Genomic DNA, 288,358 nt, shown 5'->3' on the forward strand with positions numbered 1-288,358 from the left:
ATTATTCAACCCCCTGAGTCAATAAAATTTACATTTTGTTGCATTTTCCTTTCGATTCTTTCATGTGAAAAATGTACGATAAAAGTAAGGGAAGAAATTGAAAGATACAGGTTTGACTCCTTGTAGTGAATTCTGTTACTATGGTTAGCAACATCATTTTCTGTAACTTGGCGAGATGAATTATTTTGGAGTGGTAGAGAAAAGAACAGTCAAATGACTTAGGTCAGTCTCAGTGTAGCATCTCCGTTCGTGTGTTGTCGTTCTGTTTAGTGTATAACAATGTCTGAAACTTTACTGCAAAACTGAAGAAGATAGAGAAAATGAAAAACCAGACAGAAAGAAACTGAAAGTGGTGAGCAGAAAATCAGTGACACTATAATTTCTTCCAACCGATATTCATCAAGTACCAATATAAAATTTACTGGCCGAGTATTCGATATAAAATGGCAAGGATTTCATGAAGAACCTAAGTGATTCATTCACGTCTATAGTTGATGACCATTTTTGTGGTTCCAAGAGTTCTTACCTTCGTAAAATAAATTACTATATACTACTATTAGAAAGAGAGTTGTAAAACAGGGAGGGTCCACCTGGGGTGCTTGCCTGGGCGCCAAGTACAAATGGGGTGCCGAACAAGTAAAACAGATAAAAATAGAAAAGTGATAATGTCGTGGTGCCCTGTGAAATTACTGGCACCATATTAAGTTAAAGTTATTGTCAGTTTGCAAAGATATAGCTTTAGTAAAATTTGTCTTTCTCTTTGTATCTAGTCGGTTCCCTGACATAATTACATGTTTAATTTTATTCAACGTTTCAGAGGAAGCAAAGAAAGTGTAAGCAGGCCCGTAGCTAGAGGGGGGCAGGGGGCAACTGCGCCCCTGAGAGCCTGCTTTGCCCCCCTGTGAAAAATACAGAACACCTGGAATTCTCACTAATCTTTACAATTACTCTAGCAACATAACAAAGACACTTATTGATTTTATGATTTATGAAGGTGTGTGGGATTCAGTATAATGTATCAGGATTTGGGGGGGAAAATTCCCATTTTGGTAATAGTGATTCATGTGGTAGAGAGAGGGAGTGGATATTTGATTTTTGTTACTTAGCGTTGCTTTTCTGCCACTTATAGCTAATCGCAACAATGAATGATGACGTGAAATTGATGAAGAGACACTCATAATCAGTGCCGCAACAACAGGGCGGCAGGGGACATTGTCCCCCCCACCCTCCCAACCTTGGACGGAAATACATTCTAGGGGAAGCAAACATTGAAGTAAGAAAAAAAAACTAGGAGAATCTTAGAATAGCAGGACAATTGGATACTCATGATGGAATTAGATTTTACGAGTTCCTTGCATTTTTCTTCGAGACGGCCAAAGGCAATTGCCCCCTCTCGATTTCTAATTTTATACAAATAAAAATACATTTCGTAAAATTTTCTTGGTCGCTTCGCTCGCAATTTCTTCTATTCTTATAGTCCAAGTTCAGAGCCATAGTTATGGGGCGGTGGGAGTCTGCTTTAGGAACCAAACGATCTATATAGATGAAAAAAAAAAAATGTTAAAGAAAATGCCATGGCTCCCCCCAAAATTATTTGCGCCCTATTAAAAAATTTCTTTCTATGAATCTTAATATGAAATATTAATGATGACAATGTAATCCAAGAAGTCATTGATCAATCAATTTCAACTATAATATAACACAATATTTTGCAAAATGGTTAACGTAACCAGTAGGCAAACATTGTCTGTAGTGATGCAAGAGTCTCCTCTTCGAAGGAAATAGAGTTTGTGGTGGACTAAGGGACCCATGTTTTAGCAAGTACAAAAAAATGTATTACAAATTTTTACACAATTCATCAAAGTGTAGATAATATGTAACCAGTATTATTTAATTAATTCGATTTTTCTTGCAAAACACAACACAATGGTGTTGTTGGATTCTCGTTAGATTCCTTTGTGCGGAAAAATCTTGCATACTGGAAACTAGAGGAAATCATTATGAATCATGATTTATAAAGGGCTCCCTTAATCAGTTCTGCAGAGAGGCCCATTAATTGTCTATTAACATTACCAACCTGTAAATATCAAGTAGATACAGTCCCTATTAGCCTATTTATGTTAAACTTTATATTCTTTGGCAATATGGAAAGGTCATTATCGAAAAAATGCCATTTGATGTTGCTCGAAGTTCTTTTTTGTCCATTTGCAGTTTCAAGATATCATCCCTTTTCTGTTACTTATCTCTTTTGGGGAGGTGTCAAGTGCCTCTGTATACCCTGCTATATCTGCCAATGCGACACAATATATTAAAAATTTCCCCCCTCTAGGATTGATTTTCCCCCCCTACAAAGACTTCCTAACTGCGGGCCTGAGTGTAAGGAATTAAACATAAAAGGAATTTAATTTACATTAAGTCCCAAATTTATTTCTGGCCATAGGTGCACCAGTGAGGGCACGACGGCACTTGCCACTGGCTGCTGGAAAACGTGGAGAGAGAAAATTTGTTTGGTTCATTGTGCTCTTTGTGTTGGATAGTGAAATAAATGCTATTCAATTTTTAAATAATTGAAAATAAAGCATTGCCTCAATTTAGAAGTGAAAATTCCTTGCCTTCCTTTTGCAGTGAACATGCCATGCGTTTATTTGCACATGTTATTTCATTTTCTTTTAAGGCAAAGAGGCACGTGACTCCTAATTCCCTAGAGTCTCTCATTTAGTATTTGAAAGATAAACTCTCAAAAGCGCCAAGAGTATTTTCCAAAGTTTTGTAAGGGTATAATGCATATGCATATTATTAATTAAACATAGCGACAGTACCCCATGATGTTTACTCTTTACAATCTCGCTTTGCTAGTTCGGCGTCCTTTTTACCTCACCACATGCCCCCTGCCCCCTGCCCCCTCCTGTTCTAACAGTTAGAAAATATGCATGTATAATTTTAATGGTTCTATGTAGCGAGTGAGTTCCAAATTCTGCTGGTGTTTTCAAATCTCTGTTTAAACGATGATTCACAAACTGAAATAAAGTAATGAAACTCGATATATTTAAAGCATGGCCATGTAGACGTTAAAATATAGTGGGAAGTTGGGATGCACGTTTGATAGATACCTGATATTGCTTTTGAATTAAATCGGTCAAGGAATTTCATATTGAAGTCTTCAACAAACGAGCAAAGCAAGATTGTAAAGAGTAAACATCATAGGATATTGTCGCTATGTTTAACTAATAATATGCATAATCAGTTTGCAAAGAAATAGTTCTAAAAATTTTCTTTCTCGCTTTGCTGGCAGTGTCATAATTTATTTAAGTCATATTATATCTGTATTTATTACTACTACTTCAGACAGGCAAGTGCGCGCACACCCATGCAATGCATTCTAACTGATATTTCAATTGGGCACCCCCAAGTTGAACTCCGAGTTACACCTACGGCAAGAACGATACAAATACAGTTAAAATATTGCGAAAGTGTTCCTGATTTCTTTATAACTAGCTTAAGAATTGCATGAAATGATTCCTGGTAATATGATGTTAAAATTTTGTGTTTTTTTTTAATGTCATCCCTTGTGTTTTGTCTAACGATTGATTAAATCAAGTACTGAACATTATCGGAAGGAAAGCAATACTCGAAACGTTAAACTGAAATGTTAACATTAATCTATTTTCCATCTTTTCCTGTATTTGACATCTTTTTTTCTTCTGAAATGTTATGTGAAGGGAAGGGGGGGGGGGGTTAATCTCTAGAAACATCCATGAACAAATTGAATTAGAGCGAACATTTTTAAAACGGTCCAAATATATGCACTTAACTTCCCCAAACTTACACCCCCCAAAATTTTTTAACACCCCCCCAAGGGAAAAATCCTGGATAAACCCCTGGTTTTCACAAATATCTGCATTATATGTATATTTATAATGGCTGCTTCTCTATCAGAGCTATGCTGTGATGCTATTATTATGTACGGGCTTCAGAAAATTATACCCAAGAAGATTTCAAACAAATATCTTGCCTCTTCCTGCACACAGACCCGAGCCTGGCTGATATTTCTACAGCACTGATGGGCAGGGATTTGGAAATGTGAAACAAGACAGTAAATTTGTTACACTGATGAGTTAGAATTAATTACTGACAAGATTATTATTGATTACAGATATGTTTTCAGGTTTATTTTTTTGCATCGATTATGAAGTTGTTAGATAGAACATGTGGCAGATATTATTATAGTGATGGCAATGTTGCAGAGAGAAACAAGATTGTAACAAGAGAGCCTGAAAAATACAGAAACAAAACATCTCATACATCCAGATTGTTGCAGGTTTTCATATCTTATAGAGGTTTGTTCTGAATATAATTAAATTTATACTCAATGTCCCTATCTCTGACAGAGCTGTGCTGTGATGAGGTACAGGCTTCAGAGCAGATTTCAAACAAATATCTTGCCTCTTCCTGCATACAGACCCGAGCCTGGCTGAGCACTGATGTGAAGGGATTTGGAACTGCATGTAAAACAAGAAGGGAATTTGTTACACTGATGAGAAGAAAATTAAACTTGTTAGAATTGATTATTGAGAATTATTGATTATAGATATATGTCCCTATCTCTGACAGAGCTGTGCTGTGATGAGGTAGAGGCTTCAGAGCAGATTTCAAACAAATATCTTGCCTCTTCCTGCATACAGACCCGAGCCTGGCTGAGCACTGATGTGAAGGGATTTGGAAATGTGAAACAAGACAGGAAATTTGTTACACTGATAAGAAGAAAATTAAACTTGTTAGAATTGATTACTGACTTAATGATTACAGATATGTTTTCAATTAAATTTATACTCAATGTCCCTATCTCTGACAGAGTTATGCTGTGATGCTGTTATTAGGTACAGGCTTCAGAGCAGATTTCAAACAAATATCTTGCCTCTTCCTACATACAGACCCGAGCCTGGCTGAGCACTGATGGGTAGGGATTTGGAACTGCATGCAAAACAAGACAGGAAATTTGTTACACTGATGAGAGGAGCTACTGACAAGAAAAATTATTATTGATTACAGATAAGTTGTTAGAGCATATAACCATAGAACATGTGGCAGGGCAATGAGATTGTAACAAGAGAGAACCTGAAAAATACAGAAACATAAAAACAATAAAACATCTCATACATCCAGATTGTTGCAGGTTGTCATATCTTATAGAGGTTTATACTCAATGTCCCTGTCTCTGACAGAGCTGTGCTGTGATGTTATTATTAGGTACAGGCTTCAGAAAATTATACCCAAGCAGATTTCAACTATGCCTGTTCCTGCATACAGACCCCCCGAGCCTGGCTGATATTTCTACAGCACTGATGGGCAGGGATGGAACTGCATGTGAAACAAGACAGGAAATTTGTTACACTGATGAGAAGGAATTGATTACTGACAAGAATAATGATTATTGATTACAGATATGTTTTCACAATAAAGTTTATACTCAATGTCCCTGTTTCTGACAGAGCTGTGCTGTGATGTTATTATTAGGTACAGGCTTCAGAAAATTATACCCAAGCAGATTTCAACTATGCCTGTTCCTGCATACAGACCCCCCGAGCCTGGCTGATATTTCTACAGCACTGATGGGCAGGGATGGAACTGCATGTGAAACAACACAGAGAAGAGCCTATTAAGAATTAAACTTGTTAGTGACTTATTGATTACAGATATGTTTTCAATTAAGTTTATACTCAATGTCCCTATCTCTGACAGAGCTGTGCTGTGATGAGGTACAGGCTTCAGAAAATTATACCCAAGCAGATTTCAAAATTGTATGTACCACTGCAGGTATCATGCCTCTTCCTGCACACAGACCCGAGCCTGGCTGATATTTCTACAGCACTGATGGGCAGGGATGGAACTGCATGTGAAACAAGACAGGTAGAGCCTATTAAAAATTAAACTTGTTAGAATTGATTACTGACAAGAATAATTATTAATTGTTGATTACAGATATTACTCAATGTTCTTATCTCTGACAGAGCTATGCTGTGATTCTGTTATTAGGTACAGGCTTCAGAAAATTATACCCAAGCAGATTTCAAACAAATATCTTGCCTGTTCTTACACACAGACCCCCGAGCCTGGCTGATATTTCTACAGCACTGATGAGCAGGGATGGAACTGTATGTAAAACAAGACAGGAGAAGAGCCTATTGAAAATTAAATGTTAGAATTGATTAGATTACAGATATGTTTTCAGGTTTATTTTTTTGCATCGATTATGAAGTTGTTAACATAGAACATGTGGCAGATATTATTATAGTGATGGCAATGTTGAAGAGAGAAACAAGATTGTAACAAGAGAGCCTGAAAAATACAGAAACTAAAACATCTCATACATCCAGATTGTTGCAGGTTGTCATATCTTATAGAGGTTTGTTCTGAATATTTTATTGATTATGAAGAAACACAGCAATGTTAGATGGGGCAGGTTTTAAAATATAGTGCAGTAATAATTTTATACTCAATGTCCCTATCTCTGACAGGGCTATGCTGTGATGAGGTACAAGCTTCAAAAAATTATACCCAAGCAGATTTCAACTACAAACTTCCTGCACACAGACCCAGAGCCTGGCTGCAGCACTGATGGGCAGGGATTTGGAACTGCATGTGAAACAAGACAGGACACTGATGAGAAGAACCTATTAAAAATTAAATATTAGAATTGATTACTGACAAGAATAATTATTAATTATTGATTACAGATATGTTTTCAGGTTTGAAGTTGTTAGCATAGAACATGTGGAATTATAGTGATGGCAATGTTGGAGAGAGAAACAAGATTGTAACATGAGAGCCTGAAAAATACAGAAAATAAAAGATCTCATACATCCAGATTGTTGCAGGTTGTCATATCTTATAGAGGTTTGTTCTGAATATTTTATTGATTATGACTAATATATTGAAGAAACACAGCAACATGTTAGATGGGGCAGATGCAGTAATAATACATACTCAATATCCCTATCGCTGACAGAGCTATGCTGTGATGGGTACAGGCTTAAAAAAATTATGCCCAAGCAGATATCTTGCCTGTTCTTACACACAGACCCGAGCCTGGAAGATATTTGTACAGCACTGATGGGCAGGGATTTGGAACTGCATGTGAAACAAAACAGGAGAAGAGCCTATTAAAAATTAAACTTGTTAGAATTGATTACTGACAAGAATAATTATTAATTATTGATTACAGATATTACTCAATGTCCCTATCTCTGACAGAGCTGTGCTGTGATGGGTACAGGCTTCAGAAAATTATACCCAAGCAGATTTCACAAATATCATGCCTGTTCCTGCATACAGACCCGAGCCTGGCTGCAGCACTGCTGGGCAGGGATTTGGAACTGCATGTGAAACAAGACATGAAATTTGTTACACTCTGACAGAGATGTGCTGTGATTAGGTACAGGCTTCAGAAAATTATACCCAAGCAGATTTCAAACAAATATCTTGCCTCTTCCTACATACAGACCCGAGCCTGGCTGATATTTCTAAAGCACTGATGATGGGTAGGGATTTGGAACTGCATGAGACAGGAAATTTGTTACACTGATGAGAAGAACCTATTAAAAATTAAACTTGTTAGAATTGATTACTGACAAGAATAATTATTAATTGTTACTCAATGTCCCTATATCTGACAGAGCTATGCTGTGATGGGTACAGGCTTCAGAAAATTATACCCAAGCAGATTTCACACAGACCCAAGCCTGGCTGCAGCACTGATGAGCAGGGATTTGCATGTGAAACAAGACAGGAAATTTGTTACACTGATGAGAAGAGAATTAAACTTGTTAGAATTGATTACTGACAATATTGATTACAGATTTTATACTCAATGTCCCTATCTCTGACAGAGCTGTGCTGTGATTAGGTACAGGCTTCAGAAAATTATACCCAAGCAGATTTCAAACAAATGTCTTGCCTCTTCCTACATACAGACCCGAGCCTGGCTCATATTTCTACAGCACTGATGGGGCAGGAATTTGGAACTGCATGTGAAACAAGACAGGAAATTTGTTACACTGATGAGAAGATCCTATTAAAAATTAAACTTGTTAGAATTGATTACTGACTTATTGATTACAGATTTTATACTCAATGTCCCTATCCTCTGACAGAGCTATGCTGTGATGAGGTACAGGCTTCAAAAAATTATACCCAAGCAGATTTCAACTATGCCTCTTCCTACATACAGACCCGAGCCTGGCTACAGCACTGCTATGCAGGGATTTGGAACTGCATAAGACAGGAAATTTGTTACACTGATGAGAAGAGCCTATTGAAAATTAAACTTGTTAGAAATGATTACTGAATTATTAATTACAGATATTACTCATTGTCCCTATCTCTGACAGAGCTGTGCTGTGATTAGGTACAAGGCTTCAAAACAGATTTCAAACAAATGTCTTGCTTCTTCCTGCATACAGACCCGAGCCTGGCTGCAGCACTGATGGGGCAGGGATTTGGAACTGCATAAGACAGGAAATGTGTTACACTGATGAGAAGAGAATTAAATTACACTTGCAGCAAATATTTATTTACCTTGATTGCTGTCTCTGCTGAAATAATCAGGGCTGCCTGCTGCGGATTGATTCCCAACTGCCAGATTCCTGTGCCTGAAATCACACTGAGAGGCTGGACAAAACTCTCCCACAGTTGCATATGTCATGCAAATTATTCTGCCCCAGTGCCTCAACAATACAATCATAAGTGCAATCTCTAAATTTTTGCCTTATAAAATACATGACAAGCTCATTCAAATATATATAGTCGGAATAAGATACAAACTCTGGATTGAAATCTTCACCACTGTACAAATTCCCATTATCAGTTGTAACAAATTCAATCTTCTTATCTTTAGATATCCTGTTAATAATTTTATTTGAATATTTATAATGTCTCCAATTTAAACTCTGAGATGCAATCATGGGCATCCTATACTCAAAACAATGCTCATAGCAAATTGTTGAACCAATAATTGTCAAACAATTTCAACCTTAAATAAAAATGGCACCTGTTTGTATAAAAATTAACAAACAATCCAACAATTCTCTTGTACTTGTTGTATACAAGCCTTTCAAACTTGGTGATAAAATTGAGAAATAGGCCACAAGTGGACCGGAAGTAGGCAAACCGGAAGTGGACCGGAAGTGAACCGGAAGTGGACCGGAAGTAAATATGTGTGTGTGTGTGTGTGTGTGTGAGGGGTGTGTGTGGGTGGGTGGGTGTGGGTGTGGGTGTGTATGTGGGTGGGTGTGGGTGAGGGGGGCTTAGTTTTAGGTGTGGGCAAAAAAATATCAAGAGGGGCATATTTTTGACAGGATTATGGACAACAATCTGACAGAAGTGCCTTTTGTAAGTGTGGACAAATCAATCTGAGGGGGCTCATCATTTCTCAGGAACTTCCCGAGGGCATTTTAACAAAAATCTTGGATTAGAGGGAGTACCACACTTGAGCAAAAAGCTCATATAGGCATGTTGAGCTAGTTTTAAGTGTAGGCAAATCTGCCTGAGGGGGGTTCATCATTTCTCGTCCTGGTTGTACCACAAATCACACTACTCAACTTCGATTTTGTGTCTATTACAGTTCCCACGAACTGAGAGTTTCGTGCGGCTTTTGGGTTGTTTTCCCCAGGTGGAGCGCCATTTCTCGGCAGCACCCAAGCACATTTGGAGGCGCATACATTGTAGCTCCAAGTTAAGGTTAGCGCCGGCCAGGCGGCGATCTTTAACTAACCCCTTTCTCTTTGTTTATTTGGGAGATCGGTTTTATTAATATTTCCATCAATTTGAAAAGATCGATAAAAGAAAAGAAAGAAGAAAAAGTACACAATATGTATTAATTACAAGAAGAAACAGCCGTAGCAATTATAAGATGAGGAATCATTATTAATTATAAGAAGAAGCCTTAGTAATTGCAAGAAGAAGAAGCCTTAGCAATTATAAGAAGAAGAAGCCTTAGTAGAAGAAGATGCCTTATTAATTGCAAGAAGAAGCAGCCATAGTAATTATAAGAAGAATAAGCATTACTAATTATAAGAAGAAGAAACCTTATTAATTGCAAAAAGAAGTTTAGCAACAATAAGAAGAAGACGCCATATTGATTATAAGAAGAAGATGCCATACTGATTATAAGAAGAAGAGGTCATAAGAAGAAGATGCCATATTGATTATAAGAAGAAGAAGCCCGAAGAAGATTGGTTAGAATTAATAAAAAATAAAAAATAGAAGAAAATTACTGTATGAAAAGACTTCAAAAGTTATTTAATATTTGTACATAATTAATCAAGAATAAAGTACGAATTGTACCCTCAGTAGTGGGTTAAATCTGTTGTTTCTTTCCATATATTTGTAGCGTTAGTAACCCTGATCTGTGCCCAGAGGTATCTCATTGTCTCTCCCCTGTGCTAAGCTGGCAGATGCTCACGTGAGAGGGACGTGGCATCGAGTATACATAATTTTCATGAGTAAAATATACAAGTAATGAATACGAGAATATACTTATTTATTGAAACATTCACATATCCCCAAGTGTATGTACTTAGTGAATTTGATTGGGTGGGCAATCGGGTGGGCACAGGATCTTTTGGGTGGGCGCTTGCCCACCCGTGCCCACCCCTGTCGCCGTCCCTGCTAGGAGAATCTAAGGATAGCAGGACAAATGGATACTCATGATGGAATTAGTATTTACGTGTTCCTTGCATTTTTCTTCCAGACGGCCAAGGGCACTTGCAAGGGGCACAGAGGGGACAATTGCCTCCCCCTCGATTTCAAATTTTATACAAGTAAAAATACATTTCGTAAAATTTTCTTGCTCGCTTCGCTCGCAATAATTGATATAGCATATGGCTAGAGCCATAGCTATGGGGTAGCGGGAGTCGGCCCTGGGAGCCAGGCGATCTACATGAAAATAAAATGTTAAAGAGAATGCCATGGCGCCCCGTAAAATTGCGTCCTATTAAAACAATTTCATTCTATGAAACTTAATATAAAATATTAATGATGACACTAATCAAAGAAGTCATTGATCAATCAAGGGATTCCTATTTGTTTTGTCAGGTGTCAAAACATGTATTTCAACTATAATATAATACAATTCACACAATATTTTGCAAAATGTTTAACAAAACCAGTAGGCAACACATTGTCTGTATTGATGCAAGAGTCTCCCCTTTGAAGGAAATAGAGTCCGTGGTGGACTAAGGGACCCATGTTAAATGTTTTAGCAAGTACAAAAAAAATGTATTACGAATTTTTACACAATTCATCAAAGTGTAGATAATATGTAACCATTATTATTTAATTAATTCGATTTTTCTTGCATAACACAACACAATGGTGTTGTTGGATTCTCGTTCGATTCATTTGTGCGTAAAAATCTTGAATACAGGAAACTAGAGGGAATCATTATGAAGCATGATTTATAAAGGGCTCCCTTAATCAGTTCTGCAGAGAGGCTCAAAGCTGTTGGTACATGTTAATCGTCTATTAACATTATCGACCTGTAAATATCAAGTAGATACAGTCCCCTATTAGCCGATTTATGTTAAACTTTATATTCTTTGGCAATCTGGAAAGGTCATTATCGAAATATTGCTATTTGATGTTGCTCCAAGTTTTTTCTTGTTCGTTGCAGTTTCAAGATATCATCCCTTTTCTGTTACTTATCTCTTTTGCGGGAGGGAAGTGCCTCTGTGTACCCTGCTATATCTGCCAATGATACACAATAGCCTATATTAAAAATTTGCCCCCTCTAGGATTGACTTCGCCCCCCTACCAAGAATTCCTGGCTACTGGCCTGCATCTGGTCCACCGTCTTCTTTTCATCTTTTCTTTATCTTTCCTTACTTAGCTCACGAGGAATATTTTATTGAAGGGAATTGCTAGAAAGTTGGGGTCACAGATAAAACAAGCCGCCGCCTTTTGTAGTCGTCGAATTTTCTCAAACTTTTTCAAGCGATTGAACCAATTATATTGGTTAAACCATTGTAATTAATTTAAATTAATTAATATTGTTATATTTTATCTTTTCGTTCATTTATTTTTTATTGTTCTTTGATTTAATTTATTTTACTTCGCTTTTTGTGCCACTTTTGGCTAATTTGCGAAGATGGGGAAGAGTGTTGATATGATGAAATTGACGAATGGACACTCAGAAACATCCATGCACAGGCCGAGATTCGAACCCAAGACCCTTGGCATCTTAGCGCGATGTGCTAACCACTCCGCTACAGGGGTCGGGTTTCATTGTTGTGAGCAAGGGGAATAATGACTTGTATTACTCTGGAATGCTACAAAAACAAGCATAAAAGCCTTTTACAGGGCATCGGAACATTGAGGACTGTCACTGGAATGACATCTAAAGCATCAATTTACAATAAAATCAAGAAATACGATTTACCAGTTGGCACACATCAAGAGTTATACCCTAAGTCTTCAAAGCATCACCAGTTCGGTATCTTTGACACAACCACAGAGGAAGCCGATCGGACATGTATCTGGTTTCGAGCCACTACTTGTTTTTCGACAAAGCGCTGTTGTCGCTTTTGCCTGCATTGTTCAGACATCCATTCATTCACTGCAACGTTTCACTCCCATGGTCTTTATATCGTATAAAAAAATAGCACAACACAATAACACAACTTAGCAAAGATAAAGAACCGCAACCTCGTGTTCAGTAATCTCTAAAGAAACCGAATTAGCAACATCTCATTTACTCCACGTGGAGTGAAAGTCAGTTCTTGAACGGACACTATTGGTGGGAAAGGTTTCAGGGAAAGATTTACTGGACTCCATGTGGACCTGATATATGATTGTGAGGGGAAAACTGATCTTTCGGAACTTTCTTTGAAGTAAAGTGAGGTTACAATCAGAACGACAACTTACTATTCAGGTACGTCGATAGATGCAAGAATATGTTGTTACATTTTCAAAAATTACTTTAAAGGTTATATCTTTTATATTTAAAAAAAAGTCGCACTCATAACAACACGAACTCACACGCTTGTACCTACTCTTCCAGTGACACCACGCTTCGCCACTGGGCGTAACTATGTATTTCAAGGGGGAGGGCTGGCAAAATTTATTTTAGTTCATTTAATTACTGATATATTAAAATAGAACAAAGATTAAGTTATTGCAAGAATTTATTTTTAGCGTTTTCATTCATATTTTCACTAATAAATATTATTTTAACTGCTTTTATTGTAATGAAATCAATAAACTTTGCAATTTACCTACTCGAAGCTAATATCAATAAATTTTATAGATTTTATAATATAAAAGTAAACGTAAATCTTTCCTGAGAAGTGAGGGTGTTGCGAAGGAAAACGGAGAAGTTCGTATTTAGGAAAAGATAGGTACAGTGGCGTAGCCGCAACCTTCGCAATATGGGGAGGGGGGGCGAGGTATAGGGTCCCTCAATTTTCTCTCTCTGTGCTCCTGAAATTTTATATAATCACAGAAATTCAACACATAATGTTGGTTACTTAAAATGGATTTACGAAACAGAAATCTGATTCCCAGTAACATATCATATGACGACATCTGCGATAAGAAGCAGTGACGCATTGTCTCAGCCAGAGGGGGCCGGGTAACTTGACATATGGGCAGGGACGGCGCGACGGGTGGGCAGGGCGCAGGGGCTAGCTCCCACCCAAACATTCCTCTGCCCACCCGAACAAATTCAAGAAGTATTAATAAGTATTTAGACAAATACGAATGCTTCAATAAAAATATATTATTGTCTTGACTCGTGCATATTTTTCTTACGAATATTGTTGATACGAGAAAGGCTCATAAATTATCATCCAGTTTCGCTGCCTTTGGATTTACATTAGTTTACCGAATAAGCTAAATCTTAGTAAAATATAGTAAGGGATAATACCTATTATTTATAATTAATTATATTCCATATTTAAAACTTTAAGCGTAAGACTTGTGATCGAGTAAACACTTCTGTGACTACAAGTATGTATTGCAATATCTATCTACAGCCAGAGAGCACTTTCCCGAAGTGGGAGTACAAAATTACACAGGAAGAATATCTAGAAAGACCAAACAAATAAATAAAAACATCTTCGCATTACTTCCATAAGTATGCAAAATAACTTCGAGTCAAGACTAAGCTTCTGTCGTCTAGCATTTTGGGTAATGGGTGACTTCTTTTGCTCTTGTAGCAATTGTCAGTAACTGAAACTGTTTCCAAGAGTGTGAACAGGAAAGGAATTGCCACATAGAAACAATTATCATTTTCTTTTTGCCTAACTTACTTAAACGTGTTTGTTTTCTCAATGTCTAGGCATATTTCTATTGAACCACATCAAGCATTTATTTTTCCTGCATTAGTCAGGTCAAGATTTACTTCAGCAAGTGATGACATAGATTTTTCGATGCTCATTTTGCACATATTCCTTTATATATTTTTTTTACTTTGTGTGAAAATTCACAATGCAGAATGAAGAAAAGTACTTTAAAACTTTTCCAACAGGCATTAATTAAATTCAAAGATTCATAAAGGCGGTTACACGTATAAATTTGGAACACCTCTATATGAGTCAAGTAAAAGTATCATTCATTAAGCCTCAACGAAGAAGTAGTGCTAATTTCAGTTAAAAACCCATAATATTATTAAAATGTTATACTCAAAATCATTCATTTGAATTATGTGCAAAAAGCAAAAAGTATTCCTTAGCTATTGTCGGGGTTTATCATACTTTCTGTCATTATCCTTGAAGCTTGAATGTTTAATGTATATATGGCATACAACATTGTATCGCAAGAAAAAACAAGTTATTTCGTTTTGGAAAGTACGTCAGTAGTAGCAAATAAAGACGGACAGTCAGTTGAAACTTGCCAACTGTAAATGTCGAATTTTGGTATAATCCGAATCTAAAACGCTAAAATTATATTTCAAATAGTTTTGCTGCTAGGTTGCTTCACTCCGTGAAACATTAGGCCTTGTCCCTCCAAGGGACAGCGCTAGACTCACACATACAAATACTTCTTGTAGCCTTTCGTGCTTCTTGCATTTTTAAAGAATTTGTTTCATATTTTTCATAATTGTCGCATGAATTAAGCAATATACTCTGATCTGCCACCTAAATGTCAACATTTATTCCATGTTACACTCTGGACTGTACGTATTTTGCAGACTAACGAGACTCTGGCGTCTGTACTCACACCAGTATAATCCTCTGTGGACCTTGTTTCGTGATCTGCCCACGTGTGTTTGTGACTGTTCTTTCACCTATACCCTGTCCCAGGTATCTCTGGAGCAAGGTCGCGCATAGCGTCAGAGAAGTGGGCAGAGCAAAGCAGTACACGCTGCTGGGAAGGCTGGTAACTGTAGTCGCTTTTCCTCCCTTCACGCAATACCGTTCCTCTCACGTGTTCATTGGTGGAGCCGTCTCGCGTCACTACTTGCGCAGGGACTTGTTTTCGTTCGCTTGCTCCAGAGATATATGAGGCAGAGTATATTTCATCTTATGCCAATTCATCCTCATCTTCGCGAAGAAGTGGAAGAAAATCGAAGTCAAATAAAACAAATCAAACCAATTGCAGAATTTGCTGGCGTATAGGACGCACCGGTGTATGAGACACACCCCTACTTTGTACACATATTTTAGAAAAAAGCTTTATCACTGAATTTATAATTAATTTACGGTATTTCAAATATGAAGTAATATGTACGTGTACTTTCAACAAATAACTTACCTAATCTAACTAGGAAAGAATACATTTTAATCTTCTTTGCCACACACCGCAAGGAAGCAAGAAAGAAATCGTCTAAATCAGTACAGAGAAAATCAGAAATGAAAGTAATCAAAAACTGAGTATTGGCGTATAAGACGCACCCTGTATTTCAGACTTGTTTTTAAAGGAGAAAAGTGGGTCTTATAAGCCGACAAATACGGTAATATAATCTGCTTCGTTCAGCTAATTGAGTATAGTCTATATTAAATTTCTTACAAAGCAAAGTACACAATGAGCAGTTGAAAGGCAAGTGCAGAGAGACACAATAAAGGGAAGGAACACTTAAATGAGAAAAGTAAGAAAGGTTATTTGAAGATTGACACAGGGAAGATGGGAATGATAGCCAAGCGGCTTTACAACAGTTGACGACATAGAGTCACTACCTACTGTATCGTAGATTCGAGTGGATAGAGGGAAATTTAATTAGATTTGGCGAACGGATTACCCATGCGCGTGCATGTAGTGTGCGAAACCAAGAAGGGGAGAAGATAATACAAGCAGAGGTAAATGGTGGAAAAGATAAATAAGACATATAACAGCAAAGAGAAAAGGCGAGAGAAATATGTGTACGAAGGAAAGAGCGAGAGAATACGTGTTTCTGAAAATCATAAATTTTATATCTGCCCACCCTAATTTTTCAATATTTGGTTCTTGCCCACCCGGTGAAAATTTTCTGGCGCCGCCCCTGCATATGGGTCTCCTCCGAAATGCAGAATTAAGTTACTTGCTCACAAATTATAATCGATAGGAAAATTCTCTCCTCTCATGCCTTTGTAGCTACGCAGTTTGTCGTAAGTGTAGTGTAGTACACGTACAATTACGAATCCAGTAGAAAGATTCAGTTGCTCAACCAGTCGATACCTTACTGCTACACCTAAACAAACAAACTTGATAATTCTTGACCTTTTTTTTACCAGTAAGTAATATTAGTTTTACACATGATATATAAAATACAAATAAAAATTAAATAAGATCTGAGAAAAATTTCTCATATTGTCCACAACTTTTACGTTTTACTTGAAAGGGGCCCAAAAACTCAGGAGGTGGAGCCCAGGTGCAATTATCCCTTTGCCCTTAGGTCCATTAGCCCCTATTCCGCCACGCAGCGTATACAGTGCTCGAAGTAAAAATTCCTAGCTGGGAGCTGCGAATTTGCTTGTTCGAGTTAGGAGGTAGAAGGAAGGATCCTTATATGGATCAACGTGAAGACAATGCAGTAGATGGAGGAGGATGCTTATGCAATTATTAAACTAGCTGGGGGGATGCTACATCAATTTTTTCTTAGCTGGGGGATATTATTCCCCTGCGTCCCTTACACCCCCTCCCTCCGTCACACACATTCTTCGAGCACAGATGACCTATTGAAAGTATTTTAGAAATATCAGTGGTGCATCAAAAAGGAAAGGCATCGTTAGAATTATGAATAATAATATTAAGGTCCACTAACACCAAAATTAAATTGCCCGTGCGGCAACAACGTTCTTTTTTTGAGGCGGGGGTCCAGTCCTTTTGATCGGCATGTCATTGAGTGACAACTTTTCAGTGAATAGAGTCCCATCGCCGCTTTATTATATATCTCTCAAGACTGGAGCCCGCTGCTATTTCTTCGAAGCAGATTGCAATTGACCTTAAGATGTTAGGTCATCATCGGCAATCTAGAAGTCCGGTTTAACCCGCATAACTGAAATGATAAGTTTGCTTATTAGTATTCGAAGCGTAATGTGAGCGGCTCTTCCTTTGAATCGTGTCCTGGCACAGCCAGGGGATGGCTTTTGGGGCTGGAGGTGCATCCACCTCAAAGTCCAAGAGAGGAGTGCTTACTATCCTTTAATCGATTTCCCCAAACAGTTATTTTATAAATATGTGTGTATTATATATAACCTAATTTTTTTAAAAAAAAATGTTTCGAACAAAAAATACACAGGACCAGGAACAAAATATTTGGCAGTGTGAAGCCTCCCCCCCCTTCCTCCACCAAACAAGAATCCTGGCTGTGACACTGCGTTGAAGTAAGAGAAAATATTTCTAATTTCTCTTCTTCCAGTTATTTATCAGAGATTCAGACCATCCTGATTTAGTTTCGAGAAATCACTACACTGATTTAGTTTCGAGAAACTACTACACTCTTGGGGGGGGGATAGCTAACTATTGTGCGTCCGGCCCACTCTGGCATCATCTCTATATTTTTTTTTCTCACTAGTTTTACGCATCGATCTCGAGATGTGGAACACGAATGTACGAATGTATATGCCGTTCAAAATATTCTTCTCGTCTTTTGCCCATGTTTGCTGTGCTGTAGTCCCAAAATGTTCAGAGGAGATACGCTAAGTCTCGTGAAACGTTTAACCCGCAATCGCTTGAGTCACGCCGTCATTATTAGCGGCGCTCACCCTTGCTTTTCAGGTATATTTCACCCCATTTTAATATTTTAAAATTTATTTTTTGTACTTCAAATTATTTGTTCTTCTTTATTACATTTTTGTTTCAAAATGTTTATTTGTTTTCAAACAGCACAATTCATCGTCGGAGCGAAGACTCTCAGCGCTAACAAAAAGCGCATGTTTCTTAAAGCTGCCCTGAAGAGATCTGGGGCAGATTCATCCGACATCCGTGCTGCATAAATCTGATACAGTGCGTTCGAAAAGTCCCTGCACTCATACATTTTTTTTAAAAAAAGCTACCAAGGCATTCATCTGGATGAGTTGGCAAGCCTGCCGGTAGGGATTGGTATGACCTTGAAGAACGAGTTAATGTTATATTTGCCTTTTAAGCACATCGCCCAATAGAACGAGGGGAAACGTGGAGAAATGCGGCCACAGAACTTCTGTTGTCTGCTTCTATTGAAATCAAATGGTGTAACACCCACTTCAGGTAAACGCGTGGAACCGAAGCGCGGAATTTCCATGCCAGAAGTCTGCAGGTTATCTCAAAGGTTATCGCTCATTCAGACGCCGGAAACGCGTCAGTTGCGTTTTGTTGCCACGTTGCTCCGCGTCTCGTGGGTGTTAATCTTTACGTGCGCACAGCGAATCACTATGTTGGAAGCATATTTTGAGTATGTCATATGAAAGACGTGAGGATAAATGGAGAAGTCTATTTCCCGATGATTCGGCACCAGCTAAAATATCAATCGATGATTGTTTCAAATTTAATTTCAATATTCTTTTTGTATATTTCAATGCGCGGGAAATGGTTTGTCATCTTGTCAGTGTGTTACCGACCTCAGAGATTGCAATATTACTCACATTTAGTATACATTTTTTGTGTGTATTTCATGATATAGTTAACAAATGCATGTATTCATTACGTTGACAAGTTCAAGAAATTATAAACATAAAATTCTCAAACTTTGAGTGCGGGGACTTTTCGAACGCTATTGACTAAATAATGTACAAATCAATTTTTTTTAAAAAAAAATAACGTGATTGGTCGCGGGTGAGGTCTGCGCTCACCCTGACAACACTCCTTCCACAACTATGGTCTCTCTCAATCTGCCGTTTACGTCACCTCATTAGAATGTGATCAGGTCATCTAAGAGCCAGCTAGAAATCCCCACAGGCCAATATTTTAAATAGTGTTAAAATGGCACTTCCTTAAAATTGAAAGTGAGCGCGGCACTCACCCGCAACCGATCGTGGGATAAGTAGAGATCATGTTTCCTTTAACCTTGGATTCTATTTACAATAAAATGGATGAAATCAGTTAAGTTTACAAAACAATTTTTATTCATGTTAAAATACTAATGAAAATTAATACAAAATTGACATAAAAAGGCATGTTAGAAAGAAGGTGTTTTAAAACAAAAAATAAATTGCTTATTTTAGTGATTGCATTTAAACATAAACGCTACATTACAACAGTTTGTATACGGTTAATAACTTTAATAAAACTGGTAATAACACTAAACACGAGAAACTTGAAAAAAAAACACTTACATAAAAAAGTGAAAAATCAGCAGAAAAGCAACAATTCTCAGTAGCGTATTCTGGATGTTGCTGCGTTTACCCCCGGCAAACCAACATTTTTCATGTATTTTTTATACATTTAGCTATTAAAGCTACCGGCCCCCGTGGCGGAGTGACTAGCACATCGCGCTACAACGCCAGGGGTCCCGGGTTCGAAACCCTCTTGGCCATGGATGTTTGTGAGTGTCCATTCATCAGTTTCATCACATCATCACTCATCCCCATCTTCGCAAATTAGCCAAAAGTGAAACAAAAGCGAAGTAAAATAAAGCAAATTTAGCTTTAATATATGGATTGATTTGGTTAAAACTCACTCACAAAGTTTTAATATATGTGTAATTGCTCATGATTATTGTGCAAACTATAGAAAAATACCCCTAAACCAGAATTTAAGTAAATCATTTAAAGAACTGGTTTGTGTACACCACTGAATAGCACTTTTCTGACTACCGCACTGATTGTACAGTCAACAGCAATGATAATAGTAAGCAAATTGTTTATCTCTACATATTTTTTATTCTATATCCTGTGTTGTTTTAAGGGATGGAATTCTGTTGATTCAATCATGTATTTTCTTCCCTTATTGACGTTTTTATTTCAATTCATCATTATCACATTGTGGTGACCCTGTGGCCGAGTGGTTAGCACATCGCGCTGCGACGCCAAGGGTCCCGGGTTCGCTCGGTCTTGGTTGTTTGTGAATGTCCATTCATCAATTTCATAATTTCATCACTCATCCTCATCTTCGCAAATTAGCCAAGAGGCACAAAACGCGAAGTAAAATAAAGTAAATCAATCAATCAATCACATTGTGGTGAACACACCGAATGAAAATTGTGACGGATAATTCGTCTACTTTTTCTTTTGCCGTTGTACGCGGAGAGGGCAAGGGAGCAGAAGCGAGTGGTTATTTACTAACACTCGCCCCACTGTGTCAGTTCCACCGCTATAAACGTTTGCAGGAGAAAACTGCTTGTTCCTTCCTGCTGTTGTTCTTGCAGTGTTGCTGCATGAAGGGAAATTTCCCTTGGTGCAGGAAAATCTACGCCCAATTTTAGGTAAAAATGGAGATTTTATGAAAAATATATAAATTGACGGAAAATTTGAAGTTGTCGGACTTCTGTTTTTGTTTTACTTGTGTTTTATTTCTATTACATCCAATTAATCTAGATGGGGCGTATAATAAATATATACAATAAATAAGAATTGTTGCAGTAATCCAGGTCTAATTTTCATAATACGCAACTGGTAAAATTACCTAATTCAATCAATCAATGAAACCATCGGGGGAGGGGGGGATGAGTTTGTATTTAGGCGGTGTAAGCGTAAGTCGATGGCCAAAACGACCATAAATTGGTCCTTTTTTAAAAATGTAGGGGAATGTTGGGGAAAATTGGGAGGGTGTTAGGTTTTTTTGGATAAACTACTGATGAACATTAACAGCGTCGAAGGGAGCTACAGGGAAGTCGGAACAGGGGCGGGCAGGGGGCAAGTTATCCTTACCTCACTTTCTGTCGAGGTTGGGGTCTGGGCCTCTTGTCTTGAGAAATCGAGAATAAATTTTTTCAACCTATTTGGTTACAAAGAAGACTATTCTTGGACATAATGTTCCAAGTAGCAGCAAAAAGTCAAATTTATCAATATCCCGGTAGAGGCACATAGTGGTTGGTAGGTTAAACTGCAGGTCCAGTCCCGATTAACCTTACTGCGCAAAACACCAAATCAATCAATGACTTATCAATATCCAAAAGCAGAGGTGAGTATTTGTCATGGGTAGATCGGAGTGGAAGAGCAGAGGAGACAGTGCACTTCATACATCTGAAAGTACAATTAAATAGTCAATTAACATTAAACAGAAAGTTGTTATATCGCCTAATACCCTAGACGTCGTCTAAAGTTGAGGATCACTCATCCTGGGATCGAAGCGACACGCGCAAGTCAACAAGGGGCAAGCGACACGTGTCTCTTGGAAACCAACATTAAGAAATAAATGCAACTTTTCGAACCGAAGTGTTGCTTGTCGCTTGGACTGAGCCGTTTTCTCAATACTGTGTATCCTGCCACCTCAGTTATGTTGTTCGCGTATGCGCGGTGATTACTTTGCTACAGGGAGATTTGAGGTCGAAGCGACAAGCGACACATTCCGTTTTGGAACGAGCCAATCAGGAGTAACGTTTTGCAATGTAGCGGCATGACATGCCGCCAGTGGCGGCGATTGGTTTCCAAAACTGGGAAGGGGGGGGGGGGGCAAAGACAGTTTAATTTCGCTTGGTAGATAAGGTTTATAGTGCAGAAGCAAAAGTTGCAAAAAAGTGTGTGTGTGGGGGGGGGGGGGAATTGCCCTCCTAAACGCCGCCACTGCATGCCGCGTAAAAATATTCTACAATAAACTGCCTCATAACATAAAAATGCTAAGTCCTCAAAACATATACAAATAAATCAATAAAAAACTACTTGAAAAGAGAAAACTCTCTACAGTCTCACGGAGTTGGTGGAAAATAACAGCAAAACTTAGAAGCATGCACAGTCAATAGTACTCAATTTGTATACAGTTCACATGCAACTCTCATGAAAAGGCTCAAAACAGTCTCCCAACTCAGTTCTCATCTGTATTTGGACAACAACAACCTGCAACAAATTCTCAGAAATCCCACCATTCCTACCCTTGCTTGAATAGCAAAAAGTGCAATCTTCATACTAAAATATTAAAAAAGACATATCTATGTACGTAAAAGTGTATATATATATAAGAGAGAATATGAGTTTTTTTTAAAAAAAAGTACTGTTTTTACCTAACTTTGTGAATTACATACTAGTACATTTTTTTCAAATTATACTATACAGTAGTATGAAAATAGCGGAGCTGACTCGCCCGGGCGACTCGTAGCCTTTTACGCTGTATATTTTAAGGTACCTTCACGAGAAATCACCTATAGGGTAGTACCTTCACGGTTAACCCCCGAAAACATCTATAGGGTAGTACCTTCACGGTTAACCCAGTACCTTCACGGGAAAACACCTATAGAGCACTACCTTCACGGTAATTTTGGGCGAACCGTAGCCTTTTACGCTGTATATTTTAAGGTACCTTCACGGGAATGCACCTATAGAGCAGTACCTTCACGGTTAACCCAGTACCTTCACGGGAAAGCACCTATAGAGCAGTACCTTCACGGTTAACCCAGTACCTTCACGGGAAAGCACCTATATGGCAGTACCTTCACGGTTAATACCTTCACGGTGAAAGCGCCTATAGGGTAGTAGCGAACCGTAGCCTTTTACGCTGTATATTTTAAGCTTCACGGGAAAGCACCTATAGGGTAGTAGCGAATCGTAGCCTTTTACGCTGTACATTTTAAAGTACCTTCACGGCAAAGCACCTATAGAGCAGTACCTTCACGGTTAACACAGTACCTTCACGGGAAAGCGCCTATAGGGTAGTAGTGAACCGTAGCCTTTTACGCTGTATATTTTAAGGTACCTTCGCGGGAAAGCACCTATATGGCAGTACCTTCACGGTTAACCCAGTACCTTCGCGGGAAAGCACCTATATGGCAGTACCTTCACGGTTAACCCAGTACCTTCGCGGGAAATCACCTATATGGCAGTACCTTCACGGTTAACCCAGTACCTTCGCGGGAAATCACCTATATGGCAGTACCTTCACGGTTAACCCAGTACCTTCGCGGGAAATCACCTATATGGCAGTACCTTCACGGTTAACCCAGTACCTTCACGGGAAATCACCTATATGACAGTACCTTCACGGTTAACCCAGTATCTTCACGGGAAAGCACCTATAGGGTAGTAGCGAACCGTAGCCTTTTACGCTGTATATTACAAGAGTTCACGGTGTATGTTAACTTCACTGTCAGCGTTGGCAGCTCTGCGTAGCCGTTTATTACAAGAGTTCACGGTGTATGTTAACCTCACTGTCAGCGTTGCCAACTCTGCCATCAACATTTCACCACAATATTTTACGAGTTAAACTAACCTAGTGAGTTGGCAACATTTATTCTATCATGCATTGTTTGAGCCGCAAGCTAAACTTAGCTAACAAATCAAAACGAGTGCTCTTCAGGGGATGAAGTATGCTTTCGAAAACAAAGAAACAATACAAATTCCAGCATTTCCTCTACCGATGAGCCTCTTTTCGCCGTTCGGGCGGCTCTGTTCTTGGTTAATTACTCAAGGGAAAAAAGGGCGTTGGCTTCGAAAGAAAATCTTTACCAGTAAAAATATCTGTATAGGAGTCGTCGCTAATGCTACTTACGCGATTCTTTTCCTCTAATTGTGTGAGCAAGACGGAACGATGTATGTAGGTCAACTCCTAGACGGATCGATATCGTTTCCTACCATGCCATACATCGCCTCGACTTTTCGCAGTGCTTAGCGAGAAGGTGACTGAGTGACTATATATTAACAGCATTCCTGCCGTGAATTGTTAGTGACATTTTTGCTGTATTAACTCTAGTGACTGAGATCTATATGTGCTTGTGGTGCACGTTGTGTTCAATTTCATGAAAAGTTTCGCAAGAAGGAGAAAGAACAGCTTTACTTCAACAGAGGTAAGTACAGCAATTATGTTTTTATAGTGGAACCACAAGGAAAGAAACCTGCACAGAGCCCATCGCGCTGGCGGGTGGGGGAAAAAGACAGGAGGAAGGAGCCTTCAGAGCGGCCAACGTCAGTGTTGCCAGACCTATTGATTTCTCGGTAGGATTCCACAATAAACTATTGCTATGGTACCTCCGACAGCCTGCTCAAAAACAAGTTTCCTGGTCACCTTACTTGAACATGGAGGGGAGAGTGGAACTCCACTCAGCCATGAAAAGTGCTGTTTGAACTGTGAAATTATGCCAAACGATGTGCTAGGACATTATTATTATTTTATTACTATTACTACATTACCATGGGCATTCACATATACTTTCAATTCAGCTGCAATAATGTGTGTTAATTATTGCATGAATATGATACATTGAAATTTAAGCAATGTTTTTTGAGGGAACAACACTATTATTGGAGAAAATGTGCCTTCTTTTGGCCCCCCCTGGAAAAAAATACCTTCCTTGCCCCCTGCCTGGAAAAAATCCCGCGGACATCCATGTACATTACTATTTTTAGATGGTTGTATTTTATCCCACCCGAAAATTGAGTTGATTTCAGTTACAGTAATTTACATCCATTATTATAATAGGGATGTGGAAACGTGATAATTTCAAACTCAAGTGGTGTTTTCTGAGAGGGCAACATTATACGGGGTAATATGCCTCGTTTACTCGCCTGATAAAAATACATTGTTTCCCCCTCTCTGGAAAAAATCTGCAGACATCCTCTTGCCCCCCAGTGCACACGCCTATGTCGCCCCCCGAGAAGGTCGTTCATCCGCTACTATTAGATCATCGGATTTTGTAGCAGATCTTCTGGTTTCCCAAGAAACAATCTCCCGATTTTTTTTCAAGTCTAACCTGGCAATACTGCCCCGAGCACCGATAACGGCAGGGAAGATGTGCGAACGCTTTTGAGGGAAGGTTTTTTCCTTGTGGTCGAGCTATACTTGCTTTATTAACCCGAGTTAACTTGGAATTTACTTTTACATTGCATATTATTAACTCGAATTATCTCGTGATCACACAATATCAGTGTATTTTTGTGCTAATCAGGAAAGTCTCGTTTGAGCTTTAATAAGTTTACATAACAAAATTTTACTTGCTTCTACTGAACGTCGTGTGAGAAAAGGAACACGATGATGATGGGATTTTGTGCTGGAGAGAGCGTGGGGTTCTCTACATACAGTTTATCGCCGACTTGAATGTCTATGATTTGCGAAGCATCCTCTGCATATGCAGTCTCTCCACTTTCGGGATGTGTGAAATCAACCAGCTCTACATTACGGACTTTAGGTTCGTCCCCTATATTCGTCACAGTCATAGTCGGATAGTGAAGGGCTTGCAGTAGCGACCAGTAAGTTACCTTGACAAACTGAAGTTTTCCCCTGAGGTAAAATTGATGGTATGCTTTGACAGGAGTGAGCATGTAGAGTTTGCTTCGTGGATTGAAAGGGGACGGAAATTCTCGATTTGGGATGCTGAATATCTCTAGGACGACCGTCGATTTTAAGTTGTCGAGGCTAACGTTCAAGCTGCCGACGTTGGCTCGCAGTTCCTCCTGCACGTCGTCCAGTTTGTTCTGTACGGGCTCCAGGTGTTCGCTGAAGAGGTTGACGATGCTGTCGTAAGAAGGTTTGATCTTCATTTTCACGCGAAGTTGCTTGAAGTGTTCGTTCAGTTCGCGAAGCTTGTCGGAAAAATCAGCCAAAGCAGACTCTTGACCGGTCTCCACGTCGTCCATTCGAAGTTTCACGTTTGCGATGATCTGCTGCAAGCTTTCGACGAGCCTCAGTTTGGAGTTTTGTGTCGCGAGGTCGTGAACCTGATTTCTGATTTCTGCGAACAGAGTGTGCAGCTCGTTGACGTTCTGGTTGGTGGGCATCGTGGCGATGGTGTCTCGAATTTGCACGATTTCAATCTGAATGTTCTTCACGTCCTCGGATTTGAGCAAACGATTCACTGTCCTCTTCACGGCTTTCAGTTCCTGTGATGTTGGTAAGTTGACGACTGTATTCTGCAGCGCGGTCAAAGCTTTTCTCACGGCGTCCAGCTCACTGGCGTCGGCTACCGTACCCAGCGCATCCCGGAGTCGCGTCATGTCGTCCTGTGTAGGGGTTGATTGCTGCAGTGTTTCCAACTTGCTCTGTATGTCGTCAATCAGGTGATGGAAGTGTGAAAGTTCGGTTTCGGTGTTAAGGCTTTCCAGCTTGGCAATTTGCTGTTGAACGGTGGTCAGGGTTTCCGTTATGCCTGGCAATTTCGATTCCAAAGCTTCCTGCACGGTCGATAGATCAGTTCTCATGGTCGACAAAGTGTCCTCGATGTGGCTTACGGTGCCTTGGATTTTACCGAAATCCTCGTACGTCTCGAGTTGCAGTTTCATGTTGGCCACAGACTTTCCTATAATTTTCAGTTCCTCGGACGAAGGAAAGTTGGCAATGGCTTCTTCGACGGTTTGAAGTTTCTCCCTGATGTTTTTCACCGAGTTTTCAAGTTCTGCGAAGGATATCAGAGACGGGATCTCATCCCGAAAACTACCGAGTTCGTTTCGTAGATCGGCCACTGCTCGATTGATCAGAAGTATGTCTTCGGGTGCAGGGTTGGTTTCAAGTTGGATCTTAATGTTAGAAATAACATTTTGAAGTTCGTTCAAGTTAGCTTGGATGTTTGTTTCCTGTTCCTCAAACTTAGTTTTTAGTTGAATAATGTCTCTGGATTTTTGTAGGTTAGATAATTCCTCTCGCAGGTTGTTCACTGTTTCCTGAATGCCGCTCAAATTTTCCAAAGATGCTAAATCAGCATACTTGGCGAACAGTGATTTGAATTCCGCTTCGATCTTCAGGATCGGATCCACTAATGTTTTCTGCAGACTTGTGATCTCATCTTGTAGGCTCGAGGACAGAGTGTTCTGGAGATTCAGCAGGTCGCTGCGAAGTTTCTTCACTCGTTGGTCGAGTTTCAGAATTTCAGTGTTGTCGGGTGGCTCGGTATCCGTGTCGCCTCTGGAGTGACCGAAGATATTGTTCGGCATCTTGATTCGTCTTACTGTTTACTTACAGATTTGAATCAAATCAATGGCCCCAATGTGTATATAATAGCCTATTGCATATCCCTGAAAGTTGGCTTTCTCTGTTGCAGAAAAATGTCGCAGCCACAAGACACATCCACTGCAGTTCCGAAGACGAAAGAACCTCAAGTTTCCTGCCCCTTCTGTAATGTCCCGCAAACCAAGTCCCATCTAAGTCGGCATAAACAAAGATGTATTCAACGGCCTGGTTCGTCGAAAGAACCCACCAGCATCACCAAACCTTCCCCAACATCCTGGAAAGTGATAACAACAGAAAATTTGATCGTCAATCAGAAGAGTGGGGTAAAGCGAAAGCAGTCTTCAAACCAGTTGAGCCATGGAAAGAGAACGAAGATCATAGAATCGGCTGAAGCACGCGACCCAGAATGCATTAAGCCGAAGAGAACGGCCTTCAGGAATATGTTGGCAAATTACAGCCTCAGCAGCGAGAATAGGGGTTTGCCCTGCAGTGCCGAAATTTTCCTGGAGGAGAAGAAAGCAGAAGTGGTTAAGATTTTGGTTTCCACTCTCGACAAGGGCCCCTTCAAATTCAACATGGTTTTGGATTCGATGTTCCAGAAGCATTCGTCGGAACAAACTCACGTGTTCTCCAGTAGAACAAAGCAACAACTTCTGCTGGAAAGTGAGAGGGAGGTGATAAGCGAACTTTACGACAAGTTAATGAATGAGATCGTCCGGAAGCAGGAAGAGTTTCAAGGTAAAGGATCGGGTTGGCGTGTTTGCAACACTACACACATCATCAACATCAACATAAGCAAATACAAGCCTCTTTCGGGATCGACTTACGTGAAGCTCCCGCAGGTGATCGAAAACAAGAAAGCCGTTCTTAACATTGAAAACAACGACAACCAGTGTTTCAAATGGTGCCTCCTGGCCCATTTGCATCATAAAACAAAAAACTCTGCACGCGTTGGAAGTTACAGCCAGTACGAGAATGAATTGGATGAATATTTCGAAGACGTTCCATTTCCTGTGCAGCTGACAAAAATCGAAAAATTCGAAAAAGCATATCAACAAAAGAACAAGATTCCAATCGGTGTAAATGTGTATGGATATACAATCAGCAACAAAAAAGTAAATATTTTTCCGCTTCGGATCAGCAAAATTGTAGGTGATGAGGTGAATGTAGTGCACATGCTGTTGATAAAAAATGTGAAACAGCACCATTATTGCCTCATCCGTGATCTTTCGAAGCTGGTCAGAAGCGAGATAACAAAATATGAACATAAAATCGAAATCTGTTATCGATGTATGTCATTTTTCAACAACCTAGGTTCAAGAACCGCCAAGGAGAGGCTGCAGGAACACCTCAGAGAATGCCTGCAGCATCAACCATCCAGGTGTGTGTTCCCTGGTGGTTCTCATTTCTTCAGAAAGTACAAGTCACAGCTGGAGGTCCCCGTTGTCATCGTTGCGGACTTCGAGGCATTCTTGAAGCCCATGGCGATCTGCGACCCCGATCCTGCAAAATCATCAACAACTGCCTACCACGAGCACATACCTTGCAGTTTCGCATACTACGTGCACTGGATGGCAGGAGCGGACGAAGATAGCAAGGAACCGATTCTTTACCGAGGACCCGAGGCTGGAAAACGCTTCCTGGAATTCCTAGTCAAGGAAGTGGAGGAATGGGGTGATGTTTTGTTCAGGACTAAACCCATGAATGATCTTACCGAAGACGAAGAATTGAGGTTTGTTTGTGCAACACATTGTCCAAATTGCGAGTCCAAATTTGATGATTGTGTGATAAAAGTGGCACACCACAATCACGTAACGGGTCAGTACATCCGTCCGTTATGCCATAGATGCAATTTGAAGCTTCAAACTGCCAAGTTTGTGCCGGTATTTTTCCACGGGCTCAGCAATTATGATCTTCACCATTTCATCAAAGAGCTGGGCTATGACAAAAAATCCATCCGTGTGATTGCCGAGACCGATGAGAAATACATTACTATCAGCAAGTGGGTGAATATTCCACCGGGATATCATGGTAAGATGAGCAAAATGATCCCCTCCGACGATGAGTGCACGTTGTGCGCTGCTGGCAAGAAGCCAAAATACAGAAGAATTGAACTTAGATTCATCGATTCTTACCGCTTTCTCCAGGCTAGCCTCAAAAAATGCGTCGCCATGATGGACGTGCCGGAAGTTACCAGAGATCATTTCCCAGATGTGTCCTTGGACGCTATTCGAAGGAAAGGAGTGTACCCATATGAATACGTCGACGGGCCCGAAAAGTTCGACGAGACGGATCTTCCGTCGAAAGACGCTTTCAATTCAACCTTGAAGGACTCCGTGTGTTCCGACGAAGACTACGCACACGCCAAACGTATGTGGAACGAGTTTCGATGCTGCTCGCTGGGTGATTTCCACGATCAATACTTGAAGCTGGACGTGCTTCTCCTATTCGACGTGCTCCAAGCGTTTCGTCAAACCGCTATTCGTGATTACAAAGTCGACCCTGCGCACTTCGTGAGTCTTCCGGGATTCACCTGGAATGCCATGTTGTATTCCAGTAGCATCCGATTGCAACTTTTCGCGGAAGATCAATGCGACATGCAGCTTTTCATTGAGAAATGTATCAGGGGCGGCATCGTGCAATGTTGTTTAAGACATGCGAAAGCAAACAACAAGTACATGGGAGACGAGTACGATCCCAATCAGGAGTCCAGCTACATAATATACTTGGACGCCAACAACCTGTATGGTTATGCGATGACGCAGAAGCTGCCACAGTCTAATTTCGAGTGGTCGGACATCACCGAAGAAGGACTGAAACATCTGCTTCAAGAGGATAATTTTGAAGGATCGACAGGATACTTCGCGGAGGTAGACTTGGAGTATCCTTCAGAATTGCACCAGCTCCATTCGGATTTTCCTCTGGCGCCTGAGCTAAAATGTCCTCCTCGCTCCAATCAACCAAAACTGCTTCTGACGTTGGAGAGGAAGGATCATTACGTAGTGCACTGCAAACTGCTGAAATTCTATCTCCAGCAGGGTCTTGTTTTAACTAAAGTGCACAGAGTTTTGAAATTCACGCAGGGCAAATGGCTGGAACCCTACATAAACATGAACACCCAGAAGCGGCAGGTGGCGACATCTGACCTGGATAAGGATATGTATAAACTGATGAACAACGCCATCTACGGAAAAACAATGGAGAATGTAAGGAAATACAAAGACGTTAAGATAGTTTCGGACGAAAAAAAATGCAGGAAGTGGGTTGCCAACCCACGCTTCAAGAGCAGGAAAATTTTCACCGAAAACCTGACGCTGCTTCATCTTGACAAATCCTGCATTACGTTCAACAAACCGACGTACGTGGGGGCTGCAATTCTCGAACTGTCGAAACTGCAAATGTACGAGTTCCACTACAACATCATGAAGCCACGATACAAAAATCAAATCCAGATCGCTTACATGGATACTGACAGTTTCGTTTATGTGATGAAGGAAGATCCGTACAGGAGCATGGTTACCGAATTGAAGGAACATTTCGACACTTCGGACTATCCACAACCGAACCCCTACAACATTTTGCCAAGAAACAAGAAAGTTCCCGGATTGATGAAGGACGAAATGAACGGTGAGATCATCAGAGAGTTCGTGGGACTCAAGGCTAAATCGTATTGTATCAGAACGACCGTCGCAACCATCAAGAAGTCCAAGGGAGTTGGGAAAATCACTGTTCAGGGGAAGTTAAACGTCGAGGATTACATCGAATGCCTGAAGAAGAAACTCCCCATCCTGCGGGAAGAGAGGAGGTTCCAGAGCATAGACCATGATGTGAAGACCGTGAAACTGAACAAAGTGGCGTTGGATGCAGAGGACGACAAGAGAAAAGTTTTGAACTGCGGCATTCACACCGTTCCATGGGGCTATTCACGAATCGGAGAGAAGTGCAAATCATGCAATAACTGTAATTAGACTAATTCTAATCCTCTAACAAATCTACTTCACACGCTTCTGTAAATACTTTTTTCATTCACTTCATTTCCAACATCCAACTATTTTTTTTTTTTTCTGAAATAAACGGCATATCACCAAAACCTTTTCTTTCCATTTATTGTTCTATCCCAATGTTGGTGGCACAGAGAGAAAAGAGGGCAGCAGCTGAAGCAGAATGCAGTTCACGGATAGCAGTAAGTAAATAAATAGACATAATAAAATAGGAGTTCTTCACAATGCGTCCGAAAGGAGTGGCTTATCAAATCCCTTACTCGGAACTCAAAAAGGTTTCGGGCATCGATTATATACTCACGAAGAAGCAACGCGAGAAGAAAAACAAATGTTTAAAGAAGGGACACGGGATGAAGCTCCTTCTCAGCAGGCCACAACTAAGCAAGTTGCAAAAATCTAGGTCAAGAAAGCAGGGAGGTTTCATTTTCAGCATTCCCGCGATCCTCGCTGCTCTCGGAGCAGTGGGAAGTCTCGCAGGTGGTAGTGCCGCGATCGCGAAAACCGTGATCGATGCCAAGAAGAATACAAAAGAGCTCGAAGAGCAAAAAAGACACAACCTCGCCGTGGAAAGCAAAATGAACGCTACTGGTTCCGGATTGAAGAGAAGAAGAACGAAGAAGCAAACCACCGCAGCAGCGTTGAAGAAATTCAACCTTAAAAAAAAGTGCCCCTTTCAAACGAAGATATTGAGTCTCTAGCCGAATTGTTCAACGTTATAAACTTCAGAGGTGTGTTCATGTCCGATACATTGCCTGCTAACGGACCCCGAAGTGGCGGCGAAAGCGGAGTGGTCAACTTGGATAATTCTCTCAACCCGGGAACCCACTGGGTATGTTATTGGATTGCCGAGGACGGAAGCGCTTTCGTTTTTGATTCTTTCGGTGGCGTTCCGCTACTCGCGCTTGCGAACTACCTGAAATCGACGTCCGAAATATTTTGCAACGACGAAAGGATGCAGGGCTTCGACGAAGTGGTCTGCGGTCATCTCTGCGTCGTAATGCTGGTCATTCTTTCGCAACTAACCGGCAGCGGCGACTCGACATCGTTGGAAATGTTTCAGAGAGCAACGGATTTGATAAAAACAATAGCGATAAAAGAAAAATGCTAGTCCTGCATTTGTCCAGCGAGACTTCAATCCTCAAACTGAAACTGCATTACGATGTAATCAGTCTGCAACAAGAGTCGTTGGGGCTCGTGGCTTTCTACAGCATGTACTTGATTCGCAACGTCACCGAATACAACAACACCCTCCACGTGGGAAGCAAGAAGATCACCGTTTCGCCTGGACAATATAACCTGACTACGCTGCAAGCCCAATTGCCTTCGAACGTCATCCTGTCCGAGAGTTCGGTCACTCATCGCGTGGAGATCACGTCCGCCACAGAAGAAATAAACCTCGGATCCATCGGGGAGCTCTTGGGTTTTCCTAACGACAGCAGGTTGGCGCCGGGAATCAAGCACGTCGGGTCCTCTATTCCTAAATTCCTGTCCATAGAAACTTTGAACGTACATTGCAACCTGGCTCAGGGTATGGTTGTATCGACGGACGCAAATCGGGACCAAACACACAAGGAAACCGGTATAATTGCGACGTTCAAGCCCAATTCAGAATTCCTGGAGCCGATTCTTTACGAACCAGTCAAACCGATCTTTTTTCCCATCCAGCACGACAAGTTCAGTGAAGTAGAACTGACTATAACGAACGAGAAAGGCGAATTGGTGGATTTTGCCGGAGCCACGAGCACGGCCGTACTGGCTATCTTGTAATAAAATAGACGGTTAATCGAAAGCACACGATGGATCACGTAGAAAGTTATGAACTGCAGTCCTTCCCTCCCAATAGAAGGACGTTTGGCAACCTCAACGAACCGAACAAGGACATCGAATTTGAAGTGGATGTTGGTGACTGGTTTGTGCATCCTCATCGCGCTGACCTCTACATCAGACTCGAAATTGTCACCAGGGACGAAAATGTAGCTTACCCCGCAGGAGCCAACATCAGACTGATAGACAATTTCGTCCCTCACCTCTTCTCCCAGGTGGAAGTGAGAAAGCATGGCACAGTCATCGACAGGATGGATAACCCCGGACTAACTTCGACCATCGTGGCGACCATGACGCTCTCAAAGCCAGAGAGTTCGTACTACAAAGCGGCGGGTTTCGAAACCGACAACAAATTACCCGGGAAACTCAGCACCGTGCTATTCCCTCTGCGACTCCTCTATGGATTCTTCTCCGACTACAAGGAAATCATGTGGAAGGGCGGTCTGAGGGTCACTTTCAAGAGAGCGTCCAACGACAACAACTTGTTTCTGCGATGGAAATCCGCGACGGCTGGGGGCACCGTGGACGATGCGAGCCTCCCGTCCGAGGGTAAGTGCGTGATAAAATCCATGGAACTTCGCATGCCGATCATCGAATACGAAGCTAACCACACCACGAAGATCAAAGCAGAAATCCTGAAGAACCCGAACATCCCGCTCGAGTTTCAGATGTACCAATTCTTGCAGAGGACAGTGTCCGGGCCAGAGGCCAGCATAGTCTGCCTTTTACCTACCCGTTGCCCGCTTGCACGCGAGGACAGGTATACCTGCTCGCCTGCTCACGGCAACGAGTCGACTTGCGTCTTTACCCGGGTTCTTGCTCTTCAAGGCGCTCTGCGCTTACAAGGTACCTGGGCATTCAACAAGACCCGGGCGCCTGCAAAACCTGCTGGAAGGAAACAGCCCTCCGGCAGCGTGTCGCTCCAGGTGTTTCATCACCACGTGGACAGCTTCAGCCAGTGTTGCCTACTTACGTAGCTTGTAAATCCTACGAAGTCCTAGGAGGAGCTCTCTCCTCCAAGGAGAATTTATATACTTAGCGATTTCAGTTCAGCGTAAGCAGTTTTTATCTTATTGCTAGGAAATGCACGCAATATTACAGCTTCATTTATCTAAATGAATGATCGAGCAAACAAGAATCTCCTCACTGAAAACTAATTGTTTTTCATTGCATGGTGCCTTAACCAGGCACGCAGTGGCGCAACCAGAGGAGGGCAGGGGGCATTGCTCACAACCTTAGACGGAAATTTAGTCTAGCCGAGGGGCCAGGGTGTGGGTCAAACAAGAAAGTACAAGAAAAAACAGGCTAGCAGAATTTAAGAATAGCAGGGCTAAAGGGTACGCAAGATGGAATTAATTTTCATATTTTTCTTGCATTTTCCTTCCAGACGGCCAAGCGCACCTGCAGAGGGGGAATGGAGGGGTAATTGCAACCCCCTGATTTCAAATTTTATGAAAGTAGAAATATATTATAAAATATTATACAGTCTCATCAAGTTCAATGCCGTAGCAAAGGGGTAGCGGGAGACGGTCCTGAGCGCCGAACGATCTAAGTGAGAAAAGTTTTAAAACAGAGAATGCCATGGCGGCCCGTGATATTATTTGCTATTAATGTTGGTTTGTTACGAGTTGGATGAATTGATTATGTAATGTATTTATATAATATATATGCTTTAATGAAATGTTGAATATGTACACAATTTAGTGTTAGCATATGTATTTCTTATTTTACGTCGCTCCATGTGAAAAGAACATATTGTAGATGGAAATTTTACATGCTATATGTATGTACATTTGGAATGCATTTATCATGCACTTTCTTTCTTTCAAAAACAGTTTGTGTGCTTGTTTTCCATTATTAGCTAATGTGAAATTGACGTGCTGAAAAAAATATTTCTAATCCCCTGTTTCAACACAAATGCGTGAGAACCGACTTCCACCCCCTTTTTGCATGATTTATGAGGATAATAATGCCTTTCAAGCTACTTTTATTACTATTATTGTGATTGTTGTTGTTGGCACGTTTATCCAAGTACTTGCCCCCCCCCAAACGAGGGTAACGGTAATGCTCCTGGCCCCTGGCTGGCTACGGCCCTGGTGTTCGCAGTAGAACAGTGTATTGTTCGACTCGCGACCTCAGCGTCGAACGTGACATGTTTCAGTCCTGCCCTATATCACTATATATCTATACGTATATTGATTGTTTACGACATGTACTTATGGATCCTGTGCCACGGAAAACCTATTTCAATCTGTGTGTAGTAGGGGTTGGGGGGAGTAGCAACATTCGTAAATCTCATTTCATTGGCGATGTGGCTTACGAAGCTTTGAGTTCCCTTTTGTAAGTAGTGAAAATATATTGCAGTTGGCAACACTGCAGACAGGTGTGCGCCCGGTGCAGTTTCTAGTCGAAGCAACTACGTCATGCAGAGGGAGGAGCGTGCAGTTGATTGAATGAACGCACTGAGACCTACTAGGTATCTTACGACTGCGGGTACCCGGCGGGTTTTCGATACCTGCCAAGAACGATCTGGGCAGATGGTCAGTCAAGGTGCTCAAGCGAGGGTGTCGCGCAGGTTGCATGGCATTTCAGGAGCGATGTCTCGCGAACGGGTCTGCTCCAGGTCTTGTGCAGGCCTCTAGTCCGGGCGATACTTCGAGTTCGACGTGACGACACAGTTCAACAGCATCCAGTATGACATGCCCGACTTCGTGGTGGTTGTGTTTCAAACCGGTCGCGACGGCAGTCAGAATGCGGATTCGAGTATGTTCGACTACTGCAAAGTTAGAAACATTTACCTTAAGAACGGGCGTAACGAGATTTTCCCCAGAGAGAACTACAACCTTGCGGAAGATGATTACCTGAAGCTGTACGAAGCTTACACAGCGTACAAGAGGGTCACCATGGAAGGATCTACCGACATGTACTACACGCCAGCGGAGTTTATCCAGAAACGTCCGATGTACGTGATCAACACATCGAAACGCAAGCAGGTGGTGATCAGCGACCGCACGAGCATCAAGGTTGTCGTGGATTTCCAAGAGGCGATCCCAGACAATACAGTATGCAGCGTGGTCCTGATTGCAGGGAAAAAGTTTGTTTACGATGTAAAGAACGAGAGAATCATTGAACAGTTTTGATATTTTTTATTGAAATGAAATAAATACAAATTTGTTACAAACCCCAACCGAGTTTTCTTTTCGTGTGCATTGCCATTGTCGTTCCCAGAGCGACCAGTCTTTCACCCATGCCGGCGTCTCTGCTGACCACCCTCCAGAAAGCCCGGTGTTCCAACTGCATGTCGGCATCGTGCCTTGCTGCGAGATCCCTGTTGTCCCGGTACGCAATATCATGGTCTTTGCAGGCAGCGTCCAAGGGATTAACCCCCGGATCACCGCGATCCAATCGCGCGTCCAATTTAGTACCGGACCGCAGTATTGGTAGCCGGGAATATGCATCTCGAAAGGCAATTTGTTGATGATGTCGTTGATGAGCCCCTTCCCTTCCGCAAGCTTCCAGAATCGCGGGGGCAAGATGTTGATGATGTTGATCAGATACCCGATGCCTTTCGGTTCGTTGACGATGAAGCGGCTTAGTTTGGAAACGATCATGTCCACGATGCCAACCTTTTCGTTGTGAAAGTTTCGGTTTCCGGTCCTTTCTTCTCCGGCGATGACCAGCAGCCGGTCCACGAGTTTACGAACGTCGTCCAGCCACACGAATTCCACGGGCAAATTGGAGTAGCGCTTGATACCGCTGCCGGTAGGCAGGCGAGTGGTGCCAGGTTGCTGCTTGATTTCGTTCCAAAACGGTTTGATGATGTTCCTGTACTTCTCGCTGCTACTCGACTTGACCCTGTTCTGTGATGGGTCGTTGTTCTGATACAAAGCATCGGTCATCTTGAGAATTTCCTTGTAATTGTCGTAATCCTCTTCGGAATACACGTTGGCATCGGGGGGCTTTCTAGTGATCAGTTCCCATAGCCCCGGCGTGCCTGCGTACTTCTTGAAGAAACTTCTGCGTCCCGCTCGGCTCTCGTTGTAGATGATGATATCGTCCTTGTCGAACGTGACGTGCCAACTGCCTATCTTCCACACGACGCTCCCGGAAGGGTCGGGTGATGGATACAAACCGAAAACTTCGTCTCTGTCATCGCCTTTGGTGCTCAGATATTTAGCTGCGGTCGGTTCTAATCGTATTCCCTCGACGGAAGACGAACTGCTGCTGCTGCTGGGCGACGAAAACCTAGTTGGAAGCGATGGCAGTTGGAAGTGTTGGAGAGTTGTGGCGGGTGAAGGAGGAGTGGGAGGATAGTCCGTAATGTTGCGAACTGCCACTGGCACCAACTCTGTGATCAAGTCCTTGTTATGTTCGGCAACATCTTTGATTTCTTTGCCCAAGACACCGATCGCATCGATGAGCGGTTGCTCCTGTCGCTTCTTCTGCTCATAATATCCACGATTCTCTTCCTTCCACCCTTTGAATCGTTTAGCAAGGTACTCGGTCAACTTGATGTTTTCTTCGGCTTTCCTTTTAGACATTGCAAAATGAAGTTTTGGACCTATCTGTTTTCTTACAATTTTGTTATTTTATTTCGACGGAAGAAACAAGACAGAGCTGTCAATGAAATGATATTGTTGATAATCTTATCTTTTTTGTTGTTCATCTCGTACCATTCATCTGAAAATTTTCTAACACTCTGCTTATGATATCCATCAAGCATGTCTTCCATTTCGTCTGTTATTGCGTGAAGATCTTCCGTATTCACGATCTTTTTCCCCGTGATTTTAAATATGTAGTCCTTCATGATCATCTGACACGGCACGGCGAACGCTGGCGAACTATCGGCGATATCAATTATTCTGTGGATGTTATCTTCTTCTTTACCCGACACAATGTTGAAGATCTGATAGAGCAGCTCCACAGGAAGGTTAGCAGATCGTGATGTATTCATTTTTTCTTTTTGTTCGCATCGTACTATTATATTACATTTTCCATCACGATAAACTCGTTGATCTTGTTACGATACTTCCCCTGGTTCGGTTTGCGAGTCATGTCTATCGTGGCGAAGCCGTAGTCGTCAGCATTCCAGCAATGCGTGCAGAGGTTGCGAAACGACTCGTACGTCATATCCCCTCCGACGAACTCGTCGTACACGTGCTTGAGGTTGGTGGCATCCTGCCGAAACAAGCAAATGAAGTTGGCGTTGTCCCTGATCAGCTGCTTGGGGATCTTCGAGAAGGTCTGAGCCAAGTAAAAGCAGTCCATGCCCTTGTGGCGACCTCGAGTGAAGTAGTTGCGAACCTCTTCCTGATTCTCGAGGATGACGTCGTCGAAGACAACAACCGAATTCTTACGACTCTCGTCCAAAGGTACCATCTGCGAGGCAAAGCTGGCTATTTCAAGATCATCGTAGATTGCAATCAGCTGTCGGTATTTCGATTGCTCGAGACTCTTGGAAAAGACGTACAGGTGTCTGTTCTCCCAATCGAGCCAGTGGGGAGCCAGGATGAAATTGTCTACCATCAATGTGGTTTTGCCACAACCCGAGGGCCCCACGATGAGGCATCTGATACTTTCGGGAAGCAATTCGCCATTTTTCTTTCTTCCTTTACCTTCGCCAATGTCCGGGAGCCTCTTGGTCACCTCCCAGCTCATATGATATCGACAGCATCAACCCAAGAATTCTGCGAAGAGGGAAGGCCGAGCCACTTGACGTAAAGTTTGCCCTTGCTGCGTCGGAGCACTTTCTCCACAAGGTAAGTGTCCGGGAACCTAGTGGCGGACAGTTCCTGCTCGTAGAATCGACCCTCGATGTCCTCACCGTCCGCGGTGCTCTTCAGCTTGTAGGTGGGGATGTAGGGAGGTGATGAAGGCAGGAGAACATCGGTCACAGTGAAAATTTCTGTAGACCAGTTTCGAGTGAAACCTTTGTCGAACACTCCGGGGCGTTTGAACTTGCTCACTCTCACCTTGTCTCCTATTTTATACTTTGGTTTCTTGATTTTTTCGCCAGTGTTTCGTTTGCAGTACACTTCGGAGAGCAGCCACCTTTCGTTTCGCTTGGTCACTTCCAAGGGTTTCATCCCGATCGTCCTGTGAATTCGGTTGTTGTATTCCTCCACCAGTTCGGGCACCAGATCCACCCACTTGTAGTTCCCGCGGAGGGTGAACTGTTTCCACATGAGCCCCTTTAGGGTCCTGTTGAATCGCTCCACGATGCTTGCTTTCAGCTCGCTGTAGGTTGAATAGTGAAGAATACCGTTCTCCTTGAGCATCCTCCCGAAGGCAGAGTTGTAGAATTCCCTGCCTCGATCGGTCTGCAGGAAACAAGGGGATCTCTGTTTGAGAACAGAAGCGAAAGCTTTTCTGACCTCGGCCCCGGTCTTGTTTTTAACGGGTATCGCCCAAGCATACTTGCTGAAAGTGTCGATCACGGTGAGGAGGTATCTGAACCCCTTGTTGATCTTGTGAAGCCCCTTGAGATTCCCCGTGCTCATCTCCACGAGGTCTGCCTGCCAGAGATCGTCTATCCCTTTGGTGACCACGGGTAGTCGAGGATAATTCCTGCGGGCAGGTTTGTGCAGTTCGTTCACGATAGCTGCTCTCATGAGGCTTATAGACAACAAAGGCTCCGATGCAAAAATATGGATCTATTATCTTCTTTGCTTACTTGCTTGCTTACGATAGACGACTGACACTGGCGACGGGATAGGAGAGCACCATCTCCAAAAAAAGCGGTATCGGATGCTCCATATTCGTCTCGATAGATTCAGCGTACAGACGATCTCCGACGGAAACGTTGTCGTACGAGACTCCGACTTTCATGTTGTCGTGCTTGATCCTGAACAAACTCTCCCCGTGATGTAGACTTATCGCGACACCGCTCGGGGGATGCAAGTTCACAATCCGGAGACTTCCGCCACCTAGCGAGAGTTCGTAGAAGATGCTATTGTTGTTGAAGATGAAGAAGATCTTGCCAGTGTTCTCTTCGAACTGCTTCACAATACCGTTCAAGTGGACGACTGTAGCTGCCAACAGGTCGGTTCGGAAAGCAAGCAAGGCATCGTCAAGCATGTCTCGAGCTTTGACGACCTCTTCGCTGGATATCTTGACGTACTTGGGAAGCGTGCCGCCAGGTTTCCTCCTGTTGTAGCCGAACACGTTGGTTGGCATGTTATAGCGCATTTCTTTCTTTCCCACTGCTCAGACTATTTTATTAATTTTTCCTCTTCTTGCTTCGAGAAAAGGTCTCGCAGATATTTTTACTGGTAAAGATTTTCTTTCGAAGCCAGCGCCCTTTTTTTTCCCTTGCGTAATTAACCAGAACAGAAAAGATGCTCATCGGTAGAGGAAATGCTGGAATTTATATTGTTTCTTTGTTTTCGAAAGCATACTCCCCCCTGAAGAGCGCTCGTCTTGATTTGTTAGTTAAATTTAGCTTGCGGCTCAAACAACAGTAACACCAAGCAAAAAAGCGTTTTTTTTCCTCGGTTAAAGAGCCAAAAGTGCCACTTATCATCGCTAGAAACAAATATTGAAATTTTATTTTCACTTTTGTGTTGTACAGCATAAAAATATGAAATGCACAAAAGACTTCGAGGCTCACGCGCACAAAATTGATCGGCCATGAAATGTTCGGGAGGGGCTGTCTGACCAATCAGAGCCATTCACCATTGGAAGAGGTTAGGTTAGTTCGTGCATGATAGAATAAATGTTGTCAACTCACTAGGTTAGTTTAACTCGTAAAATATTGTGGTGAAATATTTATGGCAGAGTTGGCAACGTTGACAGTGAGGCACCGTGAACGACCTTAAAATATACAGCGTAAACAACATGTTGTCAACTCACTAGGTTAGTTTAACTCGTAAAATATTGTGGTGAAATTTTTATGGCAGACAGTAAGGCACCGTGAATATACAGCGTAAACGGCTACGCAGAGTTGGAAACGCTGACAGTTACCTGCGTTAGGTTTGGAAAAAAACGTGAAAGGGGGTTATTATATTGAGCTGTTTGGAAATTAACCGTGAAGGTACTGCTCTATAGGTGCTTTCCCGTGAAGGTACTGCTCTATAGGTGCTTTCCCGTGAAGGTACTGGGTTAACCGTGAAGCTACTGCCCTATAGGTGCTTTCCCGTGAAGGTACTGGGTTAACCGTGAAGCTACTACCCTATAGGTGCTTTCCCGTGAAGGTACTGTTTTAACCGTGAAGGTACTGCTCTATAGGTGCTTTGCCGTGAAGGTACTGCTCTATAGGGGCTTTGCCGTGAAGGTACTGCTCTATAGGCGCTTTGCCGTGAAGGTACTGTGTTAACCGTGAAGGTATTGCTCTATAGGTGCATTCCCGTGAAGGTACCTTAAAATATACAGCGTAAAAGGCTACGGTTCGCCCAAAATTACCGTGAAGGTAGTGCTCTATAGGTGTTTTCCCGTGAAGGTACTGGGTTAACCGTGAAGGTACTACCCTATAGATGTTTTCGGGGGTTAACCGTGAAGGTACTACCCTATAGGTGATTTCCCGTGAAGGTACCTTAAAATATACAGCGTAAAAGGCTACGAGTCGCCCGGGCGAGTCAGCTCCGCTATTTTCATACTACTCTATACATTTGTACTATAGCCAAGAAAAATGATACTAAAACTTGGCTAGTAGTTGGTGAGTTCACAGTATATCTGAGAGCTTTAGCATTATTTGTCCGTAACTAGATATAGTGTAACTTGTCAAGCTCGTCAATCACAAAATCTTCAACATATTGTACTACTATGTAACCTCAATTTTGAAAGCTAACTGAACTCTAGCGTTTCGAATTACATATAGTATAGGCCTCTATAGTGGTTAAATACATACATTTTACTCCACGTAAGCAAATGTCTACAAAACATTAATCTCGATGTGATAGATGCTGTTAGATTTCTTGCAAATATACGACGTATCAGTGCACTTTGAAATAAGAAGGTGTGATAAAAGTTTATTTGTTTTTGTTTGATTTGCTTTATTTTACTTCGCTTTTTGTGCCACTTTTGGCTAATTTGCCAAGATGGGGATGAGTGATGATATGATGAAATTGATGAATGGACACTCACAAACATCCATGCCCAGGCCAGAATTAGAACCCGGGACCCCTGGCGTCGTAGCGCGATGGGCTAACCACTCCGCCACGGGTCCGGCTGATGAAAAGTTTCAAAGTTACTTAGCTGATGCGAAAGAATGGCATCATATTTAGATGTAGATGATCCAAAGATAGATACAGGTCCGAAATCGAAAGAAGAAGAAACAGTTTCAATGTGAAGCAGAGGACGAAACTGTTGAAGATCCACCAGCACGTACAAAGTTGATTTTTATTACCATGTCCTAGACGTGATTTTTTTTAGCTCTAAGAGATTTGAGCAGCTTGAACATCGTAGTGAATTTTTCGATTTCTTGTCTGATATTAGTAAGTTTAAGAAATGCCATCTGAACATGGGCGTCGGGAGGGGGTTCGAACCGGCCCGTCGATCATCCCTAGAAATTGGCATATTATATTTCAAGTTGTAAAAAAAAAAAATTGTCAGATCTGTAGCTCGTTATTTTTAATGTTAATTAAAGAAACAACAACCAGTTAATATTCGAACAGAATAACCAAAATTGAAACTGCGTAAGATCGAAAACAATTAGTGTAAAATACAGTAACCAGGTTATGTTTTCATACTTTACCATTTAAACCAAAATAATAAATGGTTCTGCAGTTTTCAAAATTCCAAAAAATGACTTCTATGGGTCTGAGGCCAAACAACAAAAATGTTTACTAAAATTTTCCCAAATTTTATTTTTTCTTGGACGAGGTATGCAAATGTTAACAACAAAATAAAATAGCTATGCATTTCAGTACACTTACTGTATGAAGTGTTAAAATATATTGAAAAGAGTTATGCTGGATATTCACTAATTCGGTGGATCGATTAGAAGTCTCTCCCCGTCCCCAAGGCTATAATCAGAAACGTAGCCAAGGAGAGGGCTAAGGGGGCTGAAGCCCCCCCAAATCCTACAAATATCTAATTTAAATGTTATTTATATTGTTAATAAGTAACTGAAATAAAGTTATAACCACAATAGAAACTGTATCACATATTAAAAGGTTTAGTGGAAAATGGAGGAACCAGGTTATATTCTACCATTTAATCCAAAGAATAAATGGATCCACAGCTTCCAAAATTTATAATTTTCTTTGTGAGAGGTCACAGAATATAAAGTTTATGAGTAAAATTTACCACTAACTGTTAAAGCTTTTTTTAACGATTGTGTAAATGTTAATAACAAAATACAGTAACTATGATTTTCAGTACACCAACTGCACACACTATAAGAAAAATAATGGAGAACAATTGTGTTAGTATTCACTGATATGGTGAATCCGGTAGCAAAGTCTCTCCATTATTATGTAATAATTACAATAATTTTGGATTGAAATTGGTACATTTTTAATAACTTATAATAGTTATTATTATAAAATAACAATAATTATTATTGTCATTATTATTTGTACTAATCAAGTTTTATCACTGGCCTGACCCTCTCTACAAATATTTCTGGCGACGTCTGTGCTGATAAGGGATGAGCCCCCTCCGAAATAAAATTCTGGCTACGGGCCTGGATATAATAATAATAAATTTGGAATAAAGTGGATTTATTTTCATTGGTTTATAATAGTCATTATATCATTTGAGTTGGTGTTTTAAGTCCACTTTATGCACAGTAAGGCTAATCGGGACTGGACCTACAGTTTAAAGTGGAATCCGAACCACTTGTGCCTCCACCGGGTATCGAACCCGGGACCACTTGATTACAAGGCGACGACGCTACCACTGCGCCATCGGGGAGGCGAATAGTCATTATATCATAATAATCAATCAAATAATAATTATTGTTCTTATTTCTACTATTAAAGTATTATCAATGACCTTACCGCCCCTATAAAAATTTCTGGCGACACTCGTGCATCTGATCTTTTGTCTGAAAAGTCTACAAAACTTTCCTGTATATATTAACACATGAAGGCTCTAAATATACAGGGTGTCCGCCTTAGACCTTTAACATTACAAAACAGTATAACTTTAGTTACATTCAACTTCAAATAAAACATATTGTTTGTATGGGACGGGCAACTGTGGCCATTTGCGAGAATCACCAGTACTTCGAGTTGACATGACGCGCATGCGCGTGTAACGCATAAATTCCAAGATGGCGGAGTGGACGGTTCAGCAGAAAGTGTTCTGCGTTCTTTCACTGGCAGCAAACAAATCTGTGAAGCTTGTTCAACGTGCTTTTCGGCGTGAATTCAATCTTCAACGTCACGACAATATTCCTTCCTATTGGAGTATTGCTAAGTGGGATAAACAACTAAGAGAAACTGGAAGTGTTGTGTCGGTGCGCGGGAAGTACGCGAAGCGGAAGGTATCAGAGGAAAACATTGAAGTGATTTGCACTGCATTCACAAGAAGTCCAAGAAAATCAATAAGACGTGCAAGTTTAGAGCTCAACATTCCTCGATCTACTATCCATGACGTTGTGCACAAAAGGTTACGTCTACGGGCGTACAAGATCCAGTTACATCAACGAAATTATCCTGATGATACACCTAAAAGACAGACGTCTTCGGGCAAAATGTTAACCGAAATTGACAACAACAATGCTTTTCTGGACAAGGTGTGCTTTTCTGATGAAGCTGCATTTCACACGTGTGGCAAAGTGAACAAGCAAAATTGCCGTATTTGGAGAAGTGACAATCCTCATGAGTTTCGTGAAATTATGAGAGACTCTCCAAAAGTTAATGTGTGGCGTGGGTTAATGAAAGAGAAGATAATAGGGCCGTTCTTCTTTGCTGAAGAAACAGTGAGAGGAACGAATTATTAAACATGCTTCAGCATTACGCTGTGCCTCAAATGCCTCCAGAAACCATTGCTATCATTGTACGAGAATTTCTCGAGGAGCATTTTCCCAGAAGATGCATAGGAAGAGAATCTAAACCACTTGCTTGGCCTCCGCGCTCGCCGGATCTTTCCCCCCAATTTTTTTTCTTTTGGGGGTTCATCAAGGACCAAGTCTACAGTATGCCCGTCGAGAACTTGGAAGATCTGAGTAACAGAATTCATCAGGCGATTAACAATGTGACCCCTCAAATGCTAGTGAATACCTTGACAGAATTGGAATATCGGTTCGACATCTGCCGTGCCACAGGGGGCGGGGGGCTCATATCGAGGTTGTGTAAAGATCTGGTGATGGGACAAAAAATGCATGAGCTTTTCTACCAAAATGTAAATTTTGGTAATAAAATTGGGTTTCTCTGCAAAATTATGCTCTTTTGTAATGTTAAAGGTCTAAGCCGGACACCCTGTATTTTAGAGATGAACTGAAAGGACTTTAGTCTATAATAAAACACAACAGTGCACCAAAGGAGACCTTGGGACTGATACAGGGTCATGATTTCCCACCTAATGTGAGTGTCACACTTCGAATTTTGTTAATTTTGCCTGTAACCGTGACAAGTGGCGAAGAAAGTTTTTCGAAACTGAACCTAATAAAAAACTATATTCGGTCAACCATGTCTGAAACACGATTGAATTGTCTAGCGATGATATCCATAGATATCCAGTTGGCTGAAACGTTAGTTTCCTTAAATTAATTAAGGTATATTTAACAACTATAGTTATTCATCCCTATATTTTAGTGTAGGGTTCTAAGTACACATTAGAAGAGGATATTTTGTTACACTTTGATTACACTTAAAACCTGCGTTGTTATAGTTTTATTATTTTAAGGACTGTATTAACAATCAAAATTGTTTCCATTTTATGCAAGATAGAATTATACGAAAAATAACATTACATGTATTTTTTAAAAAAATCCAAAAATATCATAGGCCTTCAACAGTAAAAATATAAGGTCAGGTCTTCAAAGCATTTCTATCCTAATACTTGTTACATTTAAGATAGGTTCAATGATATAAAATGTAATTTAATGTCCCATTTTTTAAAGTTTTGTTGTGGTCGAGACATTCGTTTGTTCAATAGTGTAACATTATTTATTTTATTTATTATTTTATAGTTTGACGTTTTACTTAGGAATATATTGTTCAATTTTCCGTTGCTGCGTAATGACGGGTGGGGGGGTCGAAAAGGAGCGGCATCTGCCGCGGTCGCCCAGGGCAGCTAAATTCGGAATCTGTACGTCAAGACCTTTCACTCTAGCTCAATTAGGGGCAGAGCGTCCCTTTAAAAATTTTATGGGTTTTATGAAATTTTCGTTTTTTTTTTTTTTTTAATCGTCATATCTCCGTTCCTAATTGAGCTAGGGGATGGTTGATAGCTCGTTGGACTCGGAAAGAAGTCTTCTTTCCGATTCTACAATACAAAATGGGAGTTTCCATTTAAAATTTCTCAGTTGCCCGCCGGCCCACCCCCAGGGAGCGGGGATGGGGAATCAAGTGTGATATCATTGAATAGCTTTCTTTCACTTATTAAACACGAATTTTTTCGTTTTCCGATTCGATGTGTATTTCTCACGATATGTGACCGTTCCGGGACTTTTGGACCACCTGGTATGTTGTACATGAAACTTATACATGCCATATATACAAAAAGAATTACATTCTCATGCATTATCTGTCTTTCAAAAATACAGTTTCTGTGCTTGTTTTCCATTATTAGATAATATGAAATTGAACGTGTTAAAAAAATATTTCAAATTGTTTGTTCCGACAAAAATGCTTTAGCACCGATTTACGAGGATAATAACGTCTTTGATACTACTACTACTATTATATTCTACTACTACTATTGCTACTACCACTACTACTACTACTACTACTAATTATTATTATTATTTGCACCTTTATCCTGGTACTTGCCCCCCAGACAAAAATTCGTGGTTGCGCCTCTGATTTCTGTAAGGGTGGGGGAGGTTGGAACATCATATTTTGGGAACGATATTTAGCGATATGGTATGCACATGTATTCAGCGCCGAACGTGCGAAAGAGAAGCTGGAAAAGAGTAAATATCGCGGAGTCCTATGAAAGTATTAACACCCACTTAAATTAATATTCTTGCAAGCCTGCAAAGAAATGTATGTAAACATTTTCATACTCGCTTCACTCGCAATGATGCGTTACATAAATTCATTTTGATTAGGTGAAAAATTATACTATATCTGCAATATATAGAAGACATAAGACATAAACAACATTCTTGGGATGTTGAGTAATAATATCATTCTTAAAATATAATGCTTAGTGTTGGTGTACTGCTTAATTTAAAACAAGTGCATCATTTTGATGATGAGGTTCTACGTATTAGCTGATTCCTTGCATGCTGTAACAGTTGTACTAAGTGTACTTCACAGTAACACCTTGCAGGTTACTCGATAAAACAGAAAAATAAATAATATCAAATTTGTATTTCCAACTATTTAACCAGTCCCGTAGCTAGATATTTTGACGCCCTAGCCAGGATTCTGGTTTGGTACCCCCTCTTCCCCCGTGCACTACCAAGAACCGACATTGTATGTGCACCTTTCGATATTTTCTTCTCATGCTATGGTTAGTGATATTTACATCCTACAAATTTGGAAATGAGGAAACACATTAAAGATAAAGATTTGCACTTTTGATTTTAAAATAAGTTTAGCATATTTAAGAATATTTCAATTATATCTCAGAATCTGAAGAACATCTTTAAAAACGTACTATTACTACTACTTTGGGAAACAAAATAATTCCAGGAGTATGCATGGGCGTCCGGAAGGGGGGGCAAGGGGGCCGTGCCCCCCATGCAAGATGAAAGTCAACCAAAAATTATATATTTCACATATATAATTTCATTTCAGCCACAATAATATGTGTTAATTATTGCATAAATATGATAAATTCAAATTTAAGCAATGTTTTTTTGAGGGAACAACACTATTATTGGGGAAAATGTGCCTTGTTTGACCCCCCTGGAAAAACAATACCTTCCTTGCCTCTCCCTGGAAAATATCCTGCGGACGTCCATGGCAGTAGGCGTATAGCCTACAGGTAAAATAAGAAAAAAATCGTTTAAGAATAAAAATTTAAATAAAGTAAAAATATTTAAAAAGGTTTAACTGGCGCCCTATACTTCATCCCCTCCCACTCGCTACGGGCCTCCATTTAACCAATCAATGTGCTAGCTTTCCGTTATTTCGAAAATTTGAACAATTGAAAAAAATATGTGGACACTTTAACAGGCTATTGTATTAAAATAAAAATCATCCAAACTATTTTGGGGGGTTTATGACGAACGATTTTGGCGGTGGGGGTAATGCGTTCACCGTCTTGTGGGTGGGGAGATGGGCAGATCCGGTATAGTATTAAGCTGAAAAAAAAAGCTACTTTCAGCGGACACGATGTCTAAATTAAATACTTAATGGGGATTGTGAAATTTTTATTGGGGGGACGCATGAGATGATTTTGGGGGGGGGGGTTGCGCCATTAACCTTGGGAGGGATCCCTGTTACCTATCACCCATGCCCTCAAATCTGTTTTTAAGTTGAGTAATAACTATTTCCAAACAAGCATTAAATACTGCGGTTCTAAAATAAGTTTCGGGATTTACTAATCTTTCATCCAGACGTAGTTCATCGAAATGACATTTTAGGTGTCGAACTCTTTTATTTTCAATTGTTGGTCCAACTCCTCATGGTGTAGCTAGCGATTTAGTCGACAGCAACGCTTTCTGAAAATTCTGGCTGTATTAGGAACAGATTAGCGGAGGTACGAGGTAATGAGAACGACAAAAGAAAAGTGCATTTTACTCACGACAAGATAAAATGGTTTAAAATGTCTAAGCAAGTTATCATGAAAATTTGCGTAACTATTCTACATGAGAAATATGAGAATAATTTGTACACTTTTTCGGCCCCCTTTAGGCTTCGGGCCCGGCCTCATTGCGAACACTGCTGGCCTGTATGTTACGTCCTTGCAGTGCACTCAATAAGAACTGATTTGAAGTAATAATGATTACAGATTTGACGCGATTCTTAAATAAACGGTTGCACAGCGAGCGGAGCGAGATAGAAAATGTTTAGTACTGTCTCTTGCAAAACTGATAATACAGTGTGTTTTAAAAGTTCTGCAGGATTCGAAATATAACTTTTAAATCAATATGTTTATTACAACTAAATATTGTTTGTTACACAGAGGAAACTTTAAAATTAATGTTTGATGTGGTTTGTTGGGTTCATCGCCAGATCTCCAGCTGGGCACCATTCACTTCCAAACACTTTGCAATCTTCGATGGAATCGGAAAATTGCGTTCTGACGGTGCTCGTCCAGAATGTTGTGAATCACATCAATCACGTATCTTTAGGGTGACCATACGTCCCGTTTCGGAGGCGAGTCCCAGCAGTCCCGTCGATATTACAAAAAGCACACAATTCGTCCCGTTTTGTATAAGTCTTGAACTTAGCTTGATAACCAAGTCTAAAGCTGAGAGACATTTCGTGTTAGGCACTGTTGATACCTTTTACAGTATACCTGCTTCGAATACCTTGATAAATGAGAAACTAGCTATAGTAGAGCAGAGAAATTTCAATGGGTCCTGCTGCAGAGTAGTCATTCTGATAACTAGGGTGCGGATTTATAGGCACTAAAAACCTCTCAAATAGGCAGGCAAAAAGGCACCAAAAATAATGAAAGTTATGATAGGCACTTAAAAAGGTGCTATAAAATAAGAATAGGCGCTTAAAAGTCAACCCAAAATAACAAAAAGAAATATATGCATTGAATATGAACTTATTTCAATTCTGTTCTTCCACACATAGTTATACTCAGCAGGGCGTGCCCAAGGGGGAGGGTTGGTGGGTGTCATGAAAGGCAAGAAAAGACGGTAAAATGAGGGCTGACTACTGAACAAGTAGGGAAGAGTGGGGCAAGCGAGACCCCTAAGAAAAGAAAGGTCTTTGTAGTGTAAACATTATTTATTTGAGAAGAAACAAACTTTTACCAGGCTACACGTAGAACAGTTATGAACATTTCCAACTAGTTCAAATACAAAAAAAATAATTAACTCCTCTGTTAAAAATTGAAATAAATCAAGTCTGCATGTGGATGCACTTGCCCCACTGGGTGGGACAAATGAGACCAGCCAGATACAGAAATTGAACACCGAAACTTGGCAAATAAATTTCACCAGACAAACGTTCTAAATCACTTAAATCATGTGTCCAGATTATTGGAATGCGCTGGGGAGTCCTTCCGACAACACAATTAACTGGCAAAAGAAATGAGTGGGCATTCTCCGGAACAAAAAAATTAGCACGCAAACTGCTCAATACACATGGGGGCATTGTCGTTAAAATTAAAGTAACGGTAGTAAAGCAACGAAAAATAACCTACCGGTGAATCAATCAACCTCGGGACAAGTGCGACAATCTAATATTCTAGGTGGACGCTCTTACCCGACCCCACGTTTTATTTACTCGACCCCCTGTATGCGAGTCTAATAATGCTACATTCACAATATGTCAGTATGAGGTTCGTAAAGAGATATATTATGCAATAAATATATTACAAGTGTTAAAATGTTTAACGATATGTAATGCAGGCTTCTGTATACACCATAATCCTTACAAAGATAACACCAAAAATAAATATACCTATAAAATCGTCAATTTTCAAGGGAGGGTAGAACTGCTTCACACACAGCCTCTCCAGCTTCTGACACCAACTAGCTTCTCGAAGGTCATTTCCTGTCGTAGTCTACAATTCAGCTAGAGTGAACACACTTGCTCAACCTCTCACTTGCACTACCCTATCTAAAATCCTGTGCATGCCAGTGGTTATACTGTATTAGCATTACAGTTTCTACATAAAAGTGCGTTAAATTTGAACAAATGCTTCAGTTTCATGCCCAATTGTTCACAAGTGATGAAAAACAATTTGCACCCTTTTAACAAAATAATAATAATAAAGGAGGTTCCAATTAAAATTTCTCTGAAGAAATGAACTTGTTACTCATTGTTTCCCAAACTATTGACATTAGTTTGAATCAAATTCTCATTTGCAGAAAGGCTAGGATAACACACAACCTGGTTAATTTAAAGCTCATGCATTTTTTCTTGCTCGAGTAGGTATGTGAGCTGTGAATCTGTGTATGGCATTAAATTTGAGAATAAATAGCATCGTTTGACTTACGTTAGTGTATTTCTCTGTATCAAACACAAGGCCACTACACTAAGTTTTCACATAACGTAGGATTGTTACGTTCAGAACTGAGTTTAGAATTTATTCCTTTAATTCGAGCCTGTAAACCTGTATATGGCCCCGACATATTGCTGGCATTGCCGTACGACTGACCTCTGCAATTAGTAAGGTCAATAGAATGTCTGGTCAAAATATCTATTACAGCTTCGGGTAGATTTTCAGACTTGCGACCTGGATTTGACAGAAACGAAAGAAACCTTTCAACAGGTTTACCATCTTCATTCACATATCTTAACACAAAAGCTAACTGATCAGTATGCGAAATATCTGGAGTTGAATCAACAATTATGGAGAAATATTTGCTTTGTTTTATTTCATTAATAATTTCTTTTCTCACTCTATCAGAAAGCAGTTCAATAACTTCATCACAAATTGTAGAAGACAAGTAGCTTGCTTGTATGACCTTTCCCCGGATTTCCATACCGTTCAATGTGTTCTGCAAGAAATGGATCAAACTCGGCAATAAGCTCTAGAGACATCATGTATTGCCCGTTGTGCAGAGAATGGAATTTTTCTTCGTGTGCACGTAAGGGAAGCCCGCGACTTGTCAACTTCACTGACCCAGTACGTAAGTTCCGTCTGAATATGTGATTGAAAATGATTCTCCAAGGTCCCAACAGATTTCTGCCTTGTTAAGAGTGCCAACTCGCAGTTTTTGTGTTCTTCAGAATTTTCGTGTGATGCTAGAATATTTGAAATGTTTTTCCAGTCTGAAATGCCGTGAGTTGCGATGTTTGTCTTGCCCTTGAACAACTTGCATGATGCACAATAAACGGCACCAGTGCTGCACGAATATACCAAATAATTCCGCAAAATTGGTTCGCCATTTACAAGTTTACGAAAAAAAACACTATTATTTTAAAATCTTGTCTTACCTGCTATGAGTCTGCGATTTAGAAAAATCGTTTTCAGCATTCTGATTAATTCCACGTCTTAGAAGAATGTCAATTGTAGACTCATTCAGATACCACTCGGCAGGATCGTCACTAACGAAATGTGTACTCTCACTGTCACAATCAAGAACTCCTACGAACTGAGGGGACACTACCTCAGGTGCACTTTCTTCCTCCACTAAACCCACAATATTTTCGACATTTTGCGTTTCACCGAGTTCACGCGATGTAGTCGCTTCCACTTCAATTTTTGAACTGCTTTCGGAAATCACTTGTTCCTTTAGGCTAAAAAAACGTGTCCACTGTACCAAGCTTTTTCTGTAAGGTTGCTTCTCTTTCACGCTTTTCTTTTGCAAGTTTACAATAAGCCGCCCCACTTAACTTTGTTCGCTTCATGCTGCCTGCTGCATAAAAAAAAAAAAAACACCAAATCGCAAACGCACTAGCAACAAACTGAATGCACCAACCAGAGAATACAGTAAGACAAAAACTAGTTGCGGTCCACACGAAAGCTGCACTCACTCACTCACTTATCAGCAGTGCTTATTTTTTTTAAGACTGGCATTGTTACAGATGCGAGTTTCAAACAATCAGTCTTCTTTCCTGCCTGGCCATTAACAAATGCTTAGTGGAAGATCGAGGGGTATGTATTTACAAAAACAAACCAACAAAGGCTGGGCGGCTTGCATTGTCATTGTAAGCGATAAAAGCTACAGCAAGGGTTAAAAACAAATTGATTGGCGCCTGAAGGAGGCAGAGCAGACGAAACATTTCTTGATAACACATAAATCCGATACATCAAGGTTTCTTTCATATGAAGCGAAAGTGTTGCAAACCGTTGATTTGAAACATTGGTTTCATAGGTCTAAATTGTCACTGTGTACGTAAGACACTTTTTATTATTCTTGATATTCTGGAAAAAATGATTTGCCGCCCCTAGGCTCGTGCCTAGTGGGCCTATTTGGTAATCCGCCACTGGCCATCCATGATTTAAACGTCTTCTTACCTGATTCTGAGCAGCTCCCAGTGGAGGTCGAAGTTGACGGCGCGGGAACAGGCGGGAACAGGCGGGGAGACTTCTGGCTTCTTATCCTCAAGTAATACCAAGCATGGCTTTTTCACAATATATTTATCCATCACGAAAGTTTTCTGTTAACACACGAGCACGAAACACGTCAGATGACCAATGCACCAAAATGCACTGTACGTTCTAAACTAAAGAACGATCAGTCAGTAGTGTCTGTACGTTTTCGTAGATATCATGCAATGCACAAAAGTCGGTCCTCGGACGGCATGGGATGAATGGTGGAAGCAATTTTATTATTGATACACTAGCTTTGCAACCGGCGGCATATTTTTTAGATTGAAACTATGAACCTCACCCCACCTACTAGTGTTGCTGTTCTCCGATAAGCACAACAAATAGCGGCAAATTGCCTTTCATTCAAATGTGTCGGCCGTGCTTTAGCAATAATGCCTTTGATCATAGCCATTCCCGCTTTCGCAATACAGACTTTTCAAAAGCTTTCCTTGCGTACTTTACTGCAAGTCAGTGTTAAATAAACTCAAAGACTTCAGAATTATTTTCCCCTTATTCTTTGGACTAGAGGAAGAAATTTCGAGGATAACTAAATATCGTACATATCAACATTGCCTGGAAGTCGTGCTTACGACCTCAAATTTTTCAGAATTCACTAAACAACATACTGGTATAATTGTCATATCACCTCGTTATTTTGAAACTCTTTTTAGTAAAAATGTTAACAATACTCACAATTATATACTTAGAAGGGAGGTTATCTAAGTGTCCCCCTCCGATTTCCATGAAACATGGCAGGTGTATAGAGGGGCCCAAAGGAAGAAATATGTGTTTTTTGTTTTTGCTAAAAAACTGTTTTAGGGGGCAAAACCTCTCCTCTAATGTCAAGATGAGAACAAATTGAAGTGGGGATCTGACCCCTGTGTCCCCTTCCGATTTACATGAAACTTGGCAGGTGTATAAAGGGGCCCAAAGGAAGAAATACGTGTTTCTTTGTTTCAGATAAAAACCGCTTTTAGGGGGCAAAACCTCCCCTCTAATGTCAAGATGAGGACAAATTGAAGTGGGGAACCGACCCCTGTGTCCAACTCCTATTTTCATGAAACTTGGAAGGTGTATAGAGGGGCCCAAAGGAAGAAATAAGTGTTTCTTGTTTCGGCTAAAAAGCTGTTTTAGGGGGCAAAACCCTCCCTCAAATGTCAAAATGAAGTGGGGATCTGACCCCTGTGTCCCCCTCCGATTTCCATGAAACTTGGAAGGTGTATAAAGGGGCCCAAAGGAAGAAATACGTGTTTCTTTGCTTCGGATAAAAACCGCTTTTAGGGGGCAAAACCTCCCCTCTAATGTCAAGATGAGGACAAATTGAAGTGGGAATCTGACCCCTGTGTCCCCCTCCGATTTCCATGAAACTTGAAAGGTGTATAGAAGGGCCCAAAGGAAGAAATACGTGTTTTTTTTCGGCTAAAAACAGTTTTAGGTGGCAAAACCCTCCTCAAATGTCAAGATGAGGACAAATTTAAGTAGGGAACCGACCCCTGTGTCCCCCTCCGATTTCAATGAAACTTGGCAGGTGTATAGAGGGGCCCAAAGGAAGAAATGCGTGTTTTTTTGTTTTGGCTAAAAAAAAACTGTTTTAGGGGCAAAACCTCCCTCAAATGTCAAGATGAGGATAGATTTAAGTGGGGATCTGACCCCTCTGTCCCCCTCAGGTTTCCTTGAAACGTGGCAGGTGTGTAGACGGCCAAAAGGAAGAAATACGTGTTTTTTCTTGCGGCTAAAAAAAACTGGCAGATATACAAGTGGTGCATTTGAGATATGGAGTGCATATCACTGGCAAACACAGCTATCACCGATGAGACGAAGAAAGGAATATATGCCACGCGAGAGCATGCAATGTGACAAAATGCGTTACATAACACACGATACATGCTTGACACAAATCATGTGCAACGCACCTACCACGACGTATCACCTATGGAGATTCCTCACAAGCAGAGGAGAGAGTAAGGAAACGTGAAATGGTGCCAGGAGGTCAGTTAAACACAATTATCAGGTGTGCTGTAGTGGGATGGTATGTACGATAAGACATCATGAATCCAAATTCCGTATGTGTGACCCCGTATATAAAGGCTCACAGAAGAACAGAAGAAAATAAGGACAACCGTTCTGTATGGAGGTACCATGTTGAATGTAGTGAATGTGGTCACACTTTTAATACAGGCATTTAATGCCAGTAGCCCATCTCCTTTAACAGCAGAGGAGGCATATGTCGCAGACATTGTGAAGGACGTCATTGAAAGATGTACCGAAGATCCTGCGTACATCGTTGAATTTGCTACTTCCTTGGACTTTGACCAGCAAGATGATACGTATGCACACGCTTTGGAAGATACAAATGATGACACGGAAGAAGACTATACCAACCATTGTTCCCAACATATTGTATCCATTGGATATAAACGAATAGCAGTCGACTTTTGGAGGAGTGGACAGAAGCGACGTTTGTCTCTGACCACCGTGCAAAATCAGTATAAGAATGTTACCTCAACACGGCAACTACAAAGATGGGAAGAGCAGGTACATGCAGGAGGAACATGGAAAGAAAAGCTGTGTCAGGTTTCCAAATACGTTTTAGAAAACTTTAGTGATGCCGTGCAAGCACAGGTTGCAATTCATGATATTGATATTCGGAGATGGGCTCTGCAAGCTAAAGCTGAATTGGACGTTCCTCTGTTTACAGCGTCACGGTTTTGGCTTTGGAAATTCAAGAAAACACATCACATCGTGTCCCGGAAGGTCACCAAATTCGTTACACGCACATCTGCTGGCAAGAGGGAACATGTTCAGAACGAACGTGACGGCTTTGTGGATACTGTTAAATCATGTATTGCACAGTACTCTGTCGGAAATGTGTTTAACTCTGATCAAAGTGGTTTTAATTTAGAAATACACAGTGGTCGCACCCTAGCTATTAAGGGAACGAAGAAAGTGGAAACTATCGTGCAATCTGTTGCATCCACAACACACAGCTACACCATTCAACCAATTATTTCGGCCGCGGGAGAGGTGTTGTCTCCTCTCTTTCTTGTTCTGAAGGAAAATGGAGGTACCATTGCACCCTATGTCAACCGAACACTGTTCCGTCCAGCAAATGTGTTCATTGCAGCCTCTACATCGGGGAAACTGACAACAAATCACTTTAAGACCTGGCTCAAGGAGGTGTACTTCCCAAACACAGATGATTTCGGTGCCCTGCTATTGGATTCGTGGAGTGGACATAGTGATATTGTTATGCGAGAGGTGACACCACGGGACAAAAACATTACTCTGTTGACAATACCTAAAGGATTGACTGGCACTCTCCAACCATTAGATGTGTATGGATTGAGGATTTGGACAAATTTCGTGCGACTGTTTTCCGATCTTGTCCTGTTACTACACAGTGACATTAATCTCCACCTACGCAATAACATTATCAAACTACAATCACTCACACATAACCAGTTGTCCTCACCCAGGTTTCGACACGTCTTCCAATACGAATGGTATAAGAGTTGGTATCTTCCCGAAAGGCCACCTCCATTCGAGAATCTGGTGGCATTCTGTTTTGGTGGTGACAGTAATCGGATATGTGATGTTTGTGGTGCAGTGGCAGTAATCAGATGTGCATGGCGTAACCGATTTTTTTGAGGAGTACCATTACTGTGACGAGTATGTACATTGACACCGTGGAAGCAACAATAGGGGCGGTTTTCAATGTGATGCATGGGTGCTTGTCTTTACTTTGTGTTGGCAGATCGGTTACCATAACGTTGTTTCGTGTTACTTTCTGGTGGTAATAAATGTTTTATACATGCTGTGTATTCATCTATGGAACTATCCTCTTGTGTCCTTGGCTATGGATATCACCTATATGATATCTAGGTCATGCTTGATAGGGTTATGGTTCCCGTGTGCGACTATTTTGATGCTCCGTCACCATGCTTTAATCCGTCTATTGTTATGCCCATGCCTATCCGGGAACAACGGTGTCTATGAATTCGGCATCTCTCTACAATTGCACTGCGTTTGGTACCGACAATCCTACAGTTCTGTGCTGTGTGTGTTCCAATTATAATCATATGAGCGTGTTCTTCCTATGCCAGATTTATGTGGTTTCGGAGTCAGATCCCCACTTCAATCAGTCCTCGTATTGACATTTCAGGGCGGTTTTTAACCTCTAAAACAATTTTTTAGCCGAAACAAAAAAAAAAAAGGTATTTCTTCAGCCCCCTCTATACACCTGCCACGTTTCATTGAAATCGGAGGGGGACACAGGGGTCAGATCCCCATTGCAATTTGTCATCATCTTGACATTTGAGGGGGGGGGGGTTGCCCCTAAAACAGTTTTTTTAGCCGAAACAAAAAAAACATGTATTTCTTCCTTTTGGCCCCTCTATACACCTGCCAAGTTTCATTGAAATCGGAGTGGGACACTAGGGTTCAGATCCCCACTTCAATTTGTCCTCATCTTGACATTTGAGGACGGTTTTGCCCCCTAAAACATTTTTTTAGGCGAAACAAAAAAAACACGTATTTCTTCCTTTGGGCCCCTCTATACACCTTCCAAGTTTCATGGAAATCGGAGGGGGACACAGGGGTCAGATCCCCACTTCACTTTGTCCTCCTCTTGACATTTGAGTGAGGGTTTTGCCCCCTAAAACAGTTTCTTAGCCGAAACAAAAAAAGAACATATTTCTTCCTTTGAGCCCCTCTATACACCTTCCAAGTTTCATGGAAATCGGAGGGGGACACAGGGGTCAGATCCCAACTTCCATTTGTCGTCATCTTGACATTAGAGGGGAGGTTTTTGCCCCCTAAACAGTTTTTTAGCCGAAACAAAGGAACACGCATTTCTTCCTTTGGGCCCCTCTATACACCTGCCAAGTTTCATGGAAATCAGAGGGTGACACTTAAGATAACATCCCTTGTTAGTATATAGTAATGTCATGTGTTTTGCTGTCTCCGGTCATAGCCTCATCCCAAGTTGATGGTCAAGAACGTTTCAAATGAGTATTTAAAGTTAAGTTCATGTGGCACAATTCATTGATTGATTGATTGAATTGGTGTTTAAGTCCACTTGATGCACAGTAATGCTAATTGGGACTGGACCTACAGTTTAAAGTGAGATCCGAACCACCATGTGCCTCCACCGGGTATCGAACCACCCAGATAGCACAGACAGCTTGCTGCAAGCATGAAGCAAGCTTACCATAGCAAGCTAAGTAGCTAGCAGCAAGTTTGCCATGGCAAGCTATTAGCTGGATGCAAGTTTGCATTAAGCAATCTAGTTACCAGAAGTGGAAGTTGCAGCAAGCTTGCCTAGATATGCTTGCATCAAGCTTTTCATAACTATAGCCTGACAAGTTAAGTCCCGATGCGGAGCACTTCCTATTATGTCATCCTCCCCACCACTCTTCTACTCACTGGCCTGTCGTTGACAGCACCAGTGGTGCCAACTCAGCAAAATTAAGCTAAAACAAATATGACAAACAATTTTCACTGTTTAGTGTGACGGTGCATGCAGGCTCCTATTATATCAGTGGTTCATTTAATTTAATCCGGCCTTTGAAATGTGTGCAGTGCGCCGATCGTAAACTGTAGTATTATGCACGTGCGTTAAGGTTTATAATGAAGAGAAACTACAGGGCGAATGACTTCATTTTCTGAATGCGACATCGAGCAGTGGCCAGTTTTTTTTTCTTTTTAACTAGTGGGGTGGTGGTTCGTTTGTTTATCCTACAACAATCACTACAAGAACACAATCTGATAACACGCTTGCCTGTGTTCTTTTCTAAAGCATTGAAATGTTCATGCTCTTTACTCTTGGCTGCAAGATTCTTACTTTGAAAGAGATGGACTGATGGACGAGCATGTAGATGAACTGAATTAGACTTGGTGAAGCCGATTCAGACACGGACACAGATTCATCATTAGACACAGACTCGGATGAGTGGGAGAGTGAAACTGAAGAAGGAGAACTGGAAAACATTTAGAAGGTGAGCTCAGTTCAATCGTTTATATATTTTTCATTTTTCTATCGTTTTATTTCATACATTTCTTATGCTGGTAAGAAATATCCCTAATATAACTTAATTCATTGAAGGTTTAAAGGGAAAATATCAAAATGTATTTAGAATTTAGCGTAATCAATAGGTAGCGTAGGTGACGTGATACTACAAAAAAATAGTAACATTCATGCCTTTAACATTCAAATTTCGTTGAAAATTCTAGGATAAAATATTTATCATGGGAGTTTCACTTCTATTCACCACATTTTATTTTCTGATCTTCGTTGCAACTTCAATATTCACACATCTTTCAAAGGATAATAAAACACATTTTTTCACTAATTACAATCAAAGTTATCCTTATTTATGTTACTAAAACTTGTTTATTTTACATTTGAGTTACACTGCCATCTAGTGTACGCCGCATGAAACAAAAGCTTTGGTGCTTTATTCACACTGGAATTCATTCCACTGTATTTCAGTTTTATTTAATTTTGTCACTACTGTTTATGTTTAATAAGTATCTCTATTGTTATATTAAATGGGTGTGTCTATTGTTTTATTTTTTAAAAAATGCATCCTTATCACATGCATCAGGCTTACGTCTAGCTTGCCATGTCAAGCTTGCTTTGACAAGCTAAAAGGAAGCTATCGCAAGCTTGCCCCAAGCTTATGTGCTATCTGGGTGGGACCCCTTGATTACAAGGTGGTGGCACAATTCAGAGTAAACTTTACAAGAGAAGCAAAATAATACCTTAGATCCTCTTAAGCAAAATTATTTGGGGGGCTCTGCCCCCACATCATTAACATTGGGGGGAGGGGTGGCTTCAACCCCCAAGCCCCATGGAGTCGGCGCCTATGGTTGGGGTGGGGTGTGGGGATGTTTGCTGGAACCTTGGGGATAGCTGGGGGATGCTTCTATGGTATAAATGAGAAACAGGCGGAGCAATGATTTACATAGTAAGATCCTGTTGGGAATGCTTCCGTGCAGACACATTGGAAATTTTGTCACCTTGTAATCCAAGGCCCCAGGTTCGATACTCGGTGGAGGCACATAGTGCTTCGGATCTAGTCTCGATTAGTTTATCTGTGTGTAAAGTGGACTCGAATCAAAAAGTAGGAAAGGTGCCTAGTTGGGAGGATGGGATCCTCCTGCTCCTCCATTCCCCCACACTGCTCATCAACATTATCATTCTTCCTCTTTCTCACAATTTGCCAAAAGTGACAGAAAGCTACTCTAGATAAGAGAATACTTAATAAACTATTCATCATCTTGTTATGATTAATGAAAGTTACAGAAAAGCGACGTAAAAGTAGGAAAAATACAATTTGGAAATTGTATATTAATTAAAGAAAATTGTAGTTTCTGCAGGACAGTCAATAACTCGTACTTTTTACAATATCATAAAATATATTGTGGAATCTGATGTGTAAACCCGAGTGTTCTAAATGTATTCTAATTTTAAAATTAGTGAACAAATATTATGACGAAAATAATTGCAACTCTAGAAAGTGTATTCTATTGTTCTTGTAACAATAATTTCTGGCGAGAGTCTATTTACTGACAAATGATCAATGCTGTTAATGTACTGAGCAATTGATTGCTGGCACTATTGCTTTGTCATTGTAGAGGAGAATGGATCGCTCGTTCAATTGACGATATTTTGCTCTCTCTTACGCCATGGATATCCAAAGGATTTGTTCCTGGGTGGCGCAAATGAGGCATTTTTTACCAGGGGTGACGCAAACGAGGCATGTTTCTCCCCAAATTAGCGATGCAGCTAAAAAAAAAACGTAACTGTTAGCCGTAATATATTCAAATATGTCAGTTAATTATCTGGATATTAGAATTATTCAGATTCTAATAAGTTACACGGATATTTATAATGTGAGATATCGAGATATTTATAATCTAGATTATCCGTATTTCCACATAGTAGACTATCTTTTTGAACCTGCAAAAGTAAGCATTATTGTAGAACTTTTTTGACGCTTTTGCTACATTCAAAATTTACCTCAAAATGCTGAGAAGAAATGTAGCTTCGCTACAGCTATAGTAGCAATGCTACTTCCGACCACTGCAGTTAGTGCACTGAAATTCATAGTTATTGTATTTTGTTAATAACTTTTATAAATTTCATTAAAAAAAGTTTATATTCTGTGACCTCTCACAAAGAAAACTAAGGTATGTGAGCCAAAGTGGCCATAGTCAAGCTTCTAGGGGAATTTACAAATCTCCAATGATAGGTAAATTAGTGAAATTTTTAAGAAATAAGACAACTAATTAAGAACATGTTCCATACAAATATTTTGTAAAATTGCTTGCAACTTTAAAAAAAAGAATTACAAAACCGTTACATCTGTTCCCAAGGTGGACCACTGCTTATAGTTTCATAGAAAATGTTGCTTGTGCTCAAAACAACATATTTTATTCATTTTTTAAATAATTTATTAGAGAAATTGTTAGTCTCAAACTTTTGATTGGTGGCATGCATTATGTACAGTTCCGACCTCTGTTGCAGAGTGGTTACTTATTGACTGACCCTCGTATGTAGAATGATTTCCCCAAGCTTCAATCTCTTGGGATTTTGGATTTGAGTTGTCCTAACATTGGGGAACATTCCTGAAAAAAATATTTTCTGTAGTATTTAATTCCGGGTTGGAGCAAAATTTTAGCTAATTCCACCCTACTAATTGTCTTTGGAATAAATAAAAGAAACACTTCCGCAAAACTTTTACCACTGAAGGATTTAACATATAAACCCAACATATTAATAACATTTAGTGATTCATGAAAGTCTGTGCAAATTTAACTTCATTAGGTAATCTTTAAAATAAAGCATGTTTTAATGTGAAAAAAGTGTAAATTCCAGAGGCGAGTGCAACCTGTTCCCAAGATGGCCCGCCATGGGTCACCATAGGAACTCACCTCTGGACTACAGTTTTCAACAAAAATAGGTATCATTCCTTTGACACAAAAAACGTTTTTACAACGTAACTATGTGATCAAAAAGATAATTAAAAGAGCTTTCAAAATATGTATAAAATATTAACATTAATTAATTTCAAGGACGTACACACACTTTTTTTACTAACTTAAAATAATAACTAATCTGCCTGATTCCTGACACAATAACTTACACAAAATGGCTGCTGGCAGCCAGACAGTTCATTTTCTGCATAGTGCATCAGAGGGGGACTGGGTATATTGATGTAGTGTTATTTGTTAACTTTGTTAAATACTAATATGATTTTCGTGAAGTGGGCCACCTTGGGAACTATGGCCATCTTTGGCTCACCCTCCTTATGCATTTTGAGAGCTGTGGATCCATTTATTCTTTGGATTAAGTAGTAGAATATAAAAATATGACCTGGTTCCTCTATTATATACTAAACTTTTCTCCCTCTAATGTTTAATCCTCCTAAGGAAGTAAAATTAATTACCACTATACACCATTTAAACTAGATATTTGTAGGATTTGTGACCAACACATAATAAGCATGCCAGAAATGTTAGTGTTAAGTGTCATAGTTTTAAAAATTAAAATAAAACCAGAAAATCTATGTTAAAGAGTTTAATTCAGGAAAAATGACACTGTAATTACATCACGAAACATTTAGCCTAGAGAAGGTAAATGAAATGTTTCGTTCACCCACATGTAACAGTTTATACAGAACTAAGCAGTACTTCTATTTATTTATTACATACTGTTGATTTAAACACTTGCAGTTTTCAACGATCAAAATTGCAATGAAAATTATACGTATCATGTACTAGATGTAATTGTAACAGTACACAATTTTTGCATTATTTATAACTAGTACAAAAAATTCTCCTTTTTGTCAACTTTAACAAAATTATTTCTTAATTCAGACACTTGAGCACATAATGTTTCTTGCATATACACACAATATTCGTATCTAGAGCTCATTAAACACCACAAGTTAGAACAAGTTTTACAAAGCTCAGCTCTTCTTTAAACAGGAAAAGCAATTCTCATCAATTCATTCTCATACATATATAAACAGAACATATTTAACATACTTACATATTTCTCTCTATTTCACACAAGATAGACATACTCTCACACATTCACACAACATATTTACATTATGCCCACATTTACTCAGCTAGAAAGGAAAGATTTTTCTTTTTAAATAACACCATACGTTTATATTTGTTGCTACAATATTCACTAATATATCAGTCAATAAAAATGGCACTTGAACAGAAATGACTTGCTCCTCATGTAAATTCTCATTGTAGATGAATTTATATGCTGCTATGGCACTTACTTAAAATGGCGAGTTTCAAGCAGTACAATGTTGTGTATTAGCCATACATTTTAACAGGACTATTAATTGCACTTTTCTTCTCCACCAGCACCTATCATCTAACATGTAGTGGTACTTGCTCACTGCCAGTTCAATTTATTGTAAAATAATCTGCAGATTTCTACCAAGAACTAATGTGCACATACAAGTGCAAGTAGCTAATGAGGTAGGAAATGAAACTGAAGATTAGCAAAGCTGCGCATGCCCTCTTTGAAAAGTTGAATTGTTGTTTTGAAGTTCACTTTATGCACAAATAGGATATTTGGGACTGTACCTAGTTAAAGTGGAATCCGAATCACCGTGCAATGTGACTCCACCAGATACTCTTTGAAAAGCGACAAATCAAACTATCAAGTGATTAGTGATCTTAGAAAGCAACCCAATACAGATACTATTTATTCCAAGCTGATTTCATTCTGTTCAACTTCAATGTTGCTTTGAAAAATAACTAGTGTAAATTGCAAACAATTCATGATACTACTGGAACCGAGGCAAAGTGGCCTATTTATTAAAAGATTCTGGCTACAAAAAGGGACAAATTACAAATAATTGAGATGGTGAACTGCAAAGAATTTTAAGCTGCTAAACATCACATACGTTGATGCAAACAAAGTGTGCAACACTACTGTTACTACCTACTTGAATGAATCGCTACTAATGCATTTTGTAAGATTTATGTTAAAAAGTATAGATACTTAAATTTTATTCTCCATTTCAACCACTTTCAACAAGTGTTAATTATTTATGCCTACTTAAAATAATAATAATGAGACTGCCAGAAGAATGCTCAGTGTTTCTTCTTGCAACAGGTTTATCGCTAAGTAAATATTTCTTTTATTTACGAAAATGAACCATGCATAGTTGTTATAATTCCCCTATGAGTATAATAGATGAAATACGAAGTTTCGAGTTTTTCTAGAAAGATATTTGCTTTCAAGGAAAGGTAAGTTATAGATTCTTATAGGATATTATCACAAAATTCAGAAAACTCAGCATAAATTAATTGTTCATTAGTAAATCAAATCATGATGATTTAGACCTAATTTTTATCTGCTCTACATACAGAGAGAATAGTTTTCAAACATGCTGGGCATGCATGCATTCTGTAGTGGAATATTATGTTCACTGGTAATGTTACAAATATTTGTATACTAAAAGTAATGAAAGCTATATTCTTTCATGTATGTAATGAAAATTATAATTGATTTAGCATGAAATTGATCAGCAAACTCTAGCAATGTGTATGCTATACTTTTCCCCACTTAAAATGATGGTTAATTACATTGGTGTTTTTTCCCAATTATTTCATTTTCTTCAGAATTCATTCCCCTTAAATCAGGACTTAAGAAACTAGTTATTAGCAATATATTTTGCTGTATTCTTTTATTATTAAATAAACATTTTTAAATGTATTGATTATTAAGAAGTTTTCTCTGAACAGAAACTGCCAAAAGTGGCAGAAAAGTGACGTAAATAACCTAATTTAATAATAATAATAAAAAAACAGAAGCTGATATCTCTACTTCCAAAGGTTCTGCTTCAGCTTCAATCAACAGACAGGTATGAGAGGAACAAAAGCACCTTGGAACTGCCACATTTTTAATGAACTGTGTGGATCTAACTAGGGATGTGAGAAATCTGACTTTCAATGTATGAATATCAGCCAAGAATAGCATATCGGTACTGGAATTGGTAAAACAATTTCTTACTTTGAAAAGTTTGATCACAGAGGACATATTGATAGTTTTGATCATTTCCTTTCAAATAAAATGAAATAATTCACTGTAATATAATAATACAGTGTCAAATAAGAAAATCAAGTATTACTTAATTTCTGCACATACTATAATCTCATGGTACTAGAGACATACTTCATCATCTCACATTTTACATGTCTTTTACTATGTATAAAGCAAGCATCTTACTTTAAAGGTTCAGTTAGAAATAAAATGTCATATTACCATAATCCACATGTAGCACATTTTTCAAATATAAACTAATAAGCTTTCTTAATGGAAGACAGCATAGTCACCTCAATTATTAAATTTAGTTGCTAAATTGTCATGTGAAATTAATTAATTTCATTTTATTATAATGAAGACACTATATAAGAAACTTACATTGTATGGCTAAATACCTTGAGCTGAGCAGTTAAAAAAAATGGAGAAAGAACTTACACAGGACTGTTATCATCATATTAACATTTTTGTTAATCAGTGTGCTGGATGTTTTTATTTCCTTTAGATATAAATTTAAGAAGGCACTACAACAATCAATAGTTTGCACTTGCTACTACTATTTTCTTTTTTAAAAAAGAAATTAAAACCTTTTTCTGTGAACCTAAGCATTGAAACGCATAACTTGATAATACTGTATATCTTTTTCAACATCATTATTCTGAAATTTTACCATTCTAGGTAAGTATATGCAGCTAGCTAGTAAACATATTTATATTTAGTATATACATTAGCCAATAAAATGCTTAAAAGGCAATCAATAGAAACTTTTAAAATTATACATTATACTTGCTCTACATTATTACAACAGTGACTGTTATATAGTATATGATTAACAACTTCTATCTCTAAATATATTTTTCTAAGGCTGACATTTATCAGTTATTTTGAATACTAGCGACTAGTGTGTCTGTATATTTCTAGTTACCAACATAGAAACAAGTCTTACCACTGTTTTCTGGTTTGCAGTAATATCTTAATACAGAAAATTCTTAGCTAAAAAAGTATTGTATGAAAGATGAATAAACTTCAGGTACCTAGCTAATTTATGCTGCTTATCAAGATGAATTTATTACCCAACATTTTTCAACTTATATTTCCACTGAATGTAACAATTAAATCAAATTTTAAAAGGAATTAAAAAATTCAATTTCTTTACAACACAAAATAATTACTATAAATATCACACAACAATACATGAAGTTACTTCATTTGTACTAATTTATGATTTCTACTACTTGCTGTATTATTTAGCACACCTTTGGCTATTATTTCTTATCACCAATCAATGCCTGCTCTGTTCTTTTATAAGCATAGGTACATATTATACATGTAGCTATAGCACACAGTTGTAATTGGGAACACATTGAAGTTATGTTACATTACAATTAATACATGGATTATATTATCAATAGTATATATGAGTACATGTGAACATGCAGTATTTTGCAACACGGATTGCTTCACAACACTGAAGGAAAGTTATATGTGAAGTTTAATTAGTAGAGATAAAAATAAATGACTACATGGCATTTACAAATGTCAAATGTGATTTACTTTATACTAATACACAACACATTTAAAAATTTCATTGTAACAGCACATTTTCAATTCTCAATGGTGGTATGCTTCCTTGAGCTTATTTAATCTTATTAAGCCAATAGCAAAATGTATCACACAAACCTATACTTCCAGTGATTGTGAAAAATCTGAAAATGGAACTGTTAAATGGATTACGTTGCACAAGTGTCATATTACTTATAACTATTTTTCTAGTGTACAGCAGCTCATAAACTATCATTTATTTACTGTAAATTTACAATGCATGCATAATATATGATAAAATCAATTTTTCTATGACATAATTTTTTATACATAAAATGACCAGTAGTTATAAACTAAAACATGGTGATCTATAGCTGTTACTGAATAAAGATATCTAAGTTATTAAAATAAAGGCATTGGCAAATACTTTAATTTCAATATTCAGGAAGGAAAAATGAACTGCTTACTATTAATCACAACTACAGCTAGTTCAATGGAGTATAATGAAGTAAGCAAATGCATACGGTATTTATTCCCTATTATTTCCCCTAAAAATAGAAAATGCTTTTCTTCTTAGAAACAAGGTGAGGGAAGTTATCTCAAACAATGTTGCAAATATTTTTTTGTATCAACTGCACTGGGTTGGTTGATCACAGAAAAGAGTAAACAGGAAGAAAAGGAGCACAGTAATAATATATACTGTCTTATACATACACATAACATGAAAACATACTAAAAGCACACTTCAGAAACACGAGAGAGTATCAACAACATTGATGAATAAGGCTATGAATATTAGCATTAACTTACAGATGATGTTATTTTGCGTGCTGTAAAAATAATTTTGTTATTTACTGTCAATGTGTTCTCTTCCCTTGAGATTTTTTGCAAGTAAGTATAAGAATATTAGTATAATCACAATGTCATACATTATCTGAGTATTGTCAGGAAGTAATGCATGTTAATACAGAATATGTATATATATTTGAAAAAAAAATTGCTTTGCTGCTTCAGAAAAAAAATAATGTTTATCATCATTCAAGAATATGAAAAAAAACAACAAAAAAAACAGTAATCTGATTAATTGGGAGTAAGTGTAAAAATATATTTTTCTTACATTTCAGAAACGGCATGTCGCCAAAATAATGGACATAAAGAAGCTGATCAATTGGTACTTCATGTAATCACACCTGTTCTGTGTAAGCACACTGTCATACACAGCTCCATTTTAAGTTACATGCCTCAGTGCCTCCCGATGGCATAGTGGAGCATCCTCGTAATCAAGGGATCCCGGGTTCGATACCTGGTTCAACACCAGATTTTAGTAAATTATACCTACAGAAAGCTAGTGTTTCAGTCTAAAAATATTTTTTGATTCGTGTATGGAATTACTGTTAAAAAGAATAAATGTTCAAATAAGTTCATTTCTGTCTGCTGGTTTAATAAAATTTCTCGTGTTTTGAATGCCGCATAGTATAGTTGGAACCTGGAATGCTTTTGGTGATTGAAGTTGAACTGGTACACTTGAAACAACAGACTTAGGCAGTTACATATATAGATTAGCATCAGTATGACTCAGCCTCAGTAATCATGCATACTGCCATAAGGAATTACTCCTCAGATTGATGAGTACCTTTACAAAGTTACTGATGAAATATGACTTGCAATTTAATAGAGTTTGTTACTTCATTTAATCAGCTGTTGTATGTTGAGTAAGCATTTACTACAAAGCTAATTTTTTAGCGACACACGTTGGATTAACTAAGTGGTGTGAATATTTTGATTACACCAGTCTGCATTTTGCTACAAAAACTTCATTAACACATGATTTTCACTTGGAATCATTTCATTTTGTCATGTTAAATAAGCATAAAAGCTAGATAAAATCACATGCTTGTCCATCTGAATCATTTTCTTTCAAATTTTCCATAGTAAGTCCTACAGACTAACTGTTCTGCAAGAGCAACATTTCTCTACAAAATTCAATTCCAGAAGAAACATACCTCCTTGTCCATTATGCCACTAAATTTTTTATTCCTTCAATTTTATCTCAATGAATTCATAAACCTTCAATGGAACCTGAATCTTGCTTTTTCTTAGTCTTATCATTTGACTAGATTTTATCAATTTCAAATATAGTATGAGCTTCACAATTCCCTTCCGTAATGCCAGAAAACTTATAAACTTAACCACATTTGACTGATGATTGCCCGTGTCACATTTGAGAAGTATCAACAAAATACATATATAAAAAATGCTCATCACATATTGTACATAATTTTTATCCTGAAAAAAATTCATTCCCTGATTTTATTTGTGTGTGTGTGGGGGGGGGGGGGGGTGTGTTCTGTATACATAATAAAATGGACAATATGAGAAAATCTACATTACTCCAAGTTGCATTATGCAAATTAGAGACTTGGAAACACAATTCATGCTTAGAAGAATATATTTATATTACAAGACTGGAATAAAGGACCTCCTTATCAACAAAATCGATTTATTGAAGGACCACCAAAATTAATATGTATTTATAATTATGTAAAATGCACACACATTGAGGTATGAAAGATCAACATATTTATTTACTAAATGACACTCATGCATTCACACACTAGTATATGATATTTAGCTATGATTGATGAATGATAGTTTTTATTTAGAATATCTTACATAATTTACTTAATGCCATGGCAAGAGATGATATTTCTTAAGATTTTTGTTTTGCCAGTTTATATTTATCTTGAAATTTTTTGTATATTAATTAGGGAGACCAATCAAGATGCACTGTAATTGCAAGTCACTTTTCTTGCTTTCAGAGTTCTTCAGTTCATTGCAAAGTGATCAGCAAGAATAAGAATTTGCCAAATCTATTTTACCTATCACATTTCATTAGATGGATTATTCATTTATGCAACTTTTAATAACATATATCTATAAAATTAATTTTCATGTATAGTGAAAAGGGGGATTCAAATATAGTAACAAGTGCTCTATGGAATAAATTGCATAAGCTTGTTCCACACTTATTGTAATGGAAGCTCAAATTAAATGAGAATAAAATGATGCAGAAAGAAAGAGTAAACACTCACCCTAAATATGTGGTGTTACAATAACAACAGTTATACTTATCCTCACTCTCAAGCTCTATTTCAACACTGCATACTGGCAAGAGCAGCATAGACTACCCTGTCCCATGGAACCAGGGGGGTTAAAAAAAAACACACATAACAGACAAGAAGATACAACTTCTGTCCTTTTGCAAGTTTTGTGCTATCATGTGGAGAAGCCCCAAGCATCTACACAGATTTAACAAAAATTATCAGACATAAGCAAGTGCAAGTGACAAACATATGTGAAATTGTGATCTTTTGTGTTTCCAAGTGTTTAAATTATAATATGCTACTTGAAAGATATAGATGTCAAAGCTATAAATGGTCCATTGCATTATTGAATATTTCAACTAGGCTTGAACAGAAAAATACTGCAGTATATAAACACATACTTCCCAACAAACACACTAGTTACTTCTAACATAGTTTATTCATAGTGACATAATTTGTCACTGCTCCAAATTTAAGTATTGTCTTAATTTTATACCAATACATGTGTGACATTTGTTAGTACATTATGTTTCTATTAATATCTGTGCAGCGATTCTATGGAGAATCTTTGGAATGACAACTCTCTCATATACTCTCCTTGTCTTACAATGGACACTGTTAGAAAGTTACAAAATATTCATACAAGAGTTGAATGATAAATGTGAGCCAAACTTCAACAAATTTTAGAAAGAATGGGCAAAGACAGAAGACAATTCATTATTACAGCAATATTTCACAATATGCAATTCACAATATAATTTTAGTAGTCTTTAATTATACAATTGTCTGCATTGACTTTTTCTGATCAAAAGCTTTCATTAAAGATAAATGATAATAGTAATTCTAATTATGAAACACCTTAGCAGTGCTAACTGAATTTGGCAAAAAGCACCTAGTCATATCAGTAACATAAAAGTCTACACAATCTGAAAAACTAAGTGACACTATTTCTGATATTTTTTTAATATGGCTTCATGCATGCTATAATGTGAGCAAATAATTTACCATGGTACCAAATCTGCATTGGCAACATAATAAGTTGCACATTAATATAAGATTTTCTTCTACACAGAACATAGGAACTAATCACGTTATGTACTTTCACAGCAACACAATATAAAGAGTCAACTACTTGCATAAAAACCAATATCCTGTATATCTTCACAAAAATCTCACCTATCGATTTCAGCAAAACTGATCAAGATTTTTAGTTAACAATAGTGTTTCATAGATAAAAGATAACACTGTCCATGATCATGAAAATCTGAGATGCAAGTTAGAATATTATAGCCAAATAGAATTTAGTCAGAAGCAAGGACAGTTTTTCATAAATTTTGATGGCAATGTCAATATAAACACCATAGTCATCTGATACTGAAAAATGTAAACTAACATACAAAGTTGGAAGGAACCAATTTCTTAAAAGTTCCAATTAGCAAACAGAAGTGATCAATACTGCTTTCCAGTTTTATTGGTACTTATTTATAAAAACAAATGATAAAATGGTTCAACCTGTACATTTCAGAAATTGTATTAATGAAACATGTGGCAACAGCATGGGATAAGGATATTAAATATTATGCATGAAATACAGGCAGATACTGCTGATCTTTACTTTTGATGAGTGAGTTTTAGTTTTGTAAAATATGTCAAAGATATCGCCAATATGTAACTAGCAACAAATAAGCACACAACTATGGTTAAATCTGGCACTAATTATGCTGTTTAACATGATATGATTACAGTTTTATGTACAATATATAGATATATACATATGCATAGTGTGTATATTATATATGACCTTCAGATAACTAAGGATCGATTTACAACTCATGTTGCCAGGAACCATGACATCTGTAGAACTTTCAAAACATGAAAGTACTCAGAAAATTAAAAAAAAAGAAGACATTTTCACACTGTACAAAAAAAGTTACAAATACAGTACTCTCTACAAAGATTACAAGAGTTTAAAACAACTCTTGGAAACTAATACACATTATTGGCATTATACAAAAATGCATTAAGTTATAAACTTCAGAAGCACACATACCTGCTTCACTGTATAAACAAATATGATTATCGCAAAAGCTAACCAATCAGCAAAAACATTCACCGTACAGCACAACTTTCCACTTGAATTTACTAGTATCACATTTTGGCAGGCCACGAATGTTGGTTTAGTTGTCCCTGTCACCTATTCATTGTGCTTTGCTATTTACACATGTCTGTGGAATGCAGGGAGTTAATTCATCAACACTTTCTGGCCTATCTTCTTCACAGTTGTCAGAGTTCACTAAGTCTCTCACTTCTTCACTCACCCCTTGGAAATGACTAGAACCATCACTGACTTCTTGGCCACTCGAAACCCTGTTGGGTTTGATTTTACATAATATGTGGTTTTGCATTAACCTTTGGTGACCTTTGCTTCCATTCTGGATATCAGAAGTTGCATCATTTTGTCTGCAATTATGCTGTGAAATAATTCTAGGAAGTGTGTGATACAGTCGAGGCTCTGGGTGAGTGGAAGAGGAGGTTGGTGGCGGTTGGGACCACCGTGTAACATCACTGGCAGTAAGTTGGGAATGGTCATTGTAAGAAGGTGCCACGCACGTAATAATTGGATTATTTTGCATGTGTGTGGCATATACTTCCAACATAACTGGTTTCTTACATCGCTCATGATTCGTTGGCTGAGGATGGAATGTGTGCAACACTGGGGAAGTTCCACTATTTACATATCCAGAATGAGTTATCTGCCCTTCCAAATTATCTGCTTGATTCATGTGCGTGCAAGGAATACCACCATTTGGCATTTCATTTGAAATATTTATACTTTGAACACTTCCACCTAAAAGAAAAAAATTCGTCAGTAAATCCAATTAAAGATTATTGAACTTAATTAGCTATCTGTGCACCTACACATACAAGGGTTGTTCAAATGAAATCTATTAGGTTTCCAGGCCAACATAATTTCAGTCAACATTAATACAAGTTAACGAGATAAAAGTACCCTGCACACACATTGATTTACGGTCCAGCATTCAGGCACTGGTCTATTGTGCTAGAACTTTGGGTATCCTCCACTGAGAAAGAGATCAAGTTGCCTGGGTTAGTCAATAGTACCTACTTTTGTTGGTATCAGCATCAAAAATTAAGTTATCTTCTGAGGATGTTTTTGGGTGGTCCATAGGGTGTATAGGCATTTTCCTTATTTTGTAAAATTTTTGCCACTTTTGACTAATTGAGATGATACAAAATGATGATTAGATGAAATTGATAAGGGACCCATTACAAAGAAAGAACCCATGCCCTGGCCACGACTAAAACCTGGAAACTTCAGAAAAAAGACCATAAGTGGATCACTTAACACTGATTGATTGATTCTGATATTGTGGGCACTTCGCACATAGGCTATGTTTGCCCATCACACAATACGGGGATATGCCACTTAAATAAAACAAAATTGAGGACAGACCTCTAACAAGAAAAGAACATATCTATTAAAAACTTCATTCTTACATTTTTAAAACTAATTCATTCATTCATTGTTTAACATGAGCTAAAACTGTACAGTCTCAAAGGACTAAAATATCCTTGTTGCCATTCACACCAATCACCACAATATTCCTTTTAATGACTGCTTCCAGGTAGCGATCATCCACTCCTTGCCCCAATCCACCAACACCTCAATACGTAGAAGATGGGAGAGGGCCTACATATCGACCATGAATGCAACCACACCTCCAGGCCTGAACAAGGCTACCCAGTAATGCCCCTCATCCCCTATCCTCACCACCACCTTTTCCCAACCAACCCCTTCCCCACCACCAGTGGTGGATTAAGCTTCCTCGCCGCCCCTAGGCACAAACTTAATGTGCCTCCCCACTTAACTTTGTTCGCTTCATGCTGCCTACCTAGTAAGACAAAAACTAGCTGTGGTCCACGTGAAAGCTGCACTCACTCACTCACTTGTCAGCAGTGTTTATGTGTTTATTTTCTTTTAAGACTGGCATTGTTACAGATGCGAGTTTCAAACAATCAGTCTTCTTTCCTGCCTGGCCATTAACAAACGCTTAGTGGAAGATCGAGTGGTATGTATTTACAAAGACAAACCAACAAAGGCTGGGCGGCTTGCATTGTCATTGTAAGCGATAAAGGCCACAGCATGGGTTAAAAACAAATTGATTGGCGCACGAAGGAGGCAGAGCAGACGAAACATTTCTTGATAACACACAAATCCGATACATCAAGGTTTCTTTCGTATGAAGCGAAAGTGTTGCAGACCGTTGACTTGAAACATTGGTTTCATAGGTCTAAACTGTCACTGTGTACGTAAGACACTTTTTATTATTCTCGATATTCTTGAAAAAAGATTTGCCGCCCCTAGGCACGTGCCTAGTGGGCCTATTTGGTAATCCGCCACTGCCCACCACCACTCACAGTTTTCGACAAGCCTGGCGAAAGAACCATTTTTTTTGTGGTACTGTCAACACTTTTTTTTTCCTTTGGGACCTGGCAACACTGCAGGTCATGCTTACTCTTCCCTCTAGTCACTTAGTTATACAACGTCTCTCTACTCCTGAAGATGTGACATACCATCACGAAAATTTGAATTTTTTCTTTGTCCGGTGAGTGTTTCCTCTCTCCTCTTTCATTTTTATACACACACACCGGGTTTTCGTAAATGATTGTCGGGGTTTTCTCATTGTTGTAATCGATGTGGGTGAATGACACGGTGAACACAAATGCACGATATTATTGAGAAACTCAACAAGTTTTGTTCCTTATTTGTTTCATAGACCTCTGTCTCCTGATTCTGCTGCCAGGTGGCAGTTTTCCAAAATGGCGGATATTACTAGCGAGAAGGCGTTCTGTGTCCTTGAATATCACACAACGAGGTCCGTTACAGTTGTGCAACGACATTTTTGTGCACGATATCGGAAAGATGCACCGTCAGACAATTCAATTAGAAGGTGGTATGCACAGTTCAAAGAAAAAGGTTGCATTTGCAAAGGCAAAAACAGTGGTCAACCATCAGTGTCGGAACATGATGTGGAACGAGTTCGTGAAACCTATCTACGGTGCCCAAAGAAATAGATTCCTGCTGGATCCAAGGAACTAAACATTCCGAAGAAATTATGTAGTGTTCTACGAAAACGGCTAAACATGGAACCATACCGCCTAAGTCTGCATCAAAAGCCAACACGTAACGACCGTCGTGTACGGGATACGTTCTCCAGCGATATGCAAAATCTCATGGCTGACGATGACAATTTCATCGAGAATTTCATTTCCACTGACGAGGCGACATTACACCTAAGTGGAAAAGTAAACACACACATAGTGCGCATACGGGGAACGGAAAATCCTCATCAGTTTGTTGAGTTGGTTCGCGACTCGCCTAAAGTGAATGTTTTTTGTGCTGTGTCACAAGAAAAGGTGCACGGTCCATTCTTCTTCATGGAGAAAACGGTTTCGGGATTGAGCCCCACCTCACTTCCACTGTGAAGTGCGATCATTGCTCAACAGAAAATTACCACAACGTTCGATTGGGCAGAGTTATGAGGATGAAAACCTTTGATCATGGCCGCCTTGTTCACCTGACCATTCTCCTTGAGAGTTTTTTTCTCTGGGGATACGTAAAAGATACCGTTTACCATTACCCACTACCATTGAGGAACTGAAAACACGCATAACGAATTCCATCAACAGTGTTACACGTGATATGCTATCTCGAGTGTGGCAGGAAATGGCCTATCGCTTAGATATCTGCATGATATCGCGAGGCGAGCACATGGAACATTTGTGACTGTCATAAAAACTTGGCAAGTTTTCTAACATCTTGCAAAAAATTGCATGTATCTATCTTTATTACATAAAATACAGTGCTTGTTTGTAACCCCGACAATCATTTACGAAAACCCTGGGAGGGCCAAAAGGGCTAAGTAAAAATCAAAGAAGGTAAAAGGAAACACTCACCGGACAGTAGAAAAATTCAAAATTTTCGCTAATTTCATAGCATCATCGGTGTGAGGAGAAATAGACGGAACCGGAATATATACAGGGTGTTTCTAAAGGTCGTTTACAACGCTTGGGAGGTGATTCCTCACACGAAAACAAGCAAAAAGTCTAAGTTCCATTTTTACGACTGAGGCTTCGTTTCCGAGATAGAAGCCTCGCAAAAGGTGACAAAGTGAACGTCACACCTAACTGGGACGAATACTATCACAGATAGAGAAGTGGTTCCAAGGGAATCATAAAGGAATCGTATGTGCTCAGTCCGGAAGTCACTATGAAAAGTTCACTGCACGCATGCGCAATGGAGTCCTCAAAGGAATTGGGGATTTCCAGCAACAACAATGCATGGAAAAGGTATGTAACGCAGCAAGAAGGACCGTGACAATGAGAAATGCATTCAAGACAACACATCCCGACCTCAAACATCAAAACATGACCACCGAACACAAAATCCGAAAAGTTGAGCACGGTTGCATACCCCAGTTACACGCGAGGAATGAACGAATCATGTCATGTGGCATACGAGAGACAGGAGGAGGGAAAGAAAAACACAATATCAGATGATTGCGACAACGTGTATTTTTACACGCGACAACTACGTAATATCCCCCCCCCCCACACACACACAACAAACAACAAATGCTACAATATCTTACGCACAGACAGTCCGTGTCACTGTACACCAACTGAAGATGTCACTTTCACCACACAAAGGGGATGGGGAGCAATACCAAAAGTGTTCGCACGCGATCATTGTGACGTAAAAGAGACCAGTTTTGGAAGCGCTGCACAGGCAAGTCTGGCTCTCGTAGTCTACGTTTGACCTTCATGACTGCTGTTCCCGCGAGAGGAGCTCGAAGGGTTGGTTCTCTCCGGCAGTCGTCCCAATCGTGTTGCAGGTGCTGGGATATGATCAGCAGTTCGCTCTAGGTTGTCATACGCATTGAAGAGTACTAGTATGTTGCATTGAAAGAAGTTGACGTGGTGGAGTGGGCAAGTCAAGTATCGCAACAATTGGTCTGTGGTGTTCGTACGGTGATACGGCCAATTTGTGCAGTGTGCCAGTGTTAAACAAAAACAATACTTTGCAGTTCCAGCTCCCTATTACACAGATGGCTGCGTATACGACCCAGCAGCTAGCACACATGCATCTCATGTATGGGGAGGCACGTGGTAATAGCCGTGAGGCAAGGCGTCTTTATGGAGAATGCTTTCCACATAGACGTTTACCGTCTCACACCTTCTTTCAGGTAGTGGACAGTCGACTGCGTGAAACAGGGTCAGTGTTACCACCGCGACAAGAAGTTGGAAGACCCCGAAGAGTACGCACACATCAGTTTGCAGAAGATGTGTTAACAGCGGTCGCAGAACATCCTGGCACCAGTACGCGAGTGCTCGCTCGGGCACGAAACACGTCTCATGTGAATGTTTGGCGAGTGTTGTCAGATGAAGGAATGCACCCTTTTAAACTGCAGAAAGTACAAGAACTGTTACCTCGTGACTTTCGCCCTCGTATGGAGTTTTGCCAATGGTTGTTGCATCAGCTGGACACAAACCCTCACTTCGGGGCAAACGTATTGTGGACAGATGAAGCCATTTTCACCAGGATGGATGTCTTCAATAGTAGAAACAGTCATGTATGGGACTTTGACAACCCACATGCACTTTTTGTGGCCCATCACCAGCACAGGTTTTCAGTGAATGTGTGGTGCGGGATAGTACATGATCATTTAATTGGACCATACATTCTCCCTGTTCGCCTGAATGGTCGCACGTATCATGCATTTCTTAGTGAGGTTCTGCCTGAACTGTTGGAGACCGTACCTTTGGCACTGCGGCAAGAAATGTGGTACCAACACGATGGTGCACCAGCTCATTTCGATCGTAATGTACGACATTTCCTGCATGACGTGTTTCGCAATAGGTTCATTGGTAGGGATGAGCCTGTGCCTTGGCCACCGAGGTCGCCAGATCTCAACCCTCTCGATTTTTTCTTATGGGGAGAAATGAAAACCCTCGTATACGACACACCTGTCACATCAGCTGAGGACCTCGTTGCTCGCATCAACGTCGCCGCCGCGACGGTAGCAGATACACCTGGCTTGTTTGCTCGTACTCGACAATCCTTGATTCGTCGCTGTCATCTCTGCGTAGAAGTAAACAGCAGACATTTTGAAAACCGTCTGTGATTATTGCCCTCGGCAAATACCAGTGAGAACACTTTCGGTATTGCTCCCCACCCCCTTTGTGTGGTGAAAGTGACATCTTCAGTTGGTGTACAGTGACACGGACTGTCTGTGCGTAAGATATTGTAGCATTTGTTGTTTGTTGTGTGTGTGTGGGGGGGGGGATATTACGCAGTTGTCGCGTGTAAAAATACACGTTGTCGCAATCATCTGATATTGTGTTTTTCTTTCCCTCCTCCTGTCTCTCGTATGCCACATGACATGATTCGTTCATTCCTCGCATGTAACTGGGGTATGCAACCGTGCTCAACTTTTCGGATTTTGTGTTCGGTGGTCATGTTTTGATGTTTGAGGTCGGGATGTGTTGTCTTGAACGCATTTCTCATTGTCACGGTCCTTCTTGCTGCGTTACATACCTTTTCCATGCATTGTTGTTGCTGGAAATCCCCAATTCCTTTGAGGACTCCATTGCGCATGCGTGCAGTGAACTTTTCATAGTGACTTCCGGACTGAGCACATACGATTCCTTTATGATTCCCTTGGAACCGCCTCTCTATCTGTGATAGTATTCGTCCCAGTTAGGTGTGACGTTCACTTTGTCACCTTTTGCGAGGCTCCTATCTCGGAAACGAAGCCTCAGTCGTAAAAATGGAACTTAGACTTTTTGCTTCTTTTCGTGTGAGGAATCACCTCCCAAGCGTTGTAAACGACCTTTAGAAACACCCTGTATATATATATAAATATATATATATATATTAGCTGGCCCTATACATGTGTGTGTGGGTGTCTATTATACACAGGAATGGAATGAGGAAAAGTGCCGGAAGGTCAGATAAACAAATATATGTGAGGTACGAGACAGTAAACACTTACCACAAATAATAAGTTATTACATTATTTTGCAGTCTTGCAGCATTTTAACGAAGTAGAAACACAGTCTGTTTCAAACACAGAACAACATTTAATTACAAATAATAATTTTAACAGAAAAATATGACACTTTTACTCTAAAATTAACCTTATTAGCTCCTCACCTTTGGAGGAAAAAGAATATTCAATTAAAATTTAATTCTCCCAGATACAAAAGATATGGAGGCTGTAGAACAGTCTGTGTTTCTACTTCATGAACATGTGGTGAGCATGCCCAGAATTCAAACTTGGGAGCACTGATTTCATAGTGTAAATATATTACCAATAACACAATACACATACTTGTACACAACATAATTCTACAGTTAATGATTAGAAATGTAGCAGCATTTCAAATAGTACATTACCTGTAATTCCATCTCCAAGAACTAAACACTGCTGTACATCGAGAGCCTCCCCAGGAAGGAGGTCGTCGCTACTTCGTTTTGCTGAGTCTCCAACACCACTATCTTTGCCACTTGAATGTTCAGAATTTGTATCAAGGTACAATTGTGGTGCTGAACCATTGTATTCTTCTGTTGGAAGCATTGCTACTGTTGCTGTGTAATTGGTAACAGTGGCTGATGGTCCAGTTGTGCTTTCACTACTATTTGCTGCTGAAAAATCTGCAGCATCAGCTGTCCTCTTTCGTGTCTGGTAAATAATCACTACCCACACAACTGATGTTCCAACTGCACAGCATACAACAGTAATTATTATAATTCCTGTGATCGAGTCATAATTTTGAACAGAATTGGAAGCTAGAAATGAAAGGAAAGATCAATTTTAACTTTTCACAAATGAATCATGTAAGAAAAGTTACACCAATGAACGTTCAACAAACTTTATATGAAATATCAGGACATAAATTTCAACTTTATGATAGCAAAGAAAAATATTCTATATTATTTTGTGGCCAATAAGTTATGTACAATAAAAAATTAACACAATTTCCATTCACATGTACACATATTTTAAACTCGCAAATTATTGTTTGATTCCAACCAAATGGTTTTACATCTGAAAAACTACTGTACAAAAACAATTAGTTGTATTAAATAATATTAAATGGTGTATATACACATCAATATTTTCATACACACACATCTATCAGTTACTAAGACAGCCACATTAAATATTTTAATAAAACTTTCTTATACAGTAAGGAGTAATCTGAACAAATTACTGGAATATCATTTAATAAAATTAATAAGAGATTTTTCTTAATATAAATCAGGTGTTCATATTATTTTTGTTTTGAACAGTAGTGCCTCTATATTATTACTAACAAATATTTCACAATAGATGATCACAAGAACTAGTATTACAGGGTGGCTACTCAAGAACCATGATAAAATTCACATATAATTTCCAGTTTTCAAGGCAAACTTTCCAAAAAAATCAAGCATACAAGCAGATGTTTTCTCTGCTTCAACTTTACATATTAGTGCCTCTCACCACACATACACACAGATATATTAACAAAATAAAGGGCTGTGAGATTCCATTGTATCCAAAAATTCTAATTCAATTCAATTAAATGGTATCTTGTATATTTAAAATATTTAATTTAAGGTGCGGAATTTACATTTACCATTTCACATCCTAAGACTCGAAAACCATGTACAAACACAAGTCGCAAATGTTACGGGATATACTAATCTGTGAAAAACTGTTAATTGTACAATAATTTCAAACTCAAATTTAACCAATCAATTTCAAGGTAACTTAATTTGCAATAATCTTCCATCTGTCAGATAAGATTGTTCTGCAAAGGACACTAACAAAGTAAATTAAACAGACTGAGAGAACTCTTTTATTTTCCATGCAGCTTTCTTTCCCTTCTTGATAAAAATAAAAGCTAAAATGTGAAAAACTTGCCTCAGCACATTTATAAGTACGTTTAAATTCAATGAAATTTGGATTAACAAAAGTTGCAATTTTTCACATCTACAGAGAAAAATTCATGCATAATTCCCGGAATTCCTGGTGAGTAGCCACCCTGTATCAGAACTGTTTTTTGACTTTCATCTTCTGTCAAGAACACGAAGTTGACTCCAAGATTGCAGCACCACATTGGTACAGTAGAAGAGGTGAGACAAGAAACTCTCCCACCCGTGTGCTGGGTCGGAAACGCGGCTAGCGCATGCGCGAACTTCCCCTTATCGTGCACACAGGCAGGGTTGCCGAACGTCATAAATACTGTGCGAGCACGAAGAAACAAAGTGATCGACTTCTTTGTTTTAATTTAAAGTGTCTGTTTGTTTTGTGTGTGATTTTGTGCGCAGTGTACTTGCTATCATGGAAGCTTGCAGTTCAGAGAAATCAAGTAAACTCGGGGGACGGAAAGTAATCCACAGCCAAGGGCGAGAAATTGTATATAATGTATATACATTTATGAAAGACGAGGTGGGAGTTCGTATGTCCGAAAAACAGTTGCAAAGGAGGGTGGCTCGCGCATGTGGTGTTTCTTTCAGCAGTGTGAGAAGAATTGTAATAGAAAGTAAAGCATGCACTACGTTGAAGAAGCACTTTCGTACGCCCCATAAAACACGACCTAGCCGAAAAATAAAGAGTGATATAGACGAGTTCGATAAGTGTGTTGTTAGGCGTGTTGTGCACGAATTTCACATTACGGATGGGGAAAGGCCAACGTTAGAAGGTATCCGAAGGGTTTTGAAACAAAGAATAGGGTTCCAAGGCAGTGTCTGGTGTGTGCGCAAGATAATACGTGACCTAGGGTTTAAGTGGAAAAAAGCGGAAAATAATAGACAATTGCTTATAGAAAAGGACGAAATAAGAAGTTTACGTTCATCGTACCTCAAAGCCATAAAACTCTTTCGTCGACAAGGGCGACCCATTGTTTACGTTGACGAGACTTATTTTCACAGCTCGACAACAAAGAAAGAAGCATGGGTAGATGGAACCGCGGCTGGCGTCAAAGCACCGGTGTCTAAAGGGCAACGTGTAATTGTTGTACATGCTGGCGGCGAAGAGGGTTTTGTTCCAGGTGCACTGTTAATGTTTAAATCTGGAAAATCTTCTGGCGATTACCACCATGATATGAATGCCGAAAATTTTGAGAAGTGGCTACGAGAGAAGTTGATCCCAAATTTGACACCAAACAGTGTGGTTGTAGTTGACAACGCCTCATACCATAACGTACAAATAAATCCTGCGCCTTCTTCCTCCTCCCGAAAAGATACTATGATTCAGTGGCTAGTTCAAAACAACATCCCCTTTGACGCACACATGTTCAAACCAGAATTGTATTCGTTGGTGAAACTTAACAAACCCCGTTTGAAGATGTTCAAAATTGATTCCATCTTAGCAGAATACGGTCATTCTGTTGTACGTTTACCGCCATACCACCCAGATCTTAACCCGATAGAACTGATATGGGCAGACATGAAACAATACATTTCGAAAAAGAACGTGAAGTTTACTGTGGAATCAGCTACTAATTTGTGCACAGAATTTGTAGCCACGTTACCAGTTTCAGCGTGGGAAAAAGTGTCAAATCACGTTAAAAAAATTGAGGATGAATATCTCAAGGCAGAACCGTTAATCGATAGTGCAACAGAGAGACTCATTATCAATATTGCCGACGACAGTGATTCTGACGTTGATAGCTCCTTGGAAGATCGTCCCATCAACGAGGATGACATGAGTGGCATAGAAGACATAACCGATAACGACTAAACTTTATAGTGCAGGTATGCTCTATCTTAATTCACTATCTTAACATCTCACTTCTTGTGTATTTTTTTACTGTAAAAACCTATTTTTTTGATGAACTTCAATTTCTTGCTTACTTTTCTTCTCGTTCTGCGTAGACAGTTTGGCCCGTGTGCACTGCCAACCCTGCTTCCGTGCGTCCCTCCCCTACGTATGGCTTGGCCGTGAGGTCGCGAGGAGTTTCTTGTCTTGCCTATTCTACTGTAACATGCTCTAACAAGTTCTCTCCTATTTCTACATCGAGATGTTTGATTCGTTTTCCCATCCATATTTCTTTTAAATGTGTGTTTCCACACTTATGGACCACAAATAGAATTATGGCTTTATTGGCACAAGGATTAATGTTTTGATGAAATTATGCACACACACGTGCTTGTGAAATTTTAATCCATTTTAATTTTACATGACCATGTTTCCATTTTAACCTTCTCACTCTGTCCTGGGGTCCACTAGTTGCCAGAAATAATATATCGTTCTCTGGGTTGTCACATTCTGTGACATCTTGTCTCAAAACATGTGAAATATGGGGTAAAAATTTCACTACACATATACCAGGCATTGTTAGGATTTCTTAAATTTTGTGCATGAATGTCACATTTCTGTGACCTGGGGTCCATCGTTATAAGGTAGAATTTGAGGTACCACTCAAGATTGGGAATCTTGAAAGTGCCATCGACGTCGCTTGAAAGACTGGGAGAGAGCTGGTCAATGATCTGTACAGAGAAGGCTTCAGAACCCCCCCCATCACTGCAGTGTGGAGTTCGTCTTTCACTTAGATCATTGGGGGTGGATATTCAGAAACCACATGCTGCAGCGACTGGAACAGGTATTAAAGAGCTGCATAAAAAGGTACGCTGCCAGCTATGTCAGTGTTCTTTGAACAGAAATGTGGACCTGATGCACAAATTGCCATATCTCGTGTTGCCTGGAACACCAGCAGGCCATCAGTGACGTATGCGCAGTGAACATTTAGAAATGTCAAAATGAATGTGTAATTATGATAATGTGAAAGTAAAATTATGATAATATTCTTGGGTTTATGAATAAAAGTGTGTAATAAAATACCTGATTCAGTGTTCATTACTAAGAGAATACTTAGATTAACGCAAGTCATGTAAACAATAGTAAATGTGAGTTTTAAAATATGGGGTCCACTAGGGCACATTACGGCAGGACAGTGTGATAAGGTTAAGAAATGAGTTGACTCCAAGATGGTTGACATTTTGATAACATGTTTTCCTCCTTCCTTATATCATGAATCAGAATGTTCGATTCATGTTTCCTCATCATATTTGTTTCAAATGTTCATTTCCACATTTATGGACTGCTCTGCATTTTCTTTCGCAGTGAAAGATCTTAATCTTCTTCCTTACGTAACAGTGCATATGCATACTGAGATGAGAAGAAGTATATCCTACCTTCATATGTATACAAATGAACCAAAAAGAAAGACTGAAATATCATGTGTAGTTTTGAAGAAATGGCATGATAATTGCTGCCATGTGGAGGTGCTAAATAAGCTACCACCCAACCTGAGAAGGTTAATTCATGAGATTTCAACACAAAGGTAATCCTAAAAACTTCACAACTCTAGATTGATAAAACCACATTAAATCACACACATCTGAATTAAATTAGTATGCAAATGATATTACTACAGGCATGCATATTTCATTTGTGACAAAAACACGAAATGTGAAATAACACATTGTAATGTTAATTTTTCAGGTTTCTGAAAGGTCTGAGGTGCCTACCCTGTTTTTGCACGAAATGAACTGCAAAATGCAAAATAGACTCTCAAACATGAAATTTACAGTTTATTTACCAATGCAGACACTTTCTGAAGTTTGAATTATCCTGAGATTTATACAAGTCATGGGAAAATTGATTGATTCTGCTGTAAATATTTGAGAAGCAAAAATGGACCCCTACATACAGAAATAAACTTAATACTCTGGTAATTACATAAATGTGCTATTAGAAGAGATATGTTTATTTTGTGTAATAAGTGCAGTTTTGAAATCAAATTTAGGATTATATTCACAATTTTAAAACCAAACTGTCATATTATATACCACTTTTAATCTGATTTTTCACCACTATAACACAAAAATTTAATTTTATTTCTTTATTTTGCTTCTTTATTTACCAAAAATGTGTGCCTCTAGATATTACAAATCACTCGAGGCACATATTTTCGGTAAATAGAAAAGCAAAATTTCGGTATAAAAACAGTCAATTTCAGGTTCAAAAGCGGCAAATAAAATGAAATTTCGCTGTTATACCAGTGAAAAGCGGTATATAAAATGACCTTTTGGTTATAAAAATGTTAATATAATACCAAATTTGATTTAAAAACTGCACTGTTACACAAAATAAACATAACCCTTCTAATAGCACATTAAATCATTACCAGAATATTAAGTTTATTCCTGTATAAAGAGGTCCATTTTTGCTTCTCAAATATTTATAGCAGATTTAATCAATTTTCCGTAAATTGCATAACCCACAGGATACTTCAGACTTCAGAAAGTGTAGCGTCGTTATATAAATGGTAAATTTCGTGTTTAAGAGTTTATTTTGCATTTTGCAGTTCATTTCGCATTATTTCGTGACAAAACAGGGTAGGAAAATGCACCTCACACCTTTCAGAAACATGAAAAATTAACATTACGATGTATTATTTCAAATTTCGAGTTTTCGTCAAAAACGAAATATGCATGCCTCTACAAATCACACTAGGGTTAATCCATACCAAATGGTCAGTCCAGCAGTGGCTACTTGACCATTTTTTAAAATAATCATATTTTTGTTGCAAGAGTGGTTCAAAACAGGTATTATTTTTCTAACACTTGACTTTGTTTGAAAATGGCAGCCATTCTTGTTACATGACTTGCAGTATTTTTGGCCTTTGCAAACAGTCATGATAATTATAAATCTGCTAACAAAAATGATAGGAAGCTGACGTAAAAAATATTGTTTTCAGTACATTTCATGTTCTGTACTGCACATTTTTTTCACCATCTCTAAATGTAAATGGCTGAAATTTAGAGCTAAATCAAACTTTACTTCCCTACTAAAAAAAATCGTAATGTAATATCAGAGCTGTAATTTCTTAACAGGAAACATATACATCCAAAGTTTTGGCAGCAAATATTTGAGCTCTGTTACTGGTTTCCTCTTTAAGTTACAGCTTTTTAAAATGCTCATTGTCTACTTTTTTTTCAAAATTTGAGCTTGAATATCTGGTGGGACACCTAAAATTTGATATTTACAGCATAAAGAGTACTCAGAGTACTCTAAGAGAGGTACCTACAAAAAAAAAAGATCAATATTCCATGGGCAACAAAGTTACAATAGGGTAAATTTAGTAAAAAAAACAGGTAAATTTATGATATTAGTTACAGGGTTTAAGATATGGAAGCAGAGTATGATTACTGGGATGCCTATTTTGAATTATGCTTGCATAGGGGTTACAACAGCAAAAATATGAAAATTTTAAAAAATGGTCAAGCAACCAATTATTTTTTTGGACCATTTGGCATGAACTGCACACTACTAGCAGGTTGCTAACGTATCCGTACACACACAAATTTCAAAACTACTTGAAGTTTTCTAAATAACATGAATATTTAAGAGTTCAAGGTAGACAATGATCCATACCAAATACTCACATTTCTATCTCTCTCTCTCACACACACACACACACACACACATATTTTATATATACACACACACACACACACACACACAAAGAGAAATAATTCTATATTTCGCGATCTGAGTCGCATTTTCAAGATAGAAGATAAAAGATCGACGACACTTGGAGAAGAGGAACAGAATACTGACCGTAGCATCTCTATGATCAGTGTTGCCAGAAACAGTTGATAGAAAACAAGAAGTACTTTAGCCAGTGTTTACTGTAAGGTGGGTGGGTAGTTTCGGGGAGGAGAGGAAAGAGTTACTGGTTGGCTAGGTTGAGTCCGGGGGGTATAGTGGCATGTATGCCTGCTATATAGGCCCTTTCCCATCCCCTGCGGAAGATGGATGATGGCAACACGGAAGCAGTTATTGAAGGTGGTGTTATGGCTGTTGGTGTGGATGGCAACTGTGAAATCGGAGTTTTGGGTGGAGGAACGGTGATTATTTATCCTTAGATTCAAGGGGGTGGAGGTTTCACCTAAGTAGAAGTTGCCGCAGATTTGGCAGATGAGGGTGTAAATTAGGTTGGATGAGTGGCAGGTGCCCTTAGGGTGAAGGGTGAATTCACCTGCCGCTGTGGGGATCAGGAGGGTGGGGAGGTGATGAGTATGGGGCAGGTCTTGCATCTGGGTTTGTTGCACCTGTGAGCTGGGGGAAGTGGTGCAGAAGGGGTGGGAGTGTTTCGGACCAAGATGTTTTCGAGGTTAGGGGGGCGATGGAAGACGACCCTAGGTTTATCCCGAAAGATGTCTCTGGTATCAGGATCACTGTGCAGGATGGGGAGGAGGGAGTGGAGGGTATGTCTCATTTTCATAATGTGAGGGTGGTATTGGATGATCAGAGTTGGAGGGTTGGTTTTGAGTTGTTTGGTGCAGTTGTGGGAGTTGGCTCTAGTGATTTGTTTGTTGATGAGGGTGGAGGGGTAGCAACAGTTGGTTAGGGCTTGGTGAAGGCGTAGGTTGTAGTTTTGGTGGGATGAGGGGGATGAGTTGAGGTGCTGGCCTCTGAGGGCAAGGGAAAATGGGATGGCTTTTTTGGTGTGGTAGGGGTGTGAGCTGGAGTAGTGGAGATACTGGAGGTGGTTGGTCGGTTTGATGTGTATGGATGTTTCCAAGTGGTCTCCCGCAATGTGGATGTCCACATCTAGGAAGGTCACTTGGTCTTTGGAGTGGAACCAGGTGAATTTGAGGGTAGTGAACTCGTTTAGTTGGTTTAGGAATGTAGTGAGGGAGGGTTCGCCATGTGTCCAGAGGAGAAAAATGTCATCAATGAATCTTAGCCAGAGGAGTGGTTTCAGTTGCTGGGAGTCAAGGAATTCCTGTTCCAGCCTGCCCATGAACAGGATGGCATAAGAGGGAGCCATGCAGGTACCCATAGCTGTGCCACGTATCTGCAGGTAATGTTGGTCACCGAAGCAGAAGTTGTTGCAGGTAAGTACAAGGTTGGCTAGTTGTATCAGGAAGTGAGTGGTGGGATTGTGGGGTTTGGGTCGGCTGTTAAGGAATGATTCCGTGGCACGGAGGCCATGGGCATGGGGAAAATTTGTGTAGAGGGATGTGACATCAACTGTTGTGAGGATGGTGTTGGGTGGTAGGGATGGTAAGTTTTGGATGATGCTGAGGAAGTGGTTGTTGTCACAGAGGTAGGAGGGCAGGGCTTGGACGAGGGGTTGGAGGTGAGTCTAGAAAGGCTGAAATGCGTTCAGTGGGTGAATTGTAGCTGGACACAATGGGTCTCCCGGGGTTGTTCGGTTTGTGAATTTTCGGGAGGAGGTAGAAAGTGGGGGTGCGGGGGTTGTCAGGTATGAGTGAGGAGATGGTGGAATTGGATAGGCCCTCAGGGGGTCCTCAGGAGAGGACAAAATCCCGAATTTTATCTAGGTGTGTGGTAGATGAATCAATCGTGGTGGGCTTGTAGGTCGATGAATCAGAGAGTTGGCGGGAGGCTTCTGTCACGTAGTCAGAGGAGTTCATGACTACTGTGGTGGACCCTTTATCGGCGAGGAGGATTTTGATGTCCGGGTTGTTGCGGAGGGACCAGAGGGCTTGGTGCTGGGCTGGGGTTAGATTGTGGTGGAAAGAGGAGTTTTGGAGGTATGTACTGTCGGAAACATTGTTGACAACACACGTGATGTATCTTTCGAGGGGTTTTTTGTTGGGAAGGGAGGGGGATCGTTGGGGGAAGAATTGGAGGAGACTGGGATGTATGTCTGAGGGATTAGCATCAGAGGGGTATTCTTGGCCCAAACATACATCCACCTAAGTCTGCGGGTGAAAGTTTGGATGTCAAATAGTAGCCGGAAATTGTTAGGGGTGGAGGCTGGGGAGAAGGTAAGACGTTTGGAAAGAACGTCAATTTCGGTGGTTGTGAGGTTGCGGTTGGAGAGGTTCAAGATGGAGGTGGGCAATGGACTGGGAAAGGTTCCAGAGTGTGTTTATTTGGTTGTTGTTGCCTGGGGTCAGTAGGAGGATTTTAGTGAAGGACTGGATGGAAATCGAGAGTTCTAGAGCCCGGTGGAGCTGTGATTTGTACATGGTTAGGGTTAGTTCGGCAGGAATATTTCTCACTAGGGGACGAATATTGGGTTGAATATCGGGGGGCATGGCCGAGAAAGGGAGTTTGGGCATCAGGCTTTTGGGAGTTAGGCCTAATACCAGGCATGAATGTAAGAACCGTGTGCGACAAAACAGATTTGGTGAAGGAAATAATGAGTGACCGGAGTCGGGAGAGTTGGCATGAGTTGTACACAAAAGGGTTCATATCCAAATAGGAAAAAAACAACAACACATGAATAGGATCAGAAAAGGTGCCAGAAGGGCAGATAAATACAAATGATGAAGGAGACAGTAAACACTTACCACACGAAGAGAAATAATTCTATATTTCGCGATCTATGTCGCATTTTCAAGGTGGAAGAAAGCAAGATCGGCATCACATGGAGTAGAGGCACAGAATACTGACTAACATATCTACGATCAGTGTTGCCAGAAACAGTTGATAGATAACAAAAAGTACTTTAACCAGTGTTTACTGTAAGGTGGGTGGGTAGTTTCGGGGAGGAGAGGAAAGGGTTACTGGTTGGCTAGGTTGAGTCCAGGGGGTATAGTGGCGTGTATGCCTGCTATATAGGCCCTTTCCCATCACCTGCGGAAAGATGTGTCAGAGTGGGGGGGGGGGGGGGGGGGTGTAAAAGATGGATGATTGCAACACGGAAGCAGTTATTGAAGGTGGTGTTATGGCTGTTGGTGTGGATGGCAACTGAGAAATCGGAGTTTTGGGTGGAGGAACGGTGATTATTGATTCTTAGGTTCAAGGGGGTGGAGGTTTCGCCTAAGTAGAAGTTGCCGCAGATTTGGCAGATGAGGGTGTAAATTAGGTTGGATGAGTGGCAGGTGTATATATTATAACATATGTTAGGTAAGATCTGAGTAATTTCCCGTTGCCATACCAGAAATTTTAGTGCAGTACTAAACTAACCTAAACTATATGGCACAATAATTGATTGATTGATTTGCTTTATTTTACTTCGCTTCTTGAGTCTCTTTTGGCTAATTTGTGAAGATGGGGATGAGTGATGATATGATGAAATTTATGAATGGACACTCACAAACATCCATGTCCAGGCCAGGATTAGAACCCTGGGTCCCTGGCACCATGGCAAGATGTGCTAACCACTTTGCCATGGGGGCTGGCATATGGCACAATAACCCTTTTAGTAGCCAAGTTACTTTCTAGGCTAGAGCCTTTAGTCTTTTTAATTAGTTCATCAATTGTTTTAATTTTAAGTCCACTTTATGCACAGAGAGGGTAATCAAGACTGGATCTACAGTTAAAATTTGATCTGAACCACTATACAGTTAAAATTCGATCTGAACCACTATGTGCCTTCACCGGATATTGAACCCAGGACCACTAGATTACAAGGCGATGATGACACAACTATGTCATTGGGGAAGCCTAGCTTTTCAATTGTTTTCATAATGATGGAGTCAACACTGGAATTTTTGCAGCTCCCTCTGAAAATAAAAGCCAGGAACACTTGCATCGAAGGTGACAGTGTTAACTATTTGACTATGTGGGTGGCCTTTTGTGAAATAAAGATGTTACACTTGAATACCTTTTGATTTGATTTTGTTTTAACTTTTGTCATTTACCAACACTTTTCTGCCACTTTTGGCTAATCCTGATGAGGATGAGTGATGATGGGACACAATCACAAAAATATCTCCAGGCCAGGACTGGAATCTAGAACATCTGGCATCAAATTGTGATGTATTATTTGAACAAGAATCTTCCAAAATGCATACTTCTACACTTTCAATTAGATGACAACATTCATTGAGTTTTGATTTCTTCCAATTATTTTTTTACAGCATGAAATATTTATCTGAATGGAGTACATACCTGGAATTACATTTAACTTTGCATATCCTCTTTCTGTTCCTAAGGGATTGGACATTTCACATTCATATGTTCCAGAATCAGACAAAGTGGCATCAACAATAATTAAAAGCTGGTCATTGGCTGTGAAGAAGTGTCTCTCTGTTGTAACCAGGGTGCCACCATCTTTAGTCCAAGTTAATTTTGGTTTTGGTGACCCAGCTGCCATACACTCTAAAACTGCCGTTTCTCCTGCTGTTGTTTCCTTACTTTCCATAGGTTTTACAAAATATGGTGTTTCTGAAGGGTAAAAATAGTTAATAATTAATTTATAACAATATGCTATGTACTTTGTGTGTAAAGAATGTGTCCACCTACCTTCAGATATCTTTGTGGAAGGTTCAGCTGCAAAAGATTAGCACTATAACCAAGAATAGAATTACAAAAAAATGTTTCACAGTGTAATCTTGATTTTATAAGTAAGAACATTGATTTGTTTGTGTTTTCCCTCCCAAATGAGGTGTTATTTTATTACTTTTTTGGTCTCATTTTCCCCAAATTCGGGTTTTTATTGTAGTACACTATTTCTGCCAAATATGCCTAAAATTATACCTTTCATGTGCTTTTAAAGTAGTATTTAAATTTTCAGTTCATTATTCATTTGTTGGGAATGATATCTAAGGAAGCTATTTTCTGCAACATCGATGTAATGGCTCCTGTCTGGTGGTAGGTGTGCATTCCATCTTCACTAGGTCATGACAAAGGTTTCTTATGCAATAAATACCGATGTTATGGCACTCATGTGATTGTAGGTGCACACTTGATCTCCCACCTGAACCCTATCATTTTGCTTGGTAATGCAAAACATTCTGATAGAATTTGAAGAACATCTGAATTATTCCACACCATAGTTTTTTTTAGGGGGATACAATTTTTGAAAATGTGCATGTCATGGTACATTTTATTTTTCTTTATGACTAGAACAAATTTTGAATTTTCTCTGTATTTTTCAAATCTTAGGCACAAAATGTGTTCAAATTTGTGAAAAATGCCACAATTCACATTTTATGCTGAAATTGCATTTTGAAATTTCGAATGCATGAAAAATGTGTTAAGAATATTCCACTGCACATACATACACACATTTCTGTAACAATTAACATTCTTTGGTGTTATGGCATTTGCGAAAAATCAAGGTCCTGAGTTCAATACCTGGTGGAGGCACACAATGGTTCGGATCCTACTTTAAACTGTAGGTCCAGTTCCTACTAGCCTTACTGTGTGTGCATAAAGTGGACTTCAAACAAAAACCTCAAGATTGACTGTATAAAGTCCAGCACAAAGTCCGGTGTTTTTTTTAGTTCCCCGTGCATATAGCACCATGCCATGAAAACACATTTAGGATATGAGAGGGTAGTATCCCACACATCCTCGATCTCTGCCATTTTGGAGGTTATGTGATCAACACCATACTCCAGCCACCTTTACACCCCTGGTAGCCATTGATTTGAGGTTGGATGAACCCAGAGCCACTTTATGCAGGATCAAAGATGGAAAAATGTGAACCTTAGATCACTCAACCCGGGTCTCCCGAAGTGCAGTCAGATGTCCTACCAACTAAACCACCATGGCCTTAAATGTGTGGCAGTGAACATCGAACTGAAAATTTGATGTGCTCCTTGTAGGAGTTCAAGTTGGACCCTAAGGAATTGAGGCAGCATGAAAACATTTGTAATGTGCCTAGGGAAGACTTGCAAGGACCAGTTTTGGTTCGTAAAGTTTCGCAACGAAGATGAAATCTTGGAAGGTGAGCACCATAACGAAATACCAAAAGAGGTGGATAAAGAGCTTAAAAATACTGATCGAGTCAGATCCTCATCAAACATGCTTGGAACTCAGTATGAAACTTAGGATACCAGAATTTGGTGCTGGCCCTTGTGGCAGAGTGGTTAGCATATCGTGCTATGACACCAGGGGTCCCAGGTTCGAATCCTGGCCTGAACATGGTTGTTTGTGAGTGTCCATTCATAAATTTCATCATATCATCACTCATACCCATCTTCGCAAATTAGCCAAACGTGGCACAAAGGGCGAAGTAAAATAAAGCAAATCAATCAATCAACCAGAATTTGGTGCCAGACTTCATCTTCACAAAATTGGAAGTATCAGGAAACTGGACAATGAATTCGTTATCAATAACCTAATAAACCCAAGAAATCACACCTGACTATTCCCTCTTCATTGTTCACGTGACAAGAGGCCAAGCCTCTCTTAGATGGCATCATCACCTGTGATAAAATATGGTTTTCGTATGACTTCTGTACATGATCATATCACTGGTTCACTCTCACTGAACTACCAAGCAAAATACCAATGGCAGATCTCCAAGTGGGACATAGTGAAATTATTGTATGCTCACATCAGATCTATATATGAGGGAGAATCAAATGAAAACTGCAAAATTGCAATTAAAAATATTTTTTTCTTTCTAGGCGTTTGGAAATTTGCACAGTCCTTCATATCTTTCTGAGCTGGTAGTACGAAGCAGTGCTGGTAGGTGGGATTGGATGAGAGTAACAGCTGATTCAAGATGGCGGCACAACTATGCAGTTGCACCAAGCAGGAACAGCGTAGAGTTATTCGATTTTTATGGACTGAAGATGTGAAACCAGTTGATATTCATCGGAGAATGCAGATGAAGTATGGGGACGCCTGTCTGTCACAGTGGCAAGTCTACAATTGGTGCAAGAAATTCGCAGAAGGTACGACTTTACTGACTGATGCTCCCCATCTGGGTCAGGCAAAGCGAGTTGTGACAGAGGAGTCCATAGCCACAGCAGATCGGCTTATTCAGGAAAACCGGCATGTCACCCTGGCTGAAATGGCTTCCTTGCTGAATATGAGCTTCGGTTCAGTACAACACATAGTGCATGACAAACTCCGCTACAGAAAAGTGTCCACCAGGTGGTTTCCTTGACAGCTGATGCAAGAACTGAAAGTCCATCGGGTTGACGCATGTCAAGAGCTGCTGAGGCATTATGAAGAGAAGGGATTATGAAGGCATTATGAAGGATTTTCTAGCTCACATTGTCACCGGGGATGAAAGTTGGGTGCACCATTTTCAACTGGAGACGAAACGTGCAAGCAAAGAATGGTGACATTCGTCTTCGCCGAAACCAAAGAAGTTTCGCAGCCAGGCCTCTGCAGGGAAAGTCATGTTGACTTTATTCTGGGATAAGAAAGGTCCTATTCTGGAACACTACATGCCCCAACATACGACAGTGACTAGTGCCACCTACACCAACCTTCTCAAGAACTATTTGAGGTCAACGATACACACAAAGCGAAGGGGATTGCTGAGTACAGGTGTTTTGCTTCAACATGATAACGCCCGTCCTCATTCTGCTCGTGCAACCATGAAAACCATCGATGACCTACGCTTCAAGTGCCTACCACATCCGCCATACTCACCACATTTGGCACCATCTGATTTCCACATCTTTGGTCCATTAAAGGAGCCCCTTGGATGGCAGAAGTTCAAGTCTGATGAAGACGTTCAATCGGCGGTAACGAGTGGCTACACAGTCAACCGAAATAATTTTTCTCACGCGGTATCGAAGCACTACCTAACCGATTGCATAAGTGCATTGAACTGGGAGGGGACTATATAAAAAAAATAATGTACAGTTAAACAGTAACCCTGCATTAAAATAGTGGAAAAAATTAATTGCAGTTTTCATTTGATTCTCCCTCGTACATGTATATCGAGAAGTATTTAAATTCACACATACCGAACACTGTTAAAGATGCATTCGTAACGACTATACCAGCAGCATTAGAGGCTGTACAACTGTATATTCCCATATCCACTGCTTTAACATTGACAATGAAGAACACATCATCTGTAGGCATCACATGCATACGCCTCTCCTTCGCTGCTGGGAAATCACTGCCACCATCCTTCTGCCATGCTATCTCTGGATGAGGATGACCACTGGCGGCACATTCAAGTCTAGCTGTATTTCCTGCTTTCAATGTTATATTTTCAGGTGCCTTTGTAAATGTTGGATACGCTGGAAAACATAGCCACAATTAACCCTTTACCTGCCAATGTTCCCAATTGGGAACATCAACTAATTTTCAATTTAAAACTATACTGAAAATTTTGTTTTCAAAGTTTTCTTTTTTCATCTATTAATTTAGGGTGTATATTTATTATTAACAACATTTAATTAATATTTTCATTATTATCGTCTGGATAGTATACTATGAAATTACACAAAAATGGTTAAAATTGCATTCATAACATTATATATTTTTTATTTACACCCTAATAAATTACTTTTTTCTTCTTTGTACAATATCGGGCAGAACATAATGCTAGTATTACATGAAATGCATTAGAATGGGTTTTTCATTGATTTCTATTAATCTGGACCTAAGTTTATTATCATGTTCCCAAATGGGAACATTGGCGTTTTGCATGAACAATGGTTACAGACAACAAATAACTCGCACGAAAAACTGAAGAGAAATTTTATTTTCTCACAGTTGTGAGGCAAGATTGTTTTGTAAATTGGTCAACAATGGAAATAAAGTCATGCTTATTGTTGGCTACAAGTATATTTGAAATAATTGTTTTTACATTGTTTGTATAACAAAGATCCCGGCTTGTTTTGTGCCACGTTCTGTTAGCAGCTTCTGTTGATTCATGCCGTCTCGTTGTTATAAAATTCAGTCTTTCAACAACATTTGTACGAACAACATGGCATCGAATCGTTTCCTAACATTGGAAGCAGCTTTTCAGTATTTGAATGAAATTTTAGATGACGATACTGAAGACATTGGAGATGTAGTGGATATTTGTCAGTTGCCTCCAGAAGAAACTGCAGATCTTACGGATGAGGAAAAAATTGATGACAACGTTTTGGAAGAAGTGGTTCCTTCAGATGTGTGTGGTGAATTGGTTGTCACAACTAACGTGGAACAATCTACTCCGGAGTCTCTTCAGCCAACCACATCAAGAAAGGCTAAAGGGGCATCAAGTAAACAGGTAGGACATCCTTCGTGGAAGAAGTCTACGGTTATAGAAAACAATTCGCTCCATTGCGATGATTCATTTCAGTGCTTATCCGACAAACACCCAGAATTACTGTCATTGGAACCTATTGAGTTGTTTCATAAAATTTTACCAGAGACATACCTCGAGCATCTCTCTTCAATGACGTGCCTATATGCAGCTCAAAAGGGCAAAATTGTGTCGTTCACCAAACATGACATAGCTCAGTTCTTTGGTTTGCTTCTAATCAGCGGTTATCACAATGTTCCAAGGGAAGATATGTACTGGTCAACAGCAGAAGACGTGACTGTACCAATTGTCCCAACTGCGATGCCCAGGCAGAAGTTTCGGGATATAAAGAAATATTTCCACGTTATGGACAATACTCAATTGAAACAAGGTGATAAACTTGGAAAAATTTCACCATTATATGATGAGCTAAACAACAATCTTCAGCAATATGGAATTTTTCATAAACAACTCAGCATCGACGAATCAATGGTTCCCTATTATGGGCATCATTCTTGCAAGATGTTCATAAAGGGAAAACCGATTCGTTTCGGTTTCAAAATCTGGACTCTTAGTTCAAGTGATGGATATCCTTATGTTATGAAAATCTATCAAGGAAAGGAAGAAGATGAATCTAACTCACCACTTGGGACTAGAGTGGTGACAGCCTTATTGAATGTTGTCACTAATCCTCTGCAAGTTGAAGTTTCCTTTGATAATTTCTTTACCTCATACACATTGCTGAAAGAGCTGAAAATAAAGGGGTTCAAAGCAATAGGTACAGTACGAGAAGGAAGGACTGGTAGATGTCCCTTGGTACCAACAAATGAAATGGAGAAAAAGAAAAGAGGAGAGTTTGACTTTCAATGTGATGGTGATATTTACATGTGTAGATGGAATGATAATTCCGTAGTCACCTTGGCATCCAACTACCAGACACACTTGCCATTAGGAACAGCAAAGCGGTACTCTCGCCAATCATAGAAGAGGATTGATGTCCCTGAACCTCACTTAGTACGAAAGTACAATAAAGGAATGGGGGGCGTCGATGTCTTCGACCGTATGCTGTCCAGCTACAGACCTCAGCTGCGAGGGAAAAAATGGTGGTGGAATTTATTTTCCAATGCTTTGAATGTGGCAGTTGTTGCAGCCTGGAAAATTCACCAAGAACTTCATGGGAAGAGTTCAAAGAATCACTTGGATTTTCGAAGAGAAGTAGCTACCTTCCTTATTCGCAAAAATCCACGAACATCTTCGAGGCCAGGACCACGATTTGAAATCCCAGGGTCTATGAGGAAAACTGATGGTCATTTTCTGATTGAAGCAGGACAAGGAAGGTGTGCATTTTGCCAAAAAAATGCTCGCCTACAATGTCACGAGTGTGCAAGAAATATGCATTTACACTGCTTCCCAGCTTTCCATGGCTTATCACCAGTTTAGGACATTCTGTGTGTGTGTGTGTATATTTTTTTTTCATTTTCAAATTTGTAAACTCACCAGTTTAGGACATTCTGTGTGTGTGTGTGTATTTTTTTTTCATTTTCAAATTTGTAAACTACATATATTTAAAACTTGGTATTGCTACATTTTCAATAAAATAAACCCTTTTCTCCTTGAGAAAAATTGCACAAGGATGTTTTCTCATTTTTATACAATTATGTTATCCTATTATGTATTTGTATTAGTATTTTGTATTTTGAAGGTTGTATTGTTGTCTGACTCTCTGTAAGCTTATATGTAATATTTCTGTACATTTACTATGCTAATATATAAACGGAAAACATGCTGGTCCAGTTGAATTATAATTAGAAAACTCTGTAATAATACTTCACATGAAACGCCAATGTTCCCAATTGGGAACACTCCAGTTTACATATAGAGAAAATAAAAAATAATATTTTTTTTAAATAATTCTCTTTAATGTACATCAAAGAGACACAAATTACTGATAAACTCATTAATTTCAAATCCAAAGACAATTCGGCGTGTAAAAGGTTAACAGGAGCAACACTGAAAACTGAATCACTACAATAGCATCAAGAGATGTGAAAATTTGCTACAATAGCAAAAGCTGCAAATATATTTTGACCATTTTGGTTGAAAGACCATGTTAGTATATGTTTTCCTCAGTGGGTTGGAAAATGTGGACCTAATTAGAAATATGGTAAGGGTTTCTCTTTGTCTGTTGTCTGCCTTAAGTAATGTAATTTGTTGTTGAAGTTAACGAACAAGGATGCCTTGCAAAACTTTTAGCTATTGTGATCTACATGTATATGAGGGTGGAAGTGAAAGGGAACTACATGTTTTGAAATCATATGTGGTATTGTGGGGTTCACAAAACTGTCATCTGACACTTTGGCTTGTCATCAAGTGAAAAATATTTTAATATTCTTATTCTTTGAATGATTTAAAGGAAAACACTACTCTTTTGATCTGTGGTATACTTGCAATGGGGAGAATGGGAGGGAGGGAGTGAGTGTGTAAATCAGTGTTCTGAATATCTAATATAGGTATGAATATATTATAACTAGAGGCATGCATATTTCGTTTTTGACGAACACGAAATGTGAAATAACACATCGTAACGTTAATTTTTCATGTTTCTGAAAGGTGTGAAGTGCATTTTCCTACCCTGTTTTGTCACGAAATGATGCGAAATGAACTTCAAAATGCAAAATAGACTCTTAAACACGAAATTTACCATTTATATACCGATGTGACACTTTCTGAAGTCTGAAGTATCCTGTGAGTTATGCAATTCACGGAAAATTGATGAATTCTGCTGTAAATATTTGAGAAGCAAAAATGGACCCCTTTATACAGGAATAAACTCAATATTCTGGTAATGATTTAATGTGCTATTAGAAGGTATATGTTTATTTTGTATAATAGTGCAGTTTTGTAAATCAAATTTGGTATTATATTCACATTTTTAAAACCAAAATGTCATTTTATATACCGTTATAACAGCGAAATTTCATTTTATTTACCACTTTTGAACCCGAAATTGACTGTTTTTATACCAAAATTTTGCTTCTTTATTTACCAAATATATGTGCCTCTAATTATAACTTAGTGCAAAATTTTGCAATTTTGTTATAATTTTTATGGATAATCTCCATGCCCTACTTTTTAAAAAGAAAATGCCTAAATATGCAACTTCTTTTACATTGCAGTCACTTGGAAAAACACATTTATTAAGAGATCAATGAACCATGCAGGTTCCTCAAGGACCATTTGGAATTTTATATTGGATCAGTATAATATCGGTTATTGGTAAATTTTAAATTGGTACTTTATCGGTATCAGCCAAAATTTCACATTGGCCCATCCATATTATTTATGGATATATCTGGTAGGTAATATTTTCAGTAATTGTTTAATCAGCTGATACACCCAAATACTGATTAATCTATCCCATCTCTACCTTGCTTTTCACATTTATTTTATATAGTCTTTCTGCCATGTTTGGCTAATTGACAGCATCTCTACCTTGCAAAAAGAAAACTGAAGATAGTTTGTTCTTGTGATGTTTATATCTTCTACTCTGAATATATTGAATTTCTGGATTTATATCGCATATTATAATTTTGAGGTTTATTCGGAAAGGGTGTTACATAAACAAAAAATTAAATCTGAGTTGTTGTCTTAGATTTAATTTTTTTGCATGAATGGATTCTGCCACTTGTCTCCACGTGCATGAAAAAATTTTCTCTCAAGACGAAGATATTTTATCTTGCTCCCAGCATAAATATCTCAGTGTTTCTGGTTTCTGGCATATAACAACCTTTGTGCAAAGTAACACAAATAAAGTATCAATATACTTACTATGAACAGTAATATTTGCTTTCTGAGAGTACGTGGTTCCAAAATTGTTGGAAACAACGCACTGATATTTTCCAGCATCACTGTAGGATATATTGAAGAGCTGAAGTTCGGAAGCTTCCTCTATACCTTTTCCATCTGGACTGAGCTCAAAATACCTGATATCCGATGTTTTCATGTTAATATTATCTTTCTTCCAAGTGAAAGTCATTCGAACTTGAGATGTTGAAGTAGCTTTACAAAGAAGAGTAACATTATCACCTTTGAGTGCTACTTGTGTCCGTGGTTCTTCAGTTATGTGTGGTTTTGGGAAATCATCTGGAAAGATTAAAAAAAAATTATAAGCTTACAAACAGATCTTAATTAGTAATTCACTTGCTAGTAACACAGAGTATGTGTGGAGACACACACACTATTAGTAGCATTTTTTCTTTAAAAATAAGTCTGAAAAACAGGGTGAGTCTTATACACTGATACTTAGTATTTGATTACCTTCATTTCTGGAAATTTTCTGTTCCGAGTTAGACGATTTCCTTCTTGCAGCGTGTGGCAAAGAAGATTAAAATGTTTTCTTTCCTAGTTAGATTAGGTTAGTTATTTGTTGAAAGTAGACCTACATATTACTTTATATCTGAAATACTGTAAATTAATTACAAATTCAGTGATAAAGTTGTTTTCTCAAAAATGTGTACAAAAAAGGGGGTGACACAAGGATCAACACTGAGGTGCTAACAAAGGAGAAAACCATCACCACCATCAAGATGAAAAATGGTAAAGCAACAGGAGCAGACAGCATGCACACAGACATCCTGAAAGGAGACTTTCAACAGAAATACTCCAACCTCTGTTCAAGAAAATCTGTTAACGAGGGGAAGTTCAAGATGATTGGAAGAAAGAGTTGTTGGTAAAGTTACCAAAGAAAGGGCATCTACCTGCAGCAATTGGAGACGTATCACTCCATTATCTGTACCAAGGGGTGTTCTCAAGGATCCTGCTCTGTTGGATAAAAAGAGTGCATTGACCAGAAGCTCAGAAGAGAACAAGCAGGCTTCCGGAAGAACAGATCCTGCATGACCAAATCATCACTCAATGTATAATAGTGAAGCAGTGCAATAAGTTAAATGCAACACTGTATCTCGTGTTCATAGACTTTCTAAAGGCCTTTGATTCCTTCAAAAGGAAGCTGATGTGGAAAAGACTAGCAAAGTATGGAATAACGGAAAAAATTGTACAACTTATAAGGAAGCTTCTATGATGGATGCAGCAGTCAAGTAGTTCACAACATGTTGCATGAAAACATCCCAAAACAATGTTCTGATCATAGTTTTTTTTTTAAATTTTCCTTACAAACTACACGAGTGTCTAAACACATTTGTTGGTGGTATTTTTTATAGTTCATTTCACTTAATCATCTGACTTACATGAGTTGCTTGCAACAGCTACATGGCAAAGAATATATAATCTAGAATACACGGGAGACTATGTTCAATCCTTGGAACCATGTTCAGAGTATTGAAAGAAAATGTACATGTTATGCAAAACAGTACACCATGACATTAATATTACTATGTCAATTTTTTACACAAAGCAGCTTGCAGTTTGCAGTCCACATAAGTGTAATTCAGAATCCTCACAAAATTCCTGTACCACTGTTCAATTGTAACTTTATTTCTAGGATATTCGGAGTAAAATCACTTCAAGTCAAAAAATGAAATTTTACAGCAGGGTTATTTGTGTTAAATCTCTTAATATGAAACATTACAGGCATGATATACATCTTGGATCATCACTGTTAAAGAGCATTACACATGCGCAATATAGAATATACTTATAATATTTTCTCAGATTGATTCAGTGTGACTTAAATGAAAGCAACAGAAAATCGCAGTCTGTGACTTAATTGCTTTTTCCTGAACAACATAAACATCCACATATGCATCAACACAGTATTTAACTAAATTTTTCACATAGAATACAAATTAGAAATATAACATATACTCACCACATGTAAAATTCATCAGTGGCACTTGAGTAACATCTCTACCCTTCAGCCATTCAGGGTGGGCACATTTTGCTATAACCGTGTCCATAAAGCCAGATTTTACAAGCCATTGTGGAAACCATTTCAAATTACAATCACAGAGCAAACTAGATGTATTAATATGCAATTCAAAAAGCTCCACCATCCCACTAAAAGCATTTTCTTGAGCCGATGTGATACTGTTATTGCTCAAATTTAACTTTTTCAACTTCTTAAGTCCTACAAATGCTCTTTCATTTATAGACTTGATAAGATTGGAAGCAAGTCCAAATTTTGTTAAGCGATTCAAGCCAACAAAAGCACCATTCATATCCTCTATAGTCCAGGATATCTCATTGCCATTTAATTCCCTGTAAAACAAAATAAGTATAAAAATATTAATTATAAATTTCATCTTTCAAATTTTTGTTTTAAATGCACAAGGACAACATTAAAAAAATTAAATATTATGTACTGAAGTTAGTCAATGATACAAAGTACTTAAACAAAAATCACCAAATTATGGAAATAATTCACTGGTTACTTACAAAAATATCAGATCTCTAAAATTATAAGTCAATTTAAAAACAAATCAATCATCTTCATTGGCTAATAGGGAACAGTACATTTTTATTAGTTTTTAATGGGAACATGAAATGTGACATTACATAATGTGCTGTTTATGAAATGGTGGGTGAAATAAGTGCACAGTATTCCAACCAATTTTAATAATTTATTCACAAAAACAAAATCCCATTTTATATATCAAATTTGACCTAAAGTATAGTCAGTTCTCTTTTTAACAAAATTTGATTATTTTATTTACTATAAATACCATATCTACTCCAGTACACTGTGCAGTAAGCTGCACACTTAGGAGTTTTTGGTTGATGTCACTGTCTTGTGATTTTGTGGCAGTAGTTTTCTGCTATGTAGTTTGTAGTTGTTGCTATTTGCAACCACCAATTTGTATACTCCTGTTCACATAAAGTGGAACAAACTCAAACTGTCCCAACCTTTAAAATGTGTCACTTTATGTGAACAGGAGAGTACAATAACACTAGTTGTTATTATTATTGAACTAGTGTCAGGTGGCATTTCAAAACAAAGGGGAGACTGCCAATTTCAGATGGAAGATACAAATGTTTCTTTTACAAATTTATAGCTGGAAAATCAGAGGTTCTACGTTTAAAGATCAGTTACACCATAGATGGATATATCATTGTGTTTATCTCATCAATTTCATAAGTTCATGATTCCTCATCACTGTGATTAACTCAAAAGGTAGAAGATCAATATAAAATAACCAAAATAGAAACACACATGAAAGTTAAAATTCAACTTACAGGATTTCCAGTGAAGGTGTACCACTAAATGCACCCTCAGCAATGTATGATATCTTGTTGTTGTCCAAACATAACTTTTGCATATTAGGAAGATTGCTGAAAGTGCCTTCTTCAATGGACTGCAATTCATTATTTGAAAGGTCGCTGTAAATAGAATAAAAAATGTAGAAAAAATTCTAAACAACATATTTAATTTATGGTAATTTCACTGTAATAACAAATGAGAGGAGAGAGAAGGAGAAGTTGATCAACACAACAATTCTCAGATACATATTAAAAAAAAGTGATGAAACTTGCAAGTATATCCAAGTAATCAACATTTTTCAAAAAATAATGTATTAGCCTTTAGCAGATGGAGCCTTGTGCATGGGTAAAGCCTCCATGATGGAACATATATTGGGCAACATGCAGGTATGTTTTAAAGAGCCGTCAAAATTAAATTATTTTTTTTACAAAATAACTATTTTTTTACTTTCTTCTTCCTCTTCTTTTATTTGGTGAAGGAAAATTAGGGTATTTGGACTATAGGGTTATAGCCTCATCTTTACTGAACAAAACAAGGCATCATTTGTAACACTACCATTCGTAGATAAAAAATATTATTAAAATATTAGCGAATTTAAAATTTTCCAATTGAAAATGCTTCCATCATTAACCCTTAAATGCAGAGGCTGATTTTCCAGGTATTTGCACTAATGCCGAACGTCTTCCCAGTGAGAAATTTGAAATTCTGCATGCATCTAAATGAAATTTTATATTCCCAGGACTAAGAAGGTTAGAGGTACAAATGATATCTCATTTTGTTTAGTATACTTTGGGCTATAATCCTGATGGAAAGAAAATAAATTTTCCATAATCAGTTAGAAGAAAAAAAAAGGAAAGTAACTATTTTCTTACACAAAATTGGAAATTCATCGGACCCCCACACAGACTATGCCAGGATGTGAATCTCCAAAAGGTACCCACATAATACCTGGTGTGTTAGCCATTGATGTTGAAAAATGTACGAAATTATTGCTAATTCTTTCGGAGAAAAAAAAAATTGAATGCACTAACGCCGAGTGATTTCAGCGAGAAATTTGAAATTCTTCATGCTTCTAAATTAAATATTATATTTCCGGAACTAAGAATGTTAGAGGAACAAATGATATCTCGTTTTGTTCAGTATACTTTGGGCTATAATACTGATGAAAAAATCCTTAATCAGTTAGAAGAAGAAGAAAAAGGGGAATATAACTATTTTTTTACATGAAATTTGAACTTCATCGGACCTCATGCAGGCTATGCCAGGACGTGAATCTCCAAAAGGTACTCGCATAATACCTGGTATGTTTGCCATTGGTGTTGAAAAATTTTCGCACTTATTGCCAATACTTTCGGTGAATAAAAAAAATTAATGCACTAACGCAGAGCGTGTTTTCAGTGGCAAATTTAAAATCCTGCATACTCCTACATGAAATTTTATATTTCCAAAACTAAGACCGTTAGAGGTACAAATGATATCTCGTTTCGTTTAGTATACTTTGCACTTTAATTCTGATGGAAAACAAATTTTTCATCATCAGTTAGAAGAAGAAGAAAATGGGAAAGTAACTATTTGAAATTTGAAATTCATTGGACCCCCCCCCCCCACGCAGGATCATGGAGGACATGAATCTTCAAAAGGTACCCTCAAGATGCCAGTGACAAACCGGGTCTTCTTGCCATCTTATATGCTCTTTACTCTTGTTGGATGAGAAAAAAGCCTCAATGCCACAGCTTGCCGCTGGTCACATGCCACAAGCTGGGGAACGCACACACTGAACGAAAGTTCAAACTAATAATTTCAATTCGTCCAACTCACTTTGTTAGTCTGTCATACCCTCTGCCACAACTTACTAAGTACACATATGATGTAAGGGGCTAAAAATAGCATGACCGACAGAAACAAGGCAAATCATTCAACAATACTTCCTTTGTAATCCTACGGCGGCGTAGTTTTGTGACACAGCAAAGAGCAGTTGGCTGTTTTCTAACCCTTTGTTGGCAGCTAGAAGCTTTTGACTTTCTTTCCCTGTCCCCTTCCCCATTCCACCACCCCCACCCATGCTTTTGGCACCAGGAATGTCGGAAGGTCATACTTCTATTGCCAAAAGTGTGTTTTGAAACCCCAAAATTGAGAAAGAAGCGATGTTTTCGAAACTAATGAAAATAAATAAAGAAAAAAAAAATCACCATTTTTCGGACAATAGTGTCACAAGCCGTCCTTAAGGGAAATACCTGCTGTGACACCAGTGTCACGGCCTGTCCTTTAAGGGTTAAGGCCTAAACTGGCCCCAGTGTTTATGGGTTAAAGGAAGAAGAAGAAAATTTAAATTTTAAAAAAAATGTTAATTAGTTTCTTGGATAAAGTAAATACATGGCTCAAGTGTAATATTTGAGAATACTTGTTCTTAAATTTGGGCAGAGCACAGTTTCAAGTTGTTTCAGCTTCTTGAGTCCCTGTGAACCAAACAATGAATGACTTTTGGCAAAAATGTACAACAGAACAAGAATTTGCATAACATTCATGCTGTACTCAAAAAGATGTGTGCAAGGACAAATTTGCAAACATTAGCATATGCTTTTTATACATGTAACAGAAAAAAAAACCAACAAGAACAAACCAAATTTCATGAAATTCCCACATACAAGTTCTGATAGATTCATATTTGATTGGTTCAGTAAATTTTTTGAATCATTCCAATCCCACAAACTACCCTTTATTTAATAACTAAAATAAAGCCCTTTGAACCTGTTAAATGGCTTTTTATTGAGTCATGTATAAATGGCTTTTTATTGAGTCATGTATGGTCAGCATATAGTCTCTCATCACTGTTGTTATCTGGCATTCTTAATCTTTAGCGGACAGATGGTACAGCAGTAATTCCAGACCACTGGAATTATACCTGCCCCAGTACTACACACCAGCAATTAACAAGTTATTTCTGTGAAACTACAGATGATATATCAGTTCTGTCTGTTCTGTACATTTATATACATATGAATGCATGACATATTTGAAATACAACAAAATATGAACATATGAATTTTAAAGTGCAGGCTTTTCAAATGCACAGAAATGTTTTTTTAAAAATTCATAGAATGAGAGTTGAAGCTTGTATTATTTTGGATGGAATGACTAGAGCATTCACAGAAGGTACAATATTGATATTCCATTTCATTGCAGGCTCAATTAGAAGAAAAAGAAGATAATTTACTGAAAAAAAGTCACTTTTCAGGGGCCTTGAGACACGCACATTAAACAGATGTGAATTAAATTTCCATAGTGTACCTACCACTCATACGTACCTGCAATTGGGCTAAGTATAGTTCAAAATTGTCACATAGTTTATCATCAAAAATAATTATAGCAAAAAAGTAGTGTTGTCAACTATTTCCAAGTCTAAGACTAGTAGTCTATTGGTTCTAGCAATTGCTATGTACCCTAGTTACTTGAATTTATGGACCACCAAATAACACTCTTTGATAAATGATTACTTTTCTGGAATTTTTAAAAAATCTGCAATATGTAAAAAAAAAATTCTTGAAAATATTTAAAAAAAAACTTTCGTCCACTTCTGTTTGACCCTTAGGGCAGTGACGAAAATGGTGTGTGATAGTAGGGCGGGCACATGTAAAACAATTTACCTAGCTTAAGAGTACATTTCAGAATTTTTTATTTACATCAGTTCATTGCAGTGGCCACACAAGTCAAGCTCTTCAACTACAGGGTGTGGCAAAAAAAACTTGACTGAAGCTTAACTCATTTATTTCTGAGAAGTACGCAACTGCATGACACAGTACACTTCATATCAAACAATTACATGTTCAACATGTCTGCCCTCATTATTGACATTGACAACATATTCCATTCGTCTTATCATATCTTGGACCATGTTGGAACACTGATCTCATGTTTAATTTAATTTCATGCAGAATCTGTACGAGCATGCACCAATTTCCTTCACTATTCAATGAACACTTGTTTCTTCAATTTGAAGTTCAAGAAACATATGCTGCAAACTTTTTTTTGGCGTGACAGTCAGCTGTGGATTTATATGAAGTAAAGTTGCAAAATGTTGTCTAATACACGACCAACATTATCATTTGTTCTTTGCGAGTCTCCCTTCACGCAGGCACTTGGTGAAGAACCATAATGACTGGTTGCCTGGGGTAACTTGAGGCAAACATTAGTCACTGATTGCATTAAAAAAACAGTCACCAATTTCTTCTTTGTTCGACCTTAGTTGTTCTCTAACCCAACTTAGTAACGTTTGGAGGGGCATCAAGCTTTCAGGTAAGTTCAGTTAATTTTTTTGCCGCACCATGTAGTTTTTTCTTTTTTAAATTTACATTTTCTTCTTCTTCAAACTGTGTTTTTTGAGAACTGGATACCAAAATTTCCCTTGCCACAAGAAGGGATTCCTTGAGGAGGGTATCAAAACCACCTGTTTAGGCTAAGTAGTTTTTCTTCTTACATATTTTTGTGCAACAGTGTACATTCAAAAAGTGTGTGGTTTAATTTCCCAGGTGTGAGAGACAAGCTTACCACATTTTCTTTCAGAGCTGCTCAGTTCTCTTCACAATGTTCAGTCAACATCAAAACTTTAGGCTTCATGTGCACAAAAGGCAAAGAATGCTAACTTTTTGACTACACATAAACCCTCCATTTATCTCTATATTATTTAGAACATTCAAAATATTGATAGCATTCTTATAATAATGTTACAACTTACAGTTCAATCAGCTGTGGACAAAATTCCCATCCATTTTGCTCAATGATACTGATACGGTTATGGCTCAATGAAAGATGATGTAAAGATTTAAGTCCATACAGCCAACCTTTAGTTACAGCTGTGATGTTGTTATGATCCAATTGCCTGTCAACAAAAATAAAAATGTAAGTGGTTGACATAACTGCTAGGAGCTTGTAATAAACTGCAAATACTGTTAAGTATATCTTTTATAAACTTAAAACACTACCAAAGTGAAACATATTTCATGCATTTACACTAACCCTCCAGTAGCTCAACAATAACTCATCATGAAATTGCTTGAGATTCAACAAAATTATGTTTGTATTGTAAACTAATTTAAAGCATGCTACATGAGCTTCCCAGAACGGCAGGATTCAAATATATAGAGGAACCCCGATTTTACGTTCCCATATTTTGCATTTTCCCTCATTATACATTCAGCAAAAGTGTTGTCAAATTTTCCCTGATTTTACATTTTCCCATATTTTAAGTTCTTTTCAGCTTGGTCCCCTGAGAAATGAAATATTGAGGTTTCACTGTACTACCAAATGAGGAAATTCTGATGAAAACATGTATATACGTTTATGATACTGGATGGCTTTCTATATATTTTATCCTCTTTAAAAAAATGTACAGGAAAACATAACTTATTTCAAGTTCAAGTAACCAAAGCCAAACTTTACAATAAATTGTTTTTCAACTAGAAATAAACTAGAGCATAAATCCTGCCTGCAAAGAACATATATAAGAACTTGTGAAATAATATTACAATAAATAAAATTTAATAAAAAACTGCACAGGATTAAATTAAATTATAATTCCCTCAATACATTATTATTATCATCATCTAATTATTACCCTTATCATTGAATGTAAGAACTGCATGTTTATCTTCCTTTACTTCAAGTTTAACAGATGAGACATTTGCCAGATGGTAAAAGTTGGGCAATATTTGTTTTCGAACAAGTGTTCTCGGGTTACCAGCCAGGTTAAGTCGATGTTGGTTTCCAACGTTTCAAGCACATACATTGCTCTCATCATCAGGGAATATAGAAATGGAGACTGAAGGCTTGGTCTGGATCCTGGTGTTCTTATTGGCTGAATCTTTGTTTTTACGGAGAAGTTGGATCCAGGCGTGACAGCTGGAGTCCCACGTCCCTGTTGAGATTGGTGCTTTCCCATGAAATGGCTTTTATTTGTCTTGTATGTCCAGTTTGTGTGTACATATATGCATGCATCCACTTCTCCACCATCTATCCATAGATATACATGCATAAACACATCCTGCATAAACATGCTTAAAAGAAAAACAATATGTAATACTTACAGGATACTGATGTTTTGAAGACCCCAGAATGCACCATCTCTAAGAGCTTCTATGCCATTACGACGTAATTTCAATATATGAAGACCTTCCAAACCATGAAAGGAGAGTCCTTCTATCTCCGTAAACTGATTCCTGTTTAACTCCCTGTAAAACAACATGTGAAATAAATATTTTGTGTACTAGAATACTTCAGATAAAATTTTCATTTATACCAGCTAAGTAAATCATATTTTCTTCACATTTCATTCTTAACAGATACATTTTTCATGCACATTTGTATCATTGAACTACACAAAACCCTACATGCTGAAACAGTATTTCCTAACAAAAATAAATATCTCTAGTTTCTATTCTTCAAATTAATTTTGTTGGTTTCTAAGCTTATACAGTGGAACACCAATTTCATATTTTACCCACATTTTATGTTTATCTTCTTGGTGCTCTGTAAAAAGAAAACAGGTTCCACTGTATGAAATTTTTATATTTGACATATGTAATATCTAGAACTGAGCCAAAACCAATAAACAGATATTCTATCAAATTCCTCCAGTCACTGATTCAAAGAAGGGGCACTAAAAAAGAAAACCCATCCCCAGACCAGGACTTGAACCTGGGAACTCTGTAGAGAGATTGAAAGTCGACCACACAATACAGTAAGTCATCAAGCAGACGCAAACATTTTCTGGAAACTTCCTTAGTTCATGAAACTTCTCACCCCAACAAAAAGTTCTGTGTATTACAAATTTACCTTAAAAAGCTGAGAAACAGGAGTTCTATATTTACATTCTTCTTGGAAAGAAACCAAGGAAAAATAACACGACGTGAGGCCAACACACTGAACAAGCTGACAGCTTCAGATACTTGGGATGTAGTGAGCTGCAGTCAGTGAGAATAGCAACGACAAAAGAAGCCTTCAAAGAAAAAGAAGTGGCAGAGTGGTAATCACAGCATGCTAAGATGCCAATAGAATCTTTGGGATTAGCCAAAAGTGGCAGAAAAGCGAAGTAAAATAAACTAAAATCAGTCAAACAAACAACTCAGAAAAGAGCTCAGAAAGCTGGACCCTATGATGAAGTGAAGAAAAGCAACTAGATGCTTTTCAAATGGTTAGGCAAAGTAAAAAAATAAAACTGTGTTGGAATAATGCTGAAAGTGATCACGAAAAGAGAAAGGCATTCGCCAGAACAATAGGCTGTTAAAAGACACTGGAAGAAATGGTTAATGCGGAAAAGTTCTGGGGGAGAGAGAGATCCCAGAAAATGGACAATATTAAATTAAGTGAATTATGCTGACATGAAGCGTAAGGCAATTGGATGTTGTAGTAAAAAACCTATAATTAAAGCAGAGAATGATGAAGGAATGCTCATAAAACAATAAAATGGCAAACATGCATGCAGTCAATAAAACTAATCAGTACAATTATTGACATTTGTACTGAAAATGGATCACTGGCTCATACCAAAGGAATAACTGATTTCTTGTCCCATCCCTAAAAATACCATATCAATCTACAAGAATGTTCCTCAAATATACGAGATAATCTGGATATTAAAATATAAATAATAAATCCGCTTTTGCCATATATCAGTGAAAACTTAATGAAAATGTACATGATACATGTATCTGGGATATTTGGGCACAATGCCTTCATATACTTTTGATAATCTATTTAAGATACAGTTCATTACAATTTTGATTAAATCTCATATTTGCATTTTTCTTATTTTGCAGTGCCTTTCTGTCTTTTAGGCTAATCTCGATAATGAGAAAGAATTATGACCAGATAAAATTGATGAAGTAACACAAAGTGTAGGCTGGGATTTGAACTTTCAGTGGTGATATTGCGAGTCAACCACGCAACATGCTCAGCCACTGGGTCATTAACACCAGTCTGTGACATGTGTCAGAGTTGAGGTTTTATACTTTTGGATCAAACTGCGAGTCTGGTAATGTTCAGAGATACATGCTTTGGGTGCTACACGAGTCTTGAGGCATCCTACAAATAATTAGTAAAGCTTAGTTTGATTCTGGCTCTATTTGGATGGAGGTGTGGGGGGGTTTCCCACTGAAAACAAGCACGACTTTTAAAGTATAAATTTTTTCTCTCCAAAAGCATCAGCTGCAAGTGGAAATTTTTGTCATGAGAATGGAACACTTATCAGGCAATATGCAGGTACCATTTGAACTCTCACCAGATGATGCGACAATGACAAAGCAAAAGAATAAAAATATTGCATTTTAGAGAGGTAGGGAAAAAATAAGTCAGAATATTTGCACATTTGTGAGAAATTAGTCAAGTCACACCATGAAACACCTAAAAATATACAACAGATTCGCTAAGTTTAGCGCATCGAAATGAGAGCCCAGTTCTATCCAACTGACCTGATACATTTCCTGTTGAGTGCAATGGTGTCTGGTGGGCCAGATCATCACAGAATTGTGTGAATCTCTATAGTTTGGAAGGTCTGTTTACTGCTCCCCTCCCCCAACACACACAAGGCCTCCATTTTTCCCAGCAGCCCACATGTTTACAACCATGGCAGGGTTCCTCTGATGTCATCACGATTAAACTTCTTCCGAGTGCCCTGCTATTTCAAGCACAGGCACATAGCCAGAGGGATTAGTCAGGGGACTGAAGCCACCCAAAATCCTACAAATATCTAATTTAGATAGTGTATAGTGATAATTAAATTTCCTTCTTTACAGGATTAAACATCTTGTATAATAAGTGGTAATATGCTGAGAAATTAATCTTCACAGCTTCCCCCCCCCATTTTCACCTTTAGATGGTGGCTGCTGATTAGGGATGAGCCCCCCACCATTAAATTCTGGCTACGAGTCTAACATTATACAGCATGAACATGCAACACACTTGTTTTTAAGAGGAAAAATACATATTCTATTTTCAAAACCAACGCAGGAGCTGGACTTAACATGACTTGAGATTTCGAAGTATCGAGTAAGCTCCGCGTGAAAGTCTCATGTTCTTGTTTCTTTTTCTTGCAACAATCGGTGCTTGCCTTTAAACATGACAATTGAGGTCTTACATTTAGTTTCAAACATAGAGAGAAAGAAAAAAAATGAAAATTGTTGGTTTTTTGTATTGTTCAATTTAAGTAGTGCAGTCTCCAAAGTATTTTCATTCAGGTTTATCATTTTTAGTGTTTTTAGCAGTATTATCAAAGTTATTAACACAATATAAACTGACAATTCACAAAAGTAATATCAACAAGAAAATACAATAGCATGCTATACTGTTGCGACCATAGTGATGCACATTGGCCAGTTCTGCTTACTATGCCCGTCTGGCTGGACAGTCAAGCTTTCCTCCTTCTTGGACCTAGCGAGTCAGCGAGTAAGAACTGCCTCCCTGGGTTTCTTGAAGCATCAAAAGCCTACGGGTAACTGGCAGGCCTTGCAAACTTCTAAAGATCCAGCTGTCTTATCTACATCGAACTCTCATTCTGGCTCCAGATACAGGAGCCAACTTGTAGATTCTAACTGTTCAAGGAGCACTTGAAATGTTCTCACGTATAATCAATTTGAAATTGAAGAGAATTCTTCCGTGGTAGAAAATACTTATACTACTGACACTTGTAATGGAGAACAAAGCAAGTTACGCAGGAAGTGCCACTGTAAATACATTTTTGGAATATTGTGTGGCTGGTGGTTGTTGTACATTAAACTATTTTTTGAATAACTTTGAAAACTTTTGCTACAAATTTTCCCTCTGGTGCAATTTTGCTAATGCACTATTCAAATTAGTTGCTCAAGATGCCCCTCCCCTTTTTGAAAAGTTATACCATTCGTGACTTGCTAAGTTTGTGTTAGTATCTCCTCTACAGTACAAAGATAGCTTCTTTTGTTTTTGTAAATTTCATTCTGAAGGGAATTTTATCCTCAATTTATGTGCAATGTAGTACTTTTTCAACCATTACTGATGTCATGTGATGCAGGAGAGGTACTCAAGACCAAAGCGACGTGCTACAGGGAGAGTTCCCAACAAAGTGACAAGCAACATGGTGACTTAAGTATATTAAACAAGCGTTTGCTGCTAATTGTGCAAACAACAGATCTAGGTGACACATGTCACTTTGTCACTTGCATGTTGTTCAAACTGGGGAATTTCCTCAATAGCTTGCAACGTGTTGCCGTGGTTTGTTGTTCAAGCATGTGTGATGCAATGAGTGTCTTGCTTTAGGGAGATTGTGCACCAAAGCAACAAGCGGCATGCGACACTTATTGCTTGAGGATTTCACCAACCGAACGCTGGCCTGTGCTGCCCGTCACACTGCTAGAGTGTGAAATGTTGTTCTTGATAGGCTCATTTCCAAGTGACATGTGTCACGTGTTGCTTCAGTCTGAAAGCTGCCTTGGACCGAAGGACCTGTGTCGCTTTGGTGTGAAATCCCCATATCATTTGTCACATGCTGCTTTGGTATAAAATCTTCTTGAGGAAATGGTGCAGTCAGAGCTTTGTGTCCCTACTGTTTGAAAGGCTGCATTGATTACAGACTGCTTGGTTCCAAGCAACACTTGTGGTTTGCCGCCTCGGTATGAAATATCTCTCAGAATACTATTTATATTCTAATAACATAGAAAAATAAACTCTAGTACAAAATCCAACATCTGACATCTGGAACCACACTGCGATGTTTCTTCTTGTGTTACACATGCTATTTAATTATTTTATTAAACTTTTCTTTCCAAATTAATGCCATTTTGTGACTACAAATCAATCCACAAATAGAACTGTTTCCATCAATTCAAGTACTGCCTTTCAAGACAAACAAATCTACACAATATATTCCAAAAACTAACTAAGCTCTATTACTTTCATAAGAAAATTAGTTGTGTTACTGTCACTGCCATCTATGTTGTCATCCACCTCGGGAACCAGTTTTAGAAGTCCTTTTCCACACTACCTATTCAAGGCCCTTTAATTTCAAGAAACCAACGACGTAAAAATGAAACTGAGAGATGTTTTACAATTTCAAGACCAAAAAATTGACATAAATGAACAAAACACACTTATCTATATTTCAAGACCCTCAAAACAAATTTGGAAAATATGTTGTTATCGGTTTGACATCATAATGAACACATTCTCATGGAAAAATATTAATTTAAAGTTGCAAAATCTAAAAGTTATACAACCTCAAGCCCCTTGGGACTAACATAAATTTAAATGTCTCCATGCGCAGTGAAATTTAATTGCCATTGACAACACTGCCAGTGGTGCTCGCGTCAGACTGAAGTAAGTACGCCAGGTTTCATGTGACTTTTTAGCTCTCCTGCAACTACTGGGTAAATAGAAAAACTGGCAGGCATCAAGGCCTGTGGATTCTTGTTCAGGGAAGTTCGCTTGCACAATGTCCAACACCTGGCTTGACGTGTGTGTTGTTATCGGTTTGACATCATAATGAACACATTCTCATGGAAAAATATTAATTTAAAGTTGCAAAATCTAAAAGTTATACAACCTCAAGCCCCTTGGGACTAACATAAATTTAAATGTCTCCATGCGCAGTGAAATTTAATTGCCATTGACAACACTGCCAGTGGTGCTCGCGTCAGACTGAAGTAAGTATGCCAGGTTTCATGTGACTTTTTAGCTCTCCTGCAACTACTGGGTAAATAGAAAAACTGGCAGGCATCAAGGCCTGTGGATTCTTGTTCAGGGAAGTTCGCTTGCACAATGTCCAACACCTGGCTTGACGTGTGTGTTGCATATTATTTTAGGTGTGACTCGTTGTGGATGGGTTTCTTCTGGGTCTCATGCAGGCCTCTGGTTGCGACATAATGTCAATTTGTTATATTTAATTACAGAAGGAATACAAATTAATAAGATTTCAATTTTCTCATGGTATGGGATAGCATAAATTGTCTTTTGTAGTTGTAAAGTCCATAGTACGGCAGCGAGCTTTTACATTGAATAGACAATGATTTTGGCATTTACCGTATAGGAATAATGTACCCCCCCCCTTCCAATTAAAATATCAGTCCTGATGTTTGCAATGACTACGTAAAAATGTCATGCATCGCCAGTGACCCTCACCTCCCAGTGTTGCCTATGTGTAAAAAAAAAAAAACCTTATCATCATCATCTACTGTATAAATTATTTTTTATTCAGTCATAGGCTTGTAGCCTAGTCTGTACTAAATAAAACAAGATATAAAATATTAACTCTGATGTTCATAGTTTCTGAGATATAAAAAAAATAATTCAGAATTTTGAATTTCCCACAAAAAACAAGAACAGCTTTTACATTTGAATATTTTTTCCTCTGAAAGTATCAGCAGCAAGTGTAAAATTCTTGCCATGAAACTGGAACAAATATCAGGTAATATGTGAGTAACACTTTGAACACTCACCTACTGACACAATGAAGTTTAAAATTAATTAAAAAAATTAAAAAATTTACTTTCATAATTTTCTTCTTCTACTTGATAAATGAAAATCTTTTTTTTTTTTACCATAGGCTTGTAGTCTAATCTGTAGTGAAAAAAATGACCTAAAATTTGTAACTTTAGCATTCATAATTACAGATATATAAATTTGTATTTAAAACCTTGTGTACTTTTAAACTTCCTGTTGAAAACATGTTCCCTATTGTGGCCCACATTGGAAAAATAAGCCTCAGTGTTTAAGATTAAATCTGAAATGTGGGAAGAACAAAATATATATATATCCTCCCTCAACCAATCATGCAAAAATATCATCTGAACCTGTTGGAGGAACAACTTCATGTATCATCATCAGCAGTAGAGAAACCAAGATGAGCAGTTTCACAAGAAAGCAGAATGGATTCTAGCACTGAATAACTAGAATATGAACTTCATTCAATCAAAAGAAATATGCAAGAAATAGGTGGTTTACTTGTACTTACAAAGTTTTTAATTCCTTCAACTGTCTGAATACATCTTTTGGAAAATTAAAAAGGCGATTTCTGTTCATCTTTAATTCTATTAGTGATGTCAAATTATCCAAGCTACCCTTTTCAATGCTTATTATCCGATTGCTAATTAGGTTCCTGAAGAAAAGAAAAATTATATCAATACATTGAAATATCTATAAATAACAGTTTCTATAAACTGAATTAAACTACACTAAATTCAGTGATGCAACAGGTTTTTGAGGCCAATGTCTACCAACAGTTATAATATTTTTTTCCCCTTTCTTTATATATAATAATCCTTTGCGCAACAGCCCTGAAGGGTCTTGGCTTACCTACCGACTGCCGGTCTCCCTCCCATGCTTTCCTTTGTCACCTCTAAGCGTGGACATCTGCAACCAGTATTGGAATAGTCGGGGGGTCAGCCCGATGTATCCCCAGCCGTTATAGTAGGTTTCCGGGACGGGATTACGCTTACTCATTCGAAGCTCCCAAATTTCCTCATGATGGTGGGTTGCCACCGGCCCTATACGTAGACCGAATAAATTCTGACCAGAGCCGGATTCGAACCCATGCCGTCCCATAACTATCCCAAGACGAGTGAATGCCTTAACCCACTCGGCTACGGAGGAGGACTTTCCTTTCTTTACAATGATGAAAATAAATCATATTTAACAAAAGATTTCTGCAATTTTTAAAGTGACAGCAGTACATTATACAGCACATTTCCGTTATACCATTCAAAAATACTGATTCACTATATGGGTAGTTACAACTAGGTATCTTATGCTTTGGTACACACAGTAGATGGGAGTATCCCACAGGTAAAAAAGTGGAAGTGAAAAATCAGGCAAAATTAGGGCAGGTTCAGTAGCTCAGTTGGTACAGCAATGACAGGGTATGTAAAAGACCAGAGTTTGAGCCCTGAACCAGCATTGTTTGATTTAATTTCTAAATATGTATCTGTTTCGTAATTATCTCCATTTATTCATTGGACTATGTTGAGAATAATGCTAGCCCACATGCAAACCAAAAAAAAACTTGATAGGAATCTGAGAGCTTGGGTTAAGCAACTCACAATGAAGGACATGGAAGGTTGCCTCTAATTTTCCAGCATTTAGAATGTATCTTTTCTTTTTTAGCAGAAAATGAAGTTTAGCTTAAGTGAAACAGTATTTGCTTTTTAGCACTTCATTAGCATAATTGGAGTGTAGTTCAGATTTTTAAACTTATCACATGCCCCTTTTGTGCCTGTGTATTTGTCAACTATGAATTTATTGCCACAGTTCTGAAGACCCTACATGCACATTACAATGTACGTTTTGTCAAGACTAAATGTACTGTAGCACAGCCAAAAATTATATAAAAAGAAAACTTAACTTTTTTTACACTAATTACACTAATCCCGCATTGTTTGTTTAACTTGATTTCACCAATTAATTTTAAAAGTCCATTGCTTCCATTGTCTGAGGTGTCTCGGAAGCAAGTTTTATTACATTAATGCTTTCCTTCCAATCCTCTGGAAGGAAATTTCTCTTTTGTTTTCTTCCACATATGTTCATATCAGCAGATATAGCTTTTGACACAAGAAAGGTACCACACCATTACAAACACAACAATTAACCTTTACGTGCCCAATCAAGATGCTCTTAGGTAACTCTTGGGTGGCCAATCGTCTCGATCCAAACGCTTTGTCAAGGTCGTAGTTTTTACGTTATAACCGAGCTATTTTTGGCTAGAATTCAGATTTTCTTTTTTCATATTGTTGTTAATACATGTATTTAACGGAAATGATTGTTGCACATTTTCATGAAAATGGCAGGAAAAAGGCAACTTCTTTTTTGAGTCTTTTTTTTCAAGAGAAACATTTTGCCGACAAAGGAAGGCCGGCTTTGTTGTTCTAAAGCAATGCATTTCCCTCACCCCTGAAAACTGCAGTTGAAAGAAGTTTGTTTATCAGTTCCCTCATCCTGCTGCACAATTTGTAAATATTTGATGACATCTGCGGCATTTCATGATAGGAAGATATGTCACAGACGCAATCAAATGTTGCGTTGCCAACATACAGGCGGCAAAACGGAATTCTTTTTAACGTTTGTTGTGCCTAAACGACGCACATGTTACTGAGGAAAGTTGTTTGTTTTTGACGTCCTCTATACATTTCTGTGATCCGTGGACACCATTAAAATGGCATCTCGTATATATTTGAAAATAACCTAAAAAGCAATACTATAGTCTAATTACACATACACACTCGCATACACACGTTACATTTCTCACTAAAATGTTAGAAATATATATAAACAAAATAGCTAAGAATAGAAAGGTTGCGACTACTGTTTCTTACATGCCAGCAATAATTTCTATGTGCATCTTGACCTTTTTTTTAGAGGGGGGGCAGGGGGGAAACCCCCATTTTAAAAAACATGATTTTGGGGGGATTCCCATGCCACATACGCCAAATTTGCATACATTTTATATAGTCTGAAAATGTGGTTCATTCTGTGTACAATGGTATATCATTCAACTCTCTAGGGCAATTAGGCTCCGATCTACACTCATTTAATTAAAACTCTGCATTTTGCTCAAAATCAGCTCGGGCACCAAGGGGGTTACCTGTGAAAATGGCCTTGGGCTCCAAAAGAATAATAGTTAGCCTCCTTAGTACAGTCACACACCTCTGGATCATAATGATTTCATAGAAAGTAAATGGGATCATTACAACCCAGAAGTGTCCGTGAATGTCCAATTAGAATATAGTGGCAGCATATTTAAGAAAAATGCATTTTACGAAAATCTTGCACTGTTTTCATCTTTCTAAATGGTAGGAAAATTATGACAGGACTGATATGGCACCTGTTTTATACAAGATTAAGTAAAACATGATTGGCTTCACACAGTATAATCACTTACAAGTTTTGAATGGATGTTCCAGCAGGAAAAACTCCTACAGGGATTTCTACAAGCTTATTATGACTGAGATCCAGGGTCTTCAAATTATGCAAATGCCTCAACACAGTATGATTTATGCTATGAATTTCATTGTGCGACCTACAAAGAAAAAAACATTTATGTTGTTAATATTAACTGAAATTAAATTTGCACACATCCTTCAAATCAAATATACATTGCAAATTATTCACCTATTCAAGTAATATACACACAATAAATCAATAACTACATTATTCAATAGGTAACTATACTTAAAGCATGCATAATTACATGTAATAACAGAGAGAATGGAATTGTATTTTTCTTATCTAGTGTTGATTTTCTGCCACTTTTGGCTCATGAAGACGAGTGATGATTAGATGACATTTATGAAGAACACTCAAAGAACATCAATGACCATGCTGGGAATTGAACTCAACAACTTTGGCAATGAAATCGATAGTCAATGACTTAACGTGCCCACCTGGCCACAGAGTTGACAACAAAGGGAACGTAAAACAAAAAATATAAAATTAGTATGAAGGTCATTGATTCATATATATTAACCTATTTTTACTGAGAGTTCCACTAACAACCCTGCATATTGGTTGATGTCATGACACCACTGACCTATCTGCACCCTCATCCTCCCACATGCATCATGGTTATTTAACTCAATTCCCTTTTGTGAGCATATTAGGAAAATATATGCTACATAAGAATTTATGTTTGTGTATCTCAATACAGTAGTAGTTATTCATAGATAAAATAAATAAATCAAGTGAATTAGATATGAAAGCATTACAATAAAAAAGAGCTTTAGTATCATAAGTTAAGTTTTTATCCTTACAGGTAAACAATACAAGCTTATACTGAATTAATGTCCAAACTGTAGCAGTTGTGAAGTTAAAAAATTGAGCAACCAGTGAAAAATCAGATTGTATAAATTCCAATATGACAATGTTGACAGATTTAATAAGACCTCTCATAATGTGAGGTTCAGCAACCTTGTCATCTCATCTCAGGTGGGATGGATGAGTTGAGAATGGAATAGGAGAAGCCTAAGAAGACACATTCTGTACAAGAAAGAAAATCAAAAATAGAAAGTAAGAACAAATCGCATATTAGCAATCTTCATAAGAATTAAAATATTATTGTACACATCAGAATTAAATGAATGAAGTTTGTCACAGTTTGCTTTACGTTCACTTTATGCTCAGACAGGCTAATCAGTACTGGATCTACAGTTCAAAGTGGGCTCCAAACCACAGTGTAATGCACCATAATAGGAGATTGAACCCATGACCCCTATATTACAAGATCTGATGCTTAAAAAGCAACAATCATAAATGTGGAGAAAAAAGAAGAGTTCCTGAAGGGATGTGGCAGACATTTTGACACACTGTCTTCTGACAGTTGGAAGATTTTTTAATGAAAAGTGTGGGAACTTGATTCATTTAGTTTATTTTACTTCACATTTTGTGCCTTTTGGCTAATTTGCGAAGATGGGGATGAGTGATGAAATTGATGAATGGAAATTCATCGAACCTGGGACCCTTGGCATCGCAATGTATTGTAGGTCGTTGGTGGGTTCATTCAGTTCATCTATTAACATGAATAAATGTAATAACATTATTAAACTTCTTAGCACTGGTTTTAAAGTCACTGTGCTTGTGCCAGCCTCCCTGGCAGAGTGGTTAGCACATTGTGCTACAACACCAGGGATCTCAGGTTTGAAACCCAGCATGGGTGTTCTTTCTTTGTCATTGTCCCCTCATCAATTATGTCATATCGCCAGCCCCTATGGATGAGTGGTTTTCACATTGCACTATGACGCCAGGGGTCCCCGGTTCGAATCCTGGCCTGGGCATGGATGTTTGTGTGTGTCCCATTCATCAATTTCATCATGTCATCACTCATTCCCCATCTTAGCAAATTAGCCAAAATTGGCACAAAAAGTGAAGTAAAATAAAGAGAGTCAATCAATTTTGTCATATCAATACTCATTCCCATCTTCGCGATTAGCCAAAAGTGTCAGAAAAGTGAAGTACAATAAACCAAATCAATCGCTGTGCTTGTTTGTATTGATAAAAAGAAAGTTGGAAAATCATAAAATCTAATTACACCAAAATGTATTTTTAACATTTAAATAGGTGTTGCTGCCTTTTTGGATGATCACCAAAAACTAGGGCCTCCCTGATGATGCAGTGGTAGCGTTGTCACCTTGTAATCAAGGGATCACTGGTTTGATACCTGGTGGAGGCACATAGTGGTTTGAATCCTGCTTTACTGTCCATAAAGTGACTTAAAATGCAAAATCAACCAATCATCAAAAACTGCCCAACACAAAATTTACAGAAGAAAAAACAATCATTTACTATCAGTGGCTGACTTTAGTTACACATATAAAAATTAAAGTACTTACAAGCTTAGGTATGTTAGGTTACTTAGTTCTCCTAGGAACGGTACTTCTGTTAAGTAGTTGTGATTCAACTTCCTGAAAAACAGATTACAAAAAAAATAAATTAAATGGATGAACTAATATGAAAAAATAAAACATGTATATTTGAAATATAACTGTCCTATCACGGCATTTTCCAGAGGTTTATAACATTCCATGTCAAATCAACCATATTTACATTTTTCAACTAACGGTCTCAGATTTTTGAGATTTAAAAAAATGGCTCAGAGTGGGATTTTTTTTGTTATTGTTCTTGATTCTCGAAAAAATAAAAAAAGGGAATGTTTAAAAAATTCCTGAGAAATAAAAATATTCATAACTTGGTACTATGCATTACATGTAGAGAACTGATCCTGATGTAATTTTGAAGCTTCTGATATCAGCAACAATAAAACATCGATAAATTCTGATTTTCTCAAAAATTCAAAGATATATAATGTTTGAAAAATCCAAAATACTTCTTTTACTATTTATAAATGTATAATTTTCTCAGGTGTTGTCTCAAGTATAGTAAAAGTTTGAAGATGGAATAACAGACAGAACATGATAAATATTGTTGTTAATGTAACTTAAGAAAAAAAAAAGTCATTACAAAGCAATTAATAACTAGAAAAGAATTTGCTCAGACACATTTGCAGATAATTGGTTCTTCAATTGCATTCCTAGGTATCTCATACCAGGCTGTAAGGGGGTGAAATATTACTCAATGTTGTATTTTAGAATCTTTTGATTTATCTCATGTTGTTTTAGGAAGACTGGACCAAGGAGGATGCAAGTACCATCAACTCCTTTCTGCATGTCATTTTCCATCTTAGTTCTGATACAGACAAGCCAGAATCTACAGATGTACTTCAAGATGAACCTCATCAAGAGACTTGTGTGCTGTTAGTCTTTCAACATTTCTTTCAGTGCAAAAATATTACTTTATTACAGCTTAGTATTATGAAATATGGATGAAAACAGCAGCTTAGTGAGTTTAATTTGATTCCAGCTATATTTGTGAGAGGGTAAATTTTAAAATTCCCACCCAAAACAAGCACAGCTTTTACATTAGAATATTTTTTTTCTCCTAAAGTACCAGCAGCAAGTGCACAATTTTTACCATGAGAATGGAACAGGAACACACATGAGGGGTTCAGAGTACAAGTGACATAACTCCACTTTAATGAGAAATGTGTTACACGTACAGTCACGGACACTGCCGGCTTGTAATGATTCCATTGACAGTCAATGTATTCATTACAAACCGGCAGTGTCCGTGACTGTACAACTTAGAAGTGTGATGCATCAACATTTCAGTGATAGAAGAAAGTATACCCTATGTTTCAAATTCTTACTTGTAGAGGCACCACTATATTTGAGCTCCAGTAGCTAAACATAGGACTAAGCTGTCTAAATATGCATTTTTCTCGAAACTGTCTTGAATAGAGTTATGCCACTTGTGCTCTGAACCCACCATATCAGGCAATATGCAGGTGTACCATATTGAACCTTCTCATCCTTGTGATGCCTAAGCAAGGTCCCAACGGTTTATTTTTAACCACAGGTTTACAGCCTAGTTTGAACTTAACAAAATGAGCTAAAATTTGTAACTAGTATTCATAGCTTCCAAGATACACAAATTTATGGAAAAACCTTTGCAGAATTTTAAATTCCCACCGAAATCAAGCACGGTTTTTACATTAGATTCTTTCTCTCCAAAGTATCAGCAGAAAATGTGCAATTCTTCGTCACAAGAAAAACATCTCATGCAATATGCAACCCTCACTTTGCAGCATTACCTATGTGGGGGCCCCACAAAGTTCAAATTTCAAATAATAAGTTGTTTTTTTAACTTTCTTTTACTTGATAAAGAATTTTTTTCTATGACCATTATAAAATTCAAGTATAATTCCCAGTTTTCAAAGTGAACTTTCCAAAAATTCAATGTTACAATCAGATGTTTTCTCTATATCAACCTTGTGTATTAGCACCTCTCACCACCCACACACACACACACAAATAGTGTCATTCCAATGCATCCAAAAATTTTAATTCAATTAAACAGTATATATATTTAAAATATTTAACTTAAGGTGCCATTTCACATACTCATACTCTATATACAAACACAAGTCACAAATGATACGGAATATACTAATCTATGAAAAATAGTTAATTGTATAAGAATTTCAAACTCAAATTTAACTTATCAACTTCAAGATATCTTATCTTGAAAAATCTTCTGTCTGTCTGATAGATTGTTCTGCAAAGGACACTAACACAGTATACAGACTGAGTGAATGTTTTAATTTTCCATGCAGCTATCTTTTCATTCCTCAATAAAAACAAAAGCTTAACTCTGTAAAACATGCTTCAGTGCATTTATAAATATGCGTAAATTCAATGGAATTTGTATTAATAAAAGCTGAAACTCTTCATGCCTACAGAGAAAAATTCATGCAGCATACCAGGTGAGTAGCCACCCTGCCTTAGGCTTATAGCCTAATATGTACTGAAGAAAACAAGCTAACATTTGTAGTCTGAGACACCTTGTAATCCAGGAGTCCCGGGTTCGATACCCGGTGGAGGCACATAGTTGTTCTGATCCCAGTTTAAACTGTAGGTCCAGTCATGATTAGCCTTACTGTGCATAAAGTGGACTTAAAACATAAAATCAATCAATTTGTAGTCTGAGATATAAATATTTATTCACAAAGCCTTGCATATTTTTAAACTTCACACTGAAAACATTCTCGGCATTACGGCCTACACAAGGAAAATCTGCCTCAGCATTTAAGGACTAAGTCCATATGGTAATTTTCACTGATTTTGTAGTTTTAAAGTGGAATCCAAATGTAGAACTGCCATCAAATTTGATAGAAAGGTATTGAAAGTCGTTGCACTTGTTTTGAAAGTTGTCTAAAATGTAAATTCAGATTTGATGCCTAGCTGAACAACAATTTTCACATAACTTTTCAACAAGTTACAGTTGAGATGACTTGCTGTGTTACATTTTTTGTAGTTAAAAAATAATGGGATGTTAAGTGACCTGACAACTAGTCGAGTGTTGAGACTGCTGTGTTAGAATCCATTTGTTTGAAAACTATTTCCGTTGATCTGTTGTCGAAACATTAGATATCATCTTCAAAAGAGCTTCAGAGAATTCACCAATATTCATCACTGGTATTACCCCCATTTTCCATATTAAATATGTTAACTTTAAATCAGTTCTGATATTATATGGTTAAATATTTCATCTTACTTTATACTTCATTTCTTATACTATGCAGAGCTCCTGCATAGGTAAATAGTTAATGGATCTGTCCTTTGGTGTGAGCAGTCCCAGGTTTGATCCCCATTAAGATTTCAAAAATTACAATTTTCACCCAGCTTGTGAGGAGGACAATTACTTGAAAGCAATAGTTGCAGCCTTTGAAAGCCACAAAACATCACAAATTTGACTTGAATGTGTTGACCATGCACCACACAGCAAAAAGCCACATAGATCTTGGCCCTCAAAGGGCTGTTGTGTCATGTAGTTTAGTAGTTTTTCATACCATGCACTGCAGAGAATTCATTGGACTCATTCATATCACAGTTTGATGTTGTAACTTGCTATTTCTAGGGGAGGGAGGAGCTTTCTTTCTTTCCTTTTTTTTTCTTTCTTGATCAGGTTTGCTTGTGTTAACATATGGGGGGAAATTTGTGGCATGTCTGGTAAAATAAAGAAATCATAGCATCCCTTTGCAGCCACATAAGCAATCTAGGAAATTTCTCAACATGTCACTGAAGCTGAAATTCTCTCTCAAGAAACGAAAATATGACTGGAAGCACACAGTTTATCAAAAAAACTATATATGTAGCAATAAAATTAGTGGCCCATAAAAAATAAAATACATTTTTGGTTTACTCCATGGACACTTTCAAATAAAAATCTGAGACTACGAGTTTCAAAGGACTGGGTAATTCCATGTGAAATAACCCTGTTATGAAATGGTGCAACACAAATTGACCAACATTTCTATGGTAGAATCAATTAAATTTAGCTTCTTAAACAGAAAAAAAAACTCTACATTCAAGAACATATTTTACAGAGTACATGAATTATACCTTTACATTCATAGTACATTGGCAGAATAGTACACTCAGCAATACCCTAAACAAACATAAAATTGGTAAAATTATTGCCAACAAGGAGACACACTTCCACTGGCCAATATTGATAAAATACCAACTAGTCTGTTCTATGCCCATTGCCTACTTTAAATATAATATGCCATCACATATAAATTATGATACATTCTCCAACTGTATAAAAATCAATAGTTAACTTTACACTGTCAGACTGGTGTTAACTGTGTAATATGTGCACATATGTAAAAATTGGAGTTGTAAAAATACAGGGTGTTCATAAAGTCCCGGTACCATTACAAAAAAACATAGCTCATAAAACTACATGCAATAGAACAATGCTGTTGAATGCAAAATGAGCTACAACTATATGCAAACCATAATTTTTCAACAAGATGGGGCACCCCCTCATTGGTCCAAGGATGTTCGAGGTCTTCTGGATATGCATTTTCCTGGCAGGTGGATAGGCAGTGATGAACCTATTCCCTGGCCACCGCACTCTCCTGATACCAAACCCTTGAATTTTTTCTTCTGGGGGTATGTCAAAGATTGTGTTTACTGCACTCCTGTTCCACATGTTCCTACTCTTTGAAGAAGAATAACTGAGAGTATCATAACTGGTGATATGCTAGGGTGTGTATGGGCAGAAGTGGATTACCCCCTTGATGTTCTGAGAGCAACTAGACAGGCACACATTGAGGTGTATGGCATATACCGTGGAGAGTTGTAGCTCATTTTGCAATCAACAGCATTGTTCTATTGCATGTAGTTTCCAAGCTATGTTTTTTGTAATGGTACCAGGACTTTAAGAACACCCTGTACATTTAAACCTAGCAATTAACCATTACCAACAAACATTATGATTATTAGATTCTGAATTGTACAAACTTACATATGCTCACTCACTCACTCTCACTTCTCTTATTTACAACAAAATAAACATAAAAAAACTTACAGTTCACACAGTGAGGAAAGTTTCTGCAACTCGCTAGTGGTGTTATCTCTCAACTGATTGGAACTTAAATCTCTGAAAATTTAAAATAAAAGAAGTTACTTTATTTGTTTGAAAAATGATGCAAAGAAAATGTTATAGCTATTAAGAAGTTATAAAATTGGCAGCAAAAATGTTCAACAGCACCAACAGTTATTGCGAATATGAACTTGCCATCAATGTTCTTAGTCAGTTGTACACTTATGGACTACAATTTTTTGCATTATATTGTATTCTTATTTTTGTGTTGCTCTTTGTTAATGATGACAATGATGATGTTTGAAATTGACGAAGGGACATTCACAAAACAAGAGATTACTTTCTGCAGTGCTGTGGAGGGAGTCAAGTAGTGAAAGTAAATGGGGGAAAAATGACATTTTTAGACTACATTATGCCAAATAGGAGCTAAACCTCAAAATAGGTATTTATAGGGACTATGAAAATGCATTATCAGGTTCAAAACAACTTGAAATATTAAAGCCTACATCTTAATACAAACTAATAAAAATAGGTATTATAACCGATTAATGTAAGACTTTTCCTCCGGAACGAATGAGGATAAAGAATACTTCACTCCTCTCTTAAGTAATAGACTGTTCTGGACTTTTGGCGCACAAAGAGTGCAGTCGGCGAAAGAGAGTTACAGCGTCTGGTCTTTGTGGTTGAAGTCCGCGCGTGCGTTGCTGGAAAAAACGCGAAAAAGTTTGCAGTCGTTCGAGCTGTTGACATTTTTTTAGTTTTCATCACCGCGAGACCCAAAAGTGCATAGATAGTTCGAGCCCAAAGGAGAACACGACTGGTGAACTTGTAGTTTGAAAGACGAAAAGACTTGTAGTGTGATGAATTGACGAGAGGTGACTTCTACCGGACTTTTTAAGGATACAGACAGGAGGAATGAAGAGGAAGTGCTAACCAGAAGTTGAAGAATACTAGTGCTCAGTGATTTGATAGTGAGTATTCTTTAAGTGTTGAGAGCTCTCAAATATATGGCCTTTTTAGCGTCGATCGTTACAAAGTTAAAAGTACAGCGCTGAACTATACAACCGTGAGTAATAATTTTCAATGTGTTATATTAGCTTCTATCTTGTGTTAGTTTTTAAGTATGGTTACATTTTTGAATCTTCGCCGATACAATCGGGGCACTCTCCGTAAATTCCTGTATCTGAACATTTCAGTATAAATCAGGTGAAGGAGACTTACCAAGGACCTCCTCATAATTGTTAATTAGAACTTCAGAAATAAAAGTTTGTAAAAGGTTATTTTCTTTTCTGCTTTATACAGCAAGTCAGGTTTTGTAAAAAGCTGAAAATCCTATTTAGCTTGAACGAAAGCAGTAAGCTCATTCTTAAGCTAAATACAACTTTTACTGTTATATGGTGCCCGAAACTCCCGGGAAGTGCCTTAGATTGTCTTGGTGAAAGAAGAAGTAAAAGGGGTAACAGGCATTGTGTTGCGTTGTTGTCGGCAATGTTTAGTTTATGTAAACATTTATCGTTGTGTTGTAACTCTGGTCAGTGTGTGTCGGCAACATGCACAAAAGGAAAGACTCCGTCGGAAAAGGACTTTGCACCCGAAGTGGGGTGGGAGGAAATATTGGATTGTTGTGGAAGGTTGTTGAAAACAGATGGAGCGATAGAATGTTCAGACTGTAAACAATGGGTGCATAAAGACTGCCTTGAGAAAGATTTTTCCTGCAAGCAGTGCAAGAACGGAGCTGAAAATGAAGTTCATGATAATGAAAAAATAGACGAAAATGAACAGGGTGTTTCGAAAGAAAGTGACGAATTTGGTTGTCTAGTTGACATTGATCGGGGAAAGAAAAATGAAATTTTAAGTAAAGTTTTGTCGCTTATGGAACAGAGTAGGCTAGCGCAGGAGAGCTTTTGCCTAAAATTGGAAGAAAATAAGGAACAAGATAATCTAAAATGGGAGAGATTATACGAACAAATGGAACAAAATAGGTTAGAACGGAGACAGGAAGAGGAAAAAGATAGGCTCCTGCAGGAAGACTTATACAGAAAATTGGAGCAGAAAGAGGAACAGAATAAATTGGAACTCAAGGAAATAATAAATGCTTCCATGCAAAAAATAAATGACAAGATGGAGGAAAAACTAGGCGTTTTGGAGGTGCAAGTCACTAGGATAGAAAAAATGGAGGACGTTATGAAGGAAGATAAAGTATCATGTCAATTTCAGACCGGAATTAATGAAGTAAAATATGATTGTAATAAGGTCCGTGACAACAGTGAGAAGATAGAAGATAGTTCTGATCAATTACTAGTGGCTATAGAAAGTAAACAAAGGGAGACAGATTGGAAAGTGCAGGTTCTAGAGGAACGAGTGTGCGTGTTGGGAATGAAAAAGGAACGAGTGTGCGTGTTGGGAATGAAAAATCAACAAGTTGAAGATGAGTCACTCGGAATACAGCAATCTCAGGAAGTGATAAGTAAAGAAGAAAGTTTTCACGAAAAACCTGAGAAAAATGATATGTTTCCTGAACTGAAAGAATGTGTAACTTTAGACGTGACCGTACCGGAAATGACTCTGATCAGTAGAAGGAAGAGAAGTAAAATGAGTCTTAGATATATTTCTGTAAAGAAAAAGAAGAAAACGAAGAGAAAGAAATTGAAATCTGCAAAGAAAGTTGAGAAAGCGTCAATGAAAGTGAAGAAGAAAGTTCGTAAAACATCTAAGAATGTTAGCGCAGAAAGATCAGACACAAGTATGAAAAAGATGAAACAAGAAAAGAGAGCAATGCATTCATCTGATGAGGGTGAAAGAAAGTCCCAAAAGAAACGAGACAGGATAGAATGGAAGAAAGTTAAGAAGAAAGTTGCTAGTGATGATTCTCATAGTGAGGAAAATATACTAATGGACAACAAGAAACGAAAAGAAAAGATTTTAAGAAAAAGAGATAATACAAATAGTTTTGGCAGATTAATAGTTTCTCTACTTCACGAAAGTTGGAAGAAGAAGATGAAAAATGAAAAGCAGGGAGAAGGGAAGAAGAAGAAGAATAGGAAAAAAAGGCATGATAGCTACGACGAACAGGGATCTTTAGAAGTGAAAATAACAACCAAGACGTATAATTCAAGAAGAGATATTTTGAGTAGTCGATTGATAATGATGTTTTCCTAAAGTTGGTACATTTTATGTAAAATATCGAAATTTCCATTTCACTTGTAGAAATGTTGATAATCACTAGTTTATGTAAATTTTGATAAAATGATGGAAATTGTTCAAATGTAAATAAGCTGTCAAAAAAAAATGTTTGTATGTTGTTATGAGCCAAGTATATTGAAAATTGAGAAAATGAAAAGAAAAAGTTATTTAATGTCAGTTGTTTTGTATAAATTATGTGAAAACTAGTTGTGGTTCGATGAAAAAAAAAAAGTATTGATGGTTGGTAAAAGTGCTGGTAAATATTATTATTGTCAATGAGCGGGTAGATATTGTAAAATTGAAAAATAGCTTTGTAAAAAGAAAAGTAATAAGATAGAAAAAATGGAAGTAAGCCTCACAATCGTTAAGAATAATGAAGAACAAATGAGAAAGAAGATAGAACAGTCATGCTCAGAAGAAAGTTATTTGAGGAAATTCTTTGGAAAGCAATGTTAAATAGCATTAATAGAATGATGAAGTGATGCGAGTTCTTGGACATAGCTATATGAGGTAAAAGTCAGTATGTATTAAGATATAGTGCGAGAGAAGCACATAAATATGAGGTCGAAGGCGGACCGGAAATGTTGAAAAATATAAGGTCGAAGGCGGACCAAAAAATGAAAAATAGTAGGTCGAAGGCGAACCGAAAATCATTGTTGTTATGTAAGAGAGAAAGGAGGTTTACTGTTAGATTAATTTCATGAGTATGATGATATTTTGTAAAGATAGAAATCAAAATATTTTTATAATGTTCTACACTTACCCGCCTGTACCGGCTCTAGTAAATAATTGAATCACAACATGAAGAAAATTTAAAATTATGGAATTGCAGAAACAGTAAGAGGAGAATTTATGTAAATCAGTTGAAACAATTTGAAAACCTGCAAGACAATATGTAAATGATTGAAGTTACTTGTAGTATATTGATAAATTATGTGGTAATGATTCAAAGTTGATTTTATGTAATGTATGAAGGTATATATGTAATGAAAAGAAATTGAGTAATATGTTTATTATGCTTCAATGTTTACAAATTGTAATTGTGTATATTTTCTTGAGATTATTCTTACTATGTGATTGTAAGAAACGATTGAACAGAATTAATATGTGAAATTGAAGGAAAATCTATATGTGTTTACTATGTTATAAGATGTTTTGAAATTGTAACCTGAATTTTTTTTTCTTTAAAAAAAAAAAAATGTATGTACGAGGGCTGGTCAAATATTTAAGGAGATAAAGAGACTTGGAAAGACATTAGCTCTCCTTGATCAGTCCATCTAATGCCTTTTTTGGGGAAGGGGCATCTATAACCGATTAATGTAAGACTTTTCCTCCGGAACGAATGAGGATAAAGAATACTTCACTCCTCTCTTAAGTAATAGACTGTTCTGGACTTTTGGCGCACAAAGAGTGCAGTCGGCGAAAGAGAGTTACAGCGTCTGGTCTTTGTGGTTGAAGTCCGCGCGTGCGTTGCTGGAAAAAACGCGAAAAAGTTTGCAGTCGTTCGAGCTGTTGACATTTTTTTAGTTTTCATCACCACGAGACCCAAAAGTGCATAGATAGTTCAAGCCCAAAGGAGAACACGAATGGTGAACTTGTAGTTTGAAAGACGAAAAGACTTGTAGTGTGATGAATCGACGAGAGGTGACTTCTACCGGACTTTTTAAGGATACAGACAGGAGGAATGAAGAGGAAGTGCTAACCAGTTGAAGAATACTAGTGCTCAGTGATTTGATAGTGTTCTTTAAGTGTTGAGAGCTCTCAAATATATGGCCTTTTTAGCGTCGATCGTTACAAAGTTAAAAGTACAGCGCTGAACTATACAACCGTGAGTAATAATTTTCAATGTGTTATATTAGCTTCTATCTTGTGTTAGTTTTTAAGTATGGTTACATTTTTGAATCTTCGCCGATACAATCGGGGCACTCTCCGTAAATTCCTGTATCTGAACATTTCAGTATAAATCAGGTGAAGGAGACTTACCAAGGACCTCCTCATAATTGTTAATTAGAACTTCAGAAATAAAAGTTTGTAAAAGGTTATTTTCTTTTCTGCTTTATACAGCAAGTCAGGTTTTGTAAAAAGCTGAAAATCCTATTTAGCTTGAACGAAAGCAGTAAGCTCATTCTTAAGCTAAATACAACTTTTACTGTTATAGTATATAGGCAAAAATCCACACCCTAGTCATAAATTAATCTTGCACCTATTTTCTTTAGCAATTTTGTGGTTCTCTAAAATGTACTTGCAACTATTACACAATTACAAATTTGGTGGATCGGTGGCAAACACTCAATATACCTAAAGGTAGGGGGTCTAGGGGGTGGTTGGTCAACTGATAAGTCATACACCCAATTACTCACCACCAAAGTGTTACAAATATGGAAAATGAGGATGTGTGTGTGTCTGTTGTCTACTAATTAGGACAGATGACTGTCTTTATGAAATACATGCACATATATGTCTGGATTGTTTCTAGTTAGTAAACAATCAAATTTGTATAATTTTGCATGTAATACACTATAATGCACATAAAAGCATTATTTCAAAACTTAATACTTAAGAACCACTTATTCTAAAAAAATGTGAACCTATTTCACTGTTTTACTTTAGTAATGGATAATTCAATATCCAAGTAATAATTATAAACAATACACATTTCATGGTGAACTATTTTTTTTAAAATACATCCTATTCGCGATTAAAATTACCACCTGAGCGCTAGTGTCGCTTCCAATATGGCCGCTCTAAGTAGGATAGATCTTTGTTTACATTCAGCAGTAGTACAAAAGAGCAGCGTGTTGTCATGACTGGTATGGTAGAAAACGTTTAAATTACGCATTATTTTTAAATATTGCGAATGTGATGTGAATTCCAGGTACTCTAACAAACGTGAAGCTGTACTGAGAACGAAGCATTTAATTATGATAGGCAAAAATAACACGGAAAATGCAGACGAAACTATGTATACGCACTGGTTGTCCAAAGCAGTGCTGTATCATCTGCACGTCATGTAACTGGGGTTCTCGGAAATTATTTGAAAATAAAGGAATTAAAATTGACCTGTACTTGAAAAGCTGGGACAGGAGAAAATTGCGAACATATCGTTGCAGTTCTTTCTCGAAAGAGAAAGGCTGGTTTAATAATAATATTCACGATTTCATGACCAGGCTATACTCACTGAAAAAGGACATCGTACTGAATGAAACAGTAACATTAGCATATCAACTTTTTTTCTGGTTACATTTGACATTAATTCATTCTCAAACTATTTTCATCTTCCCTCTTAATCGACTTGCACCTGTTCCAAATTTCACACATACGTAACACCGGTAATACATGGACGCATTGGTTAAGACGCTTCATGATTTTTCGGGAAAAAAAAGCTTTATTTATAAAGTACAATTTAAAACTTTACTTTCATGGAAATATATATTTATCTCTCGATAAATAAAGTAAGCAGACTCGTGTATTCTTCGTAATTTCCTTGCCGAATTACAGTGTTATATCCCCCATACCAATCTTCTGTCAATTACGTTTTCCCTGATTTATTAACAAATTTCGTTTTGTTGATTCCACGGGGTGGAAACACATGAAAACTTTTAATTTGTTCTGACCCATAAAACTATTTAGAGCAAAAAAAAACAACAAAAAAATCTGAACAGTAGACCTTATTTTCTCGCATATTCACCATGCTTTAAACGACTTCAACACAACGTATCCTACTTAAAGTACTTCCTGAAATTCCCGGCAGATGGCATATCGGTTAATTTTAATCGCGAATTCTGGCTGTAAGTTCTCTCTTATGTCAATTTATGTACATCAGGTTACACGTGCATCATCATCAGAATTAAAAAAAACTCTCAACCTATCAGCAGAGGTATTTTTCACCACAAACATGCTGATGGTTCCACACATGGTCGACGTGCTTTAAAAAAATATTATTTTCCACCTGGTAACATCAGAACACTGTTACCTTTATTATTGCTTTACTTCAAATTTTGTGATTGCATTAGCACTGGCCAAAAATTGCACTTATTGAAGCCTTACGTTCACTATATTCAGAATCAAACAAGCAAAAGATCAAACACGGATCAAATGAAGGCATTCAATACCATGAATTTAGAAAATAATACTTACAGCTGTTGCAACTTGCTCAAACCCTTGAAGGACCCTTCTGCAATGTTCGCGATTGCATTGTCCCTTATCTCCCTAGAAAATAAAAGAAAAAAACAGTAAGTTTATACTTCAGTGTCAAGAAATTGTTAAATTGTAACATTACCTAACAAAGGGGCATGAGCACCAAATGCACTTTTTCTATACATTTTGCTAATTTCAGCCATAATGTGAGGAACTAAAATCAAGTCTCCGTCTACACTAGTTCATGCAGGAAGGCAATTCAAGGAACGCAAAAACATGTTTCATCACCATTGAACAACAGTAATCTAAACCCAGAATTAAGCTCATATGATAAATCCATCATTTTAACTGCTGTTTTACAAGCTTTTAAAATAGGTGAGTCAACACTGCATGTTAAAGTGGCATGGAATTTAGCATACTTGATAATACACATAACTAATGTAATTGAAACTAATATCCTATCTGTTATATACAACAATTTCAACATTTCAATTACCAGTTGTTTTTTGTGTTGCAGTGTGATAATTTTAACTCTCATAATAAGAAGGATAAATGATAAAATACAGGGTGAAACATGCACACAAGCATTTGTTCAATTACCAGTTGTTTTTTGTGTTGCAGTGTGGTAATTTTAACTCTCATAATAAGAAGGATAAATGATAAAACACAGGGTGAAACAGGCACACAAGCATTTGTTCCTCCTAAGTGTTTGGATACCAAAGGAAGTGAAATAAAAAAAATATCAAATTATGCATAATCACGTATAATTCACAATTTTTCATTTTGGATCTCTTTTCACAGTTGCCAGTAGAGTTCCAGTATAAACTTGACCAAAGCACTGATTCGGACACTGCTCACACTTAAAGCTTCACTTTACCTTATTTTGTTACTTTTCTATCCCTTCAGTTTGAATATGACAATGAGATGGATGCTGGGTGTTGAAATAGAGTAACAAGCACAAAGAAACATCAATATCTTTCCTTAACTTTTAACAGTCCCCGTTCCTTAGATCATGATATCATCATACTGAAGTATAGTAAAGATGATTTTGTCAAGTGCAAGTAAAATATTAATATGTTGAAACATTATACAATCCTAGATTATACAAATTCAGAAATTAGAGATGATGATGTTAGATTGGATCTAATTGTAGTTCTTGATAAAATCTTATCAAAATGCACTTAATGCTCGGGTTGACAACTTCAATAAGATATCTTATCAACATGGATACAAGAAGCGCACTTGGATGGTGATTAGTTTGTATACATCTCCCACCCTGGCTCTAAAATTGTTTGCATCCATATTTCTCAAGGCACTAATATATAATACGTTTTAAAGCAAGTTTTACCTGGGGGATAGACTGTAACAATTTTGCCTGGTCTAATTCTTACCACATTTATACTCCAATTACCATGAAATAAAACACATGGTAAGAAAATTACACTGTTTTATGCAAAGCTGCATAAAACCGAAGAAGTTATGATGGATGTTTATCAAAAGCTGGTTTAACTTTTTTAGTTGATATGATTTTTTATTTTGGATAAAATTGCTAGGCTTTCACAGGAAGTACAATGTTGATATTCTACCTCAACACAGGTGCAAGTAGATGAAGAAGAAAGAGGGTAAGTCACTCAAGAAATCCATTTGGGGGAACCCCTGCACTTGCTATGTACCTACAATTATGCTATGTAGAGTTCAAAATTGCCCCTTAGATTAGTTATTTGAATTTACATAAAACAATAAACTTCTTTTATTTAAAAAAAAAAATCAAAAATATTTTAAAAAACTAAAATCTCCTGAAATTGTGTTCTTTTAAAACTTCTGTCTGCTCCTTGATGACACTTTTTAACACACAGCAAAAAAAAAAAAAATAATTAATAATAACAAGGCAACAATACGACACCTACAAGTAAACAATCTTTACCTGCATAATTTAACTATTCTATTTTTTTTTCTTCAATGAACTATCGGTAAAAATTTGACAGACTCCCAACGGATTTCTTGATTTTTACAGAAGAAACTACTTACAGAAATGAGTTTGTGTAGCATTTAGAAGTTCATGCAGGTATTTTCTTTCATCGTGGAATCTATTTCACCGGAAAATCATGTATTTTTTAAAAAAAATATCTCTCCGATGCACAATTGCTGTTGCTTCCATTTGCTTGCACTACGTGAACCAAATGTTTGATGACGTAACTCCCTGTCAGTGCTTCCAAACACGCCATTTTTTTGCAAGATGACAATTTTAATTATGTTTGCCTAACCTCACCGAACCTTGCCGTGCATGGTTAGTGGGGTTATCCGTGCATGGTTCGTGGAGCTATTCATGAATTCAGGGCTATCCGTGAATGGTTTGTGGGGATATTTTGGTTGACAAGGTTGCAACACTGCCAATGATGATCTACCATGCTAGTCAAGCTGTTTTGCCATATTGTGGAAGTGAAAAAGGAAGAAAAATAATTGAAATTATTTCCATGAAAAAAGCAAAATATCACCTACAAGATATGCAGAATAGGTAAGTACGAATGTTAAAAGTGATGAAATGAACGAGCGAGAGGTTGGGACTGTGTCGAACATTTACTGAACTATCAAACCGTTATCATCAGCAAGATTTTGCACGGTTGTAGGACCTTAACAGTACTACAGTTTATTTTTTTCAAATTCACTTTACTTTATTGCATGGGGGAATTTTTGTGTAAAATTTAAGACTTCCTTGTTTCAAAGTGAACACTAAAATTCCCTGTCCACAAGAGCAATTCTTTGAGAGAAAAAGAAGTAAATAAACCAACCTGATGACTGTTTTAGACAGGCTGAGTGATAGTGAGGCAACTTGGTGATTTTTTCTCCACACTGCATGTTATGTATTCACCAGTGAGCAGATATTGTTTTGAGCCTATGTCATATGCCTATGTTTGAGAATGAAAGGTCATGAAGGGTTTAGAAGACAAAGGCGTGTCTACAAGAATCTGTGGTATACTATGAAGTTGTAATGGCAAGTAGAAATGTAATGTTAAATAAAATAATAATCCATCGCATGTTTAATAGGCTTGCCAAGAGAGTTGATTGTGATAATGTTCCAAATCAATGGACATTTTGCTTTTTCCCTAAAAAGATTTACAGAAACTTATGACCATAAGGTGTGTAGTACATGTTTATTCCACCATTGTGTGAGGGCAGCACTGCCAAGTGGCAACAGCTGACCGGCAGGGTCGAGTGATTCACGTCAGACACTTGCTGTACAGACTGTGAGCGGTGCATGATGTTTGTGTGCAATCCGTGTTTCGAAGTGGGCTGGCTGTTGGTACTCGTAAAGCTGTAGTATTTGTGTACCATGTTTTCTTTATTTCCTTTTGTGAAATAAATCTTTTGTTCAACATATGGTCTTTCTGTGCAGTGTGGTGATAAACTATTCATGCATTCTAAAATCATTTTGAATCCAGAATTCTTTATGACAATATAAGATGGGCAAATTTTAGATTCAATTTCTGAACATGGTAACATTTTTTCATGACCACAGATCTTGAACTCACTACATTAATTACAGAAAGCAATTATCTTTGACAAGGGATGCTGAAGGTCAGCAACTTATGCTGCCACCAACTGCAAATTTCACACACTTGTGTCATTGATGGTTACAATATAAATAAAACCTAGTAAAAATATATTTCTGGGAATTATGAATTTGATTTTATGCACATCAACCTATTAACTCTCTACACACAAAAGAGACAGCTGGATTGCTTTCACCATTGTATGCACTTTAGAAAACTACTTTTCACTGGAGATAATACTAGTACTAAACATCCTGTACCACTACTACTAAGAAATCTACACTAACCAATGCAAACTGTACAATAATAGTGGGTACTTGGCCAAAGGGAAGTGATCTTCAAGAGACCCACATTGTAAAATTTTACTGCTATGTCCAGACACTGGATATTATGTGCGTTCTAAATTTATAGATATACGCTTTTTCTGACAAAGTAAACATTTTCTGAAACAAAACTATATAGTATTATGCTGACTTAACCACTTCCTTACACATGTACTCAAAATAGTTGTTTTTAAATAGCCAATATATAATAAATTTCTACATTTTCACCAAATGTTAAATATATGAAAACAACACACCTCATAACATAACTTCACATAACACACTTAAACTGGGACCCATTACAGTGCTGGCGAGACACTGTACAATTGAAAGAAAGTGGAAGTTTTGCATCGATTATGAATATTGTGTTAAATATGGAAGTTTTCAGCTGCATTTAGCTCATGGAGATGCGTTATAGCAAAGTAGTGGTTAGTTTTACATGGTACCATTTATCACATGTTGACAGTGTTGCTGTTAGTAAGTAATGTTACATATTTGGTAGGTTAGGAGAGTTAGGTTTAACACTGTTTTAATTCCCACATGCTTTTGGCTTTGTGTGTGTCCAGGATATGACAACCTGGATTATTGATGGTAGCACATATACACACATTCACAAATATCCTTTTTTCACCTGTAACTTCGTAGCAGAAAATGCATATTTTCAATGTATGTATGTATTTTTCTTGACAATGTTTTTGGCAGATTTCAGTGTTTAGCATAATATAACATTTATTTCAAAATGTGGACCCCCTCCACCCCAAGAAAAAGATTAGCCCCAAATTATGACGATGGTTCAATCATTTCCTATCCTACACGAGTTCATATTGTTGTATGCACATATCATTGACATTATAACAGTAGTCTATTAGAACTAACATAAAAAATCACTATGAGCATCAAATTCCTAACCAAATAAAGAAAATTGCATCACTGTCAAGAAAAATAGACACATTCCTTGAAAATGTTCATTTCACAGCATGTAGTGTTGCATGAAGTGGATATCCATAAACAAGTCAGTACCAGCATTTTTCCAATACATTGAATTAACATTTTCAGTGTTTTATTATTTTTTACCACAAGCACAGAGCCTAAAAACACATGCAGATTCTAACAGCATTAAACCTAATGACCTGATGAATAGTACCACATAAAACATACATGAATTCACTAGACCCGTCTAGTTGGCTGCACTTTTTGACTCGCTTTAATTCTCTTTGCACTGAAGCATCTAGTTGGTTGCACGGTGCAACACCGAGTTGTCTAGTTCATTGATTTGGAGTCAAGTAGTGTATTTGGTGTCTGCACCATCTGCACTACCTTCCAGACCAGTGTATGGTCACGTGGTGCGTGCTAACTAATCAAATGACCGTTTAAAGCAGCAGACAGGCATTTGTTGCATATTTTGAACTTGAACACCGCTTTCCGTCTAGTTGGTTGCACATCATTTCCTTGCACCAACCTGACACTGGATATACCTGCACTGCATCAAGTGTCAAAAAGTGCACCCAACTAGCCAGGGTTGCTATAAAACATCTCAGAATAAAAAAAAAAAAAAAAGTATTCATATTGAGCACAATCTTCACAATACAGCAGCACCTATATTCCAAAATAAATAAGCACTTCCTTTGTCACCAATGGACCAGAATTGCACAGAAACAAACTTTAAGCCTTTGTTCAGAGAAATAATTCCCTAATCACCTGCATCTAAACTATGTGAAAGAATTTATCCATGCTACTAAAATACCTGAAAACTATTATTAAACATGCATCTATAAACAAAGAAGCATAATAAAATCAATGATGAGGGGGGGGGGGGGTGGAATAATATTACTATCAACATTTCATGTTTGCAGAATGTGATTCTAGTTTTCTCAGTTTTGAGAAGCAGTGATTATGCAGAAATTTCATACCAAAAAGTAAGTTGTTGTATTTATGTTTCTAAAATTCAATTACTGGAAGTAAGGCATGAGAAGGAACTACTAATGTAACAGAAGCCCAGTCTAGTTGGCTGCACTTTTTGACACACTGTGCAGTGCAGGTGTATCCAGTGTGAGGTTGGTGTAACGGTGGTGCAAGGATATTACGTTCAACCAACTAGACTGAAAGCGGTGTTCAAGTTCAGATTATTCAACAAATGCCTGTCTGCTGCTTTAAATGGTCATTTGATTAGTTAGCACGCACCACGTGACCATACACCGGTCCAGAAGGTAGTGCAGACACCAAATACACTACTTGACTCGGTGTTGCACCGTGCAACCAACTAGACGCTTTGGTGCAAACAGGAACTAGACGCTTTGGTGCAAACAGAGTCCAAAAGTGCAGCCAACTAGACGGGGCTAGAATCAACCTAACCAAGCATATTTAAGAGAGAATGGTATTTCTTCTGTCTAAAAAAGTTGTTGTCCACATGTAAAGGAGAAGAAAGTGAGGAAATACTAAGGCAATGTAACCAAACCTACTTATGAATGAACAATGTATATTACTTCCAGTTTCTACCACTTTTGGCTAATTGCAAAGATGAGGATGAATGGTGATGAGACAAAATTGATAAACGGACAATCACAAGCCCATATGAACAGCACACAACACAAACCACACAGAGGATTATCATGGCCATGGGCCCAGCCAACAGAGCCTTGTTAGTCTGCTAAATGCAGCCCAGGGTGTAATTCATGGAAGTGAGGTTGAAATTTTGGTGTCCTTGGAAAGGGTTACCCCTTACACGTTACAAGGGTTACCCCTTACACGTTACATTTCAACCTTCTAGCAAGGTTGTACCTTATTTCATTTGTATTTGGTACAGTCTGAAGAAGACCTTGTTAGGTTGAAATGAATTTCTGCCTTGGTCAGCATATTGAGTTTTTGGTTATCATGGAAACAAGGTTTAATGGTGTTATCATATGTCAACAGTTTGGTGGGGAATGATATTTTGACACAAATTTACTATATATAAAGCAAACTAAATTTAATTATGCAAAATGATCATCCACACTGCACCTGGCACAATGTTTTGCAGATGGCAGGTCTACACTATACCTATGCAACAGATAACAAAATCACATATCGATGTGAACATGTACGTGGAATTGTATTTGGACAGAAAAAGTCTTCAGGAAATATATTTATTAATTATACATTACAGTCCTTTAGTAATATGCATTTAGACATAGGCCTATTACGAATTTGCATGATGTTTAACAGGTGTGTGTACAATAAAGAGATTAGCATCCACCAATATAACTGAACCTGCCTAATCTACATACATATGGGGTGGGAAAATCATTTTGAAAAAAATAGCACAGTAAATTGTGAATTCTATGATATAGATCAGACAAGTGTACACTTGAGGGATAAAAGCAATCTGAAGTTGGGCTAATCACTTTCATTCAACCACTCGTGGTTATTTCACTAATTTCACAATATGTGGATCTTGGATATATAATGAATAATAATTCTAAACAGACATCATCTATAGCCGGCTTATTATTATTTGAGAATATGCTCAATGAAATGAAATGCCTCAGGACGTTAACGATATTGCTCTTGTAGTAAATGCATTGACTTAAAACAGGCATCTACCACAGTAGAATTCAGCCCCAAAGCAGCATTTATATGAAAACAAACAATGAATTATCATCACTGTAACTCCCTATTAATTCATGTTCCCAGAAGTGATTTTGGGAAAATTGAAATGTGTAGTCTACATGCAAATATGCACTTCGAACATACTTGTGCTTGATTGAGTTTCCACCCTGGGCTGGACATGTTATCCTAGTAAGCCTACTATAATCTTCATATACATGTACGTATTCATATACTTATACATGTACGTATTCATATACTTAATTCGTGTGTTAAAACAGCTGATCAAATTCATAAACAATTATTCTTTACTTATGTGAGTATCATATTAAATTCCTTGTACTTATAATGTATAACTTCAATGCATTCACATACACTGTATATGATCAACACAAACCTTTATCGAATCATTATCTGCTATAACTATCAATCGAATCTGTCATTGATTGTGAATACGCGTAGCTTGCGCTTAGCTATTTCGCACCTTACTAAGCGAAAGCTGCTTCTATGTGCTTCTAGGGGTATTAACGATGAATATTTCTTGAATATGAAACATTTAAACAAACAAAGGCCTACTTTGTGTCTATATTTTAACCATATTATAAGCATTTATACACAATCTGTTTACACTGCCGCACAAGGACATTAATCAGTCCCTATTACTTACAAATTCTCCACCCATTCTGGAAGATCTTGAGGGATTTCAACCAGTCCCTGTTTGCTGCAAGAAACAAATGCTCCAAGACAGGGACAAGCTGTAGGACAATAAGTATTTTCCGTCAATGCAAATGTCACTGTTAACCTCCATATAGTCAATGCAGTCCACAGCCACGAAGAAATGGAATTCGCCATCTTAGAATGCAAATACATCTATTGCAACTGGTTTCTCACTTCACAATAGACATTATTTAAACTTATCACAGCACCGTTGTAGTACATTGTGTTGACTTCACTTCCGTAAAGCCATAGTTGACGAAATGCAGAGGAAAACACATACATAACACTTGGCATCATGTTATATCACTGTCGTCGTTTCCCCTTCCTCCATGTCGCGTTCTGCCTACATTCCACTGTGTTCTAAACAACGTCTCATAGGTCGGTTCAGACCACGTGACCGAATCTTTTAAACGGGCTGTAGTAGCCTGTGGTAGCTGGAAATTTAATGCGGATTAGAGGAGTGCGAGTGTGCAGCAGCGTCGAGCAGGTAGAAATGCATCAATTAATAATAAATAATTAAGTAATGTAAACATCTGCATTTACAGTTCTATTGCATTACTAGCAATGCAGCACGAGCAACAGAAATCATTTACGGACGCGTCACGACATTGGTAAAATGTCAAGAATCAATAAAAAATACATATATTTATCTATGACGAGTCGCTGAAGTCCGATAAATAAATTCGTTGAACTCGTGTTTTTTTTATTAAATAATTAAACATGTAATCAGAAATTTAGAGCCGCAGTGCATTTAGTCGGTAGGACGTTTTACTGCCATGCGGGAAACCCGATTCCCGGGGTTGGTGATCTAAGGTCGGATTTTTTTCTGGACTTGTCCCCGCACAAAGCGGCCTTGGGGCTCCCCAGCCTCAAAAAAAAAAAAAAAAAAAAAAAAAAAAAAAAAAAAAAAAAAAAAAAAAAAAGGTACCTCTGGGAGGGGTAAAGGCGATCGGAGCGTGGTGCTGATCACGTCACCTCCAATATGTCCGCGATCGAGAATATGTGGGACCCTACTCCCACATCCCCTAAATGCGCCTTTATGGCACGGTGCTATATGTACGGGGAATGGCGTGCCCAAGGGGGGTTGGGGGGGTTATAACCCCCCTTTTGGCCCAGTATTAAAAAAAAAGAACGTCAAAGGTAGGAAAATATAACAAAATGAGGGCTGACTACCAAGAAAAAGTATACGTAACCCCTGCCTTTCGAAAATCCTGAGCACGCCACTGCGGGGAACTTTACCTTACCTAATCAGAAATTTATATTATTATGGGTGCCCAGGGGGCTTGCCTCTACCGGATCTCTGGTAAAGAAGCATAACAAATCAGATCGGTCAATTGAATGACTATCTTCTTTTTTCTCATTTCGATCATATGGCTATAACACTGAAAGCAATTCTTCAATGTTCAAATTGATTGATTGAATTAGGTTATTTTACGTCGCTTTTCTTCCACTTTTTGGTTAATCGCGACAATGAGGATGAGTGATGATGTAATGAATCTGATGAAAGAACATTCACAAAGAAAACCAATTTCCAGACCGGGATTCGAACCCGGGACCCTTGACGTCGTAGCGCGCTGTGATAACCACTCCGCCACGAAGGTCGGCAGTGTTCAAATTAAGTTCACTCATATTGAATTTATTCCAAAGTAACCATTAGACATAAAAAATGTTATTGTGTTATTGTCTTTTTTTAATCAGCAAGTTATAAATAATTAATGAACATACCTTCGATATACGAATCCTATAGGGTCCTAATAAAACGTAGAGGAAGACAAGCAAGGGGACTCAGCTTTCTTACACCCGAATCTTAGCCACCCCCCCCCCCTTTCCGCTCCTTTCTCTGTGTTTGATTGGATTTGTTTGTGTATTTCTTATTTTATGTAACTCTTCTGCCTCTTTTAGTTAATCCCCTGCTGAAAATTTTGTCTACTGTTTTCAGTAGATCAATAGGTGTTTTGAAACATCTATAACTATGTTCACATTTGCAAACAGATATACAAATAAAAAATGTTAATAAAGGCAGGCACGTATCCAAGGGGGGAGGGCTTAGGGGGCTCGAGCCACCCCGAAAGTTTTCGGTTTACATTAGATAAAATGAGGTTTTTGGTTTCTTGTGCTGTGAATTACGATAATGTAAGGATAATTTAAGGAGAGAAATAATTATCGAGGCAATACGGAGAATGTTCTGTATTCTTGTTATTGTTAATAGTGCGTATCTGAGGTGGAAATCAGGTGGCTCGACCCCCCCCCCCCTTCCGGGAAATGTTTCAGTTTACACTAGATAAAATTAGGTCTTTTTGAATAATATGACGATAATTTAAGGAGAGGTTATTGTCAAGGCAAGACGTAGAATATTCTATAACCCTCTTATTATTAATAGCGCGTATCCAAGGTGGGAATCAGGGGGCTCGAGGCCCCCCCCCCCCTCGCCTCCAGGATTTTTTTCTGTTTACATTAAATAAAATTAGGATTTTGGCTTCTTGAATAATGTGATAATAATTTAGAGAAATAATTATCAAGGAAAGACGGAGAATGTTCTATAACCCTGTTATTGTTAATAGCGCGTATCCAAGGTGGGAATCAGGGGGCTCGAGCCCCCCCCCCCACACACACCTTCAGGAAATATTTCTGTTTATATTAGATAAAATTAGGATATTTGCTTTTTGAATAATGTGACCATAATTTAAGGGTAGAAATACTTATCAAGGCAAGACGGAGAATGTTCTAAAACCCTGTTGTTGATAATATTGCACGTAAACTTTTATTGAGCTTTCAGTATTGTCGCAGCAAACTTGAGCACTATGTAGAGACTTGTCAGCATTTGGATGCTGCACAGCAAAGGTATTGCCACACGTAGAGCGATTCGTTGTAATTTTTAATCTCTGGAATGCGCGAGAGGGAATGTTCTTGAATAAGTGGAGTCGAACTACTGGCAATATTTATAAATCGTTTATCTGCGCAACGTTCTAGAATATACTGAGGATATAAATACGCGTTAATTAGAACCATTCCTAAATATAAATTCTTTGACCGAACCTTGGATCCAATGAGAAAAATGGCGTTGTCTATGACATCATTTCCTTTTAAGCGTTCAATTCAAGGACTTGTTCATGATTTATTTGATCGTGTTAAAGGTGCTTTACTTCAGTCTCTAATACAAAATTATAAAAAACTTCTGGTGAGTTGATTTTTAAAAATGTGTCCGAGATAAAGAGTGGCGTGCCAACGATTTTCGGCAGGGAGAGGGGTTACGCATACTATTCTTGTTGGTCAGTCCTCATTTTGCCATATTTTCCTGTTTTTGACGTTCTTCTTTTAAGGACTATGTCAAATCTGTTATGACCCCACCAACCCTCCCTTGGGCACGTCACTGGAGATACCTAAATGAGTAAGCATTTGATCATATTGGGAGAAGAAACATTAGATGTGTTGGGAACGGAAGGGTTTTCACTGTGCAATAATGGTTTCGTGATCCAGCTGTATTCTATAGAAGACTTCCTTTGTTTCGTGCCGATATATGACAAGACTGCGGAAGCTGTGACAGACAATTTTGAACACTTGCGAGTACTTAGGCCTGAATATGAACAATTTGGTGGGTTTCGGCTTTTAAAAGAGCTGCAAGCATGGGAGGACAAGACACATTAGTGGTGTTCAGGCTCGAATCAGATAAATAAATATTCGAGAACTGTCTGCGTCCAGTTCGCAGCACACAGTTTGAATCTCGTATTGTCGAGTGGATTGATTGTCCATCCCGTGCATGTGTAACAGCTTCGTAAAAACACTTGGTTACCTGGTACACAGATGTTTTGATGCCTGATTAGAAGAAATGGACGAACATACATACTAAGATGGTTCCGGCACACAAGGTTAATGGAAACTGAGGAGTCGAGTGGTAGTGCCTTAAACAGTGGTGACGATTTAGGGGATAGTTGCTCCCCATTTTTTTGCCTCCATACTATGTCCTCTTAATCCTAAGCCTTGTCTAACAAGAGAAAGTGCGACCTTGGCATAGGTGATTGTCTTTTCAATTTCTTGTAATCATCATTCGACTCGTCGCGATTAACCAAGAGGCCACGATTGAGAGTGGGGGGTTCTTTAAAATAATATAAAATTCTACATATATATATATATTTCTCTGAAATATATGTAAAAACGTTTACACTTTACGTGCACCACATTTAATCCATTAGATGAAGGGAATTATTTAGGGGAAGATATGCCCACATGCGGGTTTGTAGCCGCACGTTGAGTCCTCCCAACTTTGGGGGGGGGGGGGAAGGGATTTTCTGTGATGGAAATTTGATGTGAACAGTACAGCATTCGATACAAGTTGAAATACGTTATCAATTATCCATTGCTGTTATATACCTGGGTAAAAAGCAATTTGTAGACTTCCAAGTGATTTGTAAGGGGTAATATGGATTATCGGGATTAATGTTAAGTCTTAGATTATGTTATTTTGGAATTTTAGTTAAGGGGGGGGGGGATGAGCATTAAATTTGGGTGAGAATATCAAACTCTTGTGTATTGCTATTACGTCTTAGATTGTTGCGGAAGTTCTGGCGTGTGGGACTATTTTTTTTTAGAGGGGGCAATATCCACTCTTCGATATCAACAGTAAGTCTAAAATTGGCATGGAAATTTGGTGGGAGGATTGAGTAGGGTGGGGGGGGGGGAGATATGGAGCTATTGATTATCAAGGAATTTCTGAAGTGAGGCAGAGTTCGAACATTATATTTTGGGGTCTATATTTAGCAATATGGTATCCACACGTTTTCGGCGCCGAACGTGCGAAAATAGAAGCTGGAAAAGAATAACTATCGCGGGATCCTAAGAAAGTATTGACAACCTATTAAATTAATATTCTTCCAAGCCTGCAAAGAAATGGGTATAAACATTATCTTGCTCGCAATACTGCGTTACGAGAATGCGTGTTTCGCGTTTTAATGAGGTGATTGTGAAGAATTATAATATAGTTGCATTACAAGACATGAACAATATTTATTTCGCCGGCCCCTGTGGCGGAGTGGCTAGCACATCGCGCTACGATGTGAAATGCTGAAATCAAGATTTTTACCCAAAACTCTTCAGCGTTACGAAGAAGGTGGAGCAAAAATAGTGCACTTCATAGATTTCGTAAATTTTCTAGTGGAGTATAAATTGGCATTTCGCGAGGTTTACAAACTATAGTGAAACCAACCATAGGCAAAAGAGCTTGCGCAGATCCGCGACCCCTCCCGCATGGAGGGGAGGGCAGGCCCGTAGCTAGGAATTCTTATTGGGGGGCACGTCAATCCTAGAGGGGGGCAAATTTTTAATATATTGTGTCGCATTGGCAGATATAGCGGGGTACACAGGAGCACGTGCCCCCCCCCCCAAAGCGATAAGTAACCAGCAAGAGATGATAACTTGAAACTCTAACGTGTGAAAGTTCGGTCCCCCCTATCCCTCGTTTCTATCCGGCCCTCTGGATTTCTTCCTACTTTAATACCTCAATCTCTCCTTTCGCCTCACCCTGGGTGCCAAGCGAGCAGATTATATTTGCGCCGGAATTAGAAAAAAAAGGGGGGGGGGGTCACACAATAATTTATATTTTTATGTCCCTGGTTCGTTTAAACATGTACAGAAAGTGAATATACAACTTGTTAAATGGACAGTACCGTAGTTCTTTAAATCATAACATTCTAGTAAGATATATTGGTTTATTATTCGTAGTTATATACTATATATATATATACATATTTTACATAGCGTTTCCATGTGTGTCTGCATAGACCAAATTACCAAATCTCTAAATCAATATAATTGCGCACCTATGGCATAACCATCGGCACTTCCTTTACCGCAGAGTTAGCATAACTATCTCTGCGGGCCTATCCTCAGCTTAAATGATATTCCGTTCATTACAAATGTGTTTCCTTACGCCTTCACTCCTTCTTTTGGCCATTAATTATTCAATACGGAAATATCCACATATTCAAAGCTTTTTCTAAAAGGGGACTTGGGACAGCAACAGGGGCTGGCTTAACCAGATGCTACATTATTATATCCAGTTTAGCCACCATAAGTGGACTAAACTTGAGACGTTCCTCTTTCGTCGATCTATGGGGAAACACTGTTTTTTTGCTAAAGCCCACTGGCCTTTTTTATAGTCGGGGTAAACGTCCATGGACGTGGACCCCGTATCGTTGGAAAATTCCACTGCAACGGTCTTTTGAAAAACAGCTAGCTCCCCTAACCGGGGAGGTAAAAAACAGGGGAATCTAATATCCAGCAAAGCACAATACAATAAGCATATACACTTACATGCAATAATAACATAAAAGTACACTCATGGAAACATATTACTTAACCCTACACCTTCTAGCTGGCCAGCAATTAATTAACATACTACCAAAACCAGTAATGGTCAATCCGACCGTTACAAACGGACAAAAAAAAGTTCGAGTAACATCAAATCATCCGGACTGCCAAAGAACACAAAGATAAAGTTTATCATAAATAAGCTAATCAGGACTGTATCTACTTGAAATTTGAATGTGCCGCTACTGAAAAATCTAATCTGAGGCATCTAGATTACAGGTCGATAATGTTAATATACAATTAATACGTACCAACAATTTTGGGCCTTCCTGCAGAACTGATTAAGGGAGCTTTTTATAAATCGTGCTTCATGATCTTTCCCTCTAGTTTCCAGTATGCAAGCAAGATTTTTACGCACAAAGGAACGTAACGAGAATTCAACAACACCATTGTTTTGTATTATGCAAGAAAAAATCGAATTAATTAAACAATAATTGATGAATGCTGTAAAACTTTGTAATCCATTTTTTGTACTCCCTAAAACATTAAAACATGGGTCCCTTAGTCCACCACGGATCCTATTTGCTTCAAAGGGGAGACTCTTGTATCACTAAAGACAATGTTTGCTTACTATTTACGTTAACCATTTTGCAAAATATTGTGTGAATTGTATTATTTTATTGTTGAACACATTGAATACATTTGTTTTCGTTCCTATTTGTTTGACACCTGACAAACAAATAGCAACTCCTTGATTGATCAATAACTTCTTGGATTACAGTGTCATGATTAATATTTCATATTAAATTGCACAGAGGGAAAATTTGAATTTACGTTATGAAAAATATGTTCCTTAATGACTGTGGTACGAAACCCCATTCCCACGGCGCAAAGTCTCTGGGGTGCTTTATCACTGAGCAGAAGCGTACAGACTCCAAATATCAGTTTTTATGCTGATACTGATTTCTACCAGTCACAGAATGGTTTAAGATTTATGAATAAAATTAGGAGAATCCACTCCACAGCAGAAGAGTTGATAAAATATTTTGTCAAAACATTAGGTTCTGTTACAGAGACAGAATATAATTTGAGAGATTTTCAATCGAATTTATTTTTGAGAGCTTCGCTGTTGCAAATGGAATTGATTTTTACTGCCGCTTAAAATTCTAAAAGCAACATATAGAAACGATATGCCAACAGTCAGGGTTATCCCTTACCTTTTCCTTTATAAAATGCATTTATCATAACACACACCTATGTTGCTTATCGTATTTGATGCATTTGCATAAGAGAAATAATTCATAAGATTTGAAATTGATATTTTCACTCCACAAGATGCCTAGCGTAACATTACAAATTGTATCGCTTTCCAACAGAAATGATAAATGTGAAACACTATCACATTTTCATCATGTTTGATATAATTGGTCCAGTAAGCTGTCCTACACATTTCATTAGCCGACCTCCATGGTGAGATAGTTACTACGACGTTAGCGGTCCCGGGTTCGAACCTCAGACTGGGCATGAGTGTTCTTTGTGAGTGTCCCTTCATCAATTTCATATAATCAATCATTCTCATCGTCGCGATTAGCTATAAGTGGCAGAAAAGCGACACAACATAACAAAAATCAAATATTCACTCCCTCTCTCTACCACATGCATCACTTTTACCAAAAGGTAGACGTGGGAAACAAAAAAATGAGCAGTTCAAACTTCATCGCAACACACCCAAGAAAAATATCCAAACACATTAGGCACCTTTAATACAAGACAACTCAAAATGTCCCAACTGTGCTAGATACTGAAAATCTGGAAATCATTTCCCGAAGTCTGAATCTGGAAGGGAACTTTTTTCCCCAATCCTGATACGACATTAATTATACAAAATCCCACACACCTTAATAAATCACCAAATAAATAGGTGTCTTTGTTATGTTGCTAGAGCAATATAGGATATAATTGTAAAGATTAGTGAGATTTCCGAGTAGGAATGTGTGTTCTATATTTTTCACAGGGTGAACAAAGCCCGGTCTCAAGGGGGCAGTTGCCCCACCTGCCCCCCTCTAGCTACGGGCCTGGGGGAGGGGGAGAGTGGAACATGCTTCCTTACGGCCCGAGTTGAACCGGTTGAAGGGAAGGTGCGCCGAGATTTTTGGCCGAAGGTTCTTTTCCTTGTGGTCGCTCTATAGCTGTAATCTCTGTAACAATCCCAGGTTCCCAGTGCAGTCTGTGAAAGAACCTTTTCGTGTTCGAAACCTTTGAAAAGTTTGCTGGATGCCAGGCTGTCCTTGCTATTGAGAAGGAGGAACGTCAACTCTTGGAGGTGCCGCAGGTGGTCGATGCGTTCTCCAAAGCACATGCACTTCACTAAGTTTTGTTGTCTCTCTAATAGTTAAGACAATATTTTGATATAATGTCATCTTTATTTTGCAAGAAACTCTTCGAAACAATTAATTTTCGTCATTTATATGTATTTATTACTGATTATTCGTTTAGGACTTTCAAAAAAGATGAATTATGAAATATTAAATGGGAAAACTATTGTAGACCATTTTCACCCTTCTCTCAATACTGAAGGAAACAATGCAACGCAGGGCAGATCTCACGAATAAAAAGAGCTAAATATGAATAAATATTTTATCTTGTTTGTGTTTTCAGGTGTTACATCATTGAAATCCTGCATTGATATACTTTGAAGGCTGCATTAGCTCGAAGAGAGATAGCAAATGCCCGCGTGCGAATACATTGTGCTCATGGGCGTCCGGAAGGGAGGGCAAAGGGGGGCCGTGCCCCCCCCCCTAGAAAATGAAAGTCAACCAAAAATTATCCATTTCACACATATAATTTCATTTTAGCCACAATAAGGTATGTTAATTATTGCATGAACACCATAAATTCAAATGTAAGCAATGTTTCTTTAGGGAACAACATTATTTTTGGGGAAAATGTGCCTTGTTTGCCCCCCTGGAAAAAATACCTTACTTGCCCCTCCCTGGTAAAAATCCTGCGGACGTCCATGATTGTGCTCAAGTAATATTAAATGCATCCAGTGGCGGCGATTGGTTTCCAAAATTGAGGGGGAAGGTGCAAAAACTGGGGGGCAAGGATAGTTTACTTTCCCTTTGTAGTTAAGGTTTAGCATAGTGCGGGGCAAAAGTGGCAAAAGCCTAGAGGGGGGCAACTTAATCTTAATGATCTGATGTCGTTGAATAGAACTTTAAAATCACATAAGTTGGTAAATATATTTTCCCCTTGCACTTGTGATATTTAGAACAGGTTGAGATAATATCTCTTTCTCTGTCTGTCTTAATCGTCAGTACGAGGCATAAATGAAAATGAAAGAAATAGGTTACAGGAAATCACACTGACTGACTGTTCAAGGGTTACGAATCGTCATTCGTTAAATAGCAAATTTTCGCTTTCGGAACTTGTCTACAGATCTTAATTTCGCATACCTTAAATACTAGTTTGTGACACAAGTACACATTGTTCATATAGTTTACTAACTACATCGCTATAATCATAAAGATCTTGGTCTTCTTGAGAAGGAAAATATAGTATGCATTGTTTGCATCGAGTACAAAGGTACAATTAACCACAATATATTTGTGAAACCGTCAATTGAAATTAAAAAATGTCGGAAAAACTCATTGATAGACATTATACTTATTTCACGTCATATTTATCATTGTGCACATAATGTTTTAAACTAGAACATAATATATTATTGGAGAAATAACTGAATATCCTCTGCTATGTCTAGAAAATGAATAGGTGACCACACTTCGAACTGCACAATTTCCGACAATGTACACAGAATATACGGACATCCGAATCAAAATCAACATTTTTTCATGTTAAATACAGGAATATTAGTAGTTACAAGTTCGACATCCATGCAATAAACATTACCAATCAGCTATGTTCACAAATTCTTAAATGTCGTACTTCGCACTGGTTGAACACAGACATTTTTTACTAACATGTAATTAAATGTTGTATTACATACAAACGCATAAATTTACTCGGAACTGGTCAGGATATAACTATGTTTAATTTGCTACAATAATTATTATGTTTTTCTCTGAAATAAATAAATTTAGAGGAACTCTTTTCGAACAACTCGCTCATTCAAATACATGTATTTCCCTAAAATATTTGACCTTTTGACGTCATCAGTCCTTATAATAATCAGTTCAGATAATGAAGTGTGATTTATATGTGTTTCCCATGCGGTGAGTGGAATCACAAAGAATGCTCTGGTTGAGCGGTTAACCAGAAGATTGTATTTGTGACTTTTGTTTCCCTAGAACTTCGTAGCATTTCTTTACCATTTTCTGTGACGATTATGTGTGTTTTCCTCTTTTTATTGGTTTTATATTAACCTAACCTGATGCAAAAATAAGCATCTTGCATTGATACTTCTGATAAACCTCTACCCGGCGGAATTACCCTTTCGTACGAGTAATTGTGAGTTCTGGATATTTTTTTTTCAGCTATGTTTTCTTGGAAGAAAAAGCATTGGCTTGTTGATAGTTTACTAGTTAAAGTTGATATAAATGCCTTTGTAACTCTCCCTGGTTCGAATCCCATAAAGTGGCAGAAAATAAAAATAAAATTAACCAAATCAAACAATCAGTCAAATATTTACAACTCGTTTTTCTCTATTACATGTTCAGCTATGAATAATTTTCCTTAGGTGCGCAAAATTTCCTCACCTTCCCCCAGTATATTTTACAGAAACATAGAATTTTATACTTAATTACTTTAAATTTAATTTCTGTGTAGTAAGTAGGAGATGATAGGGTGATGAAATTGGAAACTTGGTGGAAAATGACTATGCATGCAAATAAATACTGTGCAAGAGGAAGAAAGTGTGGTGTGTTTATATACACACAGACCGAATCTTTGTTTCTACTTTCTACGTATCGCGTTTATTCTAGATGCTGAATTGATATTTATTCGTAACTTAATTTGCAGTTTAGATATCTTCAGTTCGTTCGCCCTTTCTTCTTTAACCCTTTCATCGCTTTCATTAACTTCTTTTGTTTGATGTTGATGTTTGGCCACGAAAAAGATCAAAATAAATTTAAAAGAAAGCTAACTACTGGCACAACACATCTCCGACCAAAGTAGGCCTAATTTCAATTAAGGTGAAAGTATAATTATTTAACAGGTAACTTTCAGAAGAATAACAGTCTTTCTTTCAGTCACAAATATACATAGTACAAATGGAAATGTTCTACTACTCTACATAAAACAGACGACAAGCACAAATGAAGTGAATTAATTTGTTCTATGAAAATCATGCAAAGATAATCGGAGCAAATATTGTGGTATATTTACACATGATCGTTCATATTTGTCAACATTTGATATTTAATCCTGAGCTAGCCTTCACCATTACTAACTCTATTTCCCATCTTTCAATATTTACACTTTCAATCACCTTGTTTTCTTTTTATAGGTAACTTCTATTCGAATAGACATTGGCTATCCATAGATACTGCATTTATTTTCAACATTATTCCTGAATTATCCCTAAGCGGTGGTGAGTGCGATTTATATCTACACAAACATTTGTTTTATTACATCAAATTCATCTTACTTCTAAAGTCAAAATTTCTTCTATAGAATTCGTCCTTCACCTCTTTCATATAATTTGTCTGGCTAATGTTTTAACGTCCTCCTCCGTAGCCGAGCGCGTTAAGGCGTTCGCTGCGGGACGGCGTAGGTTCGAATCCGGCTCTGGTCGGAATTTATTCGGCCTACGTATAGGGCCGGTGGCAACCCATATAACGGCTGGGGATACGTCGGGCTGACCCCCCGACTATTCCAATACTGGTTGAAGATCTCCACGCTTAGAGGTGACGAAGAAAAGTGTGGGAGGGAGACCGACAGTCGGTAGGTATGCCTAGGCCCGGGCTGTTGCGCGACGGATTTTTAATGTTTTAACGTCTGGTTGGTTGATTTGATGTTTTAAGTCCACTTTGTGCACAGTAAGGGACTAATCGGGACTAGACCTACAGTTTAAAGTGGAATCCGAACCATTGATTATTTGTTCGCAGGCTACATGTATCGCTTCGGTGTGAAATCTCCCTTTCAACGCTCGCTGCCCTAAATGCATAAAACTATATTTCAGTATTTCAAAATTATTTTCTCGCATTCTTCTACTTGGAGCAAGTTATAAGTAGGTACTCCCCATTTACACTCACGGCCGCGGCTTATTGAGGCTTACAAAAATGCTATTCGAAGTGTGAAAGAATAAATGTCGACACTGTGAAAATGAAGGAAATTTTTTTATAAACGTACATTTCTTTTCATAGTGTGTGTTCAATTGCATATATGTACTTTGTAAAGTATCAGCTATTTACAGGTTCTGGGTACTTTAACACCAACATAAATTAGTGAATTTCCTCACATATTGAATACTATAAATTGCTGAGCCCGACCCTGTGGCCGAGTGGTTATCACATCGCGCTGCGACGCCAAGGGTCCCGGGTTCGAATCCCGGTCGGGCTTGGTTGTTTGTGAATGTCCATTCATCAATTTCATCATTTCATCACTCATCCCCATCTTCGCAAATTAGCCAAGAGCCACAAAACGCGAAGTAAAATAAACTAAAATCAAATAAAATCAAATCAAACAAAATATAAATTGATGATTCTGTTAGATACATAAATGAATAAACAGGAACTATAAAATTATGCTAATGCTAATTAATAATTTACCGAAGGTTTTGTTTTAAATATTAACTCATTCAAATACTCAGAACGAATGCGGACTTGAGTTTCAAAAGGAATTTTATTTTAATTCACTGTAGTTCAAAATTTAATTCCCGGCTCCCGCGCTACGACGCCAGGGGTCCCGGGTTCGAATCCTGGCTTGCTTGAGCATGGATGTTTGTGAGTGTCCATTCATCAGTTTCATCCTATCATCGCTCATCCACATCTTCGCAAATTAGCCAAAGAGTGGCACAAGGAATATAGTAAATCAATCAATCAATTCAGAATGTAATTAAGACAAGCCCCTAAATTACATCTTGAAGTTATATTCTTGAATTTTTCTGTTTTTATATTAATTTCATATTTTATGTAAATTATAATGCATTAGTATATTGTTTTGTAACATTCAGTGTAAAGATAATACGTTGCACATTGTAATATTTGAAATTTTGTATTCATAGGCTATTTTCGTGCTGGATAGTCTGATATTGTATGTTACTCCTTCAATCCAACCTTTATTATTATTTTAACGTATTTAGTAACTGTACTTTCTGTTGTGTACATTTACTTTAGCGTTGACATGTTTTATGTTTATCAGAAATGTAGAACACTGTAATTGGGCATTCGCCTGTTGCGTTCAAGTAAATAAATAAATACCACTGCATACTGACATATGAAGAGTTCTCTCTCTCTCTGTATATATTGTTGTTGAGTTGGTGTTTTAAGTCCACAGTAAGGCTAATCGGGACTGGACTTATAGTTTATAGTTGTTCCTCCACCGGGTATCGAACCCCTTGATTACAAGGCGGCGACGATACCACTGCGCCATCGGGGAGGCCTCCTCTCTGTACATAAAAAATAAAACACACTTTACGTGTCGCAGCGTTTTATCGATGTTATACACATCACCCCCTCATAGATAGCTCAGCACCCTGTCCGCACCATTTCAGATCCTAGTGTCACCTATCTACTATGCAATTTAGAAGTCATCGTACTCAAATAACAACATTCACTTTTGTCGGCCTTCTCTCTGTATGGAAGCAGGGAGCCAAACGACTTTAGGACCTTGATCTGGTTAAGTTTGCAGAACTCGCTCACTTTTGCTAAATGGTTTCTCCAGGCAGCCCACCGGAACTCCCCCCTCCTCCTTCACACCCCTCAGTCAGCTCCGAGGCGAGGAAGGGAGTTCCGCGTATTATGCGGCAGGTGCGAAATTACCAAGAAGGCAACAGACCTTAACTGATAGATTACATGGGGGGAGGGAAAAGGCGACCACGGTTGAATCATGTTCTTCTACAGCTGCAGAGGTTCAAGTTGGTTCCAAGACTGTCATTTTTCGTTTACCTTGTTCGCCTTTTCTCTCTAATGCAAGTAAACATGGGCGGCGGGGTGGTAGGGGGCGCGTTCTCCAACCAACGGGAAAGGAGTATTATGTGTATTTAATTTTTCAACAAATACTTTCAAACATTTAAATTGGGCATTTTTGGGAATTTATTAACAGGAGAAAATAACAAGACCATAAATTAAAATTGCATATGAAATACTTGCAAATAGTTTAAACGTACTTGATTTGAAAAATGTCTATACTCTGCCCCGGGTATCTCTGAAGTAAGCGAAGGAAAACAAGTCTCTGCGCAAGCAATGACGCGAGACGGCTCTACCAACGAACACGTGAGAGGAAATGGGATTTCGTGGAGGGGGAGCGACTGCAGTTACCAACCTTCCCGGCAGCGTGTAGTGCTTCGCTCTGCCCACTTTCTTCCTCCCCTTCTCAGCCGTATGCGCGGCCCTGCTCCACAGATTCCGGGGACAGAGTATAGTTTGTCTGATAGTTCATTGTATTCACTGGGTAATCTGTAGAATACGGAACGCTTGCGTAACCTTGGCTTTGGGTAAGCGATCAGTTGAGTGCTTCGGGTAATGCGTGAAGGCTTGTTTGTTAAAAAAGTTGTGATGGGTGCGTCGGCACTCTAGGCTATTGGCCCCCGTCTCAAGATCAGGGGACTAATCCGCTCGGCTAAATTATTGCGCAAAGGCACTCGGAAGTGAATTTCCTGGAACAGACTCTCACTATTTTGTGTAAGGATGCAAGGTAAAGGGATCCCTGTGCATGTGCACACATGCCATGCAGGCACATGGGTGATGTGGAGATAGAGCTCCACAAATTCTTATTCTTGGCCATAGTTAGGATGATGTGATCAGCATAACGCCCGGCCGCCTTTACCCTCCCAGGAACCCATTGATACGAGACTGGGTGGGCCTCAGAGCCGCGCTGAAAAAGGGAAATGACTGGAAAATTTCCCTGGACCTCACGACCACAAGGCGACAACTTTATCACTATCCCATCATGGAGGCCCGAATAATAATAATTCTAATTCTCTTATGTCCGTCAAGCTGCTTCTTATTGTGTAATTGTATTTTTATGCCGGATTTTAACTAACCACTCCGCTACCGAAAGATACACGAAAAACAATAGAAAGGAAAATATGCATAAAAATAGACGTTTCCAAAACATGAACTCTAGAAATTGACAGTTCTATAAGATGTCAGAACAACCTGGAATTAATTTTTAACAACTTGCACCAGAGCCTGTCTCATTTATTAACAAGGTCAATAATAGTTATACCACAGATCTGTGGTTATACAGTGGAAAGTTCAGCATTCCAATTTATTGTCCACAAGTGGTTGACTTTCGACATCGCTTTCAAAGTTGCCGGATTCGAATAAAGAACAGACATTATTTGGAATAATGGCTAACATTATAATGTAATATAATTGATTCATTTGCTTTATTTTACTTCGCTTTTTTGCCACTTTTCGCTAATTTGCGAAAATGGGGATGAGTGATGATATGATGAAATTGATGAATGGACACCCACAAACATCCATGCCCAGGCCGGGATTCGAATCTGGGACCCCTGGCGTCGTAGCGCGATGCGCTAACCACCGGCATAATGTAACATAAAACTGAGTAATCCGTAACATTTACTTACGTATAAACCATATTAAAGTTGGTTGAATTCCAGTATATTCACACATTCTCAGCATTTTTACTCACCAACCAGTTGGATGTCCGGGGGAGGGGAGGAGCCGATTTATTTCATCTCTCCCCTCCCCCACTGGTTCAGGTGACCTATTAAAGACAAAAAGAATGAATGTTAGATTCATGAACATGTGGTACAATATAGGGAGTGCTTACTAGTAATAAAATAAGTCATAGCCCCCTACGCTATTTCTAAAGAACGTCTGAAACTTTAAAACATTGTAAAATGTGGCATGTGCAAGGACCATGGAACCAAGAAGCTGCCTATTCGCACGTGCACACCTAAATAAATCTGTAATGCAATTAATTTTTATTATATTTATTTACTGAACATAATCTCCTTCAAATCATCAAATGTTTCCACACCACTTCACCTGCCGTTTGCTTCCACCCACATCTCACAAGCGTTTCTCCTGCAGTCGCTCTCGAGATAGAGGCTCGCTCGCACTTTTCGAAGTGAGCTACCTCTGACGTTGTTTGCGAGCAGAGATAGCCGATCGGCTGCGATAGAGACTCTTCTGGCTTGGGCATAACCCCTTCATTCGCACAGCAAGGTCGAGAGCTACAACCATCAGCCATGCGCTGGAATGCATCTGCCGTCACGCAGTGTTGCAATCCCGTTTCATTCGAGACCGCGTGACGGAGTCGAGGCAACCTACGCATCATTGCAAATTGAGAGATTATTTTGTATCTTCGCCCGGTTTCGAGTATGTCAGGGGTATAAAAACCCGGCGAGTGCTTTCGTTTCATTTGATTTAGTTTATTTTAATTCCATTTTATGACACTTTGGACTAATCGGGAAGATGAAGATGGGTGGTGATAAGATGAGATTATGGATGAAGGAACAATCTCAAACATAAGGACAGCACACAACACGACCCGCACGGAGGATTGTACTGGCTGTGAGTCCAGATGCCAGAGGCTCGCTGGTCTGCAAAACGCAGTCAAGGGTGTACTATGTGGAAGGGAGTAGCGAGACCGCTGTTCGGATTTCACTTTGAAGGTCCAGTCCCGAATAGTTTATCTGACCACAAATTGGACCTTGAACGAATCCTTGTAGTCTTGGTGTGTGTGTGTGGGGGGGGGGGGGGCGGGTGCATATGTATAACATACATTTGAGTCTATAAAAATCTGCTTTACACATCCAAATATATCTTACTTGTTTACAACATATTCTGTGCCCCTCACGTGAAAAAGTTCTGGATCCGCCTATGGGCAGCTGCGTAAAAATTCAGCGGCTCAATTGTTGAATGTTCAGCCGAATTTTCAGTTGTTTGAAACAAAGAATAGCACATTCCATTTATGCTGCTTTCAGTGTATTAATTCTAAGACCCTAGTGGGACAGAACGATAGGATGTTGCTTGTACTGCTATTCTGGTACATAGAAGATGATGATGGACCTACTCTACATTAGAATAATTCCAACTTCCGTGACACCAATGTTCTCTGCTCCCCCCCCCCCCTTTATTTTCTTTCTCTGTGGCTCAGAGACTAATTTAAATATAAACATGATTTCTTACAGAATATTCAAATCAACTATACATAATTTATTCATTTCCAAAGTGTGGGCAATTTATTCTGCAACCACATGGTGGTAACACTACTAACGATTAAAGTATGTGGAAATATTTATAACAAGAAATTTGCTAGGGAAAGCAATGAAACCACAGGTATTTTCATTCCATAATGGAACAAGGAGCGTTTTCTCGTAGTATGTGAATGTTCTTAATGGTTTTCCTTAATAATAATAATAATAATAATAATAATAATAATAATAATAATAATAAATTGGTTAGCACATCGCGCTGCGATGCCAAGGGTCCCGGGTTCGAATCCCGCTCGGGCTTGGTTGTTTCTGAATGTCCATTCATCAATTTCATCACTCATCCCCATCTTCCCAAATTAGCCAAGCGGCACAAAACGCGAAGTAAAATAAACTAAGTCAATCAATCAATCAATTAGTAAAGTTCAATTTCATTATGATTATACTTGGGGGGGGGGGGCGATTTCCTGCCGAAAAAAAATCACGGCATTTAAATTACATTGTTTTTCTCCAAAAGTATGAGCAGCAAGGGTGCAATTCTTGCCACAAAAAATGGTACACACATCAGGTAATATGTAGGTACCATTTTGAACCCTCACGTTACGGGGTTGCCTACGTGGGGACATGACAAAATTCAAATTTCGTAACATATTTTTAATTTTCGTCTTTTTCTTCTACTTGGTGACTGAAAATTGTTTTTTTTTTTTTTATATACCACAAGCTCATAACCCAGTCTGTACTGAAGGAATGGAAGAGTAATTTGGTAACTAGCAAACATAGTTTCCGAGATACATTTTCTTAAAAACCTTGCGGACATTTTAAATTTCCCGACGAAAACAAGCAGAGATTTTACATTAGAATAGAAATTATTGCCACGAGAACGTAACACATATCAGCTAATATGCGGGTAATGTTTTCAACCCTCATGTCCCAGCGTTGCCTACGTGGGGGGCCGACAGAGTTCCAATTTCGTGCAAAAAATAATATTTTTAAATGTCTTCTTCTATTTGCTAAATGAAAATAAGTTTTTTTCGTCATACGGTTGTAGCCTAAAGAACAGAAGCTACAATTTGTAACTCTAGTATTCGTAGTTACCTAAATATAAAATTTTATTGAAAACCTTGAGAATTTTAAATTTCCCGCCGAAAAAAAACAAAGCTTTTACATTACATACTTTTTCCTCCGAAAGCATAAGCAGCAAGTTTGCAATTCTTACCACGAGAATGGAACACATATTGGGCAACACGCAGGTACGGTTTTGAACCCTCATGTCTTGGCGTTGCCTACGTGGGGGTCCGACGATTTTAAAATTTCTTTTAAGAAACTAAGATTTTTACTTCCTTCTTCCTCTTCTTCTATTTGGCAAAGGAAAATTAAGGTTTTTATACTATAGGGTTGTAGCCTAATCTTTACTGAACAAAACGAGGTATTATTTGTAACTCTAGTGTCCGTAGTCTCCAAGACAAAAAATATTATTCAAATATTGGCGAATTTCATATTTGCCGCATCAAATCGCTCCCGTCGTAAGGTCTAAACCGGGGAATCGGCTCCGATGTCTAAGGGTTAAAGTCCACTTTATTCACAGATACTGTAGGTAATCGGAACTGGATCTACTGTTTAAAGTGGGATCCTAACCATTATGTGTCTCCGCCGCGGCCCCTTGGTTACAAGGTGACAACGTTTCCACTACGACATCGGGAGGGAAGTCATTCACAACTAGGAAAACTTACGCAAAGGATCGCTCCACCTGTATTATACATTGAAGAATCTCCCAAGGTTCGAGCAAGCATCACCTAACAATTCCCTTCAAGGACTCATAAAATGAATTTAACGAATATCACACTTTTATCCTATTTTGCACAACACGTTATAGTTAATTTTGATACATAGCTACGTATGATAATGGACGCTCGAAGAGCAACAACAAAACAAGGACCAATGACATATCAACATGCCGGATCGTGTTTTGAGCGCCCCTCTGGCCTCGCAAGTTTTGGAAGTCTCGTTTTTGGCTTAAACTGAACGCACAGAAACCCGAGAACAATTAATTTTTCTATGTAGTTTTTAAAATTGTTGTACATAAATCTTCAGTGGAAATATCCATTATCGAAGAAATATTTTATCTTAATGGTAAATATATAAACATTTTGGATGTCTGAATACAGTTATAATTATCTGGATATTCTGAAAATCTGGATATCCGTCATGCCCACGACAATCATCATTCTAGAAAGAGTCAATAGGTTCTCAATTTCCTCACCATGGTGGGTGGCCACCGGTCGCATACACAGGCCGAAATCTCTGGAGAAAAGTTGTTACTCTTCCCCCAGGAGACTTGAACCTGCGCGCGTCCCGTAGCTAGAGCCCAAAGCATGACGCCTTTGGTTTTGATGAACGGGTTTAGGGAGACCTCATTTTAATGAGCTTGAGTTGGTGTTTTTAAGTCCACTTTATGCACAGTAAGGCTAATCGAGACTTGACCTACGGTTGAAAGTGGGATCCGAATCACTGTGCCATGTGCCTTCACCGGATATCGAACCCGGGACCCCTTGATTACAAGGCGACGACGTAACCACTGTGCCATCGGGGAGGTCCTTGACCATTTAATGGAACGGATAACCACAGAAAGAAGTCTGGTATATGAAGGGTCAGGGCAGTTTTCTGACGTAAGCGAAGTAGAGGTGTCATATCCTGCCATGTGGATGCTGAACTGGAATTTACAACGTTTTCTTTCGATTCATACATTTGACACTTCCATTCATCAAAGCATAGACTTCTTGTATCTTTTCATTTACATGGTTAGTAACGTTTTGCAATTAAAATGTAATTTTTCTGGAGTTTGATGAGCGTTGACCCTGGTTTTTCTTCCTCTGACCCTTCATGTGAGTGTTCATTTAAATGTATAAAATCATTTAAGTAAGATCTTTAAGTAGAATTACCCAAACATCCTTTAACAAAGTAATGAGGAAAATTGAGCTAGAGAAATGAGTTAATTATTGTCATGAAATAAAAATAACGGTAGAGGTGTTCATTCTGTCCGTCATTGTCTTTCGTCACTGGAAAACTAAACTTTTATTTTCTTTTTAATAAATTGAGAAAGGCACTTAAAGATACATATGTTCTTAACATTTTCGTTATTTCGGGATAAAAGTTCGATTTTATTTTGTAGGACAATGAGGGTAAGATAGGTAATTTAATCCATACGTGTTTTACTAGTAAATTACTTGGTGTAGAAAACAGTGTTTTACATTTGCGTAAAATCCTCATTTTCTTAATTTATTCCAAAATATTATTCTCAAAACATTTGAACGAATGAAGTATATAATTCAATTGTATTCTGATGCTAAGTGTAATTGATCATTGAATTACTTCATGCTTTAAGAACCAGGGACATCATGTCCATAATTTTTTTAATGGGAAAACGGTCGCCTGTGTCTAATTTATCCAAGGGCTGCATCATGCACACTTTACTATAGTGACACATGTGAGGGCTGTCTCTCCCCCCACTAAATGTCTGACCCCCAAACATATTCAATTTGCGTGTCTTTAAAAGGTGGTTTCATATGCACTAAAATAGCAAAATAAAATGGAATTAATTTGTGGGCTTTCGAATTAGGTAATGGTATCCACAACCTGCCTTAAGAAAGTTGATTCGGGTGGTAAATAATAGAAACACTTGCTAAGGAAGTGAATTGCGATTTCTGTAAAAATCCTTCTCTGTTTCAGGATATTCTCGGATAAGTGATTTCAAATTCAAGATTCCTAGTCTGTAGAGTAACAGAGGATAAAAACTCTGCCGAAAGATATTCTCTGGATGTGTATTGTCTTCACAAATTTAGGGCAAAAAATGCCAGAACCAACTGGCAGAACCACACAATATGCAATTATGTGCATAAAAATAGCACATATGCACTCTAAATACTTTGTTAAAATGATGAAGATACACTGAAATTGATTTGTATGCCATTTATGCATTCATCCCTTCTCTGGTTGTCATTAGTTGACTCTAAATCCTTTTTCCTATAACTTAAAATAATATTAATAAAATTATAACTAACTTAGAACTAATAATTCACTTAAAAAATCCTATAAGCCATATTCCTATAACATTAATCCCATGTCCTTACTTTATAAATATAAGCATTAAAAATATAATATGGAGTGCACGGATGACAAAAAAAGAGCTAATCAAGGCAGTCAAAAAATCCTTAGGCTTACACGAAATAAAATCATGTATACGCTACTACATCACAATTGTTTACTTGGGCTAGATTACCAAGCAGAAGTTTTGAAATTAACACTATCTTTTTATTGAATTTAAGAATATGTTTGCAATGCAAATTACTTAACTGTAAAATTCTAACCTAATAAGAGAACTACTTTTTTCACAATGTAATAATAGTCGAGTGGAAGATGCCTTAACTCCGCCATTGAAAATGAAGAAATAAATCAAATGAAATGTGATGTAAATAAAAACAGCTATCTTTATTGTATAACGAGATTTATAGACTATTAATTTTCTCAAAATACACTAATAATGGATGACAAATTAAAATGCGGAAGAAACAGCAGAAGAGCGAATGATTAGTGTGATAAGTTGATAATTATTTCAAAAATGTCCTCTGGTCATTGTTAGTAGTATAGTAGTTCTACAACAACAACAACAACAACAACTACTACTACTACTACTACTACTACTACTACTACTACTACTACTACTACTACTACTACTACTACTACTACTACCACCACTACTATTACCCTACATCTCGTAATAATAATGTGCATTCATCTGCTTAAAAAAGAGAGCGGATTTCCAAGCACCCTTCTCTCCCCCAATCCAAAAAGTTTAATTTTCGTCCTGTTGACAGCACCACATGGAGGAGAATTCCACTCGACAATCGTCACCAGCGGGTCCAATCCGTCAAGGACAGAGAGGACGAGAGGACGAGAGGGGAGTGTGATGCTCGGTGTGAATGCTATTCAGCCAAGGCAGGGATGGACTTGATGTTTTAAAAATTGCGGGAGAAGAAAAAGAAAACTCTGTTCTTCGATTTCCAACCCACAAACTAAAGGTAGTTGGGAACCATTTGAATTGCATTCCAATAATATGGAACAGATTTTCACACACAATTTTTACAATGAGATGGAACTGAAGACTTGAGACAGCGTCTGGACGGATAAAAAAAAAGAAGAGAGAAACTGAAAAAGGTTCTGAGGTAGTGAAGGAAACCGAGACTCTCAACTATGAAATATTCCTTGGCAGGTTGTTCGGAAAGCTGCAAGGGTGAAAACCTGGTTGCGGTTCATTTGGAAGTAAGGAGTTACTTGTTTTTACGAGTAACAGTAATTGTAACTAGTTACATTTCAACTAACGAAAATAACAGCTACAGTTAATGTCCTTATTGTCCTGCCGTTGAGGCACATAGAGGATGTCCTTGCACATTCTCGATCTCGACCATACTGGAGGTGATGTAATCAGCACCAAACTCTGGCCCCTCCACTAAGGGTTGCCCCCAGGTACCCATCGATTAGGGGCTGATTCGCTCTATGCACGTTCGTTGTTGGAAAATTTCCCACCTGAGATCGAGACTTAAAAAATAACAGCTAAAATTTTATCTGGCGTTTTTCGTATGGCCCGAGCCCACCGTTTCAAACCGCCACAGATTTATTATTAATATTAATTTATTATTTGTGGTAGGGTTACATTAAAATACACAATTTTAACGTTTACATATCTACATAGTGTTCTCACACAAAATCTGGAATAACTTAACTGTCCGTTCCGATATTATATAAATAAATGAGTAAATAAAAAATGCAGTATGTAGACATTGTTAAAATTGAAAATCTGTGTGGTAATTTTAAACGTACCAAAAAATGTAGCACCTTTCATTGTAGATGCTTCACAACTGCTTGAGGTCGAGAACGGTTCTGGGAAAATTAAACAAAGCTACTTTCGCTTTTCCCGCCAACGATTCCAGTGCTCGCTCCTGGCCTAGTAATTTATTTTGCCATAAGGAAGACTACATGAATCGAAAGACTTCAGTTCCTGAACAGTCCCTGACATGCGTGGCCAAATCATTCGAGTTCAATTCTAATTTAGGGAGTCCCAAATTCGATTCCCGGTGGAGGCAAATTGCACAGTAGTTCGGATTCCACTATAAACTGCAGGTCCAATCGGGATTAGCCTACCTGAGCATAAAGTGAACCAAGAAACAAAATACGCAACAATTCTAATCATTGTTATAAAATTCGTTGGCCGTTTTACAAAAAATCATGACGTCCGGATTCCCACGGCAATAGACTCTTCGCTCAAGGTCTTTCTGGTTTCTATAGATCTTTGTTGAAGAGCTGTAACTCACAATATAGTGGGATAGCTAAATCAATGTACAGACATTTGTCGCAATTGCTGTCCTTAGTACAGACGATAATTTGAGCAATCAGTGTACGTATATTCATCATCATGTACCGAGAGCTTCTAGGAAGCCGTTTCAATTGAGACGGAACGAAGTTAAATTGAGAAAATACGCTAGCAGAATACTCATTGCCCTCACACAGACTGTCCTAACACTTCGAGGTTCATGTACTGAGTCAGCCACGAAGGCGAAGGAAGAGCTGGAGATGACTTATGTGGGAGTCATTCTCTGACGCTTCAATTGAACAATGAATAATGAATGCACTGATGTATCAAGTCTAAATCCGCACGAAGCAAGTGACCGCACTATTATCTGTTGCGTTGTAATACGTGCTTTTAGAGGGAAAGTTTTGCCGATGCCGTATTTGGACTTCCAACAGTATAGTTGCTAGGGTTCCTGGTTCTATTCTCATTTCACGATTTAAGTTTGCCGTCTGTGTTTAAAGTGGACGTACAACAAATTTGACAGTCTTTCCATTAATTAAGTATTAATTAATCAATTACCAATTCCATATGGCAAATACAGGTTGTCCGAAAGAGAACTACGGGGTTTTGAAATCAAATTATTTTATTATATTCTGAATCATACGTGCATGTAACGTAATTTATGGAAGTACTATGTTCAAAGTTTCATCACCTTTAGTGTAATCCAATGTGTGCACTATTTACAGCCCTACAGACAAGCCGATAACTCACTTAATTTTAGACTCGAGTTATTATATCTACAGGAATTTCATCCCTGGTTGTGATTATTATTTGGCACAGGTGATCAAGTGACTTTTCTTGATACACAATATATTTTACGTAGCCCAAAGAGAAAAATCCATTGGCGTCTAATTGGGATTTTTGAGGTGCCCAAGGAATGGCTGGCTATCCCATTTCCTGGGAATTGGTTGCACGGCTTCTGTGCTTCTGTATAGCTATGTGATGTTGCTGCTATCTGGTGAGGAATGTGTGAAGTAAAACATCCTTGTTGTCGCTTCACGGTTACGTTCAAAACACTATTGCATACTGCAACAAAAATAATATACTCGTGTATGAAACCCCAGTGTTCTTTTTCGGACACGCTGTATTTATTGCAGAAATCTATGTAAAATTATGTATATTTATACCAAATTGGATAAGTCAAAAATTTTATCTTATGAAAAATATTGCTTTGATTTTTTTTAATATACCATGTATGTGAAAATTTAATATTTTTAAGTCTCATATATTTATAAATTTAGAAACTTAAATTGTTACTGTTATGCCATCTTGTTAATTCATGTAAAATTTCAAGATATACAATTCAGCTACGTTTATACCTTGGACTTGATTAAAGCAACAAGTACTGATGTATTTTATAAAAGTTATGTTTAATAAATATCTCTACCCCACATCATTCGCGCCAAACCAAGTGTTCTCTAAGTTTTTATGGGGTTAAAGTCCGCCATTTTGAAACGCTTTGAACGATTTCACTAAAATGTAATACCATATCAATCATCGGAAGCGTCCAGTTGAATTTATACTTTAAACCTTTAAATTTGATGCAGTTATCTTGATCACATCATTGATGACTTGTCTCTTATTCTGTTTCTTTCTTTTGCCCCCTCTCCGCGACGCTCTTATATATTGAAAAGTATATGTATACTTTATACCTAGGTGCATATAAAGTATATGAAACATTACGATCCCTTGAGAAACATAGTTCATCCTGTATGTATGCAGTCATGTACTACATGCACTGTTGAAAGACATTTACAGGTAGTGAGAATATTTCGAAAACCAATGAACATTTTCAGAGAAGTGAAACAAACACAGATTCAATCCTTACCCTTGGATTACAACACAGATTCCTTGGTTCATTCGAAATCGAGAGGGCATCACGGCGAATAACATTGCTTCCAGACAACTCCTCCTTAACCATCTTGAGCATTCTGTTATCTGACGCTATCAACTCTGTAACTAAAAACTCCCAACTGGATGTACTATATGTTGATTTATCGAAAGCTTTTTAACTCTACAAACCACAATTACCTGCTACATAAATTATCTCACCGATTCAGTATTCATGGAAAATATCTCTCTACTCAAACAGGCCTCCCCGATGGCGCAGTGGTAACGTCGTTGCCTTGTAATCAAGGGGTCCCGGGTTCAATTCCCGGTGGAGGCACATAGTGGTTCGGATTCCACTTTAAGCTGTAGGTCTACTCCCGATTAGCCTTACTGTGCATGAAATGGACTTCAGTGACATGGCACTTTTGCAAAGAATTTAGATTCCCTAATAAAGTGGTGTGAAATATGGAACTTACAACTTAACCCTTAAAAACGTACTACGATGACCATCTCATTAAAGAAAATCACATTAAACACTAAATATGTCACAGAAAACAATCGTACTGAAAGAGTTGCCGCACAGAAAGACCTGAGTTTTATATTTGATGAGAAACTTTCCTCTCCTGAGCACATCTCCGCAGTCACGAAGGGTTCCATGCATATGCTTGGTTTACTATATTGTTCTACATAAATAAACAACCTGTCTACTCTCAGCGCTTTTTACAAATCCTTCGTTTCACCTAAAAATGAATTCTGCTCTCCGATCTGGTCCATGGCATCCCTCAAATTTATATAGACTAAATGCCGTTCTAAATTTCTTCTTGACCATTGTCAGTCACCGAATTCTATCCACAAAACACCTGCAAAAGCCCATCCTTCCGAAAATGTTACATATATATACTCCTCGCGAGAGACACAAATTGGCAGACATTCCTGTACAAAATAGCCGATAGGAATATCAGAAGTGATCGCCTTCTGCAGGAATTCCACTTTCGAGTACTGTCTCGCATAACAAGAAGCACTCAACTTTTCGCTTGTCAGAAGCCAAGATCACATGCATCATGTTGTTTCCTGTTCCACAGACTACCCAGTCAATACAATAATTCAGTAAACCAAATAGACATTTTTGAAAATCTGGAACGATTTAGAAGGCAGTTATGTAAAAATCTGTAAGTCACTTCAATTGCATGTAATTTAAGTTTATGTTGTTTTTCCTGTTGTTAGTACATTCCAATGTAAAATCATTGTAAAATTCTCTGTTAAATAAACAAATAACGGTATTATAATAATTTTATAAATGGAAACGGTTCTCAACATGTTTATGAAAAGAAAAGTGCTTTCGAAACAGTGGTGTATTTAAGGGGACTGTCGGGCTTGACCACCAAAGGTTATTTTACTTAAGATATTAAAATTGTAAACCTGCCAAAATGTGATCTAAAGTTTAGACCCTTTCAAGACATATTTCTGAAAATTAGCAAGTGACTTGCGAAATATCACAGCGTGGAAATATAATCATCACCAAAGCAAACGAACTATATGTTCGCTTGCTATTTAAGTAATCGTAAGGTAACGGTAAAAGAGGACAGAGAAACTAGACTTTGTGAATTACATACATATTATGAATGGTGTGTAAAAATTGTGTCCACAATATATGTAATGATATTTACGAAAGTACAAAAATGAAGTATATAATATGCTTAAAGCAAAATGGATTTACATGAAGAATAAAACAACCAAAAAGGCAAAATTCTGTGCCCTAATCGTTATCGTCATTCCTAGAATACAACTGCATTACTATCACAGGGTGTGTGAACAGTAAATAAATTATTCGGCCCCACCAAGGATAATAATAAACATGAAGAAGAACAAGAAAATTTAGCTCATCCGAAATAAAACTGCAAATACACAATTAGTTCCACCAATTGTGAAAAAATAGGTTCATGTTAGGATGCTGTCACAGCACTGCGAAGTAATACCGTAGCAACTTCATAAGGAAAGCAAATAGAATGTGAGTGCTGACGCATGAGAACGTCTCTCCAACCAGTCATCAAAACTAGAACTCCCACTCTTATTTCAGGTTGATAGCAATTCTGCTTCATCAGTAGGAAGTGAAATTTGTCCTCTAACCGTCTGGGACAGCCGTATTCGCTGCAGCTGCGTAATAAAAAGCAATGTTTCCAAAGAAAGAAAGCAGTTAAAAGTTAATTCTTAAAAGTAGCTGCATTACAGTTATAGTTACTTGCATCAAAGAGTAATTGAGTTACAGATCTAGTTACTCATTTTAAAATGTAACTCACAAGGGAGGTTATCTAAGTCTCCCCTCCGATTTCCATGGAACTTGGCAGGTGTATAGAGGGGCCCAAAGGAAGAAATACGTGTTTTTTTTTGTTTCGTCTAAAAAACGGTTTTAGGGGGCAAAACCTCCCCTCTAATGTCAAGATGTGGACAAATTGAGGTGGGGATCTGACCCCTGTGTCCCCCTCCGATTTTCATGAAACTTGGAAGGTGTATAGAAGGGCCAAAAGGAAAAAAATAGGTATTTTTTTGTTTCGGCTAAAAAAAGGTTTTAGGGGGCAAAACCTCCCCTCTAATGTCAAGATGAGCACAAATTGAAGTGGGGATCTGACCCCCGTGTCCCCCTCTTGTATCCTTGGCTATGGATATCACCTATATGATATCTAGGTGATGCTTGATAGGATTATGGTTCCCGTGTGCGGCTATTTTGATGCTCCGTTACCGTGCTTTAATCCGTCTATTGTTATGCCCATGCATATCCGGGAACAACAACGGTGTCTATGAATTCGGCATCTCTCTACAATTGCACTGCGTTTGGTACCGACAATCATACAGTTCTGTGCTGTGTGTGTTCCAATTATAATTATATGAGCGTGTTGTTCCTATGACAGATTTACGTGGTTTCGGAGTCAGATCCCCACTTCAATCTGTCCTCATCTTGACATTTGAAGGCGGTTTCTAACCCCTACACAATTTTTTAGCCGAAAGAAAATAACAGGTTTTTGTTCCTTTGGCCCCCTCTATACATCTGCCAAGTTTCATGGAAATCGGAGGGGGACACAGGGGTCAGATCCCCACTTCAATTTGTCCTCATCTTGACATTAGAGGGGAGGTTTTGCCCCTAACACCGTTTTTTAGCCAAAACAAAAAATAGTATTTCTTCCTTTGGGCCCCTCTATACACCTGCCAAGTTTCATAGAAATCGGAGGGGGACACTTAGCTAACCTCCCTTGTCAGTTACATTTACTGCTACTTGAAAGGTCACTGTAAGTTACCTTTTAACTTAGTTTCTGCTGCAAATTTTCTTGCAAACAAATTACACACAATCAATGATCATTAAATGTAGTAAAATAACATGTGTTTTATTTATGTTTCTGGTGCATAATATACGTCTTCATATACGTATTATTATCAGTGTGGTATTTAAGAAATTTTGAGTGGGAAGATCAATATACGGTAGAAACAGCATGGGATAATGATTTTATACCATCTAACAACAGCACGCTTGGTAAAGAGAATGAGGTCAAAACCGATTCTTCTGTATTTTAGTTATGATTTTTGTTAGGTAATGATTTTACAAATCTGTTTAGCTTGCTATAAAATTACATTACTACCAACTTGAGAACGCACGCTGAAAGCGAAAAATATTTTTTAAAAAAATACCAACTCGCCCCATGTATTTTAATTCAGTTATGTTGAAAAATTATGTATGTGATTCAAAATCATTATCCTCTTACTAAGTTACAGAGTTCCCCTGTGTTTGCAACATAGATTGTGTGTGTGTTTGTGTGATCGCACGTGACAGAGAGAGAGAGAGAGAGAGAGAGAGAGAGAGAGAGAGAGAGAGAGAGAGAGAGAGAGCACTCATATGGAATGTATTGAGATTAAGATCACTCACTCCTCTCCCCCCCCCCCAAAAAAATCTCTGGCAATTTAAGTACGAATTTATCAATTTTCTATGCTCTGTGTGTATCATGAGAAGAAAACCTATCTGGTTTAATGCTTCTTTTTAGTTCCTTCATTATTTTTACTATTGCCAGTCCAGAAAGAAAAAAAATAAACAAAGGTCATACTGCTGCAACAAAGGAAGTTACATATTTAGTGTTTTATAAAATATGTTAAAATTTTCACGATATTAGACGGCATGAAATTATATTTTCACATGAGGGATTTGATGCGTGTAAAGAGAGTGACAGAGAGAAATACATTTGTTCTACAACTTCAAATGATCATGAACCAGAAAATGATAATATAGTAGCCTGTAATAATGTTGAAAATTTGTACAATTCTTAGGTTAATTAGAATATATTAAGTTAGAAAAAATCATTAAAGCTGAAGGAAATGGTCGTATTGGACTTGATCTTTGGAAGGTAGAAAATTGGAATTCATATTGTTCATGCCTCGTATTAATTGGAACATAATATGTAACTAGTAAAAACGTTTAAATAAATAATAGTCACCATACTAAACACTTGCCAATTAGCACAGTAGTCCACCTAGAAAAAGAAATTCGCCAAGTACGCATGGACTTCGATACTGTTCGGCTATTTCCGTCTGATGGACAGAGACATGCAAATGAACCTATCCCATTTATTTCTATTAACATTAACAGTAATCATAAAAATCTTCAAAAATCAGCAAATCCTATTATTCTTTTAAAATTAATAATCTTTCAGAAGGAGCATTTTTTTTGAAGCACTGTATTTTTGTAGGTATATGTCTACCAACTAGTTGTAGTTTGCGATACAGTTAACGAATGAAGACGCACAGCATAAAGTGTACGATTTTAGGCTTTGCGGAATAGTACCTTAATGGGGTATTCACACTATAGTAGTTCACATATACAGGAAACGACTTGCGCGTGGTCTCGCACGTGAATCATCCTGCAAGTGCATGCACGAACACAGAGCTGGACTAGTTCACATGACAGCAACTAGAAAAAAGGGGGGGGCTCGTAACCCCATTCAAGAGAAGGTTCATCCGCCACTGCGCACGAATTAGAACATTCGAGCTTCTCGTGCGAGTTCACGTGCCTGCAGCACGTGTACATTCAGCATGTGTCTGAATATAGCAGGAATTTTACTAAACTTACCTTCAAAGATGGTAATAGAATTCGCGCGCAATAACTTGTGAATAACTCTCACGGATTTGGGGGGGAGGTGATAATAACCTGTAGAGAATTCATCAATTCACCATTCTTCCTTATCGTTGTAATTAAACTAGATAGGTAGAAAAGTGACATAAAGTAATAATAAAATATATGGCAAATATGCAATGTGTGAATGCACTTTGGTGCACGAACCTATTTGCAGCTGTAGTTTCAAGTCCACTTTCTGCTCAGATAAGCTAATCAGGACTGGACCTACAGTTTGGAGTGGAATCTAAACCCCGGTGCAATGTATCAATGGCTACATTACCACTCCATTGGGGATACTCTGTACTGTATGGGGAGTACGTTATAGTACAGAGTGTATATATATATTAGCTGTCTTATTTCCGACAAGATGCCCGGAGTTGGAAAAGAGTAAGGTGTAATTATATTATTCGGATCAAAGTTTAAGTTGTGTATGAAATGGAATTAAAACAAATTATTTTAATTTTCGACAATGACATCTGAAATATTTAAGAATCAAATGTGCCTCTGAAACAGTCGTTTTTAGGAGACATGTAGGGCAGGTAGGCAACTAGCCAGGGGGAGGACTAAGGGGGCTGAAGCTCCCCCGAAATATCTAATTTAAACACTGTGTAGTGGTAATTAATTTTACTTCCTTAGCAAGAATAAACATTAGATCGAAAAACGTTTAGTGTTTAACAGAGGAACCAGGTTATATTTTTATTTTGTATCATTTAATCCAAAGAATAAATGGTTCCACAGTTTCCAAAACTTATTGTTTTCTTTCTGACAGGTCACACAATGTAAACTCTATGAGTAAAATTTGGCCCTAACTTTTCAAGCCTTTTTTTAAACGGAATGTGTAAAAGTTAATAACAAAATACAATAACTATGAATTTCAGTGCGCTAACTGTACAAACTGTAATAAAGATAATGGACAACAGTGTTTGATATTCACTCATACGGTGGATCGAGTAACAAAGTCTCTACATTTATATAATAATAATAATAATAATAATAATAACAATTATAATAATAACAATATATTTGGAATTAATATTGGCTTATTTTTAATAACTTATAATTGTAAAATAACAATTATAACCGTGGTAATAATTATTATTATTAATCAAGTTGTATTAGTGGCCTGTCCCCTCTATAAATATTTCTGGCGACGCCTGTGCTGATAAGGGATGAGCTCCCCAGAAATAAAATCTTGGCTACGGACCTGAGGGCAGGGTATCGTAATAGAAATATACCTTGCTACCCAACTAATTATTAGTGAAGGTAAAGAACCTCATACAGAATATATAACGAAAATGCAGACATAGAGAGGAAATACGTACGTGTCACCGGTCAGGCAACTGGCGGGTATCTGATGCGCAGAATGCCAGTAGATTCAACAAAACTATGTGTTTTGTTGCGCTTTCACAATAGCTCAGTTATGGTGCTTGGCGCTTACATGCACGTATCAATCAGCGCTGTGTACGGGTGATAATAGGAGAATTGTTCGAAAGGAGATAGAATGCAAACAAGAGAGAAATGATCGTTAAGTTTTCATTCTAGGTACCAATTTAATCTTGGCAGCGAGGTTTACTTCTTGTACACAAGGACATAAATCATTAAGTTGAAATGTCAAATCTCAGCTAATTCTGAGCAGAGACGCAAAAATAACTGTTTTGCTCCATGTATGGTGATTGATTTGGGATTGTCAGTTCGAATATTTGTCACCCTCTATCAGTGGTTTATATACGATGTGTTTTTTGGTACTAAGGTTTTGTCTGTGCAGACTTGATGTCTCCACCATTGCATTTACAGTTAGGTCTAAGGGCCTCCCGGATGGCGCAGTGGTAGCGTCGTCGCCTTGTAATCAAGGGGTCCTGAGTTCGTTACCGTGGAGGCACATGGCACACTGGTTCGGATCCCACTTTAAACCGTAGGTCCAGGTCGATTAGCCTTACTGTGCATAAAGTGGACTTTAAACACCAACTCAAACAGTTAGGTCTATCTCTTCACAATAAATAAAATATGTCGATAATCAAGTTATTTTCCTGGTTCGACGATATTTTGGGGGGAGGGCTCAATCCCAATAGCTCCTTAAATGCACCACTTCCCTCTCTCTCTATGGCACTAGTGGTTTCCAGTGAGTTCCCAAGATAAATCTTCAAGATACATTCTGAACTTTGTGTTCAGAAAAAAAGAACATTCACACGAGGCAACCGACCGCTCCGACTGAAAGCTGCAATTTTCGGCGTAGCGACCGAAGCTCTACTGGAAATGGTCGCCAGTGGTCTCTCATTCGAGCAACTGATCGAATTAATTCCCTATCGCTGCAACTTTGCTTGCGCTGGGGCATCACTTCAAGTAGGCGTCGCAATTAGTTCAACGCACCGACTCCCACTCTACTTCATCCTTTGGCTTTCTATACAACAGATATACGTGTGAATGTGCTTTACAGTCGTTAAGTCTACACTCTGCCCCCGCGATCTCTGGAGCAAGCAAAAGAAAACAAGTCTGCGCAAGTAGTGACGTAAGACGGCTCCACCAATGAACACGTGAGAGGGAACGGAACTGCATGGAGGGGGAAAGTGACTGAAGTTATCAGCCTTCCCAGCAGCGTGTAGTGTTTCGCTCTGTCAACTCGATCCCCCCCACACACACACCTTCTCTGCCGCTATGCGAGGTCTTGCTCCAGAGATAATGGAACAGAATATAAGTCAAAATCTTCGTCCTTTCTTATCCGAACTTGGTACCTGCATTAGAATGGTGTAGTTGCGTTTGCATCCAAATTAAATGCTTTCTTTCAAAATGTTTTCAATGGTAGATACCAACTTTTGGGCGGCCTGTAGCTATTCGTATTTTGCGACGCAATGCGATTCAGAATAGGAAAGATTAGCGTAGTTCGGAAATGCGGCGAAGTAATAGTATAAACTCCGCAGACCCTTTGTTCAACTTTTGTTGACTAAATTGACCAAATTCTGCAAAACATCAGAAACAACTCTCTGATGTAAGGGTTCGTGAAGTGTACTCCAAAGTGTTCGGCTTCAAATTACATCCTCTTCACCAGCACTGTTTGCGTATGGAGATGACGGAGAATTGTCGTTTGAAGTTCATTTTATGCACAGATAGGCTAAACAGGACTGGAACTACAGTTTAAAGTGGGATCCGAACAACTGTGCAATGTGCCTCCACCGGGTATCGAACCTGAGACCTCTTGATTACAAGGCGACGTTACCACTACACCAGAGGCGCACTGTTTACATATCACAATCTCAGTTGGCCGAGCAGTAAAAAAATCCAGAGATTTGTGCGCCCGGGGTCAAAATAGAATTTGGTTCCTCTTACTCCTAATTCGCCTCTACCCCCCACCGTTTTAGACAAATTGTTATTCTCGTTCACTCTCCTTTATAATATTCGTGCGCAAACAGCAACTGATCCAGCAAGGAATCCATAGCAATACACATGCACACACATACATATTGCTATTGATTCATATGTGTACGTATATGTTGTCTCAAATGTGCCCTCTCCTGTACAGCAGAAGCAGCTTGTTTCTTGACAGTATTAAAATACAGTTACTATACCCTGTCCCTTCTATCTCTGGAGCAAGGCCGCAGAGAAGGGGCCGCAGAGAAGGGGAAATCGAGTGTGCAGAACGAAGCAGTACACACTGCTCGAAGGCTGGTAACTGCAGCCGCTCCCCCTTTTTATGCAATACCGTTCCCTCTCACGTGTTCATTGGTGGAGCCGTCTCGCGTCACTACTTGCGCAGAGACTTGTTTTAAATATACGCTACATAACTCTAAAATGAAGTTAATGACATAATAATCAACATTGTTAATATTTTTTTATGTCTCGTAATACAAATACAGTAAAACCTCTTAATCCGGACTAATGGGGGATAAGTTGACCGGTTTAACGAAAATCCGGATTAACTGAAATAAGCTAAAAGAACAATAGAAAATGCATTAAAACTCCGTTTATAGCAACAGAACACGTTAATTATGGTGTATTTAAAGGGCATAGGCCTAAATACACTATACAGTACAGTACAAAGTCTGCGGGAAACACAATTTTATCAATGGTTGAACTTTGGGAAGTTATTTTGTTAACTTCTAGCCACATTTAAAACCTTGCATTCTGCTTTTTTTCCCTTGCCTTTTGCCTGTCCGGATTAAGCGAAGTCCGGTTTATCGGGGTCCGGGTCCGGGTCCGAGGGTTTACTGTACAATGTATACTTTGTTAATAACTTAATTAAACTACACATAATCGATCGATTTTAACCGATTTCAATTTTCTAAACGACCAGTAAGCCATTTATCGTGACAATGGCATGCACAATTAGTATAATTACTGTTTTTGAGCAATAATTTTAATTTTAATGGGACATACTGGAAATGTATGGCGAGCGAAACGAGCAAAAAATGTTAGATTTATTTCTACGCAAACTCACAATAACATTAATTTAATAAGGGGACATTTTTTTTCAAAGTCGTTCACTCCTTTATTTTTTTCTCTCTTTTTACGCGTTACACGTTTGCCTCGGTGCACAGGGTGACCACCCCTTAGCAACGTAAATTACCAAATTAAATAAATATAATGAAAACGAACACCTTAGAAATGACTTCATTAAATAAAATAATAAACAAAAAAAAAAAAAAGACCGAGTTCATAGCGTATGGGGAGAACTCAGGAAGAGCACATTTACTCTTGGCTTCCCTTCATGCATTCTGGCTCGCAGCCTAATCAAATGCAACGTCTCATTCGTTGGCAGAGATTAATACTGTACGTGACAATTACACACATGAGCGTGTCCTTATTATCTCGTTCGACCTTTTACATTTCTCTTTTGCTGAACTGTTCCATACATCTGCCCGTTTACGCTGCACGTCTTATCCATGCAAGACGCAGGGCTTCTGATTTGATATACAGAGAACGGAAACTATAAATCTTATTATCAACGTCTAAAGCAGCACTTTGCTTGTTGTGGTAGGTGGCAATCACAAATGCTTAAGAGCAAGCGCATTCGTAGGTTGAGAGATTTGAGATGGCGTTTCGAGCGTCAGCTGCAGCTTCAAGATAAAGATGAACTAATCTCGCATTATCAGTCGAGATAGTGGAGTGTGGAAACACCTGACATACATTTGGAACGCCTAATTTAATTTATTATTATGCACCCAACGTTGTGTTATTGTACCTCGGTAAACTGTAGCGATGAAGGTTTGTAAGCGAACAACGGAAAAGCTGGCAATGTGCTCTTAACCGTCGTGTCCCTTCCTCCTGCCTGTATAACCTATTATATCTGAGAAAGTACCGTACATTTGGACATGAAGTTTGGTTGCCTTAAAAACATGTAAAATTCCAGCTTATGGCAATTTTCTCATTTGATCTTACTGGCCGTCCTCCCTGTGCGAGTCAACTTACCTATCAATAATCTGTACGAGTATGATCTGGAACTATAAGACCTAGAGAAAGAGATTGCAAAAGAAAAATGACTCTCAATTTACACCCTTATTGATAGGCAATCATAATTACATTGTAAATACACCTTTTTTGCATATAATAAAGGATGTAAGCTATAGACCAGTGGTTCTCAAACTTTGCACCCTTTAGTCGCAACTAAACGTCTAATGTACCCCCACCATAGGTTATCTCCGAATAGTGAGTTTTAGGGATTTTTTTTTGACTGCGTGATTGGAGGCGTGTATCTGCAATAGAATAAATTGGCATTCGGGCTGTATGTGGAAAGATGGTAAATAAATAAACATTAGAATTCTACGTTTATTATTTTATTGGGTGTTCCTTCCTTTACAATCTTTATGATGAGATACAAAAATATAAATGTGAAACACATATTTGCTAAGAAGTATACAAAAAACTTTAATTTTCATATATTTTTTCCAGAGTTATTGAAAAAAATCAAGAACAAAGATAAGTTTGTAAACAAAATGTCAAGCACAATTTAGGAGTTTTTATTGTGAATCCTCAGAGTTTTTAATGAGATGGATGTGCCTGCATAGCCTGACACAATTTATTGATGTCTGGCTGTGCATTTGAAATTTTTAAGCAGAAATTGGGCTCCAAACTTAGTTTATTGTAGATTTTGAATGATTATTTTATTTCAAACATATGAAACAAAGATAAGTGTCACTGACAAAATCAGCCTTATTTTCCTGGTGAGTGCTAAAGCTATGAAGTCTGCTCTACGCACCTGCAGCAAAAATGTTGTCTTGTCGGTATTGTCGACATTTCCCTTCCGAATTGACAGCGTACCCCTTTCAAAGTCGTTCATGTACCCCTGGAGGTAAGTGTACCACAGTTTGAGAACCACTGCTATATACAAAATAATGATGGGTAAGATTGAACCAAAAGATTCACTTTCTATTGCTGAACTTCAACTATCTTCCATCAAACAGAAGATATCACTCAATCATTTACATTTTCATTTGTTTGTTTGCCACTTAACGTCGCTTTTCTACCTGTTTAGATTAATCGTGAGTAATAGAATGAATGATGATTGATTTGGTTTATTTTACTTCGCTTTTCTGCAGGGATGGCGACAGGGGTAGGCACGGGTGGGCAAGCGCCCACCCAAAAATTCCTGTGCCCACCCGATTGCCCACCCAATCAAATTCAATAAGTACATATACTTGGGGATATGTAAATGACTCAATAAATAAGTGTATTCTGGTGTTCATGACATGTATATTTTACTTGTGAATATTATCTATGCTAGAAATGTCCACATATTATCAAGCCATAAAAAGCCAATTTTGTAATTCGTAGAGCTATTGCAACAAAAAAAAACTGTGATTAAATTACCTACTTTTATGATTAAAAGCAGCTAGTAGGTTTAGAAGGCTCAAAATTATGCAGGTTATGATCAAGATTAGATCAGAATTTAGGGTGAACTTGAGGACTGCAGCTCCAGGCCTTCACTGGGAAAGACTGCTTTAAAAAGTACCACATAATTTAAAAAAATAGGTACTTCGGATGTGGTAAAAATACAAATCACACCATGTAACTTGGCGAGAAGTTATACTGAAACTGTGTAGAGGGGAATGGAGTGTATTCTCCGGGCCTTCAAATACGTATATAAATCCCGGTCAGGGTATGGTTAAAATAATCTCCAAATAAACAAATAAAAACATCATCTTAGCGTTACTTCCTCCAGCAACACAATAAATTATTTCTACTTTTTAATTATTATTATTAGAATAATTTAATCAAGAAGACTTAGATGGGAAGGCCAGTGACACGAATGGCAGAGGAAAGAATAGTTTACAGGATTCTTGTTGGGAAACCTGATGGCATGGACGTCCGCAGGATTTTTTCCAGGGAGGGGCAAGGAAGGTATTTTTTTCCAGGGGGGGCAAACGAAGGCAAATTTTCACCAAAAATAGTGTTGTTCCCTAAAAAACATTGCTTAAATTTAAATTTATGGTGTTCATGCAATAATTAACACATATTATTGTGGCTAAAATGAAATTATATGTGTGAAATACATATTTTTTGGTTGACTTTCATTTTCCAGGGGGGGCCACGGCCCCCCCTTGCCCCTCCTTCCGGACGCCCATGCCTGTTGGTAAGAGACCAGTAGGAAGGCCAAGAGGAAGATGGAGGGATAACGTTGAGATGGACCTGATGAAAATCGGTAAGGATGGGAAAGATTTGATTGATCTTGCCCCGGATAGGGACAGATGGAAGGCTTGTGTTGCTGCAGCCATAAACCTTCGGGTTTAAGTGTGCTAGAGAGTGTAGTATAGATATAATTAGCTTTGCATTGAAATTCCAGAAGTGTCCCTTTCTTTATTCCATTACAATTTTTATATACCTGTCATCTTCAAATACCAATATGGTATACGAAATATCAACTTTATATTCGTTCTACTAATAAGAATACAATACCGAACTGAATAAATGTTGATAAACCAGTTATGTATGGAAAAAGGTACAGAATTATTCAATTGCTAATGAGTGACTTATCATACTTAGAAATCCTCGTTCGACACACACATTTTGCCACATGAATCAACCGAAAATGTCGACAGAATCTGTAGATGCAGCTGAAGTGAAGAAAAAAGTTATGTCACGAAGTATCCAGAAGACGTTTTTGTGAGTTTGTTTTTAAGCCCACTTTTATGTTCAGATAGGCTAATCGGGACTAAACCTACAGTTTAACGTGTAGTCCGAACCAGTGTGCATTGTGCTTCCACCAGAGGAGGGGGGGGGGTCGAACACAGGACCTCTTTATTATAATGCGACAGTGTTATGCCATTGGAGAAAAAATATACAGAAAGAACTCGCAACAAACGTGTCATTTTACCTCCACAGAAGATGCGTCCATTTTAAGAGAGTGTATTGCCTGAGACAAATATTTGAGACTTTTGGGAAACAACGTCATTGCTCACGGAATTAGCTGCCTTGATCTACTAATGAACACTGTGCAATATGTTTCATTAGTAGAAACTACCACCTCAACTTTCGAAGTGGTATGTACTAATGAAACTCCATTTTTGGAAGTAAGTTGTGGATGATTTGTTTTATTTTAAGTCATTTTTCTGCTAATTTTGATAATGACGACAATAAGCTTCAATGCTCATTAGATGAAAGTGACGAAGGGGCAAAAACAAACACACTAGCACACTCAAAATACAAACCCCCATAAATTGTTACTTCCACTGTGGTTCCAGGCGCCAGGGACTCGTTGCCATGCAAGAATAAAGTTTGCAGGGTATGCTGTACAGGACACAGGTTGACATTCTAGTGTGTTCGAAATGGTCATGCCATACAACCCAAGTCATTTGTGAAAAATAGGTGAATTATTGCTGGTAAGGTGATCAACTTCGATGAATTCCTTGTGTCCTAAATAATTTTGTTACCTCAACAAATATGTTCATGTAACCATACGTGTATTGCTTCTTCCGCATGAGTAACACGACTTAGTTCAAAAAACGAATATCAACTTAGCTAATAATCTATTCAATTCTGAACAGATTTCTCAATCTTACTTGTTTTATTACTTATGAGAGTGATATTTTGTCAAAATAGCCTTTCATTAGACTAGGAATACTTCATGGACAATGAACAAAGAATTGGTTTTTCGTGTGTGTTTTATGCCATTCCTAATAAGACGTTCATTTTAATCCAAACATTCAGTGGCGGCGATTAGGGGGAGCGGGAGGTGGGAGTTGCATTTCCCCCGGCACATTTTGCCACTTTTTGGCCCCCCCACTATGACCTCTTTATGCTAAGCCTTTTCTACCAAAATAAAGTATATTGCCCTTGCCCCTCAAATGTTGGCACCCATTCCCCCCTACTGCAAACATTCAGATAGATTTGTCAGTTGTACATACTTGTAAGCTAGGAATAGCGACCCCCAAGGAGTAAGAGAACTCTTTCAGTCAAAAACTCATACGATGAAAATACTATGCTCAGGAACATGCATTTAAATTACGAGAAACATCACGATTGTCTACTTTCGCACTTTCTATCACTATCGCCGAATACATAAAATCAAGTATATGTGCCTTATTGTTTTTTGTTTGTTTTTTGTTCTCGAAGGGCAAAATGTGATGCAACACAAGCTTAAACCTAATTCACATTTATTTCATTATACGTATTAACATTCATGAAAGAATGTGACTGTGAATGTATGGCTGCGCATGGATATACACTTCGTTGAAATAATTGTGTCCATCAGAGACAACGCGAAAGGAAATGGAACAAGTTGCGAGAATAGATTAGAAAATAATAAAGAGGAAACCAAAAAAGGAAAGGGAAAAGAATCAAGAAGAAAATCGGGAGTGTAAGAGAGAGGGGATACATATACGTCTTACATGCACATATATATATGGTCTTACATTTATACTGCCCACCCTAATCTATCAATATGGAGCTTCTGCCCACCCGGCAGAAAATTTCTGGCGCCGCCCCAGATTTTCTGCCACTTTTGGCTAATCGCGAAGATAAGGATGAGTGATCATGTGATTAAATTAATGAAAGGCCACCCATTCCCAGGTCGAGATTCCAACCGGGACCCCTGGAATCGTAGCGCGCCGTGCTAACCACTCCGCCACGGAGGTCGGCAGAATTAATGATAATTAGATGAAATAGACGAAAGAACAAACGCAGTGAAAATCACATGATGTGCTCGGACAGTCATACTGGAACTCCTATAAGTAGAACGCATGTGAATGGCGATTAAAATTATAGGATACGGTTTCGTTTAATATCAACAAAGTTTGTGAAAAGTCCACTTTATGCATATATAGGTTAATTGTCAGGTTAGTCAGCTTTTCTTGACAAAATAGCCAGGTTAGTCAACTTTTCTTGACTCAATGAAGAACGCAAGTAATTCTTTATAAGCTTTAGATTACTAAAACACCTTTCACAAGATGGAACAGACGAAGGTAGAGTTAAAAAATAGTTTCAATGCAGTGACAAAATTTGGGTACAATTCAATACATGATATTTTATGAATGAATGAGATAGCAGCAAGTGGTGACAATTCTGACAAGCATTCCAAGTGATAGACTTTTAAAAATGCTTGCGCATGATGTTAAAAGAAAAACAGTTCATGAAGTAACTCACTTCCGTTCAGCTTCGCAGTCCCTGTAAGTGACTAACACCTATATCTATTGTAACATACTTTTCTTGTGGCCGTAGGTTAACGTCGTTAATAACTCGAAGTATATTAGCCCAGCAGAATAAGAACACAAGAAAGTTAAACTTCTTAAGGCTGTGTAGCAGGCATTTGGCACCGTGTACTGTTTCGGGTGATTCTTTTGAGAAGTCACACAATTCTTCCAAAGCTGCACAGAAACCCGAAAATTGGGTACTTAGAAGAGATTGTACTGCGTTTGTTTTGAAGACAACCTAGTTGCTGATGGACTCTTGACAGTAATAATATGAACATGATTTTTAAAACACCCCAACGATGAGTTGATTTACTGAAAAAACTGTAAACATTTTTAATTGCTCCAAATCCATTGACGGTTTCTGTGTCTGCTGACGCAGCATGAACACCAACTAAATTTATCGAGTGTGATGCACAAGAAACAGCAAACTGTAGGAAACTGCTGAGAAATGCGAGCTTGAACACCGGAGTATTTCCCTGTCATATTACTGGCGTTGTAACAGCGCTGAGCACGGCAGTTTGACATGGAAAGGCCATCATTCTGAACAGCATGTAAAATACCGTATCTTCAGTTAAGGTAGCGCCAGTTTTGTTGTCAGTAGTAATGAAGCCAACGAAATTTTCTTCGATTTTGCACTCTCCATCTGAAGACAGTGTAACGTAACGATAAATTTGGAACATTTGCTCTTTATGACTGACATCAGGAGTCGAGTCATACAAAATGGCAAAATATTTTGCCCTTTTAATGTCCTCAATTATTGCCTGACGTAGCCTACTTGATTCCCTGCTATGTCGACAAGTTCATTCTGAATTTGTGTAGTAAATATACAGCAAGAGCTGATGGGGAGTGTGTTATTGTTGACACGTGAGATTTTAACACATCGTCGTATTTCGCCAACAACGTACATAGGCCAAATAAATTCCCATCTTGTTCTGTAGTCTCATCAGCTTTCTTCCACAAAACACCTTCAGTGCCTCGTAACGCAAGATTTCTTGATGCCAGAAACAAAATACAGTATAATAGTGCCCGTAATATATGCCTTCATTTCCAAGTTTCACTCAGAATTTGCTGTTGTAGCGCGTTGTCAATAGCAGTGCTGGTCTTCAAACGTGACGATAGCTGCCTCCACGCGGCAAAAGCAGTTCTATGGAACTGTGAATTTTCATGATCTGGAATTCGGGGATTAAGTTTACGGCAGTTGAAAAACCCTTGAGCACGGCAAAACTGTGACGAATCTGATTTGGCAAACAAGAAACAAGAAAGACAGTACACATACGCCACGCAGCATAGACTTTTATTTATTATTGTTGTTCTAAGTGACGTGTACTCTCGTCCTGTACCTTTTATTTGAAAGCTGCCTGGGAAGATCATTGAAAGAGCCAGAGACCATCACGACGTATTCTTTTAAATGAAATAGCTTTTTTGAAGAGATATTGTTTTCCGTCAAATTTCGCAAAAAATATTTTGTTTTAAAGGAAAATTTAGTACAGTTGTTACGACATGCAGACTGCAGTTTACACCAATAGTATTTTTACAGCTGCATATACTATTGAAACTATTCACTAAGAAGTTGTAAAACACATCCTCAATAACAAATAATATATATATAAATTGGATATTTATTTATTTTCTTTTTTTGTTGTTTAAATGAAAAGCTTGTAATGCGAGCGCAGCGAGCAAAACAACCAATATCTATGCAAACTGGCAATGATATTGTTTTAATAGGGCGCCAATACTTTCGAGCGGATCGCATACATCCTTTATTACAAGTAATTTTCAATGTTTTTCTTCTTGCCGTTCGGCGCCCCTTCCGTCAGAGCCTGCCCGCGACCGCCCCGTCCCCCACCCCCCCTAGCTACGGATCTGAGTTGAAGTACTTTCAATATTTACGAATCGCTTTATCTGCGGAATGTTCTAGAATATAATGAGATGATAAAAACGCTACTTCAATTTCCCGGTTAATCTGTACAACAGAATTGGTTAATGAGACTTCAGAGGTAAGTGTGACAATTCATACAGTCAATTAATGATCAGTCAGTGACCTAGTGATTCGGAAATGAAAAGGACTAAATACCATAAAGTAACGAAGTCTACTACTAGTTCCAGTTCGGGTCCAAAGCTGAAGACAGTGACGACAGCGGAACTTCCGGAGCCTCACTGTAGTGCTATAGTGGAACCACAAGCAAAGAAACCTGCGCAGACCCGCGACTCCTGTGCACTGCACTCCCGCGAGGAGGGGAGGGGGAGAGTGAACCATGCTTCCTTATGGCCCGAGCTGAAAGGAAGAAGGGAAAGCTGCGTGGGGACTTTTCTTCCAAGGTTTTTTCCTTGTGGTCGCTCTATAGTTCAGGTCGAGGGTCGAAGAGATCGAAGGACCCTCTCTCTCTCTAAAGTGAATATTTCAGCAGTATCGGGTATTGGAGCGATTTATTAAAAAGAAATAAGCTGCACATGTCAACTGAAAATCAAAATTTTGAGTGATGATTTAGTTGTGCCAGGATCAAATTTCGTGTATTTAGTCCGAGAATTTCATGGCATAAAAATACTTTTGTTTAAGCCTACTGGGTTCGACACACGCTCAACCGTTTAGCTACCATAGGGGTGTTTTGACAGGGCGCCAATACTTTCGAGCGGATCGCATGCATCCTTTATTACAAGTAATTTTCAATGTTTTTCTTCTTGCCGTTCGGCGCCCCTTCCGTCAGGGCCCGGGGCGACCGCCCCGTCCCCCACCCCCCCTAGCTACGGCTCTGAGTCGAAGTACTTTCAATATTTACGAATCGCTTTATCTGCGGAACGTTCTAGAATATAATGAGAAGATAAAAACGCTACTTCAATTTCCCGGTTAATCTGTACAGTGTCTCTCAAAAGTTTTAGGACAACGACATTTTAAACTAGGCAACCCAATTTACACAAGCCGTTGGTGGGTTGCGTCCAGAGTTAGGCTCAATTTCAGGGTTGCCACATGCACAATAGATATTTATAAAATACGCGAAAGAAATATAAACAAGTATTATTGTATAAAATTATTAAAAATATCACTATTATATCGCAAATGACAAAATTCTTTCTGAAAGAAAAATATAGGTTTTCTAGTATTTCATCGCTGATGAGTCTACAGTAAGGAAAAGAGGTGAGAGGAAACAAAAGGTTACAACAGAGAGGAGAAAGAGAAAGCGAAAGGAGAAGAGGAAAAGTAGAGGAGAAGAAAGATAGGATAGACGAGGAGAGGAGATGTAGTGAGGAGAATGGAAAAAGATTTGAGGAGAGATGAGGAAAAAGAACAAAGAAGAGAATAGAGGAGGAAAACGAGAGGAGAGGAGACGAGGAGACGAGAAGACGGAAGTGGAGAGTAGAGTAAAGGAGAGAAAAAGAGAAGAACGAAAAAAAGAGAGAATAGTGCAGTGGAGTCGGAAATCTAAGACAGGAAAGGAGATAAGAGGAGTGGAGAAGAGTGGGATGGAGATAAGATGCGAGAAAAGTAGGGAAGGCGATATGAGATAAAAGCAGAGCGGAAAGAGGGGAGAGAAGAAGGAGAAGGAACTGGAGAGAAGAGGTAGTTGCAGAAAATATCGTCCGAGCGTCAAGAATGGATGCATTGGTCAAATTATCGACATGAAACATTCAATAACATTTTGAAATGTATTGGAGAATATATTAGATCGGTGCGAAATGCCTTTTGGCTGAGTTCAGAGCAAATTAAAATCTTCCAGGTAAGATCTTTGATTTTACCTGCGATTACACCACTAAAAAAATGAACGTAATTTTTAATATTTATAAGAATTATTCAATTTTTCTCCACTTCTCGGTTCGTTGAAATGGAGATTTTGTAATTCAATATTTCCCCTCCCCCCATCGTTAATTCCAAACTGAATCATTCCGTTTCACACGGCGTGGACAATGAAGACAATGGGATATGTCTAAAACTTACGAAACTTTTTTTTTTGCCACAGGAAGGGTTTGAACCTAAGACCATCAGATTGACAATCCTGAACGGTAGCCACTCCCTATCGTTTGGTATACGTGTAGTTGAACTTTTACTTTAATTTTGATTTGCTTTCTTGTAGCATAACCGATATCTTCGAGAAATAATTTTCGAAGTGATTAAACACGAGAATATTGGTAGTTGTGAAAATGCGAGTTATTTCTTCTAACTTATTATTGTGATTAGACATTATTAATGGAAAATATCTAGAGCCTTGAACATTGCAGGACGATATTCTTTTCCTGTGATACTGGAACAGACAAAATACTTATTTACTTATGCAAGTCTTGTGTCCAGAACAGTCTTATGAAATGTATTTGTTGTTGCTTAAGATAACACGAAATAATTACACCGTGTGTGAACTACCAAATCTGTGCAACGTTATACGTAAACAGGCGGAAAATTTATTCATAAAATCACTTCACATTTGACAGTGTTAGTCAAGAGAGACTCGTGGGACACTGTGTTAAGGTGCTGGACTAAATCCTTAATTTTTCTTCCTCGAAGAACAACAATTTCTAAGGAAGAGCAACAGTGATGATCTTTCTTATTTCTTTTAAATGCTTACACTTTCCTTTAATTGGGTTAAAAATAAATTAGAATATTGCTTGCATTTCTGTCATTGACGTAGACCAGAGAGAGAGAGAGAGACAGACAGACAGACAGATATTACAAAATAGTTCAAATAGTGCGAGCGCCATTAAAAAGTCATGATAATTCTATGTTGCGTACTTAGAATTATTCATACAATAAAGAACATGTCTAATTGTGAGTTAACAAAAAAAACAATAATAAAGAGACATTTTCGCATCACGATTGCAGTTCGAAAAAGTCGGGACAGGGATTGAAAGTAACGCACTGTCCTGACTAAATCGTTGAATCGGACGTCTGGTAGCCTTGCATCAATGATTATAAAACTAAAACCACCCAATATTGCAGCTTGAAGCCTTTTGGCCAAGAAACAGATTCATTTATACAAAAGCAAAATTGAAATTTTTACTAATTTCAAAAATCGACGATGTTTTTTTCGTATTTATTTATTTATAGGTTCACATTTAAATATTTTAGGGTTCGAGGGGAAGGAAGCATGGCCCACATGGCCCCTCCCCTGGGTACTGACCTTACGTAGACAGTGGGAGAGAAAATTTGGAGAATCTTTCTATTAAATGTATTATTTAAATCCACCTTATGCTCAGATAGGTTAAACCGTTTATTGACAATCTTGAACTTTTCGTTTAATAGAAAATATTTGGTTTTAAACGACGATAGAACATTGGTCGAATTTCCTTTCTTGCTCGTTTGAGAGAATATATACTTCTACAATAGCAATCGCGTTCGGAAACTGTGAAAAAAATGACTTGGTTTTCAAAGGCAGACAAGCTTGGTAGTCTAGCTTGCTCGCAATCAAAGTGACTCTCGCACGCTATTAAAGCCGCTTCTTATCGCAAAACACTGTGCTTCGATGCACAGTGTCTGCACCCAGCACGTTACAAGTGACCAGAGTCGAATTTTAAAGAGAATCTGAAGAATGGGAGATTTCATCAGAGGCGGCTAGGTGGGCACCAGCTCAACATGCAATAGTTTAAGTGATAATTCCTGACAAACAAAAAACCGTATTGAATAATTATTGGGATAGTAATACGTGTATCCGCTCCTTTTTAACAATGTAACCTCGAAGACAATCTTTATTCCATTTATTTATATTGGCAACTTGGTCAACCGGAGGTTATTTTATCGCCTTCGGTAATCGAATTGTCTGATCAATTATTTTTTGTTTACCCAGGAACATGCCCCATAGGAGATTTCCGAGACCGGGTTACGCTACTCACTCGTAGCTCCCCAATTTCTTCACGATGGTGGGTTGGTTGCCACCGGTTCCTAGAACCTAGAGAGTGAGCATAGACGGACTCGTATCCATGCCGTCCTGCAGTCGGAGACCACGGAGGAGGACTTTTCTTATTTTACCTTTGGCTAATCGCGACGATGGGGATGAATAATGAATAGAAAAATAAAGAAGGTCACGCACAAAGTAGAGAACGATCTTCAACCTCTTAAGTGACGAGTTCAAGCCCTAAATATGAGGATTTCAACCTTAGACGACCTCAATTTCAAAATTATAAACAAAATGCCTACTTACACTAAACTTCTCATCAAGGCCAAAATAGTTTGTAACTGTGAAACTACCCCTGAATACAAATTGACATTTTTTCCATGTGAGTAAGAATTAAATGTGTAGCATACAGAGATAGATGATACCTTTTGAGAAACAATTAACTGTACCCTGTCCCAGCATCTCTGGAGCAAAGCCGCGCATAGCGGAAGAGAAGTGGAGAGAGGGGTGAGGGGATCGAGTGGACAGAGCGAATCAGTGCACGCTGCTGGGAAGGCTGGTAACTGCAGTGGCTTTCCTCCAACCACGCAATCCCATTCCTCTCACGTGTTCATCGCTGCTCAGATACTTGTTTTCGTTCACCTGCTCCAGAGATAAGTGGGACAGAGTGTAGTTCGCATACATGTAGCAAGTAAAGAAACTTATCCCAGAATGAAAATTCCACATAGTTTTAAAACGTTTGTTTAAGCAATGAATAACTGGAAACGGATCACACATATTTCCCTTGCCAAAATCTAGTGGTCGAAAATTAATTTCAAGGCATTTCATATCTATTCACCATATTTATTTATTTATTGAGAAAATTTCAGATACTGCACAGGTGGCCATTTTACACTGAAATTGTGTTACTGTGCATAAAGTGGACTTAAAACAACAAATCAACCAATCAACCAACCTACACTGAAATTGTCAACAATGAGAAAGCAATAATTATAATAAGCATGAAAATAAAAAAATAGAAAAAAATAAAATAAAATAAATAAATAAAAAATAAATAAGAAATAATTAAGAGTAACAAAACGACATAAAAGTGAATAGCAAATGAACAAAAAAAATAAGTAAGAGATGGCACTATGTGATATTAATTACAAGTATTTCTTCTGATAGAGGACCGAAAGGCAAACTCAGAGGAAAATATATCAATACTTGAGGGGAGATCATTGTATTGTGCAAGTCTATAAAAGAGAGATCTTTTTTGAATTTCTAGTCTAGGGTTTTTTGTATAAAATAACCTTGTATTGCGAGTTGTGCGCATAGGTACTCTAAAGTGGAATTCCTCAAGGAGTGTGTTGCAGCGGATTTTGCCATTCACAATTTTGTATAAGTAACTGAAATCATTCTGCAAACGTCGCTGATAAGCAGTTTGTAAGTTTAGAAAAGACAAGAGATGCGGAGATGAAAAATTGCGTAATGAGGGAACCCTGTGATGGACTATAGCTAGGAAGAAGTGAAAGACTGAATCGATTCTGGAGAGCTAAGTGGGACATGCCATGGACCAGACGGGAGAGCAGTATTCTATTATTGGGGAGATGAATGATTTGAAGTACAAAACTGAGGGCTGAGATGTCACTAATTTCAGTGAAACGGTAGAGTAAACCTAAGAGACGCATGGCCTTTTTTGTGGTGCATAAAATATGTTCCTCAAATGTGAGCTTTTGGTCGAAAACAATACCTAGGTCTTTGTGAGAGGATACTGCTTTGATGTTATTGCCAGATATGGAGTAAGATGACTTTAACAGATTCTTCTTGAGAGAGATAGTGAGAGTAGTAGTTACAAGGAACTATTTCGTAGATGTTCATGAAACCGTTATAAAATTACAAATAAAATATATTCACAAGCTTAGATATACTAATACGAAGAAAAAATTCAGAGTTAAATTTCAAATGCATGTGTATAAAGTAATTCTAGAAGTACAGAGCTATATCTGAGTAGTTAACTTCTTTTTTGCAGATAACGTTTACAATATTGAGGCGAAAGAATAATTAGGAACAGTATATCCAAGAAAACAAAGGGCGTAGTGTATTGGTTAGAGTTGTTGAAAGCATTGCGGTCCCACGTTCGATCCTCCATACTAGATGTTCCTTAAAAAAGAATCCCTCAAATAAAACAAGAGCATGGTAACATTATTTGTAATAGCAGTATATAGTGGCTACATTGTTCAGCATATGGAATTTATAAAAAAAAATAAACAAATGAATGAATTGACACACATTCAACGGGATATTTTTATATATAAGATCATGGATTATGATACTCTAACGATAATTGTGTACTGCTTCAAAGACATTGACAAATATTAATGAAATAACTATTTATATGTGTGGCAATTCAGGACATGCTAATTTTACCCCTTTTTCCCACTTGAGTTCAATGCAAGGATGCAAGGATGTGTAAAAATTTCAATTTTGCTCTTGTATAAATGAATCTGTTTCTTGGCCAAAAGGCTTCAAGCTGCAATATTGGGTGGTTTTAGTTTTATAATCATTGATGCAAGGCTACCAGACGTCCGATTCAACGATTTAGTCAGGACAGTGCGTTACTTTCAATCCCTGTCCCGACTTTTTCGAACTGCAATCGTGATGCGAAAATGTCTCTTTATTATTGTTTTTTTTTTGTTAACTCACAATTAGACATGTTCTTTATTGTATGAATAATTCTAAGTACGCAACATAGAATTATCATGACTTTTTAATGGCGCTCGCACTATTTGAACTATTTTGTAATATCTGTCTGTCTGTCTGTCTCTCTCTCTCTCTGGTCTACGTCAATGACAGAAATGCAAGCAATATTCTAATTTATTTTTAACCCAATTAAAGGAAAGTGTAAGCATTTAAAAGAAATAAGAAAGATCATCACTGTTGCTCTTCCTTAGAAATTGTTGTTCTTCGAGGAAGAAAAATTAAGGATTTAGTCCAGCACCTTAACACAGTGTCCCACGAGTCTCTCTTGACTAACACTGTCAAATGTGAAGTGATTTTATGAATAAATTTTCCGCCTGTTTACGTATAACGTTGCACAGATTTGGTAGTTCACACACGGTGTAATTATTTCGTGTTATCTTAAGCAACAACAAATACATTTCATAAGACTGTTCTGGACACAAGACTTGCATAAGTAAATAAGTATTTTGTCTGTTCCAGTATCACAGGAAAAGAATATCGTCCTGCAATGTTCAAGCCTCTAGATATTTTCCATTAATAATGTCTAATCACAATAATAAGTTAGAAGAAATAACTCGCATTTTCACAACTACCAATATTCTCGTGTTTAATCACTTCGAAAATTATTTCTCGAAGATATCGGTTATGCTACAAGAAAGCAAATCAAAATTAAAGTAAAAGTTCAACTACACGTATACCAAACGACATTTACAATATTGGAGGGACAGAATACTTAAAAAAAAAATGTTGTTTCATTCGAAGGTAAAGGCGTGGTGTAGTGGTTCTTCTACCTGGTTTAAAGAGCTAAAGCTTGTAGGGTAGTGGCTACCGTTCAGGATTGTCAATCTGATGGTCGTAGGTTCAAACCCTTCCTGTGGCAGAAAATTTTCGTAAGTTTTAGACATATCCCATTGTCTTCATTGTCCACGCCGTGTGAAACGGAATGATTCAGTTTGGAATTAACGATGGGGGGAGGGGAAATATTGAATTACAAAATCTCCATTTCAACGAACCGAGAAGTGGAGAAAAATTGAATAATTCTTATAAATATTAAAAATTACGTTCATTTTTTTAGTGGTGTAATCGCAGGTAAAATCAAAGATCTTACCTGGAAGATTTTAATTTGCTCTGAACTCAGCCAAAAGGCATTTCGCACCGATCTAATATATTCTCTAATACATTTCAAAATGTTATTGAATGTTTCATGTCGATAATTTGACCAATGCATCCATTCTTGACGCTCGGACGATATTTTCTGCAACTACCTCTTCTCTCCAGTTCCTTCTCCTTCTTCTCTCCCCTCTTTCCGCTCTGCTTTTATCTCATATCGCCTTCCCTACTTTTCTCGCATCTTATCTCCATCCCACTCTTCTCCACTCCTCTTATCTCCTTTCCTGTCTTAGATTTCCGACTCCACTGCACTATTCTCTCTTTTTTTCGTTCTTCTCTTTTTCTCTCCTTTACTCTACTCTCCACTTCCGTCTTCTCGTCTCCTCGTCTCCTCTCCTCTCGTTTTCCTCCTCTATTCTCTTCTTTGTTCTTTTTCCTCATCTCTCCTCAAATCTTTTTCCATTCTCCTCACTACATCTCCTCTCCTCGTCTATCCTATCTTTCTTCTCCTCTACTTTTCCTCTTCTCCTTTCGCTTTCTCTTTCTCCTCTCTGTTGTAACCTTTTGTTTCCTCTCACCTCTTTTCCTTACTGTAGACTCATCAGCGATGAAATACTAGAAAACCTATATTTTTCTTTCAGAAAGAATTTTGTCATTTGCGATATAATAGTGATATTTTTAATAATTTTATACAATAATACTTGTTTATATTTCTTTCGCGTATTTTATAAATATCTATTGTGCATGTGGCAACCCTGAAATTGAGCCTAACTCTGGACGCAACCCACCAACGGCTTGTGTAAATTGGGTTGCCTAGTTTAAAATGTCGTTGTCCTAAAACTTTTGAGAGACACTGTACAACAGAATTGCTCCTTCCACGTAGTGCACCCAATAGTCAACCTCACTTCCACGTAGTACACCCAGGACTGCAGACTAACGAGGCTCTGGCGACTGGCCCCATGGCCAGTATAATTTTGTTTGTGTTGTCCTGTGTTTTGTCCTTATTTATGTTGAGTGCTCCTTTACAGCCTCAGCTTTTAACGAAAGTCAGAATATTTTATGATTTTAGTTATGCAACGTTAGAGTTGTTAAGTGTAACGATAAGGGGCTGAACCCCGTATAATGTGACGGGTTCAAAATAACCTTAGTGCTGACGCACTCAAAATTTTAAATTCAAATTCAAATTCAAAAAATTTAGCTACCATAGACAGCCGAAAATTTTATGAATATCGAGAAGAGAAAGCAAGAAGATGTTGCATATGTAGACATTTTAGTGGAAATTGCAGGCTCTATCAGGACCCGAATCAGGGCTCTGCAATACCACGCCATTGCTCTACCAACTGAGCCACCTAGCCACCCTTGACTTCAATTGATTTTTCGCTAAAATGTCCACATAGTACATGTCCTGTGTATGTCAAATCATAAGATGTTGCCTGTTTAATTAACAAGCACAGAAAATAAAGGAGAAAGGTGAAAACGAAGGGACCATTTCCACCGGGTGACAAGACATTTTACTTCTGTAGTCAACACGAGCTGCCGCTTCTAGGTGATGATGACAGGAGCCTACTAAGGGAGATTTGACACCGTGTCTCCTGAGGATTTCAGAAGTCGAAAGTAAGTTTGTGCCCTTGTGCGGCCCTTTGTGTCGCTACGGTGTGAAACGTTGCTGTTGATTGGCTCATTCCAAACGACATGTATCGCGTGTCCCTTTGGTCTGAAATTTTCCTAAGTCTTGAAGATCCAAGTCACAAGGATGGAAAATTAGGGCTTTGTTAATGTTAGGTGCTAAGGCAGGCGACAGCATCCTAAAGGATAATATCCAAACCTGTAGGAAGAACGCATCTTACTTCAGTCTCCGATACGAAATGATAAAAACTTCTGGTGAGTTGATTTTTTTAAAAAAAATGTGTCAGAGATGAAGTGGTGTGCCCAGGATTTTCGGAAGGGAGAGGGGTCATGCATGTGGCATACTATTTTTGGTGGTGAGTCCTCATTTTGCCATCTTTTCCTGTCTTTGACGTTCTTCTTTTAAGGAATACTGGGTCAAATTGGGTTATGACCCCACCAACCCTCCCTTGGGCACGTCACTGGAGATAAATGAGTAAGCATTTGATCATACTGGGAAACGAAACATTAGATGTGTTGAGAACGGAAGGGTTTTCACTGTGCAATAATGTTTCGAGATCCAGCTGTATTCTCGAAGACTTATTTTGTTTCGTGCCGATATATGACAAGACTGCGGAAGCTGTAACAGACAATTTTGAACACTTACGAGGCCTTGGGCCTGACTATGAACAATTTGGTGGGTTTCGGCTCTTATACGAGCTCTTATACGAGCTGCAAGCATGGTAGGACAAGACGCATTAGTGGTGTGCAGGCTCGAATCAGAGATAAATATTCGAGAACTATCTGCGTCCAGTTCGCAGCCCACAGTTTGAATCTCGCGTTGTTGAGTGGGTTGTCCATCCCGTACATGTGTAACAGCTTCGTAAAAACACTTCTGGTACATAGATGTTTTGATGCCTGACGAGAAGAAATAGACAAACACGCGTACTGAGATGGTTCCGGCACACAATGTTAATGCATGGAAACAGAGGAGTCGATCGGTTAAAAAATGTCCCGATTTCACGTTCTGATTGGGCTTTCCCGATGGCGCAGTAGTAGCGTCCTCGCCTTGTGGAGGCACAAGGTGGTTCGGATCCCACTTTAAACTGTAGGTCCAGTCCCGATTAGCCTTACTGTGCATAAAGTGTAAAACACCAATTCAATCAATCAATCACGTTCTGATTAAAATGACAGCCTTAAACAGTGGCGACGATTTAGGGGATAGTTGCTCCCCATTTTTTGCCTCCACACTATCACACCATGCCCTCTTATTGCTAAGCCTTGACTACCAAGAGAAAGTAAACTTTCCTTGCACCCCCTCCCCCCATTTTGGAACCCATTTGCCACCCCTGGCTCTAAACATACAATTGAGAGGTTCTATCTATACCCCTTAAAAAATACCGTGCGTCCATTTCGATCTTCAGCCGAGAGATCGGGAGAAGCGTGGCGGGCGGCGCTGACGGAGATGCCGACATTTGCGGCCTGTAATGCCCGCTTATTTTTATGGACATATGCAGACATTTATATAAATATTGCAAAACGAGCACTAACCTGTGTTATAAGAGTACGGTTTTAATTTTAGTAGCTTAGTGCCTGTATGTGCCGATGATTTTGACACGCCCACCTCTTGTGAAACACGGCGTAGAGGTTTGTTTGGAGAACGTTCTAACGCTGCACCAATATCATCAAGTTTTGCTTCGGTTAGAATCCGTCGATTTTGCTTAGGTGTTTTAAAATTTAACGATACAGTTTCTCGTAATTTAAGGACAAGATGTCTAACTGTATCTCTGTGTGGAGTTCAAACGTCTGGGAATTTCTGTACAAATTGCCTACAACGTCTCGACACAAGTCTGTTTTCACGTACGTGTCATACATAAAAAAAATCTTTGTTCTAACTTGAACCTTGCGGCTGGCATTCCAATCGTCTCACTGACACAACACACATACACACTACAATAACACAAACAAGTAACTGCAAGTAACCAAGAATAACACTCTTGCGCACAGTATGAAATTAACACGCTCTTGGTTTACATTGCTCGCCACTATATTCACAACTCTGTCTTCATTTAGTCGCGAAGGAACAAAAAAACTCGAGCTCGGATATTTCGGATTGCAAGGAAGCTCACGAAAACCATTCACTTTTAATGGTTTCGTCTGCAGCGTAATCTTGATACAGTGTTTGCACATTCGAAACATCCAAACGATTCCCATGGCCACAAAACTCTTTGAAGGATATAAACTTAAGCAGGACGTTACTGGTCAAATCTATGATTAAAATGCTTTATTATCTGTGGCTCTTAACATCGTTTCTATAGGGTATTTATTTGTGTATATAAGAGCAGAACTTGGATGAATTACAGAATAACTTTTGCTTGTTATAACACAGGTTAGTGCTCGTTTTGCAATATTTATATAAATGTTTGCATATGTCTATAATAATAAGCGGGCATTACAGGCCGCAAATGTCGGCATCTCCGTCAGCGCCGCCCGCCACGCTTCTCCCGATCTCTCGGCTGAAGATCGAAATGGACGCACGGTAGTATTCAGCCCCCCCGCCCCAAGGAATTCCTGGATACGTCCCTGCCTGGGAGCACTGGTATTGTATCACTTTAAGTTCACCAGTGACACGGAAACCCGCAAATACAACAAACATCGTACGTTCAAATATAAAATATTTAGTGCTCGCCTCGTAGAAGTAGCAATGTTAGTATAAAAAGAAGCAGGTCAAAGCACCTAAAACATTCATCCAAATCATCTCAATCCTGGATAGAGTTCGCGACGAGATTTATTGAAATGATAGTCAGCCCCTTTTCCTTGCATCCGTACATTTTGTAACAAACTAACATCGTCGATGTTTTCTTCACATTTTAATCCGTGATTTTTATCCTCAGGTCACCACATCCAGATTTCTCTGTTCGTGAGGATACGACATATTCGTAATGCATTGCAAAGAGTGAAACTCATATTTGCTGCCCCTTAGACATATTTCTTCGTTTCTTTAAGAAATGAGACCTCACATTGCTTGTTAATTGCATTCTTGCAAAGCTATCCTTTCTGTGGTCTTGAATTTCCCTTACCTTTGCTGAAACCTTACTAACCTTTCCAAACGGAGTTTGATGGGAACATTTTTATTTTCTTAAGATAGCTGACACATTTCCTGTAGCTGTTGTCTTATGTGCGCTGTGACTACGATGGGTATATAATCTTTGATAAATATGAACTGTTGCCACGCCAATGGAAAATTCATCTCTACATCCAGGCCCGTACCCAAGAGGGGGACAGGGGGGTCATGCCTCCCCACCTCGAGCCACGAAAAAAAATAATTTGAACGTAAATAAACTACAAAAATTACGTTTTTTTAAAAATTTTGAATGAATTTCTATTTTGTCCTTGCACAAATGAATAGGTTGTTTCTGGACAGAGGCAGGGTCTAGAAGTCTGCAGTCTGCAATATTGGGCTATTTTAGATCTATAACCATTGATGCAATGCTATCAGACGTTCCGATTTAGTCGGGACTCGGGACAGTCCATTCCTTTTAATCCATATCCCGACCTTTTTGCCTCGGCTCGGTCACAAATGTTTCACATAATTAGAGTAGAGGGGAATTTTCTATACTCTTTACATAATGGAAGAAAGGTTACTCAATGACCGCAATACAAAACCAACCATAAAAAGGGCATTTGGCTCTCCACCCGCACAGCACGGTCTGTGATCCCTTTTCGCCACCACTTAGCAGAAGGATAAAAAAAATATTATTTTATTCTCCGATATCAGGCATTTTCTACAACTGATGTCCATTCTGCCACTCAATGGCTTAGGGTTAATTAATATTATGTAAATAGGAGAATCCATTTCACAGCAGAATCGTTGCTATTTTTTGGGGGCAAAAAATGGTCTGAAATACTTTTAACATATATTGATATTTGTCCAAAACACTCAAGAAATTAGGGGTCCCGGGTTCGATACCCGGTGGAGGCACATAGTGGTTCGGATCCCACTTTAAACTGAAGGTCCAGTCCCTATTAGCCTTACTGTGCATAAAGTGGACTTAAAACAACAAATCAAATCTAGCTAACACTCAAGAAATTAAGTACATTTTTATTTACGAAATTCTGTCAATCGGAATTTGTTTTACTGTAACTTTTCTTCTTTTCTACTTGTAATTGTCTTGAACATAAACACACTGGTGATGACCGTACAACAGACAACTTTCACAGCGTGCTGAGGATATCAAGGCCAAAAAATTCGATGCTACGAGCTTTTGATAATGGCATTTTCTATCCCACATGTATGCATCCCCGTTTAATAGCTTTTTGGTTGCTACTGGCATTTATTTTTACTGTCGAATAAGATTATAAAATCGAAAATACACCATAGAAGCAATATTATGCCAGCAGACACACTGCCCGGGTTAAATCACTTAGCCGTTCCCTTCAGATAATTTATTTACAGGGTTCGCATTGACTCCAAAGTCCTGGACAACGGAGGAGACAGGAAAACAAGGCTAGGACTGAAGTCATTGGAATCAAATGATTTTTTTAAAAAATCTTTCAAAACCTGGAAAAGTCAGGGGAATTAAATGATTTTTGCTTGGCAGAATTTGTAACCGGAAATACGTTTCGTTTTATCTTCCCAACAATCTTCCTTTTTTGGTAATATTGCTTATAAAAAGGTTCTTTCATTTATTTACAAAAATGTTCAACAAACGTGATTCATTTGATTAACTTACAAAGTTGAAGTGCAACTCTTATTTTACACAGTTATGTAAAATACCTTTAAAAGTCAGGGACTTTGCAAAATGGGTGTGAACCCTCATCTATCAACCCCACACACGTGTTTTGCTATTCGTAGGCTATTTGAATTGTTTGCATTATGCACACATGTAGTCTACCCATATCATACAAATTTTTTTTGCTCTCTGACAGAAACAAATGTCAGTGTCAACTGCAAATATTTGTCACGTGGTGACATACATATAGGTTAGAAAATGCTGTTCTGCAACATTTCGTAACAAACTGAGCAAATATCTCTACCAACTCTCTCCTATACACCCCCCATATATATATTATATATATATGTATAGTGTATAATATGAGAGAAAATTTATTTATGATTCGCCTAGGGGTCTGGCTTCCCCCCTCAAAAAATCCTGGGTACGGGCCTGTCTACATCTATTGCAATGTCTCGTTGGTAAACTGTAATTTGTAACTTTCTCTGGGGTGGGGAGAATAAAGTGAAAAAATAGAGAAATAATGTACGTTGGAAACAACCAGAAAGAAATATCGATTTTTTTGATCTGGTACTTTGAACTTAGAATATTTTAATAAGGCAAAATCATCTACACTAACAAATATTTTATGTAGAATCCAGGGCCGTAACTACAAAAGGGCCACGTGAAGTTTACAAATCTATGCACACCAGTGCATATTTATCCGACGTAATTGGTCACTCTGAAAAAATTAGTCACCTACGCACATCTAGAATTCTGACCGACCATAGCACTGGTGTAATCACAACTGCAAATAATAAGTCGTAGCGAGACGCCAGGGGTCCCGGGTTCGAATCCTGGTCTAGGCACGGATGTTTGTGAGTGTCCATTCATCAATTTCATCACTCATCCCCATCTTCGCAAATTAGCCAAAAGTGGCACAAGAAGCAAAGTAAAATAAAGGAAATCAATAAATATGGCTCGATGTGGGCTTGAGGATGAATCCTGGCAGAAGTCTGATCTTATTCTATAATAGTTGTTTCGAACTCGGCACCCGAGTTCCCTGGTTCAACTCCCGGTCTGACACTTTGTCCCTTCATCAATTTCATCACATTATGACTCATCATGATCGGAATTGGCCAAAGTGGCAGATATGCGACGCTAAATAACAAAAATGCAAACAAACACATTATTCAAGTTGTTCTCTAATTTCCTCAAGCTGCTGCGTCATTTCCAAAATCTTGGGTAACGTCTACTTCATGAATTGAACATATTACCGCTCGCATCAGTGGAATTGTTAGTCATTAGGCTAGTCGGGCACGGCACATACCAAACAAATATTGTACTGGAATTGAAAAAGTAGTTCGATGTAGTTCCATGTTCGATGTTTCTCATTTCACATCTCTCGTCATTTGATATAATTGTCAAAATCTATTATAAGCTCGCTTTATGCAAAGCTAGGCTAATCAAGAAGACTGGATCTACAGTTTAAAGTACGATCCGAACAACTATGCGCCTCCCTGAGGATAGAACACGGGACACTTTTCAAGGCAACAGATTTACCACTAGAATATCGGCTTATATCAAAAATATGTTTGATATAATTATTTGCATACATTTGCATTTTTTAAATTATAACCTATAGGTAGATAATTAAATATTCAAATTCAATTATATTTTTTGTTTACCTTCTTTTTATTATTCTGCAAAATTCACTCAGTACTTTAAATAATATTTTTATGTGGTACGTGTTTTGCATATTATAAAAACAACCTGCAAGAAATAGATTTATAACAAAAGCTATGTTCCATATGTGTGATTAAATAATATTATTTTTCGACATTTGTGAGCGGAGAATGGTTGTAGGATATGGTTGCAAAGTTTAAAAAGGAACTATTATGAAACAGGATCTGATATCTGTCGTTATCACCACGATTCGAGACCAATTACGGACCTAAATGCATGATACACAAACTCTTTGCACTTGAAATTTTATTAAATATGATAGTAATTTGTCCTAATTATGCCGGCCCCCGTGGCGGAGTGGTTAGCACATCGCTACGACGCCATGGGTCTCGGGTTCGACTCCTGGTCTGGGCATGGATGTTTGTGAGTGTCCATTTATCAATTTAATCATATCATCGCTCATCCCCATCTTCGCAAATTAGCCAAAAGTGGCACAAGAAGCGAAGTAAAATTCAGCCAATCAATCAATCAATCCTAATTACCTCGGACAAATTAAGAATTGTAATAAAGGCTCTGACAGTAGTATAATTACGTACGCGAATTATTCTGCTAGGTGGTGTTTGAAGGGGAATTCCCCACCTGGGTGCGACACCCCATTGGGGGATACTACATATAATTTATATAATATCCCAATGCTTTGAAAGAAGCTACAACACTCCTGCTCCCACTATTTTTTTAAATGCCACGCTGCAAACACACACACACACATGCACACAGATATTTGTTGTGAAGATAGTAATTATTGCATTATTTGAAATAAACTGATGTCCATTGTCAGAAGTTTGCGTTATTTCTATCAAAATGGCTTTACCATGCCAGTATTTCCATAGACAACATGAACCCCGTGGATGAAAGCAACACTGCTTACGTTACATCAGTGAAGTAGGTCATGGAAGTGTAATGCGACTGTAAGTTTACTTTCATTTTAATTATTGGTAGCGCATCCAATATTTGTATATCTTTTATGTTTACTGCTTCTCCATTAAAGGCGATTGGTTCCAAACCCACTTTCTCCATTTCTCCTTTTATGTTATGTTGTTATTGTAAAATGAACACGGTAAAATCACAAAGCTATGTAAATGTTTATTTTCTGGCTTCTCAATATTTATTCAGTCTTTCGTTTGGGTGGACGATTGCTACAGTTTCCACTTAAATTAATATAGTGCAGTTCACTCTGTATACTTTTGCCGTGAACAAACACAGGAAGCGACACTTAGTGAAATGTAAAGAAACTGTCGATTGATATCTTAGGCTTAGCAGAAAGTAAACTCACACGAATCCTAAGTTGGTGTAGCTTTTTTCTGGTCTCAAGTAGAAGAATATTATTTTTTGTGAAAATGTTGATCATATGGATTAAGTCATTTTCGTGAAGCTGCGGACTGATGGAAATTAGATAAAAATAATGTATTATTTATTGCAAGGAATGAACTTACATTAGTAAGTACCTATTATCTTTCAGATATTGTGCTTTTCTTCCAGCCTGTTCAAGTAAATCTTGTGATGATACCTTTTACGAAGGTTCGGAACTTACTTAATTTTGGTTTGCCAGGTAATACCAATTGTGTACTTCACGTATATTTGGTGTCTTCTAGTACTCTGGTAGTTAAGAAAAGCTAAAGAAATAATGATTTATATTTAATTTTTACATAATATTTATTGTTCAAATTAGCTTTTCGGACAGGTTTTACACAATTCGATTGATTGATTGAGTCTTCCTCCAAATTCGATTTCTAACGTATGAGTATCCACTGAATTTTTGTGTAACAGAACCGATAAATTGCTGATATTGAATTTCGTACTGCGACTTTATGACATTGTAGATATATTTTTCTTTTTGCAAATATAAAATATCTAAGGATAGCCATTTATAATACACATATATAAACAGATTTATTTACAGCATTTATGTTTTTGTCATGCAAAAAATGCCATTGTATTTCTGTTTAATAGACATATATATCAGCATCTGAATCGGTTTGTAAAGTAGGCCCACATGTAGGAAAACTAATAAATAAATAAAATAAACTAACACATCAGTAATAAAAATGTTTGATGATATTTTCAAAAATTGCTCTGAAGGCTTTAACCAAGAGTCTCAATTGTTCTTATAACGCAATACATTTGCTGCCATTCCTGGTTTAGCAGTCCTAGGCACGAGTCTTGGGTAAGGATGGGATGCGCTGGAATTTCAAAAGAGAAAAATGGCAGTAAGAAAAGGGGGGATACGACTTTTTATTGTTGGCATCAGTATAATAATTTGCGATATTTCCAGGTATTAAATGCTCTTTTTTTTATTTTAGCAATTCTGAGGTAGTGACGCTCTGAACTCACTGCTGGACACATTTGTATTTTTTCTCGCATCTATCTTTACATCTTCATCGTTTCAATTCTTTCGGAGAAGTAGAATAGCGACATAGAGAAGCTTCAACGCAAAATAAAAACCACCCACTTTTGATTGTTCCTTTTTAAAACTATTTAATTCGACAGACGTGATTATTTTCGAGTGCATCCTTGGTGTTGCTGAGAAAACGTGATAACATAGGCACCTGATGTGGAATCACACCTGAACCGAAGCACAGACGCAGACAGAAACGTGTGCAAACAGCCAGTGTCAATGTCTTTGTTGTCTATGCCTTTTACGGCAGTGGGTGTGTCGCGCTGCTTTTTTCTGTTTCATTACAGTGCATAGAACACTCACGCCCAACCTGCAAGCTTCACTTACTGCCACTTATTCTTGTTTTTCTTTTTCACACGCTGCAGCACGGTAAGATGCGAGGTTTTTTGTTTCCAAGGCGTTAAACTGCGTGGTGCCATATGAAAGAAACGAGATAATGTGCATACTTAACCTGAAGTTAAGAAAGGACTATAAACCGCCACTTGAACATTAAGTGACATTTTTCAGCAAGGGCTAACTTTGCTCTCAGTTGTATTGCATGGCAGAAAAACACAAGGAAAGTAGAAACCAAATGACTTTTTTCAATTGCAGCGTTCGGGGGACCTAAACAGGTCAATTACCTGTCTTCAGACAAGAACGAGACCTGTTAGCGTGGTCGTGTAGTACGTTTTAACCCTAGTTCTAAGACCGCACCAACCGTATCAGAAGAAGCAAATAACTTTCATCCGTGTTGAGTAATATTATTTAGAAAACCTGAAGTTCAACAAAAATATTATAAGCCTCAGAAAAAGGAAACGTAACTAGGATAAGTTCAATATATTTCGTGAAGAGCTTTTCATTTTTTACTTCATTATCAGTCAGATTGTTTGATTTGGTTTATTTTACTTCCCATTTCTGCCATTTTTTGGCTAATCGCAAAGATGAGGATGAGTGATGATATGATGAAATTGATGAAGAGACACACAATGAACACCCATGCCCAGGTCGGGATTCGAACCCGGGGGACTCATTACCTGTCAGAAGGTTTGGGACTAAACCCTTTCTTAGCACTCCCCTGAATTAAAATTATTCAGAACTATATGAAATAGCTTTATATGTGTATTTATTTTATTTTTTCTGCGTGTGAAATAATGCAGTGATTTTCAATCAGCAAATATTTTTCTTCTGGGAAACAATTATTCACGCAGAGTGAACTCCATGTCTCCTCTCGTTCCTTTTCTGGCGTAAATACTAGGCCTACTAGGCCTCCCCGATGGCGTGGTGATAACGTCGTGGCCCTGTAATCAAGTTTCGATAGTAATTCGGATCCCAGATAGAAATTGTAGCTTTCCTAGCGACGTAATTAGAACAAGTGTTTTCGGGTTGTTCTTGGAGCTCACTCCGATTTAACCTGGCTAATGGCTGGTAACCCGAGAACACTTGTTCGAATTCGGATCCCACTTCAAGATGTAGGACTAGGCTTCAAGGGCGCTCGCAGGATTTTTTCTCATGGTGGGCGGGTGGGGGAGAGAATAAGATTTCATATCATGCCCTTCAGTTACAGAAACTTTTATTATTATTATTATTATTTCAGTTCCTCTTATTATTATTATTATTATTATTATTATATTACTTTACAAATCATAGCTAATATTCAAATTGAATTGAAAATACTTTGGCGAGTCTACTATTTCAATAGAAACTGGAATCGCCTTGCTTCCTTTAAAAAATCTATCACTTTGTTGATTAACAGTTCTGTCTCTTTTTGTATTTTTTCACAATGCACAGATATCAAACAGAGACCACGTAATCTACTATCCCTCAAGGTACTTCTGATCCATGCATGCCGAAGGGTACTGTAAAAAAAGGTAATCATTTAAAATAACGGGATGTGAATTATTAAGGTCAGATCCCGACTTCGGGAAATGGATTTCCAGACTTTTCGTAATCCCGAACAGCGGAGAAATTCCAAAGGATTCTATTTAAAAGAGGTGATATTTTCAGCACTATGAATATCTGAAATGTCTTGAAATTAAGAGTTTTTACTCCAGAAGTGCAAAAACAATCACTTGAAAGGGGAATAGTGTGTTCAATTCGAGACTTTCACTTCATGGGAAAATTTCGAAAATTTCCCGACCTGGTCGGGAAATTGAGTATTTTTTATTCCCGAACATCAGAATTATTAATATTTCCTTAACAATCCCTTGCCGATCAAAATTTTTCCACCCCGCACACCCCTAGTTACGGCAGTTAACGTGATTCTATTGTCTCTTGTGAAAACGTTCTTTCGTTATTTTGATGGGCATGGAAGTTAATTGCTGTAACTCACAGCCTGTAAACAGAAAAAAAAATATTTATTTATTTATTTATTGAAATTTCCAGTACAGCAGAAGCCATTTTAAACCGGAAAGAAACAACAGTAAAACAGTACACTAGTGTTAAAATCAACACACGAAACAAGATAAAATAAAATAAACAAAATATAAATATAAACATAAACAAGTCAAGACAGTTTCAAGGTAAACAGATGTGTTTCACAAAAGCATTATACTTATATACAATTTTTTCGATGTTGGTGATAAAAGCTGGATATGAACTGAATACATCGGTTTGGTTTGATATGACATTGAACTGATTTGGTAGCCTATGAAATAGTGAACGTTGAATGAGTGAGAGTCTTGGAGTTGCAGTGTGGAAAGTTTCCTTGCTCCGTGTTTTGTGTCTGGGCACTCTGAGGGAGAGTTCGTGGAGTGGGATGTTGCATCTTAGGTTTCCATTAATGATCTTATGTAGTAATTTCATATCTGCAACGTATCTACGTGATTCTGGAGTATTTATGTTTAAGTTTACAAGCATATCTCTCTTAGGTAGGTGTCTCTATATCGAACGATGGAGAGGAAAAAGCTGAGAACACTGTCGGTCTTGGAGGTATGAGAAGGACCAGCCATGTTCCAGATGGGTGAACAGTATTCTAGAATGGGGGACACAAATGTTTTGAAGTAAATAGAAAGTGCTTTCGGGTTATGGATTTCGGTGAATCTGTAAAGTAAGCCTAGCATACGCATTGCCTTTTTTGTGATGGTTGATATGTGATTATCGAAAGTTAGTTTAGAATCTATGAGGAAACCTAGATCTCGGTGTTGTGCTTCTTTTGCTAGAGTGATGTCGGTGAGTGTATAATTACCTTCAAGAATGTTTTGCTTCAATGAAATTATTATGTAAGAGCATTTCGAAGGGTTTGTGGACAGTTTCCATCGCTTACACCATTCGGAGAATCTATTTATGTAATTTTGGAGAAGTTGCATGTCTGATGGCTGTTTTATTTCTCTCATAATCTTGCAATCATCAGCGCACATTAGAATTGTGCTTGAGATGGGGGAATTAAAGAGGTCTGTGAGATCATCCAGATATAATACAAATAACAGAGGGCCAAGAACGCTTCCTTGCGGCACACCGGATATAACAAGAAGCCAGTTATCACTACAATTTCACCATTCGAATTACACGAACATTTTCCACATATCTCAGAGGGGGGGGGGAGGCCCGATTAGCGTGACAAAACAAAAAACTCAAATAGTGTAAAAATTATTTAATTTTTTGCAAGCTTAACAACGTGTACTCGTATAATAGTTACCAAATAATAATGAATTGTAGCCTACGAACAAACAAGGGGTCTAGTGTTGCCCACGAGACGAGACGAGACGAGACTTTGGTCTGTCCCGTCCCGTCTCGTGAAAATGCTGTCTCGTCTCGTGTCTCGTCTCGAAAATATTGGTTTGTCCCGTCTCGTGTCCCGTCTCGAAGGGTTCTGTCTCGTCTCGTCTCGTCCCGTCTCGTTTTGTCCCGTCTCGTCTCGTAAAATTGATCCGGGATATCATGCCAACTAAAGTCAAAAGTAGCAGAAACACGAAATATTTTTCCGGAAAGTGGGATAAAGCTGCAAATGTTTTACCCATTAATATTAATATTTAATTAATATTAAAAATGCGGTTTGTTGGTTACTGATTGCTAGGTATCTTATGAAATCTACCTTGTGGTTTTTCTCGCTTCATACAACTGTCTATCCATCGTACATTTATACCAAGTTTGTTAGAACCTGTCCCGTTTCCCGCGCTAGCGATCGCTCGACAGTTTTGGTGCCAATGAGAAACGAGAAAAAAGTCGTCTGCTGGGCAGCGAGGAGCGAATGGAAGCCAGAAGAGAGGAGCTTACGTAGACGTTGTTGCCACGTTGCGTATTTTAATTTGCTGCCTGGCTTTGGCTTTCCCCAGCACGGAGTTCAGGCGGTCTTCAGCAGCAACACCGCTTGGTTTATGCTAGAAAAGCCAGCGATCAGCTACCGCGGGAAGCCGGACAGGTTGTAACAAACACGGTATAAGTGAGTGCTCTTTTTCATTACTGCTATACCTTTTGGAAGTCTTGAAATGTTTTCCAATAGACCTTCTTTCTTCCTGAATGTCGAACTTCCGTGCACTATGAAAATGTACATTTTTTCTTTAAATTCTAAGCTTGGCGTTGGGGACCAACAAAAAAGTTTTTAAATGTGTAGAACGAACAAAAAATACTATTTAAAATTTCAATATTTAGTATATTACAAATAGAAAGCATTTATTATTCTTAATATTGTTAAACATCTTCTATGACATAAGTTTCAACAAGTGTTTCTTTGTGATATTGTGCTGTTTTTTATGCTCAGCTTATGACGCACATACTTCTTTGTTTTCCCTTTAGCCTCTAAGTCCGGTACCACCAGCGCTTGATCTAATTTATCCTTCAGCAGGCACGTGTCTAGAAATATATGTCGGGGGAGGGTGTCTGAGCCAAGTGTTTCAGAAAAAATGATAATAATAACATTAACGACAACAATTAAGCAAATGTTTAAATTAATGCATTAATATAATTCATAGGTCTATTCACTTGAATATGTAAATTAATCAATTCTATTATTGTTATTGCATGACATGTTACAAAGATGGTAGAAGAATAATAATATAACAGCACAAATATTAGCTAATAACTAGCTTACGTGTAGTTAAGATCGTCAAAATCTGCATAAAAACAGCTGTCCTGGCAAGAAAATTAATGTCAAAAAAGCTGATGAATTGAATATTTGCTGAATAACAAAAAAAGATGTTACATCCAGTTGACGAAAAATAAAGTTCCTGATTAATATTTTATGCTCATTATTATAAGTAGTAGCGTACATAAAACTTCATTGATACTGTCATTCAAAGCAGTATGATCCCAATAGAATCCTTGTATTCTAGTAAGTTCGGCAGGAATATGTAACCCTCGATTACGCTAAAGAAATATATTTTTTGTTTAGCTAGAGCAAGGCCCCAGGAGGATGCAAGAAGCCTTTCCTGCAAAAGTGTATGTTTTACGAAGCGAAGAAACGTGACAAAACCACCACGTATGGAAGGCAAACCTGCATTAATTTTATATCGCACGTTTACAGAGACGTGCCTCCTGAAGTTATAAAAATCCCAACTTCGATGATTCTTTTAGACATGCTATAGTTGAAAAAAATATGTTTAGATGCACCCAAAGTGCATCATTATCATATTATGCATATAACGTGTTATTGGAATCAACATATTTGTGTAAATTAGGTGCCTCCCCGATGGCGTAGTAATAACGTCGAGGTCTTGTAATGAAGGGTCTTCGCGTCGATACTCAATGGAGGCACAAAGTGGATCGCATCGCACTTTAAACTATAGGTCGGTTCGCGATTTAGCCTATTTGGAAATCAAGTGGACTTAAAAAAATAATAAAAAAAAAACAACAATATCAACCTTATGAATATTAGAATAAACTAATTCACCCGCAGGTAAGTCAAATTTCACATATCCTTCTTCATCCTCGTTCATAGACTTCCTGCAATTCTCTTGTGTTGCATCCCACCAGGTGCGAAAAATGTGAAGTTATTATTTCCCCGTACTACGTTATTTCTTTTCATAACAGTAAGGCTAAATTCTCGTCCTAATAAATTTACTTCCAACCAGTGACGGCGCCAGGGAAATTTGACTGGGGGGGGGGAGGGAAGGCTGGCAACAAAATATTGTAAGGGGGCAGTCACATTAAAACGACCGAAAAAACACTACACATATATATACTTATATAATAATTATTATAATAATAATAATTATTATTATAATTATTATTATATTCATGTATGGTGTTTTGTGTGTGTCTTTTATTTAGAGTGGACGTTTACTGCCTAAATTTACTTCTTGATTACGAGTTTATCTCCACATGATTCGTTATAATAAAGACATTAATTCTTTTTTATTGGTAAGTTGCGTTGTCTCTAGTGGCCTATTTCAGTATTGAAAGACATTCATAATTTTATAATTCATCGTCTTTCTTGAGATGAAACTACTGATATAAATGTTTAAGTTATAAGATAATAATATAAATGATGAAAATAATGCTTCTAAGAGTTTAATTTTCTTGTAAAATAAACGTGACGTTGGAAGAAACAATGTGAGGCACTTAGTGAAGTGCAATTCTCCTGTAGGAGAATTCTGCTCTATGTGCTTTGGAGAACACATTGTGCACCTTTGGTACGTCCAGGACTTGACATTTCTTCTCAATGGCAAGAACAGCCAAATGAGGCAGTCTGCATCCAGCATCCTGTTTCGAGCAAGCCTTTTCAAAGATTTTAAGGACAACCATCTTCGTAACGCTGAAGAGTTTTGGGCAAAATCTGTGTTTCACCTTTCAGGGAAATGTTATCACAGGATAAAAAATCAGACAAAGCTTACAGTTATCTCATAATTCAAGAAATATTCTGACCCTGGCAATACTTACTCTTACTCTACCACTCCAACGTATGTCTGTGCTACCCAATTACAGGCACCTATGGAGTTCTTGGGAAGAAGTTCTTCGATTTTGATATGTACGAGAAAGAGCGAACCTGCATCCAATGATTGAAGAGTGGCAAATTCTAATAAGCGTTCTATTACCTGCCCGCGATATGTTTTGAATCGAATTTTAAGTGTAATTTGCATTTTAAGGTTCACGTTCAATACATTTCCAAATAATATCCCCTCATTAGCTTCAAGAGTATCGAAGAAATTCCCCTTGTTAAGGTTTCCTCAGACTCATCATCTCGAAATTAAAGTCCTTGAATAGTAAGAAACCGCGATGAATCCACAACAACTGACATGTAGTGTCGGGGTTTCTCCGATCACCTTTGGTCCTGGGTTCGATACCCAGTAGAGGCACTTTAAACTGTAGGTCCAGTCCCGATTAGCCTTACTGTGCATAAAGTGGACTTAAAACATCAAATCAACCAACCAACCAAATCTTGAATCAACTTTGAATGTATTTTACTAATTAGCGTTGTCACTAACGACCACGATTAGAATAATTTGCCCGTACTACAGATGATGTCTTGCGGTCCTCAAAATATTCGTGATGTTTTAAAACCATCCACATTCAACATTTTTTCCCAGTTCTTAAGACTGGTTAAAACTTAGGTTAATCTCGGCTATTACAGGACATGAATGAATGAGAAATCACCTATGACCAGGTCGGCGCTCGAATCTTGGACGAATCAAATTAATATTTGTTAATCAAGTTGGTATTATAAGGAGGAAAGTGATATCATGCAGAATACACCACTTTGAAAAGGTGAAAATCGTCATACTCTTATAAATGAACTCTCTTATTATTCGATAATTAATTAACTTCAGTTTGGGGGCCCGGGGAGGGGGGGGCGAAGTGTCTGACATGGGGCGTCACCCTGCCCTCTCTGGCGTCGTCACTGCTTCCAACCCTCTAATAACTTTGCTGCTGATGGCCTCACCTTCGAAATGGAAGCTTGTGTGTCGGCGAATAATACAAAGAACTTGTGTTCACTGTCCCTCTTTCATTCAAAGTCTGCCGTTTCCCTTTTCAGTTTTTCCTGCAACACTTCCTGTCAGCAAGCAAACCAAATTCCAGAATTTTTATTGCCCCTCCCTTGCATCAACTTTCATTCCTACTTTAGGCCTGGATTTATGGCACGTACCCGCTACTGCAGGTCAACCTCGCCCTATGTTTGGTGTTTGCCCCCTGAAGCAACGGTGTCCATTGTTCAAAGCGAAACCTTTGTCAGTGGGGAACGGCGAAAAATAGTCTCGGAATACACCCTGGTCGTAAACAAGCTCCCACCACCCTGACATTGCTGTCAGCTTCCCTCTGAAGTTCGATAAAACTACTTTGTGAAATGTGTTTAATAACGAGTGAAAATGTAGACAGTAGATACTACATGCATTTTGCTCATAAATTTGAAGGCTAAATTTACAGAATAAAAAGAACAGCTACAACATTCCTTCATCTGATTTACAGAAAGGCTAATCGGGACTGTACCCACAGTTTAAAGTGGGGTTCAAATCACAATGTGCCTTCACCGAGTATCGAACCCGGGACCCCTTGATTACAAGGCGACGATGCTACCACTGTACCATCGGGGAATCCCCTCATAGAAAAAAGTATCCTTCTACGACGATTATACAGAACTTAGTGCAATTCCTTCATTTGAAATCTATTCTATATTAGCCTCAGTATTTCGTTATTACAATCCAAGGAAAAGTATTCTCCTTAAATAAGAAATAAAGAAATAAAAAAAAACATTGGAAATAATCTTCAAACGGACGTAAAAAAAATCGAATCCAACCACCTGCAGAATGCCTGAGGGAAACAACAAGAATTTTCTCAACAAAGACATATCCCAAATTTCCATAACATTCTAATAATTTCGCAACCCGTGCAAATAATCATGTGGTAAAATCTTGTCGTGCTTCCCTGTAAACACTAAAATCACCAAATTACTTCTTTCCATATTTCCCGTATTTTCTCCTCCTCTTTAGCTCTCAGCTGTTCGGAGTGGGATAATGCAAGATTATTTGTCCCTAATTATCTCCTTCTCTTAGTCTTGCTTATATCTTGGACTCCTTAATAACTTTCCCAACAACTCCTTATGAATTTGTACTGCCATGTTTCCTACAATGCTTTTCCTACTTCCTAATAACAATCACTTCTGTACACCCTTTGATGTAAAAATTAAATAATAAAAATAAACCATATCCGTCGGTCCGTTTATATTTCCAACCTATAGAGCTGAGACTATCTTTACAAGATAAACCTTGGACGCAGACATTCCACGATCTTTTGGCCCCTCCTTCCACCTTCTCTACCTGTCCTTTTACTTGATGTTATTCAGAATTGTATTAGAATTGAAGTACTATCGTAACATAAAGTTATTAACCTGGAATATTTTTTTTAAAAAAATGGGGAGTAACGCTGTGTTTCAAAAGAGTAAAGGAAATAAGTTTAGGTATTCATTCATGCCTCTCTCTAGAATAGTTTTCTTATTTTGACTTAATACACGCTTATCAACGTTTCTAATTGAAATACTTTATTCCAAGCAAACAAGTATTTGCAACTGATTAAAAATTTTGCTTTTATTTCTTCGAGACATTCGAGACGAGACGAGACTTTTAAAAAGCTGTCCCGTGCCGTCTCGTGTCTCGTCTCGAAAACGAGACGAGAAAGGCATTCCGTCTCGTCCCGTCTCGAATTTCAAAAGGCTTGTCCCGTCTCGTGTCTCGTCTCGAAAACGAGACGAGACACGAGACGAGACGGGACATGTCCCGTCCCGTGAGCAACACTAAAGGGGTCCCGGGTTCGATACCCGGTGGAGGCACATAGTGGTTCGGATCCCACTTTAAACTGTAGGTCCAGTCCCGATTAGCCTTACTGTGCATAAAGTGAACTTAAAACACCAAATCAACGAACCAACCAACGAACAAACAAAACATCTACTCGTATTATACAATGGTAACACGATTAAGCATTGTTTCAGTAAAAAATACTAAATAGGCTGACCAAGACAGTTTATATTTCATAAAAAGAACTTTTAAAGGGTCGAAATATCAGGTGTTGTGTTTTTTTTACTGAGAAATAGACTGCCTTAGTTAGCATATTTTGTGTTTTATCTAACTAATACTGTACATGCAGTTTGTTTCATAAAGTAGCATCCCTGCTATTAGGTAAGGAGTTACATCAACCTCATGTAGTGCAAAATTTTCTTAAATGAAAATGAAGGGAGCAAGGAGATAAGCAGCTTATATCTTTGAACCATGAATTTTTATCGAGGGTACCAGGATAAATGCACCAATAATATTAATGATAATATCTAATAATAATAACATTATTATTATTATTATTATTATTATTAGTAGTAGTAGTAGTAGTAGTATGAAAGACGTTATTATCGTCGTAAATCACGCAAAAAAGGGGTAAAGGTAGAAGTCTGTGCTAAAGCATTTATGTTGGAACAAACTGTTTGAAATATTTTTTTAACACGTTCAATTTCACATTAGCTAATAATGGAAATCAAGCACACACACACACACACTGCATTTTTAAAAGACAAAAAATGTATGACAAATATAATTCTTCTTGCACACATTACATGCATAATTTTCATGTATACAACATATGTTTTACACATATGCAACACGGAGCGACGTAAAATAAGAAAATACATAATGGAACATGTTAACACTAAATTATGTACGGTACGTATTCAAAGTTTCTTTTATACATGCATACATACATACATACACACACACAGTGCATTCAGTTTGCCTCGGGGCCGAGATAGCGCGTGATTGCAGATGCCGAGGCTTGGAGCAGATGCCGACATTTTCGATCCATAACTTCCGCTTATTTTTACCCACATATCTTTAGTATGCAGACAATTATATTTATATTGCATAACGAGTACAAACCTGTGTTATAAGAGTTGTTCAAAGTGGTGGCCAACTGCATTCACACATTCTCGGCATATTTTGATGAAATCTTGGTTCTTGGTTGACTGAATCTTCTCACCCAATATGTAATATTTGAATGCATCAAGGGAAAATGAAGTGTTAAGATGAATCCAGAGACACATTGGAATGCATTTTTGTACTGTACTTGAATCAAAATTTAATGCATTTTCTTGCATTTATGAGTTTCATTGCATCATTTATAAATACAGTAAAAAAGTACCCGGAATTTGGCTGGTAAATGTCCCACATTGGAGGTATCGAGAATTCATTTTGTCAGTAGGATGGCAGCACTGTATTGAATGATCACGCAGAGGGGTAGAGTAATCTATTCATCAGTTTGTGCACAACAGCTGTTTACGGCAGTTGTGTTGACGAGTGTCCTGCGATTTGCAGAATGGAGACAAATATCGAGCAAGAAATTTGTTTGAAATTTTGTGTTGCCAACGGACTGTCGTGTGCTGAATCGTTAAAAATGCTACAAAAGGCCTTTGGTGATTCGTGTCTGTCGAAAACACAAGCGTATGCATGGTACGTACAAGGCTTTCAAAGAAGACAGAGTTGTTGTTGCTGATTTGCCCCGTTCTGGTCGATGACTGACGAAAACGTCGGAAAAATCAGGACAATGGTGCTTGAAAAACGGTGTGTGAGTGTGAGAGAGGTGGCTCGTGAGCTTGGCATATCATACATGTCCGTTCACAAGATTTTGACTGATGTGTTAGGCAAGATACGCGTCGCGGCACGACTTGTTCCGAAGGAGCTGAATTTCCAGCAAAAAGCACATCGCAGGGATGTTGCTGAAGACATGATTTCGCGAGCCTCTAGTGACTCAACCTTCATGAAACGCATCATAACTGATGATGAGACATGGGTGTATGAGTATGACATGCAAACAGGTCAACAATCTTCGGAATGGCGCTTCGAAAATGAACCAAAACCCAAAAAGCACGCCATAGTCGCTCAAAAATTAAGTTCATGTTTATTAATTAAGGTCTTTGATTATCGTGGTGTTGTGCACTCAGAATTCCTTCCAGCGGGACAAACTGCGAATAAAGAGTTTCATGTGACCGTTATGAGGCGTCTGCGTGAGAATGATCGCCGGAAAAGACCAGAGTTCTGGAAAAACAATTCTTGGATTTTGCACCACGATAGTGCGTCGTCGCACACGTCGACTCTCGTTCGCGAGTTTTTGGCCAAAAACTCAACACATGTCCTCGCCCAAGCCCCATATTCTCCAGATATGGCCCAGTGTGTTTTTTTTTCTCTTTCCGCGACTCAAGTTACCACTTCGGGGAAGGTGTTTTGAATCAATTGAATCCATTAAAGGAAATTCGCAGAAGGAACTCAGGGCGATACTGTCTTCTGCGTTTGAAAAGTGTTTTGAAGACTGGGTTAAGCATTTGCATATGTGTGTTGCATCTGAAGGCGACAAAAGAAGTGTTCATGATTACCACGTATTTTGTGTTTTATTCACAAATTCCCGGTACTTTTTGTACGTAGTAGTATGGCTGGTTTTGTCCATGTATTTTTTCTGTTAATCTTACTAATACTAATTAAAACTAATTAAATAATACTAAAACAAATTATTCCTATTAATTTGTTGCCAAAGATCTGATAAGAAAATTTTTCTCAAACAGAAAGTCTACCCTTATAACTTAATAAAGACGGTCACTTCCCACCTTCATGAGCCAGAGCGTCAAGTGATCGACTTTCACCGAAGGTTCTAAGTTTGAGTCCCGTCCTGTGCATGGGTCTTCTTTGTGAGTGCTTATTGATCGGTCTCGCAGGAAAGAGACGTAAAATAAGAAAAATACAAATAGAGACATGTACCGACACTCACTCAGAAAAGGCAAAGCTCTCTCTCGTCCTGATAAGAAGGAAGTGCAGTGTGTTGTCTCACGAATGAGATTCTTATGACGCATTTGATAGAAATATTAAAATATTATTATACAGTGTGGTCCATAATTCTGAAAACATCCGCCTAAAACAAACACGGATAGGGGAAACACGAAACAAACGACCCTATACATGAAATAAGAAGTGAGTAGAATCTGTCAGGATATGTTACTAAAATAGCAGCCATCTTGAAGTCCACCATCTTCGAGCCAACTCCATTTTTGGAATGAAGCAGTAGCAGCTCGTGGTTCAGAATGTTGGTGGTTGCAGCGAATATATATTGTATATTCCTTCATCAATATATAATATATATGTATAACTTTAATTTGTATATAAATTGTAATTATATGTATTTATAATTTTATATGTGAGTGATACGTGACACTTTCGAGGAGTACAATTAATAATCATCGTACAAAATTTGAAGTTTCCATTTATTCGGCAGCAATATTATGCAGAATTGTGTTTTTTGTGATTACGTAAGAAGTACTTTAATGTTCTGATTCAATTGTTAAATATTTTGACGGAAAACTATGATGAATAGATGCTTGTAATTGGACTGGAATACTCATCCAATAATATTAATCAGTATATTGAACAGTTTTTAATTGTTACAAATGGAGGAACATGGCACAGTGGTTCGGATCGCACTTTAAACTGTAGGTCCAGTCCCGATTAGTCTTTCTGTGCATAAAGTGGATTTAAAAAACAACAAATCAAATTAAATTGTTACAGGTTTCAAGCATTGGTATCGGTATCACACATAAATTAAATTAGGTTCAGGTTCTCCCCACTGTTGCTCTACGACACAGGACAGTGAGAATTGAATCCCAGCGTTTGTTGCTGGTCCGTCTTCTTCTTCCCTCACCCGCCGGGGGATCCTGACCTTGGTGTGTTGTAAATCCATTGCAACGACCAAGTCGACTGAAGCAGGGGATAGGAAGAACAGCGTTGAACTTCGCTCCAATACTCCTCGCTGTAGAGACCAGGCCGTTGCTCCGGCTTTGCAACGCGTACCTGTGCGTCTACTCATACACTGTGGAATTTCGCAGGTTGCCTCCTTTTTTTTAACAGATCATAATGGAATTTGCTTTATGAAACAATGAAATGCAAAATTGTTTGTTTATGTTCAATACATTTAATAGGAAAACAAATTAAAAAATATACTAACAAAAAGTATGAAATTTCATTGTAAAATATCCGGTCGTTGAGCAACACTGCTACAATATCAGTAACCGCCCCTGGAATGAAGACACAAAAATTAGAACTATTCTTAACAATAAAAAGGGTAGTTACGAGCTACCAGAGCAAAGAACACATAGGAAGATCTATGCTGTTCGAATGCAAGAGAATGACACGTGACTCTGACAAATTACCTACACTGAGCCTCTCTTCTGTCGCGTGTGATGCATAGAGTTCGTTCGTTTTTAACCCCAGTTTATGCGTGTACATGGACTGGACTAAAAACCACTGAATTATTCTCTCGCAGGAAATCAAACCTGAAACACTTTAATTACAAGAACAAACTCCGTGACTCAACAGTTCTTTGTGCTGTTTTTAAGTCCACTTTGTGCACATAGAGACTAATCGGAACTGGATCTACAGTTAAAACTGGGATCCGAACCACTATGTGCCTCTACTGGTTATCGAACTCAGGACCCCTAAATTACAAGGCGACGATGCTACCACTGCGCCAACGTGGAGGCCAGAAACAGCTTTTAGAGAGCCAAGGTCTCCCAAGCGGCTTATTCCTTGGAAGATGCTTGCTCAGCGCATCGAGTCCCATCGTCGCTGTTAGTGTTGCTCACGGGACGGGACATGTCCCGTCTCGTCTCGTGTCTCGTCTCGTTTTCGAGACGAGACACGAGACGGGACAAGCCTTTTGAAATTCGAGACGGGACGAGACGGAATGCCTTTCTCGTCTCGTTTTCGAGACGAGACACGAGACGGGACGGGACGGCTTTTTAAAAGTCTCGTCTCGTCTCGAATGTCTCGAAAAAGTAAAAGCAAAATATTTAATCAGTTGCAAATACTTGTTTACTTGGAAAAAGGTATTTCAATTAGAAACGTTGATAAGCGCGTGTTAAGTCAAAAGAAGACTATTCTAGAGAGAGTAATGAATGAATGAATACTTAAACTTATTTTCAATACTCTTTCGAAACACAGGGTTACTCCCCATTTTTATTTTTCAATTTATTCCAGGTTAATAACTTTATGTTACGATAGTACTCCAGATACTAATACAATTCTGAATAACTAAAAGGGCAGGTAGAGAAGGTGGAGGAGGGGCCAAAAGATCGTGGAGTATCTGAGTCCGAGATTTATCTTGTAAACATAGTCTCAGCTCTATAGGTTGGAAAGATAAACGGACCGACGGATAGGGTTTATTATTATGATTTAATTTTAACATCAAAGGGTGTACAGAAGTGAATGTTATTAGGAAGTAGGAAAAACATTGTGGGAAACATGGCAGTACAAATTGATAAGGAGTTGTTGGGAAAGTTATTAAGGAGTCCAAGATATTAGCAAGACTAAGAGAAAGATATAATTAGGGACAAATAATCTTGCATTATCAAACTCCGAACAGCTGAGAGCTAAAGAGGAGGAGAAAATACGGGTGTTATGGAAAGAAGTAATTTGTTGATTTTAGTGTTTACAGGGAACCATGACAAGATTTTACCACGTGATTATTTGCACGGGTTGCGAAATTTTTAGAATGTTATGGTGACGACGACTTTTTCAAAGTGGTGTATTCTGCATGATATCACTTTCCTGCTTATAATACCAACTTGATTAACAAATATTAATTTGTTTAGTATATATATAGCTATGTGTATGTGACTTTCGTTCAAGATTCGAGCACTGGCCTGGGCATAGGTGATTTCTCATTCATTCATTTATGTTCTGTAATAGCCGAGATTAACCTAAGTTTTAACCAGTCTTAAGAACTGGGAAAAAGTGTTGAATGTGGATGGTTTTAAAACATCACGAATATTTTGAGGACCACAAGACATCATCTGTAGTACGGGCAAATTATTCTAATCGTGGTCGTTAGTGACAACGCTAATTATTAAAAGACATTCAAAGTTGATTCAAGATTTTATTTGGTTGGTTGATTTGGTGTTTTAAGTCCACTTTATGCACAGAAAAGCCAATCGAGATTGGACATATAGTTTAAAGTGCCTCCACTGGGTATCGAACCCAGGACCAAAGGTGATCGGAGAAACCCCGACACTACATGTCAGTTGTTGTGGATTCATCGCGGTTTCTTACTATTCAGGGACTTGAATTTCGAGATGATGAGTCTGAGGAAACCTTAACAAGGGGAATTTCTTCGATACTCTTGAAGCTAATGAGGGGATATTATTTGGAAATGTATTGAACGTGAACCTTAAAATGCAAATTACACTTAAAATTCGATTCAAAACATATCGCGGGCAGGTAAAATAACGCTTATTAGAATTTGCCACTCTTCAATCATTGGATGCAGGTTCGCTCTTTCTCGTACATATCAAAATCGAAGAACTTCTTCCCATGAACCCCATAGGTGCCTGTAATTGTGTAGCACTGACATACGTTGGAGTGGTAGAGTAAGAGTAAGTAATGCCAGGGTCAGAATATTTCTTGAATTATGAGATAACTGTAAGCTTTGTCTGATTTTTTATCCTGTGATAACATTTCCCTGAAAGGTGAAACACAGATTTTGCCCAAAACTCTTCAGCATTACGAAGATGGTTGTCCTTAAAATCTTTGAAAAGGCTTGCTCGAAACAGGATGCTGGATGCAAACTGCCTCATTTGACTGTTCTTGCCATTGAGAAGAAATGTCAAGTCCTGGACGTACCAAAGGTGGGCAATGTGTTCTCCAAAGCACATAGAGCAGAATTCTCCTACAGGAGAAGTGCCTCACATTGTTTCTAATACTTAAGAAGATTCATTTCTTCCAACGTCACGTTTATTTTGCAAGAAAATTAAACTCTTCGAAGCATTTTTTCTTATAACTAAAATATTTATATCAGTAGTTTCATCTCAAGAAAGACGATGAATTATAAAATTATGAATGACCTCCAATACTGAAATAGGCCACTAGAGACAACGCAACTTATCAATAAAAAAGAATTAATGTCTTTATTAAAACGAATCATGTGGAGATAAACTCGTAATCAAGAAGTAAATTTAGGCAGTAAACGTCCACTCTAAATAAAAGACAAACACAAAACACCATACATGAATATAATAATAATAATAATAATTATTATTATTATTATTATAAGTATTATTATATATGTATATATATGTGTAGTGTTTTCGGGCGTTTTAATGTGACTGCCCCCTTACAATATTTTGTTGCCAGCCTTCCGTCCCCCCAGTCACATTTCCCTGGCCCCGTCACTGGTTGGAAGTAAATTTATTAGGACGAGGAAAGTAACATTAGCTGTTGACAGTGTTGCACCAAAGGACGGGATGTGTGCTACTGTTTGTATAAATTATAGGAAATTTAAGCAAAAAATTATAATTGTTGAGACTTGAGAGTTGTTTCCTTCATTTGATCGTAGGAAGTGGTTTTCTGAGACAGAGTGGGATTATTTTACACATACATGAGAAAGGGTGGTTGTTTAAAGATAGAGACGTATTTCGCACATTTTTTAAAAGTTCAGATAAAACGAGAATTTAGCCTTACTCTTATGAAAAGAAATAACGCAGTACAGGGAAAGAATAACTCTTCACATTTCTTGCACCTGGTGGGATGCAACCCACATGCACAAGAGTATTGCAGGAAGTCTATGAACGAGGATGAAGAGGGATATGTGAAATTTGACTTAGCTGCGGGTGAATTAGGGGGTACTAATATTCTTAAGGTTGATATTGGGTTTTAAGTCCACTTGATTCACAAATAGGCTAAATCGCGAACCGACCTACAGTTTAAAGTGCGATCCGATCCACTTTGTGCCTCCATTGGGTATCGAACGCGGGGACCCTTGATTACAAGACCTCGACGTTATTACTACGTAATCGGGGAGGCACCCAATTTACACAAATGTGTTGATTCCAATAACACGTTATATGCATAATCTGATAATGATGCACTTTTGGTGCATCTAAACATATTTTTTTCAACTATAGCATGTCTAAAAGAATCATTGAAGTTGGAATTTTTATAACTTCAGGAGGCACGGCTCTGTAAATGTGCGATATAAAATATATGCAGGTTTGCCTTCCATACGTGGTGGTTTTGTCACGTTTCTTCGCTTCGTAAAACATACACTTTTGCAGGAAAGGCTTCTTGCATCCTCCTGGGGCCTTGCTCTAGCTAAACAAAAATATATTTCTTTAGCATAATCGAGGGTTACTTTTTCATGCCGAACAAGGGTTTTATTGCGATCATACGGCTTTGAATGACAGTATCAATGAAGATTTATGTACACTACTACTTATAATAATGAGAATAAAATATTAATCAGGAATTTTATTTTTCGTCAAGTTGACTTAACATCCTTTTTTGTTATTTAGCAAATATTCAATTCATCACCTTTTTTGACATTAAACTTCTTGCCAGGACAGTTGTTTTTATGCAATTTAGGCGATCTTAACTACACGTAAGCTAGATATTAGCTAATATTCGTGCTGTTATATTACTATTCTTCTACAATCTTTGTAACATTTCATGTAATAACAATAATAGAATTGATTAATTTACATATTCAAGTGAATAGACCTATGAATTATATTAATGTATTAATTTAAACATTTGCTTAATTGTTGTCGTTAATGTTATTATTATCATTTTTTCTGAAACACTTGGCTCAGACACCCTCCCCCGACATATATTTCTAGATACGTGCCTGCCGAAGGATAAATTAGATCAAGCGCTGGTGGTACCGGACTTAGAGGCTAAAGGGAAAACAAAGAAGTATGTGCGTCATAAGCTGAGCATAAAAAACAGCACAATATCACAAAGAAACACTTTTTGAAACTTATGTCATAGAAGATGTTTAACAATATTAAGAACAATAAATGCTTTCTATTTGTAATATACTAAGTATTGAAATTTTAAATAGTCTTTTGTGTTCGTACTACACATTTAAAAACTTTGTTGCTCCCGAGCGCCAAGCTTAGAATTTAAAGAAGAAATGTACATTTTCATAGTGCACGGAAGTTCGACATTCAGAAAGAAAGAAGGTCTAGTGGAAAACATTTCAAAACTTCCAAAAGGTATAGCAGTAAAGAAAAGAGCACTCTTGTATGGAAGCCAGAAAAACCACAAGGTAGATTTCATAAGATACCTAGCAATCAGTAACCAACAAACTGCATTTTTAATATTAATGTCCTCATGATTAACGAACCTTATTTATTCTCACCACGCAATGGGTAAAATATTTGGAGCTTTATCCCACTTTCCGCAAAAATATTTCGTGTTTCTGCAACTTTTGACTTTTGTTGGCATGATATCCCGGATCACTTTTACGAGACGAGACGAGACAAAATGAGACGGGACGAGACGAGACGGGACAGAACCCTTCGAGACGGGACACGAGACGGGACAAACGAATATTTTCGAGACGAGACACGAGACGAGACAGCATTTTCACGAGACGGGACGGGACAGACCAAAGTCTCGTCCCGTCTCGTCTCGTGGGCAACACTAGTCGCTGTTTTCTTGTTTTCGATACCGAAATAAATTACAAGGTGATAACTATAACCAATATGCTAGCAGGGAGGATCCTGTACGGTGTTGTGAATTCCTTAATGTAATTGTGGAAGACAAAGCGAAGATACAACTAGGGTTATATAAACAAGTCAGAAACATAATTTTTATTGAAGCTGGAGTCTTGAGTTTCTGTTGACTAACTACGTCATCTGCGTAGCTGTGCGCCATACCTATATACACTGGTACGACCAGAAATATCATAAGGTGGGTAAGGCCCTTTGAAAAGCCGTCAGTTTTATATTTTAACGATTTTTTCCTGCATTTGATGTTTGTTTTCTTCAGGAAAGTTGTGCCTTAAAAGTTGGATTGGTGACCTCCACCAATTTTTACCTCTAAGGCACGCCACCGCATACTATACTGTAACTCAATGGCAAATACTGACGTATATACAGTATTACACTAAGAGTAGAATACAGCGTAAAGCCTAGAATCAATGAGTGATTCAAAGCATTATTATTGAAGCTTCGTGTACAAAAAACAAACTTGTGAATTGAACTTTCATTTATTACTAAAAAAATGATTTAAGGCAGCTTTATGCACATACGTATACAGGCTATATGGATATAATGTGTAAATGCTGTCTGAACCACTGATGAGCTTTTACGTTTCCAGGTCGCATTGCCTTGAAAATGTATAGTGACCACATCTTACAGTTTTTTGAAACCCTTTCTCTCTGTCTCTCCCTCCTCGCCAAGGCCAACAATCTGAACAAAGATAAAACTTGGTCAATCAAGCAGAGAACCTTTTCAAATTCTCAGGCACGTTCGTTCCGCCAGGAGACTGGCTCCTCCACGGGTCTCCATCTCCACGCGGCGCGAACAGAAGCCAGTTCCTTCATTTGTTTGCTTCTAGACATGCCAACTCAATCGATATTTGCTTCCGTTCTATGCAATCGATTTTGATTGCAAATTATAAATAGAAATCTTGACACACACACACACACACACACACACACACACACACACACACACACACACACACACACACACACATATATATATATATATATATATATATATATATATATATACACGCACATACGTACCTACATGTACGTATGTATATGTGTGTGTGCGTGTCGCCGACTTCAAAAACTGCGAGGGGTCAAGGTTCATCTTCTTCCTATGGCGTTACGACTCTTGAAGTATTATCTTAGCCTTCTGAACAACAATACGGGTCCATTCTTTTCAATCTTGTGCTTTTTTTCTCCAACTTCTTATCCAAGTGTTCTGCACTGCCCTCTCTACTTCATCATTCATCTCGTCCTGGATCGACCTCTTCTTCGTCTGCCCTCGTGTAATGCGGAGAATAATTTATTTGGCTAATATTTCATCGCTCATTCCAGTAAGATGCCCTACACACCTCAATCTCCTTGCCTTTTTGTGCTACAACATTTATGTCTATCAACTAATGATTATGAACTATTCTCCACCTTCCAAATCATGTCATAAACATATGCACATAAACACACACATACTTATATACACATGGTATACCGACAAACATTTACAGCTTGTAGAGGACATGAAGGCGAACAACTTTACGTACCTAGTAACATTTTTTCTCATTGAAGTCTCGTTTCGACATTACGACCTCTCAAATTATGACATTTTCTTTCTTGTACGTATACAACCATGCGGCACATAAACGTCATTTATTTACATTTCAGAACAACACTTGTCTGTTTTTTGTTTTGTTTTTTTCAAAAATTCTACAGAAGTAGCTGCCAATCATCTTTCTCCTGTATACGTACAGTGTAAATACGTAGTTGGTGAATTGATACAGGTAAAAATTCTGAGAACATTATATAACATTATTCATCTATGAAAAGTTCCTATTTTGGCCAGAGTGGAGTGGTCAGCTTGAGTCCGTGTCGCTTGCGCCGAGGGTTCTTATCGGTTCATTTCCACCGCGTCATATGTCAAGACCTTCCTTGGTGGGTTTTCCCACAATCCGGAGTGTCATTACCGCCGCTCGCACGTGTGTTTATGACGTTGCCCAGCTATAGCTGTGTTTATCTTCGATTGAAAAGGAAGGTGATTGGTAAATGAATGTAAGGTGACAGTATATATGAGGGATCTACATTGGGAAATTAGTATTTATGTAAAACTGAGACTTGTAAGAGACGACAAGATGGCTAAGAATAGGAAAATATCAATACATCGAAATTGACAAATGTGTTGAGTGTGTTCTTTCGAATTACAGAAGCTCAGCCGATCTTCGAGGATGCCTTCGAGCATTTGCATACCTACAAGAATTCAAATAACGTTTGTACTGTTATTGTGCAAGTGTATCGAAATATTGTGTTTATATATACGTAGCTATTACTTATATAATGTTTGCCAAAAATAACATATAAAGTGTACATTTACGTAGTACTTGTAGAATGCTTGCAATATTTTAACAATACTGTATTTACAATGCTTTTTTGACGATTAACGATAAATTATTAATAGTTAATAGGCTGATGCTGATTTATGTATTTTGTGTTGTGGAATAAAATTGATACAAGTAATCCTCTGTAACGTATTTTGAAATAAGTAAATAAAAGTCATATTTGACTCTGTGGATAGGTTTAACATTTCAGCGTAAACACAGCTGTGCAACGTCATAAACATACGTTTGATTTTATGTTTTAAGTCCACTTTATGCACTATGCACCATGTAGCCATAACACATTTGATTGCTATTTCTTCGAGTCAGAGAATTTGACAGTTTTGAAACCAATATTTTCTATCTAAGTCCACATAAATTGTAGATACGACTTCAAATATTTTTGAAAAAATCTTTGAAATTTTTTGGAAAAATTTGCTGATCCTTTCTTGAAAAATTACGTGGATTTTTATTAAAAATTACGTTGAAAATCTTTCAATGGTGAGTTAATTTTTTAATTCATTCATTATATTGCACAATTTCAATTATTTTTACAATATTATTTTGGTGCATTTGATTCAAGAGTCTATGTTTGTAATTGTATGAGACACTTCCATTTTTATTTATTTATTTATTTTAATAGCTAATAAAAATATCCGAAATGGACACATTTGTATTCATGTATATTTCACCTTATTGAAAGTAAGTGCTTGTTTAATTCTACAAGTATTTGGATCAATGAGTCGTGTAAATAACGTTGGTTTTGATGGGGCGGCACTGAGTGACGCGTGGGTTCATTTGCACTATTATGAGGGCGAGGATGACAGAGGGTTAAATTACCGCTGGAAGAATGCTAAAAACAGCACCAAGTCTACATTTCACAGGTGCAAAACTTTAGATACGATTTAAATTACTCTGCTCGTCGAAGGAAGTAGCAAATGAGTCGATGTACACGGCGATGCCGATGATTATCTTGATGACAATGTTATAAAATCAGGGCATTCCTTGCCCAAAACCTTCTCCTGCTGCGGACAAGGTTTTGAGCAAGGATTGCGCCGAGTTTTCTTGAACTTTGCTTATATACGTGAATAACAATGAATATTGTTTTGAAAAACAAAAATACTAGAAACATATAAACAAATATAACAATGGAAATGATTGAACATGTACACAAGCAGTCTCCTCGTGCACAAGATTTCATTCTTGGCTGTACATTATTGCTGTTGAATGTAACCCGTAAATAACACTAGGAAACAAATGAAATATTTTTTTTTTGCCTCCAGAGCGAAATAAGTTGACTCTTATGGAAACAAGTGTGCTGAATTCAAAAATAACAAAAATAATGCTCTAAGACGCAAGATTTTATTTTTACAGATAGATTTCAGTATACATGGAAATATGCGTAACAAATGTTCAGAGCCATGAATTGCACATCATGTAAGTACATGTAAATAATATAAAGAATCATTTTATAAGGAAATTAGTAATCAAGCACTAGCCAAAAGTAATTAGCTTGCAGAAGATAAGGAAATTTGAACAATACAAAAGCATACGTTTACTTGAGAATAGGTAAAAAAGTGTACCTTTCAATGAACGTCTCTTATATTCAGTGCTACTTTCTCGTTTCGTATTCCAACAGTAATCCCCTAACATGGCTGGGTCCCATCATCCTTGGTAACGACGTTCCATGTCAGAAATGTCCTGATGGAACCTTTCCCCCTGTTTTATCACTTACATCACCTAAATTCTGTGGAAAATATTCAAGATATTCAAGAGCAGAATGTAGAAGATGAATTTTTAAAGACATTCGGCAACCCATTTCTTTGTAACACCTTAGTAGCTCTGAAACTAGAAATTCATAGTTCTCTTCTTTTTTGTTTCCCAGGAATCCATTCACCACAGCTTTGAAGAAACGCTACGCTGCCAGCTCGACGTCTTGGAGCTTTGATTAAAAAAAAGTTGTCTTTCAGTTTTCTAATTTGTGGTCCCACAAAAATACTTTCCTTCAATTTTGCTTGTTGTCTAGTTCGAGAAAAGGTCTTAGAGGTAACGAAATCCACTGCCATCTTTATTCAAGGCTTTCACGAAGTTCTTCATCAATCTTAATTTAATATGTAGTGGTGGAGAAGACTCTTCTTTGGATCAACAAGCGCCACATATTTCACATTTTTTCTCCAATTTGGTATTCATCCCTCATTCCCCAATCTTTAACTACAAAATGACGACTTGTGTCGCGACTGTCCCACAGGCACAAAAAGCAGCAATGTTTCGTAAAACCTCCCTGTAATCATGTGAGCAAGGTAATAACCTTGAGATCGGCACAGATTTCCCATTCATATTTATTATAATTTACAGCTGCTAACAAAGCAGACATTGTTTCGTATGATTCCTTCGTATTTAGAGCATGGGATAAAGGAATTGAAGGTAAAACATTGCCATTATGCAGCAATAAAGCTTTCATACTTAATTTTGAGGAATCTATGAACAGTCTCCAATCGGGTACTGAATGTCGAACACCGAACTCATTCATTAATGAGACGATATCTACACAGAAGCACATATTTTCTTTCATTGTGAAATACTTGGAAAACTGTTCGTGACGGTTTCGATAAATGGAAATTTTTGTGTCTTTCGCAAGGAGTTTCCAGTGCTGAAGCCTTGAACCAAGAATCTCTGCTTCTTTTTTTCCCAAATTTAAATCGCGTAGCTCATCATGCATAATGAGGTGCACACCATCATCTTGTTCGTCACAATGGTATTCTACGTCGATTGATGTTGACGGCTCGTCTGCGGTATCTTCATCTGGTGCTTGCACAACATATGTGCGTGGGGGTTTTGGAACTTGTAGTTCCTCGCTGTGGTGTACCGGTCTCTTATATATAAATTTACATAACAACTTTTCGAATGAAGTAATTCTTTCCCTTTCTTTTCCAGGTAAACATCTAGCCTTATTTTCCAATGTTCGTATACCTTATACCTTAAATTTTATTTTATTAAAAATTGACATTATGAAAAATTTTTACGTGTAGGAGAATTTTGAGGATCAGTTTCGCTTACTACACTACAAAACACATTAGAAACAGTCATTACTTTCACGGGGGCAAAAATCATGTTCCCTAGTGTAATTGTAGACAATGCTGGACGCACTGAACATTCTCAACTATCACCAACACATTTGCTTCCTATATCCACTGTTGGAGAAACAGGTATAAACGGCAAAATTCAGTCATTTACCTTTAAGAAACTTCTCAGTTTGAAATTGCTTGTTCAATCGTTTCAGACCTCATATCTTAAGCAATGTATTAAAATTTCCTAAGCCAACTTGTAAACAGGGATGGGCAAATATATATATATATATATATATATATATATATATATATATATTGTCGAATTGTCCACGACACTTTTTCATTCTTTTCTTCTATTTCATTCATAATACATGCATCTCTGCTCTGTTCATATAATGTAAGCTAGAACCGATATTCCAGCAATCAATTTTCAATTCTCAGCTATTTATAACAAATTACGTTTTCATTTACATTGAACACTTACTAGCATATGGATTGTTTAACTGCATGTTGGATTATGTGTTTCATAAACCAATATTGTTCTTGAAAAATACAGGATTTCACAGTAGTCTTAGGCCTGAAATAAAAATATATTATTTATAAAAGTAACAACTTCATTCTTGGTGTTTAGATGTCATCTCAGTTTTTACTTTTGTAAGGAATTTCATTGAATTTGACAATGTCATAACGTATATCAATATTTATATTCTTGTCAGTTATCATTCGTTCGATATGCGAAGAAATGAAAACTAGTCTTATTTCTTCATTTAACCAATCTTCATCCATGCATAAGCTAAAGGGGGCTGGGTGTATATACATAGTTTCATCCTACCACCTGTGCAGTGTATCTCCAGGTTGTGTAAATTTTGGGTTTCAAATTCTTTGGTAGGGGTTATTACTAAAGTTACCTCACCTGAAGTCTTGATAAAACGATAACAAAATTCTTGCAAACGATTCAACAAAAATCCATTAGGACGCAAGATTTAATATTACAATATTCCAAGTATATAGTCATGAGAATATTTAATCTTCATTGCCTGGACAGATTTTTTTTTTAAATTTCATGTTTTCCATTTAAATATATTCACTAAATTTTCGTTTTACGGATATTCACTTTCAAATTCAATGAACACTTAAGGATTAAAGTTATTAGAAATTGCGGACGTCACCACCTTAAAGAGGAGTGCAAAATGTAATCAATTTCGCATGCGCATTTATCTCCATGCTGTGTAAATTTCGGTCTTCAAATTCTTTGCGAGGGGCAATATTAATGGTACCTCACAGGAAGACTTTACAAAAGCGACAATATCTTCCTTGCAAAAGATTAAAAAAAAATCATTAACAAGCAAGAGTTAACATTACAAGTACATATTCCAAGTACATAGTCAAGAGAATAGTTGTTCAGCATTAACTGGACATCTATGATATAAAATTTCATTTTTTTTAAATATAAATATATTCACAAAATTTCAGTTTAACGGGTGTTTACTTTCAAATTCATTTTTCATTTCAACAGTATAGTTATTTGAAACTGCGGATGTCACCATGTGACAGTCAGATTTACCGTCATTATTATTATTATCATTATTATTCATGTATGTAGCGGTAAAAAGACGTGTTGATTCAAAGTGTTGAGTGTTTTAATTTGTAAGATTACATATTTGATTTTTGCCAAGCCGACGGGAGGAACGAGACGTTCGCGTGTGTTAAGGGTGAGCACCTGAAGGGTCACGCTATGCGTCTAAAGCTTAGGAAATTCGACCGTAATGACAAACATTTAAATATCTCGGTTTCCAACGGTCAAATTCATGTGAAACTTATACCAGCGCAGCGGCATGTGTGCAAGGACGGATGTGTGGAGTTTCGTCACGATCAAGCGACAATTACGGACGCCAGATCAAATCGGTTCTAATTGATCAGTTTGTGGACAGCGATTGCAATTGAGCTATGGGCGACAGCCAGGCGGAAGCTTAATCCGCACAAGTAAACTTCGGACACGGTCCGTCCTAGTTTGGAGACAATAGAGCGTGGTGGAATAACCTCTCCGGAAGCGTCACTCCAACGTGCGCCTAGCGTCCTTTTTCAAAATCCAAATAAAACGAAGGACTTGGTTTTTCGTTACACAGTCTTACCGCGATCCTTGTAGCGAGAGCAGCTCCGTGCTACCTCTCCATATACAGTTTTGCCGCGATTCTTGGAACGAGAGCACCTTCGTGCTACCTTTCGTGTACAGTGGACTTTGTTGTGTTGTGCGAACACCAGTGTGTGTGATAGGTAGTAAGTCTACACGAGTGCGCCTACCTCAACCGCTGGGGGAAGTTGAAGCGAAACCGTGTTTCCGTGATTACCTTTCGCCATTTATAATTTTTGAGAAACGAGGAACACCGGAAACTATGGCGGGCTAGAGGAAGGAGAGAGATGAGGGCGTTACGTCGATTCGCCAGATGTCAGACGAGACTACGCCGATGATGCCTACCCGCCACGGAGAGAGAGAGAGAGAAAGATGAGATACGCCGACGATGCCTACCATCCGCCACGTTGACGCCCCTTGACGACGCCTACCAGCCGCGACAGAGAGACGTAGAGAGAGATGTTGACCCCCCGACGACGCCGACGACGCTTACCATCCGCGACAGAGTGACGTAGAGAAAGATGTTGACGCCCCGACGACGCCGACGACGCCTACAACGACCGCTCAGATGCGACGTCCGAACCGCGCCATACCACGGAGATCCACCGATCCCGAGAGGAAGAGGAGCCGGCGAACTAGGTGTTTGAATCCTTTTTGCATCTTCATCGTCACGACCAAGGAAACCTTTCGCGTGGATACTATGTGTTTTCAATCGCCCATAAAGACGTCAGGATGCACCCCGGAAGCTGAGAGATGGTAAAGTATTCATCTGTGTGAACCTTAACACGTGACGGCCCGATTGATTTAGAGAACGCCCTTGAAATTCGTCGACATTTTGAAAACGCCCACTCAACTCGAACTTCATACCAAACTCCCGTCGCGCTTGTCATTTGTAATTTATTCGTCTCAGGTCAATTTTTCTTATTCCTTGTGATATTTTTCTTAATGGTCTTAAATTTATTGTTGTTTGTGCTCCTTTGTATTTGTTTAAAGTGCGTACTATTAGAGTAAAGCGCCGCCCGCTTAATTGCATATTCTACTTGAGGTTTGTTCATTTTTATGCGTCAGCGCTGTGTCGCTGCTAGCTATGTCCGGTCGCATATGTGATTATTTTTTAAAGTATTTGCCTGGTAATGTGAATTGTTCGTCGCGGCGAAGTGTTTAAGTCCCGCCTGCTAGAGAGTATATGTTTGCGCCACTCAACGGAGGTTATTTGTTATGTTTGGAACCACGTGAGGTCTTGTAAAAGGAAAACGTCCGCCCACGTGAATGTAATTGCCGTTGAGACGCCTTTGTTTATACTGGTCAAGTAATGTATGGTCACCGCGCCGACTAGTTTCTTTTTTAAAAACAAAAGGTGAACTTAAGTAAGGGCTGGCTAGGATTTAAGTAGCACTGGAGCAAAATCACAAATGACCTGATTAGACAAAAAGTAAGATAAAATTAATTGAGAATGCAATAATTAGGGCTTGTCGTCATAAAACCTGTACATGTCATGTATAATTTCTTGTGTCGATGACCCCATGAGGATTGAATCTGAGAGAGAATGTGAGAGTGCAAGTGTGGGGACCTGTAACAATTCCATTTTTGTTGGTTATGAATAGAATATACTTTTTATTTTCATGTTAATTTTGGGCTATATCATTTCCGTATACATGTCGCTACCCGTGATTTTCAGGTATGCAGCTAGCCGCTCCCCGGCTACAGGTAAAGAGGTGGTAATTTGAAAGTACATATGTCTTTGTTTTTATTCGATATGGCTTATTACTATGCACTGTTGGTCACCGGTTCCTACACACGAACTTAACCTGGACCGTAACGCTATCTCGCTTGTCCGAGGGAGATTTTGCCGCCTCTATCTAGGTAGTGGTAGCATTGGTTTTCCCGGGCAAGGGAAAATGTTTCATTCAATCTCACAACCATCTAAACTAGGGATGGCCAGATCCGGATCCTCGCGGATCCGAAATCCGGATCCGGTTGGTTCCGGATCCTAAAATTTTTCGGATCCGGATCCAGAACTTTCGGATCCGGATCCAGAACCTTCGGATCCGGATTTGGTACTTTCGGATCCGGATCCGGTACTTTTGGATCCGGATCCGGAATTTTCGGATCCGGATCCGTTTTGCCATCCCACATGCGCTTCTTTGGAAAGTAAGAATGTGTTTATAACATATTGTTACCTGCTAATATACATATATATATATAATATACATACACACATATATATATAGAGTGTGTGCGCTCGTGCGCGATTTGTAATTAATCAATACACTTACAAGGGAGGTCTAAGTCTCCCCCTCCGATTTCCATTAAACTTGGCAGGTGTATAGAGCCCCCCTCAAATGTCAAAATGATGAGAAATTGAAGTGGGAATCTGATCCCGAAACCACGTAAATATGGCATAGGAAGAAGCAGGGGGCATAGGGCCTCTCTATACACCTGTCAAATTTCATGAGAATCGGAGGGGGACACAGGGGTCAGATGATCCCCACGTCAATTTGTCCTCATCTTGACATTTGAGGGAATTTTGCCCCCTAAAACAGTTTTTAGCTGAAACAAAAAAAACACGTAATTCTTCCTTTGGGCCTCTCTATATACCTGCCACGTTTCATGGAAATCGTAACTTTTGGATCCGGATCCGGATCCGTTTGGCCATCCCTAATCTAAACAAGAAGTGTAAAATATAATGAATGTCGCATTTGCACATCTGATCCTATTGGACTCTTGGACTCGTGATACATCCAATACTTCGTTGCGCCAGAGGTATTTCTGCATCGAGAAAAATCTCGAGACTCAAGTAAAATTTGGAAAAATGCAATCGATCCGTGACCATAGCCACCCATTTCCGTTGTCAAATATTTGCGTGCAAATGTAGATATTATAAGATGAATTCACCATCAACCGAGGAAGAAATACGGAAATAATCTAGGATGTCCATGCTAAACTGACCTTTTTTAAAATTTTGAATTATTTTCCTTAGGAGCACAATAATGGCCGGGAAAACACTAGGAAACCTATGTACACAATTCCCAATGAATCATGCAGGCATCGGCGCCTCATTTCAGGCGTTCTTTCCATTGTTTACACGCCTCTGAAATGACCGGTCCGTCATTGGCGACACTCAGTAACGGGCGCGGAAATTTTCCTACTGTAAACCACAGCATCCCAGCCATGAATTTGGCGGAAAAAAGTATAAGACGACGGCACATTGTTCGTAATGCAAATTATTTATATGCAGAAACCATTGCAGCACCCATACGAAATGTCGGAGTTGTCAAAAAAACGATATTGAAAAGTGACAACATTCGGTTTCTTATATTTGACTCAGTATGTCCACTCGTAAGAGTACGAGAAAAAAATTGGATAGGCAGGTTAGAGAAGGGCGGCGGTGATGACACTCTGGATTGTGGGAAAACCAGCAAGGATGGTCTTGGCATGTGTCACGGCGGAAATGAACCGATAAGAACCCTCGGCGCAAACGACACGACACCGGTCAGGTTAACGGGCTACGAATTCAGAGATCGCAGGTTCTAATCCTGGTTAAGACATGGATGTGGCATTGTGTTTGTCCCACTCTCTATTTCATCAGTTTATCATTCATTCTCATCGTCGCGAATAACCAAAGAGGTATAAAAGCGACGTAGATAGAGAGAGAGAGAGAGTTTCCTATGGTGAACAGACATGTTTCAATTTGGCAACAATAGTCGTTGCTTCTAATTCTATAACAGACGTAAATAATCCCTGTTCTTTTTTCATTTAATGGATAGAGTATCCTATTTTCCCTGTCCCATGATCCATTATCTTACAACGTTTCATGGAAATTCATGAATGGTTAATATAATTATCGTACACAGTTATGTTATTTATTTTATCCAACTTTTCCATGGTAATGAAACCTGCATATCGATCAGGATTAGAAAAAAAATAATCTAAATGTCTTTTCGTTTGTAAATAACCTACACTTGCATGTACACAGTTCTGTACATCTTCGTTTTGTGCAAAATTGTTACATTTTATTGTACATCAGTTTCGTACCTCTTTAAGTAATCTCGACGATGAGGCTGGATGATAATTAGATTGAAATGTTGAAGGGACACTCACCAATGCACATGCCTGAACTTGAATCTGAGGCCGTGGGTGGCGAGATCGTTTGCTCACTTTTCTTTATTTCTATTTACCATTATCTTTATACCTGCTTTCAATTTCTCAGTTTTCTCTCCCTCTTTTTCATTTCAGCATTCAAAAACATCCACTCCTTAACCAGGGTTAGAATCAGAGGCCCATGGTGTCGTAGCGCGCTATGTTAACCATTCCGCCACCGAGGTCGTCTTCACCGTCGAGACAACTTCTCTATGAATTGTCGTTACGGTCGACCATATTTGCAAACTATCATAAAATAAAATAATGGGTGTCCCGTCATAGCTTAAATATTTGACCGTTTGCGATGAAATTTTGAGAGAATGTAATTTATTCCAAGAGAAAGGTGACGCGGCAACACTGTACGCCGTATCCTTCGAGCAAGAGCAGCAACAAACAAGTTTCGCAAGTCGTTGTTGTTGTCGCCGTGTTTTCAGTGAACTGTTTCGAGAGTTCGTGAATCAGTTGGATGATCAGGAATTGACACTCGATTGATACCAACAAGATGGAGCAACATGCCACACTTCTCGAGTGAGCATGGCTGAGGTGGAATCCTTTTTCCCTGACAGAGTAATTTCAAGAGGATTATGGCCTCCCACGTCACCGGATTTGTCCCCACCAGACTTTTTACCTGTGGGGTCATCTGAAAAGCAAGGTCTATCGTGCAAACCACGCACCCTGAGTTACGGGAGAACATCCGCCGTGAAATCCAGGCAGTGACACCCGACGTTCTGGCAGACACATCCACAAACTTGCAACGTCGTGTTCAAAAGTGTTTAGACGCTGGGGGAGGACATTTCCAGCATCTCATGTGATTTCATTTCATTTCTCACATATACAGGTATATCAGGTACGAATTTTGTTTCATTTTCTCTCCACCTACCCTTTTTACACAACAATTTCTGGGGCTATCTTCGAGTGGGACACCCTGTATAATCTTCTTGTTGAAAATGATAACGAATTATATTTTTCAACGTAGGTAGTATATAAAATCATATCGCTCTCAATTTTAATTAACGTTTGGAGCTCTGAAAGCGAATAAGTGGACGCAATATTTGTTTTGCTTCATATTGGAGTCCATACTATTTGTTCGTTGGTCGCCGACTGCTCTTCAATTCGTTTCCACTTCCGTCTAAGCCTTATAAGGTTACCAAGAGAAATACATCAAACATAGCTTCGAAGACACTCACTCATCTGTGGATTTGTCCGAAGAAGACAGGCTTTTTTAGAAATCAAACAAGAGATTAATATTGACATAGCCTACGCAAAGTTGACTCATTCATTGTGTACTGAGGCACATATATCAACCATCGAAGACAACTTCCATGCATTGATGCAATGCATCCATTTTGCGCAAATATTTCATTTTATGAAACTAATGAATGCGTTTTTGATTCCAGTCTTCAAAATTGTCAACTGTTAGCAATATTTCCATATGGGTGCAAGATTTTTCAACATAATGAATATTTTCCCCCAATTGCAGGAAGAGAAGAAATGCGCACACACACACACGCACACGCACGCGCACACACATACACACACACACACACAGACACACGAACATACATAGCTATAGGGTGTCGTCAAACATCAACGACAAACTTTTACAAAACGAACAACTTTCTTTAGTAACATCTTGCTTGATAAAGCCTCATTTCGACGCTAAGACTCCTCGAAAATTTTTAGTTAGCGATATGCACTTTTTTTCATAGCTATTAATATTGTATTTTTATTGGTGAACCCAAGAACTTCGGTGGCGAGATCGAATTTATTCTTGCAATGAAGAGACAAAATATTATGTTTCTCACATTATTTTAAGTGATGTAATGCAGGCTTTAAGTAGAACAAAGTTTTATTTTTGACAATCTTTCTTTTTGGCAATTAACAAGTTGTTTTCTAAAATTCCAAACAGTTATGTGCGTGTTGCTTGAAAATTATCTTATTCAAATTCTGTAGTAAGTACAAAAACCTAAGAATAACTATGGATCGAAAACTCTTATGAGCTAAGTATGGGTTGTTTTTGAAAACGCAAATTTTCGGCAAAATAACATCGAAAAATACAGGTTCTTACCTATTTTTTCTGCCTAAGAGTCTCCTTCAATTTAGTGAAAAAATAATATTCTAGAAGACATATAAAATACAACCATCCCGAAATGCCTGTTCATTTATGGTAAATTTACGTATGCAGAATCGACCCCACAACGTATTTGTGGAGGATCGGGTCCTCTGGTATTTGCCAAAACTGAAAGATTGCCAGTCTGGCACTGGATCACATAGAGAGAGTGATACTTCTTTTGTACTACTGAGTGAAGAGAATTATCATGCCATAGTTTTCGCTGAATTATGCACGTACAAACTGGCAGAGTTGGGTAAGTTACTAAAAAAGCAAGGCGTTACTGTTACAGTTGCTTTACTACCAAAAGTAACAGTTACTTTTATTCAGAAAGTAACATGTTACCAATACCGTTGTCGTTACTTTCTCGTACAGTAAGGAAATGTAATTGTTTAAACAAGTATCGCATCTGTTCTCTGCAGTGGATGTTTCCCAGTGTAACTTTACATGCACAAGTTTAAAAGAACACAAAAAAGCATGTTTCGTCCTGGCAAGTAAATCCTCCAGTCCTGGATTTATCAAGGTAACGTGATAAAGTGACAAAAAGTAAGGAAGTACCGTTTCAATTACAGATGCAATTTTGGTAGCGCCTTTCTAACTAAAGTACCGAAAAAGTAACGAGTTATCAACGCTTTACATGCGTTACGTTACTCTCCAAGTATGACAACTGGGACAAAAATTGTTTATTCGTAACACTTTGGTGAAAAGCACAATGCAATAGCATTAACTGCATGAATAAAAGCTACACTTATTTTTTAGCGAACGAGCGATATTGTTCTATCGTGTCGTTATATAATAGGAATTCGTTCTTGGTCACGTAGCCAACGATATAAGATGATTAATGTTCGTTTTATGATTGGTTGGTACATAAAATTATTTTCAATAAAGAATTCCTCATGTACTTGAAAAGATCGACATGTTTTTCCTTTCTTTTGAGATTTTATGTAAAAAGTTGAGTACATGCTTTATGTTAAAATCACATTGTAAAATAATAAAGTATACGAGCAAGGGAAACAAAGAGATCTTAGAAATTCCTGCGAATAATTGAAAATGTAATTTACAGTTGTAGAAATATAATGCAAATTAGTTATTTCACGGATATAAATACAGGAGATATACGCCAGATCCTGAGATCAGGATTCCGAAAGTCCGCTTTTAGTTTTCAATAAAGTTTAAAATTAGGGAAGACACCAAGACGGCCCTGCAAAAATCGAGAGGACAAAAAACTCATGCCCCTGGAGACTTGTCGAGATCAGACAGAGAATGAGGCAGACCTCTGTAAAATCGAGAAGAGAGCGAGACTTGGTGCCCGAGTTTCTCGGTCTCTTTCGCGACTTGGATGTTGAAAATTTTACCTGAACCAAATTTACTTTATTCTGCGACTTCTTCAAAAATACCAAACGGGAGCCACCTGATTTTTCAAAGATATCATATTTTTAAAATTTATTTAATGTACAAAATAATTGGTACAATTGGTGTCAATTGTAAGCCTGTGCTGCGTGGTAGCATATACAGGGTGTATCAGAAATGATAGGCAAACTGAAACGGTGAAAAATACACGATAGTAGAAGCAAAAAAGTCTCAGTTTAACTTTCAGTTAAAGGTCAGTTTGAGGTCGCAAACAAACTGTTTGGGAGATAATTGCGAATGTGTTACGATCCGCCACTGACTTGATTATTTGTACACGGTTCATTTGCGACCCCATGTTTACTGAGACTTTTTTGCATCTACTATCATGTAGACATCAAAACAAACAACTTTTCTCCGTAACATTTTTGTCATTGATGCGTCATTTATATGCTACAGACTTTCAAAAGAGCCCGTTTTGCCGCCTGTGTGCTGGCAACTTAACACAATATTGTAATTCTTCCTACTGTTCTTTCACTAGGGTAGTACGTAGACAATTTTGTGAGTTTAAACAGGTAGCTATAATAATACTTAAACTACATTAAACTGCATGGCACAGGGCCAGGGCCTGCCAATCAATTTTTTCATTGGGTGACACGTGGTCAGTGCGTCGAGTCCCATCGCCGACGTTTTTTTTGGAGTTTGAGACCGGAGCCTGCTATTTCTTCTCGATGAAAAACAAAATACTTTCTTTTTTAAAAATGATTTGAATGTTTCCAGTATACCTACTTCCTTCGATTTATGATGCTCGCCCCAGAACATTTAGTGTAACCACTGTCAAAATAGCAATTAATAATAATTAGGGATTAACTACTTCCCATCTTTTCATGCATCCGACCATTTTCTGCTTTGAGAATTGAGCAAAGGTGGAGGGGAGTATAACCTCATCAACTTTCCTTCTGGACACTCTACAGAGTCTATCATATACTAAATTCCTATCTTGGTTAGTTGGTTATACTTTTCGTCGTTTTTCTTCCTACCAACACTAATAAGTCAATGAAAATAAATTATGAATTGATAAGGCAAAATTACAAATAAACATCCAAGATTTATAGTGAATCCGAACTTCTAACTTCTAGTCTAGCAAATCATCACTTTAACCACTCTTTAACCGAGCCTGGCAAGTGAGTATAGGGAAAATGTGATCTGAATCGGCTGAAGAAGAATTATTTACTAGTATTTTTTTAAACTTTAATATACTATAAACGTAGGATAAGGGTTCACTTACATACAACGTTTATAATTTGTTTATTAATGGACTATTATAAGATTCTCAGAGTATATAATACAGCTAACAATAGCTATTTTAAATATTTGTGATTCAATGAACTGGCAAAGTTGGAAGGGAGAAATGAAATAAACTCTAGCTCAGGAATTTCGAAAGTATAAAACAAGTTTATTTTTGACTTCCTTGTTGTTGTTAAGAATTTTAATCACATTTTCGCATGTAATCTTGGATTAGGGCAGATTTCTAAAAACAGTTTGAGCAAATTATATTTTCTCTATTAAATCTTTAAAAAAGAGCTCATACTTGACTCCCACCCCTCTCCCAAACCCCTCCAAACGATGAAAGTTTCCAAACACGCTTTTTGCCCCACGCTATCCACACTCCAACTCCCCCCCCCCCTCCCTTTTCAAAGTTGAACGGAGCGAAAACGCACGTCTCTTTCTTAATTTGATGAAATTAGGAATAGTTATATCGATTTAAATGTCGATCCTATGCATTAGGGATGGCCAAATCCGGATTTTTTAAAATCCGGAATCTGGATAGTAAAAACGGAGAATCTGATTTCGAATAAAATCCGGATTTCGGAGGGCATTTGTAATCAGTGTTGTTGGAGTAGTATTGTACAAAGTTCTTTGTTTCGGCCAAACATGCCCACATTGCTCGATGGCTCCTTATCTGTCGTAGCAGTTGCACAAGAGAGATATTTTGATAGATTGGACAAGTTCGCGCTTCAGTTAAATGCGCAAGCACTTTCTGACGTCAAAAGAATATACCGTAATCATTTGTATCTGCTTCTTAAGATTACATGCTTCGGAGCTCAAACAATGAAATCGTATACAACACAAAATGTCATATATTTCTTTCTGATTTCGACCAAACTTTTCTTGCTCTCATGCATGGGTGGCGTGCGGAAGACGGTGCGAAGGGTTTTTCAGCACCCATTAATTTTCCTCAGCATTTGCCATGTTACGTTATGTATGACTTACTAAAACTTTGTCGTCACATTGGAGTAGCACCGCTGTCATTGTAAACAACAGACATTGATCCTAATCTGAAAGAGAACCCGCATTTGCTTTCCTCTATTGGGGGAGGGAGGGGGCGGGAGTCTCTACAATTATTAGTGGCTGTTGTCTTTCTTCTACCATTACTATTATTTTTGTTAAAATTTCTTCTTCGTTTTTAAGACACAGAATATGGTCATTGGCCTGCATAAACAAGCTTTGTTCGTTTCAAATTACAAAACATGCGCTTGTAGTGGCGAAAACAAACAAAACTGAAACAAGTCAGCGGCGTATACTCTGGGTCAGCTAGGTAATCGGAGATGACCCGACTATAATTTTTTAAAAAAGTTGTTTTTTATTTCTTCCAAATATTCTTCCGAACCAATCTTTGATTCGCATATTTCTTTACTTCCAGCGCGCGAATGTTTTTCAAACGTTTGCCGCTGAATGTCCGAGAGGCTTTCAGCCACTTTCTCCAGCTGGTGGAATCTGGTGACGTCAGGGTGAGATTCCACCGGCTCCCTTTAAATCCCTTGACGGGAGGTGAAGGAAACACTGCTTCTCAGGCGCGGTTATTCCGTGGCAAGGGTAAGCTCCTTCTGGCGAGAGTCCATCCATATACTTACTTTGGCACTCTCCACTCCAGAGCCTTTGCCGTTCCCTCGGCTGGCACCCTCTTCTGCCATTCTTCCCCGGTGGCCTTTGTATCGTAGGAGCTGTGTTGTTTACGACAGGGACATTTCTCAGGAAACAGAATTCTGGGTTCGCAAATTACGTACTGAAAAGGAAAGTAGAGAAAATACATCTGAAAGTGCTCGAGAAACAGGGAAATGTGAACAACATTTGCGAACCAATTCTATGTTAATTCTCATTTTACATTGCTTCTGTCTTCCTGATATCTGCTATTTCAACAGATATTGTCATAGGAAAAAAAAAAGCTTTAATATTGAAGATGGCGGTAATTAAATAAATTAAAATTTTAACTAGAAATTCAAGAAATTACACCTACCTCTCTGGCGGAGTGGTTGCCACAGCTCCCTACGACGTCAGAGCTCCAGGGTTCGAATACCGGGCTGGGCATGGGTGCTCTTTGTAAATGTCCCTTCATTAATTTCATGTCATCACTCGTAGTGATTAGCCAAAAGTTGCAGAAAAGCGACGTCAAATAACAATTTAATAAATCGATTAATGAAGTAATTAAACTATTTATATGCTTACTTTTATTCATTTTTGTATTTTAAAATGCGTGATTACTTTCTTTGTAGCCTTCAAAACCAGTGAGAGTATTTCTTTCACAGAAATGAATAATTTTTTAAAAGGGAAAGCTATCGGAAATAAATTATATATATACGTACACATATATTAGGTAATTTAAGTTGCTTCTCCCCCTCTCTAGATTAATAATGATCATAATGATAAAATATGTTTGAATGTAAAATATATAAACAAAAAACGCAATGATTCCAACTTATAGAACCTCGCGCATCGCAGGGAATATGAAGTCTGTGTCAAGCAGTAAGGAACCACAATAGAAGATTGGCGCAGGGAATTGAATGCGTGTTGTAGCGATTCGAGAATTTAATATTTGTTTAGCTGTTAGTGGTTTAGTATTCGTGCTAGTGCTGTGTTTAAAGTTAAAGGCAATGGATATAATATAATATTTTCGTGTGAAAATATTTGGAACGGGATCTTTTCCGGAGAAATTGCAAATAGTTAATGTAGGTAGGCCAGTAGAATCTCTTGTACTGTTGTACTGTACCACAGGTCTTGAACTCAAACTTCCGTGTATAAAAACAAAAATCAGGAATGAACGAGTAACTGGGTACTGGGGTAACTTGAATTTTACACTTCAATTAATATTGAGGGTTTTTATTTCACTACCGAATTCCTTTCATATTCTTTGTTACAGGTTTTTTCTTATAAATTTATTATATTATCTTGTTTTATTGTTTGAAATTCTAAACGTAGATTAACTGCAAGTGCAATCACAACAATTATTCGACAGTGGTCGCAACAATAAGGTAACATTTTTCACACATACATTCGTAAATCCTGTATGAATGTTGAGGTAAATTTGCAGGGAGACTTCAGGAGTGGGTGGATGAATCAAGTGTCTGAGATTACCCACTAGTTAAAACCAGCATACGCCACTGAAACAAGTCACTAGTAGTCTTCAGTTTCATTGGCATATTTTCATAAAAACCTATTAAATGTTCATTGTTATTTGATGTAATGGTTAAAGAATGCAAGTTTTCTTTATTTTCAACATCACACCCCCAAAATTTCATTTCACGCCCCCTCAGCACACCTACATGATTAATACTGGCGCCGCCGCTGCTCTCGTACAAAAAATATTCAGATTACATCTGATTGTTGCGGAACTGATCTCATGTACCAACTTTTTGTTAACCTGTACCAATTATTTTATGGTCAAAAATGAAAACAAAGTAGTGCAATCATTTCATAAAAGAAGGGCAATCTACTATATTACTAAGCGCAGTCGGCTTCTTTCATGCGCGGCGCCAGAAAATTTTGACCGGCTTGGCAGGAGCCAAATACTAATAAATTAGGGTTGACAGATATAAAGTTTGAGTTTCACACACAGATATTCCCTCGCCCTCTCCCGAATTCCTTTCCATTTCTTTCACCTCTTCTCATTGCTATTGTACGTCTAATTTTTCTCTTCTACCATTTTTCTCTGCTTGTATTACCCCTGTTCCCCCTCTCTCTGTGTTTTAAAATACACATCTGCGTGCCGGGTAATCCGTTCACCAAATCTTCTTATCAAAATTCTCTCTATCCCCTCCAGTCTAGAAAAAAGTAGCGAAAGTAACCGATGTCGTCACCTGTTGTAAAGCCTCTTGGCTATCATTCCAATCTTTCCTGTCGGATTCCACTTTAAACAGTAGGTCCAGTCCCGATTAGCCTTACTGTGCATTAAGTTGACTTAAAACACCAACTCAATCAATCCTGTGTGAATCTTGATATGGCCTCCCTACTTCTCTCATTTATGTGTCCCTTCCCTGATGCCCTTCAATTGTTCAGTATGTACTTCGCTTTGTAGTCATGGGCACTTCTGGGTTGTAACGATTTCATTGAAAGTTAATGGAATGGTTATAATCCAGAAGTGTCCGTGACTGTACAGGGGATATTTTATCTTATCTTTTTAAATTAAGAAGAAATTTATCATAGCTTATACTTTATTAGTTGAACGACATGTTACATTAATTGATTTGATTTATTTGTTGTATTTAACTTCGCTTTTCTTCCACTTTTGGCTAATCGCGAAGATGAGGATGAATTGTGATAAGATGAAGCAGACGAAGGGACAATCACAAACATACATGGGCAGATCACAAAACCACAAAAAAACTCCACGTAGGATTGTACTGGCTGTGAGTCCAGACGCCATAGTCTCGTTAGTCTGCTAAATGCAGTCCAGGGTGTACTACGTGGAAGACAGTCTGACATTGGGTTGGTAGATTAGAGTATATTGTTAAATTCATGAGACAATTATTGAAAATATGGATCGAAATCCGTTTTCCCTCCGAAATTCGCTTTCCCTCTGTCCGTTATCCTTCCAGAACCTGCTTTGCCTCCGTAATTCTTCTAGCTCCGAAATCCGTATTTTATCCGAAATGCGGATAGTATATTTTCCGAATCCGGATTTCAAATTTTCCGGAATCCGGATTCCGGATTTTTTGGCCATCCCTACTATGCACATTAACCTTAAGTATCCTGCCGGGAACATGGTACAACTACAATATACTTCTCTTTGCCTTTATTGATATTTTTTCTCTTTGATTACAAATTAGTCAGCTTCAGTGATTTACGTAATATGCTGAAAACAAAGTGGTTCTGGATTCAAACCCCTGAAGTTGCATGTAGAAAAATGATTTGGTCAAGGAAAACAAAAGTACATACTTCACAACGTTGATCTCTTTCCCCGTTAATTCCTATTCCACTGCCACATACACAGAGAAAAGTTTCCAAGTAGGTAATACGTGATGAAAATTTTCGAAACCAATCCCAGGAAATTGCTTGTATTAAATTGAGTGAACACATTTCTCTTATCAACTAAGCACAAGTTCGTTACATTTTTATACAATGAACACTGTTTGCTTCCAGTTTTATGAATGTTGTTATTATATATTTGCTTTGAGAAAATATTCTTGTGTAGTGAATCGTTTTGATTTTATAATTTCAAAAATAAGTAAAATGCCCAGCTTTGTATGTAGATAGTATTATATTGTAAGAAAATAGAGATATTCCGGGAAAGATGATAATATAAACGATAATTCACTTTCTAGGAAATATTTTATTGAGGAAAATATATATTCCTTTCATTAGTTCACTATGTTAATTTTCACCCTCATGTAAACTACATGCAACAAGTTTATAAAGGCTTCAGGCATAAATACCTCTTACAACTCCATTTTCAAACGGGGCATTTCTTTATTTATTGGGTGATTCTTATCTGAAATGAAGAGTTTAAACACATTTTGACCATTTTTGCAGTAATTTTTTGTTTGCATAGAATTTGTAAACAAAAACTTAAAAATGTATACAGGGTTGGACTAGGTTTAATGGTTACAATTATTATACATAATCGTTATAATCCTAATCAAATAAACTAAGTTCTAGTTTAAATTGTTTTCGAGTATACACAGCGCCTAATTAGCCCAATAAATTTTTGTCATTCATGTAACATGATACATGTCGGTGGAAATATTTAGTTTTGAATAAACTGTTCTAATAATTTACTCAGTAGCCTAATGTCATTTAAAACTTTGTAACATTTTAAAAATAACTGTAACTAGTAGGGCTGAGCCAATACCACTTTGAACCGATACCAATACCGATACTTGAAAATTGCAATAATTAAAATTTGTTCAAAATATTGATCCATATTGGTGTGTAAATATTAATCTCCAATTATGTGCGATTTTGACTATTCAAGAATTACATCAGAATATCAAAATAGATATTATGAGATCACAAAATAAAGTGTTTCGTGCAATATAGGTGCAAAATAAAAACAAACTTTGAATTTTGCATTATTTTCAGTGTAATTAGAATCCGCGAAAGTGTTGCGCGGCTTTTTTGAGGACTTCGTGGAAGACTAATATGCCGGGAAATTATCGGCTGATATCGGTAGATAAATAAATAATACATCGGCATCGGTATCGGCTCAGCCCTAGTAACTAGTGGAATTCCGCTCCTTGGTATTACTATTTCCACAATATTGGACACTAACAAAATATTTGTACTGAAAGATGTACTCTGCTACAGTCCCGCCATTCTTATATCGGGCGCGGAGACCGCCTTTATGGCAGTGACCCTACGAGGGAACTCGCTGTCAAACAACCAATCAGGCTTAATGCTTGGGCAAGAAGCGGCAAAATTAAAAATCCCCCTCCTCAAAGCAGCCAGCAGGGAAACAGGATTTTGCCAAAATAACCGTTCTGCGCTTTGATTGGTCACCGGGAGATACAACGGCAGGACTGTAGATTTACTTAATATTTCATGGTTCCCGAATTCGCATGAAGCGTAGAAATGAGCAACTACTACTCCAATCGATAGTTGATATTTATTGATATGGCATGAAATTAATGAGAAATTGAAAAATACACTTCGTAGATTCGTATCTCAATTATCATTCAACTTAATACGTGTCCTTCGCACCGTATGTACAAAAAAAAAAGTTTATGATCTCGGCGATGTGATTTATTCGTCTTAACACAACACTGAAAAGTTACTGGATACAGTCATTGGATGTACCGCAAGAATGGAAAGTGACTGGATACGCTGCCACAATGGAAAGTGACTGGATACACTGCAACGTCACTGGATACATTGCAAGAATGGGAAGTGAAGTCACTGGATATTCTGCACTTTAGCTGCCGCCTGGCAACCCTGGAAGGTCACTGGGTACATATTGCACTTTAGTTTCCGCCTGGCAACAATGTGAAGTCACTGGATACTCTGCTCCACTAAAATTTTCATGTCAGTACTCTGTCATCGGATACTGTGGAGCAAGGCTGCGCATAGCGGCAGAAAAGGGGGGAAATCGAGTGGGCAGAGGGAAGCAGTACAAGCTGCTGCGAAGGCTAGTAACTGCTGTCGCTTTCCCCCTCCACGCAACCCCTTTCCCTCTCACGTGTTCATTGGTGGAGCCGTCTGGCGTCATTACTTTAACGAGTAATTACTTTCCTGAGCTAGAGTTTATTTCATTTCTCCCTTCCAATTTTACCAGTTTATTGAATCACAAATATTTGAAATATACGTAGCTCTGAGAATCTTATAGAATCACTCGGGGGAATATGCCCATCTGGGTTAAATGCCCACCCCCTCGTATCTCACGCAACGTTAATGTTATGGCAACTCTCCGACTCTTGTTTGAAAGCGCCCTCCTTGGTGAGACAAGGCAGCAGGTTTGGAGCTTGTGAGAAGAATCTGAAGCCATCCAGGGTTAATTTCATGAGGTAAGAAGACAATTTTTGAGGTAATAATTTTTTGGACGTTGCTGTATTAACAGTGTGCAATAATATTCCCAAGAGAGAAAGAAACTGAATTATATTTGGTGTAAAGATCAAGAGTCAGGGAAACATATCTGCAGAGTGAAACAGCCGCATGGTGCTCAGAGTTGCCAACCCAGTGATTCAATTTTCTGCTTGTAGCTGTGGGATGATATGCCCACAGAAATTAAGTACAGTATGCCCATGGGCATTATTATGATAAGAAAGGACCACAATGTGACTGGATCCAGTGTATTCGTTGTAGTATGTGGATGCATGAAATATGTACCAAATTCACGTCCATGTGTCCAAAATGCAATGCCATTTCTCACAAATGTAAACATTAAAAGAGGCTGTGGTAAATTCAAAATAAACGTTGTTAGAAACGCTATGCTTGTCTGTAAAAATGATGTTCTGTTTACGAAACAAACGTTAATAATCTTCCAGTTAATGTTGTGTATTATTTTACTTTAAATATGTCATGTCAAGTATTACAACAATTGTTTCTTGTATTGGGCATTTTACCCCTAATGGGTGGGCATTTTACCCTGAACACGGGGTGATTTGCAAAACTTGACGTTCATCTGTTTTTTTTTCCCCTATGGTTCTTTTGCTATAAGACTTACAGTAATAAAACTTATAGGTAACAATAACAAAACATGTAGCTTTCATTTGACATCCTTTTCATTGCGAAACTCCTTCATTCCGCGAAGCTATAAACCGCCAAAAAAAAGTTGGGCGTATTCCCCCAAGTGACTCTAATACGAGTCTATTAATAAACAAATTATAAATGTTGTATGTAAGTGAACCCTTATCCTACGTTTATAAAGGGTGATTCATATAAAACTAACACATTTCTATGCCGTTTTATTGAAACAAGAGTACCTCTTAATTCTCCAAGTTAGTTTCACATGACGAAGGACATCTGGGAGATTCATACATCCTCAAGAGAGTACGCAGCTGTGCAGAATTTGGTAGCTTTCGTCGCAGAAACTGGCTCAGTCATTGCAAGGATACAGTATGTGCTTCATATTTTCATGGTGTTTGTAAAGCAACTGAATGACACAGAGATGCATAAAGGCTAGAGCTGAGTCAAGAATATTTCCAACAAGACGGCGTCACATGTCATACATCGAACAAATCCATGGAGCTCATTGAAAGTTTTTTTGACGACCAGATAATTTACAATAACCTGTGGCCACCGAGATCTCCGAATTTGTCAACCCGGACTTCTTCCTATGGGGTTACTTAAAAGACAGAGTTTACACCACACGACCCCAGACTTTGGACGATTTGAAGCACAACATTGTACACGAGAACAATGGTATTGACAACCAAGACTACTAGAAGGAAAGGCTGGGGTCAGACACGCCTCTTTTCGCGACTGCCGCGGGTGTGACGTCATGGGCGGACAAAACCCAGCTGAGTCTTTACCCCATACGGAAAGAAACGTGGAAAGGCTGATCTGTTTTGTTCTTTTCACTCCTTTTTTCTTGTATTTCTGGATTGTTGGGTTCAGGGTGCGAAATCCTGGAGTGGACGAGGGGGATTTCCCCCCACCAATAATCTTGGCCTCAAAAATCCCCCCACCAAAAATTTCCCGGGGGGACAGTTTTTGTTATAACAAAGAAAAGATAAGCAATCACTTTTAATTTCAAATATACTTTACTAAGAATAATATCGAAAACACACACAAATTAGTGTGGCTGTGAGTGTTGAATGCTTTCTCTGTCAAGAGATCACTAACAAATCTACATCAATACACACAATAAAAGTAAAACAAGAATGCAAAACAATAATAACTATGAAATCTAATTGATTTATATTAACATAGTGCACAAACTAAACAAAAACTTACACATAATAAAACCACTTCAACTGCCATAATTTATTAACATCTTTAACCGGTTAGTAAAGGAATTAGCTGCTTTACACTATCTGATATGTATGAAAGTAACAAATTAATTTCTAATTAATAATCACAATAATTATTTTAATTGAGTAATTTATTTTTACTTTTAATAACATTGAAAAATATGTACATCGTATAATTCACACATATGTTTGTGGGGAGGGGGGTTTTAGGTTAAGAAGTTTCTCCCCCTAACCAGTTTTCAATGATTTCGCACTCTGGTGGGTTGTGGGGTGCTGCAGTTTACAATGCCTTCAGTGAGGTGTTGCGACGTGTCGTAATCTCCGATGAAAAAATAAAAACAGCGGGTGACAATATATAACTGAACACATCGCATCTAACGAGACTTGTTAGTGGATTGCGATACCAGTAGTCTCATTACACAACATCAGGTTACCATACACTTCAATTGGGTTACAATTATTAGAATAAAAAATAATAATATTGTAATTTATAATAATATTGTAATTTATAATAAAGGCTCTCACGAGTATAGTAAGATAAAAACTGCAAGCATATACCCCCAATTTAATATCCTGCCCCACCAAAATTCCTATGTCAATTTTAGGTTCACTGTTGGTATTGAAGAGTTAAATCTCGACCTCCTCCAAATAATTTAATTCTCAATCGCCACACCAAAATTCCCACAACAGTCTAAGCGCAACAGTAATTAATAGTCAAGACTTGGCTATCTCCCATCCTAGTGCTCAATTTCCTTACTATAGAGTTGGAAACTTCCCCAACCAAGGGTAATTCCACATCAGAATTCATGATAAAAATTTAAGGTTTAATATGTAATAGCTGGACATTGTGCACCTCAAATAGATATACCGTGTTGCCGAGAGGCGACACTGGTATGTCTCGTCGCGTGAAAATTCCATCTCTTCTCGTGTCTAGTCTCGTTAACAACACTAATAATACACAGTAACTTATAATTCCCTTGGAAATACACAACTTGCTATTTATATATGAGTGATGCTTAAATGACAACGTAGTTCAACTTCCGTCCTCCATTGTTCTATTATTTATTCAGTCAAATTTTCATCACAATCGCCCCCCCCCCCCCCAAGTTAAGTGGACGCAACCAGCTTTCACATACCCGCCTGTGGGCACCCCTGTTCGACATCCCACTGAACATTTCTCCCTGTGTAGTTCAAAGATTCATAAGACTCACAACTGTAATCTGAATAAGGAAAATTAATGATGAAATAAATATCAATAGTCGAAGCAAAGTTACCAAATTTGAAGAAGTTAAGTGAAAACAGCTCCTCTCTCACTCCTAAAAGAGAGCAATAGATGAGGTTGTTTTCTTTTACATATTCAACTTATCCATAATTTTGGCTTTCTGCCTTTATTTAACAAAACGCATGACCAGGCATATTAACTTCAATTTTACATGAAATTTTAGGTTTCAGAGAGAAATGTGACGACCTAAAAACTACCGATTCAATACATATGTTAATAGCTGTATAATCCAATTCTGAAGACATACATTATCTTGGATCCTAAGCGAACCTGTATATTCAGTCCCAGCTAGCTTCTGGGCATAATGACGGCTCTTTTTTGTTCATAATTTCTGCATTGATTCCGCTGCGAAACCGTGGCGCGGAGCGATCTGTCCGCCCGTGACGTCACGCCTGACGTCAAGGACCACGTGATCAGGTATGGCCCCAGCCTTCCTTCTAATAGTCTTGATTGACAACAGCGTTCTCCAAGGAGCGGCCAGTAACATGGAACGACGTATTGCGTTGTGCTTGGAGCAGCAGGGATGACATTTTCAGTATTTGCTGTAGAGGGTAGTAATCTTCCAAAGTTACTCTATATTTGTGGCATAACAAATTGTGTTTAGCAACATTCTTGTTGAAATAAATTAGGAAAGAAATGTGTTAGTTTTCTGTGAATCACCCTGTAGTATATTAAAGTAAAAAAAATACTTGTAAATAATTCTTCTTCAGCCGATTCAGATCACATTTTCATAACTTTATATTCGTTACACATATACTCACTTGCTGGCGTCGGTAAAAGAGTGGTTAAAGTGATGATTTGCTAGACTAGAAGTTCGAAGAAATTGATGAATAGACACTCACAAACATCCATGCCCATTGCCCAGGCCGGTATTCGAACCCGCGACCCCTGGCACGTGCATGTCAAAGACGTAGTTTGTACAGTCACAGACACTTCTGGGTTGTAACAATCCCATTGGCTTTCAATGGAATCATTACAACCCAGAAGTGTCCGTGACTGTACTCCAGTGGTTTCTTCAAAAGTTCTTTATTTTTGTAATGGGAATAAAAATATTATACAAAAAAATAGGTTTCCATTTAAAAAAAATTGAGTGACCATCATATGACCTTCAAAATGACCACCTACTTAAACATATATAATGGCATTCTCTTCCCCCCCTTAAAGTCAATTAACGTTTATTTGAAACTTTTTTTTTTCAAGAACCCTTCGCTTGAAAGATATTTTGAGTTATCAACTTAAGTGGTCCACCCTTTATATATAATATACAAATGAATTCTGTATCCAGTGAAGTGCTCAAGTTGGGTTGATGGAGGTAATAATCCCCCTTTGGCCCAGTATTCCTAAAACGAAGAACGTGAAATGTAGGAAAAACTGGCATATAAAGGGGTGACTACTTAAAAAAAAATATACGTAGAAAATCTTTAGAAACCCTTTTGAAAATCCTTAATACGGCACTGGCTGTACCCCTCAAAGAAAAGAATTCTGCATCCGCCTATGATCTCACCCATAGGGGAGTTCATGTGATCAGCACCACGCTCTGGCTGCTTTTACCGCCCACTCCTCCAATCCCGAACCAGAACTCAAACTTGGAACCTTCAGTGAGGATATGGTGCGTGCACAACTCGGCCACCGACGCCGTTCATGTACAAAGAATCAAATGAAATATTACTGAACACTGAACACGGTTATTCATCAAATAATCCTGGGTGCAATTTATATGGGAAGGAAAACTCTTCGAGTCTTCACAAAGTTAAGACCCAGTTCGAATCTGCCCCTACAAAAATTAGTCCCGAAGTTACGCCCATGCATAACGGAACGAATTACAATGGATAAAAGGACAATCATCTACATATTAGGTTCAATTTGAAGTCAAAGCCCTTAGTCTCACTGCAAAGAAAGCACTGAAGGAAAAATCATGAAGTTGAAGGTGTTTTAAAAGTTGTAGCGTATGGATTTAGATGCCCCTTTGTTTTCCTATATATCAGTATCGGAAATTTTATATTGTTTTTTTATTTTTTAAAGCGATGACGTAAGAGTAGATTCTAGTTGCTTGGGTATAAAACTGTAGGAACAATATTTTTATCTGTGTTAAATCCATAAGCATTGTGATCTGGTTACATTAAGTTAGGTAGTTCAGAATTTGAAGAGAAGTTGCCAAGAACCCTTTCAATTGTGTCCTAACTTTAACGTTCTCATAAATTCGTGCAGATCGTATTCCGCGACATAAAGTTGCATTGCCACGCAAGACCATTCCACCGCAATGTCTTTGTTGTGTGCGTTGACGCGTGCAAAAGGTCATATTCAAGAGAAAGGAATCCGCCGTCTCGTTACCAAGTACTCGCAATGAACCTGTAAACATCTTCGCTCCTCTTAGCCTACTCATCAGGCGTGATGAAGAGAATGGCTTGAGCACGGGTACTTGACAAGCAATCGTAAAATTGAACAAAACATTAAAATATATATATATCCCTCCTCCGTTTTTCCACGCTTTTGCCGTAGCCCACATAACCATTGTTGCCATATGAAGGGAAATTTCTGAAACAGCGGGGAAATTCGGTTGGCATATTCCCCTGAAAGGGAAAAGATTAACTTGACAAAAAATCGGTCCCGGACAACTTGATACACACATATGCTAATCCAAATTACACCTACAGTTTAAAGTGGAATCCCACCATTTCGGATAATAATAACACCTTATGATTTGGAACAGCCAGGTGACGTACTTCGTAGAAATCTAACCAAAAATTTCCGCCAGGTTCCAACCAAGTGAGCTATCGAGCCAGCGCTGGTTTTGCATGATTTTTTTTTTTTTTGCTTCCGCTGTTTTACCTGCGTGGAATCGTCTAATAATAATAATAATAATAATAATAATAATAATAATAATAATAATAATAATAATAATAATAATAATGTGTAATTTGTAATTTGTGATATTTTACGCCGCTTTCCTGGTACTTTTGACTAATCGAGACGATAATGATGAGTGAGGATTGGGTGAAATTGATGAAGGGACATTCACAAATAACACCTGTCTCCAGACGGGGACTCGAAGCCGGGAACTTCGGAGGCGAGATAGAAAGTCGACCACTTAACGCGCTGGCATTCTATATTACTGTGACCAGACCGAAATTCGAACCCGGAACCCATGTATTGCAACTGCAAAGCGACAATGTTAACCGCGAATCTAACGGGGTGGCTCTCATGGAAATTTATACTACTTCACTCTAAATGTTCTCATAGTCATAGCGCAGTGTTCTTGTTATTGGTTCTTGTTTGCGATAAATTTGCACTTTTTTGTTTCAAGTCCTTTTTGTGCACAGATAGACTAATCGGAACCGAACGTACAGTTTAAAGTGGGATCAGAACTACTAAGTGCTTCCACCGGGTGTCAAACCCAGGGTCTCTTGATTACAAGGCGATACTACTACGCCATCGGGGAGGCTCCTAAGGTTGCACTCATACTTGATTTTTCATTTCTATGTTTTTCTCTTTTGCATAATGTTAACATTTACCCATTTTATTATCTCCTCTTAAGGGAAATTGGGATAATCCCGAACACAGAGGTAATGGCAAACAACAGGTTTTCTGCTTTCCTTCCTTGATGAGAGTCATCCAATTGGTGCCGCCACCTAGTGCCAATCACGGACAATGCGTGAAGCTCCAAGCGTCGTCATTATTCTGTGAAACATCACAGGACAAAGACTTGTTTTCTTAAACTTTGTTTGTAATTTATGTTCTATATTTGTTTCGAGATAAGTGGAGAATGTTATAATATTTTTATGTCGTTTACTCTCGTAGATTGCACATTTATTTAGGCAATTTTCAAACACACCGGAATGCTCCTATATTATATACAGCATAATGCGATGGGTAGTCTAGGCGGGGCTGAACAAGGGCGCCATTCAAAGCTCTTTTTAAAGGCAAGAAATAAATCTTTTGTAAATTTTGCTTACAATAACGTGTAATGCACGTTTATAAAGATGTTAATTTTTTCAAGCAGAGTTGAATAAATTTTAAATTGCATTTTTTCTAGTGAGTACATACTGCACATTGTATTATTTATTTTACTTCTTATTCTTAACTTCTTCCTACTTTTACTTGTGGGCTTACATTCTGGTAACACACTGCTGGAATTTTCTGTTCCCCAAGGTAATAGTAATAGCAGTAGTGGCTGCTGCCTATTCGCACACTCGCACGTGCACACCGAAATAAATGAGTAATGTAATTAACTTTTATTATATTTATTCCTTTCTTCAAATCATCAAATGTTCCCGAGCCACATCACGTTCCATTTATTTTCTTACTTCAGCGTTTCTGTTCGAATGAGGTTCGCATGAGTAACCTTTCTGTAATTGTACGTTTTTAAAGATGTTCTTCCGACACTAAAACACACCTAAAATATTGTCAATATGCTAAACTTTTTCAAAATCAGAAATGCAAACTACGAATCTTTAAATAAGTATAACCTATATTATTTTAAATGAGTTATTATTTGTTTCATTTCAAAATTTGTAGGATGAAATTTTATAAACCATGTTGTAAGAAGAAAATATCACATGCTTGGTAGTGCGGGGGGAGGCGCCAAACAACAATCCTGCCCAAGGCGCCAAAATATCTAGCTACGGACGGGGCTGTACAGAAGGTGTGGTGATAATGAAATCAAGGCAGAGAAAGGGATATATGTGATTTTTTTTACGCAGAGGTGTGCGGTGTGTGTGGAGAATTTGGAAGACATGACGAATTGTGGTATAAATGCTCAAATAAAAAAAGTGTAAGAACAGGAATTATAAAGATTGTAGTTCATGGGAAAGAAAATCAAAATTATTTGTGCGACTTCTGCTCAGGATATTTAAAAGAATACACTTCACTATTTTGTGCCCTTAGAAATTGAATATGTAATGCTTTATCTTCAATGTGATTATATACTTTGGTAAAAATGTACTTAAACTTAGGTTCTACAATCCTTATTTTCTACTTCATTTGTCTTTGCAGTAACTATTTTTCATAAGGGGCAATGCCGAACGTTGTGTTGGCATTATCCCGAAAAATCAGGGCAATGCCGAACATGACAGCTATGTCTTTTTCTTTGTTTCTTGTGTAAAACAAATAGTGTGGGAACATTGTTACCGAGTTGATTTTGAAGGGAAGGTATAAAGGTTTCCTTACAATCTATGCAGTTTCCAAAATGATTTCAAATAATTCCATAATTCACCATCAAAGCTTAAGTGTTCGGAAATACCCGGTTTCCCCTATGTATAGGCCTAAGTAAAACATTGAGAATGAAATAAAGTATGTAATAAAATCAGGAAAAAACACAATGTAAATAGTTTCGTAACTAATTTATACAATTTATTAACTGTATGAAACACTAGCAACATTGTACATTCCTGCATTAAAATCGATGCTTCATGAATAGTAATAAATAAAGAATAGTTATAGTATTACACAGAGGTAAATGGAGATTGGATTGCACTTCGGAAATGTCAATCGCCTTCCTGGAGCAAATCGCTTTATTGCAAAATGTAATAAAGTTGTTTTGATTTGTTTTATTTTCCTTCGCTCGCTTTCTTTTCGGAGAGGATTCGAACCTGGGACACCTATCTTCGTAGCGCGCTGTGTTAACCACTACGAATAGGTAATATACTAACTTTACTTCCGTATATATTCGATCGTCGCCTTGTAATCAAAGAGACTCCCCGATGGCGCAGTGTAGCGTCGTCGCCTTGTAATCAAGGGGTCCCGGGCTCGATACCCAGTGGAGGAGCACAAAGTGGTTTGGATCTCACTTTAAACTGAAGGTCCAGTCCCAATAAGCCTATCTGTGCGCGCCCACACACACACATATAAATATATATATATAAATATATATATATTGTATATATGTGCGTGCGTGTGTGTGTATGTGTTTGTGTGGGGGTGTATTTGTTTATTTATTTTTGTTATTTCTAACAAAACACTATCTACACTTTCGCGAACGACTGCTGCGTTTCATTTTCTCGTGGTGAAGGGAAACAATCACTGACTGGTGGGAATTTCTGGCAACACTGCACATAACCCGGTTAGTGAAGCAAGCAGCTGGTCGAGATCAGTGTTGCCAACGTTGTTCTCTTAGACCCAGATCTGGCCCTTGCACAGTCTGATCCAAAAATCACGAAATAGTCCAGGCAGGGTGCGAAATCCTGGGGGGAGAGGGGGCGTTCTTAATTCCCCCACCAACAATGTTGTCCTAAAAAAATCCCCCACTAAAAATTTTCCGGGGGGAGAAGTTTTGTTACAACAACAAAGGATAAGCAATTTGTTTCGAGTTAAAATAGTACTTTACTAAGGATAATATCGAAAACACACACAAAGTAGTGTTTGTCAGTGTTGCATGCTTTCTCTCTCTCTTTCAAGAGATTAGTCATCATATAAAGGAATTAGTATTCTCGTAACAAATTATTTCCTTTATGTATTAGTAATAATGTATTTTTAAATATTTATCAATATACCTTTATATTAATAACATTATACATATGTATATCATATAATAATGTATGTATATAGCACATGCGTTTGCGTCTATGTTAGACTAAGATCTTCTTCCCGGCACCACTCTTCAACGATTTCGCACCCTCCAGGAAACTACGTATTTAGTTCAATTAGAGACACTCTAGCTTCAATTATAGCTTTTCTAAATTTAGTCTAATCACAATTGCAACTTTATTTCAATACAGAATTGGCAAATAGCAGGTAAATGGTTGTATTTGTCTGTCACGTGCTTTTCCAAATCACACTTACTTACTCTGAGTTTAAAGACTGACATTTAGATCTTTCTAGATAATAAACATGAGCTCCCTTGTAGCAGAATCGTTATCTCTCGGGCCCCTGTTCGATACCCGACGAGGGTTCTAAACTTTCCGTGTCGATTTAGCATCACGAGGATGATTGAAGAGATACTTTAAAAAAGACGTAGCCGACCCTGGTGCCAGGTCAATGCAGGACCTCATGACCTGGCCACCAGTCTCTCTCTCGCAGGAGTATACGTACACAGTAAACATTTCTCTCCCGTTTCTTCAATATTCAGACACACTTATGCAGTATTAGACAAACTCAGTTCCGTAGTTTGAGAACGCGTCATGATTATTCCTGGACAGTGGCGGCGCCAGGCATTCTGGTGAGGATGGGACACAAATTCCAATAAAAAAGTGTTATGATATTCGCATTATTATTACGTGATTGAAACAAGGAAAGTTCCTGCCATATTTATGATTATCTATCTAGGCATTTTCGTTTTCTTTTTATCACATTTGCCCATTACAATTTGGTCAGCACGTATGCCAGACTGATTTTGAATGAGGCGTGGCCCACTCTGGCTCACCGCGCCTGTTCCTAGGAAATGGAGACAAGTTCTTGCACCGTCTAATCTAGCTCTTTAGTTTTAGCTTCATTTTAGTTGTAACTAGCTTCGGACTCCGAGATGGACTGATCAGAGTAAGAAGCTGGGTGTTTGTCGCATTGTCCATTTCATCAATTCATCATTTGTCCTAATCATTTTCTCTTTGCATAAGCATACAAATAAAATGTAGTCCGATATGAATTGGATTCTATTTACTGAATTTTATTGAATTATAAATAACCAGTAATAGTAGCGGACTCCTGTCCCGAAGGCAAACAGCAGTGATGGGAAATGATGCTCCGATCACTTGCTACCTAACGAACAGCCAACTCACAGGCATGGATTATTTCCAGGGAGGAGCAAGCAAGGTATTTTTCCAAGGGGGGGCAAACAAGGTACATTTTCCCCATACTGGTGTTATCCCCTCAAAAAACATTGCGTCAATTTGAAGTTACCATGTTCATGCAATAAATAACACACATTTTTGTGGCTGAAATGAAACTATATGTGTGAAATATATAATTATTGGTTGATTTTCATTTTCCAGGAGAAGGCCGTGGCCCCTTCCCCTCTTCCTGACGTCCATGCTCACAAATAGTCCTCGACGAGCTATTTGTGCGTCTTTTTAATTTTAATGCCATTCTTTCTGAATATCCAAAAAATTTTTGTCTTGTAGTTTTGACCTTACTTTTCTTACGTCTTATTTTTATTTTATAATTATACTTATACTTCAGGTCCGTACCCAAGGACAATCTTTTTAATCCATCTCCCGACTTTATCATATATATATAAAAAATATCCTAATAATACAGGTCTGGTATACGTAGTGAATATCTGTAATCTGTATTAGGTGAGAAGCATACGCTGAATCTCGCTCGCTGAACAAAGAGGCGAACTTGGAGGGGGCAAGGGAAGGTACTTGCCCTCCCTAAATCAGGTTCATTAAAATTTACAAGTTAGAGACATTTTTGTTAACCTCCTAGAACCTGAGGAGCAAGGCAATAAAGAATAATATTTGTGATTTCGAAAGCAAATAATCTTGGATGTTATTTTTATCGGATGGGAAACTTTATGATTCTGTCCCCTATAGTTAAGCCTAAAGTTCGATTCTGCCCCTCAAAATCAGGCCCCAAGTCGCGCCAATGTTATTTGTATTATTATAGTTGTAATTAACCCAATAGGTTGATTGATTGATTGATGTGGTTTATTTTATTTCGCTTTTCTGCCACTTTTGGCTAATCGCGAAGATGAGGATGAATGATGATATGATGAAATTGATGAAAGAACACTCACAAAGGACACCCATGCCCAGGTCGGAATTCTAACCCGGGACCCCTGCCGTGGTAGCGCGCTGTGCTAACCGCTCTGCCACCGAGGTCGGCCCAAGACGTTGGAAAATGGCATTCGTAATAGTAAGCGTTGTTGTGATTTCGCTCTTTTTTGACAACCTGTTTCGGCAACACTGACCAAGAACGCCAGTGCAAGAAACGCAGCGAATTGGATGAAAGGCTTTCTTTACGGCGTCACACCTTTGAAGGAGGTGCTGAGTGGAGCAACGCAGACCATGTGAACGACCTGTTTTGCTTTTGTGGCTCTCCATTGTGGCAGACTGGTCTCACCTGCGAGACGGCTTCCACCCACAATGCTCCACAGTTTGACAAACGAAAGGAATGCTGCTTCCTCCCCGAATAACAAGAAAACGAATGCTTGGTCACGTTCAGCCTTCTCTCCTTCTTCATGTCTGACTGGACCCAAATGACTCGAAGCCGTTTCCCCTCCGAATATTTTTACGAACCAGTAAATCAAGCTATTAGTTTATTTTATTCGCTCCAAGCAGGTCCTCTGGTAGCGAAGGCAAAGGTCTTTCTTTCCTGTATGATTTAAGCGCTGGTAAATTGTCAAGAAAAGGCTTTGTCGGTTTGGAAACATTCACATGGAGGAACAAAACGAGAAGTCGTAGTTGCTCTTATCGCCCCTGCCACCTGTTGCAAGTACCCAGATTGAATTACATGGGCGTGTCAGCGTCTAAGATATTTAACTCGTCACAATGATTGCCAAATCTGAGGAAAAGAAGATGAAGAGAGATTAGCTTCTTGTGAAAACTTCTACTCGATAGGCTACACAAGATGAGTGAATATCTGGCACAACCGTTTATTTCTTAAACATTTCATACCAATACCATTAATGCAGGGATGTTCATAGTTATTCTATTTTCAAGAAAAATCTTTGAAAATTAGCGGGAAATTTTAGTCATGAAGTCAAATAAAAAATATTTTTTTGGAATTAAAAAAAATATGGAACGATTTCTGTTGTCTTTTTTAAATTGATTGATGCAGACACACTCACAAGGAACACACGTGCTCAGGTATTCGAATCCGGAACCCTGGCGTCGTAGTCCGCATGCTAACCACTCCACCGCCACATAGGTCTTCTCTTCCTATATATTTCCTTTTTCATTTCTATCTTTTTCGTTCCTCTTTTTTGTTTTTTCTTTAATTTTACAGATTAACCTTCCTATCTTTATCTCTCTTACTGTTTTTTTGTTTCCTTACTTTCTTGTTCCTTAGACTTTTTGGTTGTCTTGTACTAATGTCATTTTCATTTATTACTGAAAACATTATTTCGGTTGGGGCACTTGTCCTTGTAAATGTAATTCAAACCCTACCAATTATCACTTGCAAGTAGGGCACTTACTTACTTACCTTACCCAATGGCGCTACAGCCCTTGTAGGGCCTTGGCCTCCATAATGACCTTAGTCCATCCATTCTTCTCTGTTTGCAGCCTTCTGTCTTCATCGCCTCACTCCTAGCTGCTTTAGATCTGCCTCTGTATCCTCCAACCACCTCTTCCTGGTCGTCCCTTCATTCTTCTACCTCCTGGTTTTCCGCAGAAAACTTTCTTCACTGCTCTGCTCTCCTCCATCCTTTCCATGTTACTTTTGTTTCAGTTACTAAGTCAGGTTTTCCATATAAACTCATTAGTTCTGCATTTGTTCCTATTCGCCATTCTCCATTCTGCATTACAGCTCCAAAAATCTTCCTCAGAACTTTTCTTCCCCAGGTATTTAGTGCCATCTCATGTTTTTTTTTGTCATGCACCAGCATTCTGCTCTGTAAAGTACTACTGGCCGTATGATTCTCTGATAGATCCTTATCTTCAGTTTGCGTGATATTAATGATGACTTTAGTTGCTCATGTAATGTATAATAGCATCTGTTACCTACTGCTATTCTACCTTTAGTTTCTATTTATTGTTCATTCCTTTCCGGATTCGTGATCCCAGGTATTTAAATTCGGGCACTCCCTCAAACTGGTAATCACCTATGACAAGAATTTCATTTTGTGGTTGTCTAGTCCTTGACATAAACATATATTTGGTCTTTCCTTGGTTAATTTCTAAACCAACTTTTCTCCCTGCACTTTCTAGTTGTCTGAACACTTCTATAAGGTCTCTTGTGGTTCTGCTAATCAGGTCTATGTCGCCTGCATATGCTAAGCAGTGCAGCGCTCTATTCAGTAATGTGTCTCCTGGGTTTAGTTGGATTACATGTTCCAGGTTTATATTGAATAGGATTGTCGAAAGTATATCCTCTTGCTTCAGCCCTCTATTAACATTAAAATCTTGTGAGTAGGGCACGTAACAGGTATTTCTGCATCCAGGACAAGAATAGATTTTGGTGCCCTTCCCGTAACAAAATTCGGTGCCTCTTCTCTTCAGTGAGACAAGTTATTCTCCTAGCTTACACGTATTCTTAATATTCGTGCTCAAACAATTTCGCGATACCGTAAAGCATACATACATTGTGAAATAATATTAAAATATCAATTAATACTGAGAATCAGAGGCGCACCCAAGAATATTTCTCGGGGGGGGGCAAGTCGTCAGATATTTTTGTAGGTCAGGCCAAATATAAAAAAATAGTAATAATAATAGCAATAATTATTATTATCATGCTTATGATTATTATTATAAAATAACATTTTTATTCCAAATTTATTATTATCATTAGTACTGTTATTATTATTATTAGGATCCTTGGGGAAACCTTTCTACTCCATCTAGCACAACTGATTTTTTAAATTATTTTTAGACATTTCATACAGAAAGTGGACTGAAATGTTATTAACTTTTATACACCTCGTTCAAGGACAAGCTTTAAAAGCAAGGGAGAAATTTTAGTGTTTATACTGTGTGATCTAGCACATAAACTGGAAATTTGAAAATTGTGAAACGATTTATTCTTTGGTTTAAATGATAGAATATGAAAACATAAAGTACATATAATAGTTCCTGTGCTTTACACTCAATTGTTTTCGATTCAGTGCATTTTTACTTCATTATTGTGTTAGAAAACTAACTAATTGAACTTTATTTCGGATATTAACAATAAAAGTAACAAGCTTTCTGACTTTTTGTAACTTGAAATCAAAGCTGCCAATTTCCAGAGGGGGTTGAAGGACCGGTTCGACGGCCTCCTCCCGGGGCCCATGCCTGGATGGCACAAAATAAAATTGATTTACTTTGAACAAAGAATTGTTCATATATTCATAAGTTGATCAATTCCGCCCCTCGGTGCAAGATAATGGTAATCCACAATTTGACCGAAATTGAGTTACAATTGTTCCACGAACCAACATATGCTTATCTTCCCTCCTGCTTTGTCAGAGTTCACATGTGATACTGCCATGTATGTTTTCTGGCGTGAGCGAAGTTATACCATCACCACATATTCGTAGCAACATAGTGGTAACCCACTATGCGATGACCTTGTATGTATTTTACTTTCGTTTTCTGCAACTTTTGGCTAATCGCAAATATGATTATGAGCGATGATATGATGAAATTGATGAAGGAGACTCGCAAAGAACACTCATGCCAAGGCCAGGATTCGAACCCGGGACCGCTGGCGACGTAACGCGCTCTGATAACCACTACGGAGGTCGGCGAAGGGTCGACTGAATAAAAATGAGTATTTACTCAAATTTCAATTTTTTTTTAGAATGAAACTGCTGAGAACCTGCTCACATGAGAATACCTACTCCCTCAGTTAACTGAGCAGGTGCTTCTATAAATATAAACACATACACGCACACGAGCATGTGTACATGTATGCATGCTGCCAGTTTATATAAGAAAAGGTTGATGCATCTATTAGAAATACTTACATTTGTATTTATGAAATGGAGGAATTTATTGATGTAAACAAAAACAATTCGTCTGGATGTTTTGAGGGAAATTTTTAGGCAGCTATTGGAAAGAAAGGACATATTTGGTTTTATAGAGAAGCATCGCGGTGCGCAGGACATGACCCTCAAAACAAAGAACTATCCTTGGAAAATCAGGAAGTCTGATCACCCTAATGCGATTCCATGCTTCAGAATTACATGCGTGCAGAATTTTTTTTCCAGTATTTTACACAATTAGCACATCACGTTAAACAAAATAGGAAACATAGCACTGTGTAGGAAAACTGGAAACGGAAAGCACTTTTATTTCTTGGTCATTTAGATTTATTAAAAGTTTACTCTTTGTTTTAAACATCATGTTCATAGCTGGTGAGATCAGCACCAAGCTCCGGCCGCATTTAACTCCCAGGGTTACCCATTCATTTGAGGCTGGGTGAGCCCCGGAGTCGATTTATGCAGGGACAAGGCCGGAAAAATTCCTATCTTAGATCAACCACACCGGAAATCGAACCTGGGTCTCCGCGTGGGACTAGACTACCGACAAGACCACCGCGTCGTCTGGCTTTCGCCTCGAATTTTTTCCACCTTCAGCTTTTTACCTAGAAGGCTCAAGCTCCACCTGCCCCCTGATTTGGAGACCCTGCGTCCGTGCAATGTAGTTGTAGATGGAAAAGAAGAGATTTAAAATTCTCTGCTCCCCTCCTTTCCATCGGGGTACGCTGGGTTTATTGTTTCACACCTGTACGTGCATACAATACCTGGAAGATTCAAAGGAAAACTGGAAACGGAAGCAGCGAATTCCTACGGGGATAATTGCACGTTACTCTTGATTTGCCGAGACGTGGCTGCGATTCTTATCTGCACATGGATCTTCCTGTCACTTACTTCTTGCTGGTAGCGAAAAATTGAGTCCATGTTCATCTAACTAGTGCAAGAATATTTTTTAAATTCTTTTCAAAACGAAACATAAGTTGGAAAAAAATATAGTCTCATTTTTAGCACGCGACCGGGGGGGGGGGGGGTAAAAATACTATCTTGCCTCCCCCCTCGTTGATGAGTGGGGTCGTAAGCCGCCCCCTGCCCCCCCCCCCGGTTCCGACGTCTCTGTTCAATGCAGGTTTATTTGTCATTGTGATATTCCCAGAAGCTGCCGTTCCTCAACATCAAGATGGAGGCAAATTTGCAGGTGGTGCAGAATATGTTTGAGTCATCAATGCAAAAACTAACGTGAAACTATTTATTTAGTTACAAGTTATTGCAGTTAAATACATGTGTGTGGAAAGAGTGGAAAGAGTCAATACGTACAATCTAATCTATACATGATACTGAATACGAAAGCAAACAGATAACGTATGTAGAAAGACAAATAAATATGGGAAATACAATATATTGCTGAAGCAAGTCTAACATCAATAGCTAAGTATATAAAACCCAACATAGGCAATGAAAATCCTACGTCTATCTACTTCAAATTGTTTGGAAATAAATTAAACACGTTTATTCAAGGGCGCTCGCAGAGGGACACTTGTCGCCTTTGAAATATCTGGAAAAGTTATTGTAATTAGTATGGTCAAATTATAGCGATAAATTCTAGTGATTCGGAATATGGAGGAAATGGGCCCAGTGTTCGAAATATCGTCGAAGACTACGGCGCTGATGAAGAACAGCGCAAATATCAAATGAAGGGGTCAGCAAAATAATTGTGTAAGTTATTCAACTTAACATTAAAATATTTAGGATAAACACTTTAATTTCACCTGGAAAGTGTCAAATAAACAATAAGGATTTGTTGTTGGTAGGAGTTAGACCACTATTGCAGTTGCCCCATTCAATTTTAAAATGTTCTTAAATTTATTAAAGTGTATATGGTTTAACAGTGTTATGGATTTCTTCAGTTTTCAGCTCAGTAATGATATTTTTTGTCTATGATTACAAATAAATGTAAAAAATACAAGTATCTCTTATTTAGAACCCCTTTACAAAACACCATTTTTTTAAAAAAATTATGATAATTATCTTAAAGTTTATTTTCGATTCTAAAAATATACAACATATTATATGAAATTAAAAATATCCATTTACATGTATAGGCAGTTAACAAAAAGTGTATCTTATTTGGGTACTTTACCTTATCGTTCAGAAAATACAAAGAATTTACTACTTTTAAATACAATCCTTTGGAATTTCTCGACTGTTTGGTAACTCGAAAAGTTGGAAATCATTTCCCGAAGTCGAGATCTCACCTTGACAATTCAGACGCAGTCATTTTGAAGGTTGAATTTGTCTACAACGCCAAAGTACTTTCAATTCAATATCAATTTTATAATTTGTATAATAATAATAAAATATAATAATAGCAATAATAATAAAGGGTAAAATATACTTTTCTATGACTGAAGGGCAAGATATGAAATGTTACTCTGCCCCTCTCCCAGTCGAGAAAAAATCCTGCGGGCGACCTTTCGCCCTATTCAGTATTCTTGTTCCGTGAGTATATTATATCGCCCTAGATGAGCATCATGGGTTGTTAACGGGTGCGATTGAGAGAGATGGATCAGCAGTTGATTTTCAAGTTTCTTTAAACTCTATTCACGTCTCGCCGCACTACCCTCCTCTTGTCCGGTCCGCGATTGTCTCTGACTCCAAAATATAGAGGTGTGCGGGACAGAATGTTTTTGGTCGGGACGGAAAAAAATCGCAATTTCCCGACTAAGTCGGAAAATTTTCGGGACGGGAAATGATCGAAATTTCCTTAAGCTCTGGAAATCTCAAATTCTACACGTCATTTTCACTTTAAATGGTTGTTTTTACATATCTGGAATAAAAACTAACAATTTCCGATAGGTTACAGACAGTTGCAATGCAGAAAGCGTCGAGAATTGACGACTTTTTAAAATGACCATTCAGTATTTCCCGACTGCTCGGGATCCCGAAAAGTCGGAAAGCCATTTCCCGAAGTCGGGATCTGGCACACTCCTACCAAAATCCCAAGATTTATGGCCGTGGTTTGTGCTGGGTTAGGGGAAGCGAAGGCTATACCCTGTCGCTGAGGCTGCGTCCGAAAGGTACAAAGAGTAGACTTGAAGTATGGTCTTGTCGGAAGTGACGTCACCTAATGCAGTTCGAAAGCTCCAATTAAACGAGCAATCGAGACTACAGCGCAGATTACGCATCGTTGCAGGCTTGAGCACGTGACTTCTGCACTAATTGTTTATTTGTTCGAAATCTCGGAAGTAGAAAGCCAGCAAATTGTTGGTTGAAGTTCTTCTAATGTGTGAAAATGTACGTATGTGTAAGAACATTTGAAAATGCTATGTGATTGCTATGGTGAAAAACAAGTGTTTAAAACGCGGGAAAAGCAATGTGTCTTCAGTTTTGTCTACTGATCGTATTTGGCGCTGCAGTTGAAGTGCAATTTGAAAGACTTTCACTTCAAGACCGAACTGTAATACCATTCTCGGAGGATGCTCGTTTCAAGTACGGTCTTGCACCTTTCGGACACGGCCTTTGTCTCAACTTTTGTTTTTTCATCAGCCGGAGCTGGATTTATAACAGGTGTGTGTTTATACCTCGAGAGGTCCGGGGCACTTCAGGTTCAGTGGGACCGTCGGACTTTGAAATTAAAAGCAAAAATAAATTGACAAGTTGCACATGCACAGAAAGGTGCCCACATAGAAAGAGTACCCTATCTACAGAAGTCTTCTTTCTACAGCTGACATCCAGGCCCGTACCGAAGGGGGGTGGCTGTGCAATATTTTAATGTGAACCTATGAAAACTACAAAAATGACATTGACGATTATTCGGATTTTGCAAGAACTCCAATTTTGTTCTCGCATAAGTGAATGGATTGTTTGTGGGGAGGCAGCCTCCAGAAGTCTGTATTCTGCAATATTTGGTAATTTTAGTTTTATAATTATTGTTTCAAGGCTACCAGACGTCGCAGACCGTCCATTCTTTTATTTTTTTCCCATTCCATTTCCCTGTCCCGTCTCTTCTCAAACTGCAGTCGTTATGCAAAAATGTATTTTTTTCGTTGTTAATAACTCGCATTCAGACATGTTTTTCATTATAAGAATCATTGCTAATACGTATCCTTTAATTTATACATATATATTTTTCTAAACGTAGAATTACCATGCCTGTTCAATGGTTCTGGTATAAGAAAATTAAATGAAATTGAAAGCATATTTAGTTTGCGGAATACAGTACTATTCGAATACTTCTATTATGTAAACAATAAGCACCAAGATGTACGCCGTGTGACCGTCTCTGTCTGTAAGGGGCTGTGTTGCTGATTGTCGGGTCTATCGGTGAGTTGAATTTTTTCGTTACTTTGGATCATAATATGGCAACTCTACAATTGTACGTATAGCTGCAATACTACCATAGCGTTGGTGGTCACATCTAATACTCCAACAGCATTTCGGCCTTCCCTATGGCGTAGTGGAAGATGAAAGTGACGTTAGCTCTCGAAAGCTTGTAACAGGCCCGTAGCTAGAATTGATCTCGGGGGGGGGGGAGGGGTCATTAAGTTAATATAAAATTTGGAAATATCACACAAATAGTACATTTTTCAATACGTATCTTCTAAAACATCTCTTGAAGTGTTAATTGCTATTGACATCATCCTGTATTACATACTACACACTACTTTTGATGATACAGATATTTATATCATACAAAAAAATGTGCAATATTCAATCATAGTGTCTACCGCACATTCCACCCAAGTCCATTTTCAAAAGTTTAACAGTGTTAAATGAAGGTAAATTATTTGTGTGTGTGTGTGTGGGGGGGGGGTCATTAAGTTAATATAAAATTTGGAAATATCACACAAATAGTACATTTTTCAATACGTATCTTCCAAAACATCTCTTGAAGTGTTAATTGCTATTGACATCATCCCGTATTACATACTACACACTACATTTGATGATACAGATATTTATATCATACAAAAAAATGTGCAATATTCAATCATAGTGCCTACCGCACATTCCACCCCCAGCTGAAGGAATAAAACATCCCTTCGTTCCCAAAACTTAGGAACTGTTGACCTTTGATGCAGATATGGAAGGAATGTGGATGATGACGTCAAAGTCACAGATTTCTGTCTAAATGGGAGACCGCAACAGGGGCAGCAAAGGTACGGATAAAGAAGCTCCTCTGTGAAAGAACATTCTATAGTCTAGAGAATCTTCTAAATACTTCGACTTCAGCTCATAAACAAAATGAAGTTTATGTTCAGTGCATTTATCCTTCACCAAGTTGTGAGAAAAATAATATCTCCTGTCTACATTTTCACTCTTCACTGCAAACAAATTATACAAAATAGTTTTACCTAATGTCAAGAAAAACTCAATATGCTGACCAAGGCAGAAATTAATTTTATTATAAAACATAAACTAAACGTAACGCTTCAACCTTCTAGCAAGGTCTTCTTCAGACTCTGCACCAAGTACAAATGTAACAAGGTACAAAACAGGACGATATATATACACAAACATTACTCCCTTCCAGACTATTAGAAAGTTGTTCCGGAACATTCTAGCAGGTGGCTTTCACTTGTCAACTGTACTTTCACCTAAAAGGCTAAACATATTTTCTTCCATCTAGAATGTGGTTGGACTCTATATCTCACGCTCTTTTTCCTTCATTCTTCTTCCTTCTTCTCTCTTGTCCTTTCCACTCTTTCTAACACCTTCTTCCTTTCTTTGTTTATCTTCAGTCTCCCATTCTAGTTCATTGTGTCTTATTCACCTTTCTTCTCTATTTCCTTGGCCTCCTTCCATTTTCTCACTAGTATTCTCTTCTCCCATCCTATCTGCTTAGCCTCATCCCACTCTATGTCATGTCCTGTTTGGCTCGTGTGTTTAAATATCGCATTTCTCTCTCTCTTAAGTCGTACATCATCCCTATGTTGTTTCAACCTGTCTTTCAGCCTCTTTTTCGTTTCTCCTATGTACATACACACTCTGACATTCTTTACATTTCACTTCGTAGATAATCCCTTCCTCTTCCTCTCCTCTGTTTTCCTTTTTTTTGTTTGCAGTCTTCGCTATTCTTAAGATGCTTCTTCCTCTCTTCCTGTAAGTTTTAATGCCCGCTTTCCTAAGCACTTTGTATATCTTTTCTGTGGTCTTCCCCATACTCCTTATTCCAAACCTCCTCTCTTTTTCTTTCTCTCCCTCTTTTTCTTTCGCTTCTTATTCTCCCCTGCCATTTTTCTTTCTTCTTCTGTTTATGTCCAGTCTATCCTCCTTCTCATAGCCATTCTTTTCCAGCTGTTTCCATATTCTCATTGCCTTCTTTTTCACATTCTTTCGTGCATATTTTCTTGATTCTGTCAAGGGCTGGCTACGACCCTGCTATGCAAGAACTTTCTAAACTATATACAACCTACTAAATACAGGGTGTATACAAATGATTGAAGCAGTTTCACGATGTTACTACGTGTTGTGACAGTCAGATTTACCGTCATTATTATTATTATCATTATTATTCATGTATGTAGCGGTAAAAAGACGTGTTGATTCAAAGTGTTGAGTGTTTTAATTTGTAAGATTACATATTTGATTTTTGCCAAGCCGACGGGAGGAACGAGACGTTCGCGTGTGTTAAGGGCGAGCACCTGAAGGGTCACGCTATGCGTCTAAAGCTTCGGAAATTCGACCGTAATGACAAACATTTAAATATCTCGGTTTCCAACGGTCAGATTCATGTGAAACTTATACCAGCGCAGCGGCATGTGTGCAAGGACGGATGTGTGGAGTTTCGTCACGATCAAGCGACAATTACGGACGCCAGATCAAATCGGTTCTAATTGATCAGTTTGTGGACAGCGATCGCAATTGAGCTATGGGCGACAGCCAGGCGGAAGCTTAATCCACACAAGTAAACTTCGGACACGGTCCGTCCTAGTTTGGAGACAATAGAGCGTGGTGGAATAACCTCTTCGGAAGCGTCACTCCAACGTGCGCCTAGCGTCCTTTTTCAAAATCCAAATAAAAGGAAGGACATGGTATTTCGTTACACAGTCTTACCGCGATCCTTGTAACGAGAGCAGCTCCGTGCTACCTCTCCATATACAGTTTTGCCGCGATTCTTGGAACGAGAGCACCTTCGTGCTACCTTTCGTGTACAGTGGACTTTGTTGTGTTGTGCGAACACCAGTGTGTGTGATAGACAGTAAGTCTACACGAGTGCGCCTACCTCAACCGCTGGGGGAAGTTGAAGCGAAACCGTGTTTCCGTGATTACCTTACGCCATTTATAATTTTTGAGAAACGAGGAACACCGGAAACTATGGCGGGCTAGAGGAAGAAGAGAGGTGGGGGCGTTACGTCGATTCGCCCGATGTCAGAAGAAGCTACGCCGATGATGCCTATCCGCCGCCATGGAGAGAGAGAGAACGTCGAACGCCGCCCTATTGATACGCCGACGATGCCTACCATCCGCCACGTTGACGCCCCGACGACGCCTACCAGCCGCGACAGAGAGACGTAGAGAGATATGTTGACGCCCCGACGACGCCTACCAGCCGCGACAGAGAGACGTAGAGAGATATGTTGACGCCCCGACGACGCCGACGACGCCTACCATCCGCCACGTTGACGCCCCGACGACGCCGACGACGCCGACGACGCCTACCAACCGCGACAGAGAGACGTAGAGAGAGATGTTGACGCCCCGACGACGCCGACGACGCCCGCTCAGATGCGACGTCCGAACCGCGCCATACCACGGAGATCCACCGATCCCGAGAGGAAGAGGAGCCGGGGAACTAGGTGTTTGAACACGTTTCGCATCTCCATCGTCGCGACCAAGGAAACCTTCCGTGTGAATACTATGTGTTTTTCAATCGCCCATAACGACGCCAGGATGCACCTCGGAAGCTGAGAGTTGGTAATGTATTCATCTGTGTGATTGTCAGCACGCGACGGCCCGATTGATTTAGAGAACGCCCTTGAAATTCGTCGACATTTTGAAAACGCCCACTCAACTCGAAATTTTATATCAAACTCTCGTCGCGCTTGTCATTTGTAATCTGTTCGTCTCAGGTCAATTTTTCGTATTCCTTGTGATATTTTTTTTTTATGATCTTAAATTCATTGTTGTTTGTGCTCCTTTGTATTTGTTTAAAGTGCGTACTATTAGAGTAAAGCGCCGCCCGCTTAATTGCATATTCTACTTGAGGTTTGTTCATTTTTATGTGTCAGCGCTGTGTCGCTGCTAGCTATGTCCGGTCGCATATGTGATTATTTGTTAAAGTATTTGCCTGGTAATGTGAATTGCTCGTCGCGGCGAAGTGTTTAAGTCCCGCCTGCTAGAGAGTATATGTTTGCGCCACTCAACGGAGGTTATTTGTTATGTTTGGAACCACGTGAGGTCTTGTAAAAGGAAAACGTCCGCCCACGTGAATGTAATTGCCGTTGAGACGCCTTTGTTTATACTGGTCAAGTAATGTATGGTCACCGCGCCGACTAGTTTCTTTTTTAAAAACAAAAGGTGAACTTAAGTAAGGGCTGGCTAGGATTTAAGTAGCACTGGAGCAAAATCACAAATGACCTGATTAGACAAAAAGTAAGATAAAATTAATTGAGAATGCAATAATTAGGGCTTGTCGTCATAAAACCTGTACATGTCATGTATAATTTCTTGTGTCGATGACCCCATGAGGATTGAATCTGAGAGAGAATGTGAGAGTGCAAGTGTGGGGACCTGTAATAATTCCATTTTTGTTGGTTATGAATAGAATATACTTTTTATTTTCATGTTAATTTTGGGCTATATCATTTTCGTATGCATGTCGCTACCCGTGATTTTCAGGTATGCAGCTAGCCGCTTCCCGGCTACAGGTAAAGAGGTGGTAATTTGAAAGTACATATGTCTTTGTTTTTATTCGATATGGCTTATCACTATGCACTGTTGGTCACCGGTTCCTACACACGAACTTAACCTGGACCGTAACGCTATTTCGCTTGCCCGAGGGAGATTTTGCCGCCTCTATCTAGGTAGTGGTAGCATTTGTTTTCCCGGGCAAGGGAGGGCGTAGAATACAGTGTATTGAACATTTTGTGAAGTAACTTTACAGTTTTGTAGAGAAACTCAAACTCAACACGTTTTGTGACACATTACAAGTATTCGATATGCCCCCTCTTCGTGATTCTGCAGACATAAATTTTATAATCAAGTTCTTCCCAAACGCAATGAAGCATGTACCTATCAATTCGATCAAAAGCACTGATGATACGAGCCCGCAGTTTTGCTAGATCACTCGGTAATGGTGGCACAAGCACTAGATCCTTCACATAACCCCTCACACAAAAAAGTCACCGTGAGGCAATGATATCAGTTGTTCATCATCATTTCCACAACGACCCATCGGTCGTTAGAGACAATCTCGTTCAAGACTTTGGTAAACTATAATGAATGATGTTCCAAAATTTAATTAAACCTAAATTACTTTACTTGTAGCTTATTCCCCCATACCAAGTGCCTGATTATTTTCAGACAGCGTTTGAAGTAGAAATTGTTAGCTTGGGGATGTTTGACCGAGCTTTAAGGCTAGCTGTGGGGATGATCCTATGGCTTAATATGGTAGCAGTGAGTCAACAAGGGGGATGCTTTGCGAAAGTTTTACTACCTGGGGGATATCCCCCCCTCACTTCGAACTCTGTTTACAGATATCTCATATATTATGTTTATCGTAATTGCAACTGTGCACCTATCCAGCATGGTTGTATATATCCAGGATAAAAATTCCGTTTTTAGGGTTCGTATTATCGAAGTTAAGAAACAAATAGAAAAACCTTAATGAGAAAAGTTGTTTGCCATAATAACCTTTATACTCTGTAAAAATTTGAGCAGCGACACACTACAACATACAACCGTGTGCAATTTTATAGCGACATTGTAGTGTACTAAAAAGATGAAAAAGTACAAAGTGTTGCTTTCTGAGATAACTTTGGCAATCGTATTGTTATGAAAACTTTCCGGTGTCAATCCGTTTTGTTGGACATGAATTTCCGTGATTCTAATCTCGGTGATAGCTAGCTACTCTGTTTTGAAAGTTTCATGTCCACCTTATGCTTAGGTAAGGTAATCAGGACTGCACCTACAGACGTTTAAAGTGGGACGCAAAGAACTATATAACATGTCTTCGCCGGGGAGCAAACCCGTGACCTTTTGACTACAAGACGAGAGCGAAACTACAAATCCTAAAAATCTATCGGAGATGTCCTCTGTTATAAGGAAAACCCGAGTTGTCTGCACTGCATGTTGGCTTCAGCTCGCATGCTTCTTTGCTTAAGTTTCATCGTTTATCACGAGATGGTGCTGCTGTGCGGTATTACTCGCCATCTAGTAGCAGGGATTGAAACTATAACTTTATAGGACGATATTCTGTAGTTCTTTACCATAAGAAATTTAATATGTTTAACAAATGCCTGTGAAATCACTGATTCACGTAAAATAATAATAAAAAGTTATTTATTAAAGTGCAACTTCGAACACACATGTTGGAGCATCATTGGCAAGTGAAAAATACAACTCTTTACAGGAACTCGAACAAGAAAATTTTTAAAGCCAAATTTTTGCAAACTGAAAACAATATTGATTTAATATGGTGCACGAGAATTCATGAGACGCCATGGCATTCTCTTTTACAACTTTTTTTCATTTAGATCGTTCGAAGCCCACTGCCAACTCCCGCCGCCCCCTAGCTACAGCTCTGAACTTGATAAGACTATAAGGAAAGCAGAAATTGCGAACGAAGCGAACAAGAAAATTTAACGAAATGTGTTTTTCTTTGTATACAATTTGATATCGAGGGGGGAAATTGCCCCTCTGTGACCCCGTGCAGGTGATCTTGGCTGCCTGGAAGAAATAATGCAAGAAAGTCATGAAAACTAATCCCATCTTGAGTATCCTTTTGTCCTGCTACTCTTAGATTCTACTAGTCTTGCTTTCCTTTACCTCAATGTTTGCCCCCCTAGAATTGATTTCCGTCTATGGTTGGGGATGGACAATGCCCATTGCCGATTGTGCGTGGACCACTGCACCTCCTTCCCTCGTAGTTGCTTTGAACTTTAATCGGCTTGAAAATACTTAATTTTCTTTAAGAGTATAATATCGTTTAATAATGGTGAGAAGATTCCTCTACACTAAATTTCTAGGTGAATGTAGGGACATGGACATCTGGAAGGGGCGCGGGGAAAAGGATGGCCCCTCAGAAATCGAATGTCAACCTAAAAGTATATATTTCACACGTATAATTTGATTTCAGTCATAGTAATTTACATTAATGCGGTAATTTCAAATTCAAGTGGCGTTTTTTGAGGGGAATATGCCTCTTGCAAAAATACCTTGCTTGTCGCTCCGCGGGAAAAAATTGTGGACGTCCATGATTAAGGGGGGGCAATTGCCCCTCTCCCGTGCGCACGCAATGGATACTGCAAAGAAACTAATTTCTTTACCAACTGGCTAAAGATGTTAATAAATTATGAAATAATTCAAGTGGTTTTATTATGTGTAAGTTTTTGTTTAGTTTGTGCATTATGTTAATATAAATCAATTATATTTCATAGTTATTATTGTTTTGCATTCTTGTTTTACTTTTATTGTGCGTATTGATGTAGATTTGTTAATGATCTCTTGAAAGAGAATACATTCAATACTCACAACTACACTAATTTGTGTGTGTTATCGATATTATTCTTAACTAACTAACTAACTAACTCCCTAGCCTTCTTAAACCCGAAGGTTCATGGCTGCAGAAACACAGGCCTTCCATCTGTCCCTATCTTGAGCAAGTTCTATATACTCTTTTCCATCCCTACCGATTTCCCTTAGGTCCATCTCAACGTTGTCCCTCCATCTTCGTCTTGGCCTTCCTACAGGTCTCTTACCATCAGGTTTCCCAACAAGAATCCTGTAAACTCCTCTTTCCTCTCCCATTCGTGCCACATGGCCTGCCCGCCTAAGTCTTCTTGATTTAATTATTCTGATAATATCTGGACATGAATACAAATAATGTAGTTCTAAATTATGTAACCTTCTCCACTCACCTGTCTCTTCATCCCTTTTAGGTCCAAAGATTTTCCTAAGGATCTTATTTTCAAATACTCTCAATTTATGTTCCTCTTTCAATGTAAGGGACCAAGTTTCACACCCATATAATACTACAGGCAAAATTACTGTCTTGTATATTTTAACTTTTAGTTTCTTAGATATTAAACGAGAAGACAAAAGTTTATGAAGAGAGAAGTAACATGCATTTCCTGAATTAAGCCTACTTTTTATTTCCTCTTTAATATAATTTTCATTTGTTAATATTACTCCTAAGTATTTGAATTTGGAAACTGGTTCAAACGAGTTGTTATCAATAATTAGATTTTGATTATTACCTAACACTTGGTTTCGGCCTGTAAGTATATATTTAGTTTTCTCCTTGTTAACTTCCAAACCTATCTCTCTAGCAGTTTTGAAAAATATTTTAGCATTATTCTTAATTGTATTCACATCATCCCCCAGTAAGTCTACATCATCTGCATATGTTAACAACTGAGTCACACCATTTAATTTTAGTCCTTCTTTAGTTTCTTTTACCTTCCGAACAGCATATTCCAAGGCAAAATTAAAGAGCAATGGAGATAATGCATCTCCTTGTTTTAACCCATCATGAATTGTAAATTTGTCAGACATATTAATACCCACACGAATTTTACTTTCTGTTTCACTGGTGCATATTTTTATCATACTAACAAGCTTCTTAGGTATTCCAAACTCTACTAATATATTATACAATTTATCTCTTTGGACCGAATCATATGCTTTTTTGAAATCAATGAATAACTGATGGACATTTTGATTATATTCCCACTTTTTTTTCAAGTGTCTGTCTGATGTGAAAAATTTGATCTGTAGTTGATCTGTTACGTTTAAATCCACATTGATAATCACCTATAATTTCATTAGCATATGGGGTTAGTCTTGTTAAAAGAATGTTAGATAATATTTTGTATGTTGTTGAGAGTAGAGATATTCCACGGTAATTATTGCAGTTCATTTTATCACCTTTTTTAAACACAGGAACAATTATGGATTCTTTCCACTGTTGAGGGATTTCTTCTTTATTCCATATTAAACAAATTAATTTATGAATTTGACATATTAATGAATTTCCACCATATTTAATTAACTCAGCTGGTATTAAATCAATGCCAGGTGCTTTGTTATTCTTTAGTCTTTTAATAGCATCTTTAACTTCAGTCAAGTTAGGTTCTGGAACTAAAGGTTCTGCTGTGTGGACTTCATTCACTTCTGATTTATCTCCTACATGGACATTTAAAAGGTCATTGAAGTAGTTCTTCCATCTATTTAGAATATCACTTGGGTCAGCTCGAAAATCACCGTCTTTATCTTTTATCAAGTTTACTTTAGGTTGCCACCCCTTTCTAAACTCATTTACACCTTTATATAAATCTCTGATATTTTTATTTTTGCTGTTTGTTTCAATTTCGTTAATTTTGCTTTTCAAGTAATCTCTTTTTTTACTTCTAAACGTGTGGTTAACTTCTCGCTTTATTCTATTATAATTGTTTAGATTTGTATCATCCTCTGTTATATATAATATAACATATTATTCTTAGTAAAGTATATTTGAAATTAAAAGTAATTGCTTATCTTTTGTTTGTCATAACAAAAACCTTAGAGTATAGAAGGTATAGAGAGAGCGTGTGTGACGTCAGCTGAAGCCAAAATACCTTGCGGCGGCCGCCATGTTGGGATGTGCCACCCGGCTGTTGCGTCTATTTGTTATCATTCAGCGAGAGGGAATTTTGTCGAGAAAATGAAGGCGGTTTGTTATGTTTGTTTAAGTTTAAATAGTCAGAAACAATAACACAAAGTTCATAGCAACTAGTTTTGACGAAAAAAACAAAGGGATTTAGACCTTTTTTGTGCTGGGGCGTGTTAATTTACATATGTAATGCTCTATTATATCTCGTTAGTACACCAGGAAGAGTTTAATGAAATAACAATAGAATCAAAATAGGAGTTGCATTATAACTCCTACACTCGTAAATGCATCACATCACATATGAGTTGTGTACAAAAGTTTAACACGATTTAATAACACAATTTACGCCACCTCAATAAGTAAGCCTAAGTCGAGATTATAGGTAGATTTCGGACCGAAACATCAGGCGATAAGCGACACTCGATAGGCGACAAAAGACAGGAGCCTGTTTTTTCAATGGAAGCATTCAGACCGAAGCGACAAGCGACACTTGTCTCTTGCCCACTCTCAGAAATGAATGCGATTTTTTAAACCGAAGGGACACGACAAACTGCACGTGTCGCTTGTCGCTCGCGTGTCACTCGGACTGGGTCATTTTCCCAATACCATACATAGTGTCGCTTCGGTGTGTTGTTCGTCCATCTGCTTTGGGGAGAATTCACACCGAAGCGATAGGCGACACGTGTCGCTTGGGAACGAGCCAATCAAAGCAACGTTTCACACCATAGCGACATGACAGGCTGCACAAGCATACGTTCGGTTGGTGAAATCCTCAAGCGACACGTGTCGCCTGTCGCTTTCGTGTGAATTCTCCTTTAGACTGAAGGGGCCAATGTCGATTGTCGCTTGACATTCCGGTGTGAATTCTCAGGTGCTCGCGCAACACATGCCGCTTGGAAACGAGCCAATCAACAGCAACGTTTCACACCTGCCTTCGATTGGTGAAATCCTTATGCTACACATGCCGCGTGTCACTTCGGTGTAAAATCTCCCTAAAAGTAATTGATTGATTGATTGATTTAGTTTATTTTACTTCGCGTTTTGTGCCTCTTGGCTAATTTGCGAAGATGAGGATGAGTGATGAAAGGATGAAATTGATGAATGGACATTCACAAACAACCAAGCCCGACCAGGATTCGAACCCGGGACCCTTGGCGTCGCAGCGCGATGTGCTAACCGCTCGGCCACAGGGTCGGGCTCCCTAAAAGTAAGAACTCACCGCGCCGCTACAAACATACTGAGGCGTCATGATAAACGCTATTGGGAAAACGGACCAATCTGAGTGACACATGCAGCTTGCCCTGTCGCTTTGCTTCGAAAAGTTGCATTGATATCTGAGGGTTCGATTCCAAGCGGCACGTGTTGCTTGTTTGTTTCCGTCTGAATAGAGATATTTCGTACCGAAACAACAAGCGATACGTGCAGCTTTGAGGATTTCACAATCACCAATGCAGCCTTGTGCGGTCTCTCTTTCCGCTAAGGCAGGTGTAAACGTTGGCTGGCTCGTTCCGACGCGACATGAGTCGCGTGTACATTCGATCATAAAACTCCATTATTGGAGGCGACAAGCGACATTAGCCCCTTCCGTCTGATGCAAAAAGTAAACCGTGCATACGCCACCAACAAACCGAGGCGACACAATGGACTGTATTAAGGAAACGGCCCAGTCCGAGCGACACGTGCCGCTTGGCGTGTCGCTTCGGTTCGGAAGGTCGCATTTATTTCTGGTGGATGGTTTCCAAGCGACACGTCTCTCTTTTTCCATGTCTGAAGAAGTCTCTTTGTTCGTTCAATGAATAAACATTTGCAATAGTTACATTTAGGAAACGTGCGACCAATTCTTGCTATTCCGATAAAATTTGATACATACCGTTAATAATAATACCACTAATAAAAACACAACAGAAATGCATGTATAATAAACGTAAGTATGTTGTAAGCATGTTTATCTGGGACCTCTCAATTCCTTCTTTCTTTAAAAACATTTCTTGCCACTTCTATTGTTGCATCCGAAGCTAGGCTCACAATATGCCGCTAAAGGGAGCTGAGATTGTGTCATGTATGAAAGGAACGAATGGGTGTGTACAAGGAGGATGTAAACTACGATCAGGGCTAAATAATCTTTTACGGATCTCTCTTCATCCATTTCCTCGAGATCTAGGCGCCAAAATTATTGCATTCAAGCTGTCAGGCGTGAAAATTGGAAGCCCATTAGCAGGAGTAGACTCCGCAGTAATGACAACGGATGTGCAGGAACCCAAAAAGTCGGGACCTGAAAAAAAAATCCCGTTCCGATCCAGACTTCGGGAAAAATGATAGAGTTTAAAAGTAGTTTATTCCCTACATATTTTTTTTGTACTAAATGTCCGAAATTTATTGAATTTAGCAGTTTTTATTCCAGAAATGCAAAATAAATCATCACTTGAGAGTGAAATTGTGTGTATAATTAACATTTTTTTTAGTATCGGGTAATGTTGAATATTTTCCGCTCCTATAATCTCCCAATTAAGTCGGGAAATAACATTATTTTTCCCGTTTTGAACGTCAGGACTTTAAAAATACCCCGTCCCGTTTCCTTCCCAACCAAAAATTTTGCGTCCCGCAAAGGTAGAAGACAAATAATTCAAATCTCGATTTTCTCTCGGTTTTAGTGATATGAGCAAAAATATTACTTTTCCTTTCAAAAGATGCTCGGTCATAGTCAGATAGGTTACACGTTATACGTTCTTGAAGTACACACGAACTGTAATAAATTCTTGTGTAACTGTGCAACCAGAGGAAATAAATTTTTGTGCAACCAGAGGAAATATTTTTTTGTGTAACCAGAAAATTAAGTGCGAGTACTAATATTAATTCTCGTCTTTGCAATGGAAATCTTTTCAACATTGATAGAGAAGAGGTCCTAGGTTTGAACACTGGTCAGGCAATGGTGTGTCATTGTGTTTGTCCCATCATTAATTTTTCCAGTTTATTATTCATCTTCATCGTCATGTTTAACACAAATAGCAGAAAATTCGCTTCTTCAATGTCCAGTTAAGGTTCATGTTAGCACGTAACTAGAAGTTTGTGAAAATTTCGGTTTTTCAACGTACAGTTAGCTCCAGGGATGCCCACAAGGGTGGGGGGAATATGGCGCAGTTGCGCCATCGAGATTTTTAGGGGGGATTTTTACCTTGAAATAATATGGGGGTTATTCCTGAATAAACAAAAAAATGATCGATCAGACAATTCGATTATTAATGGCGGGGAAATAACTTCCAGTTTGGCGAATTTTCCAATGTAACAAGTGGAATACAGATCGTCACCGAGGTTATTTTCTTATAAAAGATCGGAAACAAAATGGATCACTTGAAGTTTTTGAGTGATGTAGAGAAACAAAGGTGCCTAGAAAAGATTGGCAATTCCCTGGATCCTTTGGATGCAGATATAACGGACAATACTAATATTTTCCAAGGCAATGTTGATCTTCTACCATCAGTTTCGTTTTTGAAAAGACTTCTCCAGGTTGAAATGAAGCTTACATTAATTATAAACATTGAAATACTTCGATTACAACAGTAAAAGAAATAATAATAATTACTACGGTTAAAATTATTGTTATACACTAATAATATTTACCTAATTAAATAAATTTTATTTGAATTTTATTATTTTTGTTGTTTATTATTATCATGCTATTCGATCCACAAGCCAGCACACCTATTCCATTAATAATTTTACATTTCACAGCTACTATACTGAAATGCACAGTTATTGTATTCTGTTATTAACTTTTGCAAGTGTCGTTCAAGAAAGGACTTTAGAAGTTAGAAAAAATACTTACAAAGTTTATATTGTGTGACCTCATCTAAAATTATAATTTTTCGAATTCTGAAAACTGTGGAACCATTTATTCTTTGAATTAAATGGTAGAACATGGAAAAATATCCTGGTTCCTGTATTTTTCACTCATTTTTTCGATCTAATGCATATTTTACATTGATTACTCTGTTCGAAAAATAATAACCAACTTTATTTCTGTTATTAACAATATGAACGAGATAATAAGCAGAATCGAGTTTGTTCCTTCTTAGGGAAATGGTGAGGCAGGAGCATTTCTTAGGATTCAATTGAAGTTTCCACTGGCGACACCACACAAGTAGTTCTGTAAGAGCTTGCTGTAAGATTAAAGCATCGTGTTCTGATGAGATTTCTGTGAAGAGTTTACAGTCATCGGCAAACAAAAGTATATTTATAGGGAGAAGGACAGTCTGTCAGGGAGATCATCCATGTAAAGAACAAACAAAAGTGGGCCTAAGACGCTCCCTTGGGGAATTCCAGACGAAACAGGAAGAAAGCTGGAAGAGGTGCCAGGAAGAATAACACGCTGCTCACGTGCACTCAGATAGTCTTGTAGTAAGGATAGAAATTTCCCATGGATGTTAAACCTGGATTGTAATTTATGAAGAAGGAGATTATGATTTATTTTATCGAAGGCTTTTGAAATGTCCAAATATATAACGTCAAGCTGGGAATTATTTGAGATAGGCTGAGTAGCATGTGAAAGTAATACCGATAGATTGGTCAAGCAAGAGCTGCCTGGAAGGAAACCATGGTGAGCAGTAGTTATAAGGGGAGATGTAAACTTTAGCAACCTGTCTTTAATTATTTTCTCACAGGCAATGAAGAGAGGTGACAAAAGAGAGATCGGTCTGTACGAATTTGTGGAATTTTTGTCTCCAGATTTGTAGATAGGTATAATATTGGCACGTTTGAACAAGCCTGGAAACACACCTGTAGAAAAACACTTATTAAGTAAGAGGCACAGAGGGTGAGCCAAGGAGTCAGCAGTTTTACGAAGAAAAATTGTCGGAATTCGATCTGGGGCTAAGGACCGGCGCAACGGCAAAGAGGAGAGGAGAGATTTTACTTCTTCAGGGGAGGTTTTAATCCTTAGAGAGTGTGTGAACTGACAGACTTGACTGTAGGAAGAGGTTCAGAAATTGTCTCTGAGGAGAAATTTTCATGAAAAAACACATTAAAAAGTTGCGCTCTCTCATCTCCTACAGCGGTGGTAGAATTATGCACAATTTCCATCGGCACACGCGGGTTCTGCTTTCTTGAATTAACTAACGAAAAGAACTTCTTTGGATCAGTCATACACTCTGATGTTAAGTTACTTACGTAATCAATATACTTATTTTTGAATATGTTTTTTGAGTGCCCCCGAATATCACAGAATGTTTTATAAGTGTGTTCATTGGGGCACTGTTTCCACAAGCTCCAAGCCTGTTTCTTGTTTTTCAAAATATGAATTAGTTCACTATCAAACCAAACCGGGCATTTCGCAGAGCGCGCTTTCTTGGTGGGAACAAAGCAGTGGCGTATGCTGGTTCTAACGAGTGGGTAATCTCCGACCCTTGATCATCAAACTCCAAAAGTTTCCGTGCATTTTATATCAGGATGCATATGGGATTTAGGAATATTTTGTGGGAATGTTTGTCTTATTGTGGCGACCACAATCAATTAATTCTCATTATTGCAGTTTAATATACGTGTAGAATTTCAAATAATAAAACAAGACAGTATTATAAAGCAAAATAAAAAAAAAAACTGTGAAATATAAAATGAAAGACATGAACTAGTGAAATAGAAACCCTCATTATTAATTTAAGTGCAAAATTCAACTTACCCCAGGACCCGATTACTTGTAGTTGAACTCCAGTCTTCTTATTTGAGAGGTGAACTTCCCAATAACGACTTCATGAAATGGAAAGGTGGGGTTGTTCCGAAGATTACGTAGCAACTCCTTTTCAATTGATAGCAGAGCAAGTCCACTTAACCTCCCCTGTCCTTGGGTTGATCTGCAGAATGATTTTATTCTTTTGAGTGCCGAAAAAGAACGTTCAACAGAAGCTGTAGTGGATGGTATAGTGAGAATGAGTGTTGCCAACTTATATACTTCTGGCGAGGCAACAGTTAGTTTGTTCTTTACCATATTAGAAACTATCTCGTAAATTGGCTTCCCAGTAAAATTGAGATCTTGAGATGCATAGAGAACGGTGAGTTCATTTTTCAGCCTCACAGAATCAAAGTGTGCACCATATTTTTCCAATAGAGACATGGAAGCTCTTTCTGGAAAGTTACTCTTAAACACTGGGAACTGAAATGAATCCAAGAGGGAAACAAAGTTCAATGTATGAAAATCGCCAAATCTATCATAAAGTTGACCATGTAATGTGTCGATCACTTCATTAAACAATCTTCTGTAACTAGTTTCTGGGTCTTCATTTTTTCGTTTCCTTTCCAGGTCTGTAACTTCACTCTTAGTCGAGTACCATACCTGCGCAAAACCATCAACTCTAATTTCTTTAAGTATTTGCATCACGTCATGAATTTTTTGTGAACAATAGGCTATGTCCAAACTCTTAGTTTGCAATGTGTTGTATAACACATCAGTGTAGGAAAAAATTTTGGAAAATAGTTCGAGCAAGAAACAAGTTTAGAACTTGTTTAAGAAAGAAATGCACCCATTCGCTTGTAGCATAGTCTCGGAATCCCATTCCCCAGCACTTTCGGCAATATTCTCAAAAAACTATTAGTTCACTTCTGCTTTCCTTTATTGTGTTGACAAGACGCGAAGAGAAGTTCCATCTGGTAGGTGCAACTTTTGGCAACTTTTTCGCGACAAATTCTTATAATGCTTGGGTTCTTTTCGTCGATTTAGAGAAAAAAGAACCCAATCCAGATAATGTTGTAAAAAAGATGCTACATTCTTTGATTCTGCAGACAGATTGCTGAAGCACAAGATTCAGTACGTGGCTCTGACAATGAACAAACAGCGCCTGAGGATAGACTTCCCTAACTTTCGCTTGCAGTCAACTAGTGCTTCCAGACATGACTGATGCCCCATCGTAAGTCTGACTGCAGAGTTTATTACTAATGCGGTAGCCTCGTATCACATCTTGGACAAGCGTGAACAAACCATTGGCTGTTCGGTCAGCACTAACGTCAGCGAAAAACAAAAATCTTTCTTGCCATTTTCGTCAACATAACGAATGCATGCTGACAATTGGGATTTATTAGTAATGTCAGTTGTTTCATCTAATAATATAGCTACAAAATTAGCTTTGTCTACCTCGCCTTTTACAGCTTCACTGACCACGCTACAAACTGCCTTAATAAGGTCATTTTGAATTAGAGGAGACGTGCCTTTAAAGACCGTTGCAGTTTGCAAGTGATCGGCAAGTTGCGAGTCATACTCGGCTGTATACTGCAACAATTCTACAAAGTTTCCTTTGTTAAAGGAGTCACTTTCTACACCATGGCCTCGAAAAGGAAGTTCTTGCTTTGCGAGGAAACACACTGCATTTATTAAGCGCACTAGTATATCTCTATTTCTCTTCACCATTTCATTGTGCCGTACCACATCCAAAACACGCTGTTTGTCCAGTTGCACGTTAATACGTGTCTGTGCGAAAGATTGCAGCTTAACAAAGGAAGTTAAATGACTTTTTGATTTTTCATGTTTGGCACAAGCGTTGCAAAGATTGTTTAGTTTACAGTATCCGCCACGCGTCCAAACATTCTTTTCAGCCCCGAAAAGTAAGCACGGCCAACAAAAAAACTTATTAACACTTGTTCTTCCTGTCAACCATGGTGTTTTGTCATAATTTTCTTGCGAGAAATGTCTCACATATTCCCGATTTTTGTCTTTGTATATAGAAGTAAGTTCAAGCGATGGCACTGGCCTACCTGTATTAACAATTTGCAACTTCTCCTGAAAAGATCTTGTTCCAAAAGGTTTCACCAGCAAATCTTCTATCACATCCATTATCCTTTAACACAGCACTATCACGACAAACACTAACACCTAAATAAATAATAAAAACCAAGCACAGCACAAAGACAACGACCACACGCATTCAGTTTCAAGCGCCAAACTTCTGTTGTGTTCCTGGCTCAGAATGAAATTCCCTATGAATGATATAAAAAAATTCCTTTCCAACCTCCAAATTCCCTGCGATGACAGGTTGGGGGTGGAGAGGAGGGTACTCATCCCTTATTAGCAGCCGCCACATAAAGTTGAAAAAGTTGGGGTAGAAGTTCTGAAGATAAATCTCATATAATTACAACGTATTATGCAAGTTGTTTAATCCTGCAAATGAAGTAAAATTAATTACCACTATACACTTTTTAAATTAGATATATGTAGGATTTCGGGGAGGGGATTTCAGCTTCCCGAGTCCTCCACCTGGCTACGTGCCTGATGTGTTTGTTCCTTATATATTTTAGTCGTTCATCTTCATCACTATTAATCTAAAAAAGTGGAATAGTAACTTAAATTAACTAAAATATATATAATTTATTTATATCTTTTCCTTTAAAAAATATTCAGTTCCGTGAAGGAAGTACTCTCTCGCTGCTTTTGAAGATTAGAGAGAAGAAAGAATCACTATTTTTGCAATACAAGAATGCGGGGAGTCAGCTTATGGGTGCATTAATTGCTTAAGTTTTGAATTTTAATTTAGTTTGCTTCATCTTCAATATTTAAGCTTTTTCCTTTTGATAAATTTCTATGTAACAGACATCAGCAAGACAGAAGTAAATGTATAGTGAAAATTAGCGTAGAATTGGTTTGCCTATGTTATTCATATTTTCCTGTTCTTCGCACTTTACCGGGTATGTTTTCCCTATTTCCCTTACAGAAGGCAATTTGTGAACCCAAAATTCCCGTTCCTGAGAAATGTCCCTGCCATAAAAAAACACAGTTTCTATGTTTAGCGACGACATAGCCTTCGGGAGAGAATTGTGGAGGAGGGTTGTAGGAGGTCAATGGTCGCCAGCGGAGGGAAAGGCAAACTCTAGGGGTTGAGACCGGTGGACTCTCACCAGAAGGAGCTTACCCTGGCCACGGAATCGCCGCGCCTGAGAAGCAGAGTTTCCTCCCCCTCTTTTCTTTCTCTTCCCTCCTCTCCAAGGGTTGTAAAGGAAGCGGGTGGAATGACGTCAGGGTGAGATTCCCTAACGTCATTCCACCGGCTGGATAAAGGTTTCCGGACATTCAGCGGCAAACGGTTGGAAGCATTCGCGGCGCGCTGGAAGCAAAGAAATGTATGCATCGAAATTGGTTTGGAAGAATATTGCAAAGAAATGTGTATATATATATATATATATATATATTTTTTAAAAAAAAGGAAGAAATACAGCCGGGTCATCTGCGATTACCTAGATGACCCAGAGTATACGCCGCTGGAACAAAGTCATTTATTGCAGCATGCAGAACATCCACAAACATCTCCACGGCGTCGTTGATCTCTTCCTGTTCCAGCAGAAACCAGGGGTAGGCATCTAGTGCTCTGCGAATTTCATTCCAGGGGGCTTTTCGCCACAGGCGGCGAAGTCCATTCTGGGGTTGGGGCGGGAGATGCACAGCGACATCGAGAGAGGCATGGTCTGAGGGTATGTTGCTTCAAACCAATGCCGTGTATGAAAGTGTCGATAACACACAGGACATTTCCACACTTCATGGCTGCCAACACCGAATCCCTGCAAGATTCAAGGATATGCAGGGGAGAGTTCTTGTGCGGGCAGTGGTAGGCACCAAGAAGAAGTTTTTTTACCTTTCAGAATATTAACTTCCACCCAAATTATTTCACAGGCTCGATTCAGATCACCACGTAGTTTACAGTTCCATTTCGCGTTTAAACAAATCATGACACCACCCCCACGTTGATTTAGGCGGTCATTTCTAAAAATATTAAAGTGCTTGACGAACGGAAGTTCCACATCACTCACAGTATCATTCAGCCAGGTCTCGGTAAAAACTAAACAGTCACATTGTATTAATTCACTGAGTTTTATAGCACAATCAGAGAGCTTGTTTTTTTTTTGCTTTGTATATTCTGATAATATACAGAAAAAGCAGTTTCATTTTGATTTGAGGGACCGGGGTTCAGGTGGATGTCACCGAACATGAGCGCGAGGCACAGCAGATTTGCAAAGCATCACCTAATTCTACAATTCCCGAAGCAGCAACTACAGAGGTCGTTTCCGATCTATGGTGACGAAATTGCACACCTTTTGCAGCACCACCAAGCGTGAAGAGAACGAAGCTGCCAGTCGTGTGGGCACGTTAGACCGTTGACTGTGCGTGACAGGTGTGGTCATTGGGTGCATATTGGGAGGGTTACATAACTGCACTTTCCGACGTAAACTACAGTTATAGTGCCATTATAAAACTGTGCAAGTAGCGTGGATTCACTCTGTCCAGAAATGGCATATCACAGGTGTTGAAAGGGGCAGGTAAGATGAGGCGTGGGATGATTCCTGTGGGGCAGAAACAGGCCAACTCCCAGGCTGCCACTAGCCGCACACCAGCTACAATTCGGGATGTCAGGGCACTGGTCACCAGGGAGAATCCAGCCACACAAAGAAGTATCGCAAACCGGCTACAAACATCACTGAAGAGTGCACACCGTCATTGACCACGATTTGGGTTTGGAAAAGCGACGCAAGGGGCGTGTTCATAAGCTCTTGCCAAAACACATCCAGGAACGTCGCACCAACTGTCGAAAGCTTTATGAGCGGCATGTGTCAGGTGAAAAATGGAAGTTCCTTGTTACATTTTACGAGGCATATGTTTATCTTGATGACTGTCACAAGCCACGTGAATTTTTTTATTGATCGACAGGTTCGAGGGACTTTCAAAGATGGTTCACTGAATGTAAATAAAGTTTTGGCACAGGTTTCATGATCATTGCTGGATACTCGTACAATTGCAAGCTGACCATACATTGTGTTGCCTAAAATACGAAGGTTAATTCCGATTATTATCAGGCTAACGTCCTGACACCAGTTTATCGCCATGACATTCCCCATCTCTACGGGAGGGATCAGAATCGTGTGTGCATCAAGACAAGGCGTCAAGTCACACATCTCGCTCAACTCGCCTCTTCCTCCCAACAAATGGCAGAAGAAACTGGAATTTGTGTCATTCCTTTCAAAGACATTCCAGTGAAGTCACCTCATGCCTCACCGACGGACTTTTGCGCCTTCGGCATACTGAAACGAGCCTTGTCTCAGAGAAGACCCCGTACCATCAGGAGGAGTGGTTGAGTCTGGACATGACTACACTTTGTGCCAGTCTCCTACAGTGGAAACTTCACTGTCGGGCAATTGAAAAGATGCAGGGCCACCAAATAGAACACTCTCGATGGTGGTGATATGGTTTCTCTTAAGGTAGGAGCAGTTTGAAATCGTCATCATAGATAGGAAACAACCTCTGCATTAGTCAAATAACAAAACTCCCTCTGAAAAGAAAAACTGCCAATCCTGTAACTGATGCACCCAAGCCAAAACAGAATAAGTTACCGATTGAAATCAAACTACGTCGAACTGCTTTCG

At 38.2% G+C, this 288,358-nt stretch overlaps 2 protein-coding genes across 3 annotated transcripts; one reads left to right on the forward strand and one right to left on the reverse strand.

Moving 5' to 3' along the window:
• Positions 1 to 27,506: 27,506 nt before the first annotated feature.
• Positions 27,507 to 31,379, forward strand: LOC145982891 (uncharacterized). Its single transcript, XM_083116225.1, has one exon. It carries the CDS (start codon positions 27,507 to 27,509, stop codon positions 31,377 to 31,379), a length of 3,873 nt encoding a protein of 1,290 aa, XP_082972351.1.
• A 31,651-nt stretch (positions 31,380 to 63,030) lies between these two features.
• On the reverse strand, positions 63,031 to 174,697 carry LOC145984084 (uncharacterized). Of its 2 annotated transcripts, XM_083117485.1 has the most exons (16): positions 174,673 to 174,697; positions 158,373 to 158,512; positions 134,179 to 134,250; positions 126,844 to 126,915; positions 121,740 to 121,811; positions 119,297 to 119,434; positions 116,378 to 116,521; positions 109,488 to 109,631; positions 108,140 to 108,283; positions 103,383 to 103,526; positions 102,019 to 102,407; positions 100,020 to 100,334; positions 94,915 to 95,196; positions 91,148 to 91,423; positions 79,672 to 80,064; positions 63,031 to 73,038 (listed from the first exon to the last, which is right to left on the reverse strand). In XM_083117485.1, the coding sequence occupies exons 2-16, from the start codon at positions 158,381 to 158,383 to the stop codon at positions 72,389 to 72,391; spliced, it is 3,246 nt and encodes a 1,081-aa protein (XP_082973611.1). In that variant the 5' UTR covers positions 158,384 to 158,512; positions 174,673 to 174,697; the 3' UTR covers positions 63,031 to 72,388. The 2 variants fall into 2 exon arrangements, with proteins under 2 accessions (XP_082973611.1, XP_082973610.1); XM_083117484.1 differs by lacking the exons at positions 158,373 to 158,512; positions 174,673 to 174,697 and adding an exon at positions 142,302 to 142,699.
• Between the last annotated feature and the right edge of the window lie 113,661 nt (positions 174,698 to 288,358).

The sequence above is a fragment of the Lepisma saccharinum genome, chromosome 2, assembly GCF_977018435.1.
Source record: "Lepisma saccharinum chromosome 2, izLepSacc3.1, whole genome shotgun sequence".
Taxonomy (NCBI): Eukaryota; Metazoa; Arthropoda; class Insecta; order Zygentoma; family Lepismatidae; genus Lepisma; species Lepisma saccharinum.

Excerpts from the sequence above, each read along its gene's own strand:
- LOC145982891 (XM_083116225.1), top strand. The coding sequence starts at position 27,507 with ATGTCGCAGCCACAAGACACATCCACTGCAGTTCCGAAGACGAAAGAA.
- LOC145984084 (XM_083117484.1), bottom strand. The coding sequence starts at position 142,504 with ATGTATTTGCATTCTAAGATGGCGAATTCCATTTCTTCGTGGCTGTGG. Across the intron at positions 134,251-142,301 it reads CCAGAATGGGTGGAGAATTT|GGAGATAAGGGACAATGCAA; the intron begins GTAAGTAATAGG and ends TTTATTTTCTAG. Across the intron at positions 108,284-109,487 it reads CTTCAAAACATCAGTATCCT|GCAATTGGATCATAACAACA; the intron begins GTAAGTATTACA and ends TTTTGTTGACAG.